We start from the raw sequence: 261,715 nt of genomic DNA, 5'->3' as shown, positions 1-261,715 counted from the left end.
TTCTGCACCAACTCAGAAAGCTCAAATTGCCCAAAGAGCTGCTGATTCAGTTCTACAGTGGAATTATTGAGTCTGTCATCTGCACCTCTATAACGGTCTGATTTGGCTCTGCAACCAAACAAGGCAGACAGACTTCAGCGGATAATTAGAACTGCAGAAAAATCCATTGCTACCCATCTGCCTTTGATTGAACACCTGTATGCTATACAAGTCAAAAAGAGGACTGTGAAAATATCTACACCTCATATCCTGGACATAAATTGTTTCAACTTCCACCCTCAAAACAACACTATAGGGCACTGCACACCAGGATAACTTGACACAAGGGCCGTTTTTTTCCTGAATGCCATCACCGTGCTAAACAACTAATTCCCACAACACTGCAAAATTATTCATTGACTGTATTACTATTCTTCTCATCCTTCCTAGTACCTACAGTATCTCTTCCCACTTATGATTATAACTGTGTTGCTTGTATCTTTACAATTCATATTGTTTTATTTGTTTCCTAGTGTGATTTGATTGCTTATTAGTAACCTATGACTATCACTAATGTTGTATCTTATGATTCTTGATGAATGTATTTTATTTTTTCTTTATGTCCACTAAGAGCATATGCACCAAAGACAAATTCCTTGTGTGTCCAATCATACTTGGCCAATAAAGAATTCTATGTCATTTTTGTTTTTTGCTTTTTTAGATGTTTCCATGTCTAGCTGTATGAGCAAAGTAGAAATCCATTAAAAATATAAAACAATCAAGCAAAACTAAGACAACAAAAACAAAGCAACTACTATTTTTAGTCTCTTATGCTTCAGAAATGAAAAGATTAAATTCATAGTCACAACATAGCATTGCCAGAGCTGACAAGTCAAGGGTGGAAACTGGTTTTCTACAAGGCCTCGGGGACAGAGTAAAACAATTCTCTCTAAAACATTTAGTTAGCAACTATTTTAAAATACTGTAGAAAGTGACAATGTATGCTGTTTTTCTGCTGGATTCTTTAAGAAATATATTGAATTGAAAAATAGAGTTGATGTACCCTTTTAGCTGAACCTAACTGAAACCTTACTTGTGGGCCACAATAACGGGTGTACCTGTTTATCTGATTTTTATGTTATTTTTCTTTTCTTTTGGTGCCTTTGAGTCAGTGTTGACTCCTTGTTATTTGTTGGACAAGTCCTACAGTTTTCTTGGCAACATTTTGGAAGTAATTTGCCATTGTTCCTTCGCAGTGGTGGGATTCAAAATTTTTTTACTACTGGTTCTTTGAGTGTGACTTGGTCGGCGTGCAGGGGAACAATACTGTAAAATCTCCAGTCAGAGGTGGTATTTGCTGGTTCCCCAAACTACTCAAAATTTCCACTACCGGTCCTCCAGAACTGGTAAGAACCTGCTGAATACCACCTCTGGGGCTGAGAGATCACGATTGGCACAAGGTCACTCAGCTGGCTTGATGCCTAAACTAGAACTCACATTCTCCCAATTTCTCGCCTTATGTTTTAAGCACTGTACCAAACCAGATCTCCCACCTGCTTATTACAGAAAGGAAAGTTCTGGGAATTAAGCCAGGCCTTCTATGCCATTAGGCTTAGTTCTTCCTATGTACAAACTGAAATGTTTGTATACCGTTCATAAATCACACAAGTGGAATTGCATATTTATCTCTTGAAGATTTGCTCATTTTGTCACATATTTACCTTTACTATAAAATCAAGTATAGCAAGCCTAATGAAATGAGAGGGGAGAAGGGAGATATCTGTATGTCACTGGATTTAAAATATCTTCCAAAACTATTTCAGCCCTGTTAAAAATAATTGCCTACTTCAATTTATATATGACATTGTTATACAAACAGGAATACAGAAGATAACGATCTTCTTAAAATTATCCTTGCTGCATAGTAACAGAGATAATGGCCCTTCCCATAAATTAATGTACCATGAAGAACTGCATTTACTTTTTCAAGAACTTGTTGTAACATGCAGAAAATGGCTTATGACAGAACTTCCTCATGTATTAAACACTCAGAAAATAATTTAAAAATAAATTCAGTTGCTATATTCTGTTTGCATATTGGTTTGTAGTCTATTACTTATGAGCAGCTGAAAATAAAAATAGTTTTGCTGATCAGCATCTTTATTTTGTAATTTTAAAATATGATACAGAATTTGTGCAGATTTTCTGTCTCCTAAAGAATTAATATTCTCATCTAGTTCATTCCAAAAAGATTCTCACCAGATTGTTCTTGATCTACGGAGATAATAGATGTACTTGTTCATGATGATGTTTTTTTCCCATATAAGGACATCTTTCAGAGTTCAAAAATGAAACACCTGCAGTAGAATTAAAGTTTGGGGGCAATCTGCTTATTCAGCAAAAAGCCTTCATTATTGCAAATTGTGATTGTTAAGTACTCCCTTACATTAAAAAAAATACTTGGTAAATTTTAAAGGCATGGCTAAAAAAGGCATAGCTAAACATTTTATAGAAAAAGAACATGGTTCGCTTTCTTTGTCTTTTGTGTGCAGATCTCCCAGCTATGTTTTTTTAATCCATAAGAATGGAGCATGGTTATTTTCTTTTTAATTGGTAAAAAACCCTTTTACTCCACATTTTTTAATTTATAATTAACTATCACTTAACATATTTTAAATTGTTTCTTAAATACAATAACTCAGTCAAGCTGTATTTAATTTTCTTTCTAATTTATCAAATGGATCAGTTATATGGCTACATATAACTCAATAGCACACTCCCTTACAATTCTAATAATATTATAGAGGTTGCACCGTCCCAGACAGATCCAGTGTGTAATCACAATTCCTGCTCAAGGAGCAAATGGCAATCATAGCCAGGAGGGCCTTTGTGCAAATGCAAGTTGTGTATCACTTACACCCTTTCTTGACCAACAATCCCTGCTTACAGAGTTACCATGCCCTAGCCACCTCCTGTTTTGATTATTACAATGTGCTCTGCCTTGGGCTGCCCTTGAAAAGTATTTAGAAGCTTCAGTTGGTTCAAAATGTGGCAGCCCACATATTTTGTGCAAACCTATATTTGCTCCCTCTCTTGCAGGAGCTTTGTCACCTTCAAAGCCCTACCTGGCCTAGGACCAGGTTATTTTCCCAGGTGTATCTACCTGATGCAGCAGAGCAGAGATGCGGGGAATGTTCTGGTTCCGCTCTCTTTAAGGAGGTCCATCTAGTGAGACCAAGAAGACGACCTTCTCTGTGGTGACTGCCTCCTTGTGGAACACCATCCCTGCAGAAATAATATTGGCCTCCACTTTAACAGTCTTTTTAAAGGCCCTGACGACATGTTCTAACAATGGGCCTGGGGTCTTCTGAGTAATGTGGAGTTCATTAAGTGATTGTCTGACTGTTGGGGGTGAGTTGTTTTCTGCATTGGGATTTTACCTTTGTAAGCCTGTCAGAGTCACCATGAGTGAATTGGGTAGCTATATCAATTTTCTCAATAAGAAAATATGCTATAGTATCATGCAGATTAATATACAGCACAGGTATCAAACCCGCAGCGTCACATTGCTGTCACATGACATATCGTGACATTTGTTCCTTTTGCAGAGCTGGAATGAGCGTGGCCTTCATGTCATGCATCCACCATGGGCCACCAGTTTGACACCCCTGGTATACAGCATACAGAATTGTCTGCCTCCTTAAGGAATTTGCAGACTTTAAGCAGATACAAGCTAATCACATGTATGATAGAACTACAAGAAAAACCCCAAAGCAATATGCCACTTCTGGAAATAAATAACATGCTAAAGGCATTGGCAAATCATTTTTGTCTTGGTGCCAAAGAAAATTGCAAAATTGTATTTATGTAGTTGCCAAAAATAGAGGGCTTCTTTATCATCAACTTGACTATCAGTGTTTATTTATTAATAGCATTTCTCACCTGCCCCAAGCCAGAGAACTCTGGGCAGCAGTATAGTTTGGAGACTGCAAAAATTCAAGTTTGTCAGATTCTTAGATTTTGTTGTGCTGGTTGTTGGAGGAAACATTGCTTGAGCAAGTGTGTGGTTATGCTTGAGTGCATACGTTTCCTTTAAACTAGCATGTAATGAGGTGAAACCATTTGTGAAACCCCAAACCACTTGAATAATGCAATTCAGGAAAATATCATTATAATGGAAACACTTCTTAAATACAAGATATCTCTGTTATTTAATAATTCAGAATTAATCTTTACTCTGAAAGATGCCTAAGTTTATATTTAAGTATGTAGCACAAACTTTTATTCTTTTCCTCCCTAAGAACTGTGAAAGTTAAGAATCTGCCACAGTAAAACTCTTTGGGACTAGATGTATTTATTCACTGTGTTCAGTAATGATTTATAATTGAACTTTTAAAAAAATATAATATCTACAAGGATATACAGTGATAATTAAGACATTAAAGGCTATGTTGCAGCAAAACAGAACCCCAAAACTTATGTAGAAATATTAAATTTTAAGCAAAAATTATCTGAAGTAGAATCTTATATTTTGGACTATTCTACATATTTTGGTCCTAATGTGCATTTAGTCTGGGTGGGACAAAATAACCTAAAACCAATTGCTGTTTGAACACCAAAGTTAGCTCTAGTACTACCACTTGAAGGAATGGTGCTATCCCTGCAGGAGCAAGCTTATAATTTGGGTCATTTGACTCATAGGTGGACTTCATGGCAGGACGATTTTCCCAATTTCAACTGATGCATCAATTGTTCAACTAGGGAGATTTGGCTATTCATGTTTTATACTCATTTGACTTGCAACAAGCACTTCATAGGACTGCTTTTGATAATCACTTAGAAACTGAAATTAGTTCAGATTGTCATGGCCTACTTGTTGACTGGCATTTGTTGTTGAACATCTTATACTTGCATGCCTTGGTAGGTTAGCAATAAGTGTCATGGTGGAATTCTAAATGTTGGTTTGTACTAATAAAACTGAATGGGAGTTTGTCACCAGGATTTCTGCAGAGTTTCTTGAGTACATAATGTCTAAGGAGCTCCCCCTTGGAGAAGCTATTCTTGGTCTCCCAATTTTATGAAAGAAAGGTGCTAAAGTGAGAAAGGGCTGCTTTTTCCATCATGCTGCCAATTAGATTAGTTCCTTCAGTGACAACTTTGCTGTGAAAATTTACTGTTCCACTATGCATTCAGGGACTGTTCAGCATCAATGATTTTTTTTTAATCTACTGTAATTAGTATATTCCAATTGCTAGTAGTCAGAAGACTTGATGAAAACTCTGTAATTTCACAACACATGGACAGATTTAACTATAATTTCAGTGGGAAAGTATAAGCATCTAAGACCAAGCCCAGTCCAAAAAAACACTAGGGCATTCTGGGAAGACTGATACCCACGGCTCGCTTTCCTGGCTCTGCCCAGCCCGCACGGCTCTGGCGTGGCCCTGGCGGGATGAGCAGAGGGTCCGGTGGGGAGGCGCTTGCTGCCTTGGTGAGAGCTCTGCTGCCGGGAAGGAGGGCCCACTTGTCAGCTGCGCTGGGCGCCCCAGGCGAAGCTCTTCGCGCTCTGCCCGGCGCCAGGCAGGGATGGCGGCTGGGTGCTTCTCCCAAGGTGGGCTGATCTTGCGCTGTGGCCCCGGGAGATTCGCCTCCCCACGTGGGGTTGGGCTGCCCTCTCAGGCAGGGGAGGCTTTGTTGTAGTAGGGTGTCATTTTTAAAATAATTCGCTTTACCTTCAAAGGCAAAGGGAAGGTGGTGACAGGAGCACCTGAAGCCAAGTGTCTCCTCAGGGTGCCGGTTGCAGGGAGGAGCCCTGACTGGCCGCACGTGGCTGCGCCAAACACCGCAGCGTTGCTCTAACACCGCAGCAGCAAGGGAGAAGGGAAAGCAATGGTGGCGGAAGGTCTCCCGATATGAAGTGCCCCACCAACACAGGCAGCTCCATATCCAGGCATGCACAAAAGTACTTCCTAACGGCAAGCCCACCCCCGCTATTCCCACCCACCATTTCTCATGTTTAATATGGGCCTTAATTTGAGGGGAGGGGCTTAATTTGGTTTTATGCCAATAAAACATGGTGGGGCTTCTTATTGGTGGAGGCCGTATTGTTGGAGAAACATGGTATCTTCCTTAGGGTTAAATGGAAATCAGGAGCATCTATGGAAAGGAAGTGAAAGAAGTTAAGATGGAGACTACAGCCACACATTTGGATCTCCTTTCCATTTATGTTTGTGTGATATGTGCAATACTTCTTAAAAAGGGATGTGGCTTTAATTGCATTCAGTTGTACTCACCATCTTGATTATTTTGACACACAAACACTCCACTGGAAATGAAGCTTGCTTAAGAAAAGTGCTATCCAGATTTCAGTAATTTTTCAGTTCTGACAATGATGCTGGGCAGTTTCCTGATAACAGTTACCATGATTCTCTGATTGATGGAATCCTCTGTTTCTTACTTTCCACTCATATAGGAAAGTAAATACCTGTGATGTTTCTTTCTGTGTAGGTGGGGGGGGGGGTGTTTCTTTGAAGACATATGATTTTATTGATGGAGCTATTGTAGGAGTCTCCATCTATTGACTTATTTGACATTTTTCCATTTGAAGCTTCTTCTGATAGACCAGACTGGGGAGCGTGGAGTCAGATTTACTTTGTTTCTATTACTTGGTCTAAAAGAAGATATATATTGGCAGAATATTTGTCAGTTTCACTTGATTTAAAAAAATGTCTATCCTTTTAGCATCCCATGGATAAGCCTGTTAAAAGGAAAAAGGTCCAATGTTTCATTCATCTGTGGAGAAGACCAGCCTTGTTTAAACAGTAACAGGAACCCAGTAGCCCAAGATGAAATGGACATGGAGGGCAGAAATCAAGTGATTGGAGTAGTTCTGCCATTATATTCAATTGAAATAAGAAACCTTTGTCTTAAAGAAATGAAGAATAGCAGGCAGACTACAGAGTACTGCTTGGGCCAGCAGAAATAGGAAAGCACTGCTCTTAAACTAAGCCCAGAGTTGCCTTTGCCTTTGGCTGGAGACAACCGGAGGATAATATGAACTGAGATTAAATAGGACATATGGATTAGTACTTACAATAATTTTGAAGGGGTAATAATGCAGGGAGGAAAAGAACAAGAACCAGTGCTTAAAACCTTGTTGGCACATCAGGATGCTACAAGAAAACTGTGGCTTACCCATTTTTAAGAGTGCTTGTTCTGAAATCAACGATGAACCAGAAGCCTTTTTGTGTGTGCACCTAGTCCTAGCTTGTTACCCTTTCGGCCTTATTTGAAATTGTAAGCCTATATACAATACTCGGGTTTATCTGGATATAACCATGTTCAACATGACAGATATTCCCGAATTTTGGCCAGCAAGATTTTCTTGACCCTCTCACTTAAAAAAAAAAGAAAGCAAAACGCCAACGCTGCCTGGTGAAGACATTTTAAAAAAAGGAAAACCCTTGACTTCCAAGTGACCTTTCTGAAAAACAAATCGTGTTGCTCCAGTCTCCTATTTGGCAAACCACATTATATGTATTCACACACTCAAAAAGAGGGGGGAGGGGCGATAACATCAGCACGCCTGGCCGCGCTTCCCTTGAATGCGATCGCGAAAGCCGGGTCGGAGACGCAGAACAGAACCAACTTAGAGAAAAAAAAAAAAAAGTGGCGGGGGGGAGGTCTTTATATTCTGGGCGTGATAAGCGTTCCAGCTCTCCACTAGCATTTTGAGGCGCTTCTGAGAAGCTTCCCTTCCAGCCAATCAAGATGTGCAATCTAAGAATCGACCCTATCTTAAGGCGGGGCCTTACCGGTCCTCCTCCGTGTTGCTGCGATTTGTGTGGGTAAGCGTGTGTCGCTGCGGTGTTGTCTTTCATCCTGCTGGGGCATCTCTGTCTCTGTCTCTGTCTCTGTGGCAGGCCTTACTTTACCGATCTTTTCGCTTTTTTTTTCCCCTTCCGCGCGCCAATTGTGCGCCCCTGCACACGCATCCCTTCTCCAAAGACGCCGCCGCCGCCATGTCTTCCCCGTCCTCTGGGGAACAGTATGAGGAGGAGGAGGACGGCGCATACGAGAGCCAGGCCAAGCGGCTGAAACCCAGCGCCGCCGCCGAAGAAGGCGAGATCGAGTATGGGGCAGAGGAGGGCGAGAGCCGCCGGGAAAAGGCCGCCCCTCGCGCGGGGGGCTTCTCCGGAGGGGTAAGGAAAGCGGGCGCGGCGCACCCTCTTTTTTGTTGTTGTTGTTGTTGTTGTTGTTGTTCTCGTCGCTCACAGGCTGGGCGGAGGGGGGTGGATAGAGGCAGATGTCCAGGACGGGTTTACTCCGGTGCCGCCTCGGGGGTTTCTCCGCCCCATGTAGGGGAAGAGCGGGATGATGTTGGTGTTCGTTGAGGAGCCTGTAGATATCCTGCCCAGGGATTTAACGCATTTGCAAAGGGCTGGTTGTTCGTTTTTTAAATACAACCTACCTCCTCTCCCCCCCCCCTCCAATAAGCCGTGTATTGTCGGTGGAAGTCTTTAGGTATATATATTCCATCTTCATTTTTGAGACTCCAGAGAGGCTTTCTTTCCGAATTATCCTTAGGCTAAGCATATTCACAAGCCGAGCGTATTTCAATCCTTTTCGGTCTCTTGGCATCCCACAAATTGGGAACTTGTATTATGCATAAATGTGTTTGCTACCGCTTCCAAATTCTAAGGAGATGGAAGTTGCGGTTTTTCTTTGTTCCGACAACTAATCCTGGACCTCCGTGTATCATCTTTCATCTCGAGAAGGGAAGGAGGGTTGGGAATTGGAAGCGCATAATTGTTGCAGCCCTTTTTCCCCTTTGTTAGTTGGAGTTGTATTTTTCAGTCTTCTAACTAAGCTTTGTCCGAGGGTTGTGGGACTCTGTGCTCTTGTGGGATGGGAGAATAATAGATTAGGACAAGAATATATTACAGTCGTCTGGGGTTCTTCATCTTTTCCTGCAGTATTGTACAGAGTATATATATTTGTTTTGTTTGTATATAAGTCATACTTATAAATAAATCTAGGATAATACTGCTTACAGCAGAGCCATTCAAGCCAGTGGCTCAGATGAGCTACAACTGTGGCTATGCCGAACAATTCAACTTCAAAATGCATTACATTATAGCCATGCTGTTTTGGCTTTAAAGTACAATATTGGAAGTGCTCTGAGCCCAGAAACAAAATACCTGAAGTAATTGGGATCATGTTAAAATTGTCCAAGTGATATTGGCTATTTCAGGTTTCAAATTAGGCATTTTAACTGCAAAATATTTTGCAATAAAATTTATCTAAGCAGTGGTCTGCAATAGATTTGTTCTGTTCATCATTCTGATGTACAGTTTTTTTTTAAATCTATGAGTTACTGTTTGAACTACAGTTAGCTTGAATTCTCACAATTTGGTCCTCGTTATTTTGTTTAGACTACAGAATTTATCACTTTTCATTTTTACAATTTTTCACTCTGCAGAAAGGAGCTGGAAATTTGATCCATCAACTAAACTACTCAAAAACAAAGTAAAACAGGACCTAATTTGGCAACAAGGCAGTCAGCAAGAGTAATATCTAGTTTGAAAATGATCCAGATCCATCCCAGAAACGGAGGGGTAGGATAGGGAATTAATTTAATGCCTCACTATTAGAAATGGCCCTCTTATTGAGATATATGCACTAGCTTGAATCATAGAATTGCAGGGTACAGTATTTGCATATTATTCAAGCAATAACTGAATAGGACAAATCACCAACTAAGTGTCAGACATGTACAATATTGTTATAGTGAAGAAACTGCAGGGGTACAACAAGTATATGTAACTGCATAATTCCACACATAAGCAAAAATCATGCTGTTTTGCCCATCCTGCAGACAACAGTACTCAGGTAATCCTCGACTTACAACTGTTCATTCAATGACAATTCAAAGTTACGACAACACTGAAAAAAGTGATTTATGACTGTTTTTCAGATTTATGACCGTTGTAGCATTCCCTGTGGTTACATGATCAAAATTCATATGCTTTGCAAGTGGTTCATATTTATGATGGTTGCAGTGTTCCAGGATCATGTGTTCCCCTTTTGTGATCTGAGCAAAGCCAGTGGGGACTCCAGGTTCACTTAACAACCGTATTACTAACTTAACAAATGTGATTCACTTAGCAACTGGCAAGAAAAGTTGTAAAATAGGGCAAACTCACTTAAATGTTTCACTTAGCAACATAAATTTTGGGCTCAATTAGACAAGCATTTATAATAAGAGCAGCAGTGTCTGAAAGCATAAACTTGTTGATGTAAATTTATTTCTTACATATGTAAAATTGTTTCACTGTGTAATTTAGTCGATAGTAATGAAATATGTAATAATTTAAATGATTTTAATTCCAAAATTTTATCTATTTATATTAAAATTAATATAGCTTATCTACACTAAGCATTATTTCTATTCACTTTTTTTGTTGAGCAAATGTAACTAATAAAATAACATGATCCATGGCTTATTTAGTCCATTATCTGAACTAACCTTTCTAGTTTCAGAGAACAAATCTCAAACTAATTCAATATTATTTCTTGGCTTGAAATGTACATATTTTAAACAAATATAATTTCTCTCACATTTAGATTTTAAAGAATAAAAATGTATTGAAAACTATTTTCATAAGAGTTGGGTCCATTAATAGTTCTATTCTAAAGACAGCTATCTGCTAAATTATTTTTTCATTTAATATATATGAGTATTTTGATTAAACTTCTGATAACATCTTAATTTTATAAATACATTGTTTCATAAAAGTGGAAAATGTATTACAATAAAATCACCCATTTTATTTTTGGTGATAGACTTCCAGGCAGTAATAATTTTAAGTTGGCCAGGATGATACTATTGTAAACATAATCTTTGAATAAGAAATGCAGAGAATTATATTTGAATGGCTCCTATTATCTGTTTAGATTCTGGCTGTATTCTAGCGATTACAATGTATTAATTTCCTATGTCTTTCACAACTTTGTTCTTTCCAAATAATAAAGTAATCTATACTTAATTGTAATTGTTAAACTAGAAAAGTAATAATAATGTAAAGTTTGTTGGAATCTAAATTGTGGTTTAAAATTGGTTTTCATACCATAGTTTCTTCCCTTCTCTTCTCTTCTCCTCTATTTTCTTTTTAATATACACAAGGACATTTAGAATTGCCATTGCTTGTGAAAAAGACAAATCTTAAAGTATCCAACATTCAAGCTAGAGCTTGAGAAAAATTTACTATTATAACAAGTAAATTTAGACATACTATTTTATATTTAGGTTATAAATAGATGAGGTTAAACATTAAAGTAGTTTGTAACTTCATAGTTCACAATAGTATATTTCTTATAGTAAGATTTAAAAAGAAACTTAACATGCTTTTATTAGGATGCTGGAGGCAGTCATCACAAAGTTTCCGTTTCTCCTGTGGTCCATGTCCGTGGTCTTTGTGAGTCAGTTGTGGAGGCAGACCTTGTGGAAGCTCTTGAAAAATTTGGGACCATATGGTATGTTTAATGATTTTTTTAAAAAGTTATGAATGGGAACTGCATTTTTCTGTGGCTATATTTATATTAAAGGCTAAGACAATTTTTATGTCTTGTTGAAATGATCTACTTCATAGCTCAAGCTGTTAAATAAAGTTCATCACGTTTATGACATAACATTATCCACAGACCAGGTCAATAGATTTGAATGATGAAGCTATGATTAATGATTTCTAAACAATATACAAAATCAAGGCATGTTTGGATATAATGTAAAACTGTGGAACTTGTAACGTACTGAATTATTTTTCCAAACCAAATAAGGAACAATATGTTTAGGAAGATTCTTCATCCTCTGATTGTTGAACCAATCTGATTCATGTCCACTGATCCTTGTCCCCAGACATATGCAGATTTTCTCAGATTAGTGAAAAATACTCCATGACAAGCTGTGTGAAATAATTTTATATATATATATGTTTTATATATATTGTTTTTTATAACTATGTTTCATAGCAGCTAATTAAAAACAACATATTAAATTGTTCATCATCAAATTTTTAATAGGCTATTTATAGTTAAAGTTATTTGAAAGGTATAATTTTAATTTAATAGTTTATGTTGTACTCAGAGTTGTCATTGACTTAAGAAATGAAATTGCCTTTTTTCTGCATTTGGCAGTAAGAATTTTATATGAAGCTTTGCTTTAATTTAATTGCTAAATTAAATTATGATAACTAATTAGTTGTTTTGATGCTTTTTTCCCTGTAGTTATGTGATGATGATGCCATTTAAACGCCAAGCTTTGGTAGAATTTGAGGATATTGAAAGTGCCAAAAAGTGTGTTACTTTTGCAGCAGATGAGCCAGTATACATAGCAGGACAACAAGCGTTTTTCAATTACTCTACAAGCAAAAGAATAACTCGTCCAGGAAACACTGATGACCCATCTGGTGGGAATAAAGTTCTGCTGTTATCAATTCAGAATCCTTTATATCCAATTACTGTGGTATGTCTGTTTTACAGCATAAATCTCAAATACTTGATGCTTTATATTCCTCTATACTAGTGGTGGCTAACCTTTTTCGACTCCTGTGCTGATAATTGGCCACACTCTTGCTTGCGCACGCTCATGTGCCAGCACTCAGAAGGCTATGCGTGCTGGCTCTTCCCACGCCCTGTGCGCATGCGCGCGCAACCCCCCTCACATGACACGCATCTGCACATGCACACATGACTCGTGCTGCATGTCTACGCATGTGCATACGATTCCCCCCTCGTGTGTCTTTGCGCATGCGCACGTGACTCATCCCATGCGTGCATAATCCCCTCGTGTGCAGTGCGTCCCTGCACATGCATGTGCAATCCCCTCTCGCGTCTCCCATGCACCCACCTCCATCCCTGCACATTCACACCAGATACCCGACAATCAGCTATCGGGCAGTGGTGTGCATGCACAGTGGGGCTCTTCCGGGCGACCTCTCGTATGCTGGGGAAAATGGCTCTGTGTGCCACTTCTGGCACATGCGGCACAGGTTCGCCAACATGGCCCTATGCTATGCTTGCTTGTGGCGAGCTTGCGCTTCCCTGCCTACCTTTACATTGGCAAGATCTCAGATTGTTCCTCCTGGTTTATATTGAATGTGAAGGCATCTTCATATATATGCATGGGTTCTTTTCATATATTTTGTTGTGTAAAACTGGGAAAGTATGGTCTCATTTATGCAGCAGCACTATTACTTTGGTTATAGAAAATTATTTGGCTCAACTATAAAATTAGCAATTAATCCTTTTTTTGCCTGTGTTACAGTTTTTCCAAGTCACTTAAGCAATACATAGCTTATGGGGAAAGAGATAGTGATGAAGTAATTGCGTCTTGTAATATATTATTTATTAGAGTTCTCAGTATCTTATTATGCTTTTCTATATTCAGATTTCATTTCCTGTTTTTGTTCGTTACTTTTGAGATTCTGTCCTCTAATTTTAGTAGTCTTAATGAATCTCAAATAGTTTTAAGTTTCTGTAAGTAACATTTTTTTCTACAAAAGTCAAAGCTAAATGGTTTGAAAGTAAATATTTAATACAGGTTTAGTATGGAAAACTGTTTTTCATTTTTTCTTATCTTCCTTTTCATGGAAATGAACATATGTGACTCAGAACTATGGAGTCTTTGATATTTTTTGAACCTGGTTGTTTACTGGCAGACATTTCATTACCCAACTAGATAATATCATCAAAGCTTTGATGTTGTGAAATATCTGCAAGCAAACAACTGAGCTCAGAATGCACTAAGGACTGCACACTTCCTTCTCGTTACTGAATTCATTGTCTGTTATGAAAGTATGTAAGTTCCATACATCAATAACTAACTGCATTTCTATATAGGAAGCATGAGGATGAAAACCATTATGTAATCCCATTTTAACATTATTTAAAATGAATAATTGTGAACCATAGTTTTCTTGTGTAAAATGGATACAATTATAATATGTGTTCTGCCTGTCCTGTACAAATACTGTACAAAGGCAGATAGATAAACTCCACAAAGCATCCATCAAAGCCTCTATTATTGGTTCATCAGGCATTCCATCAACTCACAGTTATGACGAGGTTCTTCTTAATGTCCAATCCTTTGCATATCTGTTTTTATGGGTAAAAAGATGGTTATCTCTTTCATCCCATATCGTAGAGGCAGGGGGTAGCTGCTACCACGAGGCTGTGTTCGGGCAAGAGTGAAGAAACCTCCCCCGACCCACCAAGGGTCAATTCAGTGACCAATCAAGATTACAGATGTGACCACATGACATGTACTACATTTTCCAGGATACCTTAACTACATTTACCATGATGCATTCCCTTAAGGGGACAGCTTTCAATTCCAAACTAACTATCCCAAATCCCATTAACTATAACTGTCTGGACAGCACAATATGTAAAGTGAGGATAGTTGTGGAGAGATTTCCCAGGGGGTCAGGGCAGTCTACTTTTGGAAGCAGGGTTTTGTTTAATTTGAGTTGAATTCAGTTTTCATGATAGTATAAATATATTCAGTATAAATGTATATATTTTTAACATATTGCCGCTTAGATCTTGTAACTTTTCTAAGAACAGTCCTGTAATCTCTCTATTCCCATAACACATGCCAAAACAAGGTCCCGATGGGATATATCATACTGGAGATGATTAATGGACTGGGATAAGACCCCATATCCTCTCCATATGCATCTTGCTCCTTTGTTATTTTTTAAATTTTAATGTTAGCATTTATTATTTTAATGTTTTAAAATTTTGTTTTGTTGCTTTTATTTATTGTAAGCTGCCTAGAGCTGTAGGTGAGATTGACAGCATATTAAATAAATAAATAAATAAATAAATAGTGATAAAGTCATAATAGATTAGTTCAGTGTTTTTCAGCATAATTTGGAAGGGAAACAATTATTTTCCCCTCATTTTGTTCTGTTTTACTTTATAAATGGTACAAATAGTGGACATACTAACTTTGCATACTTGGTGTAGCATACAAAATATTTGAAGTGTGTGTAGTGAAACTGAATTTAAGCTTTCTTTTCTGAATTGCATTACAGTATTTTGTCAGAATGGCTTTTTAATATGTGTGTATATATATATTTGAACATTTTGAATAATCTTGTAAGATAAAACAGCTGCTTTGTTTTGTAGGATGTCTTGTATACAGTATGCAATCCTGTTGGGAAAGTACAACGTATTGTCATATTCAAGAGAAATGGAATACAAGCCATGGTTGAATATCCTTTTATTACTCTTCTAATACAATAGAAATGTGTAGCTTAATGTTTAATTGTGGAGTCCTTGGTGTTTTCTGAGATTGGTTCTCCTATTGCAGATGTTTTGTTACCCAATTTTATTAGTGTATTGTTATGCTATAGCATAGGAATTTACCAGAAAGCTTATTTGTTTGTTTGTTCTGCATTTATATTTATGCAACCACTAAATTAGAATAATTTGCAGTAGTTTAAATACAAGTGCCAATCCCAATGTAAATTACAGCTCAAAGATGTTTTTTCAAAAATCAACTGAACTTTCTTGGTGTTTGAACTGAACTGAACTGAACTGAAGCTTCTTGAATGAAAAGTGAAATGTTTTCAACGAAAAAACCAACAAGAAAATATAGTTGCCTTTTGGAAAAGCACCTTTGGGACATCCATGACCTGGATGAATAAAAATCTCTGTAGATATAAATAACTGCCATAAATTATTCCTTGAATGCTCTGTAGAACAGTTTTATTTTGATATTTATTGTCAGTGAGATCGAGATGGATCTGGGCCTTTGAAGGCCTGACTAAGTAGAGATAGAAAGACAGGAGTCAAGATTCTGGCAAGATCAAAGGGGGAGGTTTAAACCTTTATGTGAACAAAAGCTGGTGTATCAATACAAAGACTGTAGACAGCCACTGCTCCATGGATCTGGTGTATATGACACTTAAATGTAAACCCATATATTTTCCACGGGAATTCAGTGTGGTTTTGATTAGTGCAGTCTATATCCCACCTGATGCCAATACTACCGTAGCTTTGGAATTCTTGTATAACATTGTTAGTAATCAGCAGAATAAGTATCCTGATGTTGTGCATATCATAGTGGGGGACTTTAATCAAGCTGATTTAAAAGAAGTGCTCCCTAAATTCTATCAGCATGTTAAGTGTGCTACTAGAGGAGCAAACATATTGGACAAAGTATATACCAACATCAAACATGGCTATAAGGTTATACAATTACCACATTTGGGACAATCAGACCATATGTCTCTGCTTTTAGCACCAGCTTACATCCCTCTTAGGAAACGGGTTCTGCCTATAATAAAGACAGTGAAATCTTGGCCAGAAGATGCTTCCCAACAACTTCAGGATTGTTTTGAGAACACAAATTGGGACATCTTTTACCACCCTGACCTAGAGGTTCACACTGCAACTGTTCTGTGCTATATTAAACACTGCACAGATACTATCACTGTGGATAAACATATTAGGATCTGTCCCAATTAGAAACCCTGGATGACCAAGGAAGTCCAGCGCCTCTTGCATGACAAGACCAAGGCCTTTAAGTCCGGTGATGGGGCAAGATACAGTGTTGCCAGAGCTAATCTGAAGAAAGGTATTTGGAAGGCCAAGACTGATTATAAGAGGAAGATTGAGGATAATTTTTATAGCAATACCATGAGGCAGGCGTAGTGAGGGATTCAACAAATTACAAACCATCAACCGACCAATGTCATCCCTGCTGAGGGGGATACTTCATTGACAGAGGAACTGAATCATTTCTTTGCTCGCTTTGAGACATCAGAGGCAGATAAAATACAACTACCAGCCAATTGTAGCCCCCACCTCATTGTGGAGGAACAGGAGGTAAGGAGTATTCCGAGGGCTGTGGACCCTAGAAAGGCTGCCGGTCCTGACGGTATCTCTGGCAGAATGCTTAAAGACTGTGCTGATCAGTTGGCTGGAGTCTTTACCAGGATCTTCAATTGGTCTTTATCCCAGTCCATCTTGTTTGAAGGCTTCCACCATTGTTCTGCTGCCAAAGAAGTTCCCTATCAATAACCTCAACAATTACAGACCAGTGGCACTCACTCCTATCATCATGAAGTGCTTTGAGAAATTGGTCTACCAGCACATCATTTCCGGTCTTCCGCATACATTTGATAAACACCAGTTTGCATACAGAAAAAATAGATCTACAGAGGATGCTATAGCCATCACTCTTCACACTGCTCTGACTCACCTAGAACAGCGGGAAGGCTATGTGAGGATGCTTTTTGTGGATTTTAGTTCTGCGTTTTAACACAGTTCTTCCACGTAGACTAGTGTCTAAACTTCTGGACCTTGGGCTTTCTAATTCAATCTGCCTTTGGATTATGGATTTCCTGTCTGGCCGCTCACAGAGGGTCAGATTAGGTAATCATATCTCTTCAGCCCTTATTCTTAACACTGGTACACCACAGGGTTGCGTGTTGAGTCCTTTACTCTATACTCTTTATGTGCATTACTGCATTCCCACTCACGTTAGTAATACTATTGCTAAATTAGCAGATGATACAACAGTGGTGGGACTTATCTCTGGGGGGGAATGAGTCTGCCTACCGAGATGAGGTGGACCGGTTGCTTTCGTGGTGTGGAGACAACAACTTGGTCCTCAACGCCAATAAGACCAAGGAGCTTATAGTGGATTATAGAAGGAACAGATTAGACATCCAACCTTTGCTTATCAATGGAGACCGAGTGGAACAAGTGGCCAGTTTTAAGTTTCTGGGTGTTACCCTAAAAGAAGACCTGACCTGGGGTGCCCACATACAGCCCTGGTCAAAAGGGCCCAGCAGAGATTATACTACCTGAGGCTTCTCAGAAAACAACAACTGAATGAGAAACTGCTGGTGACCTATCACTGCACCATAGAGAGCATTTTAACATACTGCACCTCTGTATGGTTTGCCAATTGCACAGTGGCAGATAGGAAAGCACTCCAGAGGGTTAATGACATTGTCCAGAGGATGGTTGGTTGTCCTCTCCCCTCTTTGGAACAGCTTTATCGCTTCCGCTGCCTTAAGAAAGTTCAAAACTTTCTCGAAAATCCATCTCATCCTGGGAAACCTTTTTTGAACTATTACCATCTGGCAGACGGTACAGAATAATAAAGGACAAATAGGCTGAAAAATAGCTTCTATCCCAGGACAGTAGCTCTTTTGAATTCTGCTGTATCGTGCAGTGTTGGTATGGTGTCGGGGGGGTTCTGGTTCAATGGGGTTTCTGGTTGAATGGGTGAAGGGTGAAGGATGTGTGTTTGTGTTTTATTTTCATGGTCATGGTCATGATGTGCACTGAAGATGGTGTTTGATTTTGTTGTACGAGGTGCAATGACAATAAAGTAAAAGTAAAGTAAGTAGATAGTCTTGCAGCTTATGAAAAAATAATGTATACAATTAAACTTAGAAGAAAGACTATGACTTTCCTCAAATTTGTCTCCAAGTTTATCTAATTACTCCCAAGTATAAAATAAGAAAGAGAGGACTTCAAGAATATAGGGCTTGATTAGATTTTCCCCCTGCAATCTTAAAATCTAATTAGTTAAAGTTAAATAAAGAAAACATATGTTTAAAACAGAATTAGGAATTCTGAAATGTGAAAAAGCACTGACTATAGCTCTTAATTTGTTCATAAAGAAACAAAAGAAAACCACCCCGGACTTTCTCCTTTAGCAATATAATGTAGGCTGAAAGTCATTTCATTTTTGGTATTGAAAACAACAGAGACTATTTAACCCTGGCAATCAACAAGAAATCTACCAGAAAATCTAGATTTACTGTTGTCAGTACCTCAATTAAATGGATTCTGAGTGACTTCTAGCACAGCTACAGAGTTCTTTTCTGAAATATTTTGTCTTGTAATCACTTTATTTTAAAGACTAACTAAAGATCCTTAACATGTCTTACGTTTGAATCAGTTCTTTGTGCTCAGAAAGCAAAAGCTGCACTCAATGGAGCGGATATATATGCAGGATGCTGTACTTTGAAAATTGAATATGCAAGGGTAAAGTTTATATCTTCTTAAGCCTCTCTATTTTCTAGAAGAAAAAGCAATTATTAAAATTAGCTGTTTTGCTTGTATCTTAACAGCCAACTCGACTTAATGTAATTCGAAATGACAATGATAGTTGGGATTATACTAAGCCATATCTGGGCAGACGAGGTAAGTGTTTGGGTAATTGTATCTACATCTACATATATATTTATATATATATATATATACATATACAGAGAGTTTCTTTAATTCAGTAGTCATTTCAAGCCAAATATTGCTGGTGGAACTTTCATTAAAGCTTTGTAATCCTGGAAAATAATAACTTTCAACGTTAGTATCCCCTGGTGGTATACTGAATTGTTTAGGCCAAGAAGGAACCCATACATGCAAGCATGTTTGCAGTACAAGGATTTGCATTTCTCCAAGCAGCTCTCACTCTTTGGAGGAGAGGACACTGATGCAGACTTTTCCTTACAAACTACAAACTTGCACACTGCTTCTCCATGGAAAGGAATTTTCCCATATGGTGGACAAGGCATTAAGAACGATAGAGGACTCCAGCAGGCTGACTCTACACTTCATCATGCACCACATCGGCATCATCAAATGGCCCTCTGAAAAATCTCAGACTTGCAATTTACCTTGACTGCATACTGCATGCATCATCACCACAAGCATGTCAAGAAGGATACTTACAATACTTCTGATTTCATGTCATGAATACCATGGTAGACTGTGCCCATTATAATCAGCTTGCATATGGTTCCAGTCTTATATCCCTAGAACAAAACAGTATAATATGGAAGATTCCAAGTCTTGTTTCTCTCCTGTACATTGTGGTGTGTGTTTGGGTTGTATGTAAGATAGGTTTTCCAATGTAAATGTTGTCTAAAGGATCATAACTAAAAAAATTGAAATTTTGCAGCAACCTGTCAGGCAAGTTCCTCAGGTTTCACGGCATTACTCAAAATATATTTCTTTTTTTAAAAAACTGCAAAGCTTAACATATTGTTTGCATCAGTAAAAGAAACTGCATGAAAGTGTACAAAAATCTTACTCTGTACTTCTCTGTAATTTCTAATGATGTGTATAATTTGCTGTGTATACTTTTTGAAAATTTAGGCATTAATGGCAGGAAGTTGGGAAACTTACCAAGGTAGAGTATTTAGCAAATTTTAAATATGAAACAAGATTTGACTGTTTAATAATTACCACATGGTTGGATTTTTTTAGGTATCATTTTGATTGTGAAAATGTACTATTAATATTAGGCTTTGGCTTGCCTTTTAACTATTATCTAAAAGTTGCATTTTATAGATAGTGCTTTGATTGTGAAATGTACTATTAATATGTAGGCTTTGGAATGAAGAATTAAGTATTTGTAAAAAGTTAATAAGGGGGCTATGCTATTGGTTAGCAGATTATTCAACCACAAGGCTATGATAAAATTTAAACTTTGTTTCGAATTGCCAGATAATATAACTATTTAAAATACTAAGCACACATTCAGTTCAGATTCTGTTTAGGGACTGTGGCCTATCTTGGTAAATGAAACTGTGGGAAATAAGAAATCTTTCCTTGAAAGAAAATGACACAGCTGTATCAAAAATTTGATGTTTATTGTGACATTTTACTTTTCTTTGAATAGCAAGTCCTGTTTCCTATTTTTAAATTTTTTGAACATCATTTCAGTTCTCAATAATGGATTTGCTTATGTGGCACTGAGATATCCTTGAATATGTGCATTTTGTTGTTTAAATACACTCACATAATTGCTTTTCCTTAATTAATTGAGGTGATTCCTATTCCCAGACAGTAATAAGTACTATTAATACTACCATAGCTAATTCTCATTTATAACCATTTGTTCAACAACTGTTTAAAATTATTATGGTACTGAAAAAATGGATGCCCATGGCTGAAATTACAATTGTTGCAGCATTCCCATAGTTATGAAAACAAAATTAGGGTGCTTGGCAGCCCACCCACACTTATGACTGTAGTTGTGCTGCAACTCCCCCGCCCACCTGTCTCCCCATCATTTATACTCTCTTGATTGTTCTGTGCAGTGGTACTTCCCATCACAGGTGATATGGGGAAAAATGAGGTTCCTGCCTTTCTTCAAATAACATATCCATTCTTGTGAGACCTGGGGTAGATTTCCAAAAAATCATGAGAATATGGTGTATGACTATGGGAAGAAGGCCTCGAACTGCCAGCACCAGCCTTGCATATAGTACAGTTAGGGCATGCCTCATTAGCAGGAATAAAACGGGGAAGATCACTTGGGCATGGCAGAACCTGTGAAGCACAGGATTGTGGGGGCAACTGGAACTTTGAGCAATGGTGCTGGGCTGGCTGGCCATGGAGTAGGGCTTGAGGCAACATTTCTCAATTGCAGCTGTGGTGCTGGGTTGAAGTAGAGACCTGGAATTGATGGCAGCCGGCTGAGACTGTTGAAAAACCCATGCCTCTGCTTCAGTCTCAGCCCCGTTGCTGATGCTGCCATGTAGCACTGTCCAGTGTAGCCCAAAATGAATAGATTGGGGTGGGGGGAGATGTGGGTGAGAGAAGTTGCAATACCCCTGTTTATCATAAGTGCTGCTGGGCCAAGTGGAGCACCTAAGGCTTCCCGGGATACAATAACTTGGTGTCATGCTGCTGAAACTTCTAGGAGCAACTTCAGTTTTGCCCCACACTACAGGCACCCCCTCCAACTTTTGTGTGGCTTGTGCCAGGCCACCCCCACCCCACTCCTTATCTCGGATTTCCTCTGCTTAACCTGTGTTTCTCGGTTAATAAAGTGGGATTACAGTTGCTAAGTGATGCAGTCACATGATATCTTGTTTTATGAGTGCATTGCTGAATGATGAAATTTAGGTTCCAATTGTGGTTGTAAGTTGAAGACTATACGTACGGTAGCATTACTTTTAAATTGTAATGGAAAAACCTGCACCATGTTTTCTGTAGACAATTATAGCTTTTTATTCTGACAGTTTAACAGGTAATAAAAGCTACTGTCTATATCAATTTTAATGAATCATCAGAGAACATAATGTTAGCAATAAACCAATTGCCAATGAGTAGGCAATTTCCTCAGTATGGAAAACCAAATCATTTATTTGGGACAGTACTCATCAGTACAATGAGGCAGTACTCACTGAGCTTCTTAAGATTCTCTTAGGAGAAGAGTGATAGAAGTGTCTCAGAAACAGTTTAACCTTCTGTGCCTCTCCTCTTCCAAGCCAATGCTTTTAACTGTATTAATTACTGTATGTTTTGTTACATTGGTATCTTGATCTTATTTCAGAAATATTGAAGATAAAAGCCTTATAATTCTCTGGCAAAGTTGGCTAATCTTGTCTAGGCTTTGAAGCTAAACAGCTTGGTGGGTTAGTTCTATCATAGGGATCTTTCAGTTTAGAATGGGCTGCAAATCTGAACAAAAAAAACCCTTCCAGAATGTGGCAAGAGGAGACCACTTTCATGTTAATAAGAAAGCTACATGTGCATGAAATCACCAGAAATAAAGCACAACTTGGGAGTTTTTATTTTTTACATTAAGCAGATAACTTTGAATATTTGAACTGATCTGGCTTTCCTTTTTTCATCAAGGGTATTGTGTTACAACATTACACTCAGGAACCTAATATAAATGTGCTATCTGAAATCTTGTATTGCATATAGAACCTGTTAAGGCTATATAGACTACAGAAATAGAGCAGTTGTACCAATGCATACTTTATAGTTACATAGAAATATGTACCAGACAAATATGACAACATACCTATATGGGTAGCATTTTCCTCTTTATTGTTTTTAGTTAGTCTACATAACTATCAGGAGTAATAGCATTTTCATTTTTCTTTAAACATTTTTTTTAAATATTCCTTTTTAGTTGTCAGAAATTATATTTAATTCTTCAAATGATTTTTTTGTATGGCTGTAATATGAACATAAAATTTAGTGGATGTTTTAATAGGAAAGATGTGGTTTTTATTGCTGTTTTATGAGTCGTAGAGTTGGAAGGAAACTTAGAAGTGTTAAATACAGAATCCATTGCAGCATCTCTGAGGAAAGATTATTTTTAAAAATTAAATATACAAGAAGATATTATTGGTGGTGGGTGCAATTATATCTAAGCCAAACAATTAACAATATATCTAATGTAAGGGAATAATTAATTGCCATGCTTTGTTTATCTGTACAATGATAACGTAATTTTTAAAAACTTGTTTACCAATATATTGTAGCTCATTTAGCTCATTCTTTTCAATTAAGGTCTTAAGATTTGATGTACTTTTTAAATTGAATCTTTCCATTCACCCTATATGATATCCCTGATAATAATTAATTGTATTGTATGAAACATTCAAGTGTCTTAACTAGATTTCTTACAGTGGTTAAGAACAATTTATCTGTGCCTTCAAGTCATTGTTAATTCCTGGCAATAACCTAGTTCATGCAATTTTCTGGATAAGGTTTTTTTGGAAGTGGTTTGCCATTACCTGCTTCCTAAGGCTGAGAGAGTGTCTGGCCCAAGGTTATCCAGCTGGCTTTGTATCTTACAGTGGGGCTAGAACTCATGATTTCATGATTTGTGGCGTAATGCCTTAACCTCTGGCTCTCTCATATCAATAACTCAATATCAGTTAAATATTAAACAGGATATTATTAGCAGGCATTTTCCTTATTTCATACTTATTCATCTTTTACCAAAATAAATGAAAGTAATATCCACGTAAAAGTTTATAGTTGAGATACAATAATATTCTTTCTCACTTTTGTTTTGAGGACTTTTATCTAGTTTTTTATCTAATGTTTTCATTTTCAACAAAGTGCCCTAATAAAATTGTGGACCTTGGAAACAAACTTTTAACTTTTTATTATCAAAGCTGAGTTTTGAACCCATGCTGATTTTAATAGGATAAATGTAAACAAAAATATATTTTCCCATTGAAATAAATACTATCTTTGCTGGATGTTTCTTATTTCTCACAGTTTAGCAATCGGTTAAAATATTGACATTTCAAATTATGTAATAAAACAATCAGCAAATGTTAATGATAAATGCCATTGCAGTAGATGTTTTCTGGTTGCTGCTTTCATCCAGTAGTGTTGACCCCTTGGTTAACTTTATATTCTTGTATAAAATGAAATTTGCTGAAAACTTCTCATTGTTAAAAGTTCTATTTTTATTGGTATTATAATATAGATTGTATAATAATAGTGTAGTGATGTATAGTTCTCTCAGCACTTTCCCATTAATAGCTATTGATGTATGTTAAAAAAATTATGATCCTCTGTTAACTGATTATGAAACCATGTAATACAGGTTGTTGTTGGATTATGCTGAAACTTCTTGAAAAGAAGCCCTCTTTGAAAATATGTTGCTGTTGAAGCTAATAGTGTGATACAGGTACTGTCCTTCGAAAGTACTGCATTTACAGCTTGATTTTTACGAGAGTAATTGTAATGTTAAGACACCTGTACAGTTTTCTTAAGTTTAAAATGTCAAATCTTTCTGGATGCGATTTTAATAACAATATTTATGGTGTCCTAACAATAATTCTGGTATATTTTCGTATTAGAACAAGTCAGTCTAAATGACTATCTGACCAAAATACCCAAATGTAGAACCTTTAAAATATCTGATTAACCATACTGTTGGAAATATAATATTTGCCTGATGGACATGTGATCATATCTAGCTGAGTTGCTGTTAAACTTTAATCAGAAAATACATTGTTTTAGTTGACAAAATTCCAATACCTTTGAGAGGGTTTTTTATTTTTAAAAAATCAATGATCTCTTATTTTTTAGATAGAGGGAAAGGTCGACAGAGGCAAGCTATTTTGGGAGAACATCCTTCATCATTTAGACATGATGGTTATGGTAAGTTCCTTTTTTATGAATTTAATTTCATAAAAAATATTCATAAATCTCTGGGATTTATATTGAAAACACACCTGTTTCTGCCATTAGCTGTGTCTTCTGCATGAAAGAAATTGTTCTCATTGCTACATAGAAGGGATAATTTTTATTTTTAGGTTAAAGCAGTTGTTCAGTTTGTTACAGTTCTCTGGCTTATGTTTTTATCCCTAAATTATAGCCAGTTACCAGGGTTTTTAAGGATAGATGTTGTTTTTTTTAGCTTTCATTTTTTTAAACACCGTTACAATTCTTGGTTGCACATTTTATCGCAATGGAACATTATTGTGAAAGCTAAAAGTAGATAAAGTACAGTGATTACAGGTTTGAGTCTTGTGGTTTGTGATCTGAGCAGTGGTGGCTCAGTGATTAGAATGCAGTACTGCAGGCTTCTTCTGCTGGCTGCTGGCTGCCTGCAATTTGGCATTCGAATCTCACCAGGCTCAAGATCCAGATTTTTGGGGGCAATATGCTGACTCTGTAAACCGCTTAGAGAGGGCTGTAAAGCACTGTGAAGTGGTATATAAGCCTAAGTACTATTTCTAATGCTATCTTAGAATTTTTTCAAGATGAACTGTTTCTTGTGAACATTTGGAGAAAATGCATTACTTTAATAATAAAAATGTTTTCCTAATGGGGTTCTGTTTTGATAGATTGATGAGTCCTTTGTAATAGAGCCTTTGTAGAGAGCCTTGAAAATTAGAATATATTAGTAACCGGTGTCAAATTCTGATTTGGTTCTCAAAAAAGATGGCATTCTATTAGAATAGATACTGCCAATTCTAATTCAGTTAGAAACCTATCTTGAATTTAAGATTATTCAGTAGTATTGCTGTACATTAAAAAGTTTCTGGGAATCAAAGCCATAAGTTTTATTTTATATTATTTAAAAGTAAGGGTTTTTTTTTAATTTGGTGAAACATTGCTCATTTAGTACTCACTGTTGAGTGTTAAGCAGATTCAAGGAACAAAAAGCTGCAAGTTTTGCTTTACAAATAGTCCTTGACAACCTCCAACAATGGATAGGTAGTTCCAGTGCTAAGCAGTACAATTGTTAACTGAGTCATACTGCTGTTAAGCAAATTTGGCTTCCTGTCTTGATTTTATTTATTGTAAAATTTATTAGCCATCCATCTTGCCATACTGTAACACTTTTAGTTACTTTGCTTGCCTGAAGTCAGCTGAGAAGGTTGCAAATGATGATCATGTGATTCCCTGATGTTGCAACTGTTATAAATACATGCCACTTGCCAAGCACCCCAACTGTGATTCCATGATCTCAGGGACAGTTGTAAATGTGATGACAGCCCTCCCAGGTAAACCAGATAGGAAACATGACTTCAGGGACTAATTCTATTTTACTGTAAGGCCACATTAACAGAATCTTGCAAATCTGAAGATACAGACTTCCTATCATCCACTTTTAAATGCTTAATCATTAGGGAAGCTCCTTACTAAGTTTCTTTCTCTGACTATTGAGCTAGTAGTGGCTCTTGCCTCTCTTGTCTGATTGTTTCCTAGACAGCATGTTTGTTCCCCAAGCTCATCCACTCATTCATTAGGACTGCTTGTAAGTCACTTTTTTCAGTGTTGTTGTAACTTCAAATATTACTAAATGAATGGTTGTAAATCACAGACTACCAGTATACAGATAATCCTCGACTTACAGTCATTTGTTTAGTGACTTTTTGAAGTTACAATAGCACTGAAAAAAGTGACTTATGACTGGTTTTCACACTTAGAACCATGGCAGCATCCCCATGATTTCATGATTAAAATTTGGACATGTGGCAACTGGCATATATTTATGACAGTTGTACTGTCCCCAGGTCATGTGATCACCATTTGTAATCTTCCAAGCTGACTTCCAACTAGCAGAGTCAATGGAGGAAGCTTTATTCACTTAATCTCATGATTCACTTAACAGCTGTAGTGATTTGTTTAACACTGGTAAAAAAAAATGTGGCACAACTCATTTAAAAACTATTTTGCTTAGTAACAGATTTGGGGCTCAATTGTTATGTTGAGGATTACCTGTACTATTAAAAACTGACTTTTATTATTTAATGAAACATCACTAAATAAAACATGTTGCTGTTATTTTATAATGTTATCTTTAATTGCTCCATTGTATACCTAAATATTCTAAGCTTATTAACTAGGGAGTATTTTTTTGTTCTTTAGGATCACATGGTCCTCTGTTACCTTTACCAAGTCGGTATAGAATGGCATCTCGGGATACTCCAGAACTTGTTGCTTATCCACTTCCACAAGCCTCCTCATCTTACATGCATGGAGGAAACCCTTCAGGATCTGTTGTCATGGTCAGTGGTTTGCACCAGCAAAAGATGAATTGTTCAAGAGTCTTCAACTTGTTCTGTTTGTATGGAAATATTGAAAAGGTAAATTAAATGTGTAGCAATGTGATTGTAAAGCAGAAATGCCCACCAAAGCCAGAAGTATGGCCTCTGAATACTGTTCACTGAATTGTAATTTTATTATAGTATAATGGAGTAATTGCATTAACACTAAAGTTGAAACTTTTGTTTAACTGATCTCACCCAGTTTTTAGTATAGCATTCAGGTGGCCACCAAAAGTTCAAATGCAGCCATTTGCCTGAGAAAGCTTGTGTATGACTTTTTAAAAGGACAGTAAATATATTTGAAAACAAGTCAATTGTTATCTTCCAGCTGAAATTGAAAAAATGTCCTATCATTCTTTAAATTGAATTTATATATAATTTTAAATATTACAGGTGAAATTTATGAAGACTATTCCAGGCACTGCATTAGTGGAAATGGGTGATGAATATGCTGTTGAGAGAGCAGTAACACATCTCAATAATGTCAAATTATTTGGGAAAAGACTAAATGTTTGGTAGGTGTGCATCACAATGTTTATTTTAATATCAATACCAATATAAAATAAAATGTGTTAAGCCAACTTGATTTAGAAAATTTAATTTAGTTTGGAGAAAATCCCTTTTTGTACATTTAGAAAATGCCATTTGACTTTTCATTAATTTTCAACCTGAGAATCCTGGAGGAATGGATTACCTGGAAATGGATTATTTGCAGTCTGGTTTCAGGCTCAAATTTGACACTGAAACTGAATTGGTTGCACTCATGGTGGGAGCGTAATGGAGGTGGTGCCTTCATCCTTCCTCTTCTTGACCTCTCTGTGGCTATAAATAGCATTGTCTATGGTATCCTTCTGGGACAACTTAGGGAATTCAGGGCGAACAGCACAGTTTTGTGCTGGTTCATCTCCTTTCTCCAAAGCTGATCCCAGTCAATTTTAATAGGGAATGAAAGGTCCAGCTCACGGCCCTCTTTTGTGGTGTGCCACAGGTCATTGCTTCTTCCACTTCTTTTTTAACATCTACAAGAAACCTCTGGAACTGGATGAGGTATCACCACTATACTGATGATATGCAGCTATATGTCTTTATCCTAGGTACAGTGATGCATTGGACATCCTTTCATGATGCCTAGGGACTGTGGGGGGGTGTCTGGATAGGGGACAATAGATTTCAGTTGAAATCTGGTAAGACAGAGTGTCTGTGGGTTGACCTCTCTATCCAGGAGTTTGTCATCTTAGGTCCTGGATGAGGTTGGACCACCTGGTGCAACCTTGAGGGTTCTGTTGGGCTCATGACTCCTGCTCAATGAGCAAGTGGCAGCTGTGGCCAGGAGGGCCTTTGTCAACTCCACATTGTGTGCCAGTTACCCGGTTCCAGGAAGAGAGGCCTTCTGTTCCATTACTCATGCCGTGGTCATCTCCCCATTGGACTATTGCAATGCTCTCTATGTGGGGCTATCTTTGAAAAGTATCCAGAATCTTCAGCTGGTGCAGAATGAGGCTGTGCAAGCCATACTGGGTGCTATAAAAAGGGCACATACAACATCTTTGCTCTGTGAACTGCACTGGATGCCAATTCGTTTCCGGGTCTAGTTCCAGGTATTGGTGGCCACTTATAAAACTTAGAGGCATAGAGCCAGGCTCCCTATGGAACCAGCTTCACCATATCACATCACCCCATCCCACTTGTTCAGGCAGTGGTCAGAATTTGGCTGTGTGATCTTGTGTAGAGGACACAGAAGCTCACACAACTGTGGGGCTAGCTGGTCCCATGAGAATTCCTACTCACCCCTGTATTAACAATAGCTTCACACACACACACATACACACACACACCGGTTTTGGAATGTTTCACCTTTTGGAATGTTATAATGTTTTTATAATTTGAAAACTTTTTAATCTTAAATTATTCTGATTTTTATGTTAATTTTATTGATTGTATTGTACACTGCCCGGCCCATCTCTGAGGGGTGATTAACAATACGAAAAATAAATAAGAGTAGAGTAGAATAGAGTAGAGTAGAGTAGAGTAGAATAGAGAAGAATAATGAACTAGACTGGAAGAGGAATAGGAATAGAATACTGTATTTGAGCAAATGTGATTAGACATACAAGGAATTTGTTTCGGGTGCAGAAACTGTCAGTGTACATGCAAAGCAACAGAGTATTTACAATCATAATTTCATTGACCTTCCCCTGTAATTTGATAAAAAGAGTATTTTACTGCAATAATTGGAAGATTAATCAATCTATTTTATTATATTAGAACATAATTAAACCTTACGAGCTAATTAAATAAAGTTTTCTGATTTGAATGTGAAGGGAATTTTCTTGTCTATTTTTTAATTGCAGTGTATCCAAGCAGCATTCAGTTGTTCCTAGTCAAATATTTGAGCTGGAAGATGGGACAAGCAGTTATAAAGATTTTGCAATGAGCAAGAACAATCGTTTTACAAGTGCTGGCCAAGCATCCAAGAATATCATCCAGCCACCTTCTTGTGTATTGCATTACTATAATGTACCCCTATGTGTGACTGAAGAGACCTTTGTAAAGGTAAGAATAGACCATGGTTTTAAACAATAATCAAGCTAAAAAATCTAATTCTTTTTACATCTTTTTACCTATCTTTTTATAGTCTATAATTTTAAATCTACTTTCCTATCAGTCTCAGTTCTTCTTCCATAACATATTTTAAGGATAGTCTATCTATAATGGCCCATATTCTTAAATTAATTTGCCATAAATCCTTACTTAAAAGTTCAGGGACTACATCCTTTTGAATTCCCCCACCTATTTTCATCTCTGCCCTGCACAGCAGCATTGGTGCTGGTGGCATAGGAGCTGAAATAGAAAGATATGCCTTCAGTAGCCTCAGCCAGCTGTTATTACTGCTGCCAGGCCTCTACGTGAGACCCAGTGCTGCCGTAACTTTGGATGGTCATTAAGCAAAGATTATCTGAAATTATTTATTTTAATTTATATTTCTACCCTGCCACATTCTAATAAATCAATATTTGTTGTTTCAATCTAGGGGATCTATGATATTTATGGAAGTACTTCATAATGATGTATCTGTGAATTGCTCTAGCATTGAGTCTTGCTGTTTTGCAACCATATTTTTGTTTTCTTATTGTTACAGTTGTGTGATGATCATGAAGTCCTATCTTTTATCAAATATAAAGTATTTGATCCAAAACGTAAGTAAATATTACTTGAAGGAGAACACTGTCAGTGAATATTAGCCATGATTGGATGTACTTATGGGGTTCTCCTGGGCAGTTTTTTGAGTATTATTGGATTAAATATGCCTTTAATGTGATAGAAAACAATTTCACTTATTCGTTAAAAATCTTTTTAAAAACCTAGGCAAATGATTCTGACAGAAAAATAAAGCAAAGCAAAACATTTTAACTCCTTGTTTTTCCAGCATCAGCTAAAACACTTTCTGGTCTCTTGGAATGGGAATGCAAGACAGATGCAGTGGAAGCTCTTACAGTACTCAATCACTACCAGATTAGAGTGCCTAGTAAGTATCACTGTGAAGTATTCTTCACGACATGTTTGTTGAGGATGTATTAATTAGATAATGTTTGGCTGGAAAGTATAATTTGCAGAAATTAGCATTCATAATGCCATTGGGCCTACTGTATTTTAATTTGATTGATTGACTGAATGATTTATAAAAATGTATATGGCTGGCCAAATAATTTAAGTGATTTTCCTGGCAGCTTACAAAGATAAAACCCAGTATAAAAATAATGTAGAAGCAATGAACCCTTCCCACAACAACAATCAAACCTGCCACTTGATGGGCTCCATATCATTCTTTTGCTCCCTAGGCCCATTGGCAGAACCAGGTCTTCAGGGCCTTTTTTAGAATATCAAATTGGTGACCAATTTATCTCTGCCAGGATGATGATGCAGGCGGGAGTGAGCCACCATGGAGAAAGCCATTTTTGGTCCTGCGAGATGGACCTTCTTGGGAGGGTCTTCGTTCCATTATGGTCCAAAGTTTTCTCTAGGTGTTTATATTTGGAAAACAGTGCTACAAATCCTCAGCACATCTTAAAAGCTAGTTAAGAAAGCATGTTAAATATCCAGTAGCTAGAGAAATTTGCTTAGCAATTATGATAATATTATTTGTTTTACCGATTATGATAAAGCAATATTATGAATTATTCTAATAATAATTGCATAAGTGCATTAGAAATAAATATACACACATAATTGCATAGTATTTGTTAGATAAATATATATAGAATTGTAACTGTTTACTGTGAGATAGTATTATCAATTATGATAAAGATGTGTATACTTACATCCAAGTCTAAAATAGAGGCAAACAACAACAAATTTTGCTCCTACGTAGTAAATGATTAGCTTGACTGAGAAAGAATAATCTCCCAGTTCTATAATATAGTCCAGTAATTTTTAAACTTGGTGGTGTAAATGGCAAATTAATTTGTGGGGACCCCACCCCCAGTTTAAAAAGAATGGATTAGTGTTCAGCAGAAAGTAAGGTATACTATTTATTTTTACTAATTCCATTTTGATTTACATATCAAACAAAATAGTGTTAGAAACTTGCAATTTATAAAATGCAACCTTTTAATTAGAAATAATCCAATTTTCTTGAAAAAGCTAACTATTGACTATCCAGGCAAAGCAGGAGCAAGTACTGCCAATGAGCCTCTTTGCCTGTGTAAGATATGATTGTCCTCTGCACTTGCTCTCATTTGTGCTTGGGCGTGCCAGCTTGTCTAGACAGTGATTCAGCTTTGATGCACAAGTTCTCCCACCATTGTGACATCCTTCTGATTTTCTCACGGACTTCTAAGGAATTGTGACCTACTGTTTAAACTATGACATTGTCCATTTCGAAGACTCAGTAACTTAGTATTAGAAATAAACTGATCTACATAACTGTCTTAACAGCATTGGTGATTTTATTTGCAAACTAAAACACTGCATTTTCTCAGCAAAAAGGTACTGTGTTTTGAATAATCACACGATATTTCTGTGGCAGAAATGTAGTTGTGAGAAAATGCAGGAAAATTGTCCTCTAGAGTAAAAAAAAAAAAGCCATATTTCTATCGAACTGTGTTTATGGAAAATTAGCTCAGAGTAGTTTGCTATTTACCATCTCAGTTTGTATCACTTTAGTTTAAAACTACAATTTCTTGATCAAGCAGGCTATTTTAAAGAGTAAAACTTACAGTATTTTTCTAACTGTTGAGTTTCCTTTTGCATTTTACAGATGGCTCTAATCCATATACCTTGAAGCTTTGCTTCTCTACTTCTTCCCATCTGTAGACAAAAGACTGCATGTTAAGGACTCCATTTGCCTTTATTTACAAATATGAGATGATATGGATTCATTGATTCTAAAATATTTGCCCAGTTTCCTTGTATAACCGGTTTATTTGTTTTGTAATACATGAATGTGTTTAAATGCAAAATGTTTCCTTTTTTCTCAAAAAAGTAGGTATACCAGTGTATAATATAGTGCATATTAACCCATGTAACTATTAACTACAGGCTTTGACTGCCTTGGTTGTAGCGTGTGCATATCAATTGGATACAGATCTTGATTTTAAACCAGTTTTCCATATCACAATAACATTACCATTCCATTTACAGAGGTTATTTTTCATTTTGGTATAAATGCAAAAAGGATAATTATTTTAGGATATTAGTTGTAAAATTCATGGTTACTATTACTAATTATAAATTGTATGTGTCACAACAGTTCTAAGCAAAATTCATGTATAAATTTTTTCCAAATTACACATACTGATTTTTAGTAATGTAATATATGATTTTTTAAAAGGAATTTCATGAGAAATAAATAATACCCTTTTTGCAGAATGAAAGGAAACTTATTTTTAAAAATTGCCTTTTCAGAATTATTTTCGTTTATATTAGCATGATGTCCTTATTGCTAATCTTGGCGTGGAAACTATTGCAAATAAAAATAAAAATAAAAACTCAAGTCTGAATAACCAGTTTTCTGTTTTCTTCACTTTAACCATGTTGTTATAAAATGAAATCAGTAATGATTAGAGGCGATTTTAGGGAAAGGGGTTGATAGTACTTTTCAACTTGGTTCCAGAGTCCAATGCAATATTCCATTATTGTTTTGGCTAAACAGCTGATTTGCACCATATCCCAAACAGCCACCAGGGGGAGGTATATTATTGTAGGGATGTCAAACATTCTTCATATAAAAACCTGTTTAGATACCCCCTGGTTGAAAAGGAACAAAAGTCTATAACGTATGCAAGTTTGTGCAAATTATTTGTCTGTGTTTTATTCGTTGAAGAAGGTTTGAAATGACAATTGTGCTCAGAGAAGTACAGCTGCAAAAAAAAAAGGAAAGGAAATCAAGAGTTTTCTTATATTTGTAATCATAATTAAATGGACTGTTACAGTTTAACAACATTTAGGGGGTCATATGTGGTTCCCCTTTATGAGTGGTTCTGACCCACCTGATTAATTAAAATAAGTAGGAAACTAGCATTCTACAAAGCAAAGCAGGAGCCCTTACCTTAAACTGCTTCTGAGAGCTGATCAAAGAAGTAACTTGATTACAGTCTCATTTTTAAGAACTGTGCCCATCTGTCCAGGAAAGAAGACAAAGGTAAGCTGGTATGCAAAGCATTAGGGCAAATGTAGTGTTTACCTGCGATATCTGCATCTGCTGTATCTTTTTCTGCTTTCAGGTATTAACTGTAAGGTGTTAAGTTTGCGCTCTTGAACAAAGCATAGCCTCTGTCTCTACTTAAGAAATTTCTGTGCTTACAAAATGATAGTAAAAATAATAAGACCAATTTTCCATGCACAGCTTAGGTATTAAAGGCAGATTGGTAAGTAAGCTGGCAGTTTTATGGAGGGGAAACAAATTATATGGATGAGAGCAAACAGAACGCTATTTGCAGCCGAAATCAACTAGTTCCTTTTAAAAAGTGGCTTATTCAGTAGGCTGCTTTACTCAGTGTAGATATTTTTGTGTGCGTGCGTGCATGCATGTGAGAGAGAGAGACACACACACATACAATTTGTTTCTTGGGTCAAGGGGGGGGGGTGAAGGTGGGTAAAGGCTATATCTTCCTTCAAATATTTACGCCTTTTGTGGTCTTGTGATGGCTAGGTTAGATAAGGGAAGAAAATATAACACATAAAACATAACTTCTTCAGCTAAAAATCTAATAATTTAATTGTTAGTTGCAACTTGGTATTTTTGTAATTGACTTTCTGAAGACCAGTCTTACATTGTTGTAAACCCATAAAATAGGTTGATTCAAGAATGAAATGACAACTGTGCATTAGTGCTGTCACTTAAGCAAAGGCTTACATACAGGACCATCTCCCAATTTTCATTCTAGCAGATGCCAAAGGGGGATTTGAAGAGATGTGCAGAAAAAGCTGGCTCAATAGTCCAAAGAGATCTTGTAACCATCAGAGGGAACAGTTTGAAATAAATACTTGCCTGCAGATATTTTGTAGAATATAAATTACAGGGAGTCATCTTACTGTGAGTGTTCATTCTATGAACATTTAACCTGAACAGTAATCTGAAGGATGCCTGTATACAACTTTTCAAAAGTTATGTGATAAAAGTGAATTTGATTATTTTTTTAGAACAGTGCAAAAAGTTAAGGATGGAATTTAGTTTTTGACAGTTGTACCAATGAATAAATAACATTACAAGGGGGAAGCTTTTCAGTGAAACAAAAGCTGATTTTTGTTTCTATTTTAAGTCTCTGAGCGTAGCTCTTTTTATGACTTAATAGTTTTTAATGTTTTTAATGATTTTTTTCTGGGTTTTTTGGGCTTGTCTTTATATTGCTTTTTTTGTTTTTAACTCTAAGCCACCCAGGGTTGCAGCAATGAAACGGGCAGTTATATACATTTTTAAAATAAGTGACATCACTTTATCAGGGCACTACTATACGAAAATTAAGGGTTTTATCAAATCTAGCCATCCAAAGAAAACATGGGAATAGTTGTTCATTTGATACATAGTATTTTTGACCCAACACAAAGGGTCAAAATAATTAAAGCCTAATAATTAAAAAATTTAACACATTTTTGTATTTGGATACAGATATCCTATACTTAATTTTGTTATTGTCTGCTGTTATAATTATTTTTTTATTATTACAGATGCCTATTTGAGTTAAATTTTTTAAATGCATATGGTTTAAAAGAAGGAAAAGCAACTTTGCTTTTTTAAACCTTCATAATGAAAATGGATAATGCATGTACAGTTCGCCTAAATATGTCTATATTATAAAATTATTATGAAATGTCACCCCTGTTGCCTGGTTAAGATCCCTTAATAGCAGTGCTGTTGTTTGAAAAGCTGTGTCATGCAATCCGTCTATTCCCTGAAGATGGTATTTGGACTACTGGGAAGAGGTATTGTAATTTTTAATCTACTTGGTGTGAGGTAATAATCCAAACATATCTTCTCAGTTTAAATAGCTTGGGATTTGAGGTGTTGGTTGGATTGCATGCAATTTACCTGGCATAGGCAAAAAATGTGTAGCATGTGTATATGCACACACATGCAATTTAGAATCATTTAAATCAATGGATCAAGCTCAGCAACATTTAGTGTATATTTCCATATATGGTTTTCTCTAAATCATTTCAACAGTATTGATGACCTTCAGCAAGGGGATTCTGGTTGAAGTTTGTTAATTGGGTGTATATAGTTACCACTAGTAAAACATGAAGGTAATTCTTCTAACTTCCATACACCTGTTGCCAATTTGATCCTTGAAAACATCTGATCTCCATCCTCTGCAACAGGCCTTATTTTGCCCTCAATTCCAAAATAAGAAATGGTTTTTATTTGGACAGGGTAACTCTAGTATTTCTCTCATATTATGCAATACAGTACAGTACACATTTCCTATTAAATACCCCTGTTGTTTTTAATGTAAAGTCATGCAGAAACAAGACAATCCCATTTGAAAGAAATTTTAATAGCCCTAATTCTGGTTTCATGATATTAAGCAATTATTTTCTTCAATGTTTCTAATTCATTCTGTAATTTATTATTTTGAACTTTCATATTTTAAATGGTCCATAAATCTAAAAAATGCCATTTTCCTGGTCTCCATTTCTTTATACAATTATTTTCAATCCCTTTCAGAAAACTTACTATATTCATTGAGATAGTGCAGCAAAGTTAGGAGAACTAGCTGCAGCTACTTCCTCTCTGGTCAGAAATCTAATAGAATGTAAAACATTCACCCAAGCCTCAGGGCTTTCTCTATTATTACCAGTAGTTTCTCATTTGAGATGACTGAGGAGGAACTCTTTTCATTTTATAAAGCGTATTTGGCCTTAGTGGTTGAAATAATGTTATTTTTAGGCTGTCAAAACAAATTGTAAAAACTGGGTTGTCATTTACTCATTGTTCAGCTGCAAGAAAAGAATGAAGTGAAAAAGTACAGGTAGTCCTCAACTTACAATCACAATTGAGCCCAAATTTTATGTTGCTAAGCGAGACATTTGTTATGTGAGTTTTGCCCCATTACGGCCTTTCTTGCTGCAATTGTTAAGTTAATCACTATAGTTATTAATAACTGATTTGTTTCTTGGTTCAAAGCATGGCACACTAGACATTCTTGTAAAATTTTTATTTGTAATATTTTAAAGAAGAAAAAGTTTAGTTTCTCTTCCAACCGTTCAAATTTAACTATGCATATGATATTTACCTCAAGTTTCCAAGCTGATTCCCTCTCATTCCTTCTGACTTCAGAAGATAGAGGTAAGCATAAAGGTAAAGGTTTCCCCTGTCTAGTCGTGTCCTGACTGTAGGGGGCAGTGCTCAACTCCATATCTTAGCCAAGGAAGACACTTCCGTAGTCATGTGACCAGCATGATTATACACCGAGGCTCAGGAATGCAGTTAACTTTTCCACTGATGGGTACCTATTTATCTACTTGCATTTGCATGCTTTTTAACTGCTAGGTGGGCAGGAGCTCGGGCAAGTAATGGGAGCTCACCCTGTCGTGCCGTGATCGGGTCTCAAACCGACATGCTCAGTGTCTTTAACCATAGGCATCCAGGGAAGTTAGAGGAATGGAGCAAAATTTATTTACAGCCTAATTGCTTTAGTATTCAAAGCTTGACTATCTGCCTGCAATAATAACATTTCTGTCTTGCAATGTGTCTTTATATTAAGGTGTAGGTATCTCTATAGGCATTATTAAATTCCCCATAGAGGTAATCAAGAGCTTCAATTAAAACTTAGCTGGCAATTCACACAGTCAAATTGTGATCTTGTTGAGTCCTCAGAACTTATTCTCCCTCTCTGGACTTTTGAACCTGGTAAACTGATCAATCTTATGCTGTGTTGCTTACTCTCGACATAATCTCTACCCCAACCCATTTTTGATGACCTCCCCCCGAACATGAATGCCTGCAGCTGTGGTCCATGATAATTGGACAGTAAGAGGTGCTCAGCTGGCAATACTGTAAATGTTTTTACCTTTATGACTAAATTAGTGAAATGGTGGGTTATGGGGACAACAACCTTTGCTACCTCCTTAATAGAGCACAGAAGAATTGTTCTCCTTTCCAAGGAAATATTGTGATTCAGCTTTTCTGTCTCAAGCAGTACATCAGCAAACAAACTGATATTTAAAAGCTTATCCTATACAAGAGGAATGCAACACTTATCATCCCCTGGATGTTGCAGAACTACAGTTCTGGCATACCTCACCATCAATCATGTCAGCTTATCCAGCTTGGAATTTTATTTAATAGCCAAGCAGTATCTCAGAGGAAGTGCAAATTCCTCATTTCTGCTATGAAGGAAATATAAGAGGTTTTTTTCCCCCCTGTGGACAATTGCTTGAACTAAAATGTATTTGTGGGCTTGGAATTCCCTTCCCATTTATTTCAGCATTTAACTTTTACATTTAGTCTTCTCTGCTTGTTTATGACATCCTAGCAATTGCTCATAGCTGTCAAAGAAGGTTCTCTAATCTACTAAGAAGACAGCTTGCTCACTTGTTATCACATGACATGGCTTTTCTACTGGCATAGAAATAATATATCAAATAGCTGTTCCTTATGTTTTATATGCAAGCATAACTAGATAGAAGAGCCACTCTCATTTACAGTATTTAGATTTATTGCTGGGTGTAATATGTGAATGTCATTATTCCGTTTCAAAATTTGAAAACGAAATGAAGCAGAAAAAAGTACTGGCAGATCTTTTAAAATTGAATGAAATAAAATTCTAGCCATCCCAGCTATCATCTCTCAATGTCATGGCACACATGTCTTCAATGTGTCCTTTTGCTGTTGTAAATTCAGATCCTGCTATGCCGATGCCTGAGAAATGAATCATGAAATTTGCAGGGTTTTGTCTCACGTTCGTGAAAAAGCTATCCAAGCATGCCTGCCTGTTTAAAATGTAATCTTAATTACACTCTTCCTACATTTCCTTAGTCACTGTTAACCAAGGGTCTGTTGAAATATACAGCAATTGGAAAACCTGTTACTAGATCTTGTGTAATTTTTTTAGCAAAAGTGTATGCTTAGGGAAATAGCCTGTATGTCAAAAAGAGGAAATATATCATAAAATGGGGGAGAAAAAGCAACCACAAAAATGCCATTGATTGCTGTAAGATCATTTATATGTCCCAAGACACTTGATCCTGAGATATTGGGCAGTGTCCAACGATATGAAATAGTATGAAAGAAACATCCCAATTGTCTCATTTAAAATTTGTACAAATACTTTTTAAAATACCAGTCTATGCAAAAAATAAATGGTTTTCAAAATATCCTTGATCGCCAAATGAGAGAGCCAAGACCACCTTAAAGGAAAATGTATTTTATTATCTGGAGCTATCAAAGATGAAACCTGATTCGGGCCCGTGGTCCTCTCACTTGATGCCAAGACAGTATCTTAAGCAGGCCCTCTCTACATATCCCCACAGATAAAGCAGATTCAGTATGGATCAACTGATCTTTTATGTATCCTGGTGTTATGTCATATAGATTGTAGTAGCAACCTTGTGAACTCTCAAGTTTCCTCTTTCTGCTATATATTCAAAATGGACAGTGATTAGTATATACAGTCTGTGTATTTGTTTGTATATGGGTGTGGTTGTAGGTGTGTATATGTGTGTGTGTGTGTATGTGCGTGTGTGCATATATAGCATGCAGTGGTGGGATTCAAATTTTTTTACTACCAGTTCTGTGGGTGTGGCATGGTTTGGTGGATGTGGCATGGTTTGGTGGATGTGGCTTGCTGGGCGTAGCAGTGGAAGGTTTACTGCAAGTCCCCATTCCCTCCCCACTCCTGGGGGAAGGTTACTGCAAAATCCCATTCCCTCCCCACCCCATTAACCTACTTTCCAGCTCCCTTCTCCTGTGCAGGGCAACAAAAGAAGGCCCAGCCAATCAGCTGGGACTCGGGAGGCAGAGAATAGATGGGGTGGGGCCAGTCAGAGGTGGCATTTTCCGCTTCTCCGAACTACTCAAAATTTCTGCTACCGGTTCTCCAGAACTGGTTAGAACCCGCTGAATACCACCTCTGATAGCATATGTATATGTGTGTTATGTATGCATGGATAGATATATACTTTCTTTTGAGAGCACGCAACACAATTTCATTTTTTAATGTGTGCCAATGTGCTCATAGTAAAAAAATAACAATAAAGGCTATCTATTTTAAAATAGCAGATAATAGATAATAAACAATAACAAGCACACTGAATTGGGTCTAGAATCTTATTAGTAAACCAGTGCAACAACTGCAGAATAGATGCAAACTTGCAATAGTATGCTTTCTTTGTTATCAGCCTAACTGTTGTATTATAGAATAGAATTCTATATTGGCCAAGTGTGGTTGGACACACAAGAAATTAGTTGCTAGTTGCAGCATCTGATTTGTTTTCAAAGGCATAGCCAAAATCCAGTTGTGGGGTGATGATGGCATAAGTTATCATTGCCATCCTCAACCAAAGGTCTCCCTGGCTACAGCTTCTGCTTGCTGTACCAAGTTCAATATAAGCCTCTTCCAGGAGACTAACCCTGTCAAAAACAAGTATTGGGCTCTTTGTCTCAAAATGTAGTAGATACATGCTTACAGCCAGCAACTCTCTTCCTAAAGTTTACACTGAGTGTGTACATCCCTACTGAATCCATTACATCCTCCAAGGCATTGGTTCAGGACTTGTGATAAATATAGAGGATGGCCTTGAAGGACAGAGAGATCTGTTGCCAAGGAAACAATTAAAAAGGTGGGAACTGAGATGAAGAAAGTGATTTATGAAAACAACTTAATTCCCCACCCCAATTCACAAGAAGATAAAAGGCAAATAGACGTTTTTAAGATTGTTGTCAGCCCTATAAGACAGACCAGGCTATGAAAAAAAGACTCTGTAGATCTAAAGCTGCTTTTATTGGAACAGAATCCTTCAAGTTTGAATATGTATTACATATTTAAATCAGACTTGGATTTGCTGCCCTGAAAAGAGGCTGCAATGTGTCTTACAATAGGATGGGCTTCTATAAAATTAAGACACATTAAGGCCATACTATATGAGATGGATAATGGGATCAGGTCTACAAATTTTAAACGAAAATATATACTAACTCTTTTCCCATAGCTTTCCCAAAGTAAGCAAACAGAAAGCAAAAAGGGGGGGGGATCTATATATGAAAAAGAATGAATTTTTAGAGGAATTTTGTTGACTGTATCATGTCAAAATAAATGGGCCATAAAGCAGATGCAGATAGCTGAATGTGAATACTCTCCAGAGGCTAAAATGCCTGGCTTGCAACAACCTTTGCTAGAAAGCAAAATAGAAGGTTGCCTTCTCCTATATTATTCTAATTCTGCTGCTACTGTTAATCTGTCCTTTAAAACGGGTCGCCAACCTTTTGGACCTCAGGGACCACCAAACTCATAATTTTAAATCCCAGGGACCACTAACCGGTTCTGTGGGTGTGGCCTAATTTGTGGGTGTGGCTTGGTGGTCATGTGACTGGCCAGGCATGGCTTGTATGTAAATATTATAAATATTCACATAAATACTGAAATTTTTTATAAAAAAAGAGCAACTTTTACCCAAAATCAGGCAAAGCAGGCAGGCAGATTGAGTTGCTCACAGAATCACAGATTCAGAGATCTATCTATCTAGCTCAGTCTCTCAAATTTGCTTGCCAAGAGTCTGCACTGAATAATAGAACCTTCAGTCCTAAGCAAGGTTCAGCTGTGCTTAAAAGCAGAGCCGAAGATCTAAAGACTAGCTAGAAAGCAAGAAATCCAACCATTTCCTGCTTCCTAGCTAATCTAAATCTCTCGGCACAGCAGAACAGCTGATGGTCAGAAAAAGGAAAAATAGCAATTTAGCAGGCAAGGTTGCCGGATAAGGAATGAGTGGGTGGGGAGGGTTCCTGCGGGCCATTTGGGCGGCACAGCCTTGTGTTTCTGCGCAGCCTGGATTAATTGCTTTGGGGGGTGCTCTGGGGGTGAGATTTCTCTGCGGCCCACCAAAATTTTCTCGCGACCCACCAGCGGGCCACGGCCTACTGGCTGGCAACTGCTGCTTTAAAAGAAGCAAAGAGTTAGAGGAATGAGGAACTGTCAAAAAATGTCCCCAATCTAATCTAAAAGCCAATCTAATATTTTTTTCTTTAGGAACAGCAATATCACAGGAAATCAAGGACTCCTCTTGAATAGGTGTGATGATGCGGGGCATGGCACAAAGGCAACACAGTCACATAAGTAAGAAAAGTCCCTTTAACACCTCCAACTTTGCCCCCAATGTCCATTTACCTTCGGCTGGACAAAAAACTCTCCCAAGAACAGTTTTTAGTGGAAGAAATTCAGTCCAAAAACAAAGCACATATAAACTGTAAAAATCCACACAAACCACGTTGTAGCAATTAACTGGACAGGGCAGGATAAGGAATTGCAGACTTCAAAGGCCAACGAAACACACACAGTTGGGAAGATGCCAGGAACCCCAATAAGCCTCGACAATAAAAGATAACACACAATTTGCTTCCAACATGCTGCTGTGTGCAAGCTCCCTTTTTAAACAATCTGTTCTCAGCTGCAACTAATGAAGGGAATCGGGGCCCTTTCCTCCCCCGTAAGCCATGCAACTCACATTGCTCCTTTCTCTGTTCCTGCATGCCCTAGGATGAAGACGGGGTGGGCCTGGATCTTCCTCTGAATTCCCTCTGCCTTGCTCTACTTCTCCCCTGCTCTGCCCAGTCAGACTTTGCCCTTCCCCAGTTTCTTCCATAGCCAACGAAGCCACACTCCCACTCCCTGTCAGCTGCTCAGCCTCCCCCTTGGAATCAGATTTCGACAGGGGCATGACAGTCGGTAATAAACTTTAGTTACAGCAAATCGTAGTTTTCACTGAGGCTCAGACTCTCCTTATATTCATGCACTAAGTTTAAATATTGAGTTTCTTTCCCTGGCCTTTTGTTGCAAATAGATTGTTTTCAATCTGTTTATCATGTTGGCTTGGAAGTATGGGAAACAAAATGTACTATAAAATACACTAGTCAGCCTGATCCAGTGAGTGTCTTAAGTTTTATGTTTGCTAATACATAAGAAATTATCTAGAAGGAGGCTAGGTTCTCTAAGTACAGGAAATTGTGTAGAGAAAACAAAGGTTAAGGCTGTGTGCTGAAGAATTCAGACTGACATTCTGTCAAAGCTGTTCTAATGATTCTCTGACTACTTGGCCTCCCCACAAAGCCAGTTTCTCCATGCACGTCTCTGGGCTGATTGCCTACTTTCCCAGTCTAGACTTTTCAATCTCTACTAGATAAATGCTTACAACTAATTAGTCTTCCTGTCATTCTGTTGCTCCATCAACCGAGTGTTGGTACATTTCTATAAGATTCACATTTCAGCTTGTGCACACCTTACCACTTAATGGTCTTTCCTAACAGCATGTGGAGAATGAAAGTATTCAAGAAAAGAGTTTTTCCTTACTTGCTAACTTTCTAGGTGCACCACTGAAAATGTAAAGAAGTATTCAATATTCCATGAGCAGGAACGATATCCAATAATCTTGTGAGTCTATTTTATGTATAAATTGGTTGTAATACATGAGACAAAGCTCTCTTATAGCTTTGTTTTTACACAAATCAAAGTCAATACTTTCAAAGATGTGGATGCCAAAGAAATGAATTTAATCTGTCTAGATTCTAATCATGGAAACTGCTCTGGTTGCCTCACATCAACAGTGACTTTAGAAAGATCCTAGGAAAATAAAATAATCTCAGGTGAATAAAATAATCCCGGAAGAAACAGATAAAATCATGACATCAGGAGTTTTGCATTAGTTCTACAAATTAAACATCCATCTACTTTGTATAATTCAGTCTACTTATTTTGGTTGTGAGGGGAGGTAGAAAAGGGCTTGCCAATCTGAAATGAAATGGTAATCAGATTAGACTGGTTGGACATGCAAATATATGAAGCTACCACTTACCAAAATAGGTTGAAGGATGCTCTAGTTTACTACATATTAATTTGATTGCCTGCAACTTTCTAAAATATTCAAAATAGAAATCTTGCCTAATCCTATAGAAATTGGGATCACTTTAGGATTTGGATCATTTCAGGATCGGTCCCTATCATCAAAGCAAAATTAGATGATTGCCCCAGAGACTTGAAGGAATGACAGTGATAAAAGTGTGTGCGTGTGTTTATCCTGGATTTTCTATTTTCTAGCTAGCATAGTGGGAAATGCTAATCTTATTAGTGTTATCTTTTACTAGTGCTTGTAATTATGGTGTAACTGCAAACTGAACTGACTTACGAAATAGAAATGGAGAAAGCCCGATGTTGCAGCATCATGAGGTATTCCAGAATAATTGCACTAGTTCATATATTAAGATTTCCTAAAACTCCCTTGAGTTCAGGGCAGGGGGAAATCTGAAGTACCTCCTAGTTACATTGTTACAGTAAATCCACCTTTCCCAAAGCTTTATTGTGTTGTTTTCATTGTTAATTTATGTTCATTTTGGAGTTTGGATTTTTAGGGGAAGTGTGGCCATTAAGATTATATTGAAGGGAGTGTCATGGCAAAAAGGTTAGGAGCCTCTGATGTACCAGATTTCCTAATATGTATTTGTATAGAATCCAAGCTTTACTCCTTACTTTTCAAATGGATTAATGCTAAGAGGAAGGTTTCTTAAACATATTAACTTTTAGTAGAGCCTATCACAACATTTCTATCTATTAAACAGCTTGTGCTTTGTTCCTTTCCTATGCCATTCAGACCTTGGCTCCCAAGTTTATTTCTAAGCTGGCACTTTTTTATTCCTTGGAGGACAAGTGCTATATAAATGAAGGTGGGAGTTGACCAAGGGTAATTCTCTCAAGGTCTAACAGATTACCAGGAAAGCTCCTGTGAAGGAAGGGTGTCATGTAGCTGAAGTCAGAATCCTAAATGTAGCTTCTTCTCTGTTCTGTCATATAATCTGTATGCTGGCCTTTTAAGTGTGCTAAAGTTAAGAGGGTAGTTGCTTTCAGGACATAAAAGCATCCTAAATACTGAGGCTTAATTCACAGTTCATTAGTATCTTCATCTGATTCTGTTCTTACATGCAAGATCTTAAATGCAGAAATGTACTGGGGTTCACCACTAATATGACATAATTGTTTTTGCAACATGGCATATCCATGAAATGCAATCCAGTCTTGTCATTTATCATGGCCATATAAGATCAAAGAGAACAAGATCCAAGGGGATCTTTATGATCAGCCTTCCTTCTACTAAAGCCTGATAGAACTGTTGCTGTCAAGAAAAGGAGAACAGTACCAGATGTAGCTGTGCGTTTATGGTGCTCATTGCCTTTCACTCTCATTCCTACAACCTGCATAAGATTGAGTTGTAGTGTTATAGTTAGTTACCTTATTCTCTGGTATTCCTGGAAAATTAGGTTCAGAAGCTGCACAAGTAATTATCAACAGATACTATTTATCAGCAACTTTACTGATAAAGCTATAAACATCAAGGTTTTGTCACAACGTTATTTTATTTCAAAAATGAAATTAACAGCTCCATTCAGAGTGTTTGCTTATTAAAATGTATTTCATTTTTAAAATCTTACTTTTCCATTAAGTCCAAACTGAAGGCCAATAAGCAAATAAACTGCAAGTAGTTCCTCATATTTTGCACAGGACAGCAAATTTCTAAAGTTACTTTCCCAAAATATATCTAACGTGACTGGTAAAAGTAATCACATATGATCAGTTAGATTGCTGACATTAAAACTAATGCACTCTTTTGGAAAAACTTGATAGAGAATTTACGCACAGCTCTTCCTATACCTTATTACCATAATTGCAATTTGCAAAACAGAATGAATTGCTTGAAATTCTATTATGAGGAGGTCAATAATCTTATATAAATCCCATTGGGGAAATGAATATAGTTATTCTTACAGGGCTGAAAGATTAGAGGCTCTGACATGGTAAAAGCTACAAATTAAGTGCTTTAATTCAACTTCATCCAACTCAAGCACTCTTCTATAATTTTTAATAGAGAGGTGTCCTTGAAGGCTGGAGGGTAATGGGTGGTTGGGAAAGAAGGTCTTGAAGAGATCATTGGAACAAGCAGGAACTTTTGGAGAGCAAAGCAGAGCAGGGAAAGTCAGATGAGGAGGACATAAGGAACTGTAAATCCTTCAAGCTTAGAAAAGATATTGAAAGTGGGGAGGGAGCACAGCCAATGGCAGAGCACATACTTTGCATGCAGCAAATCCCAAATCCAATCTCTGTTACCTCTAATGAAAGGTCAAACAACAAAAAAAATTTGGAAGATTTACATTACACAATTGTCGGTTACTATCAATCAGGATAGACAATATTAGGAAAGATGGACCGATAAACTGAATTGGATAAATCTGCTTCCTATCTTACCCATATTCATAGGTACCTTGATTGCCCTCTGCATGACAAGAAATCCATCCTGGCCCTCACTACTATGAACTCTGGTAACCTTGAAACCAGATAGGATCTGCAAAGCTTCTGGCCTGAGTGGTACATCAGAACATTAGTATGTAAACAACTAATGTGAGACCATTCTGCAATTCATTACAATTATATTTCAAAAGAGCTCAAAATTGTATGATTCCCTTGGCTATAGGAATAGCAACAGAAAGCTTGGCAACTTTTTGCCTATTTACAAATGAGAAATAGACATACAAGCTGATAATTTGAATGGAACCCAAATAGCAGGAGTTGCTGGAAAAAATCTTGGTATTCCCTGGTCCTATTCAAACTATCAGTTCAGACAGGCTTTCTCACATGTTCTGAATCTAATTTCCCACCTTCATTCTTTTAATATCTGTAAGTGACAAAATTATATTTGTAACGTTTGGCTTCTGTAGTGATCAAAGTATATGACCTGATATAATATGCTAAGTGTTTCAATTCTTAATCCAGCAAATCTTCCTTCAAGTCTCTTTCCCTCATTCCCTGATTTATAACATTTCCATTCAATATTTTTGTTATCAGATGCAAAAATCCCAGTTTTCGTTATCAGATACAAAAAGGTCTAATCACCCTTTCCCACCATGGACAACTTCAGATGTACTGGCCTTATATTCCCTCATCTCTGCCAATGGTGCTGAGTGATTATCTCGGACCTGCCATGTTAGGGAGGTATTATTTAAGATTCAATTATTGTTATGTTTTACTGCTTATTTCTTGTTTCCTTTCTTCTTTTTGTTTGATGAATTGATAATGTGCCAGCAAATTGCTTTCAACTCTTAGTGACCACATAGATAGATTTTATCCATGACAATCTGTCCCTAACCTGGTTCTTTGGGCCTGTCCGAGTATACCCAATATAAATAAGACTATCCATTTTACTGCTGGTCATCTTCTTGTCTTTCTTTCCGCCTTTCCCAACATTAGAACCTTTTTCAGAGAGTTAGGTCTTTGCAAATTGTGTAAAATGTTGGATACTTTGAGCCCAGTCATTCATGCCTCAAGTGACAACTATGAGTAGATTTGTTTGATAATCCATTGTTCGTTTGTTTTAACAGTCCACAGTATTCTTAGGAGCGTTCTTCAATATTCCATTCTTTATGTCCACCTTTAAAATTTAATAAAAGCTACTTTGTGCAGAATCCTCTTCATTTTTGCTTTTGCTATTTTAAAGTATACTATACTCATAGGTAGTAAAAATTATTTCAAAATGCATTAAATTCTTGACAAGTGAAATTAAGATTTAAGATGTCTTAAAACAATTTGAACCAAATTTCTAAGAACTATATTCTAAATCCCTTTCAGTGGATCTAAGTCCTTATTATGTCTGGAATCTGGGTTTTGCTTCTTATGTCTGTATGAGATTTGTATGAGACTTATGTTACTTTAGAGTTTGGACCCTCCCTTTTTTTAAAAAAGGGCTCTTTTCTTGATTTTACTTCATAGTTTTAATCATCTTGAAAAAGAGGCACTTGCCATTAGACTTTGGCCTTTCAAACCTATATTTGGCCTTACACATTTTTAAGAGAATCAATTTTGAACAGAAGCATCAAGTACGTGATTCTCATCTTTACAATGATTGGAACACCATTCTCTACACTTGATGGGCAGGAGATCAGTTGACTGTCCAGCATCTTGTGCTAGCTGACAGACAGTCTTCTACTTGGGGGTGGGGGTTAATATCTTGCTTCTGTGTTCCTGGAGGAAAGATCCAGCAACACCACCATTCAGGATTAAATGTGCTCCTGCCAGTGGGAAATCCAAAGTCTATCATATATTTTATGATGCTGCCCTTTTCTGGAGAGTTGGTACTCAAGCTTGATAATACTTTATTGTTAAATTGCTCTGGCAGGTCAGTTGAGAAGAAATTGCTATTTATTTTGGCAGACTTGAACGCAAAAACCTTGACAATGCCATGTTTGGCATTATTGTATAAAAAACTTAGCAACAGGAGAGATTTATAAGTCATCAAGTGAAATAACAAGAGTTAGTAATATGTTAATGCCATTACAAGAATGTATCCTTGACATTTTTTTCCCTATGGGAATTTTTACATAAGTACTTGTTGCAAACAATTAAGTGTTACTGTACAACCAGCCTGAACATGTCTATGAAAAGAAACTAAACTCATGCCCCACCTTTCTATAGCAGGTTAATCTAGTTCCATGGAAGATTAGCTTCCTGCAGTTACACAGAATTCCCAAGCATGCAAGAGTTCACTAACCTATAAGTATGGTTCGCTTATACTATAATCCTAAAATAGCTCACAGTTCTAATGCTGTTCAAAATATGGATAGTAGAAAATGAAAATTGACTTGATTTTGTTAGGGAAATGGGCAGTCGATCCTATGCAACAATTACTGTATAAATTGCATTAAATCTACTAGAATAAATCTCCCAGAACTTTCTAATATATTTATGAATTTATGCATCAAATGTAGTCAAAATTACTGTGCTGAATATCAAAGAAAACACAAATAGTATACTTATGTCTCTTTGAAATCAATAGATGAGTTTAATGATCTGTGAATTGCACCAATCTAAATTTTCTGCTTTTTATATTTATTGAAACAGAAAATTGTATCCTGTTGACCCTAAATACAGCTTTGACTATTCCTCAGGATGATATCATCCCACCATCCTCACTGTGATTCTTATGTTTGCTCCAGTGTTCTGACTGCAGATGGGATACAATAAAAAATTGAGTAAGAACATCTGTAAACAAAAAGGTGAAAATTTTGGCCCTTTTTTTGGCACAGGAAAGCATGAAAGTATGATTGACAGACTATGGAAAAGAGATGTTCTTTCTCTTTTGGATTATTCAGATCCAAGATCAAGGGTCTCCATATATCACATCTGGGCTGCAGATATTCTTGTGACAACTAGATAAAAGTGAGGAGAAATGGCAGATGGACCTGTGCAAAGAATCATAAGTCATCCAGTGATGCGGGTTGGAAGGAGATTTAGAAAAAAACTACAAAATAAAGTACTTTTTCATACAGAATATTATTTTTCTGTGGAATTTATTATCACAAGATGTGGTGGTAATAGTTAAAAGAAATTGGATTCGTTCATTCATGGAGGAGAAGTCTTGTGAGAGTTTTTGGCTTGATTCAGCAAGTCTGTTCCTATATTTATTTTACCTATTTATTTCTTTTATAAGATGGAAGTTCCTGTCTCTTTCTGTGCATGGGTGTGTGTGTTGATGTCATTTTTTATTTAGGGGAATTTTATCATGAATGTTGCTCCTGACATCCTGGTTATTTCTGTAGATTCATAATTACTTTTCTTACAGACTGATGCCTGAAAAATTGCAGCAGACTTGCTTCTTGATTGCTTATCCTGTTAGCAACTTTAGAAATAAAACCATTCTGGCAACTGAACTGGATGGAGGTTAGAGGTTAGAGACTGGAATGGAGTTAAGGGCAGAGATCAGGAACTTCTGACTAGGCTGGGCTGAAATTTCCTGTTGGCTTTCATAGCTCTCTACTTGATCCACAGAAAAATATTATTTTTGTCCCCAGTTGCCCAAACATTGCTGTATTACTAAAGGACATTATGGGAATTTAAAGAAAATTTACTGGTAGCACTCTGAAGAAGACTATCTTAGTTTTGGTAGTTTCTTACCCTTCAAAGTTGACCCCTTCTGTTTTATATATGCACACATACTTTAGATTCCATTAAATTAGTTGCAACAATTGGTGAGTGCCAAGGCGGGACTTCTTTGATTTGGATCTAGATTTTCCCTCAGGAGATTTGACTGCCTCTCCATAAATTCAGTGTTATCCATGAAGGAAAAAACTACATATTAAAAGGATAATACATTGAAGTATGCTGAATCATTGGTAGATATAGTAAGGCTCCTGATCCAAGGACCAGATAGTAGAAGGATGGCAAGTGCACAGCTACTTGTACTTGTACCACCAAAGGATTGCAAGTATGAAGATGTTTGATAGCTGCAGGAATCTTCAGGATCAAAAATACAGGAATCTCCTGGTCATAGTTTATTTAAAAAATATTTAAAAGTATATCAGTAACCACTTTCAGTGTAGCAAAATGGTATGTGAGTCCATACCAGTTGAGCATCAGCCAGCAGAGAAAATGGGAACAGATAGCATCAAGAAAAGATAACATCCTTGGCCCATGTATTTTGATGCACTTGGGCTTGCATAATGGATGCAATGGAGTAATACAGGCATGATATTATCTGGATAGTCATGAGGCAACTTTCCCTTTGTCATGGTAGGAGAGAAGAAGGAGGCAGTAAATATTCTTATTCCTTCTATTGTCTTCTTAGAGGTTGCACTGGTTCTCTGATAGAATTGACAATCAGTCTCAGATTTTGTAAGCCCACAAAGGAGTATAGTTGCTTGTCAATGATCTGTAATTGCAGTAGATTGTTGGCTTATGGGCCACAGAGAGCCTTACAACATGATTTGTAGCCTTATTAGGAGGGTGCAAGACCAAATCCTGTTAGTAGATTGTATCAGGGTCATTATCAAGTAAATGACATTGAGTTGCTGAAGGTTGATAATGACAGCATTAGTAATTTTTCCTTCTCTGAAAGAAGTGATAGAGAAGATTGTTACTTCACTTTTTTTTTTAATGTAGGGATTTCTTGTGTTGTTTATTTTGCTTTTCTCCATAGATTGCTTTTAGCAGAATTTCCCCGTATAGCTCTAAATCAACATGACATGAGACCAGACATACAGGTCTCATTGCCATGGTTATAATTTGACTTTTATGAAGTCAGGGAATGGTGGGCTTTGGTGAGATTTTGATTTATATCACATCTTGGGCTTATTCAGCACAGGACAGCAGAGCTTTTAAAAACATTTCTTCCTTCCATTGAATTCACTAAATGAAGCTAATTGGAGCAGGAGCATTTAATTATATTAGCCCTTGATGAGGAGCAATAATTCCCAAATGTCTCTTTTGAGAGGACCACTGGAACATTATTAAAACCTTTTGTGGAATAACGTGTAAACAAACTGTTTTAAATGTTTTAACACAGTCACAGTGTTGTACCTTATGATTCTTGACTCTTGACGAATGTATCTTTTCTTTTATGTACACTGAGAACATGTGCACCAAGACAAATTCCTTGTGTGTCCAATCACCCTTGGCCAATAAAAAATTCTATTCTATTCTATTCTATTCTATTCTATTCTATTCTATTCTATTCTAAGGTATGAAAACTATTCATTAAATAATTCATTAAATGCTGACAATCTCACTAGCCAAAGTGACTCTGGGAGACTTATAAATTTAATAAATGTTTACTATCTTCTTTAAAAGTTTAATGATAACATAAATTTGGCTTCCAGCAGCCTCAAACAAATATGCAGCCATTTCTAATAAAGAATTGTGTTCATTCTTACTACAATAATAACTATGCCTTTACCAATATTATTTTGTCTACTTTCTTCTCTAGGATATCATCTACATAATCTTTTGAACCACCATAAGCCATAGATCAGGGTATAGATTTCCATAAACAGATAGGAACTATTGGCTAAAGGTATTAATTGGAGTTTGAAATGGAACAGGCAAGGTGATCTGTGGCTTTTTCCTGTGACCTGATTTCCTGCATCTCTTTCAAGGCCTCTGTTAAGCAATCCTTCCAATCAAAAAGATTTCTTGAATAAACTCTGAATTAGTAGAGATCTGTGGAGAGAAAACTAACTCTTTGGGAGGATTCTGTCTGCTAGTGAAAGATGGGCTTCCTTTAGCATCCCAATCCTCCTCCAATTAACTAGAATTAAATTAGCAATTATATCTTGGAGCTCATATGATTATATATTATGTATTGTATAAAATATACTTCAAAAGCATGAAGGAGTTTTGCAGATTTTTACAAAATCTTTGCAAAGGTTTGAAGTTTCAGACAAAACCCTTTAGAGCTTTGAAAAGACAACTGGAAATCATATTTCTTAGCAATATTGAATTTTCTTTCCCATCTTTCATTTGTATAAACTCCAATTAAATTCCCTCAAGGCCCAAAGTCAACATAATGGGACAAAGGTTGCAATCCAATGTATATTTGCATAATCCTCCTCACATTATGGTTTGGAAGGGAATTCAAAATGTTGCAATAAAGCAAATTATTAACTCTCTGTTTGGTGAAAAATATTAAGCAATTTTTGTGAGCTAATAAATAGTAACCTTACCAAATTAAGAGAGACCGTGCATTCTTATAAAAAAGATAGTGGAAACTTGTTAGACTGAAGCACTGTGTTAATGTTCTGAAAATGATTTCTAGTGTTTCATGGAAAAACAGATTGTGATGAAATCGTAGTGATATGTTTAGCAAACACTCAGTTTTCTCTTGGCTTGTTCCTTACATTTATAAAGATCTTCCTTTTCCATGAATGAATGTATTAAATTGGAAGCTTTCAGAGAAAACATAAGTGGGGAAAAATGGGAGAGAAGACAGTCATATTTCAAAATAGACTCTGCCTATTTCTTTATTCTTTAAAAAGCAAGGGATGGAGGACCATGAAATAATTTTCAAAATTGAAAAATAAATTTTCAACTGCCAGCTGTACTGACAGATAATAAATTTACAGAAAACTTAGAGAAAACTTAGAAAAACACTTGATTGGAAAAGATATAAAAACTTCCCAATTAAAGATCCCTCCTCTGGGACTTCCAGTTTGGGTCTCTTTAGTGACAGAGCGAAATCTGCGATCATGCGTGGTTTCGATCTGTGCTCGCCACTGGAGCGCCCCAATCCTTTGGATTCGGGGCTGAAGCCACCCCGTAGAGGTGGTGGAGAGCAGGGAGATTGCTAGCTGAGTGGAAGAGAGCCGCATCTCTCCTCCTTGGCTGGTCTAAACTCCCTTTCCCGAAGGTGGTTGCAGCAGTGGTCAGAAATGGCCACCTCAAAGAAGAACCTGACTGGATAAGATTGTGCAGGAGAAAGACAAAGAGGAAAGCGGGACAGACCAGGCTAAACAACAGAGAACATCTAAGCAAGGTACCCTGAAACTTTATTAAAAAAAAAAAAAAAGATCCCTCCTCCAAATATACAATATTTGTAGAACCAGGAAAAATTATTTACTTAAGATTTAAAACTACCACAGTAGACCTTAACAATGCAAAGAAGCTAGGTCACCCTAGTTGCCATGAATTGCAGGATTTTTTTTAATCTGGATTGGTCAATAATAGAATTGCTTGACTTTATGCTACTCTTGGAATTTATGCAGAAATTTTAGATCAAGGAATATGAAACTCATAATTAATTTTTGTAATAGCCTGAGCCTTACCTCCTCACGCTCCTCCTGCATCATAAATTGATTCCTATATACCGTTACAGTTTTGGGGGTTCAACTGTCAGAACAATGGATGAAATGTCCACATTTGTATCTAACTTTAAATTTACTGCTTACTGTAATATTCTAGAAAGTCTTCATCATTTTGATTTCAGATGCTGGTATAGTGGGCTTTTCCTAATTCTTGATTTAGTTCTTGAGGTTTTGTCAGCTCTAAGTTTAAATCCTTTCTAGAGTAATCTGAAATTTGAAAATGAACCCATTGAACTTCTTTGTGTTTGATAATTAATATAACAAAAATCAGAATTATACTGATACTTTCCTGTATCATCTCTATGTTATCATGATGCCATTTGTATTTTAATCCATAATTGTGCTATATTAATTAAAAGCCACTAGTGTGGTGTTTGAAATGTGACAAAACTTTAGAAACACATCTAAGATTTGACTCTATACTATTTTCTTATTTATTTATTTAGTAATAAACAAAGAAAAAATAAAGAAACAGTGAACAATACCCCCCCAAAGGGTTCCTTTTTACTTCAACAAACCTTTTTAAGAAGATTGGTAAAATTGATGCCTGGGGAAATGATTATTTTTTGTCTCAGCTTAGGACCTGAACAATTGTAAACAAATAATATTTAAACTTGGAAAGTTTGATAAGGGAATAAGAAACATAAAAATATAATAATCACATATGACCTGATCAGCATATTATTTAACTAAACAGACAAATAGAATGAACTTAGGCAGGCAAATAGGCAGTGGGAGTGGGAAAATCCTTCTGACTTCCTGCTGGCATCCCCACTGACTATGTTTGTAGGAAGCCAGTAGGAAGCATTGGAAATGATGATTACATAACTATGGCTGAGTGCAGCAGCACTGAAGCAGCCACAACTTTGCAAATTTCAGTCCCACAGGAGTCATGGGTCCTGTAAATTGGATACATTTGGCAAGTTAGCCCATTTAAGATATGCTGATTCAAAAATTGTTGCCCTATAATGCAGGTAGTCCTCGACTTTCAACTATTTGTTTAGTGTACATTTGAAGTTACAACAGCACTGAAAAAAGTGACTTATGACCATTTTTCACACTTACGAACATTGCACTATCATTCCAATGATCAAAATTTGGGGGCCTGGCAATCTGGTTCATATTTATGATGGTTGTAGTTTCTTAGGGTCATGCAATCACCTTTTGCAAACTGCTGACAAGTAAAGTCAAGGGAGAGGCCAAATTCACTTAACAACTGTGTTATTAATTTAATAGCTGCAGTGATTCACCTAACAACTGTGACAAGAAGGGTTGCAAAATTGGGTAAAATTCAATTAACAACTTCTCACTTAGTGACATAAATTTTGGGCTCAGTTGTGGTTGTAAGTCAAGGGCTCCCTGTACACTGTTTCTTCCAATTGAAGGTTTCAATCAAACAATTGGGCATGAAAGTTTTAGTAGCATAAAGTTTGTGATGGACAGAGAAAAACCTTTTTCTGAATTTTTTACTTGATTTCAGCTGTATTCACCAGGTTAAAAAAGGTACAGATTTTAAAAGGATCTGTATGTCACAATCTGGATGACAAGACTTCAAGGATCAAAGAAAATAAAAATTATCCTCTAAAGGGCAGCCATATAGACAACAAGTGTTGAGCTTCAAATTTCCTGGTAACACAGGGAAATATTCTCATCTTTTAATAAATATTATTGATGGTTCCTTCAAAAACGCAATTGTCAATTGCTTCCTATTATTATTATTATTGTTATAACTATTATCTAAAATAATATAACTTGAAATAAAGTGGTTTGTTCTTTGCAGCTGCAATCCAGTGAATGCTTTTTTATTCGAAACGGAAATATTTCCACTAGTTTCAATTGATATTTTTAATGTCAACAGTTTTGGTGTGGGCAGGAGTGAAGCAAATTCTATTCTTGTTTAACTCCTAGTGTGAACAACAGCATATTCTGTCAACTTTCAGCTATAGTCCAGCCAAGCATTCACTGAATCTAACTAGAAGTTTGGTTCTACCATTGTCATTTAGCCCAGATAGCATGGTGAACAGACATTGTGGCAGGTGGAGCCCAAGATATCTGGAAGGAATGAAATGGGAAAAGTTGTATTCTATAGTCTAAACCTCTCTAAGGGATGGAGAAAAAATGGTAAAGATGGCAGATCCAACCCATGCTAAAAGTTCCCCCTATTTTAGTGTTTGTGACACTGATGCACATACAGGCAGTCCTTGGGGTACAACTGTTATTGAATTTCAAATTATGATCATAAGTCATTGCAGTCATAATTGAGGCATCATGGGAATGGATTGTGACAATTTTTATAGTGGTTGTTAAATAAACACCATGGTTATTAAGTTAATGCCATGGTGATTAAGTAAACATGATGGTAGTTAAATGAATCCATTTTCCCAATAAGGATTTTTGGCGGAAACCAGAAGTAAACACTGGAAACATAAATCATGGTTATATGACCATGGGATGCTGCATAAAAGTGTGCCAATTGCTAAGTACCCAAAATATGATCACATGATCATGTGTGTGCAATTCTAAAAATGGGGCATTAATAGTTCTGGGGAGATCTATTGTACCTTTGAATGAACATTAAGCAACTGGTCCTGACAAACTATTACATCTCAGAAAATACTGGTCTCCGGATCCTATCCTCCATAACTTCTAAATCAAGAGGTTGATATGCCCATAATACTAACTAAATTATTACATTGGAGTTTCCCAACACTTGCCCACAAGAAGTTGCTGTATTTTTCCCTGCTGTTGAGTGTGAGAGGAAATACTGTCTGGGAAACAATTGCTGCCTTCAGTCATGCAATGCACCTCATCAGAGGTGCCCAGACCCATTTCTGAGGCCCAATAAATTATCCTGCAGGAGCAGCACAATTTGTATCAATGTATTTTTCCTCCAACTTGATGACAGGAGGAAAACAGGAAAATGCCTGTCTGGACCATAGCTTTTCAAACTGGGAAAACTGCAGCATTCGAATTCCAGGAGGACCCAATGGGTTCTATGATGGGAAACAAGTTCACTTGAACATGTACAGTGGCAAAGGTGAAAATGATGGCCATCTTTACTAGGAAAAGTACCATGGAACAGTCTCTTCCAGGAAACAAAGCCATTTTGTTATGTTCCTGTCCTGCCGTCTGCGTCCCAGCCCTCCCTTTCCCTTTCCCTGAGCAAAGTCAAATGGGGTGATGGTGGTGAAAGCTTCCTAATCTGCCCACCCCCGGTGCAATGGACAAACACATTTTATTTAAATTTCTATTGGAAATTGGAACTTTTATCTTTTGATCAGTTGTCCGCCTGATGTAGATGAGCCGGTTGTAAGATAGAAATGGAGTAGATTCAGTTACCAGCAACTTTCCTGCAAACGGGGCATGCATAAGCGCACCAACGTGCCTACCGTCCCTGTCCTATTGTTTTTTTATTGTTATTTCTTTTATTTTTCTTATATGTATCCGTTTCATGTATCCATAACTACGTTTATACTTATACCTGTTCTCTTGCAATTGCTTGACAAAATAAATAAATAAAAATAAATAAAACATTTTCTCCGAGAAAGTTCATAACTTCGAAGTGATTTCCATAAATATGACACTTCCCACGTGGCTGATTTATGCGAAGCAAACCGCTAAACTGAGAAAAACTCGGAGTACTAAGACGTCTGCACTGCCGCGCTCGAAGACTATCGGTCGGCGACGACGAAGAGGACGGCGCTAGGACCCACTCCGCTCCTAAACAGCGTCGCGGCCGCGCTGTGCCTGTTGATAAAAGGCTCGCGGCGGCGTTTTGACGTCACGGGGAGTTAATTTTAAACCTGGACAAGATGGCGGAAGGAGACGCGGCTCGGTACGGGCAGCGAGAGGAAGAGCCTCGGTTTCAACCGGACTTGACAGGTAACTAACCGCCTGCTTCAGCAAAGGAGCGCCGGCATCCCTGTTGAAGGCAGGTGACGGATCTAGAACCCGGCATTTCTTCTCTCCGGGGCTTCTCTTTCCCTTAACGGCTGAAGGCAGGAATCGCTTCCCTCGGGGGTCTCCTCGTGCGGGCGACGGGTGTCGCGCCAGTTGCCTGGGCGAGCCAGAAACACAGCGGTTCGGTCTTCTCTCTCCCTTCGGAGCGACCGTTTCTCACACAACGGTGGACTTAGGAAGCGGGAGGTTTCCAGAAGGCCTCGTCAAACTCCTCGTGGGGGAGGTGGGTGGCTAGGTGTCTTCTCTGAGAGGGGCGTTGGTCCTTGAGGGTAGAGACTGCCGGCGGGCAGCAAGAGACTGAGAAGCTGAGACAGAGGAAAGAAGCCAGCAGGCAGAGTGACCCAATGTGGCAAACGGCCGCCGCTGCTGCTGCTGCTGCTGCAATGAGGAGAAAAAGACATGAACTGTCTGGTTGGCCTATTTAGTGGTGAAGGGGAGCGCCGTGGCATATATTTTGCCACTGGGCTTCACTACTGTAAGGAGGAAGAACGACGTAGGGAATAGGCAAGCGTGGGTGCTGTGAACTTGATAGAAAGGGGGCGGGGGAGGTTTTTCGATCAGTGATCTACAGGCACGGGATCTCAATACCTACGAGGGTGGGTTAAGGAATAGCAGAAATAGGCCTGGCTCCTTCCTGTCTTCGCAGCTATAGCTACTTAAAGTCGGAGCGGGCGTCCTTTGCGATGCCTCCGAGCTACCTTATGTGGCAAGCATCAGTCAGTGTGTCAAAGGAGTGAAAGAAGGCAGTGGTAGAGCCGGGCTGGTCCATGATGCTTGCCCGATATGAGGAGTACTTCTTGAGTAAATGCAAATAGCTTCAAGGACCTACTCAGTGTCACTGCTGTGTTGCATTTGACTGGGAGCACCAGTGTTTCAGGCTTTCAAGTCTTACTTAGACATGGGTGATCAAACTTGAGGTTTTTTTTGCATGCAGAACATGTTCTCTTCGCGTGTAATTGGAATGAATTTGTTTGGACAGCTGAGTTGTTTACATAGGCTTTATGCTGTTATTTTATAGTACTGAAAGTAGTATAAATAATCGACATAAAATAGACATAATTGGTTCTAGTGCATAATGCATTGTATCATGTAATATGGCAGTGTAAAGTATTACAAGTAAATTATGATGCTGGACTGTACATTGCTAAAATATTGTAGCGAAGTCGAACTGATGAAAGGAACAAACTATTTAAAGCAAATATCTTCTGGTTAGCAACTCTGATAGTGGTGGTTGCAGTATTTTATGAAAGGATTTTTTGAATGTATCATTTACAGCAGGCATATGTGACCTAGTTTTAAATATTTCCAAGAATGTTTCTCCTTTGAATACTGATAGGGTGCTTTGTTGCCCTGTGTCTGGTTTTTGCAATTTGCTTGTGGTAATTTTTGCATGAAATAGAAGACCGAAGCATATGGGCTTTAATTAAAAACTGGTGGCTTTATTTTTCCTACCAAAATTATCTAAATTGGGAAGTAAAGTTTTGCTTTTGCATTCATGTGATAAATGTGTATACATATTTATTGTCAAGCTGCTAAGGGAATATGCTTGCATAATGCTTGTTCCACGTCTCTCCATAAATAAACGTGACAATTGATACTGAGTTGACACTGGGATTTGTAAGTTAGAGAACATTTCAGTATAAATTTTGTCCTACAGTAAATCAATTGAAGTGAATTTTTTGAAAACATAGAACTCCTACCAATACCATTTTTATAAGTATTTTCCCTTAGAAATTTTGTAGTGGTATATTTAGTTTCCTCAAAATATACCTTTTTGTAGTAGTATACTATGAATGTATAGCTTAATGGAAAGTTGATGAATTTGCATTTATGATTTTATTTTAAAAGACAGTATTTGCAAGCTTCTATGTTCTGCTCACATGGATAGTCTATCTTGAAAACTGGACTGACTTTCAGTAAAGATTAACAATTATGTTTCCAGATATTGTTAGATGCTATTCTCCTAAATAGTGCAGAGAATGTATAAAAGCAAAAGCAGGTAGCAATTCTTTCAATGTTTATGGGTTTTGGAAAACAAAGCTAGCAATTGTTTTCTCCTCTATAAAGTAAGAAGTTCAACATTGGGTTGGAGGTGGTCTGTAGGAATTGTTTACAGATTTGTTTCTGACATAGTAGTCAAGTTTGGAATTTTTGGCATTGTTATGCTTACAAATCAATTTTCAGCCTCTTTTTTTTTAGTAGAGGCTAGAAGTGTATAAACTGCCAACTAAGTCATTTAAATTTTAACACATGTCACTGTGCATTGCTTCTCAGAAATGTTTGTGTCATGTATCTCCAATAGTGTGCTGATAATTCCATAATCTTTTGAGTGATTTTTTAATCGTGAAATTCAGTGTTTCAAATCATTTTTTACATTTTTGGCTTTTCAGAATGGAAACATTTTTAAGTACTTTCAGAAAGCTTCTTACCCAATCCTAATGACAGGGCTGATAAAAGTTTGTGGCATCCTATTTCTGTGACTCAGGGTTTTTGCAATCGTCACAAATTGATTAGAACAAGAAATAAAATTCAGATTTCAGCAAAAGTAAGCAAGCTCATTCAAACCATTAAAACATATACTGGTAGTCATAAATATGATTTTTGCTTATAAAATAAGTATTTGAAAATTAAATTGTACAATTCTGTAATTGTTTTATTAAATATATAGTATAACATGAAGTTTAAAAGTATTTCTTACCCAGCCCTTATGTCAATGAAACATTAATTTATTAATAAAATCTGTGCATAAATTCATTTATCTTTTTAGGAATCAGTTTCAGAATTTGCGAACCTCTATAATTAGACTCATTAATTATAGGCAAAATAAATAGTGTTGTTATCTAGATTTAAGAACATAATTTGCTATCTTGAAATTTTATATTATGCCACTTTTTAGTACCGGTATTAATAGTTTGAATTGAACTAAAATGTAAAAATACAAGAATGTAGAACTCATTTTTTTAATGAAAGTTTGAACCACTTTCTAAAGTACAGGTCCTCTACTAAGTGCATTTTGCTTCATTTTATGACTTTTCTTGCCACAGTTGTTAAGTGAATCACTGTAGTCATTAGTTAGTAACATGGGAATAAAGTGAATCTGGCTCTCCCACTGACTTTGCTTGTCAGACAGTCACAAAAGGTGATTACATGGCCCCGGCACATTGCATAAATATGAACCAGTTGCCAAGCATCCAAATTTTGCTCATGTGACTATGGAGATGCTGCAAAGGTCGTAAGTGTGAAAAATCGGTCACTTTTTTTAGTGCCATTGTAACTTCAGTCACTAAATGAACTGTTGCATATTGAAGCCCACCTGTAGTTTTCTGCTTTAGCCATAGTACTATTAATGGGGCAAGTTATCAAAGTAAACTAGTGGATGATAAATCACTTTTTAAAAAAAGACACTGAAATGGTGAACTAATGATACTGTGCAAAAGCATTCCTGATCTCCAGCTAATACTTGACTCATCTGAGAATAAGAACATAATTAACTGTAGGTACATTCTCAGTAAAAAATAAGGTAGTATCATATCTAAAAAATTATGCAATAAATCAGTTAGGTTTGCTGTTGGCCAAACTCATTTATATTTTATTAGGATTAAGTATCAGTTTGCTATCTTTTATTCATCAATTATTGTCCTAAGATATGAAACCAAATGAACCTCTCTAAGAGATCTGACACCTGTATTGATTCCTAATTAAAACCAACACAGACTTATGAAGCTGGCCCTGTAACCGATCAGGCAGTTAAACATAAACAGTTGATGATGAAAATGATGAATTCCAGCAGCGCTAACTAATAATCCATCCTTTCACGATCCTTTAATAAGTCATCCAAGTGAGAATAGCCTATATATTTACCACTTGTTTACTGCATTTACTTACATACTTTGTCCTAAAAGAGGACTGAATTCTTTTTCTGTAGTGCTATCTTTCGGGAATTAATGTCCTTTTTTCCCTCTCCCAGAGGCCAGGCTTTAAAGAAAAGACATACATTTTACTGGAAGTCTGACCTGCTCCCTTCTATAAAGGTTTTGAAATTAGTCCAAAGATCACTTGAAAGTAGCTCAAGGGCTGCATGCAGCTTGATGCTGCAAGTCATCCATCTCTGAACTATGTAAAAAGAAGTAATTGTTTCTTAGCCTGTCACATATTGCAAGCAGCTATAGAAAAACTGCTTATTAGTAAATACATTATTTACTTGTATTTTTTAAAGAATAAGTTGATATGGCATTAGTTTAGAAATCACTACTAGAGGAAATTAGGGCATATGAAGGCATGGAAAGGAGAGGAACAATATCCAAGGAAAAGAAAACTGGAATAAAGTTGGCTGGAAAGGAGTAGGTCATACATCTAGAAGTATTTTTTGTAACAATGTCTATAATACAGTGGTATGGAAGAACTGTGCAGGATTACATTTTAATTTTCAAAAGTATTACAATTTACTTCATGTAAAGCAAGCACACAAAAAACTTTATCCTTTGTTGTTATTTCTAAAACCTTTGTTTAAACAGTATTCTTATGCTATTCTACATGAAGTCAGCTGGTAGGAAAGGCTGGTCTATGACTGTCAATTGAACCTTGCATATAAATTGGACACTTTAGAGATCTTTATCTCTTGGCTTGTGAACTTTTTAATATTAGCTGCAAGTCCTAAATCAGGGGTGGCCAATTGAGAGTCGGAGACTTGTTTCTAACTCCCAGTTTTGTTTTGTTTTGTTTTTTGCTCAGAAGATGTGTCTAAATAGCATTTTTATTTCTTAAATGGAAGTATTTCATTTAAGAAGTATTTTTTTCTTCTTAATAAATTTATATGCACTTTTATAACTATTATAATAAATGAAATACAGGTAGACTTATGACCACAATTGAACCCAACATTTCAAGATATTTGTTAGGTGAGCTTTGCCCCATTTTATGATCTTTCTTGCTGTTGTTAAGTGAATCATTGCACTTGTTAAGTTAGTAAAAAGGTTGTTAAGTGAATTTGCCTTCCCCTTTGACTTTGCTTGTTAGAAGTTCGTGAAAGGGGGATTACATGACCCTGGGACACTGCAGCCATCATAAATACATGCCAGTTGCCAAGTGCCCAAATTTTGATCATGTGACCAAGGGAATGCTGCAATGGTCAAAATTGTGAAAAATGATCATAAGTCACTTTTTTCAGTGTCATTGTAACTTTGAATGGTCATTAAGTAAACTGTTTTAAGCCAAAAATTACCTGTATTTGCAACTGAATAATACATTATCAAGAAGTATAATTCATATAAGCGTTAAAATTGTATGCCAAATAATTCAGATACTTATAGAAAAGATAGGCAAATCCTTTTTTTTTTTTTTAAATTATAGCCAAACTACTTACTTATGCAATCATAACATGTACATAATTTGGGAGTGAATCTTGCTGGTTTGTAACACCTGAGTAAATATATATGACTTTCAGTTTTAAATGCTGTGATATCCAGGGTACAGATAGTCCTAGACTTACAATCGGGATGGAGCCTGCCCATCATGGTTGTAAGCCAGGGGTGGGCAATTAATTTCTGTCGGGGGCCACATGGAAAATCAGATCTGCGTTCGAGGGCCGAACCAATTTTACTAAAGGCCATTATAAAGGGCCCATTATAAAATGCAGCAAATTATATATAATTATATATATATAATATTATATAAAGAGAAAAAATAACACCGCGCCTGCTCCTGCTACTACTTTCCACGCTTTCCAAACGCGAGTCCCAGGAGACAACAAACAGCAAACCCGCGCTCAGGGGCATCCAAGCCCACCTAAAGCTAGGCCGCTGCTGGTGGAGCCTTGCCCTGCCTTGGTGCCCCGTTTCCCGGCTCGGTGGTCCTGCTCGGGCAGCACTTTAAAAGCCCTCCTCCTCGCGTATGCGCCTGACGAGCCGCTCACCATGACGGTGGCTCTCAGCACCCGAGCAACTTCCCAGCAACTTGCGGCTTGTTTTTTCCTCTCGGGTGCTCGCACCTAGCCCCGAGCCGCACGGCAGAGGGGAAGCCCGGAGCGCTGCCAGGTCGCCTCCTCCAAGCAGCCCGCCCGCCCGCTGGGCAGAACTCTTCCCGCTCCTCGGCGGGAAGACGCTCCTGCCTGCAAACTTTGCCTATGCAAAGTTTAAGCCTGGAAGCCCTGGAAACCCGAGCAACTTCCTGGCAACTTTCGGCTTCCTTTCAACTCGCAGGTGCTCGCGCCTGGCCCCGAGAGCCCGCGGCGGAGGGGAAACCCGAGCACCGCCGGTCGCCTCCTCCAAGCAGCCCACCCGCCGGGCTTCCCCTCTGCCGCGCGGCTCGGGGCCAGGCGTGAGTGCCCACGAGGAAAAAGGAAGCCGCAAGTTGCTGGGAAGTTGCTCGGGGCTTCCAGGCTTAAACTTTGCACAGGCAAAGTTTGCAGGCGGGAGCGTCTTCCCGCCGAGGAGCGGGAAGGGTTCTTGCCGGAGGGCGGGCGGGCTGCTTGGAGGAGGCGACCCGACGGCGCTCTGGGTTTCCCCTCCGCTGCACGGCTTGGGGCCAGGCGCGAGCGCCTGCGAGGAAAAAGAACACCGCAAGTTGCTGGGAGCCGCCGTCGTGGTGAGCGGCTCATCGGGCACATACGCGAGGAGGAGGGCTTTTAAAGTGCCGCCTGAGCAGGACCACCGAGCCGGGAAACGGGGCACCAAGGCAGGGCAAGGCTCCACCAGCAGCAGCCTAGCTTTAGCTGGCTCCAAGCAGCCCACCGCCCGCCGGGCAGAACCCTTCCCGCTCCTCGGCAGGAAGACGCTCACGCCTGCAAACTTTGCCTTTGCAAAGTTTAAGCCTGAAAGCCCCGGAAAAAAAAGGGGGATCGGCGGGGACTCACCTTCGGAGAGGTCGCACTCGAAGGTGATTTCGAACTCCCAGCCGAGGCCTTTGCAAAGTTCTTCTTTTCTTTCCTACCCCGAGAGCGCTCCGCACTGTTTTGCAGCTTTGGGGGACCATGCGGCGCAGGGCAATACGCCACGCCCACTGATTTTTTTTCAGGGGCGGGCCGGATTGGACAGACCAACGGGCCGGATGCGGCCTGCGGGCCGTAGTTTGCCCACCCCCGTTGTAAGCTATAAAACGACTAACCCAATTTTATGACTTTTTGGTGGCAGTCATTAAGTGAATTACCATGTTCACAAGTGAATCTGCAGCCATTAAGGAAACCAATGGTTTGTTGTGGATGTGGTTTTGCTGAAAACCAGAAGTCCAGGTTTTTGGCAACACTGCCTCAAAAAGTGTTCACATGACTGCTGTGAGTAAAGTCATGAAAATTAATGAGTTAAAGAATAAGTTTGTAGGAATCTGTCCACTGGATAAGCTTGCCTTCCTTAGGTTGTTTCTTATCCCATTTCTATCCTCATAAAAACATGTGTAAGCAAAATTAAATGTTCATGATTAATCATTTAACTTCCCATGGAATATATGTACATATATAATTTATTTTGCAGAAATAATTTTTCTAACAGTATATGTGATTAAAGGCATTGATTTCATTTAAGCAGCAAATGGTGAACTAATATGCTTATTTTCAGATAATTGTATATTAGCCTAATTCTTTGAAACAAGCTTATGGTACTCTTAAAAGGATTTGTATCTATTCTGCTGTCCCTTGATCTGTCTGAATCTAATCCTGGATTCTTAAGTAACAGCTATAGCCAGGTATGTCTTGGCTTCGTTTAGACTGATGGGCCAGCTGTGTCAGAGACTACAGATTAGTTTATGGATCCATATATCTTAGTTCCATCGCATTTTTAATTATACATGGACTAATGCCATGTGATCTATGTTAGTTATATTTGGATAGAAGCTATGTGATCTGCAAAAGCTTCAGTTGGCCGGGTTGAATTTCAAGTTGTTTCTGGTTCCAGTTCAAAACTATGGCAATAACTTTTAAAATATTTTCTATTTTAGGTCTGAAAAAACTCAGCATTTATTAATTAAAAGAATATCCTTAGTTTCAAAGAGACTTGAATAGGCTCTTTACAAAAACTTGACAATAATTTCCTTGAGGGAGAAATTTAACTTGCTTACTTAATGGCTTTATACTGTACAGTATCCTTTGTAAGAAAAGTAAAATCTCTTGGATCAGGTGGTTTTCAGTTTTGTGGGAAATACAGGTAGTCATTGACTTAACAGTTCATTTAGTGACTTTTCAAAGTTACGATGACACTGGAAAAAGTAATTATTATGACCGTTTTTCACACTTTATGATCATTGCAACATCCCCATGGTCATGTGATCAAAATTCACATGCTTGGCAACTGACTCATATTTACGATGGTTGCGGGTTACAGGATCATGTGATCACTTTTTGCGGCCTTCTGACAAGCAAAGGCAATGGTGAAGTCGGATTTACTTAACAATTGTGTTACTAACTTAACTATTATAGTGATTCACTTAACAGATGTAGCAAGAAAAGCTGTAAAATGGAGTAAAATTCACTTAACAAATGTCTTGCTTAGCAACATAAATTTTGGGCTCAATTGTTGTAAGTCGAGGACTACCTTTACTATTGCTCTATGTATTTTCATTATTTTATTCTATTGTATTTCTGTTAGATTTTTTTAAAAAAAATCTGTTTTCAAGTTTTGTATTGATTCAATTGTACTTTTGGAGTACTTGTTCCAATTCCAGGTGCTTCATCCAATGAAGCACCTGGAATTGCAACAAGTACTGGAGTACTTGTTGGAGTACCACTGAAAGGGTTATCAAGATCACAAGGGGTCTGAAAACCTAGGCTTGTCAGAAACTATTATAGCAATTGGCAACTTCTAGCTTACAAAGGAAAACATAGAGAGAAATATGATAGCAGTTTTCAAATATCTAAAAGGCTGTGACATACAAGAAGAGCAAGCTTCTTCTATGTTGAAAGTGAGGGCAGGCTAAAGAATGGAAATTAAAAGAAGGGGCTTCCTGGGTAAAGCAGCTTTGCGTTATGCTGCTGGAGCATCCCTGAGTTGCAGCATATTCTTTCCCCAGTCTCCCTGAGCTCGTGTCACTTTGCAATAGACCCCAACTTGCTTATGACTTGCGCAGGGCTTCTTGCACCCTCATGTTACACACTCATGCTTCTTACTTTACACTTAACCTACATATCTGGAATTATAGTAAATGGGACTGCCAAGAGTGCCATCACTCAGGGATGGGATCATGTGACATTGCGCTTTATGACTGCATTGTTTAGTGATGAAATTCTAGTCTCTGTTGTGGTCGTAATTTGAGGACCACCTTTATTTCTTGTTCTGTAAGGAACAATAAAGTAAAACATATTAATTTATTGTGCTGCTTAGTTGCCTTGAGTGAGATGAAAAGTTTGAATATAAGTAGTCTTCGACTTAAAACCAAAATTGGGACTGGAATTATTATCATAAGTTGAAACATCCACATGATAGACCCAATTTTACAACTATTTTAATGGTAATAAGTGAATCACACAGTCATAACTCTGAGTTACATGGTTGTTAAGCAAATCATGTGGTATTTAAGCAAATCAGTTCCCTGAATGTGTGGTTTTTGCCAGAAACTGACAAAAAATGTTGCAAATTACTGTCACATGACTGGGACAATGCAACAATTCCTGCCTGTAAGCCTATTGTCAAGAACCTAAAATGCAGTTATGTGACTGTGGGAGGAGGCAGTGCAAAATTTTAAGATGGCTAGAAGTGCTTTATGGGCTGTAAAGTACCCTTTCCAAGGCTGTTGTAACTCTGAACAATCATTAAACAACTGTTGGTTGGTCAAGGGCTACCTATAAAACCAACCAATTTTGTAGAAGCTTTACTATATGGGGCTACTTTTGAAAAGTTTCCAGAAGCTTCAACTGGTGCAGAATGTGGGCATACAAGCTATACTGGCTGACCAAAGAAAAGCATATATAGCACCTCTGCTCTGCAAACTGCACTGGATGCCAGTTTGCTTCCAGGGCTAATGCAACGTGTTGGTTATTAGCTATAAAGCCTACATGGCATAGGACCAAGTTAACTATGGAACTGCCTTCACCCCATTACATTGGCCTGTCGCATTCATTCAGGCAGGGAAAGCATGTAACAGACTCAGTTGGTCAAAGAATTCCAACTGGCAGGATCTAGGAAGGGGGCCTTTTCTGCCACTGTCCCTTCATTGTGCAACATTTTGCCCTCAGAGGTGAGGAAACCCCCTGATTTTTTGTCCTTCCACAAAGGGATGTTTATATATATAAAAACACACAGACGAACCCAATACACAAGCCTGATGATGGCAGATGAGATTCTGCTGAAACATTGCTACAACTTTAAAAGCACAATTATAATGACACAGGAAAATACCCAAACAAAGCTGAATACCAGACATGTAAGTACCCATGAAAACTTAAGAAAACATATACATACATACATACATACATACATACATACATACATATATATATATACACACACACACATATATATATATACACACACACATATATATATACATATATATATATATATATATAGACACACACACGCACACACACACACCCACATAAGAAGTACTACAGACAAAATCAATAAGATACTACACAGGCATCACATCAAGACGGCCTTCAAAACAGACAGAAATATAGCAGCCATCCTAAGAAACCCCAAAGATAAAATTGATCTGGAAAACCAAGGCATATATGAAGTCCCCTGCGTATCATGCCCTGCCACATACATTGGACAGACCAATTGAAGAATAAGTACCCGCCTGGATAAACACAAAAATGCAGTAAAAAAGCTGGAACACACTTCCTCACTAGTCCAGCACATGAAAGCCACAGGTCATAGCATCGACTTCAATGGCACCAAAACCCCTAGCCACTATAGAAAAACCCCAGCTACAGAATTATCAGAGAAGCCATAGAGATTGAAAAAAAGACCTGAAAGCATGAATAGAAGAGATGACTCCACCAGACTGTCAATTATCTGGAAGCCTGCACTCACAAACAAAAAAATCTCCACACCACAAGCCAAGCAAACACCTGGGCACAAACAGACCCCCCCCCCCGATACCTCCAGCTCAAACACACCCCAACCAGGCACCCAAATGAAACCTAGCTTCCTAATAAATGACTGCCATCCGTTTACTCGAAGCCAAGCCATACTAAAAGCCTCCAATACAGGAAACACAATGTTGCCAGCCAACCAAGACAAAAAAACGCTACAAAACAGACAGAAAATATTAGAAACACCAATCAAGCAGAACACAGCAAACTCTTAAGACCAACAAACACAGACCAAGACTCCCAACTAACCAGGATGAAGAAAAAAACATTCTAACACAGCAGTAGGCTAGGACCAAATTTAAAACAGAAACGGCTGTGAAAGTCTAACTCACAGATGAACACAATACAGAAGCCTGATGATGGCAGATGAGATTCTGCTGAAACGTTGCTACAACTTTAAAAGCACAACTATAATGACATGGGAAAATACCCGAACAAAGCTGAATAACATACATACATACATACATACATACATACAATTGATTAAATTGTACAGCAGAGGAGAGTCAATCATACGATTGGAAAATTTAATTTTCATTCTGGTCACGTCAGACTGTATTAATTCCTTTTTCAAAAAATGACTCTAAGGGTCATAATTTGTCAAGTAAAGAGGAAGGAAATCATTGATAAAAAAGGCCAATAGGAATAACTAACTCAGCTTATCCCAACAGACTTAATTAAGGTTCTGCATAGTGTTCTGTTTTTATAAGTCATCTTTTCTTCTACAGGTAGTTCTTGACTTATAACCATTTATTTAGCGACGGTTCAAAGTTACAACAGCACTGAAAAAATCGATTATATCTGGGGCTTTAACTTATGTCCGTTGAAGCATCCCCATGGTCAAGTGATCAGAATTTGGACTCTTGGCAACTGGCATGTATTTACAGCAGCTGCATATCCTGGGTTTATGTAATCGCCATTTGCAACCTTCCCACGTGGCTTCCAACAAACAAAGTTAACAGGGAAGCTGGATTACTTAATAATCATGTGATTCACTTAACAACTGCAGTGATTCATTTAACTGTGACTGCTGCACCATCCCAGTGTGTATGTGATAACATTTTGACTGATGGCAATTGAGTCACTTTTTTGACTGATTGCAGTATCCTGTAGTCATGTGATCACATATTGCAATATTTGTGGCCATTTCCAGGCAAATATTCCCATTGATTTAGTTGAATTTGGATTTATGACCATGTGATTTACTTAATGATCACAGGATTCACTTAATGATTGCAGTGAGTCACTTAACCAGCATTGTAAAAGTTATAAATTCAAGTTTGGTCACATGGTAACTCAATTTACAATCACAGTGATTTAAAATCAAAATTCTAGGCTCAATTGTGATCATAAGTTAGGGACCTCCTATAAATGTTTTAAGCCTTGTAACTTAATGCACCTAATTGTACCTCATTCCATAGAAAAACACAAAATGCGCCTCTGTTCCCTGCTGGTGCTGTGTAATTATTATTCTGTCAGCATTTCTTGGAAGATAAAAGAAAAGACTTGAAGAAAGTTTGGCCTCCTAAAGCAGAAAGTTTGCTTTCTACAACTGCTTTGATTTGGTTTTCCTCATGGAGTATTTTGCTCCATAATATATGATTTTTCTAAAGATAGTGAGTTGGCTAATATTATGATTCTTTGACTTTTGGAATCAGTATTTTAAAATTGGAAAAGGGTAATTGAATCCTGACTCCTATTCAGTGCAGAATCCAAATTAAAACATCCCAGGTAGCTATCTAACCTCTGCTTAAAATTTATTCAGCAATGAATGGCCTAGCACCTTTTGTGTAATTGGCTTCATTATTGAACTATGCTTATCTTTAGGAATATATGATTGGGATTTTTCTCCGTCACGCTGCTCTAGAGTCCAGTATTGGGTATAACTCCGCCCTCTTATGACGTGAGCTGAGTCTGCCACTATAAAAAGGTTCGCCTCTGCTGAGAGCCCCAGCTTTTTGACTCAGCTCTTGGACATAGGAGCTATTGTCTCTGGACTCTGAATTAATTAGCATTCCTCAAAACAAAAGCATCGAAAAAAAAGGAAAAAAAGACTCATCAAGATCGAGAGAAGCTCCCGGGGCTCTGGTAGAGCTTCGCTCACGAGGAGAGCGGGGATCCAGTTGCCAGCTGCCTCAGCAAGGCACTGACATACAGACAGTAAGTGTGATCAGCCAAAACGCCACGGAACCTCCCTCAGACTTGCTAGAGGCTAATTAACATTGCAACAGCCTCCTACACAGCTTTTCTCTGGGCCTCGCGGCTTGTAAAAACCTTCTGAGGCTGTGCAAGTCTTCCGGAGATTTATTAGGCCATAAACTATCAAAGTTTTATGATAGCTGCTCTTGTGGTCTCGCAGCGATTAGGCCTGTTCCCAACCAACCTCCCTTCTAAACTGCATCGATTAGAGGGGCAATCTTCCTTCTGTGAAGATATTAATCCAACCATTATACATTGCCACAGCACGAAGCCCCAGGGATTCGAACATGCAACAGGGATCATTGAAGGCCCCAAGGCCCCTTGCCTTGTGGCTGGTGGCCATTTTGTGATCGAGTTCCTCCGGGCACTGTTTTTAGTGGGCCCCGAGTCAGTGATCCTATCTCTCTCCTGGCCATCTAGCTCGGAAAACACCATCAGGAGGAGCTGACAGCACCTCCTGTGTTTCTTCCTTGAGCAATGGAAATAGATTGGGCCCAGCCAGGACTATCAGGCATACAGAGCATTCAGACCTCTCAAGCCCCCAAAAGGGTTATGAAAAGAAAATGACCACGAAGCCATTCAGCCAACAGGGAGGCTGCAGCAAAGATCAAGGTCCAGGGCCCTAGCCCCCAAGAAGGCCTCCAAGTCTGAACTTAGGGCAGAAAAGAGAAGACATGAGGCTTTAGAGAAACAATTTGCAAAAATTTGCTCAACAATTACAAAAACAAAAACAAGCTATAGGCACAGAGAGGGCAGATGGAAGTCCGGCTAGCCACCTACGGAACTGGTAATCTGAAAGGCAGCATGACACCCTTCCCCAGGACCTGAGTTTGTCAGGCCCTTCTTACAGGCCACCTACTTGGAACATAGCTATACCTAACCCTCAGCAGGTTTTGCACCTAGGGGTTTACAGGTTTAGGGAAGAAGATAACCTTATCCCCTCTGTGACTGGGCCCCAGGTGATACTTCCTCCCCGGGAGAACAGGCCCCAAGACATCCAGGAAGTAGTTTCGGTGGCAGTCAGACAAGACATTGCTGAAGGTCTCAAACACCTCCTCTGCCCTCCGGACGGAGGCTCGGGTATCCTTTCTTCCTTCTGTCAGGGTAACCTCTCCCACGGAGGGAGGTTCCCACCTTGGAACCCATGTATGCCCCTCATCATTTTTATAGCTGGGAGGGACAGGATGACAGGGGATCCTTTTATCACTCTGAACAGGGTAGTTCCTCAGAGGAGGAAGAGAGGGAAATTAAGGACCCCTTCCTCTCCAACGAAGAGGAAACCAAACCAGAAACATCCACAACGGCTGTCTTTAAGCCCTCCTTGTTTCGAACGTTACTACAGAAGACTCTGGTTACAGCCCAGTTAAGCCCAGAAGAGGTGGCCTCGGAACCACAGGCTGGCCCCTCGAGCTAGGGAGACACACTATTCTCCAAACCAGTGGTCCGAAATGAGGTTCTTCCATCTCCCTTGTTCTTCTTGGATGTAGTAAAGGACCAGTGTGAGAACCCCCTGTCAGGGCCTCGCCCTTCTTCCCAGGACTAGAGATTCTTTAATGTAGGTCCTGCCTTGGTTAATGCATTAGCTCTCCCAGCAGTAGATTCCCCAGTGGTAGCCACCTTTGCTTCCTCAGGCACCCCAATGGAACCAGAGGATGTTTTACGACCGGAAGACAAAAAATCAGAACAAACTCTGAAGCGCACACACCAGGCTGCAGCTTGGGCCGTGAAAGCTTCTGCCATGGCCTCATTTTTTACCAGGTAGTCTATTCGCTGGTTACATCAACTTCAGGACAAAGTTCCCATTGCTGATTTAGGTCCCACCAGGACCTCAACAAAATAATAGCAGCAGCCAAGCCGCCCATGCCACTTTAAGCTTGGCCAAATTCTCCACAAAGACAAATTCTCCTCTTCATGTCTGCCAGGCGCCTGCTGTGGATGCGCAACTGGCAGACCGACTCCAAGCGTAAGTTGGCAGCGGCCCCTTGCTCAGGAGAAAACCTCTTTGGAGCAGCCTTACAGCCGTACGTGGTGGAAACACGAGACAAGAGAAAGGTGCTGTCTACTTTCTCCCAGAGGTCAGATTTTTGACGCACCACGTACCCCAGAACGCAAACCTTCAGGCCGGTCAACACCCCTCGCTTCAGTCGCAACCAGGCAACATATCTCCCTTATCGGGAACAACAGTAGGACCACCAACCCAAACAACAATTCTCGGGTAAGCGGCCCTCTTGATGGGGAGGTGGTCGTTCACTCATGCTCTCTAAGTAACTGCATCCACTCCCCTCCCATCAGAGGTCGGTTGACCTTTTTAAAATCCAGATGGGAGGAATCAACTAACGATGCCTGGGTCATCGGTACAGTAGCATCAGGCTTTCGACTCGAATTTTTCCCCCGCTCCATCATTTTTTGTCAGCTGTCCAACCTCCTGTGATACATCTAAACGGGTCCTGATAGACTCAGCTATCCATCACTTGATGGACATCAGAGCCATAGAAAGAGTTCCATGGGATCAGCGGGGGTTGGGCTTCTACTCCCGCCTCTTTGTTATCCCGAAGGCCTCGGGGGGGGGGGGTAGAGAGCAATCCTTGATCTCAAGTTCCTGAACAAATTCATCCCATACAGGCGTTTTAAGATGCGGACCCTACATTCTATTCTTCAAAGTGTCTGAGAGGGCTATCTCCTCTCTTCCATAGACCTCACGGAGGCTTACCTCCATATCCCAATTTGTCCTCCCCATTGCCAATTCCTCCGTTTTTCTTATTGCAGTGAGCACTACCAATACCGCGTCCTACTTTTTGATCTTTCATCGGCACCAAGGATTTTTACTAAGGTCCTGGCAGCATTGGCAGCCCTCCTCCGAGCCTTACCTGTGAGAGTCTAATGCTACCTGGATGACATTCTGAGTCAATCTACCTCCGTCCAGGCAGCTGAACGAGATCTTCAAATCACAATGCAGGTGTGGCAGGAACATGGTTTCTCCATCAACTTGATCAAGAGCCATCTTTCTCCAATGACCTGACTGTTGCATCTCGGGGTCATTATCGATACAGTTAGCTGCGAAGTCTTCCTTTCACAGGACCAACAGGACAGCATCAAAGAGTTGATCAACAGAATTCGAGTAAGTCACTCCGTTCCACTCTCCCTCCTGTCCCTGTTGCTTGGGAAGATGATCTCCTTCATCGAAGTTGTGCCATGGACACACCTACATGCACGCACCTTGCAGTGATTGCTCCTCCCCTTTCAAAGAGAGGGGACCAGTCATTCTGCCCACAGGGTGCTGCTTTCTCCACAGGTGCTTCGGTCCTTTTGGTGGTGGCAGTCCCAGGCCATCACAAAGGGTCATCCCTTTATGATGAGAGAGAGAAATGTAGTGACCACGGACGCCAGCCTTCACAGCTGGGGAGCACATGCCCCGGATGGCCCAAGCACACTGGCCATCTTCAGACAGGTCCCTTCCCATCAATCTCTTGGAGCTCAGGGCTATTTTTCTCACCCTGAGAAGTTTCTGGAACCTAGTGTCAGGGTCCCATGTGCTAATCATGACAGACAATTTAGCAGCCAAAGCTCATGTCAACAAGCAAGGAGGGACCAAATCCAGGGTTTTGATGTGGGAGGTGGAACATCTGGGGAGATGGGCAGAGAGGAACCTCCTGTGTCTCAAGGCAGACCATATTTCGGGGGTTGACAACTCCAGGCAAACTGGTTTGAGTCGATCTCAAGTCGACCACTCGGAATAGAGACTCCATCCTCCCCGTTCATAGAATTATCCCACAGTTTTGGAACTCCAGAGGTGGATCTCTTCGCCACTCCCCAGAATGCACAAGTAAACAGGTTTTTCTCCAGGTTCCCAACCCAGGGAGTGGAGGGGACCAAAGCATTTTGGAGCAGATGGCCCCCAGGTCATCTCTATGCCTTCCCCCCCCCCCTTCCAGTCATCCCGGCAGTCATCTGGAAGATGTTGGAGGAAAAGGTGGAGCTGATTCTGCTGGCCCTATATTGGCCCAGGAGACCCTGGTTTGCGGACCTGGTAAACCTGTCTGTTCAGAGGCCTTAGAAAATCCCGACCTCTCAGATCTCTCTCAGTCAGGGGGCCCTTTTGCATCCGGAAACCCAATGGTTCCAGTTGATCGCTTGGCAGTTGAGTGGAACTTTTTGAAGGAGGACAACCTTTCAGATAGTGTAATTAACACAATACAGGCTTCACGTAAAAAGTCTACAACCCGACTTTATGATGCCACCTGGAGGAAATTCAGTGACTGGTGCTCGGAGAGAGCCCAGAGCCCCTCTTCAGCGTCTGTTCCGGAGATACTTCAGGACGGGCTGGACAAGGGCCTTGTGTCTAACACCCTCTGCAGGAAGGTAGAGGTCTTAGCTTCGGTAATTTCATGAGACAGGTACACATCCCTCCCACCACCCTTCGATCTGCAGATTTCTGAAGGCAGCCTCAAATCTGTGACCACCCATTGTGGATAGGTATTCCACTTGGGACTTGCCTAAGGTTCTCCAAGTTCTCTCGGGCCCGCCTTTTGAGCCTTTACAAACGGTAGGTCTCCGTATTTTATCCTTCTTGGTGGCTATTACATCAGCCAGGAGGGTGTCTGAATTGGCTGCCCTTTCGGTAAGGCCAGATTTGTGTATGTTTCATGACAACCGGGTGGTTTTGTGTCTGGCCCTTCATTTGTACCAAAAATTAACTCTTGGTTTCACAGGGCTCAAGACATTGTACTCCCTGACTTTAGTCCCAAACCCCAACATGTATTGGAACGTCAGTGGCACACATTGGAAGTGAAAAGGGCACTCAAAATTTATATCAAACGAACTGCAGCTTTTCACAAAACTGAGTCAATGTTTGTGTCTTTTCAACCTGTCTCCTTGGGGTCTAAGGCCTCATCTCCCATGTTGAGTAGGTGGATCAGAGCATGCATTTCTATTGCATATGAAACTCTTGGCTTGCCAGCTCTCAAGAAACTGACTGCACACTCTACCTGGAGCGCAGCGACTTTGGCAGCCTGGGTCACGTAGGCTCCAATCAAAGAAAATTTGTAGAGCTGCTACATGGACCTCGGCTTCCTCATTCATCCAACATTACCGGCTGGACTCCTTTGCATCTGCACAGGCTGCATTTGGACAAAGGGTACTCCAGCGGGTGGTTCCTGGGTCGGATTAAGAGGACCAGCCGAGTCTGTCCCTTGGGCATGCAGGCTTTGGTATGTCCCAATGCTGAACTCTAGAGCAGCATGACGGAGAAGGGGCGTTGGTAGACTTACCAGTGAATGCCCTTTCCAGACACGCTGTGATAGAGTCCAGCCCCACACCATGGCCGTCTGGTCTAGTATTCTCAGGTAGGGGGGTGGTTGTACGCTCATTCTTTGTTTATATTCTAGAGACAATCCTAGTCTGTAAAGATACTTCGCCAGAAAAGCTGGGGCTCTCAGCAGAGGTGAATCTTTTCATAGTGGCAGACTCAGCTCATGTCATAATGGACTCTATCGCAGTGTGTCTAGAAAGGGCGTTCTCTGGTAAGTCTAACAATGCCCCTTTTTTATGAGACCAACCGGATTCCATCTTAGATTTGGAATTAATTGCTACCACTGAAGTCATATTATGACTTTTCACTCTATTCAAATGATTTTAGTTTAATTACTACTTTATCTAAAATACTTGTTCAATATACTGAGAATTGTAATTGTACTTGAAAGATGCCAGTATTTCATTTAGCTACTGCTGTTAGAGGAAATGCTCTTTCTTCACACTTAGATAACATATCCAGCTGCCTTGAAGCTTTTTTTTCTTTGATCTCAATGCTTTCAACCTCAGATAGGAGCTAGCTAGTAATTGAGCCAGTTGTCAGTTTAGTAAAATTACCTCTCCTCTCCTTAGTTCTGATTTAGCTTCTGGAGGAGTTTGTTGGCTGAACCTTGAACTAGAACACTCCTGTTAAAGATGGTGAACCCTCAACAATTGTTGCAAAAATCTTGATAAAATTCCACTGAGCTATAAAAGCAGAGGTGCTGAGTAAACGTCAAATGTTATCTTTTAATATTTTATTTAATAGCAGTAATAATATATTACACTTGTATTCCCAGCGACTATTTTTATAATTAAAAAATTATAGCATGTATTATTATAAAATTATATTAAAAACATTCTCCCATGAGCTGTTCAGAGCATCCAGAAGTGGGGAGGTGCTTCACTCTCTTCTGGAAAGGCTGGGCTTAAAACCCGGGGACGCTCCTCCTCCTTCACGGAACACTTCCTCAGCGTCCCCCAGTTTTAGCTCAGCCTTCGTGGTAAGAGGTTGTGCACTCCCTGACTGGAACCATTTTTCTCTGATTCAGGTTTGCTCTTTAAAACTCTTCCCCATTTAATTTGGGTTTTCAGGCTTGTCCCTCTATTAGTTCTTAAAAAAAACAAAAAAACAGTTTCTTTGGAAATAGCGGAGCCTGCCAGTCCGCAGGCAGCTTGAGGCTACCGCCTCAGGCAACTTCCTTATCTAACCTTCGGATCGTTTTTCTGGTGATCGGAGCGGAGCGCTCGCAGCCATGGCTTTCTTCTCCTGGCTGTTTAGTCTGACAGCAGTATTTAAATCGCAAGTTAGAGCAGCAGCAGCAATGGCTCGTTTGACAGCTCAGGCTTTAGCAATGGTGATTCTGCCTACCACCCTTTTCAACGGTTGGCTCAATTTCGCGCCCAATTACCACAGGCGCCATTTCTCGCTGGTTTCCCTTTCTGGGGACTGAGGCAGTACCTTTCCAATTGGTTCTCCCTGGATTTGGCTCTCCCTTGTCTGGCTAAGATTGCATTAGCCGGCTAGTCATTAATCAGGCATTTCTTTGCATTTGCCTTTGGATCATTTATTCGGACTGAAACTGTGAGTGCCATTTAAATTGCGGGACGTTTGATTTTGACAGGAAAGGATTCACCTCAGAGCCTGTATTGCTGGTTTCCCTTGCTGGGGACCAGGAATCCAGAATTTTTCTCACTTGGAGCAATTGGGGGTTTCTCTTGCTGGGGACCCTTAGATACTGTTTACGATATACACAGTTATACATATAGATATAGGCATATGTCTATGTATATGGGCATGCCATATACATATACATACACACACACACACACACACACACATTCATACGTACATACATACATACATACGTAGTCTTACTCTCCTGGAGGAGTGTTCTACTTTCAACTGCAAGGGAAGGCATCACCCCAAAGTACAAATATCAACAACAATATTAATAATAATCATAATAATTTATAAAAAAAAATAAAATTACATTCAGAGGCAAGACAATGGAACGTCATACACAATGGAACGTGACAACACTTTCCGCTCCAAGCCAAATAAGTCCCAAGACAAGCCAGGGCCCCTCAAAAAAGGCCTCTAAGGCAGAAGAGAAGGATGCCCATAGATGGCACCTAGCACTGGAAAGACAATTGCAGAAACGAGCCAGGGAGGCAGACAAGATGGCTATAACACAACAATCTGATCAGAATCCAAACCCATTGATGGGGCCCTTGGACTTATCTAACCAGCCCAGACAGGCGGTTTCTGGACACCCCCCCCCAGGCACATCTCCTCCATTGAGCATTGCCCGGCCAATTCCAGAGGCAACCTTCACCCCTATGGCCAGCGGCCTAAGACAGGAGGAGGGATTACCTGAGACTATCCCCATCGAAATGAGGCAGTGGATGGAGATGGCGATTCAAAGGGGCATTGCAGCTGGAGTTCAGCAATCCATCAGGACTAGGCACTTCTTGGCCGCTTCGGATGCGGGATCCCTGTCCGCTCGATCCTTTGCGCATATCCAACAACATCAATCTCAGGTATTCCCCAATATTCCTAACATACCAGCCCAGGGTCTTCGGGAGGAGGTGGACTTTGAGGATCAGGATGTTTCCATGGAGGGGGAGGGTCGATCCATCAGATGGACTTGGCCTCTTCTTCAACCTTTCCCAACGAGGCCAAGGAAGCCCTGAGACCGGAAGAAAAGAGAGCAGAGTTAACACTCCGCAGGGGGCACGTTTCTGATGCCTGGGCCTTTTAGGGCAGCTACAACTGCATCCTTTTTTTACATGGCCCTCCCTCCGATGGCTCTTCCACTTGAGGGATATATTGCCGGCGTCAAATGTCAGAGACTACCAGGACATAGCTAAAATTATTGCAGCTGCAGAGTTCTCCGCCGATGCCACATTTAATGCGGTCAAATTCTCGTCTAGGGCCATAGCATCTCACGTATCAACACAGAGACTGCTATGGTTCAGACATTGGCAGGCGGATACCAAGCATAAATGCAAGTTGGCATCAGCCCCAATATCTGGGGATAAATTATTTGGCAGTGTCTTGGAGCCCCTCTTTATAGAGAATAGAAACAAGAAAAAAGTGCTTCCCCCTCTTTTTCAGAGGTCTGAAAACAGAATGCCCCAGTTGTTTCGAAGGGCTTCCTTTCGGCCCTACTATCAGGGCCCCTACGTTCCCAGATCTCAGAGAACATCAGGCTACAGGGCCAGTTTTAGACATGATAGGTCTTCCAATAGAGGTCAGCGGAGAGGCCAAAATAGTAGAAACCCCAGAGGCACTAGAGGCCGATTTTTTTGTCGCCCCAAGTGAGCCCTTGACAGCAGTTCCCATTGGAGGGCGGCTAAAATTGTTTGCTGATCAATGGGACAGTTCCTCCTCTGATGCGTGGGTCAAGGACACTATAAGGTTTGGTTTTGTGCTAGAGTTTAAATCCTCCCCCCGAACTTTTTCATTAGGAGCCCTAGGTCCACGGACCCCATTAAGAGGGTGTTGATGCAGGAGGCTATCAATCATCTTCTGCATATTCAGGTTATTAGACAGGTCCCATCTGAACAGCGGGGTCAAGGCTGTTACTCTCTATTGTTTGTAGTCCCAAAGAGTTCGGGGGGCTGGAGGGCAATTCTGGACCTCAAACGTCTGAACAAATCATTGGTTTATCGAAAATTCAAGATGACTACTCTCCAGTCCATTCTGTTCAGCATCAGAGAGAACGATGTCATGACCTCTATAGATCTCACAGAGGCTTATTTACATATACCAATTAGACCTGCTCACTACAGATATCTTAGATTTTGCTATTGTAATCGGCACTACGAATATATCGCCCTGCCATTTGGTCTGGCTTCGGCCCCTAGGACCTTTACCAAGGTCCTCGCAGCTTTGGCTGCCTCACTCAGGATCAAATCTGTTCGTTTACAATGTTATCTGGATGATATTTTAATTTGGTCATCGTCCAGACATCAAGCAAATTTGGATACCAATATTACTCTGGAGACCCTTCAGGGTCATGGTTTTTCCATAAATTGGGATAAAAGCCATTTGATCCCCTCAACTAGGTTAGTTCATTTAGGGGCAGTGATAGATACCATGGAGGGCAAGGTCTTTCTCTCTCAGGACAAGTTAAGCAATATCCAGTCTTTGGCCAAAGAGATCAGAGCCTTAAAGAAAGTTTCCCTGGCATTGCTGTCTCAACTGTTAGGGAAACTGATTTCTTGTATTTCCATTGTGCCTTGGGCTCGATTCCATTCTAGAGAGCTGCAGTGGTTCCTGCTACCTTTCCAGCGATCCGGAAGAGCCACTTCCAACGTCCGGATAAAGGTACCACACAATGTTCTCCGATCGCTCCGCTGGTGGTCGGAAAAAACAATAAACAAGGGGTGTCCTTTCAAGGAACCTCACAGGGCAACGATCACAACCGATGTCAGCCTGGTAGGATGGGGAGCTCACTTCCAATCCCACACTGCACAGGGAATTTGGACTATTTCCGAACCATCTCAAAGCATCAACCTGTTGGAACTGCGAGCAGTTCACCTGGCGTTACACAGTGTTCTACCCCTTTTCCAATCACGCCACGTTCTGGTCTTGACAGACAATATCACAACCAAGGACCACGTAAACAGACAGGGGGGTACCCATTCCAAACTTTTGATGGTGGAGATGGCCAAGTTGTTCAGATGGGCTGAGGCCAATCTGTCTTCGCTCAAGGCAGAACACATAGCAGGGGCCTTAAACACACAAGCAGACTGGCTCAGCAGGGCTACAATAGATCAGGCAGAGTGGCGCATACAGCCGGCTGTCTTTCAGGAAGCAGGGCAGAGGTTTGGGCAACCGGTAATCGATCTATTTGCCTCTCCTCTCAATGCCCAATTGCCCCGGTATATTTCAAGGTACCCGACTCAGGGTGCAGAGGCCGTCAATGCCCTGCGATGTCCATGGCCTCCCAGACTTCTATATGCATTTCCTCCACTCCCGGTAATACCCAGGTTGATCCAGAAGTTATTGGAGGAATGAGCAGAATTGATATTGGTCGCCCCTTACTGATCCAGGCAAACGTGGTTCGCAGATTTACAGAACCTATTGAGAGAACAACCTTGGAAAATTCCACCGTCCAAGGTTTCCCACTCCCAGGGGCCGATACTTCACCCGAACCCACAATGGCTCAGTCTGGCCATATGGAGGTTGAGTGGAGCCATTTAAGGGCCCAACAAGTTTTAGAGGATGCTATTGCCACTATTCAAGCATCCAGACGGTCCTCAACAAATTGTATATACGAGGCCACGTGGTCAGCCTTCTGTCGCTGGTGCCAGGGGTCTAAGATCGACCCAACTGCTCCCTCAATAGGACAATTATTGGACTTTTTTACAGGAGGGGTTGACCAAGGGCGTATCTCCAAATACTTTACGTAGTAAAGTAGGTGGCGGCTTTAGCCTTGGTGATAACCTGGGGCGACCTCCATTCCATAGCGCACCATCCACATGTCCGCAGCTTTCTTAAGGGTGCTGCAAACTTACAACCTCCTGTAATTCACCACTATCTCACCTGGGATCTCAACAAGGTGTTAACCGCACTTACAACTGGCCTGTTCGAGCCTTTAAGAACCAGTAGTCTTAAATTCCTGACATATAAGGTGATCTTCCTAATTGCAATCACATCAGCTAGAAGAATTTCCAAATTGGCGGCATTGTCAATGAGAAAGGACCTGTGAGTGTTTCATGCGGACAGAGTGATTCTCCAATTTGATCCATCGTTCACTCCTAAGGTAAATTCAGCCTTCCACAGAGCGCAGGAGTTGGTCCTTCCAAATTTTTGTCCGAAACCATCTCATAGACTGGAGCATCAATGGCCTCGACTTGACGTTCGAAGGGCCTTAAGCATCTATCTAGACCGCACGGCAGCATTTGGAAAATCTGAGGCTCTATTCCTATCAACCCATCTACTTTAGGGCAAAAGGTGTTGTCCACAACCATCGGTAGATGGTTGAGAGCCACCATAGCCAAAAGTTACGAATGCCAGTCCATCGCAGTTCCTAGGGGTATTACAACCCACTCAACAAGGAGTGCGGCAACATCAGCAGCATGGGCCACACGGGCTTCCATAGATGAAATTTGCAGAGCGGCAGCTTGGGCTTCACCATCTCCCTTTGCCAAAAATTATAAAATTGATGTCTATGTCTTAGCGGACGCTTCATTTGGCAGAAGAGTCCTGCAGAGGGTCCACAGAGTTTAGGAGTGGATTTCGATCCAGATGGAGTCCCTCCCTAAGGACAGGCCAAGCTTTGGTATGTCTCACTTCTGGATGCTCTTCTGGAGAAAGGGTGTTGGTACTTACCTGATACGCCTGTTCTCTGTGAGCTGTGAAGAGCATCCAGCCCCACCCATTTCTTTCCGTCTGGTGGGGTTCCGTTCCAGTCAGGGATCTAGATTAGGTGATGAGTCCCGGACTTTGGCATTCAGTCTTCGCAAAACTGGGGGATGCTGAGGAGGTGTTCCGTGGAGGAGGAGGAGCATCCCGGAGTTTTAAGCTCAGCCTTTCCAGAAGAGACTGAAGCACCTCCCCATTTCTGGATGCTCTTCACAGCTCACAGAGAACGGGCGTATCAGTTAAGTAACAGCGCCCTTCTTCACACTTAGATAACATATCCAGCTGCCTTGAAGCTTTTTTTTCTTTGATCTCAATGCTTTCAACCTCAGATAGGAGCTAGCTAGTAATTGAGCCAGTTGTCAGTTTAGTAAAATTACCTCTCCTCTCCTTAGTTCTGATTTAGCTTCTGGAGGAGTTTGTTGGCTGAACCTTGAACTAGAACACTCCTGTTAGAGATGGTGAACCCTCAACAATTGTTGCAAAAGTCTTGATAAAATTCCACTGAGCTATAAAAGCAGAGGTGCTGAGTAAGCGTCAGATGTTATCTTTTAATATTTTATTTAATAGCAGTAATAATATATTACACTTGTATTCCCAGCGACTATTTTTATAATTAAAAAATTATAACATGTATTACTATAAAATTATATTAAAAACATTGCTTACCAAATTTAATGGACTTATCTAATTTAGCGACAAGTCAGTTTAAATCTAAAATAACAAATACGATTAATTTACATGTAAAATATTAAAGCATTTCTTATAATTTTGAAAAGGAAACGGATATGGCAAGGAATATAAACTTGTGAGCAGCAACCAATAAAAACATAGAATAACAGGGTTGGAAGCTCATCTAGTCCAAGCTCTTGCTTCAGCAGGAAACCCTATACCAGTGATGGCTAACCTTTTTGTTGTTGCATGCCGAAAGTGGTGCACGCGTGCCTGCATCCATAGTGCAATGAACATGCGACACCTCTCCTATGGTCCCCCTGCACAGACGCGTGTGATCCCCCCACACTCCCCCTCCCCACCTGTGCATGCATGCTCCCACATGCTCCCCTGTGCCTGCACAGCAGAGAGCCAAAAATCAGCTGCTGGCGGGAGGCGCGTACGCATGCGCAGTGGAACTGAGCTGGGGTGATGGCAGAGATGGCTCTGCATGCCACAGGTTTGCCATCACGGCCCTACACCATTCTGGACAAATGGTTGTCCAATCTCTCCTTGAAAACCTCCAGTGATGGAGCACTCACTGCTTATGGAACAAACTGTTCAACTGATTAATTGTTCTCACTGTCAGGAAACCTCTCTTTTATTTTAGATTGGATCTCTCTCTGATAATCTTCCACCTATTACTTCTTGTTCTGATCTCAAGTGCTTTGGAGAATAGATGAGCCCTCTTCTATGTGACAGCCCCTCAAGCATTGAAAGACTGCTGTCATGTTACAAGTAGTTGTTCTCTTCATTAGATTAAACATACCTAGTTCCTGCAGTTCATCATGCAGTTTAGCCTCCAGACTCCTAATCTTTGTTGCTCTTCTCTGCACTCTTTCTGGAGTCTTAATGCCCTTTTTGTATTGTAGTAACTAGAACTGGATCCAGTACTTCAGCTGTGGGCTTACCAGTGCAGCATAAAGTGATATTATTACTTCATGTGTTCTTAATAGTATGCCTCTGTTGATGGAGCCTAGGACTGCATTGTCTTTTTTTGCACACTGCTGCATCATACTTAAGTGGTTGTCCAGCAAAACAACTAGATCCCTCTCACAGGCACTACTGTTGAACCAGATGCCACCTGTTTTATACCTGTGCATTTGACTTTTCTTGCTTAAGTGTAACACCTTTTTTCACCACTGAATTGCATTTTTTTGGATAGGATCCAGTGTTCAAGTCTTTCAAAATCTGTCTTTATTTTGAACTTATCCTCTAAATGTTGGCTATTATCCACAGCTTGATGTCATCTGCAAATTTGATGACCTCTTCTATCCCTTCATCTAAATTTTTAACATTTTTGAAGATGTTAAAAAATACTGGACCTAAGACAGAACCTTGGAGTACCCCACTGCATTCTTCCCTCCATGTAGATGTAGTTCCATGTTCAGTGGGGTTGGTCAGCTAGTTATGAATCATTTGGTGGTGATGCTGTCTACCCCAGATTTTTCTATCTTACCAAGAAGCAGACTGTAATCTACTTTGTCAAATGTGTTACTGAAGTCCAAGTAAACTACATTCTCAGTATTTTTCTGATCCACTAATTTAGTCATTTTGTCAAAGAGGGCAATAAGATTGTCATGATGATGAGTTTTTAACAAATCCATGTTGACTTTTATCTAATAATAGCTTTGTTAATTTTTAGATGCTTGCAAATCTGCTGCTTGATTATCTTTTCCAGGATTTTCCTGGTACTGATGTCAGATTGATTGGTCTGTAGTTTCCTGGATCCATTTTTCTCCCCTTTTGAAAATTGGAACTACATCAGCTTTTTTTTCATGCCTCTGGTATTTCCCTAGTGTTCCAACAGCTTTGAAAGATTTTGTTCAGTGGTCCTAAAATCACATCTGCCAGCTCTTTCAGAATTCTGGGATGTGATCCATCTGGTCCTGGCAATTTGAACTCGTCTAAAGTGAATAGGTGCTCTCTTATCATTTTCTTGCCTATTTTGATTTGTATTCCTGTTTTTTTTTTTTTTTTTTTTGATAGGTTGGACTATTTTTTCCTTTTGTGTAAAGAAAGATGTAAACTCTTTAATTCATTTTCCTTTTGCGTAAATAATGAATTAAATATTTCCGCTTTCTCCCTGTTACCCATCACCTCATTTCTATCTTCCTCCATAATTGGACTGATGGTTTGACTATTTTCTTGTTTTTCACATGTTGAAAGAAACTTCTAAAATAAGTTCATTCTGTGCCTTGGCTTTCCCCCTGGTTTCCTCCTTTACTTTTTCAATGACAAAGTTGTTTGCTAGATTTGTCCGGAATCTGTTTGATCTCCCACTTTGTGCACACTTTGTCTCCTAGTTGATGTCAATGTAAAGTCCCACTTTACTATTGTTAATTGATTATATTTACAATTGATAATTGATTAGCAAAAAAATATTTATTCCTTCTGCTTCGTTTGGTGGTCTGTAGTATATACCTATGGCAATTTAATTCTTTTTTTCCTCTTATAGTAATCCAAATGCATTCAAGGTTTTCTTTCTTGGTTTTGTTTTGTTTTTTCATTTCTGTAGCAGTGTAATTATTTCTTACATATAATGCAACTTCTTCACCTCCTCTTTGGTTATGTCTGTTTCTTTTGAACAGTTTAAATTTTTCTAGCAGTATGTTTTACTCATGGGTTTTATTCCTCCAAGTTTCAGTAATAGCAACTATGTTATACTTGCCACATGTATTAGGAGTTCAGGTTCTCCCTACTTGTTCCTCATACTTTGAGTATGTAGGCACCTGAGTCATTTGTTACTGACCCTGCATTTGTTTCTTAGGTCTCCTGTTTTATATTTGACTTTCCATTTCTTTTCATCACTTGATTGGTTGCCTTGACATTTATGCTTGGTTGGGATTAGATCCTAAAGATTGGTCTCCTTCCCGTTCCTGTTTTAGTTTTAAATCCTTTGGGTAAGCCAAGCCAATTGTTTTCCAAATATGTTCTTTTCAGTTCTTTTGAGGTATAACCCATCCTGTGCCAGAAGCCCTTCATGTTGTCTTATATTTATATACTATACTAACACTTTGATACCATGTAATCAGAATAATTTCTATGAGGTGAAACTTTTACAAACATTTGGTAGGTGCACAGATAAAATGATCTCACAGCTACATTGTCTCATTGTGATGTATTGTTACTGTTTTTAGCACAAAAGCTTTTCTGTGTTTCTTCCCAAAAGAAAATTTAAAATTTAAGATTTTTAAAACCTGGAATTAATATATTAATGCTGAAGTCATTATTCAGCACAATTTAATTAGAGCAAAGAGCTCTATGAAAAGAGACTCCTAAAACAATGGTTGAATTCATTATTAGAATATTCTCTTTTTGTCAAATAAAAGGATCCATTCAATTGGGCAGAAGATTTATAATCCTATAAAAAGTTGTTTGTATGTATGTGTAATTTATTGCTTTTAATGTAAGTTGCTCAGTCACCTTGCAGTAAGATGGGCAACAAGCAAATTTATTTAGTAAAATAAAAAATTCAGGTTATTATCGAAACTAGGAACATGATAGTAGACTTGATACAATGCTTAAAAAGATGATATCAGACAATTAAAGCCCCAAAATTACAGCATGTGAGAAATGTCTATTAGGGAGATATTTATTTATTTATTTATTTATTTGTTTGTTTAGTTATATGCTGCCTACCTCTCTATCAAGGTGACTCTAGGCTTGAATTGAAAATATAGGGCTTGAATTCTTTTATGGAAGATAATGATAAACTTTTCAACAATTTCTCTATTCAAAATGGTTTATACTGCTAGCTTTGGGATAGTATTTCTGTATCAGCGTCTGGTCACAACATAGTATTTATACAGATATGTAATAAAATTAAGAAATGGGTCTCAAATACGTTTGGTTTGAAGACCTGAAAAGAAAAGTCTTACCTGTTTCATTTGGTAATATCCTAATTATACAGTTCTGAATTTTGAAATCCATAGAATAGTTCTGAATAATATTGTCATTCAGAATATGTGGGGAGGTGCCAAATATTTTTTTGTTTTGTTTTGGCTTAATGTAGAACTAGGATACTATTAGATTCAGTTGCTAAGTAGAAATTATTTTTTTCTCAGGCTTCAGAAATGGAGTTCTTGATGATAGAAAGAGTAAATCCAGTTGAAATGGAGAATTTGTGTGGCTTGTGCAGATATTCTAACTACCAAAATAGTTGGATACTACAAAATAATACTACAAAGTAGTAATTAGAAGCCTGTACTTCATTTTTCTTATATATACAGAAGATATCAAACAGAATGGTGTATCTAATATTATCCAATTATTTTTTAGGAGAGAGCTATGAGGATGCAGAAGAGAACGCCACTTTGGATGCTGATGAAGCAATTCCTGAAAAGCCATGCCCAGTACAGATAGTTCTTGCTCATGAAGACGATCACAACTTTGAACTGGATGAATCAGCATTGGAGAGAATCTTGCTTCAGGAACATATAAGAGACCTCAACATAGTAGTAGTTTCTGTTGCTGGTGCATTCCGTAAAGGCAAATCATTTCTCTTGGATTTCATGCTTAGGTATATGTATAACAAGGTGGGTTTCTAAACATTATTGAGGAAATTTGAGGTATATATAATTAACATAGCCAATATTAATTAACATTAATGTAGTTGGTAACCATATATTAGAACTAAAAAGCAAAACAGTATACAATATGCCATTTACGCAGGAACTACTTGTAACTAAGTAATACTTCGTTGTAATGGAAAATATTCAGTTCAAAGTACTATATTTTTTCAATTTCAATTCACAATCCATTGCAATGATCAGATCTTCTAAATTGCTTATGAAAGATAAAATGGAATGGATTATGATAAAAAAATAGTTTGTTCATAATAGAAATACAAGGAATGTTTTTGTTTAGAATGCAGTATAAGTAATTTTTAAAGTTAGGGGTAAATGGGAGTTCAGTATTTGAAAAATTGAGATTGATACTTCTTGTGTTTTAATATGAGTATTTGCCACCATAGTCACGTGATCAGGTGCCAAGCTCACAATTATGGCATAGCAGCAAGCCATAAATATGATTGCCATTTGAGACTTTCCCTGCCTGCTTCCCACAAGCAAAATCAACAGGGAAGCTGGCAGGGAAGGTCCCAATTACACCTATAAGTTGCTGTCACCATATTTTCTTTCAAGGAGCCCCACTATGGAGTACAAGATCCCATAGATCTCATTCATTTTCTACTACTTCCCATTGGCAGTAGCTAGCAACCCCTGCTAAGATACTGATACTTGGAAGGGCTGTCCATGGCCTCCACTGGCCCATGGCCTCAGAAGTGGTCCCTGCTGGTCCTCCCACAATCCATAGTGATGCTCATGATCCATAGAATCTGCCTATGTCACTTGCCTGCACTCCGTAATGCCAACCTGCACGCCCCTGCTTAATGACACCACAGTCCTGGGTTTTTGACACTGCCTTTGCTAAGTAATGCAATATGACATTGTGCTTCAAATTGTATCAATTAGCAACAGAATTTGGATCCCCATTGCCAGCACAAGGACTACTTGTAATGACATGTTTTTCATATTAGTCAAAATTAAGCATGCAATATCAATGCATAATTGCCTTGAGCCTCTCATATTATTACATATATATGTGTATATTTGTGTTCTGTTATAGGAGTCATCTTCTTGGATAGGCGGAGATAATGATCCTTTGACTGGCTTTACATGGAGAGGAGGGTGTGAGAGAGAAACAACTGGCATCCAGGTTTGGAGTGAAGTATTCATAATTCCCAAACCTGATGGGACAAAGGTAATCTATTAAGTATCTGATGTAATGCTTATTGACTTACTGAACAGAGAATGCAAAAAGTGAATGTGAAATATTTTTATTCCTCTTCCTAATATGAGTTAATGTGATGTTTTAGATACCTCTGAAATATATTGTCAGGATTCTCCAGGCATGGAATTTCATGGAGTCAGCATGGCCAAATTACAGACATAAATAAGTTTTCCATACATGTACAGTCTACCTCCTGCTGCTTGAACTTGATAGGCACTTGGCTGTTCTTTTTCTAGCTATGAATAACAGCAATACTTTAAACATATTTACAAAATGACCTAAGAGTCATTGACTCATCAGTTTCAGCCTTACTGTATACTTGTTTAGTGTTGTAACTAATTGTAATGTAAAAATGTCTTAATAATATATGCAGTATAATACAGAATTGAACTTTTGAAAATATTCAGTAACATTTACTCTGTCAGAATAATTTGTTTTTAACAGACTTTTATTATTATTTTTTATACATAACTCTCAAGGCAGCAAACATTCCTAATGCTCCTTCCTCCTCCTATTTTCTCTAAGACAACCCTGTGAGATAGATCGGGCTGAGAAAATATGATTGATCAAAAGTCACCCAGCTGATTTTCATGCCTAAAGTGAGACTACATTCACAATCTTCTGGTTCTGGCCTGCTGCCTTAATCACTAGATGAAGCTGTATGGCCCACCTTCCCTTAAACTTCAGAGAAATATACACATACCGTATATACTCGAGTATAAGTCGACCCGAATATAAGCCGAGGCACCTAATTTTACCACAAAAAACTGGGAAAACTTACTGACTCGAGTATAAGCCTAAGGTGGGAAATGCAGCCACTACTGGTAAATTTCAAAAATAAAAATAGATACCAATAAAAACTTTCACTAGGACAGTTGAGAATAAGTTTGATGTTCACAATTTCCTCTTTGAAAGAGACCAGTAAATAGGGAACAAGAAGATGAAGAAAAAGAAGTGTTTTTTTTCACACTTTTCATACTGCAGTGAACAAAAATGGCATCATAGGAACAGGCTTATTCTCAGTCCAAAGGTTTGTTTCTGATTTCTTCCCTGATTTAAGGGAAATTTGGGAAACGATCTCACTATCATGAAAGGTTTAATTGATTCACTAACCCAAAAGAAGAAGATAATGATGACAGTGGGAGGCAGGAGTCACTCTCTCCCTTGCGGAAAAAAAGCAAGAGCCGTTCTTATGATCTCTCTCTCTCTCTCTCTCCCCGTAATACAGTCAAGCCCTTTCCAGCACGCGTGATCCGCCGCCGCGCTTTGCACCTTGCAAATGCAAAATCCCTGGGGTTTTGCATTTGCAAGGTACAAAGCGGTGGCGGCGGATCGCACGTGCTGGAAAGGGCTTGACTGTATTCAGGGAGAAGAGAGAGAGAGAGAGAGAGAGAGAGGGAGGGAGATCATAAGAACGGCTCTTGCTTTTTTCGCCAGCCCCGGGCACTGGGGGCTTGCAAGGGAGAGAGTGACTCCTGCCTCCCACTGTCATCATCATCATCTTCTTTTGGGTTAGTGAATCAATTAATTTGGGAAATGATCTCACTATCATGAAAGCCAGTGTTCTCTGCCCATGGGGTGTTTGGAAGAAAACACCCCGCAGCATATCCACGCGCATTTAAGGGGAATCAGAAATCCCCGCGTTCAACGCTTAGCATGGCAGAGGAGAAAATGCAGCTGTGAGCAAATACTGGGAAAACCTGATTGATCAGAAGGAAGGAGGCAAAAGAGGGAGGGGTGGTGGTGGACGGAGGTCCCACTGGTATTTGTGAAACACTCGGTTGGCAGCGCTTAAAGTCAACGTCCTCGCTCCCACCCACCCACCCACCCAAAGCCACGAAGTCCCCCAATCGCGCAGCCCAGAATCGCCCTCCCCTCGGGGCAGCAATGACGCCTGGCGTTTCCCGAGACAAGAAGCTCCGCCGTGCAATGAAAGCGCCCTGGCTCTAGGCTCGCGGGCTCAGAAAACAACGCGAGCCGAGGTGGTTTCGGCTCCGCTTGCCGTTTCCTCAGCCCCAGCTGCTTTCAGTCTGCTCGGGAGGAGGGGAGGAGGTGGTGGCGTCAGCTCGCGTTGTTTTCTGAGCCCGCGAGCCTAGAGCCTAGAGCTCAGAAAACAATGCGAGCCGCCGCCACTACCTCCTCCCCCTCCTCCTGAGCGGACTGAAAGCAGCTGGGGCTGAGGAAACGAAGCCAAGCAGCAGCCACCTCGGCTTGCGTTGTTTTCTGAGCCCGCGAGCCTAGAGCCTACAGCTCAGAAAACAACGCGAGCCGCCGCCACTACCTCCTCCCCTCCTCCCGAGCGGACTGAAAGCTGGGGCTGAGGAAAGGAAGCCAGCGGAGCCGAAGCCACCTCGGCTCGCATTGTTTTCTGAGCCTGCGAGCCTAGAGCTCAGAAAACAACGCGAGCCACCGCCACCACCTCCTCCTCCTCCTCCTCCCGAGCGGACTGAAAGCAGCTGGGGCTGAGAAAACGAAGCCAAGCAGAGCCGAAGCCACCTTGGCTCGCGTTGTTTTCTGAGCCCGCAAGCCTAGAGCCAGGGCGCTTTCATTGCACGGCGGAGCTACTTGTTTCGGGAAACACCGGCCATCGTTGCTGCCCCCTGAAGGGAGGGCGATTCTGGGCTGCGCGATTGGGGGACTTCGTGGCTTTGGGTGGGTGGGAGCGAGGACAGATGGAGTCCGCGAAGTGGGGCTTGCCTGCCCTTGCTGGCTGCCTCTGCTTCCTTAGGGGCGGGGAAGGGGGCTCATCTGGACCAAGGGTGAGTCTCCCCCTGAGTTTCCCCTGAAGGATCTTCTGTCGCTTTTGCCTTCTCCCTACGTCTTCCCTCTGTTAAACCCCCCCACACACACACACTTATTTTCGGGCGGATTTCGTGTCTGAGCATTCTCACATGACAGTGGGTCTTTTTCCTTCCCTAAAAACAGTTAAAAAAAGAAAAAACAATATATCCTCATGCAAGAACTTTTCTGCTTCCGATTACCTCCATGCTTACAAGTTGCAAAGGAAACACGGAAGCAGGGAAGCGGCTGCGCAGCTCCGGAGCTCCACGCCATTTTTTTTTCAGAGGGGAATCTCACTCGAGTATAAGCCGAGGGCGTTTTTTTCAGCACAAAAAATGTGCTGAAAAACTCGGCTTATACTCGAGTATATACAGTAAGTTAAATTATGTTATACTTCAAGAGTTGACATTATTTTCATCCATCTGTAGGGGAAATTTTCTCTCTTTTTATATAATGTACATTCTACGTGGCATATTCAGTTAACTGACCACTTAGAGGCAATCAAACCACCTTTGATTGGTTTTCTAGTGGGATGTTATTCTTTGGGGCTCAGAGTCCTACCAGGAACTGATAATTTCTAATAACTATGAAAGTGATCCAGTACTGCCTCCTGGTGGTCTATATAGTGATATTGGTAATATTTACTAGCATAAACATGTTTCTTATCCCTAGCCACACCATAGCATTATGTACATTTTCACTTGTGAGTTTTTTTGCTTCATATTCAAAAGTGTGAATACTGAGTATTTGATCACTTTTTAGAATTTTGACTGTTAATTAAAGTGGTTGTGGATATTGGTGAAGGTAACTGTACATTTTGTGATGACTGAGTGGAAGGAATTAAAATACAGTGAAACATTGCTGATATCATACCTCCATTGAATTTAAGCTTTCAAATTTAAAGTGAAATAATTGTTAATTCATTCTCTTTTTCTTTAAAAAAAAACCCTGTAGGTTGCTGTACTACTAATGGATACCCAAGGTGCCTTTGATAGTCAATCAACTATCAAAGACTGTGCAACAGTATTTGCTTTAAGCACCATGACAAGTTCAGTCCAGGTAAATTTATAATCATGTCAGATGATGGTAGACTTTAAATATTTTCCTTATTTCTAAATATGTATGTCACCTGAAAACATAATAGTAAAACCATTTATTGCTTTCTTGTTTTATGTTTTTTTTCCAATGAGAGTTGTTTTGATTATGACAGCATAGAAATATGTGTAATATATAAATTATATGTATTATAGAAAGAACCATTATACTTAATCTTTTGGTTGGATTACAACTTTCAGACCCTAGGAACAGTAGGTTTTAAATATAATGCTAATCTGAAGTGTGATACAAATTTTAGAAGTTCTTTGTTTAGATTTAAAAAACCAATACTATGTAGAAGTGGATGATCTTGATTAAAATGTGGAAAACCAAGATACAGATACTAATTCAGTCCATATTTTTAATTTCAGTCTAATATAATTTACACATTTAAAAGGATAAAAAAGGGTCTGAAGTTCAAATAGTTAATGAATGAGTGGCTGTTAAATTATAATAATCTATATAGGTTTTTCTGGAATAAATCTACTACCAGTAGCAAATGCAAGGGCATTGTGTCTATGTATAAAGCTAACTTAACTATCTTGGAATTTAATAATTTAATATGCGAGTGGTCCTCACTTAAAGGACCACTCATTTAGCCACCATATGGATTTACAAGCGCAGTGAATGAGTATACTTAAGATTGGTCCCTTCCATCTATTGCAATGTCCTACAGTCACATTTGCAATCTTCCTGTCAACTTCCCACAAGAAAGCCAGTGGGAAGCTGTCGGAAAGTCGGAAGTTGCGGTCACATCAGGTCCTCACTTAATGACCTGTGATAATTCACTTAATGATGGTAGCTGGAGTCTGCCAGAACTGCCATCATTAAGTGGCGTGTTCACATGACATTGCACTTTAGGGGCACATTACTTAGTGACAGAAATGCTAGTCTCAAATATCATTATTAAGCAAGGACTATACTCTAGCTTGGAATGATTTTTTCCTGAATAATGTATTATTTTAATTTATTAATACATCAATAATATGTTGATTAATATTAATTTCTCTATATTTCTTAATAAATTTCTCCTTAATGATACATTGATTATTTGACTGAAGCCTGACTCCTGGTGATTGTATGTACAGATGCCCTTCATATATCCCCAGTGACAGTTTCACAGCTATTTCAGGGAATGTCATTTTTTTTCTACTTCAGTGGGTTAATACTCACTTGTAGGCTCTTCATAATAGTTACACTGGGTGTTAAAATATTTTTATGCTTTTTCCAGATTTCAGGATCTTGGGTTGTATGTAAAAGTTATTAGTCACTTCCAGTCTGAAATGTTACTTTTGACAATAAAATCAAAAAATATTTATTGTTGCTAATGGGGTATTAAAATGTTTAAGAAGAGAATTGATGCTTTCCAGTAATAGTTCTCCAGTAATACGAGGTTCTCCTTTAATAAGATGAGATAGGCAGCAAAGTAATTTAAAATAAAACCCTGGCTTGCTAGTTCTGAGTATTTAAAGTTTTTAAATTGGGCATCTTTAGTAGTAACATCCAGTATTAATTACAAGTTCTAATCTAAATGTCCTCCTCTGTTTTATTTTGCTGGGATTTTCTGATTGCTGCAGTTGACCAGAACATTCTGTTATTACAAGCATTCAGCTTTAATTATTATAGCTGAGGTAGTTCTCAGCTAACAACCCTAATTGGGAGTAGTAATTCCACTGCTAAATAAATCAGTGGCTAAGTGGGAAATCCTGTGACTGTGTTTTCCCACTGGAAAAAAATGAGAATAGTCAATTTCACTCCTTCAATTTTTGTTTGCTTCCTAACCACTTTCTTGCTCTTTAAAATTCTAGAGAGCCTGCCTACTGCCTAGTTAGTACATATTAAAAACAATGTAATTACGATAGTAGCCTGGGACCTGGAGCTATGAGCATGCTATGCAAACAATTTACAGCATTCTTGTGAAATCTCATCTCCAGTCTCTCCACTCCATTTTTTGGGGGGAGAAGGGACACGAGAATTTCTATAAGCAATCTCTTATTTTCCAGACCCTTCTCCCACAGAGAGAATGAAGAGAGAACACTTTTTTAAAAGAAACTTTCAACTCAGATTAGAAATTGAGGGAACTCTCCACCTAAGATGCTGTTTAGTTTGGTTGGCAGACTGTTACAAATCTAAAAAGCAAATCACCTAATAAGTTTAATTACAGTTTGGACCTTGCGGTTGTTGCCACTGGGGGATGGTATAGCTATTTATATTGTGAAATTTTAATATTATAAGATGCCCAGATTCAATTTGCGTGAGTTAGGCAGCCTTATAAATTTGTTTAATAAATAAATTAGTAAATGTAAAAATTATTACATTTTATAGGTATACAATCTATCACAGAACATCCAAGAAGATGATCTTCAGCATTTGCAAGTAAATATATCCTGATTCTATAGTGACTTCCATTACTAATATTTTAATAAGCTCTTTGCACATGGAATGTGTCAAGGACCAAAAACATATTTTGACAACATTTGTGCCTTCATGAGCTCAATTTTGAAAGGTTCCTGATTAAGTAAGGGGATTCTTTAGGGAAATGTATGTATTTATGTATGTATGTATATGTTGTTAAATTGTTTTCCTAATTAGGAAAACAATTTTATAAATATAGAATTTGAGATCTATTTAAGTCAAATTGTATTGGAACACTATGAATTGTATAGGTTATAAATTGGTAAACAGTAATTTCCAGTACATTTTCTAATATATTCTTGAGCTACCTAATACCTTAATCATGCAGTTCTCGCTCAGATTATATCTTCTTGGAAGTATGAATACTTACTATGCCACTAAACTTTTAACTATATTTGAGAGCCATTTACTCTTTATTTTCATTGGGGTTGTTAACACCCTTTTAAACAAACTTTAAAAAATAAAGGCTTAAAATAGAACCTTTTTTGCACACTATTAAACAATTCATGATCACAGATCTTCATAACTTCATGATCACAGTAACAACATTCTGCATAAGCATAATATTTGCAGCATTGCAGTTCAAATATTCAGAAAATTAGAAAAAGATTATTATTATCAATATTATTCAATATTATTCTGTTGAGATTCCTGAATTCGGAATGTAGAAAAGTATTTAGTTATTAATTGGTTAGATTAATAACCAATTAATAACCAAATCAGTTTATTTAGAGTTCTAAAATTATGTGCAGCTATCTAACTTTATAAGTATAGCCCATCACTTCTTCATGAGTAAATGATTATTACTGCGTTGTATATATCTTTGTCTTTTATGTATACATTCTTAACTTTGTTTAATAGCTTTTTACAGAGTATGGAAGGCTAGCAATGGAAGAAATTTATCAAAAACCATTTCAGGTAATAGTGTGATTATATTTGCTATTTCCATGTTTGTTTATCTCAGGGAAGTTTCATATATTACAATAGTAATTATAAAAAAGTAATTGCATCATCTGCCCAGCATGTGACATATATATCTGATTTTTAACCACTACTAATTCTTAAGAGCCCTGACGGAGAGAGAGAAAGAGATCTTTGCCAGTTTGCTGCTTTTTAGAAGTCATCGTTCCATCTCAGCAAATTGGCAAATTGGTTTACAACTTCTATTTTGTCTGAGGAGAAGGATGTGACTGTCTTTTAATTCTTATGCTTACTGCAGGGTAATAATTTTTATACAAGTTTTTTTCATGATTCAGCTTGCTTCAAAGCTCCTGTTGTAACTGTAGTAAAATAATATGTAAGTGTATTCGGAATGTGCATGAAATGCCTGGTTTCAGGTAACCTATATCTGAACTGAAACATGTTTTAAGTATTACATTTATGAAAGAGGTTATTTTGTTTCAAGGTTGGATAATCAAAAGAAAAAAATGAAGAACATTAATAGTTGAGGAAAGGTAAAAAGATTGGAGAGGGAGGGAGTGTAGTGGGATATATTAGGCTAGGACATCAGCAATAGTGATAAAAGGAAAAAGATTGGAAACAAGCTCGGGAGCTGGTAGGATACACTTTATTTGCCTCATCTAGATTCTGTTGTCTGAAACAGAATAATAACCAAAATATTCTAGAATTTGGTTCTGGCAAGTTATGTCTGATCAGAAATAGTTCAGCATAAGTTCAAGAATGTGATAGTTTTATTCCAGGGTAACAATATCAGAAGAAGCTGAGGTAGCCATGAGTTTAAGTATTCCTTGTTGATTCTGCTTTTATATAAGCAATATATAGGGGTAAAAAGATGCTTGTTGAATTATGAATAGTAAAGATTTTATAATAATGTTTTCAGTGGTGTGGTGTTCTGTTTGCCAAAAATGTTAACTCATATTTTTGTATTTCTACATAGACTCTTATGTTCTTAATTAGAGATTGGAGCTATCCATATGAACACCCATATGGTTTAAAAGGAGGAAAACAATTTCTAGAAAAGCGATTACAGGTAATTCATTATCAGTAATAGTTGATTTTTGTTTAAAAAAACAAAAATAGAGCTAAGCTAATTGGAACATGCAAGTAATTATTTTTGTGTTAGATTATTTCAAACTTTCTGCAAAATGTATCTTCTAAAAATGTATGTTGCCTCCAGGTAAAATTGCACCAGCACGAAGAGCTTCAGAATGTAAGGAAGCACATTCACTCATGTTTCAGTAACCTAGGCTGTTTCCTGTTGCCGCACCCTGGTCTTAAAGTTGCAACTAACCCAAATTTTGATGGGAGGCTAAATGGTAGGAAATTTTCTGTTTATATAGCTAGCTAGGATGTATTACAGACTCAAATGCACTTTGAATGGTTGCATTAAAAGTAGTAAAAAGAAATAGTAAAGTATACCCAAGTCTGAAATACGCCATAGTTGAATGTTGATGGGATAATTTAAGTGGTTGTTGGAGGAGTACCTGTTGCAGCATGTTAATTCCGTTTAAATTCTTCAATTAAGAACTGTGCAAAGTTTTCAGAAGAAATGCTATACAACATGGAGAAATGAAATACCTCTCTTCAAACCTCTAAAGCAGCCGTATCTTCTGCAAGACTTAAAGTAGCCACTTTGGAAGTCCTCCGAGGCTGCCTCTACAAGCTGCTTTGCTTTAATGGGAAGAAAGTGAAACAAAGTGGCTATGCATTTACAAGCAGGCAGAAAGATCCAGGAGCAATTAGGTGTGCAAATACTGCAAGTTGGTTCCTCTAACAATGAAAAGATAAATTGTTTTTGTACACCTTTTCTAAATCAATAAATAAAACACTTGCAACACACTTCCCAATTTTTGTTCGTCACCTCATGGCATACTTTTTTTACACATGACTTGCACTTTCTTTTTCTGCAGGCATTCTACTTTTTTGTCTTACTTTCTGAATATAAAAGATACTACATATCATAAATACTTACGGGTAAGCCAAGAAGCTTAGGTACCAAAATACATCCAAAAAATTGGGTTTGGCTTATCCATGAATGGGCTTATCTGTGAGTATATATAGTACCACTTTTAATGTGCCCGTATATACTTGTGTATAATCCTATCCATGGATAAGCCAGCCCTATAACTTTAAAGCAAAACACTATGAAAAATGTGTCATCCGTGGGTAAGCCAATTGTGAAAATTGAAAGATGAACTGAAGGTGGTTCCTTCATGCTCTCTGAGCTTGGTTGTTTTCTTGCAGACATTTCATTACCCAAACTAGGTAACATTATTAGTGCTAGTAAGCAAGGAGCTTATTCTACAAGAAAACAACCAAATTCAGAGAGCACCAAGGACCCCTCATTTCAATCTAGAGCTATAGCTATTCTCCTTTATTGAAACATGAATATCATGAGGTTCAGGTTATCTGTGAATAGCACATTTTTCATGGTATTTTGATTAAAAATTCAAGAATTGACTTATCCACAGATGAGCTTATCTTGAGTTTATAGAATATAGAGTGTCTTCTGACTATTGTTTTTTTTTTTAAATGAAGACTACACTGTATATTAATTCTTTATGAAGAGTAAATGTTTCATAAATTAGCAATTCACATTTGACTAAGATTTTATTTTGGGGGAATGTTTGTAACAAAGTTGGGATAGTTCTGTTAATATTATCTCAGTGATTTTGAATAAAATTTCTTACACCATTTTTATTTATTCCACCAGATATTGATGAAGAGTTTAAGAAAGAATTGCGGAATCTGATTCCTTTGCTGCTTGCTCCTAAAAATCTGGTAGAAAAAGAAATTAGTGGCTCAAAAGTGACTTGTAGAGATCTAGTGCAATATTTTAAGGTACAATCATTGTTCCATGCTTTAAATAAATATATTTTCTTGTAAATTTTAATTATGAGAGAGTTTGATATGCCGTAGTATTCCATTGTTCACATACTATGCATAGTTAGCATATTCAAAGCCAAACCTGTTGAAATCATTTTTTCTCATTAACCTATACTCAGTACCCCATATAAGTTTATTAAAAAGAAAAACTGAAATATCACATTGGTATAAGTATTCAGACCCTTTGCAACCTTACTTGAAATTTAGCTCGGGTGCCCCTACCATTTCTCTTGATAGTTGCTAACATGTTTCTATACCTTGATTAGAATTGACCTGTGTTAAATTAAATTGATTGGACATGATTTGGAAAGGTGCACACACCTCTATAGAATGCATACTGTAGCAGAGCAAAAGCCATGAGATCAAAGGAACTGCCTGCAGAGCTCAGAGACAGGATTACTGTAAGTCACAGATCCAGGGAGACTACAGTAAAATGTCTGCTGCCCTGAAGGTTCCTAAGAGCACAGTGGCCTCTATAATTCTGAAATGAAAGAAGTTTGGCACAAGGAGGATTCTTCCAAGAGCTGGTCGCCCTATCAAACTGAGCAATCAGGGGAGAAGGGCCTTAGAAACAGAGGTGACCAAGAAACCAATGGTCAATCTGACTGAACTCCAGAGATCCTTTGTGGAGATGGGATAGAGTTCCAGAAGGACAACTATCACTGCAGCCCTCCACCGATCTGGGCTTTATGGCAGAGTGGCTAGACAGCAGTCTCGCCTCACTGCAAAACGATATGAAAGCCCACTTGGAGTTTGCAAAAAGGCACATGAAGGACTCTCAAACTGTGAGGAACAGGTTTCTCAGGTCTGATGAAACCAACATTGAACTGTTTGGCCTAAATTCTAAACATTATGTCTGGAGGGAACCAGGCAGTGCTCATCACCTACCCAATATAATTCCAACAGTGAAGCGTGGTGGCAGCATCATGCTATGGGAGTGTTTTCAGCAGCAAGGACTGGGAGACTGTCCAGGATTGAGGGAAAACTGAATGGAGCAAGTACATGGATATCCTCAATGAAAAATTGTTCCATAGCACTTAGGACCTCAGACTGGGCCAAAGGTTTATTTTCCAACATGAGAACAATCCTAAGCACACAGCCAAGACAATACAGGAGTGGCTTAGGGACAACCCTGTGAATGTCCTAGTGTGACCCAGTCAGAGCCCTGACTTGAACCCTATTGAACATCTCTGGAGGAACCTGAAAATGGCTGTCCATTGATGGTTGCCATCCAACCTGACAGCTTGAGAGGATTGCAAGGAAGATTGGCAAAAAATCCACCAATCAGGTGTGCAAAGCCTGCCATGTCATATCCCAAAAGACTCAGGGTATAATTGATGCTAAAGATGCTCCAACAAAGTTCTGTGTGTATGATCTGAATACTTATGCCAATGTAATATTTCAGGGTTTTTTTTCATAAATTTACAGATATTTATAAAATTCTGTTTTCATTTTTTCATTATGAGGTACTGAGTGTAGATTAACAACAACTATAGAATCAGGCTGCAGCATCACAAAATTCGCAAAAGTGAATGGGGTCTGAATACTTTTTGAATGCACTGTATACTACTCTTTGATAATTATAAATTAATCTACTTGAAATATATAATTATATTGTCTTTGTTTGCAGCCTTTTCCTCAGGGTTAGTCAATAATAAACATAATCAATTTTTATTACAGTCACAGACCAACATTACTACTACGTAATAACAAATATGCAGTCATCCAAAAGAGGCAAATTTGTGGTATTACTGCCTTGAGTTTGTGTATGAGAAACTTTACTATTTAATAGAAACTTTTTCAAACAGCATACTAAATATGGTGACATTATGAGAAGAAACTTTAATAAATCACAGTTTTCTTGTATTCCGGCTATATTGCATATGCTCAGTTTATGTTGATTATCATTAACATATTAAAATTCTTGATTTGTTTAAAATAACATTGGTGGGGTACTTAATCCAGTCACTTTCATTTAATTATATTTGAATTTAAATGTAAATGTAAATTTAATAGACTTAGATTTTTGTCTGTAAAAGTATTGTTTTAAATCAAAATTAGATTGTAAAATACTTATTTCATTTTCAGGCTTATATTAAAATCTATCAAGGAGAGGAATTACCTCATCCCAAATCAATGCTTCAGGTAAAGTTTTATATATGCCTATCTATGGAAGCATGTAATGCCAAACAATCATGTTTATGGCATATCAAAACAAGCTAGACTTCCCTAGTTGTGGGGGTAGGAGTTGTAGTTTAATATATCTAGAAGCAAAATTTGACAAAAACTTTTTAACTGACAAAAATATTGTCATTCTAATTTACAAAATTACTTATTAAGCGGTTATTTATAACTTAAGATTGCAAAGCGGCTACCAGAATTCACAGTGTAAAACTATAGGACATAGCATGTTTAAATATTTTTTTATTTTGAAAGGGTGTATGAATACTATTACAGAAATTCATCCAAACTGCTTAAAAATTTTTTTGTTAATGTTATTACTACCATTACTTTTATTACTACTGCTACTATTACTATAGGCAACAGCAGAAGCCAACAACCTTGCTGCAGTAGCTGGTGCAAAAGATACTTACAACAAAGAAATGGAACAGGTAGAGTATTTATATGAATTTATTTGAAGTTGTAGACTTAGTTGTTGTTGTTAGTTGCAACCCATTGTGACCCCATGGACAGCGTTCCTCCAGGCCATCCTGTCCTCTACCATCCCCCAGATGTAGATTTAGCCTAATTCAATCTTTCTCAGCTGGGGTTCCACAAAAACCCAGAGTCCTGTGAGAGATTGCTAGTTCAACAAGAGATTTTTTTTTAAATTTCTTCATGTATTGTACAGCCCATGTGGTAAGAATTTTAACATGCTGTGACCCAGTTACTACTTGACTGCTGATTTGTTGTTGTAAATGTTGTAAAGTGGTTTTAGGGTAGAAGTGTATTGTGTTGAGAAGTTTTCACATTTTTTCCTATTTTTATGAAGGGGTTCCCTGAAGCCTGAAAATCACTTCAAGAGTTCCTTCAGATTAAAAATGTTGAAAAAGGCTGGTCTAATCTAGGATATGGTACAGAAACAGGACTGTTCTGGAAAATATTATGAAATTAGAACTTTAAAATTATTAACTATTTTGTAAAGAACACAGAGCAGTATAGATTGGGTTCACAAATTGATTTAAGCCATAAAATAATCTGTTTGGTTTTGGCTTAAATATTTTTTGTTACGAGTCACATTCTCATTGAGGTTAAATAAGTGTTGAATCCTGATTTGTTTTGTTTTGATAAAGCAAGCATTAAAAAAACTATTTGAATTTGTGTTAACTATCCATTCTGGTAGACTCAGGATGACTTACGGAACCCAAAAACAGTAAAAACAGTTAAAGACATATAACATACACACCCAGGCCAAACAAACAGTCATCATAATGATAGTGAATAAAACAGGCCCCAAAAAATACATTAAGCTCAGGTTTGAGACTTCAGGGATTTTAGGATTTCCAGGAGAGAAGGGCTGTCTGTATCTCTGGGAAGGGAATGCTGTCCCAGAAGATGAGTCCATGACAAAGAAGGTCGCTTTCTCTGTCCGATAAGATGACAAAATTAAATGGAAGGCATCTGGAATGTACTCATTGTGCCAGAATGTACTGGCCAGGCAGGAATAATTGGAGATAAATGATCTCTCAGATATCTGAATCTTATGACCAAAAAGAGCTTTAAAGATAGGACAGCATTTTGAATGGCACTAGGAGTCCAACTGGCAAGCTCCAGTTGGTCATTTTGGTCAGCTCCTGGATGTCTTAAGCCAGTAGGGCCCTGGATCTAACAAACAAATGCTCCAACTAACAGGTAGGAGGTTCATATGCATTTCCTCAGGGGTCCAAATTGAACTTGGTCCAGATAGCATCACAAGATTGCCTATTTAACTCACTTTCTTGCCTAGTTGGAGTCCAACTCTGAATCTGATTGACTTTATCTGGCAGATAACATGACTATTGTTCATTGTGGGTGTGCAGATGATCCTGCAGCCCAGCCCCTTCCCCTTCATTCTAAACAGAGCCATTGGGTTGCTATTAGCAGAACCAATAAGGGCAGAGAAACAACATTTTGCCAACCTTATTACCACAGTGTAGGCTCAAATATGGGCTCTTGCTGGTGTTCAGTGAAATTCAGTTTTTAAACCAGAAATTTTATTATGAACCAAAAATGGCTGGGGTTAAAGACAATGAAAAATGCCTCCTTACAGTCCTATTAGAAAAAAGTGCAACCCTATGTTTTATCCATAGTTAATGACTATAACTGTATCAGTCCCTCAGATATCTTCCTCAATTCATGCAATTCTGATGGGTCTGGATTAGTTATTTTGGCGATATTACACAGATCTATGCAATAAAATGTGTCTTTATTTCACACTGCATCCAATTGATTTAGCTTAAAATTTTCTCTGAATTTTCTAGCAATTATTCTGTAAGGACAGTAAAAGGAAGCTTTGCTTTTATTATTTTTATTTATTGTATTTCTATCCCCTTAAGAATCTCATGGTGGCTCACCTGGCTTTTCATCTGCAGTTTATCTGGATTGTGAAAGTGACTACAGGTATTCCTCGATTTACAACCATTTATTTAGTGACTGATGTTATAACAACACTGGAAAAAGTGACGTATGGCTGTTTTTCACACGATCATTGCAGCATCTCCATGGTCACATGATCAAAATTTGGATGCTTGGCAACTCATTCCTACTTATGACAGTTGCAGTGTCCTGGGATCATGCAGTCACCTTTTGCAACCTTCTGACAGGCAAAGTCAATGGGGAAGCCTGATTCACTTAACAACTGCAGTGATTTACTTAACAATTATGGCAAAAAGGTTGTAAAATGGGGCAAAACTCACTTAACAAATGTCTCACTTGGCAACAGAAATTGTGCCTTATTTGTGGTTGTATGTCGAGGACTGCCTTGTACATTGAGAGATAGTGATTGGCCTGTGATTCTGTAAATGAATGGGGAATTGACCTTGGATCCACATAGCCTTAGTCCAACATATTGATTTTAGTGGTACTTAATATTTTTAGCAGTTCCGTAATTATAGAATTGTTCTAGGTTATGTAAGTTAACTGGTCAATTCATCCCAATAGGTTTGTGGTGGAGATAAGCCTTACATAGCACCTGCAGACTTAGAACAAAAGCACCAAGATCTTAAAGGATTTGCAATCAAACATTTTCGTTCTGTGAAGAAGATGGGAGGTGAGGAGTTCTGTCATCGTTACCAGGACCAGCTTGAAGAAGAGCTTGATGAAATCTATGCAAACTTTGTGAAGCACAATGATGGCAAAAACCTCTTCTATGCTGCTCGTACACCAGCGACTCTATTTGCTGTCATGTTTGCTATGTATATAATCTCAGGACTGACTGGATTCCTTGGCATGAACTCCATAGCAACCCTGTGTAACCTCGTGATGGGCATAACACTTGTCTCCCTTTGTACATGGGCATATGTTAAATACTCTGGGGAATTCAGAGAAATTGGAACACTCATTGATCAGATGGCAGAAGTACTATGGGAACAGGTTGGTATCCATTTATCTACTCACTTGAAAAAAAAGTTTAATTGTTAGTAAGCAAGAATTGGTATAAAAGCCAATTCAATATGAATGTACGCCAAAGATAGAATGCAAACCAAGATAAAGGAACCGTATGAAAATAACAGTGGAAATCAATTAGAGTATCATTCTTGGTGTCTAATCATGTACCAAGACTAAGAAAACCTGAAGAAAAGAGATTCTTGCATGTCAGTATAAAGAATGGAATTTCTGGGGATGGACATTTGAAAGTCCATAATTGTGAATCCATGTCTAATTATAGATCATGGTGTACAATGCCCTACCTATCTAGTTGGTAAGACTAGATATTGCAAGTCTTAAGATTAAAGAAAGTCATCAAAATGCACCAGTACCTAGGTCTGAGGAGCCAGTGAGGACAGATCTGCTATCACAAAACATCATAAGGAAGGGAAAAAAAGATGTGGGCTTGGAGCTGAGAGAAAAAGAAGTATGGTTAGATTCCTAGATTCTGCTTTTGTCTTTATAAAAGCTTCTTTTGCATCTGCAGTAAAGATGGAGTCCTTTCTTGAATTATCCATCGTTCTGCTAATTAATTCATTTGTTTTTCTAGAGAGATTTATTGCTATATCCAGCATGAAGTTCTGAAATGAAATGGAAGGAAAAATAATGTAGATATAGAAGGGTCAGGCATCAGGGTAGAAAACAGACGATTCAATTCCAGTCCAATTCTAACTTTAGAAATTTTGAAATTATTAACCTTTCTGCTTCTGTTCAAGAAATATTTATGTATTCATTATAACCCACCCAAACAGTGCCTATGTATTTGTGCCATGTCTGAAGAATGTTCAGAAAAACACTTGAAGTTTATGAAGTCATGATGAATTGAGCAGAATTCTGATCTTACCTTTTATAGTGAATCCAGAGAATCGATTGTGGTCCAGATCAGCCCTGAATTATTCCATTAACTTTGTATTATTTTTAGAACTTTGTTAACCTGTTTAAGAACCCTCTGCAGAATTGCTGTCTTAACTCTAAATTAATTCTAAATCATCTTGTGTATTTTTTCTTTCTTTTTTGCTTCAGAGGAGTCCCAAGAAGGTGAGAAAAATCAATGGAGGCTACTCACATGTATCTTTTCTGGTTTCTGCCAATTGCCTTTCTAATAACCTGCTTCATGTTTTAGGTGTGTTCCAAAGTCTTTGAAGTTGTTAGACGTCGAATGATCCGCCATGCTCTTGCCTCAGCACAACGGCAGCGACTCTCATCCAACAATAACAGGAAGAAAAATTAGCCAGTATTTTTACCTTTTTCTTTATCTAAAAAACCATTCACAATTCGTAAGCAGGACTGTGCTGGGGCAATTTACATAAATGCTATAAGCATACCAGGCTGATGCTGCATTATAGGGTATGAAACTGCACCTGCTATTCTAGGAGCTATACAGTTACATGGATTAAGTCAACAACCCAACGGAGGAAACCACTTATTGCTCTGTAAATTATTAACTGTAAGCTGGTAGCAAAACTCATTTTTTTCTCTTGCTTTGGTACTGTTGCACTTTGGATACATTTCATACTCCATGATCTTAATTTGTGGTTGTTTTCCATCTGAGATACTTTTAGTTAATTTATTTTTACACGTTTCTTGTACTGCAGGTTATAAAACCTCTTGGGGAGAATTTGATTGAGGATACCATGAGACAATCGGTTACGAACTCTATCAAAGCAGGCCTGACTGAACAGATGTCTCAGCATGCCAGATTAAAGACAAACTGACAGCTCACCTCATCTCATCTGCCTGTCCATCCTAGATTTGCTTGTTGTACAACGAGAACTCAATAAACCAAAGTTTACATTTTACTATAAAGCAGTAGTTTAGTCTGCTTGAATTCCTAATTTACTGCCATCATATTGTGGGAAGATAATGGTAGGGGTACAGGAGAAGAAACTGAACTGAGTTTATCTTTGATTTGCTCCTACAATGTCATGGAAAGGGAAGATCTTAACCATGGTACCTTGTGTCCTTTGTACCAGGGTCTGATTTATGGAATTGTATCCACTGTAAAGGGTTTTTCAGGGAAATATCAAAACTATACAGAAATCTTTTAATAGAATGTATAATCACACAAAGTCCCATTTGACGTTTTAATTTTCAGCATTTATAACATGAGTCCAGTTGACATATCAGCAGTAGCAGTCAACTGAGAACTCATGTTTGAGCCACTTCATTTTTCTGCTCTTGCATTACTGCCTTCTCTACCAGTATTACCCAAATGCATGTATATTGTTCTCCACAGCTGCTTCATTTAGAAATAACTATAACATTGTCCTGCCTTTTTTCAGTTTAGAGACCATGTCTTACAGGATATGCATATTATGAAAAGAGCTGTTTTTCTCTGCAGTTTTAGCCTACATGTATATACAACTTGCCATTATTACTGAGGGGGAAAATCCATTTAAAAAAAATCCGTTTCCTACAGCTACAAAGCAATGAGTTCAGATTGTCTGTACAGTGTGTCTAGTTATTTTTTTAATCATAGGGCATGTATAAAATATAAATATATAAATACAATTTTGTATCAAAAGTTTTGTAGTTTATGGCAAAACCTGGTTCTGTGATAAGCTAAGTACAGTCCCTGTAAAGGAATGTTTGTGGCTCATGTAAATGTGTGAATGCATAAAAACAATTTAGTTTTTTTGATATATTTGTGATATTTACCTGCCTTGAACACTGCAATCTCATCCCATGGGAAATCAGTGGGAATGTTTGTTGTGATTGTCTTCAGTTACATTTTAAAGTTATTTCTTGTAATTTATTTTCTGGTACATTAAAATCAAATGTGTATATATGAAATTAAACTCATGATTTTATTTAAACATGTTAATGTAATTCACTGCATTACCTACTGTTCAGAATGTTTAGCAAACCTCTAATTTTCTTATAAGTTCTTGTCATTAAGATGACATCCTGACAGCTACCAGCAAGAAGTGAGGTTAGGTTACACCTTCATTTCTTCTACACTGCTCAAAAAACTAAAGGGAACACAAAACTAAGACATCCTAGATCTGAATGAATGAAATATTCTTATTAAATACTTTGTTCATTACATAGTTGAATGTGCTGACAACAAAATCACAGAAAAATTATCAATAGAAATCAAATTTAGCAACCCATGGAGGTCGGGTTTGGAGTTACACTCAAAATTAAAGTGGAAAAAAACACTACAGGCTGATCCAACTTTGATGTAATGTCCTTAAAACAAGTCAAAATGAGGCTCAGTAGTGTGTGTGGCTTCCATGAGCCTGTATGACCTCCCTACAATGCCTGGGCATGCTCCTGATGAGGTGGCGGATGGTTTCCTGATGGATCGCCTCCCACACCTGGACTAAAGCATCCCCCAACTCCTGGAGAGTCTGTGGTGCAACGTGGCATTGGTGGATGGAGCGAGACATGATGTCCCAGATGTGCTCAATTGGATTCAGGTCTGGGGAATGGGTGGACCAGTCCATAGCATCAATGCCTTCGTCTTGCAGGAACTGCTGACACACTCCAGCCACATGAGGTCTAGCATTGTTGTGCATTAGGAGGAACCCAGGGCCAACCGCACCAGCATATGGTCTCACAAGGGGTCTGAGGATCTCATCTCGGTACCTAAGGGCAGTCAGGCTACCTCTGGCAAGCACATGGAGGGCTGTGCGGTGCCCTAAAGAAATGCCACCCCACACCATTACTGATCCACTGCCAAACCACCCATGCTGGAGGATGTTGCAGGCAGCAGAACGTTCTCCACGGCGTCTCCAGACCCTGTCACGTCTGTCACGTGTGCTCAGTGTGAACCTGCTTTCATCTGTGAAGAGCACGGCACCAGTGGCGAATTTGCCAATCTTGGTGTTCTCTGGCAAATGCCAAACGTCCTGCACGGTGTTGTGCTGCAAGCACAACCCCCACCTGTGGACGTCGGGCCCTCATACCTCCCTCGTGGAGTGTGTTTCTGACCATTTGAGCAGCCACATTCACATTTGTGGCCTGCTGGAGGTCATTTTGCAGGGCTCTGGCAGTGTTCCTCCTGTCCCTCCTTGCCCAAAGGCAGAGGTAGCGGTCCTGATGCTGGGTTGTTGCCCTCCTATGGCCTCCTCCACGTCTCCTGATGTACTGGCCTGTCTCCTGGCAGCGTCTCCATGCTCTGGACTCTATGCTGACAGACACAGCAAACCTTCTTGCCACAGCTCTCATTGATGTGCCAGCCTGGATGAGCTGCACTACCTGAGCCACTTGTGTGGGTTGTAGACTCCGTCTCATGCTACCACTAGAGTGAAAGCACCGTCAGCATTCAAAAGTGACCAAACCATCAGACAGAAAGCACAAGAACTGAGAAGTGGTCTGTGGTCACCACCTGCAGAACCACTCCTTTATTGGGGATGTCTTGCTAACTGCCTATGCTTTCCACCTGTTGTCTATTCCATTTGCACAACAGCATGTGAAATTGATTTGTCAGTGTTGCTACCTAAGTGGACAGTTTGATTTCACAGAAGTGTGATTGACTTGGAGTTACGTTGTGTTTAAGTATTCCCTTTATTTTTTTGAGCAGTATACATTTCATTTTGCTTTCCATCCACTAAGAAACTAATAGCCTGGGACAGTGGTTCTCAACCTTTTCTTCATCAGACACCTTTTAAATACTTTGGTGGCCACGGACCATGGCCACAGACAACCAAGACTTAATTCAAGGATCTTCAAACTTGGCAGCTTTAAGACTTATGAACTTCAACTCCCAGAATTCCTCTTCTAGTCATGTTAGCTCAGGAATTCTGGAAGTTGAAGTCAACAAGTCTTAAACTTGCCAAGTTTGAAGACCCTTGACTTAATTCAAGGTTTAAATCAGAATATTTCTTCAAGCCTTTGTAGACCCCATGACATCACAGACCACTGGTTGAGAACTACTGTCTGGGAGGTTAGTAAGGGAAAGCTTTAATTTTTATACATTAATGTCTCCTTTAAAGACTGTTTCTTCCTTCCAAATTTCTTGTTTAAATTTGAGTGTATAATTTTCCTCATGTTTTAATTCAGTCTAATTAGGTACTTTCTATCCAGCTTTAAATTCCAGACAAGTCTACCTGGATGACTGAGAATCTTCAACATGATGGAATGCACACAACCCATTTGGAGGCTAGAACATATGAAGAAAGATTGCAGGAATTGGGTATGTCTGGTGAAAAGGGGTGACATCATAGCAGTGTTCCAACATCTGAGAGGTTGCCACAAAGAAGAGGCCAATCTATCCTCCAAAGCACTTGAAAGCAGGACAAGCAGCAATAGATGGAAACTAATCAAAGAAAGAAACAATATAAAAGTAAGAAATTTCCTGAAGAATAATCAAATCAGTGGAACGACTCACTTTCAGAAGTTGTTTGTGCTCCATCACTGGAGGCTTTTAAGAGACTCAACAGCCACTTGTCTGAATTGGTACAGGGTCTCCTGTTTCAGCAGGGCATTGACTAGAACTCCAAGGTCCCTTCCAATGCTGTTATTCAATAGAAATGCAGGGCATCATATCCAACCACTCACAAGGCTTCTAGTTAGTATGCTTTCCAGCCTTGGAGTTATAACTGCTGAAATACCTCATAATTTGGGAGTCAGGTCTTCAAAATGAGATCTATTTCTGATCAAGTTTTGATTACACATGCTAGTTGCACATGTTCAAAGACTGAGTCATATACTGTGTACCTTTCAGTCCTTGTAATGGTTACGTATGGTGCCCTAAAAAAAAACACCACCCCTTTTCCCCAAGTAATAGTAAGATCTTAAAAAAAACCTCAGTTCAGTATGATGCAAAGTCCACGTTTCAGATCACGAATCAAGAAAAGGTAACAAAAACTTTATTCCAATACAGGTAGCTGAATCCAGTTGGTAAAGTTGAATAAATAGATGTGCTGCTTTAAAAAATTGCCAGGGAGCTAAATCGGGTATGTTTGTTTATTCCCTTTTGCTATCAACATCACTGAATGTTATCTGGTGTCCCATTACATATCCCAAAGGTTGGATGCTTGTGCTTTGTCACAGTGTATTCTGTCCAAACTTTAGAGGTGCGAATGGGAAATATTTTGGTTCATTGCTAGAGAACAAAGGCTCATTTTTGTTGAAAATATATGTGGGGAGAATTCCTGCTTGCTTCTAGAATAGGGGGCTAAAGACAATCACTTTTGTTGCCATTAGCCGTAATAATTGCATTTTATTTTTCTATTGTAACGTTGCTTTTCTGCAAGAAGGGTAATAATGACTTTGGCCATGTAAGAACAGCATAGGTACACTCCTCAGGACTCCAAATTGCCCACTGTGTATTAAAAGTTCTGAGTAGGGAGCCCTACTCAAAATTAACTTGAACAGTTCTATCAGAAATTTTGACAGTTTGGCAGCTATGGTTGTTATGTGCTCAAGCTGTTTTCTTTACGGATTCTTCTGGTCATATAAAAAAAGTTTTTGTCTCTTAACAATTTCTTCAAGTTAAGGCTGTTTCGGGGTCAAATATTCTTCTGAATCTTGACTGGCAATCTAAAAAAGCCAATTTACCAAGTAATATGTAAATAAACATTTGCTAAATAGTTGCCCATCATTAGTAATCTGCTTTAAGTTTGTTTTCTATATTTAAAATGAAAAATCTGAAAATTGAAAACTTTAAAAATATTTAGTGGTTTATTTTGTATTAAACCCATTTTCAATCAAACTGCTGCTATAAATGTTTTATATATTCTAATTCATATGGTAAAAAAGACCTGTACATAAACACTAATTCCCATTTCATTTTGACTGTTTTAAGAATCTGAAAGATTAACATTTTAAAAAATAAATTCCTTCACTTTGCTAATTAAAGAGACAGAGGAAGAAAAGAAAGTGATTAGTTTTAACAAAATTTAGCGAATGGACAATTTATACGAAAACATAATTTTTAATCAGGAAAAAAGCAGAAAACAGGGTGACAATGAACTTATTTACAGAAATTCCTCTTTACAGTTTTTATCAATTACAATTCCTAGGTTACACAATTACACAATGAAAGTAAATAAAAACCACTAAGCACTTTGTACTGCTTCCAGTATTACTTTTTGCCAATTCTGATTAGCAGATGCCCAACCACTTGAAGTTACATTATGGTTTTCAAACAGCATCAGTAACAAGAAGAGTTCCAAGCAGCTCTTGGGTGTGGTTATAATAATGTATCACAGCTAAGAGGACCTTCTCTCTTCTGTCTAGTTTCTTCAAATAAGATCAGCCACTAGATTAAAGAAAGAAACAGTGGTGTGAAAATAATGAAAAGATGGCAGGTTTTATGGAAACCTTCATTACAATATAGACAAAGCTACTAAAAAAACTGATCACATGGCCGGCAGCATTTGAGAAACAATTCACAAATATTACTTCTACAAATTCAAGACTGTTCACTAGGCTAACTGAAAAGACCAAAACTTGATCCGTAAACTGTGGACCAATTTAGTTTGTTCAGTTCATATAAAGCGAGCTCTGCCAGCCAACACTAACATTGTTAACTTGCATGGTTTAAAAGTGTAACATACCTTGTGAACAAGCCGATTGCTGTTTGCTACGTTATTAAATAAAGCATTACGGTACAATATGTGCACCCTGTCACAATTTGGATAATACTTAAGTGAAATATGACTACAAAAAAACAAAACCCTATTAAATCCACAAAAAGAATGGCTACTCAGTTTAAATACATTCAGAGCCAAGAGTGTCTATGGAGAGTCTCAGTCACCCAGGTCGTGGTTGTCCCAAAGGTGCTTTTTCAAGAAGCAACTGGACTTTCTTCAGCTCTGATTGATTTGAAGAAGCTTCTTAAATGACAAGCAAAATGTCTTCAAAGAAAAAACGAAGTCCAGTTGCATTTTGAAAAAGCGTCTTTGGGTCAGAGCCAAGAGGAAGAATTCCTTTCAGTAGAAGAAATTTGGCCTTGCTTTATTCTCCTGAGCAGGCAGGAGAATCAGTTGTTTTTAATTTATGTTAGGGTTGTTTGCGTTTATTTCTAATTTGGTGCCTAATATTGATGAGGCACTAAAGGCACAGCTGCTGTTCACAGGCAGGAACATCTAAAAAGGGAGTAAAAGAGCCAAAAAGGCAGCATTCAATCCTTTAAATATATCTTCTTCTGCATGTAACATTTTTCCTCACCAATGAACCATTGTAATATCTATAAAATCTTCTTGTGGTGTTAGGCAATACTGAGGAAAAAGGTTTCATTATGATTTTTGTGCTTTCTACATATTGTTAAGTTTTCCAATACTTTTGAAAAACGAATGAAAAATGGTAAGGGGGGAGGCAAAAAAAAAAATCTTAATTTTTCTAATATCCTGTGGTTAACTATCTTCTACAAGAAATTAAGTCACTCACCGTTCATTGGCATTTCATCAATCTGGGTAGAATAGTATTGCTCAATGTCTCGCAGGATACGAATATCGTCATTCTTTACAAAGTTGATTGCAACACCTTTACGACCATAGCGGCCTGATCTACCAATCCTGGTGGGAGATTACAAACCAGTTAACATATGAGAACCTAAACTGGCTCAGATTCAGTGCAGAATTCTGTGTCTTTTACTGCCCCTGGCAGAACCAACTACAGTGAAGAACTTTTGTGTCAGAGCCTGGCCAACTACTTACCTTATATACTTAAAGGCAGAAGCAACTTTCGTGTTAACTGACAGGATTGGTGTAAATGTGGCATCTCCCATTATTTTTATTTCAGGTAATTTTACTATTCAAACATTTAACATTATGAATTCATTTTAGAAAAATGATTTTAAAAAACTTAAGATTTTTTTTCCCTTGAAATATACATGTACGCCTACCTGTGTATATACAATTCTCTGTTGTTGGGCAAATCATAGTTAATGATCAGGGACACCTGAGGAACATCCAGACCCCTTGCCCAAACATCTGTAGAAATTAGAACTCGGCTGTAAAAAGAAAAAGGAACAAATTTACATACTCACAAAGGTGACACAATGGATCGCACCGTATCTATTCATACCAGAGATGGCACTTGCTGAATAAATACCAAGATACCAGGCTAATCTCAAACAAAAAAATAGTAACTGATGAAAGCTGACCTAGAACATTAGCTGTCATTCTAAAATACTCTGATGCTCAAGCTAGAGAAATTTAAAAATAGATGTACACAACAACCTCATGTCACTCTAAGCAACCATCTAGCAAAAAGCTAGAAGATGGTTTTGAATTGTATTTTGGGGAGAACATCAGGAAACAAAAGTGCTCTTACCTTGCCCCAGATCTGAACTCTTTCATGATGGACTCTCTTTCCTTCTGAGGCATATCACCATGCATTGATGAAACAGTGAAGTTAGCTTCTCTCATTTTCTCAGTCAGCCAATCAACCTGACCCAGGAATTAGCCACAATTAGTTTTATATCGACATGGAGTAACCTAGAAAAAGTTAACTTTCTCTATAATGCACCCTGCATTTAATTCCACCCATTTGTTAACTTGAACAGAAATTATGCAATATTATCTTGGAACTTATACTAATACTTGGCTGACATACCTTCCTCTTGGTATTACAGAAGATGACTGCTTGTGTAATAGTGAGTGTATCATACAAGTCGCATAATGTATCAAACTTCCATTCTTCTCTCTCTACTGCCACAAAGAACTGTTTGATCCCTTCAAGAGTTAACTCATCACTAAGAAAATGGAAAAATATATCCAAACTAACCTTGTTGCTTATGTAAAGCACTTTTATTTTACTCTTCAGTCAAAATGACTTCGAGGACTGTTTACAAGAATGAATAACAATATACATTATAAATGAACAAATTGGGAAGAAGGGGAAAAGTATATTCAGACAATTATCCTTAAGCAACAAACAGCTCAAAATCACTGGGCTACTGGCTAAACAGAGTAGCTCTTATTTCCATTCCTTTTTTTTTCCTCATTCTGCCCTATAATTTTATATATTGGTTACTATGATACTTAAATAATATCTATCAGACATTAAACTTAGGAAACAAAAACTTTCATAACTGAGTAAATATTTTTACAATATTTTAAATCAGAAAAGGCAAGCAATGCAGTTTTAAGCACTGAACTGTTGCTCTGGAAATAAAAAATTAAGAGCTCTGATACACAATGGCAACAATATGCTACAAAATTTCTATTTTAGCCATAAGCTTATTGGTTACACGAGGACATAAACTAAAAACAATTTGTGGTCTTTCCTCTTCTCCACAACATTTTTAAGGAAACAGAAAGCTGCTACAGACATGCATGTCCTTCAAACGCAATAGAAATAATCACATCCATAGGTAGCGAAAGCAATGTTCAAAATTTGATCAATTTTAATGGGTCTTAACTTGATTTAACCAGTTGTGTAAATTGGACAACATAGCAAACACTGATTAATTAAATATATTTCTTCATGCTGCTGGCACAGAAATGGAAGGAGGGGAGTGATATACTCTGGGGCAGAAATATCTGGTAATATTATATCTGGAACTTTCATTTAGGATGTATACCTGTAATACTGGGGAAACTTCTCTGATTTTTAAATTTCCTTCCTCCAAAAGCAGAGATGGGATATAATTTTGGAATTGACATGTTTCTTCCAATTTACCTTTATTATTAAATTATTTTAATAATGTTTGCAAAATCCTGAACTCAAAAAGCTCTCAGATGGAGCTTGTTCAGGATTAAGCTACATGATCTAAATTGGTAATCCAGATCTTTTCTGTATCCCTAACCTGGCTGACTTTTATATTAATCAATTTGCAATAGAAAGAAGATCATTTAAGTAGTAAGTCACAGATCATAAAAGAAACAGAGAAATGTGTTCAGACATTTGTTCTTTGTTCTAGTTCAGATCTGAAGTATCAAATTCGAAACTTGACATATGCCCAAAGCTGGAACATAATGTTAAAATTACTAACCGTTTCACCAGAATACGAATAGGATCAGTCATAAATTTGTTGGTCATCTCCAAGATCTCATGTGGCAAAGTGGCACTGATGAGAACTACCTGTGTGGCTGGAGGAAGGTATCTATACACATCATAAATCTGTTCTTTAAAACCTGTATAAGCCAAATAACATAAAAATGATAGAATAAAATCTGGAAGCCTTTTTATACAGTATTTTGCTTTTATGAAAATATGCATTACAAAAATTGCTCTAAGTAGTCCATGTCCAAGAACTATGCTTGTAATTAACACAGGCTGGAACACTAGAGGCACCTGATGTTCAACTCTATAGTGTTAGGCAATTGATCAGATGTTATTTACTTGTCATAAAAAGCTACCGAAATTGGGATGCATGTTTAACTTTGTCTACTACTAAGACAGCAACTAAACTATGTATCCTTTAAGGTTTTGGTTTCTTGTTTTATTTTTTTAAAAGAGGGCTAGGAACATTTGGGATTTACATATTCTTTACCTTTATTGAGCATCTCATCAGCTTCATCCAAAACCAACATTTTGATAGCACGAGTCCTTAAACTTCTGCGACGAATCATATCTGGAAGATTTCAAATCTCTATCAACAGTCACCAAAAGTATTAGAAACAATTCCTTGTCCCGCAGACAGAATATTCAAAAATCCTTTGAACCATCAATTCAAAATGATATCATTTCGGAATATTGCCTGAAAAGCTTCTGGGGCATATTATGCAAATGACTATGTGTTTCTGAAGTAAAGTTGGAAGAATCAGCAGCATGAAGGCTACCTGGGTGGAAAATTCAAAAGTAGCAACAAAGGAAAAAATGGTGCCTGTCTCCTATGTGAACTGGGAGCTAGAGCCAGATATGGCCTTCAGGCTACTTACTAGCCACAACTGGTCTAAAATAACTAGCAGTTATCCTTCCTGATAGTTTCCAAACATAAAGGTCAAGGGAATTAAGTAATAAAACAATTTTGATTCAAATCTAGAGTATAAGGTAACTGAAAACTATAATGAGTCCAAACAGAATTTTAGCCAAAGTATTAACTATGGGAAATGGTATTATAGATAATTATATATTCACCAAATACACGACCAGGTGTGCCAGCAACAACATGTTGTCCATAATCCAGCTTTCTGATATCTTCACCAACATTGGTCCCACCAATACATGCATGACATTGGACATTCATGTAATCACCAAGAGCAAGTAGCCCCTGTAAAAATATATCAATAGGAGTTAAGAGTAAAGAGTAGTCCTAATACAAATCATGACATCCGTAACGGTTATACAAACAGAATGAATAGGCAAATCCTTATATGTGAATCCATTCTCCCCAGTGCCTATATTAAACATATTGTGCAATATGTGTTATCTGGCAATGTGTGTTATTTGGTACCTAGAGGCTGGATAACTGAATTGGTCATCTAGTTATGAGGCCACTGCTGTTCCCCTGTAGAAGCTTTATATATAATTATAGGAATTGTGTGGTGTAGTTTCACTTATCTTCTGTCATGTTCTCATCATATTCAAAATAAATAATAATTTTACCTTTGTAACTTAGTGTTTGATTCATGTCTATTATTACAATCATGTTCTTTTGAAATATGATAAATTACCACAGGACATTAATTTGTTGTATTTATGTCTTGTGTTTCTTTCACCATGGAACTCAAGATAAATTCTAAGCACTGCTGAGATCAAGCTATGCATGTGTTCTGAGAGTTACTCAATACCTCAGTAGAGGCAGTTCAAGGCTACAGGAATCTGGGCAAAGAACCCTCTTTGATGGAATGTTAAGTGTTTATCTGGCTTTGTTAAATCCACCACATAGTGCTGCTCACCACACTGCCAACCTGGCCACTGTATATCTGGGAGTGACCTCAAGGAACAGCATATTGAGCCTACAGGCATTCAGAATTTATAATGCTAGAGCACACTATCACTGTGCTAAATATTAATTCTAAAGGCATTTGTATACTATATCACTTGTTGGAGAGACTGTGTCCATACAGACTCCCTCAACCTAACCACAAACCACTAAGATTTCAATCTAAAGAGCACTGAAGAGGTCTCCTCGAATGGGAACAAAACATTTGCTATCAAATCGCCATGCTCAGAGAACCCAACAACATCATTACCAACCCGAGCTATTAATATTCAAAGATATTTCAAAGACTTCAATCTAATAGTACACCCTGATTCTAAACAGTCATTAGGCATTATTAAGTTGCAAATTGGAACAAAGAAAGAATTGGCCAGGGGCTTAAGTGCTGAAATATTCTTTTGCAAATATTATAATCTAACATTCATTTACCTTCTGAATTTGTACTGCCAACTCTCTGGTAGGTGCCAAAATTAACGCCTGGGTTTCACGAACCTAATTGAAAAAATGAATTATAGTTATATGATATTCAAAATTGTGATCACCTCCAAAAATTTATTTTAAATATCAACTGCTCCTTTTCAAAGGAAGTGTAAGTATAGTCCTAGAATACCATCCAAAGGGTAGAGGTCATTGTTCCATAAGATAATTTAACGTTTTCCACTCAAAATAATATATGCATCTTCATATAACAAACATATTACAAAAGTTACCTGGATGTCCAGACATTGTAATACAGAGATGGAAAATGTTGCTGTTTTGCCTGTTCCAGATTGTGACCTAGAAAGAAACAACTTAATAACTAAATTTGTAAATACACAAAAAATGATTTACTATATAAGATTAGCTTTGTATGGGTCTATTTAGGGAGAGTCATAACACCTTATATTTGTAGTGAAGCCATGTTTTCTAAGGCTGATTAACAGTTAACCATATGATGCACTGGTATTTGTAGATATTTGCAAATAAAATCTAGTTGATCTAGTTGATTCTGTATAATTTAATTCCAGTATCTTAAGAGTTGCGTAACACCTAAAATTAAAACAATATGTTCTTCCTATAAAAGACTTAAATAGTATGTCTTGTAGACAATATTCAATGTTACATGGAAAAAATAAACATATTAACACTACACTAAAATATATTTCTGAAGAAAAATAAACTTGTAAAAATCTTTAACACATAAGTTCTACTCTGACAAGTGGCAAATACACTGAATGAACAAATATTTATCATAATGAATGAAGGAAACTTAAATGCTCAACACAACTAGTATTCTCATTTTAGTTCCCTTTAAAAACTGAGAAACTGCTGTCTACTTTTTAACTGGAAAAAATATAATTAAAATAAAATGATTTGATCTCTTTTAAGGGATCACTGACAACTACTTAGAATTTTGTATTAATGTATTAATGGTTGTATATTATCATTAAAAGAAAAAAGAATGCAAAAAATCTGAACGACTGTGAAATAGCAGTTCAACATAAACTACTAAAAAATCAAGGGTCATGAAATTAAAAGGACTATTATTTTTTATTAAATGTGCTTAGAATTATACCATTAAACTTATGTTAAATCTCTGCTTCCAAAGGACTACTTATGAGCAAGAAACATCAAGAACAATTTATTTTTTAACTATTAAAATTATATCACAAAGCATACTCTTCAAATTATCCTTTTAGAATATAATTCCACTTACTGAGCAATCACGTCTCTTCCTTTAATTATCTGTTTAATTGCTCTCTGCTGGATAGCTGAAGGTTTCTCAAAACCTAGAAAAAAATGTTTTTAAATTACAATTTAGATTTTCCCTCCACAAACTATACTATCAAAACTGACTAAAATATTATAGTAAATAAACCACAAAGAAATGCAATGAAAACTAGAAGTAACATACATTTAAAATAAGCAAACAAAGGGGAGCTCCGGTTTGCAGCGCTTTGGGGCTAAGCCACCCCGTAGAGGTTGGTGAAGATAGGGGAGATCTGGCAGGGTCGAGAGGAATCGCACCTCTCCCCCCACCCCCAGCTGGCTAAACTCCCTTTTCCGAAGGCAGTTAGAGTGGCGGTCAGAAATGGCTGCCTCAAAGAAGCACTCAGCCGGAAAAGAAAGTGCAGGAGGAAGTTAAGAAGTGAAAGGTTTTGGCTGACCAGGACAAAAGCAACAACTAAGGTACCCTGGAATTTAAATTTTGTAAAAGATACATCGCTCCCTAAGAAGACTCGGAAGTGGCGAATGAAAGTTAAAAGGGAAAGTTTTTTTTTTCTTCACTCTCCTTCCTTACGTTGACAGCGAACTTATGAGAAATCGGAAAAACCCGCTTTGGCATTAAGAGGTATTTAAACGGGATAATTAAATGTCAAGGGGACAATAAGGATTTCTGAACATTAAAAAAAAAATCTTTTTCTTCTTGCTTTAAGTGGGAAGGGAGAGGAAAAGAATAAAAATAAGATTTGGAAGGAGGAGACTGCCTGGAATTTACAAGAATCTGATTAAATTCTAACAAGACTTCTAAAAGGTACATCTTAACTGGAACTTTGTAACTAAATAGCCCCAGGAAGAGAAAGTTAAAAAAGAAGAAAGTGCTAAAAGAAACAGTTTGTGTGTACTTGGATTGCTTGGTGACTTTGGGACTTTTGGAAATTATATCTAAATGATTAAAAACACTTGGGTGGTTGTTTGAAAAAAAAATTTTTTTTTTTTTACAATGGCATCGTCTGTGGATGAATTGAAAATGGAATTCAAAAAATATAAAGAAGAGGAACAAGAAGGGAAGGGCTCTTTTGGCTCTGTTTTTCACTTCTTAGAAATGGCGATTTGTACCTATGAGAAACTGATTGCGCAACAAGAAGGTTGGGACAAAGAAGAAGCCATCTTTGATGAACAAGTAACTTCAATTAGGGAAGAAGGGGGAAAGGGGGGAAAGAGAATGGAGATTTTAAGACCCCAAAAAACAACCAAAAAAGGGAAAAATAAGGTGCAAAGTGGATATAAGGCTAGAAAGCAACAGAAAAAAGGAACACAGAAGAGGGAAATGGAGGTGGAGAGACAAGGGGATAAAAGGGGCAGAGAGAAAAAGCAAGGGAGGAAGGAAGGGAAGAGAAGCTACAAAGGTGTGAAACAAGATGTAAAGAAACAGGATTTATTTAGAGATAATGGGTAAAAATCTAACTGAAAAGGTGATTCTGCAAAGGTACATAAGATTGTATTGTTATATTTGTATTAGAAATTATGTTAGAAGATTGGAAATAACATAAGACTAAAAAGTGGGATAAAATATTCAGTGTAACTCAGTGAAACTTTTATGAACAAAATAAATGAAATGAAATAAATGAGAGAATTGAATTAGGAAGGAATGGGAACACCTCAATGATATGTTTTAAAATAAGCAACTATGGAAAGTTTATAAGTGTTCCCACAGAAGTATGATACTTATATGAAAAGTAATGTGTAAAATGTTTAAGATTTAAATGAATATTAATATTAACAATAGAGTTGAATTGACATGGATTTGTGGTTTTAATTATATGATATATTTACAATTTTTTCTCTTTTTAAAATATAGTGTGTAATTTTAGAATGTACTAAGCAGAATCCGAATGGAAGTTATGTATTATATTAGTGTTACAAATTTAGGGGAAAGATATAAAGGCATCATACTCCAATCAGTGATTACAGGAGAAATTTTGTTTAATGAGAAAAGACAATAGACAGCTGGAAACAGGACAAAGAATATAAGTATAATGATCTGAACTGAGATGAAATAAATAAAATAAAATTAAGAAATTTAAAAGAGGGGAGAAGCTATAAAGAAAATGTAGAATGGTAACAAGATATGGAATGGAATATAAAATGAACATGAATTTGAATTTGTGTCTGTACGAAAAGATGTAACCCGGGATCAAGCTGCTTTCAAAAAATATGTTTTATGTTTTTAGTGTTGTTTATGTTTGTTTTTAAAAATCAATAAAAAAATTCAAATAAAATAAGCAAACAAACAGCTCCCTACCACTTGTTTTAAATAAGTTTTAGTAACATTTTGGATTGAAGATATTAGGTAGGTAAGGCCAGAATCAAGAATAATACTGCATTCATATATGTCTGAATAAATCTGTTACTACTCTTGAATAATAAACGACTTATCTAGTGATTCTACAGGAATGAATAAAGGACCTGATTTTTAGGTCCTCCAATTACAGCAGCAGGAATCATCTCTGCTGGTTTTCCTGTCTTTTTGCAACTGACATTTATTATCCATGTTAAGTGTGAGAGAATTTCTTTAAAAAAAAAAAGTATACTGCCTAGAAACTAGCCATTCCTGAATAGCTGTTTAGGCTCCAACTTTGTATCCCCAAGGTTTGGAGGAAGATAACTTTCATTTTCTAGTTCATATATCAGTGCTTGACAAAAGAACGATTACCCTATGTGTTATTCGTGTAACATGGCAAAACTTCAACCCACTTAGGAATTTACCAAGAATTTTAATGTGTTCGCCAAAGTTAAAACTACGAATCTCATTGTATCTCGCTCATTTCAACAAATACACTTCTTTAAAACACAAGGACAGAATCTGAAGCTGGAAAAGGCAGAGAGTTTCAAACATCTGCAAATTGCTGGGGGATTATTTAGAAATGCCACTAATGGAGGCTTCCATCAAATTATCAACAAATTAGCTCGATACCCATGCTTCGTTATAAAACTATGTGGTCAGGCTTAGTTTTGGGGAAGGAAAATAAGGGGTATTAAGAAATAGTAATGATCTGATGGTCATTTCAAAAAAATCCTTTCTTACTGAGCACCTAGAAGCCAAATTTAACGTTTGTAGGCTTTACCGTTCTGGAGATTTTGTGATGAGGCATAAGTGCTTTTTTGCATAGTTAGATTAGAAAGATAAAATAGATCAGGTAGACAGATAGATACCAAAGGGAAGCTTACGATCCAAGTCTGACCCTGACCCCTTCCTTGCTCCATTTCGTAGAGACTACATTTAAGGCCCAGCTACCCTAGAATGAGAGACGAGTGAACGGATGCAGAGGGGAAGCTTTTGGTCCCCCATTAACCGCTTTCTGAAGTTGTGCGGCCACACAACTAAAGCCGTGGTTCCCCTTTCTCAGCCCCATCCCTCCAGCCCCCCCACCCCCACCCCTCACCGTAGGCGTAGATGCCGCGCAGCAGGTCCTCCCGTAGGCCCATGGTGTCGAAAGTGGGGGTGACGTCCACCTCTTCGCTGGTCTCGAATTCCACCTTTGTCATGTCCTCCTCCTTCAGCAGCCGCTTCCGAGCAGAGCCCGTCCCACCTCCCGTAATCCCCGACATCGCTTCGCACCGACTTCTAGGCCTTGGCCCACCAAGCAAGACCGGCCGACACCCGCCTAGATCAAGAAAGCTCAACGTGCCGAAAGGCCCGCCCTACGTAATTCCTGCGACACAACTACGAGGCGGCGCATGCGCTTTTACCTCGCTTCCGACGCGCGCCGTGACGCACAGATGGACGTTGAACGAAGCCTTACGCTCAGGGTCGTACGCTCGTTTCCTTAGAGATAAGAATGCGAATAGAATAACGAAGAGGTTCTTTTCGACGAGGGTGTTTGGTAGTATAGTACGTTCTGCTTTAATTCAATCAGAGCGAAAGCCGTCTACAGTATTGAAAGCAATTGAAAGTGCAACGTAGGTTTGAGAAAGCATATGGTCAAAGAGCAGCGGCTCCAATTACTAATTTTAAAGTTTGTGCCATAATGAATTTGATATATTTTAAAGCGCCACAAGAGTCTTGTTTCCTGCACGAACACATTCTTTTGAATGAAAGCCTTATGTTAGGTACTGAGAAAAATGGCTGTAGAAGATATACACACATACACAGACACTGGTTTTCTTCTACTTTTCAGAAGTTTCAGATACAGTCCACAAGTTTTAAAGTTGCCAAGGTTGGAGACCCCTGCTTTGGAGAATAGCTTGATTCCTTCTTCTTTGTGACAACCCCTGAGATATTGGAACACAGCTATCATGTCTCCCCTAGTCCTTCTTTTCATTAGACTACACATACCCAGTTCCAGCAACTATTCTTTATATGTTTTAGCCTCCAGTCCCCTAATCATCTTTGTTGCTCTTCTCTGCACTCTTTCTAGAGTCTCAACATTTTTTCTACACCGTGGTGACCAAAACTAGATGCAGTATTCCAAGTGTGGCCTTACCAAGGCATTATAAAGTGGTATTAACACTTCATGTGATCTTGATTCTAAAAGTACAAGATTTTTGTAGGTTAGATAAATAGGCTGAAAACAAAGATATATCCTAAGGAGTGAGAAGTCAAATGCACTGGGGATTTCTTGCTTTGAATCAATACTAATAGAATAACAGAGTTGGAAGGGACCTTGGCAAAATTCTAGTTAGTACAATCCCCTGCTGAAGCAAGAAATACTTGTGAAAAAGATCTGCTGAAGCAAGAAATACTTGTGAAAAAGATCTTGGAACAGTAGTTGAAATATAAATATAAATACAAATATGAATTTAAATTAGCTATGTCATCTGGCTGCAAAACAAAGCAATCCAATTTTAAGCTAGATCAACAGAGGCAGATAGATCAGAGCCTCTCTCATGTAGTGCATTCAGTTCTGGCACTATATTAAAAAGCTTTCTAAAAAATTGGAACAAGTTCAGAAAACAGCAGTGAAGATGAACATAGAATTTGCAATGGAATTTAGGAATTCCATGTATTGGCCTTGTTAAGAGGAAGCTGAGAAGGGTTATCGTAACACTTTTCACATGAATAGGAGGCTACAAAGAAAGTAAAGACATAGAATAGAATAGAATAGAATAGAATAGAATAGAATAGAATAGAATAGAATAGAATAGAATAGAATTCTTTATTGGCCAAGTGTGGTTGGACACACAAAGTATTTGTCTTGGTGCAAATACTCTCAGTATACATCAAAGATAACATACATTCGTCAAGAATCATAAGGTACAACACTTAGAGATAGTTATAGGGTACAATAAGCAATCAAATCATACTAGGAAACAGTTGATATCAATCGTAAGGATACAAGCAACAAAGTTACATACAGTCACAAGTGGGAGGGGATGGGCGATAAGGAGTGATGAGAAGATTAATAGTAATAGTGCAGTGACTTTGTAATGGTTGAACAGTGTTGAGGGAATTATTTGTTTAGCAGAGTGATGGCTTGGGGGGGAACTGTTCTTGCATTTAGTTGTTCTGGTGTGCAGTGCACACCAGAACAACATATAGCATTGTTTTGAGGGAAAGAGTTGAAATAGTTTATGTCTGGGATGTGAGGGGTCTGTAAATATTTTCACAGCCCTCTTTTTGACTTGTGCAGTATACAGGTCCTTGATTGAAGGCAGGTTGGTAGTAATTGTTTTTTTCTGCAGTTCTAATTATCCTCTGAAGTCTGTAGACCTGCCGGGTTGCAGAATCAAACCAGACAGTTATAGAGGTGCAGATGATAGACTCAAGAATTCCTCTGTAGAATTGTATCAGCAGCTCCTTGGGCAGTTTGAGCTTTCTGAGTTAGCGCAGAAAGAACATTCTTTGTTGTGCTTTTTTGATGACATTTTTGATGTTAGGTGTCCATTTTAGGTCATGTGATATAGTAGAACCTAGAAATTTGAAGGTCTCTACTGTTGATACTGTGTTGTCTAGTATTGTAAGAGGTGGTAGTATGGGAGGGTTTCTTCTAAAGTCTACACCATAAAGACCTATCATTCAAGTTGGCTTCAAGTTACAAGTATTTTCATTTTACATTAAGACAAGTTAGAGCCTCCTTTCCCATCTCTGTGTCCTCCAAATGAGTTGGGCTATTTACAACTGCTCCTATTATCCCCAACAACCATGGTAGTTGGAGTCCTAGACGGCTGAAGAACATTAGCTGAATAAAAACTGACTTGCCAGATCCAAAGCAGCTGTCAAGGCAGCAGTCGCACAAATCCAACATGGAACAAGTCATATAGAATACGGAATATTTTCCTTCTGTGTAAACGGTATTTCGAAAATTTTCCTTCCGCCACACGAAACTATTAATTGCATGTATGTTATCGGGCAGCACTCTCGTTTCTGCAGCCGAAGCCATCCCGGGGAATTTTCCTAGCCCGGCTGCCCTCAGTTCTCGCCATGCGAAGCAGCAGAGACTTAACGACCCGTTTGGAGCCCAGTTCCTCCTCTCCCGGTAACATGCAGCAGTTGCCAAGAGGTACCCGCTTGAGAGGAAGACGAGAAAGCTGCATCTGGCTAGCAGGCGTTGGAAGCAGGCTGGGAAGCGAGGCCGAAGCGCCTGCGAGCCCGTGGCCGCTTCCTCACCGCCGCTAGGGGAGGAGCGCCTGAGGAGAGAAACCTAGCGCACGCTGGTATTCAGACTCTGGGGAGACAAAGGGGCTGGGAGCTTTTCTTCAGAAGTGCCTGCGCGGTGAGGATGCTGCTTGGCTAGTAAAGGACCCCGGAGAAAGTAGGTGCTGTTGCGCGGTGCCGGACTTTGGTGGATCCGAATATTCCTCCTTAACTCGAGACACGAAAGTGAAGTGAAGTGTGGAAAAACATTGGCCTCAGAGGAAATTCGGTTTTAATTCCCGCCCTTGCGGGGCAATTGGTTTGGGTGTGTGAGTCTGTGCTTTCATCTAGATAGGAAAACACCACTTTTGCTTCACTTACGGTTTCATGTCTTCAAAGTTTTTATTTTACAATACTCGATAAAAACTGGGTTTATCCACTGCTTTAAAACCAGGCTTTCCAGACCGGACATGGAGGTTGTTTTCTTTTTCTTTTTTTCAGTGACTTGCTTTTAGCATGTTTTGACGTGTATTCTAACCCAATCTGTATGAATTATCCTCCTTTAATATACCGGGGGCTGCTTCCCTTTATCTGTTATCAGATGGTTAACTTGCAGCCATTTATGCTTCCATAAATTACAAAAAACATTCAGCAGAGGCATTTGCTTTATGAAGACTCCTGAAATTTTTGGTTTCCATGAAATTCTTCAGATAAGAGAGAATATGTATAGGCAGCTATCTTTCAGAGTATGAAATGCTGGTTTTAGACTTTCTTTTGTTTGGAGAAATCAAATAAAAGGAAATTCAGAGAAAAAACTGCCTCTGTCCAAAGTAATGATTAAAGGAGAGAGAAGCTGTTACCCACAAAACATTTGTGCTGAACTTGAGATTTAAACCAATTTAAAGTTGTACAAACACACTTAGATAACTGCCCTAAATTCTTGGTAATTTAATTTCCAAAGAGTAAACCTTAGTTTTGCAAAGAACTATTGTTAGCTATTTGCACTGATAAGTGCTTAGGTTCCTATACTGTTTTCAACACATTATGAATACACATGTACTTTGTTTTTCTTCTATGAGCTTTGAGATGAGCCCTAGGTTATAGCAGAAATTTCAGGTATCTGATGGAAAAAAATTAGGATTTCCAATAATAGAAAAAATTGACAGGAAATGTATTATTTTTCTGATGATGGCCTAATTTTAGAAGTATGTTGAAATATTCTGGGAAAAGAAAGCAAAAATCTTGTTTCAGCCCAGAAGCTAATAGAACTATTGTAATTCTGACTTTGAAGGACAAGCAGAATTCTGTTGAAAAGCAAAGCCTAAATCCATTTGTCTCTCATGTTTAACTGGAGAAAACAATTAAGTACTAACTTTTTGTGGAGACATCACTGTTAGACATAGAGTATGTGCACATGCCTGTTCCTTGGCTACACCCAAGTGGTTTTGTGAATTTTTATAAAATTTGCCTTGTCTGACTTCTCCTTTAGTTCCATGTTGCCATTTAATATATGGTTAGATTTTTCTTCTTTTGTATAGTTTTATCAATTGATTATTTTCTGTCTGTTTCTTCTTTAATATTGCAATTTTGGAATACTCCAACATTATTTTAATGTGTACTGAACATTAACATTTAATGTTCTGTTTAGAGTTTATTATGTTTTCAATTGATCAGATTAATGATCCACTTTCCTCAGCTTTATCACAACAGAAGCCAAGTGTGGGTGCTTCAGATCTCTTTTTTAAGAAATAATACATGCAAGTAGCCTTTGGTATATGACCATAATTGAGTCCAGAATTACAGTTGTAAATCGTGTTGGTTGTAAGTGGATTATCATGTGACTGCACCTGATTTTATGACCTTCACTGCAGTGTTGTTAAATTAATGTGTCAATTCTTAAGTGAACATTGTTTGCAATAGGTTTTTTTCCAGAAACCAGAAGTAAATGCTAATTTCCCATTTTAAAAAAATCATAAATTCTGGTCATGTGACTGCTGGGCACTGCAAAGAGCTGTAAATATGGACTGGTTGCTAAGCACCCAAAATGTGATCGTATGACTATGGGGGCAGGGACATCAGAACTTCAAATTGGGTCATCCATATCCTGACATCTATCATAACTTTGGTCACTAAGTGAACAGTTATTGGTCAAGAACTACCTCTTGTCCTGTCACCTGGAGGGCACTAGATTAAGGGCAATTTGTAAAATTCTGTACATTTGAACTATCTTCTGCATTTCTACTCAGAGGTTCATTTGTGTAAGTCATCAGAAATCAAGCTCAACTTGAAGGAGACTATTTTAATTGCATCTAAATTTACACCTAAGAATCTGAACTTCAAAACTATGGAAACACTTGCATACCTTATAGAACATGGTGTCAATTTTTTGGCTTGTCTGGGCTGAATTGAGTGAAGAGAAATTGTCTTGGGCCAAATATAAAATATATAATATTTATTTATATATTGAATGTGTATGTATGTATGTATGTATGTATGTATAGTTATTTGTTTTTGCTAAAACTCATGTAACGTTACATGTAGGCTATGGTTTGTAGATCTCTGTTTTAGAATATGCCTTATAGAATGTGCCTTAGTTCTGCAAGACTTTTACTTTGCTTTTCTTAGATCTTTAGGAGATAAAAAACAGCCAACAACTGGAAACTGAGGCCAAATGGAATAAGAGATAAATTATAGCCTATGGTTTTACCCTAAAATATTGAAAGAAGTGTATGATAAGCATCTCTGTGGCAGAAATGCTTATTCGGGCATTCTTAATATGCCTTCCAGCATTAGCACAGTTGCTGTATGGCCAAGAATACTTTTGAGTCAACCTTTTTTCTCTATCAGCTGAAAATCTGCTTGAATGAGCTTTGAGAATTATGGACTGATGAGTTTTCCATTTTCTCACACATGTTTTTCTTGGTTATAGTTCTGGAAAGAAAGAGTTATATTACAAACTAAAAGAAACTGATACTTCAATCCTAAAAAGCTTTGGAGTAGAAGACTCCTCAGTTTTTAAAAAAAGAATTGATCTATTTATGATCTCTTTTGTTACAACACAATTTATGCAGTGCTGTGAATTTGGACTGAACCAGGCAGTTGCCCCAATCTTAAATAACACAATATCCCAAAGATCAGCAAATTGACCATAAGTGGGAGTTACTCATGACAGCATATAAGAGACCAGCCCCCATTATTTCAGGTCCAGATTAAATTGCTGGAAATATGTGGTCTACTTAATTATTTTTAAAAATTTGTCATTAGTTGAGAGATTGCAAGAGGCTGAATAGTGAGTAGATATGAAAGTAAGAGTGAAGAATGCTCTGTCTTATCTTGAGTGAATTCATGAGGCTGAATTCAGTTCTGAGCAAGTAATTTTCTAGGTTAAGGTCATAACAACTATGCCACACTTGTTTTTATAGAGATTGATCTCTGACTTCAGGGGAATACTAGTACCTGTAACTGAAGACAGAAACTCAGTGAAATATCCAATTTTGCAATGGAAAAGAAAAATAGAATTATGTTTAAGTTCTTAGTGTCTCTGGGAGGTTTTGACCCATCATATTTGTAGGTCATAAAGTTTGGAAGATCATTCTGAAGAATAAGAAAAAAAGTATGAGAAACCTTTTCAATCTGTTAATTTTAAAAGCTTTAACTGGAATTTCATAATATTGCACAATGTACATGTTGACTAATGTTATTTGTAGTTTGTTATATTGCACATGCATTTCAATCATACCGCTTAAGCTCAACAAATAACTCACTTTAAAATACCCACTCCTCCTAGATTGTGTGCTATATACTATGGGATGGGTGAGGAAGAGAACAGATACACCTCTCAGCTCAAGGATGTGTATGACAGCTGTGATACCACAGGCACTGGGTATTTGGACAAGGAGGAGCTGACTGAGTTGTGCCACAAATTACATCTGGAGGGAGAGCTCCCCTTACTTCTGGAAACACTTTTGGGAAATAATCACTTTGCCAGAGTAAGTAACTGCAAGACCTCCAAGGAGCTGTAAATAATTGCCTTTTTTCTGCCTGCCCTTTTCTGATTTGTGGTCTGGCAAGCTGTCCTCTCGAACTGACATAGGTGTCACTGAAAGACTGCTGAAAGCAGAAGTCAATTTAATATTTCCACTATGTTTATGGTGCTCCCCAAAGTCATAGCTGGCATAAGTAGTATAGTCAGTTATAGAACATAGCTAGTGTAAGTAGTAAACATTGGTACTGCAACCCTAAAGGACTCTAATTATCAGAAGAGAAGAAACATGCAAGGTATATTAAAATTACAGAAGACTATAGTGTAAAGGTATAATCCAGAAGTAGCACAAATTAGTTTTCCATAGTTCCTCTAGTAAAACAGTGGTTTACATGTGAGGTTTGAACAGATCTACTGAAAATAAGATTGGGTTTGATGCTGCATTGTCCTGCTTCTTGCTAGCTTACTTTCTCTTCTCCCGTATATTGTTGCACATGCTCCCAGGTTTGACTTCCAGTCATTCACTCATAACACTTACATCCTATTGAAGCACAGAGATTTGTAACCCCTCTTTACATTCTATTTGGGTTTTCCAGATGGGTATAACTAGAGCAGACATGACCCTCGTCGACAGTTGGGAAATAATTAAGGATGCACAAATATCACTTCCAACCGAAGACTTGAGAGACATCAGGCTCTTTGGAATACTTGAATATACAAGCAAATTTAAAGCAGCTGCAAAACTTTACTGGTTACAATATGCTTGCTCACACACTAGTAGTGGTATTCTACCAGTTTGGCCCGGTTCAACCAAACTGGTAGTAAAAAAATCGTACCTGTTCGGCCGAACCAGTAATAAAACAATTGCTATCTGTTCAGCCAAACCGGTAGTAACAAATGCTACTGGTTCGGCCGAACCGTATTTCTGACAATCATCTAGGCGACGATTAGCTGTGCCATGTGATTTAGATTAGCTAGAAAGCAGGAAATCATCAGATTTCTTGCTTTCTAGCTAATCTAAATTACGCGACACAGCTGATCCCCCCCTTGCTGTTGTACTCACCCTCAAAATGCTTCTTTTTTAAGCACCAAGGAGGCTTCCCTGAGGCCCACTAGGACAAAAAATGGGGTTTGTGGGGGTGCTGTGAAAGAAAAAAAGAGAAAGAAGGAGGGAGGGGAGAAAGAAAGAAAGACAAAGAAAAAGAAAAAAGAAAGGGAGGGAGAGAAAAAGGAGAGGAAGGAAAGACTACAAACCTTGTCACTAGATGCAGCTTCAGAGCACAGCAATCCAGGGTTGGAAGGTACCTGGAGGTCATTTAGTCCAAACCCCGTGCTCAGGAAAGTGAATTTCTGTCTTCCCCCCCCCCAGTCACATAACCACATAGCCTCACCCCCCCAGTCACATGACCACATAGCCACGCCCATCAAGCCATGTCCACCAAGCATTTCCACAAAACCAGTAGTTAATTTTTTTGAATTCCCCCCCCCCCACACACAAACTCTGCTTTCCCTCATTCTTCTCAAGTAGACTTCCAACACTAACTAGAGAGAGAGAAGCTTCCATGTCTGCATAAAAAAACAAACTAACTAAGGAGCAGCCAACTTCAGGACCGCTTATATCCCCAAAGGAATTTTTCTCCATATATTGTACTTAGGCCCAGTTTCCTTTGTCTGCTTCAGTTGACATTTTTCCTTTTGTTTCCTTAACTTGTTTCTTTTTTATCTTCCTCCCTGAAGAGATCTTCTAGGCAGGATTCCTGTTTTTTTTACCTCTCTGCTTAAGTGCCTGTTTCATCTTTAGGTTATGGCAGCTTCAACCTAGTCTCACAGCAGTGAGAAAAAATGAGTTTTCATTCTCCTCAAGACAATTAAACAATGTTTTTCTTCCTATCTCTTACTAGGTTAATTTTGAAGAGTTTAAGGAAGGTTTTGTGACCATATTGTCTTCGACTATCCATCTTGGCCTTTCAGATGATGACAGCAGCTATCTGGAGCCAGGTGAATGAATAATGAGATGCATGAAATTGTTTTGGATGTGAGGTCCTTGGTGCTCTGAGTTTGGTGGTTTTCTTGCAGACTTGTCATTACCAAACTAGATAACATCATCACTGCTAGGCTAGTTATCTAATTTAGTAATGGAATGTCTGCAAGAAAACTACCAAACTCAGAGAGCACCAAGCCTGAGCTACAAATATTTAACCTTGAGCTACAAATATTCTCTTGTTTTGGATTTTCTGCTTTAAGTTTGGCTGTGTTATAGATTAGCCACCAACTGATGTATTTTACTATGACTTGCCGCCTGATGGATTACTAATGAAACATAGTTAGCAAAGATTGCTTACTGAGTTTGTTTGTACTGATTGATTTCAGAAAATGATAAAAAGTAAGGTTTTGTACACTTAAATCAGTTGTCTTTCTATAATGAAATTCCCAGAAATAAAACCATAATAGTTGCTATTTTGTCAAATACATTTCTCAAATTCATGAACAAAAAGTTTAAATGATTTCATCTATGTTCTTTCATATCTGTCAGCTAGTATAAAGTTTATGTATGTATATGGGATATTACTGAGAGGACTGGTGGCGTACCCTATCTAATTATTTGTATATTCTACTTTTTCTTTGGGATTTCAGGGTAACGTATCTGGGTCTCCCCTATTTTATCCATAACAACTCCTGTTTGGTAGATCACACTGAGAATGAAAGATTAGTACATAATGATCCATGGTTGAATAGAGATCTGAACCTGGGTCTCCACAGTTCTATTCCAACAGTTCTATTTATTTATTTCAACATTTACTTATTTTCTATGTCTTCTACTATGTTAGCATAACAAATATAAGAAATTAAAAGTTACACCTGAAAGAAAAAAGAAGTATAATTTGAGACATCAACTGAGTACTGTTGTAAGGCATGAAATCCTTGGAACAGCAACTGTGAATGAATTATAGCCGTGATGACGAACCTATCATGTGAGCCGGAAGTGGCAAGCAGAGCCCTCTCTCTGGGCACACCAGCCGTCACCTGTTGCTCTTCTGAGTTCCAGCGTACGCATGTGAACTGGCCAGCTAGTCTTTGTGGAAAACCACATGGCCAGCGTGCATGCGCCCATCCGAAACCAGAAACTCAGCTTCCCAGTGCGCACATAAATGCCAGGGAACTGCTCTTCTGGTTTCAGGTGCTCCTGTGTGTACGCCGGGGAACTACTCTTCTGGTTTCCGGTGTTCCCGCATGTGCGCTGGAGAGCTGCTCTTCTGGTTTCTGGTGCTCCCCCCCATGCACATGCGCTTCCATTTTGGCACTTGGTGCCGAAAAGGTTCACCAACATTGAGTTATACCAATAATGGAAAAGCTGAATGGTTATTGCGGCAATGATGCTAGAATTGGTAAAAAGAAAGAAAATAAAAATGTTAGATTAGATCCAAATGCCTACCTACCCATCATTCTGTTCTACCATGATGAATTAGATGGCTTTAGGAAGTTTCCTCAGTGGATTAGCTTGAAGTTCTTAAATGTACCTTGTGACATCCTCTCAATTGTGCTCACTAGCTCTGGGCATAGTTCCATGTTTTGAGTGAAAACTTTGAGTGCTGCCAGTGTTAAACAGCATGTATAAGTAGCTTACAATCAGTATAATGGGCCTCAACAGTTCAAGTTTTTGAATTAATAGTTTGTTTGTTATATTTTAAAAAACTTTATTTGGGATGAAAAAGAAGGTTGAGAGGAGAGGACATATTACTGGTTGTATTAGAACTGAAAGTATTTCCAATTTAGTTATTCCAGATGAGACTGAACCCAAGTATATCACTGAGGCCAAAGGGTATGGTTGCTGGACAAGGCCAGAACTTGAAAGTGCCATGTTGGAAACCCCCAAATATTTACAAGAGGAGCAGAGAAATATAAATGTAAAAAGTCAGCTGAGACATTCAACTTCTTTGGAGAGTGTGGAGGTATTTAGAGATCTATCTTCAAGCTATTTGAAATGGATGTGTTACATTTTACTACCACTCATGTGCTGTGTTGTAATTGTTCCTTTTGTTACATTTGTGGCACCTTGGACTTGACGAAATAGCCATCTGAGTCTCTGGAATTCTTCTGTATTCTGATCTCTTCCAGACACTCAGGAAATACCCAAACCTGGCTGGTATTTAGTAACAAAGGCATGGGACCTTAGAGTCAAATTTGATGTTTCCTAATTTGACAGCTTCTGTAAAAATCAGTTATGGTCCTATCTTAAGCAAGATAGTCCTTGCTTAATTATTGCTTTGTTAGTGATATTATGATAGCACTGAAAAGTAGATTTACAACCAGCCCTTGCATTTAATGACCATCACATCGCCCAAATCTCAAGGAGAGTCACTTCTCTAACACATTGTCAATTGACCTGTATTGTATCTCATGTTAGGCCACTGGAAGAAATCAGAAGTCAGTGGGAAAGATTTGAAGTTGTATTGGCAGCTTCACACAATCTTCATCCAATCTTTGGTTATTTTTCTATCCTTCATTCTGGCTATTGGACTGAATCTATGGAACATTAAATTCCATTGTCTTTTTTAGAGTCTCAAATCAGATGAAGAGGCTGAAAACTCAAAAGAAGAACAGCAGCAGACTTTTGAAGGCCAAGGTAGGGTTCAGCAAAAGAATGTATACCAAACATTGAAACATGTTTTTTATTGCTTCTTTTCTTGAATTTCCAATTTTGCCATGTCATTCAGTAGAGGAGCTCATGGTAAAGTTCTATTGGAAAGGCAGAATATATTCCTTGTAGACAAAGCTTATCTGATTCAAATTCTGCTCTTCATTTCCAGCCATAAGAATGGATAAGATAAACTCATAGACTGAATCCATGGAAGGCAATCCAAGCATAGCAATATATCTATTTCTCTAGTTTAAGTATGTGAAATCTCTATTTTCCATCCTGGCCATATGGAAGCTGTCTTTCTAAAACTTAGAGCCACTGATCTTCCCCCTTTCTGCACATTCTGAACTCATATTCTTAGAGAAATAAAAATCTCAGAAGGAAATTAGCTCCTCTTTCCTTAACCATTTTCTTAAGTATTGTCACAGGTGCTACAGCAAGGCTTTAAGCCAACTTCTTAACCACCATCCAGCATTCATTTTACATTTTTTAAAAAGTATTAGAGAATTTTTTGTAATAAAACCTTGATTCAGTGTAGATTCTGGTTTACTGTGTCTTGCAGATCTTGATAGATTTCTTTTATATCCATATTTAGAATTAAACAGAGGCAAGAGAGTGAAGATAAAAGAATCTGTTTCTGATGTTTTTGAGTATTACTGAAAAAAATACAATATTTTTTAATTAGAAGTATAGCTGTTGCTAATGTAAGAGTAATCTTTTGTAGGTCAAATGTGTACCTGGGAGAATAATCTCATTGACAATCCTAGAGAAGTCTCCACCTCATATTTGAATACAACTGAGAATCAGATTAGGGTTACTTGGGAAGATCTTGGCATTGGAACTAATGGATACCTGAACAAACAAGAGCTGGATGCTATTTGTAAGAACATTGGACTCAAAGAGATGGAAAAAGAGGTGGGTTAAATTTGACTTTTGAAAATTCTCATCTCAGAAAGTCTACTTGATGACTGAATGTGAAAATGATGGCTACATATGAAATATTCAGCATTTTGGCAAGTGTACAAAGTGTTCTCTATGCACTGCTTTAGCAATTGTTATTATTGCCTCCCAATAGTACATTAGTATTTTAAATAAATCCGAAGAAACTTTATATATACTATATGCTATACTTATATCTTGCCTGTTTTGCAAACTGCAGTTTTCAAACTAGTAGACCAATGCTGGATATCTTTGGTGGTAAGGCCCACTTTGAACTCATTTGCCAAGCTGCTGCAGTGTGAGATGGTTAGGTGTTTAACCCATATTAGAGTCTGTCCAGGTTATGAGTACCAGACTCTGCTTGTTGCATTAACTAAACCTTGTAGAATATGGATTGATGTGCTGTTCAATTCCAAAATTAATAGCACTTATATTTAGTGCTTTTACAGCTGTCCCTAAGTGGTTTACAGAGTTAGCAAATTGCCCCCAACAATCTGAGTCCTCATTTTACCAACCTTTTACCAAGGATGGAAGGCTGAGTCAACCATGTACCTGGTGAGATTTGAACTGCCAAATTGCAGACAGCTGGCAGTCAGCAGAAGTAGTGCATTCTAACCACTGTGCCACCAAGGCCCTTTAATTTATAATTAAATTAAATTAAACAAATGCTTGTGATACACTTTAAAAACTTTATCTTTTCTATAGGAACTTGAAGAATTATTTTACAAATTGGATAGTGATGCAGATGGCAGAGTAAGCTTAAAGGAATTCCAGCATGGCTTATTCAGCCACATCTGCATTCCTTGTCCTTTTTCTTCCACGCCATTTAAATCAAAAAGGCAAAGATCACATTCTGATCAGGTAATTATTCTGAGCAATATTTTCTTTATAAAATTCTTGGGTCCAAAGGGAAAATATTTGAATGTTCAAAAGGCTTCCAATTGTTGCATTTTCGTACAGACTGGTGTTATGATTTTTATGACATAAGGACTGAGATCTAGCAGAAAACTTGTGATTTGAATTGGTTGGATTCAAAGTATTATGAAAGTATTTTAAATCAAGGTCTGTGGAATAAGCTATAATAGTCTGGTTCATGTGTAACAGAAGATTATAATGGGTGGGTTTGCATATCTTGCTAAGCTAAAATCAAGACAGATAATGATCTAGAAGAGTCTTTCTCAACCTTGGTATTATTTTTTCATACTTTCCGAAGTGTTATGCCCAGAGGCAGGACAGAGCTTGAAATTTTATTGCTAATAGAAGTGTATACAGAAATAGGAATCAACCTGGAGAAAGAGGAAGTGATATAAATTATATAGCATGACAGGGTCAGAGAAGACTTTGTGTTGGGCGCGATCCAATGTGTATGGCTTGGGTCCAGCAGCCTGCAGGGGAAGCTTTGGTCAATATAACAAAATTATTGGACTTTCTGTTAACTTATTTTATCTAATAGATGCAGAGGCTGCTCTGTATGTCATTAAATGTATTCTGGCTTAATTATTGATCTTCTCCACTTTGGTGGCCTCATTAACCCTTTGCCCAAGTATATGATTGAATACCTCCCGTTGATGCACCTAAATCTATATTTCCAGATTATGCGTTCTGCTTTAGAAAAAGCAGGTTTCCAAAGCTGATTTAAAAGAGAAAAAAAAAACCCAAACCACTCCCACAAAGAATAACAGTGCTTACTGAGTCCAAGTGGGTTTCTACAAAAAATTTTTTTAATAAAAACTATTTCAAATTAGGCTTGACTCTTGGTGATATTTCTGAAACTTTCTTGGTAATTATGCAGAACTGCCATTAGTTTCCTTTCATATGTCTTATTCCCAAATTCGTAATCTCACCAGTGAACCTGGAATTCACTGGTTATCTCTCATTAAGCACTTAACAGGCACAGTCTGCTGAGTTCCCCATTCTGAACAAAGTCAACTAGACGTTGTAGCTAAATAATGAGTTTAGGATTTTTTGATGTTACTACCTGTTGTTTTTAAATTCTTTCCTAAATATTTGTTCCCCATTCATCTAAACTGACTCACTTACTTTTCCTCTCTCTACTGCTGTTTTATTCCTCCACATCATGCAGATTTTGAAAGACAATGGGCAACGAACTGCGACTCCATCTCTTTTCTCGAACTCAATGGCTTTGAATCTTTTCTCCAGCATTAACGATGGCAGTGGTTTTGCCAGTGTGGAGCAAGTTGTCTCCATCTGGGCCTGGGAAGGGGTTGAAAACTGCAAAGAGATTTTTAAGGTATCTGTAGCTGTTGTTTGGTGGTTTTCCTGGAAATTCTTAGCATGATGTTTTTTTTCATAATAAAGGATTTAATATATTGATAAGAAAAATGGAAGGAAATATGATTGGGACTGAGTGTCTGATTGGGACTGACTGCCATTGACTGGACATGGAAACGAAGGAAGGACAAGCCACTCAGTCCAATTGATGAACCTGCAAAGGTCCCTTGACTTTGATTGTGGGAAGCAGACAGGGAAGATCACAAACGATGATCTCATGGCTGCAGGACATTCGGGCCAGTTGCCAAGTTCCCAAATCACAATGTTGTTAAGTGAATTTTGCCCCATTTAAACCACCTTTTTTGCCACAGTTTTTATGTGAATCATTGTTAGTAACATGGTTGTTAAGTGAACCTGGATTCCCCATTGACTTTGCTTGTCAAAAATTCGCAAAAAGTGACCACAAGACCCAGTAACATTGCAACCATCATAAAAGTGAGTCAGTTGCCAAGCACCTGAATTTTGATCATGTGACCATCAGGATGCTGCAACTGTTGTAACTGTGAAAAATGGTCCTAAGTCATTTTTTTCAGTGCCATTGTAATTTCGAATGGTCATTAAACCAACTATTGTAAGTCAAGGACTACCTCTAATCCCTTCTCTGCTCATGTTCATACAAGCTCATTTGTTTAACCCTTTTGCCATCACTTTCCTATCATAACCATTATGATATCTTTAATAGTCTTATCATTTATGTCAAATCTGCAAGGTTTTTTCTGACATCACAACTTTTAACAGGTTGCAGTTCTTGCTATCCTTGTTTAATATCTTTCCTGCTCCTAAATATGCCTTGAATCTTTAACCCAATCCCTTAACAAAATAGCCCAATGACTATTATCTTTTAATGTTTAATTAATGCCAACTTTCTAATGCTATATTAATAATAGTTTAAGGGCCAGCTGACACTTAGGTTTTAGTTTCTCTTGATTTTCAAACTTTGTCTTGTTGTAGAGTCTTGATTATAATGTGGAAGAGCGGGTGAACCTTCTAGAGCTTTCTATGATCCTTGATGATGAATTAATTGCTTCCAAGAATGGACTTCAACAGGCAGCTGTTGCCTCTTATAAGCATGAACTTCATCATCTACAGTAAGTAGTTTTTGCTTTGGCTTTTGAGACTAATGATGTTATACTATGTGTAGAAATTTCAAAGTCATCATTATAAAGTGCCTATTCATCTAATTGTTGTTTGCCTCAAGACCACATCTGTATGCACAAATGCATAGTGTTGTTACATGAGGCTGCTTTTTAGCTAAATAGTTTCACATATCACCAGTTGCAAATCTAAATCTAAATCTATTAGATTTATACTTATATATTGTCTGCAGAGCTATGATACCTTAACAGGATCAACACGACTGGAATTTGGAGGGGTTGTAAGTAACGTGTTTTCTTTCTTTTTAGAGCACAAGTAGAACGGATTTCCAGTGAGAGAAACAAAACAAGAGCCGAGCTGGAAAAGACTAAAAAGAGGAATTGCCAGCTTTTTAAGGAAGTAGATGATAACCACAGTGCTCTGGAGCATCACAATGAGAGTAAACTCAGGTGATTATTGTCATTGGGAAAAATAATTATTGCACAATATAAACTTATACCAAATAAAAATACTAAAAGTTCTTATTACAGACAGCCACAATAAAAATGATGATCAGATGATATTCCAGTTGTTTTGGTAGTATTTCCGTCAAGGCAGCCTTTCTTCCATTCCTATTCCCTTTCTAAATAGTATTTGTGGTGTCTTAATTTTTTTCTCTAAATTCTAATATTCATTGTTATTTTATTTAATTTGAATTAAATTATATTTTATTCCTGTTTAAACTATTTCATAAAGTATTTAATTATGTATACAATATGGCAAAGTGTATAACTATATATGGATAAATATTTTGTAAGATATCTAATTCGTAAAATTTATGGGGGAAATCACATAATGACAAATGGCAAAATAAATCAATGATATCAACAGAATGTAATCTAACCATCCCAAAATGCAAGTTCTCGTTTCAATAATTTTAAAAAGCATTGTCATTTTAAAAAAACTGATCGGATTTTTATAGGCATTTCTTCACTTGAATTGGTTCTAACCTATGGTGGCAAATGGAGGGTAGACTATGACTGATAAATAAAAGTATTAAAAATAATTCATTTTATTTCAAAGTGTGATAGGTTTATTTTTTTGCAAAATGTGTTTCAATTTAATACTTAAATGAGAATAAACAAGCTTACAAATCTCAGTGGTGATGTTCCTACGTTACAGAGCTCTTGAGCAAGATTTCAAAGAAAAGCTAATGGCAATAAAGTCTGAAGTCAAGATGGAACAGGAATTGCTCATGCAACAAATGCAAAATCAGAGAACCAAGTTAGAAGCAGATTTCAGATACCTTCAAGAGGAGGACTGTAGTCTAAGGAAGAAGCTGACCTTGATGATCAAAGTAAGGGCTTGGGCTTTTGTCTTACGTTCAGAACAGCTGCTAAACCATAGTACTAAAATTGAAGATTTTTGACCGTGTGTAAAATATTACATCCAAGAAGGTTGAATTCCAAGGCTTAGAAATTGAACAGTTTAAGTCCGTGTCCATTTTCTTTCAAGGTGTACAATTGGGCCCACTGATAATGGTGACAAAAAAAATGAGACAGGTAAAACTAAACAATAGTTCCTCCCCTGTACAATGTAAATCTTATTAGTTTTAACTTGTCACTTCTGAAATTTCACCAGACAGTTATATTTAGGTTCACAGCCATGAGATAAACATTGATTTGTTTTTTTGATTGACTGAAAGCTGGGTTTGTTCAGAAATGGCATTCTGCAACCATTAAGGCTGCAGAACTGCAGCATATGCAAACTTTTGGAATGTCTTCTTGAGACTGTGTCAGTTCTTAGTGTAGACATGAATCATTTACTCAGTTTTTCATTATAAAGGGTCTCTAATTGTGCAAAAGCACACATAATATGCACTTAACCATTCAAAGTTACAATAGACTAAAAAAAGTTACTTATCTTTCATTTTCTTCCATGTGAATGTATTTTTAAAGGAAAATAGTCGCTTACAGAATGAAGTTGCTGAAGTGGTTCAAAAACTGAGTGAATCTGAAAATCAAGTTTTGAAACTTCAAGATCTTAATTTTATTTTGAAAGACAAGGTAATTCCATATTGATGAAAAACGGTGTGAAAATCAAATGAGTAAGAGTCTTGTATGTATAGCCTTGTGCCTATAGTATCTCCTACATAAATATTCAGTATTTTTGTTAGTAATGATGAAGAATTTTCTTTTTTTCAAACTTTTGTCAGAAAAATGCTGCATTAAAAAAGATCTAGGCCCTCTTAAAATGTTTCTTTTAATTATTTATTTTAAATAGTTATTCTGAATATGGTTACATATTATTTACATAAAGTAATCATTTACTTTTCATGTAAGCATTGGTAAAATGTCTGTAAGGACAATAAAAAGACAAAAATATTTTAAAAGTCCCTTTGGCATAACTATTTCTGTACAAGTTTGATCTGCTCATGATGATAGCTGTAACTTTGGTACATTAGTTTTGATTACTCTATACTACCCAGAGTTGTTTTGTAGATTTGGACAGCGTTATAAAGGAAATAAATTAAAAATAAAATGTAACTCAAGGTGATTTTAGAGCTAACTTCAAAGGCTTTAATTCCAATTTTGGAACAATATACTACATTATTTTTTTTAAAAAAACAATCATATTTGCTTCAGCTGCGGTTACTGGATCCATACAGTACAGAACAATATGATCAAGAAGCACGCTTTGCTAAAGTCATTCAGGAATATGAGCTGCAATGTAGGGTAAGTGGTTTATTTTTAACTTTATAAATATGCATAGTGGAAAGCCAGAAATGAGTTGAGCAGGAAGAAAATTGTCCATATTTCACAACTTTGTCCCTCTTCCCTTTACTAATGACTGTATGGAACCTTTTTACTAATCATTTACTATTGAATTAATAAATCTCTTCTACAATAATATAAAACATAATGGTCCTGCCTATTGAGATAGTCCATCGGAATCATGATAAGCAGATGCCTAGTTGCCTGGTATATATCTGGGAACATTCTGTTATTGTTATTTTCATTTCTCTGCTTTTTGTTGGAAAATCATAATGAGATCCATTGGTAGGTGGCGGGCTAATGGAGAGTTCTAAAAATAGAACCCTCTTGTGTATTATTTCATGCATTCCACAATCCACTCAATTCCCTTCCCTTTTTTGTTTCCATATACATTCAATTTGCTGCTGCCTACCTAATCATAGAGGGTGAAGGTGAGCATTGCATTTCCAAGTGTGCTCATTTCCTATATTTGTAATGAATATTTCTTTCAATCTGCCTGTTATGATAAGCTTGAAAACTTTGTTTTTTTTATTTCAATAGTTCTGTATAACATAAGTACCTTGTGAAATAGACAGCTATTGAATACTCTTGGCATTGAATTTAGTCAGCTTAACATTCAGAAACTCCAACGATGTGCCCCTTGCTATTTAAGGAAATAACCAGTTATTTTTGTCAGCATTTCTAGCAAGCTCAGATCTTCTGAGAATTGATTGGGTTTGACGTTTGAATATGTGTTTCAGTTCAACAGCTGTACTACTAATGTTAGTGTTTGCCCAAAATGGAAAGAAATGTTTATTTTGTAAAAAAGAAAACAAAAATCTAAAGATATGGTGCATGGAATTTTCGGTTTCTTAAGAACTTCTTTTGTAAATGGAATTGCTATATCTGATCTTGCATGTTTGATCTGTCTAACATCTGTTGTTGGTAATGTTCACACATTGCTTCTAAACAAATATGATTATCCAGGATTGTTGCACAATTGGGATAGTACAACATTCCATAAGATTGTATATTAAATAAAAGGAATCCCAGTGCTCTTCTTGCATGGATGTGCAAACTTTTACTAGAATTTTGGTATACAATGGGCTTTTGAATTTAGAAGAAAATTCTTTGAGCTCAATTCAATATTTTTATTGCATTGGGAATCTTTGTTTTTCATGTAGGGAAATGCTTTTCTATATACAAATAGAACCTTTAAAAGTTAGCATATGTGCTTTGAACTGTAGCTATTGGTAGAATCCTAAACTTTGTGTGCTTTGGTATTAGGGCCAAAGACCAAGAAACCCATGAAGAGTTACTTTTAGGCAGTTTCTTTTATTGTTCCTCACCTATAGTCAGAAATCTTTCCAAACTAAAACAAACTACTCAAAGAAATACTCTGAGAACCTCTAGGGAGGAGCTAATTTGACCCTCTTCCTCTCAACCAAACTATGTAAATTCGGCTACTTGTTCCTATGGAATGCAGCTTCTTCCACCTGGGAATTCAGACTATATTTCATCATATCTGGTCAGCATATTAGTTCTCAACGGGAGATGCTTATTTATACCAATGGGACTCTTGGATCTTGGCCTCTGTGTGGATGCTAAAGGTTAGAATGGTCAGAAGTTTCCTCCCCCATATTCATGTACACATTACTGCAAAAAGCAAGCACAACATTTTATAAGTAAAAATAATGTTCATGTACACATTAAAAAGAAACACTGGAAAGTGAAGGCTTTCTTTTAGGTTGCTTTGAGATGCTTTACATTTTTGTCAGCCCTAATGGAGCTTGTTCTTATTCCTCAAGAGACTGAGCAAGGATTGGTGTTTGTAGCACAGAAAAACTGACCATCAGAAAAGCTCCATTTAGACTCTCAACCTCTATCTTGTGTCTTGCAGGTCTTCAGGTTTGTTCCCAGATTCATTTTAAAGAACATTTTAAAACTGGCTCACCTAACCAGGCTTCTCCAAGATTAGATTAAGAGATAAGTGAGGATGCAGATTGCAGAACTAAATTGACTTAATGTGTAACAGTAAATAAGAAAGACATATGAGTGGGGATAACAATAATTCACTCATAGTAGTGGACACTTCCTTTTTGACAGGGGAAAGAAAAACCCCTGTTATATATTTACAATAAATCAAACTAGAATTTTGTTTGGTTATCTAAGATTTAATTTACTGTATATTATGCCAGGAATGGGCGCCTTGTGGCTCTGAAGGTTTTTCTTTTTTGCTGTGCAGCCCTCAGTTCCTCTCTTGAACATGATTGCCAAAATGATGGCACTATTAGACTCACTAAAATTGTAGTGCGTGCCCTAAAATAAACACAGTTTTTATTCCCCCAACCCTGAAAGAAAAAAGAGAAATTTATCTGCCAGCCAGCCTATCTTGTTAAAATTCAGCCCACAGAAAAAAGATGACAAGCATGGCTTCATGTTATTGTATCACTGAATTTACAGCTTGATTCACTCCTGTTTGTATACGCTGCTCAAAAAAATAAAGGGAACACTTAAACACACAATGTAACTCCAAGTCAATCACACTGTGAAATCAAACTGTCCACTTATGTAGCAACACTGATTGACAATCAATGTCACATGCTGTTGTGCAAATGGAATAGACAACAGGTGGAAAGCAGTTAGCAAGACATCCCCAATAAAGGAGTGGTTCTGCATGTGGTGACCACAGACCACTTCTCAGTTCCTATGCTTTCTGGGTGATGGTTTGGTCACTTTTGAATGCTGGCGGTGCTTTCACTCTAGTGGTAGCATGAGACGGAGTCTACAACCCACACAAGTGGCTCAGGTAGTGCAGCTCATCCAGAATGGCACATCAATGCGAGCTGTGGCAAGAGGTTTTGCTGTGTCTGTCAGTGTAGTGTCCAGAGCATGGAGGTGCTACCAGGAGACAGGCCAGTTCATCAGGAGACATGGAGGAGGCCATAGGAGGGCAACAACCCAGCATCAGGACCACTACCTCCACCTGTGTGCAAGGAGGGACAGGAAGAGCACTGCCAGAGCCCTGCAAAATGACCTCCAGCAGGCCACAAATGTGAATGTGGCTGCTCAAATGGTCAGAGACAGACTCCATGAGGGTGGTATGAGGGCCTGATGTCCACAGGTGCAGGTTGTGCTTCCAGCCCAACACTGTGCAGGACATTTGGCATTTGCCAGAGAACACCAAGATTGGCAAATTCGCCACTGGCGCCCTGTGCTCTTCACAGATGAAAGCAGGTTCACACTGAGCACACGTGACAGACGTGACAGGGTCTGGAGATGCCGTGGAGAATGTTCTGCTGCCTGCAACATCCTCCAGCATGGGCGGTTTGGCAGTGGATCAGTAATGGTGTGGGGTGGCATTTCTTTAGGGGGCCACACAGCCCTCCATGTTCTCGCCAAAGGTAGCCTGACTACCATTAGGTGCCGTGATGAGATCCTCAGACCCCTTGTGAGACCATATGCTGGTGTGGTTGGCCCTGGGTTCCTCCTAATGCAAGACAACGCTAGACGTCATGTGGCTGGAGTGTGTCAGCAGTTCCTGCAAGACGAAGGCATTGATGCTATGGACTGGCCCACCTGTTCCCCAGACCTGAATCCATCTGGGACATCATGTCTCGCTCCATCCACCAATGCCACGTTGCACCACAGATTTTCCAGGAGTTGGGGATGCTTTAGTCCAGGTGTGGGAGATGATCCCTCAGGAGACCATCTGCCACCTCATCAGGAGCATGCCCAGGCGTTGTAGGGAGGTCATACAGGGACGTGGAGGCCACACCCACTACTGAGCCTCATTTTGACTTGTTTTAAGGACATTACATCAAAGTTGGATCAGCCTGTAGTGTTTTTTTCCACTTTAATTTTAAGTGTAACTCCAAATCCAGACCTCCATGGGTTGCTAAATTTTATTTCCATTGATAATTTTTATGTGAGTTTGTTGTCAGCACATTCAACTATGTAATGAACAAAGTATGTAATGAGAATATTTCATTCATCCAGATCTAGGATGTCTTATTTTTGTGTTCCCTTTATTTTTTTGAGCAGTGTATTTACCTTTGTTTCAAGCAATATTGTTACCATTTCTCCCATGATAAAGTATATTACAGGGAGTTGAATATGTGTTGTTTTCACTATCTTCTATCTTGTTTTGTTTGATTCAATGAAATGTGTGATATCAACATGTCTAGAAGCTTGAAAGGATTCAGTCACCCTATCTGAAGACTCTGCAACAGATGATGGTTCAAACCATTGAAAACTTGCCTAAACTAATATTTCTTATCATGAAACCACTTGTATTTAAAAGAACATAGATCATGGTTGTCCAATCTTTTGGCTTGCCTGAAGAGGAGTTGTCTTAGGATTCATATACAATAAGTAATATTCTTAATGTATAGAAATAATAAACTTCATTTTTTATTACCTTGTGGAGTTGCATTATTAGTGTCAGGATTCCAGCAGTTTCCCCAATTAGATGTCTAGAGCGGCATGTAGTCCATGTGCTGTGGGTTGAATACACCTGACTTAGATGAAACCTATGGCTACTTGTTTTGTGGTTGCTGAATTTCTCTCTTCTTTGTGGAGGTTTTTAAGTACAATTCTGGAGGTAACAGTTCTATTGTTATCCCATTTGTGTCAGAATGATTATAAGCAAATATGGATAAGCCCTGAAGTTGCTGTTCATCCCACCACATACATCTGTTTTGTGCATTTCACTGTTGTTTTCTGGCTGCTTATAGGAAATGCATGACAAGAATGATGAGCTGCAGATGGAGGTGGAAAAACTGAGATCCCTGCTGCATGTAAACAAGCCTAACCTACCAAGCTGCAAAAGGAAGACTAACAACACTGGAGAAAGGTTCTTACCTGGAAATGAAAAAGCTAGCATTATAGGTGAGTAATGCAAATCAGGCATGGTTCTTCAGAACAACTTTCTGCATCCTGCTGAAATCTGGATGTATTGCATGCTTACTCCCAGAATTGTCCACATAGAGGGATTCTAGAAAATGATTCAACACATCTGGACTTCATCTGGATGGGAAAGACTGTTCATGCAAGAACATATGAACAGCTGAACAGTTCATAGGAGACCAGCTGAGCTCAGACACTGCTGTGTTACTGCTGTTGCTTAATTCAGTGTTAAAGCAAAAGATGCATTTATTTTACTATTTATTGCATCCAATCTTGATCTGGTCTACAGCTAGTAGATGAAGGCTGCAAGTTCTCTTTTAATATTAAAACAGTTTTTTACTATATTAAATCATTGAATATGTTTCTTCTAAGACAACATTGAAAAGGATGATTATTTTCTTCCATACCAGCACTTACCAACCACAGGCCAAAATGCAAAAGGATGAATAATCATATATATTGTCTAAAAACCTCCCAAGCACCATAGAATTTAAATAAGCCTAATCTAATCCAATCTGTTCCTTTATAAGTAAGATACCAGTATCAAAAATATAATTTATAATTTTTTTTTAATTCTTCCAATCTGGGACCCTATGGTATTTGCAAACAACTTTTTTAGGGCTGTGGTTATTTTTTCTCCTAGATATTTTCTTTTGTAATATAGCTTCCATGATTTAACCCACTACTCTTGTAGCTAGGGGTGAATCAGTAATAGTTTTCTTGTCTCCATGTTTTTCTAATAATACATTTACTCACAGATGACACTTTCATAACATCTGATCCCTATTCAGTAAGTATACAAACAGAACTTCTGGTGGAAGACTTAAAAGAACAGAATCGAACTATAAAAACACAGCTAGAAACCAAGGTAAGCAGGAAGACTCAATACTTAATATCCAATCTACAAGTACAGAACTTAAAATCAGCAGAACTCATTTTTTTTGCATGTAATAACTCCACAGAGTAGTTTCAATAGAGGCACTCTTGAGTTATTCATAGTCTTCTAAGTTTTGTTGGTAGAATGGCAATCACCATTTCTCCAATCTAAGTAAAGATTTATATAAACTTATTTGAGCTAATTGTTCATTTTAGCATTTTGAAATCACTCTAATAAATGTCGTATTATAGAAGCCATGCTGTAAAAGGACTTCTGAGTGTAATTTTATAATGGAGAGCAGGCATGGTCTAAACCAGGACTGTCAAACTCACAGCCCACATGCATCACGCGCTGGCCACACCCAGGTCCAGTTTAGCAAAGGGGAAAAAAGTCCTGATACATCACGTGATGCCCCCGTGACGACATGAGTTTGACAACCCTGGTTTAAACAAATTGATAACACATTTTAAATTAATTCATGCAAACCATGCAAACTCTAGAAAAACAAGATACACTTTTTAAAAAGATAGCTATTGTTTTGTATATAAATTCCATGCACTGGAAATGTCAAATTTCTTGGGTGAGTAAATCACTTAAATTTTAAATAAATATTTTGAAATGTTTTCTGATTTTATTAAAATTTACTGTTCTAGGTCAATTACTATGAACGGGAAATAGAACTAATAAAAAATAATTTTGAGAAAGAAAGGAAGGATATTGAGCAAAGTTTCAAGATCAAGATTAGTGAATTGGAAGAACAAAAGAATGACCTGGAAGAACTGAATGAGAAATGCCAGGAAGTGATTGATGGTTTGAAAAGCCAGGTTCAGAAGCTAGATCCTATTCAAGAAATGAAGAGATTTGAGAAGGAGAGGACAGAAATGGAGCAGTTCTATGCTAAAGAAATATCAAACTTAGGTCAGAGGCTGGCCCAGGAAAGAGAAAGATTGGAAGATGACTTGAAGATGAAGCATGAAATGGAGATACATTTTATGAGGTTTGGAAGCATATTCTTAGGATTCTAAATATGGGTACTTGCCAGTACGTACTAATAGTAGTTCTTTATGCATATGTAGGAAAAAATCTGCTATGTTAATATGTGAAGTTGAATCTTTAAAAGGAAAATAAAAGGTAAAAAACTGCTTCAACTCAAGCATAATTTCTGGTGTTTGAGGACTCATTGATTGGCAATAATAAAAAAGTAACTTTGTTACTGGTTTCTTTTAGAATGTTTTTCAGTTTCTCAGTCTATAGCCCTGACATTCTTTGGTATCTTCCTGGTTGCATAACCAGGCGTAACCCTGCTTGGCTTCAAAACCTAGCCAAGATATATCAGGTGCTACCATTTGCTGATACAGCATTGGAAGACAGGAATAAAAAGCTATAGCTATAGCTATATTTCTTTAGTAATAAGATAACTTTGTATAACTACATATAGACACTTTTCTTTTCATCGTATATCAAAATGATGGGGCTATTTTTTGAAATGTGATCATCTGAACTAGAAAGTTGTTAGTTGGTATTTCTTTGAGTTATTCTTTATATGCAACCTAATTAGCTTGAATATTTTCAAAAATAACAAAAATCAGTTCACAGTAATTATCTTTTATTTGTTTATGTGCATTTATGTGCTGCCTTTTTAGGTGGCTCCTAAAATTATGCATATAGTGACTATCTTAGCTTATAATTAATTCTATAAAGCACTTAGAGGTTTTTTAAGCCGGCCAGTTGAAGTATTCCTTTCTCATTAGTATCTGCTAGAACTATTCAGTCAGGTTGGCTGAGAATTCTGGGAATTATAGTGCTACCAGATCTACACCCTATCAGCTAAAGGAGGTTTATTTGAGCAAACAAGTCTGTATGGTAACTTTGGCCTTCCTCATTTCACATTACTAAATTTGTTATTTTCAGTTTCTAGGACTATGGAAAAATAGATATATGTGTCAGGTCAACCAGACGGGACTGAACTGAGGTGTCAGTAATCATTAAAACAAAACTGAGATGGTTAAAGATTGTACAATTCCTTGAGATTAGATAGTTTCCACAAATAATCTTGGAGAAACCATATTCTCTCGAAGTCTAAAGGAAGATCCACAACTGTTTACTGCTTTATATATTCTCGCTTAAAAGAATATTGAATATATGTAGCTCAGGCTTGGATCTTTGGTGTTCTCTAAGCATGGTTGTTATCTGAATAGGTGATATTAGTAGTGCATGAGAAAGTGAGTTTGTTGGTAGTGAATTCCAGAATTTATTTACACATTGTGGAAAAAAATCATTTTGTCCAACAATCAGGAAGAAATAATACCCCACTCAAGGAACCACTAAGGAAAAAAAAAACAGGCCAAACAAAACTGGCAAATTAAGACTTATGTAAAGAATAAGCAGACTTCACTTTCTGTTGCACTGGTGATGTCACCTGTAGAAACTTCTACAGAAAAAAGTCCAGCTCAGAAAATACCAAGATCCCAGTAATTTTTCTGTATTTGAATGAATTGGAATATATCTAGAACTACCTTGTCAGGGAAAGCTATTTTGGGAATTATTAGCAAGGACAAGAGATTTTGGTGGACATTAGCATTAGTAATGTAATGCTACGTCACCTTGCCACACAGATATTGATACTGTTTGAACAGAGTGCTTCTTAATGCTTATGGCATTTTTAGCATTTAACCTTTAAGACACAAAATCTGTACATAACATCTGATTATCATATTTGGTTTGGCAATGTACTTTATTGCAAAAGATGTAGCTAAAAATAGTTTTATCCAAAAATACGTTATTTAAAACAATTGTGATTTAGTAAAATTACTCTTATCTATAATTTCAGGAAAGAGATTATAACTTTCCTTTTGGTAGATTTTTAGCTACTTGAAAATTATTTTCTATTTTCTTCTATTTATTTTTAGTCCATTTTCCAACAAAAATGGTGTCTAACTTACCACAATAGTTTCTTTTATAGCCTGAACAAATTCAATTTCATTTTTTCTTTTTTGCTATGCAGAATGGAACTACACAGGGTTTCAGAAGACAATATCTTCTTAAAAAATAAACTTGGAAAATGTCAGCGAGATATAGAGATTGGTGACACAAACCAAAAGCACAGGTAAGTATTTTTCATTTCATTTGTATATTAAATTCTGCATATGAAATGCCTTAACTTAGGAGGAGAAACATGCAAGGGGAGGAGAGAAATTAAAATTTGAAAAATGCTATTATTTCTGAGGTCGCAAAGAGACACACACAGCTTAGCTGCTGAACCATAACACAAAGAAATGCCATTTGGCTATGCCAGTCCTTCCTAATCTGGTGCAGTTCCTAGGTTTTAGATTTGAACTCCAGGAAACAAGTTCAGAAAATACTTTGTTTCTTACTATGATAATGCTGTGAAATATACTTTATGTATAATATTCTTTTGCAAATAGGGGATGCTCAGTTAATACTGGAAAAATAGAAATGTGAATTGTATAGCAATTGTTAGCCTAGGTTTCATAAAAGCACAGGCTTTCAACATACAACTTGAAGATTGACTCAAGAGAGATAGGTGGGTAGGGCAGCAGATGTTTACCTTTAGTCTCCTTTTCCATGAATATTCATCCTATTGAAACACCCATTGTTTGTTAGAAATCTTAGCCAAAGGGGTACTTGGGAATACTGCCAGCTCCCTCAAAATTAGACATGATTCAGTTATACCTGTCTTGAGCCAGTTCACTGTTATAAACAAGAATTATAGAGCTAGAGTAGATCCGTGAAAGACCATTAGAATTTCTAGAGTGATTCCAAATCTCATTATAATATCGATGCACAAAATATGCTTCAGTTAATGTTTTTTTTCAGAAAGCACATTGATGAATTGAAAATGGAAAGAGAGAAGATGATGTATGAAATAAAAGAATTAAATGACTTGGTAAGTAGTTAGAGTACCACTTGATCTGCCTTCTCACAGAGCCTGAATTTGAAACAGTGCAGTAACAGAAAGCTCAAAACAGAGCCAAGAAGTTATAAATTTCAGTCAAAAACAGGCAGACAGGGCAGGGGGACATTTCATTTCATTTTATTTAATAATTTTATTCTAGGAAAAACATTTATTTGAATACATTTAAAACACAAATCTCTCTCTCTCTCTCTCTCTCTCTCTCTCTCTCTCTCTCTCTCTCTCTCTCTCTCATATATATATATATATATATATATATATATATATATACACACACACACACACATATATACATTTTACAGCATATATTGAGCAATGGTTAATTTTTTTTTCTTTATCATTGACGTGATCTGCCTTGTTATATAACTCCTTCATTCTTTTAATGTTTTAGTTTCTCTATATAGTTTATGATTAAATGCACATCTTCTGTTATTTCTATAACTTATCCAAATATCAAATATTACCTTTTCTTTAACCACTCATACCAAATATTCCATATTTCATAATAGTCACTATCTTGTTTATTTTTTAACAATCCATCTCAGCGCATTCATGTATTTTTTAATTACCATAGCCTCTGAAGGAATGGAAGACAGTTTCCAGTTTTGTGCGTAGGTTCTTCTGGGTGCAGTTATGATGTGCAAAATTAAATACTGATATTTTTTCTCCATGTTTAAATCTATCATACTTGAGCAGAAAGGTTTCGGGTTCAAGTTTTAAATTTTGTTTTGTTATATTTAAAATCCAATTTCTAATATTTTTCCAAAACTTCTGAGCATATGGGCAAGTCTACCACATGTGAAAATATGTTCCTTGTGCGTAGTTACATTTCCAACAGTTGGGTGGTAGGTTGGGGAACATCTTAGCCAGTCTCGCAGGAGGTAGGTGCCAGCGATGAACCATTTTGTGTAAGTTTTCTTTATATGAGACTGACATGGTTAATTTGTAATTTGTTTGCCAGATGTGTCGGGGGACATTTTAGAAGGAGGAAATTATTGTATATTTTGCATGATTTATCTATGGCACTTTTTTAAAAAAAGGATTCAGTAACAGGTGATGAGAAAGATCTGTACCTGAAATCATGAAGAACTTCTGCCAGTTATTGAAATATGGAAACTGGCTAATGTCCTCAAATGGGAGTCTTAGTAATTGTCCAGGAATTTAAACAGAAGCTTTTCCCAGTCATATCTGGACATTATCAGGGATTGAACCAGGGACCTTTTACATGCAATATATATGGGTCTTCCCAAAGGTTGATAGTACTGGACTTTATGAAAAAAATAACTTGCGTGCATATAAGGTTTATTGCTGAGTTCCTCAATAAATTTCAGCAGTTATTTTTCCTGCATCTTAAAGCAGGTGATAATTATCCAGACACAAACAAATTAACAAGAATTAGGCAACTTTAGAAAGTGGTTGGATAATCTGAGTATCAGTACTTCTAATCTTATCCATGTAATCAATGCTACCAAGGTTCAGTTGAGAAACATTGGCTGGATTTGCACATTGTATTAAGCCATAAAGTGTTTGAGGTTGATTTAGTTTATTGAATAACGCATGATTAAATGGGTTAATGGATTCTATATCAATACAGTCAACTTGTTGCCCAGTAAAGCTGTCTGATGAACTCTATTTGAATTTCTAGTGCAAAAATTATCACTGTATACTTTCAAAAGTTAATTATTAAAAATATTCACAGCTACAAAATTCAGAACTATAATTTTTTCTTTAATACTTTGTATATAGGTTTACATTATTCACCCTGCCACCAAAAATTCAGAATGTATTTTTTTAAAAAAACAATCCATCCTTTAGTTCTAGAAGAGTTTTCCTCTTTCCTCCTTTTCTTTCTCTGAGAAAGGTAGCAATTTAACACATTTGTTTCAAGACATTCCCTGTTTGTCTATAACTTGGATCTAGGAAATCCCTATCTGATCCTTTGTATAATTTATAATCTTGTTTTGTGCATGCACAAATGTAATTGTGATGAATGTCACAACACTGAATGCCTGAAGTCGTTTCAGAACAAATGCTACAAAGAGGAAATCTTACAGCTGAACACCAGGACTGATCAGCTAAGTCATGAATACATTGAATTAAGCAGCATGAATAAAGCCAGTCAGAAAACAGTCAAGATACTGAATCAGAGATTTTTTGAATTGGAGGGCCAAAAAGAACAAGAAACTATGATAGCCAAACAACTTCAGGAGGCCTCTGCTAAGATGAAAAAGGAGCATTTTCAACAGCAGTTGACATGGCAGGGAGAAAAGGACTTGCTAGATCAAGAGCTGAAATTGCTGAAGGAAAAGGTAAGGCTGATCTAGGAGAGTTGTCACTGCATTGTAAATATATATGACACTTCATAATGTTGTACTCCAGTGATGGACAATCTGCGGCCTCTTGGCTGCAGGCAAACATTCAGTCTTCCTTTTGCAGCTGTTTTAGTTCTCCTGGTAATGATTTCTAAAAACTGATTGCAGATACTATTTTGCAGTGGAGGGCAGATGAAAACCAGTGTAAGTGCTACAATAGCCACATTACAGCTGAGAAACAGTTAATCCCAAATTCCCATCTCTGTATGATGTGGCCCTACCTACTTTGCCACAAGTGTTAAATGTTGCCTGTGACATCAAACAACTGCTTGGCTTTAGTAAGCAGTTTAGTATTTCATGTAGAAAAATCTGTGTTATGTTGGCCAAACCAAGGCAGCATTTAGATAACATATCTGTTATGGAATCATGAATTAAGACTATTTTGTCTATTTTAACTTTTAGTTTTGCTTTTTAATATGGTGTACGTTTATGATACTTTAGTTAATTGAGGTACATTTGCTGCCAAAGATAACGTAAATAATAATACAGACAGTCCTCAATTTATAACAACTCATTCAGCAACTGATTGATGTTACAACAGCAACAAAGGAATGGTGAGTACCTTGGATTTCTGGCTACCCAAGCACTCTTGTAGTCACATGATTGTAGTATGGGTGTTTGGGAAACCTGTACACATGTATGACTGGTTGCCAAGTGCTCCACAATCACATGGTCGCCATTCCAAGAAAGTCTTCCCCACCAACACACACTACCCAGCCCCTCTGCACTCACATTGCACTGGCTATTCATGCAATTCTCTGCACCCTCCTTGACCTGTACCTCACATATCCTCATGCACCCTCCTCGCTCCATACAGCACTTCTTGTGCACCCCACATACTCTCTCACCCATGTGGCCCCTCTTGCATATACTGTTGTATCCCGTGCATTCATCCTGACCTGTGTCTCTCATGAATGCCAGCACACACCCCTCTGTATGGAGCCTAATTTGTGCATATCATGTCACGCTCTCATGCAGTCTTGCGTATCCTTCTTGACATGGGAGGAATTCTTGCACACACCTAGAGTCCAATGCAGAGATTCTCCCACCTGCTCACCTACCCTCCAGCATCATGCTTCCCACATATCACCTCTGAACTTCCCCCAAACCCACACACCTTGTTCCCCCACAAGAGCAGCTAGTTACCTGCCTTGGTCATTCCAATTTCCTCCTGGCTTGCCCACTGATTGTGGGAAATCGGCAGTTGCCTAACAACTGTGGGATTCAGTTAACAATAGCAATTGGGATTGATATGATTGCTGTTGCTAAGTAATGGAGTTGTGTCACTTTGTGTCAGAAATTCGAGTTTCCATTCTCATTGTAAGTTGAGGACTATCTGTACACTAAAAGAATATTGTAAATAATGTTAGGCAAAAAGCCTAATTAAAATACAAATCTTGGAATCCAAATTTGGGTGTAGCAATATTCCATGTATTGAACTGTGTAATCTAGAAATTGTTTCCAAATAAGAATAAATTATACATCAAATTTAATTTTAGATAGAAAGTTAATTTTAAAAATTAGCATTTATTTTACATATTGAGTGGAATTGACTGTTAGAATGAATTTTGGCATGCAAATATCTTGAGTGATTGCTAGATTTTTCTTCGGCAGTATTGCTAATGTTAGTGTGCTGGTCTGTCTTTTTCTCTTGCAATGTAGCTGTTAGAAGCTAACACCAGATTAAGCCAAGCCAAGTCTCAGCACACACATGAGCTGCAACAGCTGAAGACCCAGATGGACAATACAGTATCTAAGGACCATTTAGTTGAGCTTGAAACCAGATTGGCAGAAGAACAGAAAACAGTCAGAAAGTTGCAAGGAGATCTAAACTTACAGACAGAACAAATGAAATGGCAACTGGCTATTTATCAAGTAAGAAGGACATTTATTTTAGCCCTCCTTTAGGTTCCTACCAAGAATGCAGTTGCTGGTATGATGAATAGAAATAAGCTGCTTGATTTGTTCTACCATGGTTTGTTGAATAGGTCATAGTGAGCCTATTAATACACCTCTAAGGCTTAAACCAAAAGTTACCTTTACTTGCTCACTTTCCAATTTGATGCTTAATTAATAGCTATGTATTTTCTTTATTAATTTTTCATCCATTCCAATTAATATCTGGTCCAATTCTGTTAATTCTTTATTAAAACTATACATTTTAGCATCTTTCTCATATCGAGACTGTATCTGCACTTGTGGCCACCATGCTATATCTATCCCTTGACTACTCAGTTCTTGCTTACTTTTTAATTCTCCCTTTTCATTCAAAATATCTTTATATCTTATATTTTTTCCATATTGATAACATTAGTATGTATCAATGCTTCCATTATACAAAGCCAGACTGGTATTTTCAGATAATGTTGTTCTTTAATTTTTATTCAGACTGATAACAGTGCATTTCTAATATAGTGTCTTTGAAAATAGCTACTGTATCGTATTCTTCCCATACCATAAGAAAACATGCCAACCTAATGGAAGGTCTTATCCCTCTAAAGTTAATAGTCTTTTATGCCTCAGATTAATCCATTCTTTCACCCATGTAAGTACTGAGGCCTGGTAATACAATTATCAACTCATAAAGCACTCCCAATCTGGCAACCCAAAGCCCCCTCTTTTTTGGAATCTTGCAATACTTTCAAGCTTATTCTGGCTTACATGTTATATATAATAAAACAAACAAAAAATTAAAACAAAAAACAAAAGTTACAACTACAATTCATGCAATACACTAAGCTAAAAGTAAACCAGAAACAATGTGTCCTAAAGGTGCTTTTTTCAAGAGACAACTGGATTTTCCTGTTTTTCTTTAAAGACGTTTCATTCCTCACACAGATCGATATTTACATTTTGATTCTCACCACCTACTGGAGCACAAAATGAGAGTTATCGGAATCCTACATCACTGAGCTGAAGGCCTGCCTACCAGTAAATATGAGAAAGGAAAAGAACTAAAACACATCAAGGAAGCCCTCAGTGGCTATCCCGTGTGGGCCTTCATCAAATTCCAAAAAAGATCCAGCAGTAACTCCTCCATAACAGTAAAAGAAGAGAAAAATAAACGAAGCAATGTTGTTATGCCATACGTTGCAAGAATATTTGAAAAGCTCAGGAGACCTTTAGCCAATACAACATATGTGCACACTTTAAAATCAAGAATACACTAAGGCAGAAGATTGTCCACCCCAAGGATAAAACAGCCAGACACAAACTGAGCAATGTGTTATATGCAGTACAATGCAGTGAGACATGTGCAGATCTGTACATTGGGGAAACAAAACCACTTCATAAACACAGGAGAACCAACCCATCAGGACAAGATCCATCAGTCCATCTGCATTTAAAAGACAAAGGCTACACTTTTAAAGACGGCATAATCCACATTTTGGACAGAGGACTGCTGGTTTCAAAGAAGGTTCAAAGATGCCATCTATGTCAAAATTGAATAGCCCCCCCCCTCAAAATGAGGGGAAGGGATACGACATCATATCCAGTCTTTTCAGCAGTTCTAAGGCCCCACACCCAGTTACACTACTCAGGTGAACACGAGGACATAAACTCCAAGTGGCCTCAACAACTGTCTAAAAATAATGCAAATGACCAGCTGTCTGCAAGGAATATAAATCCCTCCATTCCTCACCATCCAGTAAGAGCTAAAGAAGCTTTTTGGATAAGAAGTGAAATGTTTTCAAAAAAAAAAAAACAAAAGTCTAGTTATTTCTTGAAAAAAGCACCTTTGGGACAACAATGACTGGATGACTGAGAATCTCCACACAGTAGCAATGTGGTTTCACTCATCCTGAGGGAAGCCTCAGGCTGGTACATTCTCCTTTTCCTCTCCTCAGGAGAAAAATCTACAAATCAATCTCAGTAGCTGCTTTTTTACCAAGATGTTAAATTATGGTTTAATGTGCTGGCAATTGCTTAATAGTAAAGACCCCCCCCAAAAAACTAATGAAAACAGATTGTAGGTACTAAAGCTTGGTTATACAAGGAAACTCAGAGTAACAAATGTTGTGGTTAATGTTTCCTATCAAAAATCACTCATAAATATTTATAATGCAATATAGTGCAGAGGTTTGTGACTAACTTCGCTACTAAATTTGCAAGAATGCTAAATAGCTTAGGCTATTTCTTCTGAAATATATAAAGAATCTTATTAGCAATTTAGCAATCAACAATTATTCTTGGGCCATTCCTTGAACTTTTACTTATGATTAAAATTGTGTTGGGATATACATTACATGCTGCTCAAAATTTATGCTCTTCTTTCTGCAGGAAGAATATGAAAACGCACATAAATTAATGGAGGAGAAGTTGAGGGAAGTAGAGATGAATTTGAAGAATACACAAATGTTGCTTCAGGAAAAAATGTCCCAAATAAAGGAACAAGTGAGTGCAAGGTGGATTTGTTGCTTTCTATAAAGGGAGCAGAAATAGAAATGGAAAAAGTGTTATCTATTGCTTGCAATTTTAAAACAGACAGCTATGCAAACAAAAATTTTCTGGAATGTATTACAATATATACATGATTAAATGACCCTAAAGTATTTGCCTTCCCTCAATCAACAGAACACATTTGAGTATTGAGCAAGCAGACTTCTAACCATTCACTCTACATACTCATATGCACAAGTTCCAAATTAAAGAACAGAGGGTGAAGAATTTATTTCATTACATTTCCCAAACATTACTTCCTTTTAATATATTTCACCTTTTTCTTTGTACCGCCGGTTGAGATATGACCACAACTAGCAAATTTATGTTGCTAAGTGAAATATTTGTTAAGTGAATTTACCCCCATTTTATGACTTTTCTTGCCACAGTTGTTAAGTGAATCATTGCATTTGTAAAGTTAGTCACATGGTTGTTGAGTGAATCTGGATTCCCCATTGACTTTCTTTGTCAGGTCACAAAAGGGGATCACATGACCCCAGGACGCTGCAACCATCATAAATATGAACCGGTTGCCAAGTATCTGAATTTTGAACATGTGACCATGGGGATGTTGCAACAGTTGTAAATGTGAAAAATGTTTGAGTCCCTTTTTTCAGTGCCATTGTAACTTTGAATGGTCACTAACTGAACTGATGTAAGTCAAGGACTTACCAGTATTTTTCAGCCTAAGAAGGCAATGGCAACTTCTGAAAGTCAGGATTGTTAGGTAATTGGCCCAAACTCACCCAGCTGGCTTTGGGCCTAAAGCAGTAATAAAACAACTCCTCTTCCATTTTCCTGCCCATGCTTTTCAACATTACCCCAAAGTGACTCTCATAACTTTGAATTTGATTACTATATATTATTGCTCAAAATTTCATCTGAAGAAATATTTTAATAAGCTGAGAAATAAAGTGTCTCTTTTTCAGAATTTGTAGGGGCATAGCATAATTTCTTTGGGTTACTTTATATGGAATCTCTTCAGAATGAATCATTCTGACAATGAAATTAAAGAGATATTTTAAATTTTTTAGATAAATATTAAACCCATTGTAATCAACTGTTTTGTTATGGGTGTGTTTGAATAGTACTTAATGGAATGTTCTTTCCCTTTTCAGTTTGACAAAAATGCCAAGTCTAATCTATTGCTGAAGGACCTGTATGTGAAGAATGCACATCTAATGAAAATGCTGCAAGTTACAGAGCAGATGCAGAAGAGCACGGAAAATAGGAACTTAATTCTAGAAGAAAAAATTTCATCCCTGAATAAGCTGGTTGGAGAAATCACATTTGCATCTCAATGAATTATTCATTTAAATGAATTGGTTTCGGTTAAACTGTCTTAAGTGGCAATCAGTAGTAAAGACATTAATTGGTCAAGTTGGTTCTACATATTTCAGACTGAATACAAAAAAACTCTTATTCTCAAGAACAGATATTCATCAGTTCAGAGTGGAGAAAATACAAATGCTATTTTTAAAAAATAGAACAATGAGCAAATACATTTTGGGGGAATTCTGAAGATGGGGAAACACAGGGCCGATTTTATTGCAATAAAAATACAATTTTTTTCCAATGGAAACGATTAATCATTTAGTACCTTCTGGATAAATTTCACAGAAAAAGAATGTTCTACACTGTATCATTTGGGAACCAAACATTTATTGCAGTTGCAATTTCTTGTCCCCGTCTGTCTATACACTGGCTAGAGTGTGTGAATGTGTGTGTACGTAAACAAAGTTTTATGCAAGTGTAAAATATTGAATTATGTGGTATATTATTTAAGCAGAACTGTGAACGAGAACCTAATAAACTCCCCCACTCTCTTTTTTTTGGTTTAGGTATCTGGGACATTTTAATTAAAATAGTATCTCTACAGTTTGTTCTCACTTGATGATTTTTAATTGTAAAAATGGCTTTACTAAGCAGACATATATTCCTTTTGCTAGGACGGCAAAAAATATTCATATTCTTTCTCTGACTTTAACGGCCACAGCAGATACTGTGTGTTGTGCCGTCAATGCACTCCTCCTATCTTTAAAAGGAATTTGCTACATTCCTGCTATTAGCATGAAAACATGATTTCACCTGAAAAACCAGTGAGGCTCCCCTTTTCCATCAAAGTTAAAGCGCTATATTTTCATTAAGAACGTTAGACTTATGACTGTCATGTCACTATAGGAAAAATATTGAAATGAATTATGAGCGCGAGAAGGGATTACTGTGTTTGTTACTCAAGGGCTGGGAGAAAAGGGCTGAGCTGACTCCCATCCCCAGCTTGAGTTGATATAGGACCCAAACCTGGATAATAGATTTCAGAAAAAGCAACATAGCTACATTGCTACCAACATTGCCAGCCAGATCTCAGTAATACATCTCAAATCCATGTTCACCATCAAATCATAAATGGATGCCATCTTATTGCATACAGAACTTGCATTTTCCAGTAGCACAAACTCAAAGGCCATAATATTATGCCTAGTAATTAAATCATCCACAAGAAGTGCAATGTTCCAAGGAAAGGCAGACAAATAAGCGGGGGGGGGGATTCTACCAGTTCGGACCAGTTCTATAGAACCGGTTGTTACGATTCTGCACAGTTTGGAGAAAACTGGCAAATCACGCCACTGGCTGGCCCCTCCCCACCCACCCTGGAGGCTTTCCTGAGGCCCAGTGGTGGAGGGAGAAGTGGCCTGAGAGCAGAGCTGAACCTTCCTTCGGATTGAAGCTTCTATTTTTCAGTGCAGACTCAGGCAGCAGATTGCAGAAAGCTAGATCTGGGAGTGAATCTGTGATTCTGCAAGCAGCTCAATCTGCCTGCCTGCTTTGCCTGATTTTGGGTAAAAGTTGCTGTTTTTAAAAAATAAGAAAATCAATCTTTACATACATATTTACAATATTTACATACAAGCCATGCCCAGCCAGTCACATGACCACCAAGCCACACCCACAAAAAAGCATTCTATACATAAATTACTGTTTTTCTTGGCTTCTTGACTAAAATGGAAACATTCAGTTCAACCTGGGAATGTAGAATTTGTACCTTATCTCAAGTCATGCATGCAAGAAGAGAAAAACAACCCCCCAATTTATATTTTATGCACTTATCAAAGAAGGGAGTTGCCAATCTGTGCATCTACACTTGATTTAGATTTTGCAGGGTGATAACAAAGAATAACAAAACTTGAGAAATGCTTATTAAGAAATTGCCCACAGATGCAGCATCAGGAGGATACAAACTCAAACAACTGGGTGAGCCCTAACAGCAGGAAAGGTTTATGTTCCAGAACTTGGCTGCAAGGACAGCTGGGAAAAAAAGAGATAAATCTTACAGCTTGTCTCTCTCCCACTTCCTTGTCTTTTGGAATCCTCATTTCAGTTCTGGGATACCGTAATTAGCAAGGGGAAATCAATGTACTGTATTTGTACTAATTAGAGAGCAAGAGATTACAAGACAGTAAACAAGCACATAATGGGGAACACACACTGAAAGGAATGCTTTTGTGCTTTCTTAGCTCCTGGCTGGAGGCAAAAGGCTGAAACTGATTACGATCCTGCCAATTTCAGATAGTAGAAGCTGGCCCAGGGTGCTAGAAACTAATCAAGGTCACTGAGCTTGTTAACACTAAGGGAGATGCCTGTGTTTACACCTTTAAGGAAAATGTTGTGCTGCAAAGAAAAGCAGTTTAGGAGGAGACAGGTTGTTCAAGCGATCTCTTCCCTCTGCAGTGGAGGAAATTCTATTAAGAGGGAAAAGGAAAAAATAGGAGCTAGGCAAACATGCACAAGACAGGAGTACATTACTAGTTGGAATAGAAACCTAGATACCTTTTGATAATTAAATTAATTTTCCTATTTCAGTCCAGCATTTGGCAGAGTTAGACGGACAGAGCTCATTTTGATTGCAATAATAAATACTTTGGGAACTGTACATCCAAGTTTGTTCTCCAAGAACTCCCATCTTTACTATTTTCTGGGCTGCTTGATTGGAATGAGAATTTATGTTTTACATGATACTTTCAAAAGATGAAATATTTTAATTATTTTTGAAAATCTGTGCAACACTTTCAAAGATGCCTTAACCTGTTTTTTTGTCTTCCTATTGCATTTAACTTGTTTGAAATCATTGAAGTCATGTTTTTTAAATTTGTTTTATTAATCTACATTAATAATGCACATACTTCTTCCTCCATCTAAAATGAAATAAGCTGCTCAAATTGTATTGTTCCGATGTCACTAAAACTACTAAGAAATAGATTATCTTGATTGGTTAAAAACTTACTCTGGAAAATTTTATTATATAACTTTGTGATTTGGGTGGATTCTGCCAGAAATCCACAGGTACTTTTAAGGCGCCCATGGTAACTGAAAACATCACAAAAGTGATTGTAGTCATAACACTTACTTATACTATAGAAATCACATGCAACATAACATTGTATAAAAATATTTAAATATTTACAAAGGATTATTACATGATTTCAAATAGCACAAAGCAATATATAGTAATTACAAATGAATGCGTTATGGAATTTGGTCCATTAATTTTTTTTATACAAAAAGGCCAGCAAAGACCAAAACAAAGTAACTTTAATCTCAAAAGATAACCAAATATAGGGATAACAATTGAAGCAATGAACAAAAGCAATCTACTTGTTTTTGGAGAAAGGTCTTGTAGGTATCACATCTTTCCTCTTCCAAAAATATTATCTGTGTCCTTCTAATAATAAATTTAAACTTATTTTTAGACTTTAAACTTATTTTTTCAAAGAAAACATCAAAGGAGAAAAAAATTATTGACTTTATTTTGAAATCTGCAAAAATATTTAATTTATGTGTATTTTAGCAGTCTTGTAAATACAGCTTATGATAGGATGTGTTCCAGAATTCCTTGCCTGATTAATTGTTCACATTTCCAGCGTGGTAAGAAATGCTAAAGAGAAAAAAAAGAACTTATTGTCAAATCTAAGGTAATACTTGATTGTCTTTTTTATGCACCATCCAAACCCACAAGGCGACATGAAAAGTAACATGAACTTATGTAGGAATTGTCTGTGCTTCGAGTCTAGACACTCAGACCAACATCAGCCTCCAAAGCTTAGCCAATAATTGGATTTTTAAGGGAAAATCCTCAAGGACAGGAATGAGATTTTGTGTAAATTCTTCTGCACTGAAAAATATGGTTTCCCTCAATCATCTTCCAATGAAAAAATATTTAGTTCATAAAGATATAAATGTAATATCCATTCATAAAAACATAAGTTTAATATCCATTCAATCAAAACGAATTTTGCTGGATTTAATATACCATAATTTCCTTCTAATTAAGTATACCTGGAATTACAATTTAAATGCTCAAGGTGTATTAAATGAGGTGGCACAGAGATAAGAAAGAATGGTTTCATAGATGTGCTGTGCCCCAGACTGACCAAATTCTCTTTTCTGCATAACTTTTTTTTCTTATTTATGGGAAATGGAAAGAATACTTTCTGATGCTGCTTGGAATATTTATTTACTAATAGACAACCATAATAATAGATCCTGTCTACTTATAAATACCTGGCTGTTCCTCTTCAACAGAATTGTTGTGCCATCATCAATTTCAAATTCTCCATAATCTTTCAAACACCGAACCTAAAGGAAAAAATAATGAGTAGTGCATACATCATTAAGCCTGTATTAAGAAGTTGTTCTGTTACATAAATTATGCTCTTCTGAGCAGCATAATAAACTAAATTTACTGCACTGATTACATTAAATAATTTTGTATATTTTGAAGTTTAAAAAAATAGTATATAATCCTCAGTTTTACTTACTTCAATGTACAAGTTTTTGGGAGGTTTAATGTCTTGTGTAAGATCAATGCCATCTCCTTCTCCTAATGATCTCATATAGGTAGCCAATGACTTTTTATATTGGTTAAACCAAAGCCCCTAGATATAAAAAGTTTGATTAATCACGAAGTTAAGTACCACTTATACACTGTTAAGTTAGATATCCTTCCAAACTATTAAAAGATAGTACAAATAACAGAGTGAAGTCTGAAATCTCAGAAATTCTACTTAATAACTCAATGAGTTCTAGTTTCTATAGGTCATGTATTGAAAAAAACTACCTAATTGTCACTGAACTTCATTTGAGAGTAAATTTGTAAACAATTGTGTATTCTTAGTGTATCTGAGAATTAAAGGGGATTCCATCTGCCTAATTATATAAAATCTGAATATTTTGAAACATAGTATTACAATAAGGTTCACACATTTCACAATGTTAGGGTTTGTTTGAACTCTATTTTACTGAACAAATCATAATCAGCTATAATTGCATATAAGGCTAAGAATAAGCCATAAATTTTGGTTTATAAAAGCAGTACCAGTTTCCAATTTTTAGTGAAATGTTTTCTCACTGACCTAACTGCTAAGCAGATTTTGTGAAAATTCTATGTTTTAAAAGATATGATTTTTAAATTAATATTTGTAGTTAATATACTCTTCTTATATTCTTATACTTCCAGATTGTTCCCAATCTGATCACACACACACACACACATACACACAGCTTACTTCATCTGCTGACATGTGAAATTGGACAGCATTTGGCAAGACGCTACCATATTCCCACCTAAGTGCCCGGAGGCGAAGTAAGCGGTCATACCTAAATATAGTAACAGTGAAAACATATTTAATTCACTATTTCTAATAGGGCTATGCATCACTTTGGATTTGAAAGAAAAAGAGGTGTTTTGAATTGGGTAGAGTGGAAAATGTAACTTTTCCCATGGGATTCAAAGGAGCTGCAAAGAGTAACTGCACAATCCTAAGGGTGTGGGTGTGGGTGGGGGGAAGGAGAGGAAACATTTCTGCTTTAAGGAGTTGTAAACAGGTATGATATATTCTCATTCTGTTGCACTCCAAAACAGTATTTTCTTTCAAGTCCAAAGTCACAGCCCTATTTTTCATCGAAACTATTGAAATTTAAAAACTACACAAATTTATTACACAGGGATAAATTTTGTTCTAATGTTATAAAAATACACAGCTCATTTACTATGCAAGAAACAAGTAAAGTTGCAGCTTTTTGGAATATCTACAAAAGTCCTTACCCATAGAATATGATCAATATTAGGACAATTAATAGTGAATGAGTGCCTTACAATTTTCTGTGCACAATCACTCCAATCATTAAATAATACTGCTGATAAATTCTAGCTAAATACATGTACGTAATTTTCTTTATGTAAAGCTATTTACAGAGTATTTAAAGATAGTTCTTGACTTATGATCACAATGGAACTCAAAATTTGTTGCTAAGCAGCACTTTTGTTAAGTGGGTTTTGCCTCATTTTATGATTTTGAGCTTTCTTGCCACATTTGCTAAATGAATCACTGCAGCTGTTATGTTAATTGTATGATTGTTAAGTAAATCTGGCTTCTCCATTGACTTTACTTGTTGGAAGGGCAGAAAGGGTGATCACATTGCAACTGTCACCAATAGAAGTCAGTTGCTAAGCATCTGAATTTTGATCATGTGACCCTGGGGATGTTGCAAGTGTCAGTGTCAAGGTGTAAGTGTGAAAAATGATCATGTCACTTTTTCAGTGCTGTTGTAACTTCAGACAGTCTCTAAATGAAGTGCTGTAAACTGAGGCGTACCTGTACTGCCAGATTATCAAGATATAGCTACGAATCTGAAGTCTTGTACAATTCCATCAAAAATATCAATCTCAAAAGAGAAACAATCTGATCATGGGAGAATTGAGAATTATTTCACAAAGAACCACTAGACACTTACAAGTATGCAACAACACATCTTCGGTTTCTCAACAGAGAGCAATGACGGAATTTGATTGTTGTAATCAACTCACTGTGACCTGACTTGGCTTCATTTCTGGTAATGATAGTAGAACTATATTAGTTAAATATATTTTGAACTCAAAACACACAACATACAATTGGCTCGTGCTATTAGTGTCAGTGCTCATTCACTCTCTTTTAAATCATGAGCCTCTAGCCAGATCTTTCAGAGCTTAAAGAAGATTTATTAGGAGTGAACATGCCGGTGCTACCTGGGTGTAGCTGACTCTGAGGCACATCATTCATTTCACCCTTGACCCTGGTCCTCCCGCATCCCCTGTGTATATTCTCCAATGGGACACATCCATAGCCAAGAGTCATCAATCGTGCTCTCCAGTTATAATTTTGCCTGCCTGAAACTTCGGTAGCTTAGAAATTATCTTTGAAAGCATTTAAGGAATGCACTACTTCCCCTTCTCCCTTTCTGCTGGCAACTCTTAAAAGACCAGAGAAATATTTTATGAGTCGACAATTAGTTTATACTTATTATATAGAGTAAGCTTCAAGTTTCATCTCAATTTTGCTATGAATTGCAAAGACTTGCAAAAGGTCTGAATAAAAAATGGAACACAGTATTTTCAATATTAAACAAAAATCAATTAAAAAATCAAATCAGCATAACTGCAAATTTACAGGAGGAAAATTCAAATGTATTAGAAAGTACTACTTTACAGAAATAGTGGAAGCTTGGAACTAACTTTGGTTGGGATAAACAAATGCCCATCATCTGAAAAAATTAAAAAAATAAAAAATGCAATAACCCCCCACCCCCACCCCAAAAAAGGCAGATTTGATGACCACTAGAACTTTTTCTGTTGTTAGTTTTCTTTGTTTCTAATTTAGGATAGGATATTTTTGTACTGAAAAAAAAAATCTATAGAAGATTGTTCCCACATTGCTCTTCTAGCATGCAATTACTGTATACTTTTAGACTCTGAATTCATAAAAGCTAAACAAAAAGTACACTCTGCCTTGTTTTGTGACACAAAACAAGGATGAAGAATCATTTATTTTGCAAAGATAGAAGGACTTTACAAGCAGCCCAAAGCAATCTTACCACTTTTACTCTTTTCTAAAATTCAATGCAAAGGAAGTATGCAGTGACATGGAATCTAAGTCATATTGTGCATTTGCTAGATAAAGTGGTGTTAGGTATATACATAGATAAAGTGGCATTAGGTATATATAAATAATCCTCAACTTACAACCACAATCGAGCCCAATGTTTCTGTTGCTAATGAGACATTTAAGTGAATTTTGCTCCATTTTACAACCTTCCTTACCACAGTTGTTAAGTGAATCACTCAAGTTGTTAATAACATGGTTGTTAAGTGAATTTGGTTTCCCTGTTGTCTTTGCCCATTGAAAAGTCGCAAAAGATGATTACATGACCCCAGGACACTGCAACTATCATAAATATGAGTCAACTGCCAAGCATCTGAATTTTGATCATGTGATCATGGGGCTGCTGCAATGGTTTTAAGTATGAAAAATGATCATGAGTCACTTTCTTCAGTAACACTGTAACTTTGAACAGTCACTAAATGGACTGTTGTAAGTTGAAGACTATCTGTACAGATAGTCTTTGACTTACAACAGTCCATTTAGTGACTGTATTTTTCTCCAAAATGTTCATCTGCATCAGAAGATGTAGTGTAGCAATAGCAATATCACTTAGACTTATATACCACTTCACAGTGCTTTTACAGCCCTTTCTAAGCAGTTTACAGAGTCAGCAAATTGCCCCGAACAATCTAGGTCCTCATTTTACCTATCTTGGGAGGATGGAAGGCTGAGTCAACCTTGAGCCTGTTGAGATTTGAACTGCCAAACTATAGGCAGACAGTAGTCAGCAGAAGTAGCCTGCAGTACTGCACTCTAACCACTGTGCTACTGTGGTGTCCATGATGAGTCAACACATTTGTCATTATTAAAGTAAAACAGTTATTGATTGATTTGATATTGCTTTCTTTGGGGAGTTTAGTTGTTTTTAATTTCCAATCTAGTTTATATGCCTGATGTTTCCTAGTAGTTCAGTCTAACCAGGCTCAATGCTGCTAACTTCTGAGCTCAAACAAGTTGCCACCTACTTGGATTCTGGTAGCTATATTTAACTGCATTTTTTTCATGCAAAATGTGAGCCAGTCTTCATTTTTTAAATATTTAAACTATTTTATGTAGACAAATTATTCTTTTATTGATGAGACTGACTTACACATCAATTTGGTTCTGCTCATACAATGCTTTCATCTCTTCAAGTACTTGTCTGATCCCATCTTCCTGGAAAAAAAACACCAAATACAATGAATATTTAATTACTAAACTAATTAATTCAAGTCACATGTTTCAGCAAATAAAAATAACTTTCAAAATATAATTTTTATTTAAAGATTTTACATATGCCTGAAAACTACAAAAACATAAAAGGCAAATAGGAAAATAAAATATAAAAGAATAAAAGCAAAAGTGAAAGAACAAAAAAGAGAAATATATTTAAAGAAGTCACTTCTGATCTTCTTTGTAGCAGTTAAAAATATAATAACAATCTTCCCCTTTCAAAATTATGTACCAAGGTTCTGTATTTTTCCATCTTTGTGCATACAATAACCTTGCTGCAGTTCCCATATATTAAAACAATTGTTCATGAGAATTTACTTGACTGTCCATAAATCCCACTATGAAATTTATTTTAAAAAAATTGGTTTCATATGAATGTGAAAAAAAATATCTGCATTACCATATGTATTGTGTTTTACAAATGCACCAAACATAATAAAAAGTCCTTTCAGGTTTTTCACATGAAAGGACATTTTATGATGTTTGGTGGGTTTGTAAAGTAAATATTGGACACAAATACATATGGTAATGTTGAGAATTTTTTCACATTTCTAAGAGTGATTGATTGAGATATCTTATTGAAAAAATGTACAGACAGGACTGGATGCAATAGCACAGGGCTGTCAAACTTCCGGCCTGCGGGCTGGATGCCTCACGAACTGGCCACAACCACATCCGATTTAGCAAACAGGGAAAACATCCCGATACATTATGTGATGCTGCCATGATGATGTGAGTTAGACACTCCTGCACAATCAGATGTTTACCTTTGGGCCTGGAGGAAATGTGCCCATCCTGTTTATTTTAGATAATGCTAAACTATGATATCCTGCTGGACTGCTTGTGAGAGTTGGGGATTAGGGAACCATTTTGCGGTGGTTCTTCTTCAGTGTGCAGCTTCAGCTGATGGGCAGGGAGGAGATTGGCTGGATAGCTGCTCCCTTGTGGGGATGTTACAAAGATTGGTTCTTTCCCACTCTAATTCACCATTTACATGAAGTCATTGGAAGAATTAATCTGGTGGTTTGGGATTCAGTATCGTGAATATGCTGGTGATACTCAGCTTTAAACTGTTATGCTAGGTCAGGGGTGTCAAACTTGATTTCATTGAGTACCGCATCAAGGTTGCATTTGACCTGGGGGGGATGGGTGTGGCCAGCTCAACAAACTGTGCCTGTGGTGGTTTGAGTGACTGCTAGTGAAAAAGGGCTCCTGAGCTCTGTTTTCATCTGTGATGGAGGAGGAGGAGGAGGAGGGGGGGGAGAAGAAGAAGGAGGAGGAGGAGGAAGAGGAGAAGGAGAAAAAGAAGGGGGAGGAGAAAAAGGAGGAGGAGGAGGAGGAGGAGGAGGAGAAGGAGAAGAAGAAGAAGAAGAAGAAGAAGAAGAAGAAGAAGAAGAAGAAGAAGAAGAAGAAGAAGAAGAAGAAGAAGAAGAAGAAGAAGAAGAAGAAGAAGCACCCCCCCCCAATCATTCAGTCATTGGGCCAGAGGTCCGCTATTGGAGAGAGAAAGAAAGCTGATTTAGTGCCAGCTGCCCAACCGTCTCCGCTTTGCTTCATTAAGACTTGTAAGCTGCTTCTTGACATTTCTTACAAAGGAAAATGTGGCTCCAACGGGTGCTGAAAATCCGGGCAAAATCTGCACCTACCGAAGGGTGATGGGTCTCTAATCCAACTCCCGGAGGAGGCTGGGTTGGACAACGCTATTGCATTAGATCTGGGTACGATTTTTCTATGAGAACCTCCTGCACAAATAATGAAGCGAAGTGACTAAATGCTGTAAAATAAAATAAAATAAATAAATAAAGTAAAATAAAAAAGTTTGGGATACTATCAACTTCAAGGACGAGCCTCCACTGTGAGAACAAACGAATCGGTTCGCGCCGCGCCTTCCCGCCAGTCAGTCCCCTCAAGGCTGCGGCGGACTCCTCCAGTCGGACCTACGGCGAGGCGAAAAAGCGAAGCAAGCGCGCGCGGCAAAAACTTACGCTGAAGGCAGGAAGCTGCCCATCGCTCGCGCGGTAGAGCTCTCGCACCAGCTCGGTTGCTTTCTCACAAAACATGACAGCCAAAGGATCGGCCGAATCTCCTATGAACTGAGCCGGCGGGCCGGCGGGCGGGCAAGCAAGTGGTAAATCGCGCCTCGTACTGCTCGGCCAATAGGAAGACTGGATTCCTTGGAGGGATGGGAGGGAGGAAAAAAGTCCCGCCTTCAGCAACTACTTATTACGGAATAGGGAAAGGGACAAAACGCGTAACTTCTCAGGAAACGGAGGAACCAATAAAAATCAGAGGGGTACTTAAAAAGATTTAGGATGCGCTCTGAATTCTTGTGATTTATGAGCCCTAAGTGAACGTTGAACTATTTCAACTAAAAGCATTGTTTTTCACTTCTTTTCCCCAATTAAAAATTCACAGGTTGATGCATTTTAACTATATTGCTTTTTTTTTAAACAAACACACACTCTGAAAAGTCTATAGTTTCAGAGCCTTTGGAATTGTACGCTACATGCCAGGGTCTCCTACCTTGGCAACCCCCATAGTTCTGGCAGTTGAAGTCCACAAGTCTTTAAGTTGCCAAGGTTGGAGACCCCTGCTATATACTATGTGATGAAAAATAGTCTTTCTTCTGGATAGATCTATGTAGCTAACAAATATATTATCAATGACATTAAGCAGACATTTGATGCTTGCTCTCATGTTGTATTTACAAGCTTTTTAGAACCATCTGGTTAGCTACAGTGAGAACAAAATGCTGCGACTAAGTAGTCCTTTACTTTGACCCAACTTCTATGTTTTTGAGATGCTACAGATTTCTTCACTGTTTTTCTAAAATAACATATGTAAGGGCTTCTAAACACATTAATTTGGAATCCAACTGATACCAAAGTTACCTTTGCAAGAATATGTTCTTGGCTATTTCACACTGTTCCAAGTAAATCTGCTCAGTAGTAACTCCAACCAATTGTTAAATGGCTCTAGTACTGGACATGGGTGTCTCAAAGGTGCTTTTTCAGGAGGCCACTGGACTTTTTTTTTTAAGACACTGTGTCTTTTTGAACATGGGTCTTTTTAGCTTTACCTGCATACATTTATTTATTGAATTTATATTGTTGCCAATTCACCCATGGCGACTCGAGGCAGCTTACAGAATGTAAAACCATATTTAAAATAAAAAACAATAAAAACAAAAAGAATCAAATAAAGTACAATAGAACAAAACCTAGAAAAAATAAATAAAAAATCACCACCCCCTGTCCTGACAACAGCAGATCACATGAGCCATTTGATGGGCTCCATCCCACTCTGCGTTCCCCAGGCCCACTGGCAGAACCAAGTCTTCAGTGCCTTTTGGAAGTGTATTAGAGAGGAGGCCATTCTAATCTCTGGGGGACTGATGTTCCAGAAAGAGGTAGCCACCACAAAGGCCCTTCTTCTGGGTCCCACCAGGTGTATCTCCCTCAGGGATGGGACCCACAGCATTCCCTGCCTCCTTGCTCTAATAGGTTGGGTAGATGTGACCGGCAAGAGACATTCCCACAGATAACCTGTGCCATAACATGAATTAACCTAAAGCCTAAAGCCATAACATGAATGGCTTTAAACATAACAACCAACACCTTGAATTGCATCCAGAAGCAAATCGTCAACCAATGCAGCTCCTGCAGGAGAGGTGAAACATGTGCACACTGGGGTCTGCACAAAACCATGCGGACCACTGCATTTTGCACCAACTGGAGCTTCCAGGTGTTCTTCAAGGGCAGCCCCATGTAGAGCACATTGCAATTATCAAGACGGGAAGTGATTAGGGCATGAGTGACTGTGAGTAGGGACCGTTGCTCCAGGAAAGGCCGTAACTGTAGTTGTTCAAAGGCCCTCCTGGCCATGACCGCCACCTGCTCTTCAAGCAGGAGTCGTGAGTCCAGGAAAACCCCTAGATTATGTACAGGGTCTGTTTGGGGTAGTGCCACACCATCCAAGACCAAAGATGGCAATTCTCCCTGAGCCAACAAACCCCAAACCCAGAGCCACAAACTCCCACAAATTAAAAAAATGCTAACCTTCTACTATCAATCTTTCATGGCACTGCCTTCCTTTTAAAATAAAATTTTATGCAATATTATTTTCAGGTATAAATATTTCTTATTGCAGATATGTAGCCTTATCTAAACATTTGACCAAATATTTTATCAGAAAACAATGCACCTCAAGCAAGAGGGAAAATAGGCAGTTCTATCAGAATTCAAAGACACATCTTGCATTTTTCAACAGGAATTTCTGAAGTTTATTCTCTCCCATGAACTATCCTTTTACATCTTTGGCTACAATCCTATGCTCTGCAATTAATCCAACCCACCCCTGCCAAATTCATGACTTTGTTCTGTCATAACACCAAACAACACAGCAAGTCAGTATGAGCCAGGCTATGACTTCTGCAGCTAATTATGATTGAATAAGTGAATTCAATTAATGTCATCATTGCACTAAACACATTAACTAATGTATTACATTAGTTATATTACATTATGTATTACATTAAGCCTTTTGTAGATAGATTCTGAATTCTCATGATAAGCCTTTCATTTTTATTTAATGAATTTTAAAGACTGTTGTAAACTCATTGTATTTTTATTACCTTTCTGAAGGAATTAATGTATTTTGAGAGTGCGTTTCTACTACTTGTTTTAGTATATTTGGGGTTTTTTTTTTATCAAATGATGAAACATCTCAGGTGCTCTAAAAATGTAAACAATCAACTGCTTTTAGCTTTTCTTCAATTGGGGCTTGGTTGCAACAATTCCATTAAGCTCCAGTGAAGTGAGAGAAAGCAGCACTGTTCAAATGGCTCACCAAGTGTTTGACTTTCTCAAAATGATATGTAGATTGGGTTTTATAATTGTTCCTATTGTAGCTTTTAACTATATTAGAACATTTTATAATCTGCTTATAATTTATATAAGTACTGTAATTTTTTCACTTATCACTTCCCCGTTTTGATATATATTTTATGCACCATAAGCCATAATATATTGTTTTCTATTGTTTTCTATTAAATACAAGATTAAATTACTTTTAATAACTTCCCTTGACTATTAGATGTAGTGACAGTATTTGTTGGAAATTATTAGGTTACAGATGATCTTTTATTTCCATTCAATCGTTACAACGGCAGCAATCTGCATCATGTGCACCATGCCCACTTTCCAAATACACCACTGTGGAATGAAAAAAAATAATCTCGGGGACTTCCGGTTTGAGCTTCTTCAGCGACAGACCGAAACCTCATCTCTGCAAGGCTTTGATCCGTGCTTGCCGCTGGAGCACCCTGAGCCGGCTGGTTTCAGGGCTAGGCCACCCCGTAGAGGTGGTGAAGAGGGGGAAGACTGCCAGTAGGGTTGAGGAGAGCCGCATCTCTCCTCCCCAGCTGGCGATGACTCCCTTTCCCGAAGGTGGTTGAAGCGGTGGTCACCACAAAGAAGAAATGGCCACCACAAAGAAGAACTTGACTGGAAAAGAATATGCAGGAGGAAGATAAGAAGAGAAAGTTTTGATTGACTGGGTCAAACAGCAAAAGCAACAAATAAGGTACCCTGGAATTGAAACTGTTAAAAAACAATAACATTGTTCCCTAAGAAAAATTTTAAGCTGCGAAGGAGAGAGAAAAGGGAAAAGATTTGGGGTTTTTTCCTCCTTTTTCTATACTGACAGCTAAGAGACTTAAGCAAGAAATTGGAAAAAAATCCACTTTGACATCAATAGGCATTTAATGCTGAAAATAAAAAGTCAACGGGATAATAAAGATTTCTGGATAATTAAAAGCTTTTGAAAACAGGAAAGGAGAGAAAAAGAATAAAAGGGTAGGATCTGGAAGGGAGGAGACTGCCTGGAATTAAAAAGAACTTACAGCAAAATCTCAACAAGACTTCCAAAAGATACATTCTAACTGAAATATCGCAACAAAAACCCCAGGAAGAGAAAGTCAAAAAAGAAATAAGAAGATATAACTCGGGACTATCTGGATTACTTGATGATTTCTGGATTCTTGGTTATTGTTTTGAATGACTAAAATGAATCGGGTGGTTGTTTAAAACTGTTTAAAATGGCTCCACTTTTAGAAGAACTGAAAATGGAACTTAAAAAGTACAAAGAAGATGCACAAGAAGGGAGAGGTTCTTTTGGCTTCGTATTTCAGTTTTTAGCAATGGAGATTTGGAATTATGAGAAACAAGAAGAAATGCCTGCAGAACAAGAAGATTGTGACAAAGAAGAAGCCATCTTTAATGAACAAGTAATCTTAGATGGGAAGAAAAAAGGAAAGGGGAGAAAGAGAATGGGAAGTTTAAGATTGGGAAAAACAACTCCCCAAAAAATAGAGTGAAAAATAAGTATAAAATCAGAAAGCAACAGAAGAGGGAAATGCAGAAGAGAGAATTAGAAGTAGAGAGACAAGGGGGTAAAAAGGGGAGGGAGAAGATGAGAGGGAAGAAAGAAAGGAAAAGAAGTTATAAAGGACAGAAGCAAAATATAGAGAAACAGGGCCTATTTAGAGATAATGGGTGAAAATTTAATGGAAAAAGGGATTCTGCAAAGGTACATAAGATAGTATGGTTATATTAGAAACAGAAATAATTTTAGAAAATATGAAACAATGTATGATTAAAATGTCTGATAAAATAGCTATCGTAAATCAGTGGAATGCTTGTCAATAAATAAATGTAATAAAAGGTATATTTAATGATTTATAAAACACGTGAAGAGAAAAAAGGGAAAAATTATGGAAATTATATGTGTTTTTAAGGAAGTATGATATTTAATTGAAAAGAAGTGTTAAAGATGTTAAGATTTTGATGATTATTAATGATAGAACTGAACTGGAATGGAATGAGGGTTTATAATTACATATATTTACAATTCTTTTTTTAAAAAAAGAATATAGTGTGTATCATAAGAATGTGCCAAGCAGAATTTGATTGGAAGTTATGTATTATGTATTATATTGAAGGTCATAAACTTAAGGTATATATTGAAGTTTAAACAAGAGTTGAATGGATGTAATTGAAAGATATAAAGGTGTCATTCTCCAATTAGTAACTACAGGAGAAAATTTGTTTAATGAGAAAAGATAATATGAAATTGAAACAGAACAGACAAAAGTATAAATATAATGATTTGAATTGAGATAATCAAAATAAAATTGAGAAAATTAAAAGAGGGGAAAAACTATATAGAAAATGTAGAATAGTATAAGCTATGGAATAGAATATAAAAAGGAGCATGAAATTGAGTTTTGTGTCTGTATAAAGAAGTTCAACCCGGGACCATGCTATTTTCAAAAAAGATGTTTTACTTATATTTTGTGTGTGAAAACCCAAATAAAACTTTATTAAAAATAATAATAATCTCATGGTTTATATATTTAGTGATATATCCGATCCGGGCTACAAGGATCCCCACGACTACTAGAAATAGCAAGGTGATGTAAACAACCACTTTGTTGCCATCATCTGAATTTTTCCACCCTAGATCTGCAAGTTTTAGCGACACACAGTGCAAATTCTACTAAAATAACTACGGGTTTTCACATGCCTTCCATATACTGTACTTGCATAGCTGCTAGTAATTATTTGTAGGGAAAAAGTAATCCTCGTTTACCCTAGCGTATTTTAACCCCCACCCCCCCATTACAGGAGCCATCTTTGATCTGGGCAATTCAGTAACAAAGCTGAAGAAACGATCAGTCGCTCCAAGCTTTGTTGATATGTGACGCGTAGGTCACGTGGGCCTAGTCTTTTCTGATTGGTAGCACGCAGGAAGCGCTGTTATCTTCTCGGTTGTCGGTATAATGTAGGCTAAAGAGGCGTCGAGTTCAGTTCAGAGGCATCTTCCCTGAGGCAGAGTGGAAGTGGCACCGCCCGCGCGTTGGCACCGCCGGCATGAGAAAGCGGAACGAGTCCGTCACCTTGGAGCATGAGCGCTTTGCCTCCTCCGTTCCGGCTTCAGCCGCCGCCTCCGCTTCGTCTTCCTCTTCGCTGGATAAAGGCTTCAGCTTGAGACCGAACCCGCGTTTAGCAGGCAGCGCCCGACCCGCCGGTGACTCTGCTATGAAGCGGGCACTCGGCAGGTGAGACTCATAGCATAACGGGCCCTCCCTTCGGTTCCTGGCAGCTGGAGCAACCCTTTCTCCGCCGGCCTTGCACCGCGGTCCTCGCAAGACTCGACCTCGGTCTTGTCTCCTTGGCAACGGGCAGACAATCCGTTCGGCTTTACCGCCGCTGGCCGGCCGCCTTTTCCCTTCCTCGGGCTCTGTTGTTTGCAGCGGGTTGGCCGCGTAACCCTCCGGTTGCAATTTGCGGAGGAATGCCCTTGGCGTTCTCCTTTCTCCCCTCCGCCTTTCGGGGCTCGCCGTGCAGGTTCGCAGGAGGCTGGATTGGGGGGCGGGGGCGGGAGATTGTAGCCCGAGGATCGGCGAGCGAAGCAACCGAAAACGCCGCGGCCCTCCGCGGAGCTTTTTACTCCAAACCAGAGCATTCCCTGCTCTCCAGTGCTGCATTCGGTTTACAGGCTGCGACTGCAGGAGGTCAAGGAGGCGATACTGGACCGCGTATCGGGTTTTGGCCAGTCAGGCGCTGTATTTTCCCACTGGGCGAGATAAGGTGGCTGGGATGGAGCATTTGGAGAGCTTCAGCCTAAGGAAAAGAAAGACCTGACGGTCTCAATAGATACTCGGTCGAGTTTGTCTTTAGTTTAGATAGCGTGGGATTGAAAGAAATATGTATCTACTTCCGTATCAGTTTAGTTCAATTTTGAGATGAAATAACTCCTGAAGCTTTCGGGATTGGCTTAGATATCAGCGTATGAAAGAATTTAAAATAATTGGAAGACATATAAAAACATAAGCTACCGGTATCTGTTTTTAACCCCTTTGTGTGTCTGATATGAACATCTGTGTCTTTCACTAAATTTCTTAAAACTCATCTTTGTTAAATTTATAACCCACCTTTCCTTCATGAGCTCAGTGTGGCATACACAGCACAGTTTTCTCTATCTCTTTTTTTTGCTTTCACACCAGTACAAAACTGTTTGGAAGCAAACACATATCCCCTGTTTTAAAAACACAGGTGTTTATTTTTCCATCTTCCACAATCCACAAACATGAAAGAACATGTTCCTCAGAATCTCTGCTCCTTTTCCCCTTTGGGTGATACAGCTGGGTATGTGTTCCTCCCATTCTTGGATACAGTCCCAAAGGTCTGGATACAGAATTGGCACTGAATTGTTTTTTTAATATATTTTTCGGTAACAAAAAAAGAGGAAATTAATTGGGTTAGGTAATGATACTCAGAGTTGCTTGATAGTGAGATGGGCACAATATAAATTTAATAAATAAAACATTTAATTCATTTAATTTTAATTAGGTTTAAACCATTTTTTCTTGGTGCCATATTTTTTTTTCCTACCACCTATTTTTTTTGTCTGTGAATCTAATCAACCCTTTAATAGGCAAAAAAGGTACATAGTTCTGATGTGGAATGCCAGCTTTAAAACTTGCTACTAGATGTTATAATTAGTCATCCTTGTTAGAGAAAATTTGAATCTCTGTTTTTCAGAGTTAACGAATGAAGGTTCTCTATGTCAGAATAATATGGAACCTTAGTATAATCCTATGTATGTGTACAGGTAGTTCTCAACTTACAACCACAATTGAGTCCAACATTTCTGTTACTAAACAACAAGTCAGTTAAGTGAGTTTTGTCCCATTTTACAACCTGTCCTGCCACATTTGTATCATTGCAGTTATTAAGTTAGTAATAGTAGTACGTGAATCTGGCTCCCCCAATAACTTTGCTTGTCAGAAGTTTGCAGGACACTGCAGTTGTCATAAATACATGCCAGTTGATCATATGACCATGGGTATACTGCAGTGGTCGTAAGTGTGAAAAAGGTCATGTCACTCTTTTCAGTGCTGTTTGTCACTAAGTGAATGGTTTTAGGTTGAGGACTATATTTTAAAGTATACTTTGTTGAACTGACGGAACTTTCAACTATTTCTGCATAGTTAAGCAAAGGAACATTTGGTTTATGAAAAAGTAGTATGTTTCATACTTGACATTCCCATTATTGAGATATCAGAAAACAAATGATTGGTAACTCTTCATTGATATAGGAGACACCCAGAAAGATGAGTATTTTTCAATGTTAGGGAATATTATCAGTTTTGAGAATTGTGGTTAACCAACCATGTATCAGATCTATTATTACAACATAATATTAGTAACGGCATTTTTTGTTTTGTTTTACCTGTTACCCTGTTAGAAGCCAATTTTTCTTCTGATAATCTTTGATCACCTGCTCTAAGCCAGATGATTCAATTGTTAATAAGTAACTACAGATGTCAAGCTTGTTGTTACCATTTTTCTGCACACACGGTATCTGCAGTACCTTAATGGTGAATAATATTGAATTTTTGTGGAATGTTGTAAAACTATCAAATCATGCAAGATCTAAATTTAAAAAAATACTGCAAGATTTGGAAAAATTGAGATTATCATCCATTTTTAAAGAATTGAACTTTTATGTTCATTTAAAAATAGCGTGAGTCCAAAAGGTTTGTCTTTCTTTCAACCTGTGTTCTGCATCTTCAGATCCTTTCTTTTTAATATTGATCCAATCAAATGACATCATAGGTTCACTTTTTAACAAATTAACATGGATAAAGAATTCATAACTATGCCACAATATAATCAATTTTTAAATGGAAATAAGCCCTATTCAACTCACTGAAACTTATATATATTTAATAATTATATTTATTTTGTTTCTAATTTTATATAGGTTTTATCTGTGATTGTTGAAATCTTCATTTTCTTATTTCATATTCTGTTTTAAAGTCTGCGTAAAATAAAAGTCTTTGGGTTGCTAAGATATGCCAAAGTAAATAAATCTAACACTAATCTCTGTGGCTATATTCTTTCCATCCCAAAGGTATAATAGTTGCAACCTTCACTGGGAGTAATTATTCAGTGTTTATACAAATAATTTTAAACAGAACAAGTGTTCTCATTAAGAATTATAGCTTAATAGTAGGCCTTATGTACAAGTTCAATTCCTTGGTAAACTCCTGGTTTTAAAAAAAGAACCAAAGTCCCTCATACCAAACTGAATCTCTAGAGAGCCTCTTTTAATCTCAGTAAGTAGTATGTAGGCTGATATTTAGCTGCAGTGATTCAAAGCAGAGCAGAATTCCTTTGTGTTGTTTTGGGAATGTCAGTTCAGGTACTCTTTGTTGTCCAAAGCATCCTTTGCAGGGCAATTGGACTTTAGGATTATATACTCTACTACAGCAAGGAAGCAGTCATATTTTTTCATAAAGGACATTCTACCACTTCCTCACAAACTTTTATACAAGGACCTCTTACCCTACCCCTTACAGTCAAAATCTTTTTGAGAAAAATGGAACTTGGCTCCTGATGGATGAAGACATGGAACCTTGTGATTCACTAAATATTTCCCTGGCAGTAAAAGAGGAGTTTATGTATATTTACACATCTTCTGTTACATTTAAGGGGTGTAGTAGATCCTTTTATATTATTTGTTGCCAGAAGCTGTACCTTTCCTATTTTCTTTTTATAGATTCTTTGGAAAAATTAACCTTTGAAATCCCTAATGGTTAAGATTATTTCTTGATGCTGAGAAATGTTACAGTTACATTGGCTTGTTTTAGGCTTCCAACTATCTATAAGCTACTGAGAGAGCGATAGGTTTGGAGCAGTATGTAAGATTGGTAAAAAAGCAAATATAAATATCCTTAAAGGGATGATGAACATTGACATGAAAATGCATTAATAGTTTTACAGGAGAAAGCAGTATAGTCTATACCATATATAAAATTAATGCGAATAGGTTCATATTTTGTCATTATTGTGGCAGTTTTGACGGGAATCTATTGGTAAGCCACAAAGAAAGTAGTTATTTGATGAGGGGCTTAAGACATGTAATTATGATATAGAAGAGAATCTTGTCTCTGTTCTTTTCTTTTTAATGCAGCTGAAAAGATATAGCTGAGAGGCGTATAATGTTATAAAAGATCCTTATTCATCTCCCTTTCAGTTTTCCAAGATTCTGTGTTTTTTAAAAATTGTCCCACTTTACATAGTTGTTACTTAAAACTCTGCCTGTGCTTAATATTACTTCCTTAAATTTAAGAAGAAGCATAAATTTGGAGACCATTTCTGTGTTGCCAAGACCTTTAGGCAAAGAAGTGTTAGTTCCTCTTCTATATATAGTAGATATGCATAACTTTTCTAGAGTGATTTATATAAGTAAATTAGGTGATCTTTCAGGTCCCAGATTTTCTGTGGTTGAACAGATTGTTGTAGTTGATTGTTGATCTGTTTGGCACAAAACAAGGTCTCTGTGAAATTATTTCCTTCTAAGTTTGATGAGAAAACTAAATTAGGACTGATAATAAATCTAAAACAATTAATTAAGGGCTCTCAAGATGGGAGTTGCATCTAATTTAGAAGGGGCAATATTTTAGAATCAATGTTCAGATCCATGAACTATGGGAACATCAAAACCCATTCCTGCTTTTCCTGGATAAGCTATAGCATGCGTGTATAGGCCAAACAGTAAGCCATGCTTGTATAATTCAAGCAGTGGGCATGTTTTGAAAGATGACATCTAAAACTAGCTGTCTTTTAAAATAATCTGCCATTCATAGCAGCAAAAGTTAATTGTCATGGTATTCAAAGTTTGAAAATCTCCACAATGATTAGATACTTGGAGTCTCAAGATCTACAGTATATTAGAGAAGATGGGCTCATATGAGGCTAAAATTTAAAGACAAATAGGAATAAGTAGGAATGCATAGCTTGACTATTTGTAAAAATAACCTTTGATTTATATGAATGAAAAGATAGAGGGAAGATAACAAGGTTTTTTTTTAAGGTGGAGCAGAGAATTCTAAATAGAAAAGGCACGCATAGTCAGAAGTGGCAGGAATGAGCAAGGCTGATGGTCAAATATGTTAATGAAATAAATAACAAAGTATTTGACTTCAACCTAAAAACACAACATATTATACAGAATGTAAATGTTATGACATCTGTTCTATTCTATTCTATACATATACATTTTTCCAAAATATTTATTGCAGTGTAGCATTCTATAAGACTAATGTTAATACTTTTAGCAAGGCTGCAGTCTTATGCAAATACAAGCACTACATGTAAGAAGGACTTACTTTTAAGCAAACATACAGTGATAGTATTAATTGTATAGCAATGCCTTAAAGCTTGATTTTATGGATTATTATCTTGTAGATCTGAAAAGGCCTGCTATGCAAGTGGTGCGAGGAGCTAGATTGTATAGTCTCAGAAGGATGACCCATGATAAACATAGTGTAGGTGAGAGGTTAGACTAAATAGAGTCGATTTCAGAAGAAAATGGAATGCTATTCTGGTATAGATAGACCTTGATTTACATCATTATTTGTATTAATTATATTATTATTTACATAATAGTTTGAAGCTATAATGGCCTCAGAAAAAGTAACTTACAGCCTATACTCACAGTTATGACTGTTGTACCACCTCAACTGGAATAGATCACTTTGCATCAGAGGAGCATCAGATTTTCTGTTGCAGAAAAGAAAATCATAAAAGAAATGGGGTAGCATTATTAACTAAAGGCTGTCATAATTCTTGAAAACAGCTCCAAAATGATAGAATGATTTCATTCAAAACCAAGTGTCTTCTTTGTCACTGTTCCTACACTCTGAAATCGCATTCCCCCTGTGTTCTGCATGGCAATAATCGTGTTGTCCTTCTGAAAGACCTTATAGTTCTGGTTGTTCTAGTATGGTTTATGACCTATTTCTTGCTGTTTACATGTACACTCTGAGCTTATGCACCAGAGACAGATTCTTTGTGTCCAATCACACACTTGTGATAAAAGAATTTCATTCCATTCCCTGGGCTGAAGGGTTTTATGGTTCCATTATTATGCCATGAGTGTTTTAATTATTATATTCCTGGAGCAGTTGTTTACTAGTTGGTTCTTTTTTCAAGTAAATGTTTAACTTGTCATATACTTTGCCTTAAATTGTTTGATGACCAGCATTACAACACTGGTGAATTAATAAATAATTGTTTCAACCGTAGCTGCAGAAGTATCAGAACTTCAGTAATCTTATGACAAAACGCAATGCATTGTTAACATGACAGTAAAATAAAGATGTACTAATCATAGGTGACTGAAATGTTAACATTACAAGCAACATAACATCTGGAACCAAAGGACATTTGGTTTCAATAAACAAAATGAAGCAGAAGACATACAGATAGTCCTCATGGAGTGCCAATTGCTAAGCAGAAAATCAGGTAACCATGATAAACTTACAATGCCACTCCCATTCCGCAATCAAATCACCGTGGTCATTAAGCAAAGCATCATGTGATTGTAACTTACAGTTTCACTTTCAAATTCTCCATTAAATCTGTTGCAAGCAGGATGGGAGGCACGCAAATGGCAGGCATGTGATTGAGGATGTCTTAAATGCTTCGATAGATCACAACATTTGTTTCATACCAATGTCATTTTAAACAGTCACTAAATGAGGCAGTAAGCGAACATGACCTGTATTTAATCCCACAGTGAAAATTCAGTATTTGTATCAAATACCTCCTTCCAACAATAAGTGTCAGGCTACAGAACTTTTCCCATTCACTCAACTAGAATGAACTTCTGAAAACGTATCCAAACGTATCACAAAGGAATTCTTTATTGAGATGAGACAATTCCTGTAGGAGTTCAAAGCAGCGTCTGAAGTCTCTCAGGCATACAGGGATACATAAGGGAGTTTAAAACCCCTCCCCTTATCTCGATGTGTATTTAGTGAAACAAAAGCCAGTATGTTAATTCCTCCCCAACCCTCTTGTAAGGAACGATCTTTTCACAGTTTCCCAGGGCATACCTAATTTCCCCCCCACCCCATTTTTAGAACAAACTATTCAAGAGATTCCCAAAGTACAATCTCACGCTGGAATTTTTATGACCTTCTCATCTCCTGGTTGTGCCTCTCAGAGGTGATAGTTCGGGCCATCCGGCTTTTCTCCCTCCATTGTATCGTGTGGGTTATACAATTTTGATATAAGATAAAAATATTCAGGTTACATCAAGAAAGGATTTCTTTATCAGCCCCCCCCCCTTTTTTTTTTTCTTCTTCCACTGAAGAAATGACAGATACACAGATCTGACAATAAGGCAACATGGCACTTGGAGATCACAAACTGGATTCAAAAGAGCAGGGGTATCCATGATCACATTGCTATCATCAGAACAATTGAAGAGGCAAGGGAGTTGCCTAATTTCCCTTTAATTATTTACCTTATATGCAAAATTGATGTTGGGTGTGTGAAATAGAAGAAACAAAAATTGGAATCACAATTTCTATGGAAAACATCAATATACAATGATAGACTTGTGATGCTTTCACTGAAGAAGGCTCAACAAAGGTCTTGTTGAAGTTGAAAGAAAAGAATCCAAAAGCTGATCCGCTGCTTAAAATTTAAAAAAAAAATCCAAGATCTATTAATAGGCAATGCCAACCCAGCGCAAATCTGCAGAGAAATTATAGTAAATCCAGTAAATAAATACTTTAAAAAATCTCTTAAAATATAAATTAATATAAATTATTTATGACTGTCATCCTAAGTGACGTCAGCTGCTGATCATAATATGCTTTATTAAATTTATAAATGAAGCCCAATGCAGTATTGAGACATGCCAAGTAATAATTTAGAAATTGGTTCTACAGGCTTAACACTCCTGCTGTGGTCAGACAATTACCAATCTCATTGGCAGCATATTTGTATAGCAGAACTTTGCAGTGTGAGCCTCTCTCCGAACAATTCAGGCAATTAACCTTGTAGAAGAATAAATCAATAGTAAAAAAGAGAATCAGACATTGGTCATCAAAACAATATCACCAGTGCCCCTGAATTCTATTGCCAATGTTAGACAGTCGCAAGCCCTCTCCTGCAGTGTATCCATATAATCTATTCCTAAGCAAACATAGATGGGTCTTTTCCAGAACCTGCCCTATTATCAGCTTTACTGGTGAGAAGATTTCATGGGATTCCTTATTTGCAGAAATGTTGCCCTTATGGGTCCAGGGAGGTAGAAATTTTCAGCCATGTTCTCATACAGGATCCTATCTATGATACTCAAAAACATGTTCTAATTATCCCAATCATTTCCAAATATGAGGGTCTCATAGATTAATTTTGTATTATTTTTTAAGGGATGCTAACTCCACATTCACATTTCAGGTGACCTAATAGCTTTAACAAGTTGTACAACTGTGTACTTTTTATTAGATACATTGTTTTATTGTCCTAATATTTTTTCTCTTTCCTATAACAATTTTTATTGCAAAGGCTGATCAAAAACCGTAATAAAGATATTTGATTTGCTTATAAGTAAAGGATAATGATTTTATAAAGCAAAAATACTGAATAATTTTAAATTCTGCTTAGTCAATCTTTTTTTTTAATGATAGCTATACAGTAGTAAAGAAAGTACAGCTTGAACATCTTCCAGAGTATATTTTAGAAGTAAGAATTTCATTTACAGTACAAGAGTTTTAAATGTTTCCATGACCTATTTGCAAAGGAGAGATTGCTCTGATTATTTAGGAGGCAACTAATAGGCCTGTAACCTCAAATTAAAAACTGTTTTTAGTTAGTTGAATCTCACTCCACTAATTAGGCTGAGACTAAGATAAAAATATATCTTAATTTAGCAAAAGCAGATCCTAATGAAATGGTATCCCAAAGTGAGTTTGCAGTAACTCAAAACAAAGCAGAATTGTCTACAAATGCTGACTGTATCACAAGGCCTTATCTATAAAATACTTGAACAAATAACTTTGCTGTGATAATCATATGATTGTGAATAGTGTGTCTGTTTTTCTTGATTTCTTTATATATTGGCTGCTGTAGAAAGAACATTTTAAAATTTTGCTAATTTTATCAGTGAAATTGTCTGACTTTTCTGCTCGAACTCAGACAAATCTGAGTATTGTTTCTCTGTGTCATATACTATATGTGGGTATTTTGTATATTTTATTTAGAGTATTTTGTCATTTTTGTGTCATGCCATGTTTATATTGGATGTGATGACCCTTTGAGGGCTGTGTGCAATGAAATTTCATTTTAATGTATGCCAATGTACATTCAAAGTGACAATAAAGTTATTCTAAGTTCTAATTTCACATTGCTTCCAATAATTAGCATGTCATCTTAAATTAGAGTCTTTCTTTCTTTCTTTCTTTCTTTCTTTCTTTCTTTCTTTCTTTCTTTCTTTCTTTCTTTCTTTCTTTGTCAATCATTTACAAGATAATAGGTATAAGTATAAACATGAGTAAGAATACAGGAAATAGGTATGAATAAATGGGGACAATAGGACAGGGACGGTAGGCATGATTGTGCACTTATGCACGCTCCTTACAGACCTCTTAGGAATGGGGTGATGTCAGTAGTGGATAGTTTAAGGTTAAAGGAATGGGGGTTAGAGGATGTAACAACAGAGTCAGGTTGTGCATTTCAGGCATTGACCACTCTGTTGCTGAAGTACTTTCTGCAATCGAGTTTGGAGCAGTTTACACCGAGTTGTTGTGTGTTCTTGTATTGTTGTTGTCTGTTGTATGTTCTTGTATCGTTGTGGTTGAAGCTGAAGTAGTCATTGACTGGTAGGACATTGTAGCGGATAATTTTGTGTACTACACATAAGTCCAATCGTAGGCGATTCAAGGTTGTCCAAGCCCAACATTTCAACCCTAGTGATATAGGGTATTCTGTTGCGAGCAGAGTAGTGTAGTATTCTTCTCATGAAATACTTCTGGACTCGCTCAATTGTATTAATGTCCGATATACAGTGCGGATTCAATATTAGCAATTCAATATTTCCAGAGGAGAAGCTTCGTAAGATTAGATTTACAACTTTTTATGCCTTTTTGGCAATACTGTTGCAGTGAGCTCTGAGGATGCTTATGAGTACTCCAAGGTCCTTGGAGTGAGGTCAATGAGGTCATATCTGTCTAACTTGTATTTGGTGTACTGATTATTATTTTTTACGAATGTGCTTTTAATAAGTAAATAAATCATTATTTAGACTATCATACTTAGACTTGTTTTCTTTGCAAAAAGGTAGTTCATCCTTTTAGCAGGGAGCAGCCTCTCTTGATAAACCCCCTGCAGTAGGGCCAGGTAACAAGCAAGCTATAAAGTGGAGTGGTTTCCCTTCTCAAAACGCAGAAACAGGAATACCAGCACCCATCCTCATTCATTAATCATTGCCCAGAATCTTGATGCCAAATTTAGGCAAAAAAAGCTGCCATGTTCTCCAGAGTTTTTTTCCCCAGGAAAAGCTCTTTGCCAGGGCACAGCAAAGCTTAAGAAACCCTGTCATATAGATTACTGTGGCACAAGGATATTACAATAGTGAGATTGGAACTTAACTATTGTAGATTTAATGCTCATCAAAGCATTAACAATTGGGCTAATAAAGTATACCTTTCTTAAAAAGTTCTACAAGAATTCTGAGGGTTAATAAAAGTCTACTGAGGATCAATTCAACACTAATAGCACCTTTCCACATTAAATTTGTAGCCAAAGAAGAAAGTAATTAAATGAGAAAAAAAGGATGTTATTTTTCTTTCTTATTGCTGCAGGAATTTAATTATAAAGTAGTTGCAGTATTGCACTGCAAACTGCACATCAAAGGAACAGGAGCAATAATGTGGGCGGAAAGTCCTTGAGCGGCAGTCTGAGTATTCGGATATTACCTGTTATTTCATTCATTTGTTTATTATCATATTTTTAACATTTTGTATGACATTTGTCCTCTTTAGTTATATGAGTTTTATCATACTCATTTTCAGCGTTATTAATCATAGTAATGGTAAGAGAAAACATACAGTATATTATTAGATATGTTATTTGGATAAGAGATCCTTCTATTTTTGTTACATTATTCCAATCTATTTAAAAAATCTTTTGAGAAAATTAATTCTAGGGATTTTTAAACATTAAGTTGAGGGATTCGCTGTAAATGTTTTGTTGATATTAATTGTTGTCCTTCTCCTCTGTCCCTTCCTTTGGGAATTAAAGTGCATTTTTTTATATTTCCTAAGTGCAGGGGACAGGTCTTTTGCATGTTACTTTACAAAGCAGAATGTCAAGTGTTGGTAATATATAAATGATAATAATGTAGCAATTTATAAATCTTCTCAAAAATATGCAGGGGGAAAATACATGCATATTATTGTCAAAAAAATTCTACATAAAGAGTTTATGCATTGAACTTGATCTAGAGGAGACTACCTTTATTAAAAACAGGAAGCTATTACTGTGATTATGTAATAATTGAGACTATATCCACAAATAAATGGCCTACATTTTGGTAGTGTTTATTAGCCACCATGGTTTTCTTAATTAAACCTATAGCAAAATATGTTCACAAGAATTCACAAGAATTTTGTCAGTAAAATGAACTTACATTTCCTCCCCTACCCTTTTTTTTCAGGAGACATGGAATGTGGGTTCGATTGCGGAAAGTAGTGATCTGGTTGTTGGGAATATACTTAGCGATTCCGTTTCTAGTTAAAATTTGTCCAGCTATTCAGGCAAAGCTTGTCTTCCTAAATTTTGGTAAGAATAATGCTTCATTTAATATTTATTTTATCTTGACTCTATGCTAATATTTTAATTCAGGATTAATAAGTGTTCATACCTTGTCAGCCTACCCTTTCTTTAAAAACTTAAAAGACTTTAAAGTTTCTGTTTAGTTACTTAAAAGTCAATGTCAGTATCCCACAAGAATCTTGGAAACTGCTGCCATCAAGCTGCCTTGGCTACAATAGTATATTGGTACACATACTTAATTTGAAGTCGGATTTGACTTTTTTCAATTGTTCCTTCATATATTAAATCTTGTGTCACAATGTTCAGTCAGTTCAGATTTAAAGCATGTGAGTGAGATCTCAGTTTCTTGGTATCTGATTATATTTCATTATTTCTTTGTGAAGTGCTGATGAAGGAGAGGCTTGATACAGCTGCTTGCAATTTTGTTACTTTTGGCATCTGCAGAGAATGTTCTAATACCAGACAGTGAACAAGCAATTGTTTCCTTTCAGCAGTCCTCAAAAATATCATCCTTGCTGTGCTTGGTATGACTGTATTCTAATTAACATGTTTGCAGGTTATGTAGAATTTGCTGCTGACCTTGCGAATGTTTTACAAAGATGGGATAGAAAACCAATGAGCTGAAACTGCCTTGCAAATTTAATTCTAGGATTTCCTAAATTAGTTTTAAAGATACAATCTATAATTGACTCTTGGAACTAGGAGAAACAGTAACTGTATTAACAGTTAACAATTATGATTTAATAAGTATGTTTTGAAATATGGAAGTAGAAGTTGGAAAACAAATTACAGTCCGAAGAAGGGTAACTTCTAATCTTTTCCCAGATGAGTAGCCAGAAAAAAACAGCAAAGAGTATAATTGTACCTTAAAAGTACACACATTTAATCTAGCCTAATGTCTTTATTGGAGCCTTTTAACATTAACTGAGAATATACTGTACAAACTCACGTTTGGGAGCATATTTGGGAATAATGAACAATGATGTCAGAGGGAAATGACATATTAAAAATACAATTCGTTTCTTTCTGGCTTCTCTATTTACTGTTCATGCGTTTCCTCCCAAATGGCAGTGTATATTTACATACCTCTGATGAAATGCATTGCAATTCATGCAGACATAAGCCATTATAAATTTGTGAGTCTGTAAGGTGCCAAAAGAGTTTTTATTTTTTTTTCTGTATCTCTGACTAATGGAAATAATTTTAAAGACTCCTCCCCTCCTTATTGACATTTAAACATGTCTAGTAATTTATACCAAATTTAATTATGCATTGGGATGCATATTTCATAAGTATTATTGTGCAAGCTTATGATTGTTGGTTTTAATTACAGAGGTTGATTATTGCAGTCATCAGATAAATAAAATGTAAAAGGAATGTTACCCTTCTATTTCAGTAAGAGTGCCTTATTTCATTGATTTGAAAAGACCCCAGGACCAAGGGTTAAACCATACCTGTAACTTCTATCTGCAGCCAGAGGAAGATGTAACTATTGGAGTTTGGTAAGGAATACTTTATGCTTCTCATTATATATTGGTGACCTTTTATAATTAGAACAAAAGCTTTGGTTTTTTTTTGTGAATTTAGGGGAAAAAATCAATCAATGCGATGTACATTGCAACTGTGTGCAGTATTATGCTGAAGGTTATGCTTTAGACCAGCGGTCACCAAATGGTGGTCCATGGACCACTGCTGGTTCGCAAGAAAATTTTGGTGGTCTACAGAAAATTTATTTGCATTTTTAATAGTGCACTAAATCAGGGGTCCTCAAACTACCCCCCCTGGGCTGGATACATACAATGAACGTTTGTGTTGCTGCAGAGGTTCTCAACACAACTCGCGTAAAGCGTATGATCACCAAACTGGTTGTTATACCGGTGGAATCTCACCCCGAACCATCCTAATTTTTCATCGTTTCCTTTCATCTGTTTAGATTCATATTTATATTTTTCTTGCCTTCACCTCCTTATTATTTTACCTTTTTTCTTCCAAAGCAGTTTTATTCTTCTGTAGTTACTTCATTTTTTTCAATTATACTGCTATCTAGTTTGGATAAATAGTTTTGCTTTTCCAATAGTATTTTTTTAATTGTTATGTTTGACGGATTCAGTCTGACATTTTCACTAAATAGCTGTCATAATTTCATACTGCTCAGAGCAATGAGTCAAAAGACAATAAAACAATAGGAGAACCACCAGTTTGTTTAAACATATGACTATAAAATACAAACAATAAAAGTTATTGATGTGATAAAAATATCCATCCTTTGCCATAATTAATTAATCATGTTCTAACAATAAATCTACAATTTTGATGAGCAATGGGCTGAGACTCTTACAATTTAAAGGAAAAGTAGGATTGTTATTATATCTAATTTTTACATCTCTTGAACAATATAGTCTAAAAGAACAATGATAGGCAAGTGCACACTGATGCTCCACTTTATATATAAGTTAATAAAATGCTCAGGGACGCTGATATGAGGAAATTGTATTGGGCTTTTTATCTTAGAAAAAAGATAAGTAAGAAGATGGAATGACATGATAACGGTATATGAAATTATTTTTGTGCATAGGGAGAAAATGTATTTACCTTTCTTAACAGGCTAGATTAGGATCCTTCATTTAAGATTAAAAATATGAAATTGAGAATTTTTTTTAAAGTACCTTTTCTCCCATAGTTGAATTAGCAACTGAAATTGGTAATTCAAGATCTGAGGAGTTTCAAAGGGAGATTAAAAAATACGAATGCTCAGGTTTTATTTAATTAATTCCAATTTTTGTGGTAATATGTTCCTCAGGGCTAGCTGTTGGGAAGTATTTTGCTGTGGCCTTTCACCTAATTTGCATTGTTTTTATGCACTTAAAAGATTTTTGAAAGTCTAAGCATTATGTAGAACTAAGTAGCAACTCATAATGCTAATTCAGCATTCTACTGGTAGAAATAAAGTGTGTTCCAAAACTGATTTGGAACTTCCTGTTTCTATTTTATTCTGTTTATATGTATTTAACCACTTGTCAGCTTTCTTTAATAAAAGTCCAGACTGGAAAAGCACAGCAAAAAAGCAATTCTCTTTGAGTTTTGGATTAATAAGATTTATTTTTAAAAACATTGAAATGATAATAAAAGAATTGTGGCAAATAATTTGCTTTTAGATATGGAACCTGTTTAAAAACTATTCAGAACCATTAATTTCTGGGTTTCTTCTTGTACTTTTAGCATAACAAAGAAAATGCCAATTCCTTCGAGAAGTAAACCAAAAGCTCTTAATTTTTCTGTATATAATGGTTTTTAGATGCATTGCCAGCATGAGAATCCTCTCTGTAGGAGTTATATCTAAATCTACCCCATTGTTTGAATATTTAAGATTGTTGAAGAACTGGAATGGGACACTTTGTCCTAAAATGACTCATGTGCTGCTGCTCATGATAGACAGTGTTTACAGATATCCAGGATCGCATTGCTCTGTATTTTACTCCCAGCAGCACCTTCATGTCTCTTGATCTACTTATATAAAAGTGATTCTCATAGAACAATGATTTTAAAAGTACTGATTAGACAGACATGAAACTGAAAGTATTTTAAAATGAGTAGTGTTCACTTTCACTTTTATGCCTAACCACTACTTTGAAAGTATTAAAACTCTTGTTTAATATTCCTTTGTTTTCAACTTGTAGAAATAAGAGCCAGTTTGGTGAAATACTGAGAAACTTCAGTGTTATAGTAACAATTTACAAATTTTCTATTGCATCAGCTTGGTAGGAATAATGCTGATAATTAACAGGATCCCAATAGATATCAGAAATAAATTTAACTCATTTTTAGAAGGTTGTACTGCTAGGGTTGGAAGACAGGATATATCTAGAGGGAAAGTAAGAATCCATGCTGATTCTGAATTTATGAATTGCTTATAAAGCAAGTTCTTGGTATGTGTATTTTTTTCTTTATCGATCTCTTTTGGTGTTTGGAATAGAACTAGATTTGCTTGAAAACGGGGCTGGAAATAAATTATAATAAAACAGTGTTTCCAAATTCTTTAATTTCAAAGGTTATTTTCAAATTCGTATTGCTGTTCCCTGCTAAATCTTTGGCATTCATCTTCATGTATCTGTGCTATTGGTTACACACTTAATTTATTCTGAACCATAATTTAGATTTTAAAAGCCATACTTAATATAATTGAATAGGATAGAAAGTACTGAATATCAGTCATTTCTTTTCCCAAGTGTGGCAGGAAAGGAAGCAAAAGTCTGCTGAGAATTGTTCTTATCCTTCTTTGTTAGATTGCTTGCACTCTTTTTTCCAAAAGAAGACTGAATTAGTTATGCTACGTAAACTAAGGAGGCTTCTAATGTACTTTCAAATATTGTTCATATATCGGCAGCTTTGGTCACAGCTAATTAAGTTATTTAGTGTAAAATTAAAATATATGTGGTAGCTAATGGAAAAGTATTTAAATCACTGTCATTGCAAGGCTGTTGAAACAGAAAATCTTGACATTCATTTAATTTTATGCAGTTAACTGCCTTTCATTTTCAATTTCTATATTGTTCTGTAGTTTGATGAGCACTTCTTGCAATGTAATGTCAATGTCAGCAGTAACCATTGCAAATGGATTCACTGTCCAGGCCAGAATATCCAGTTTTCCCAAACTTTTTGAAATCAAATGTTGGTGGTGAATTATGCAGCAAAAACAAAATACTTCTAGCACAGCATGTTTAAAAAATGCAATACATTTTCTGTGTACCTGTCATGGAAGCTATAATATTGTCAAGAGAGAGAGATCATTCTTATTGAAGTAACTTTTCTTCAAAAAACGTTTTCACTTTAGTATCTGTTTTAGACTTTCAAATGAAAAGCGTTTCTTATCTGAATTTGTCATTGACCAAATATCTTACATAGGCCAGCGTATTGTTGTGTTATCTGGAAAACATGTTTCACCAATTTGCAGACCAAACTTCTTAACTTTTAACTGGGATTCTGGGAACCTAGCATCAATGACAGTAGTTGTATTACTGTACAATTTCTGTGCCGCCCCTTTACATACTTTTTACTTGTAGCTCCCTTGAAATATCCTATGGTTTTCAGTTGAGATTAGCTAAATTAAAACTCTAGAAATTCTGGCATTGCTTAAGATTCAGCACACAATCAGTTGTTAATAGTTTGTATACTAACTCTAAATATTGTATATAACTTACTGCACATTTGTAGGCTTCTGAAGCAGGGAAGTTACTAAGAGAGATGAAAATATGCAAGGAAACAATGAAATTCTTGTTACCATTTCTTATAGGCACACAGTTCCCACATTTTTATGGAAAGATGCTCAAGGGAAGGACCAACTGTGGTATGAGGATATTTTGGGTTCCAATAACCCTGTAATCCTTTATTTGCATGGAAATGCAGGGACTAGGTAAGCAAAACACAAAAATAAAAATATTGCCCATAATTTAAATTTATTCAAGGCTCATTCTTCATCAAACAGGCCAAGTACCCAGGAGGTTTAGAATGTTTATGCTTGAAGCCAGTATATGTTTTGTTTACTTAGTTTATTTTTAAATACATTTCTCTTACTGCCTTTTCATCAGATCTGATTCCATGGTATTGTACCACAGTTTAGATCTAAAGAGTAGATATGGTTAATGTCAGCAGCAGAGCGGGCCTCTGATTAATGTTTTCAGTAACTAGGAGTTCCTTTGATTAATTTCTAATTCTTGGAGGAACAAAGAAAGCTATGTACAACCTGATAAGAGAACTGGTTTAAACCTTTGAAAGGCACTGACTTGGAATTTAGTTACCTGCAAATTCAAAATGGGAGACACACACCTCCTGAATGTGAAGATGAGCATTAACAAGATCATACTAAGAATATTATAGGATGCTATGGAATATTACATGCTATATATTAGTTATGAGTATGCGTGCTGCATCGGAATTGTGTCAAATGAAAAAACTCATTCCAAACTCAATATGTTTGAACTGCATCTAAAATGATTTTCTGCCTTTGTAAAGTGCTCCTCTCCTCTTTTGAGTGAGGCATCTTTCCTTACTTGAATAAAATATCTTAAATAGATTTTAATCAACTTTTCCGGCTTGGGTTCTGTTAGGGCAAGGGACAGCGGCCTAATATATTTGCTGCCTAACATGATGAATGTTTTGGATCTCAATCTTACTGTGCATTGTTCCACAAATTTGAATGCATATTTATTGCACAGTTGTTTACAGATTCCAAATAAGGAAGCATTCAATATGATAAATGCAGAAACTATATTCACTCTTCTTAGTAACATCTGCTTTGGCATGAGTAATAGCTTTTAAGTTTCTTATAGCCAACTAAAAGGCCTTCTATTCTTACTTTTAAAAAAACACTTCCTTGCAGAGCTCTTTTAGCTCAGAAATATGCATTGGTTTCTGTACATGTTTTATCTGAGATCATCTTACTGATTTTCATTTTTTTCGGTCTGAAGTCTGGGCACCATTAAGGCCATTCCAAATGGAAGATAGAAAGTACTTTGGCTGGCTATATGAGTGAAGCACTGTATTTATAGCTGGACACAATTTAGCTCAATATCTGCAGTTCAAAATTTGATTTCTGAGGAAATGGCTGACTTCTGAATAGACATGAATAGAATTATCATGTAAATTCCAGTTAACAGTGCTTCTCCCCTAGCAAGTGGCCAAGACTACAGTCTTATGTAAGGGTTTATTGAAATCAGTGGCTCTTAAACTACTACTAACAAATATGTTTTTCATTAAAAGCCAGCTCATTTTTATGCTGACACTAGAAAATTGTGTAACACGATGTTTTATGTTGATTTTAACTTTATGTTGATTTTAACTCCCAACATCTCTTAACAGAGGAGGGGATCATCGTGTGGAACTCTACAAGGTAGGAATTGCAGTGTTGTTACTTACATGTTCTGAATGCAGTATTTAATATTATTAACAGTAACATGTACCTGTATTTGTTTTAGATATTTTATATGTGGGGAAACATTTATTTATTTCATTTGTATGCCATTCAGTTCCCTGATAAGGTGAAATAAATAAGAGTAAGAAATATAAGCAGAAAAGTACTCAAAAACTGCATTACCAAACAGTGTCAAATCATATTGTAAACCTTTTATGATCTGTTCCATTCCACAATGCAATGAAGGGGTGCATCTTGAATAGTTCCTACTCTCCATTAAAAATGAGAACCTTGTATATTGCCATGTCAAAGTGAAGGAATTTGTTAACATGTAGTGATTATCATTTTAACGTTTTCTTAAACTTATTTAGAGTTGCTTATCTTCCCTTACAGGTTTTAAGTTTTCTTGGTTACCATGTAGTCACATTTGATTATAGAGGTAAGATTCTTAGTCTACAATTTTGTTCTGAAATGTCCAAATATGGGTGGCTGTTTTGTTTTAACCAACCTATTGGCTATTTCTTGAATTTCATTAATCACATAATTTGCAGGAGTTTGCGTGTTTTATTTATCCCCCAAATTATGGTGCGTGGTCTGTTAATACTCAGTCATTTCCCATTTTTATAAATTAAATTGTAAATAAATTATAAATATATTACAGAATGTTTACAAATGAATTATTTAGTTTATTCAGGAGTATGCAAAATGTTGGATCTCATATGAAAAACTTCACAAAATAACCTGTTTTTAAGCTGCTATTTTGAATATGAAACAGGAAATTCTGAGCCTTAAACAACTTTTTGAACTCAGAAAAGTTCTGCTCCCAGCTCAAAACACTCCAGAATGATTGAAACAGTCCATTTAGTAGCATAGCAGCAGTTTCACATTCTACAGATTGTTCTATGGAATTCTGCAAAGTTTCATGCTTGCAAACACATAAAAATGACATTTTTGCTTGTACATACTTTGTTTTCAAATAGTTATTCTCATACTCAAATGATTGAAAAGCAGATATTCCCAGAAATTTTGCTGCAATTGAAAGTCATATTTTTAGTGTGACTCCCCCTCCCCCAACTGACACTTTTTAGATGTGTTGAGATGACAATTCCCACAATTCCTATTCAGCATTCTTAGCTGAGAGCGTGTGTGTTGGGCAGCGGGCGGGGCGGGGGGGCGGGATTGTAGGGAATTGGGATCCTAAGAATTCCAAGATGCTTTAGGACCAATGGAAGTAGAAGCAGTTGGCGGGTAACTGAGTTCGTTTTCATAAGATTTTTAAATGCAGAAATTTTATTCTGTTATGGCACACACATCCATCCCCTAGAATTCTTAAAATTTGTTTGGAGGTATTAGGGAAATCTCTCAAAAGGTTTTTGCTGTAGCTTTGATATGTTGTAAAAGAAATTGTTCCACCCAATTCTATTAGCAAAAACTCTCCTTGAAAAGTTCAAGTCATATTGGAATCTAGTTGAATAGGCCTGGTACAACTTTAGTTCTTGCTTTATGTCAACTCCATTTTATTTTATTGTGTATTTTAGCCTGTTCCAAGTAAATGAAAGGTAATTGAAAACTTACCTATTCATTTCCAATGTCCTGACACATTGTGCTCTTTGGTCTGAGTTGAAACATGAAGCCAAACCTTATATTTTGATTAGCAGCAGTATGATTCTCGGAATATTTATTTTTATCTCTTTCAGGATGGGGAGACTCTATAGGCACTCCCTCAGAAAGTGGGATGACCTATGATGCTCTTCATGTATTTGACTGGATAAAAGCAAGAAGTGGAGACAATCCAGTTTATATATGGGGACACTCCTTGGGCACTGGGTAAATTTATTTATTTATTTTCCAGATGATCTAAGCAAAATTTTAGAATAATATTAATGGCATCATTTAAGGTTTACATTCTGCTGGCAGAAGTATCCCCAAGACTCCACACAAAATGTTCCTGCCACAGGAAAAGTGAATGATGCAGAGTCAACTGAATATTTTTGGAATATTTTGAACTTCCATAGATTGATCTTCCCATTAATGTCTTTGCTTCAAAGACATTAATGAAAGCTATATCTTTGCTGATATCAGGAACCTTTTGCTTATTCAGCCTTCCATCTTTCCAAGGTTTAGTAAAATTAGGACCCATATTGGTGGGGGCAATATGCTGACTCTGTAAACCACTTAGAGACTTCTGTAAAGCACTGAGAAGCGATATATAAGTCTAAGTGCTATTGCTATTGCTAAGTGCTATGGCTATAACTTTTCTTAACACGCTTAGATTTGCATGTGCTGTAGCTATTGTCTCTGTAGTTCCTTTTCTATTACTATACATGCTTGAACTCCATTCTCAGTGCAGATGCTGCCAAAGACATCAGTAAATTCAAAACTTCATTGTTATTGTTAGTAGTCAAAAGAGGCCAAAGAGCTGGAGGAAATTGATTTTGCAGAGTTTAAATGGAAAAATATTCAAATGCTTTTTTTTTTCATTTTAAAAAGAGGAGATAGAGCCACTTCTGATGGAACTATGCTCATTAAAAAATAAGAAATGTAACCAGTAAATACCCTTTTAAAAGATTTAGATTCTTTTAGGTTTTAGGTTAAACATCCCATATGTAGTGGTTTCTTGTGTCATTTAATGATAAATGTGTTGGGTTTCCCTTCCCCGGGCCAGGGGGAGTTGGACTTAAGTTGCTTTCAATGTATAGAAAGACCCTTCCATTCACAAAAAACGACTCCAGTTAAAGGGTTATTTTTCTCTCCTCTCCTCTCCTCTCCTCTCCTCTCCTCTCCTCTCCTCTCCTCTCCTCTCCTCTCTCCATTCCTGTCCCTATTAGTGGAATCCATAAGTTATCCAGAGAAGTAGGGTGGGGTTGCAAAACTGAACTCCAGGGAATTTATCAAAATTACTTTGACAATATAAATATTCCATATTCAGTATGGGTCCACTGTGAAGAACTTGGAATCCAAAGCATTTTTGTTGAAAGATAAGAGGAAGTCATAAGCATTTAGATTTATACAAATGCTTCTTTAAAATATAAAAGATGAATATCATCCAGGCACCTTAGATTTGATTATATATTATTTGATGAAGTTTGCAGTACAAATGTTGGGCAATAATTTACTGTTTACTACTTTAATTTCTGCTGGAGCAATGTATGAAACTGATATGATGATCAGTTTTATTAACAGTCTATGAATGCTCTTTATACTTTCTTTAATTTAGATTAGAGATATAGAGCTGTTACTATGTCATGGCCTCCTATTAAAAGTTCCACAATTCCATATGCTTCTGGAATTTTACACATTGCTGCTTTCTTATGGTCAAGAGAGGTATCAAATCTTAATGTTTTATAAGATGTTTTTTAAAGTAGGAGATAAGATAAATGGGGTAGAGTTGTAAAGAAGGTTTAAGAAGAGAACTGAGAGCTCTCTGTAACCAACACTTAACTCTGTTTTGCTTCTAGAGTTGCAACCAACCTAGTAAGACGTCTTTGTGAAAGAGGTAAGATGCCTTTTTCTACATGATGTTATCAAAGAGCATTTGATATCCTCCGTATTTTCTCTTGATTTTGAGAAGAGTTTAAATAGGTCAGGCAGTAAAACTGCCTTTTTAAAAATAATATCAGAGTGAGATAATGATTCCATCATGGTGTGCAATGTTTTGCAAGCTAGGTTTCACACTTGACTGTTGATAGGCGTGGTAGGACCAATTAGAAGAGAAGGCCAGAAAAAAGAATGTTTTATTTAAATTTGATTAACGAGCATAGTTATGTTCTGTTATATGTTTCATAGTTTTCTTCTCTCATATGTAATGTTCAAAGTTCTCTGGAGGTTGTACTTGCCTCCAGTTTTTAGCAGCTACAAAAAGCCTCTTTACTCAGCTCTTCTGTAATGGATGGATTTGCCTAACACTTTTCAATTCTGGGGGAAAAGTTAACATAACTGCATTTGTATATTCAAAAGATAAGTCCAGTTGAGCCTGTGATATTTTATTTTAAATGTTTTTAATGCTATCAAAGTTCACTATGTCACACTCTCCTGAATTCTTTTTAAGTCAGAGCATGTTCATTTCAGATGATTGCCTTGGTAGTTTGTCCAAGTGGCTTAAAAATAATGTAATAATACATACTGCTTCATCCATACAGAAATTGAAAATAATGGCAAATTTTTGAATACTGGAAAGTGTTCTTGCAATCATGTCTCTATGTATAGTTTCATGTCTGGATTTGCATTTCTCTGCACTACTCAGATGCCCTTCCAGGTGGATGCAAAACATACTTTTGTAGGAATACATCAATAGTTTGGCTGAAATGGATAATGCTCTTTATTTTTCAGAAACTCCCCCAGATGCCTTGATATTAGAATCACCTTTTACAAACATACGTGAAGAAGCAAAAAGTCACCCCTTTTCAGTGGTAAGTACAAATTTACATGCTAAAATTCCCATTCTATTGTGATATTTAGGTTTACTTGAGAATTCTAAACATATCCAATAAGGAACATATATCAAGATTTTTTGTTTTATTTTTTTTCCCCATACATGCAAAGTATTGTTTCCTCTGCCTTTTGCTTTCCCAGCCCAGAAAGATTGAAATAGTTCCATGTATGAAGTGGGTATATTCAGCAAAAAAAAAAAAAATCTCTTGAGATTTCTGATAATATAGTTTCAGGTAATTGGCTTTCTTTAGAATGAAGTCATTTGGATAGGAGTGTAAGAATATATGATAAAATTAACATTCTGGAGATATGCTTCAATATTTCTACATTTTTCAAATTCATAGCCAGAAGGAATATGCATTGAAGGAGTTGCAGATACATTCTTTATGTACATACTGGAACTTATAAGTGTGCGTTACTGTGTACTTTGAATATATTTTGAATAGACTTTGAAACAATAGCTAACCTCCTAATGTTAGTCCTAATGAACTCCTAACCTTGTAGTTCTCCAGAAACTAAAATGTATCTTCTACTGGAGCACCTTGTAAGAAGGACTCTCCTGAAAATAGAGAGGCTGCCAAGATCAATGCTAACATCCTTGGAATAACTGGTGCTATTTAAAAACCCTCTCTGATGTAATCGCTAAGAGTTCCATCTCTGGACTAGTTGGAGGAAGTACATGTTTCTACTTAAACGTTATTTTTCCATTTATAATGAATTACTGCTCTATGCTAATGAAAGTGTGAAAACAGAGTACTATGAAAGTATAACGGTGATCAGACTGAGTAGAACTAAAGCGTGGAAGAGAAATCTGCCTCTTATCACACTGGTCAATTTTCAAAAAGTATAGTTTTTCTTTTATCAAAAGGCATATTACAAACAGAATGAATCCCCAATAAAGATAATGTATTTAATCTTAACCTTAGAAGAAAGAGTTGTAAACTTTCCTCCCTTTTTCCTCCTCCTGTTGCATTGAAGGATCCAGTATGACCTCAAGAAATATTTCTTTCATTGCTACAAGAAAGTAAAATCATTTTCAAATCCAGTTTAACTCCTAGTAATTTCATGGATATGTCCATTTAGTTTTCCTGTAGTACTGAGGCAGTGGTTTGCCATTACCATCTTTCAGAATGTGTGTGTGTGTGTGTGTGTGTGTGTTTAAATGTCCCAGTCTAGCCTACAGCCCTGATATTTCTTGGAAGCTTATGTCCCAGTAGTAAATAGGCTTGACTCTGCCAAGCTACCACTTGCTACACAAGCACAAATTCCTGCCCCTCCCGTAAGGTTATGTAATCTCAAGAAATGTGGGCCTGTCTAATGAAATAATATAAAAGCAAAATTTTGATGCAGGCTTTTGAAAATACTTTTGTATCATATGACATTTTTGTACTTAAAAAAAAATTATATAACTATCCTGAATTATTTGAAAGGGCAGCTATATACTTATATCAGTAAGATACTTACTTGCATGATAATGTAACCCAGTTGGGTAATGAAACATCTGCAAGAAAACAAGTAAGCTTAAAGAGCACCAAGTTTCCTACAATAAGATACATTATTATGCTTTTTTTGTTTTGGTATTACTATAATTCAATTTAGGTGCCAAGCTGTTGCTAAAGGAATATACCTTAACCATTTTTCTAAAGGTGGAAGAATAGGGTCCAAATGTAAAGAATCATTTAGGCCTAATAGATAGGTCTCAGTAAGTGTGGGTATCTTCAGAAGGGACTGTACTGTAGATCTTAAAATATCTATACAGGTTTATAATGGGAGAGATGGGCCCCATCACATTATCAGGCCCTAAATCTTTCAGCCAATATATTAGCACCATGTTAAATTAAAATATCAGAATCTGCACGGCAGGCAGGCAGGCAGGCAAAATATGTGAGATAAACGTTTTTGTAGCTTACACTCAGTAAAAACAGATACACTGTGCCAGTTAAATAGTTTATTCCAGTAAGAGTTATAGCATAGTCAAACAGTCCATATATCATTCACTAATTCAATCCGTCCGGGGATTATTCAGTTGCAAATTCCAGTGTCGAAGAAGAGGTCAGTAAACTTACAAATATCAGTCCAGTAATATATCTCCTCGCAGTAGAGATATGAAGAAGTCAAACCTCCTTTCTTTCTCCAACGTTCAGCAACTCAGCAGTAGGGAAAACATGCGGTTAGCAAACCATCAATCAGCAAAACCAGCAATCGTCAGGTTCTCTTGCTCCCTCTTATGGCGGTTCACAACCGCACCCAAAATTACATGCTTTGCAGTTTAAAGTGACACACACTTAAACTTACTATCATAGTTTATATATATTATTTTACCCAAACTACGTTAGGTAACCTTGTTATTCCTAACATTCTCCCGTTTTGGGTAATATAATAATATATATATATCTATTTACAACCTCAACCCATAGTCATCACAATTCTCTTTGTGTTTGACTGAACCTTGGGCTTTAGTAAATTGATCAGCAATATTTTGCTCAGTCATACAATATTCCAGTCTTATTAAACCATTTTTTACAGATTGTCTTACATTCAGATATCTAAGATCTGTATGCTTAGATCTCGTTTTCACAGCAATATTTGTAGCCATCTGTATGGCTGCTTGATTGTCCTCATACACTACAATGGAATCATTAATAGTTAGTCCCATATCCAATAATAACTGTTTATACAGAATTAAATCAGTACATAATAAAGATAGACATGAAAATTCTGCTTACATTGTGGACATACTTATGTGTTCCTGTCTAATTGACCTCCAGCCAATCAATGCTTTTCCTAATAGTATAGCCATTCCTGAAGTTGATTTCCTAGTGTTTATGTCTGTTGCAAAACTTGCATCAGCATATGCACTTAAAATCAAATCATCTTTTGGCTCCAAATACAATGCATAGTGCATCGTCCTTTTAAGATATCTTAAGATACGCTTTGTCGCTTGCCAGTGTCATTCAGTGGATTCAGCGTTAAATCGTGCCAATTGATTAACGCTATAGGCAATATCTGGCCTTGACCAATTACTAATATACGATAAACTACCAATTAGCGACTGATATATAGTCTTATTGAATTTTGAACTTTGAGCATCAGTGCGGCAAAATTCCTGACTCATTGGAGTTTTTGCTGGTTTACAAAGTTCCATCTTATATGTTTTTAGTAATTGATAAATTTTATCCTCTTGAGATATCTTATAGCCACCGTTGGTTTTATTTATTGTCAATCCTAGATACTGTTTTATCTCTCCTAATTGCTTTAATTTTATCCTCTTACGTAATAATGATATTATTTCAGTAGCTTCATTATTAGTTTTTGTAATTAATGCAATATCATCTGTAAACAACAATAATAATGACACTATTCCATTTGTCTCTTTCTTGAATAAACATGGATCAGCTAAACCTGCTTTAAACCCTATATTGTTTAACTCCTTAACAATATATTGGTTCCATTCATAACCAGATTGTTTTAATCCATAGAGACTCTTTTTCAGCTTCCAGCAGTCATTATTAGTTTTATCATCCTTAATACCTACAGGTTTCTTTAGGTATATAGTGTGTTGCAATGGTGCATGCAGATAGGCAGTTTCTACATCTAAGTGATTTATGATATAGTTTTTCTTAGCTGCCCACACTAAAGCTGCTCTCAAGGTTGTTGCTTTTAGACTTGGTGCAAACACTTCATCATAATCACATGCAGTTTGATTAAATCCTTGAGCTACCAACCTAGCCTTATGGGTAACAGTCCCATTTTTACCTGTTTTTAATTTAAATATCCATTTGCATCCAATGGACTTTTCACCTGGAGGTAATTTAACATTCTCATAAACTTTCATTTGTTTTAATGAATTTAGTTCCTTTTCCATTGCCTTATGCCAATTCTCTTGATCCTTTGCAGGATACATTCTAAGGTCTTCCACAGTAGTTGGAACTTTACTAACTTGGCAAACTACACTTGCTTGGTACCTGTCAGGTGGTCTGGTTTCATGTGTTGACCGTCTAGGTATTACAGGGCTTACAGGTGGACTGTTATGTACTACCTGTTCCTGGTTATCTATTTCTTCCTGTTCTGGTCCTATATGCTCTTCCTGTACTTCCTCTTTAATTGGACTTTTCTTATTACTGATATGGTGGTTTGGTCTTTTGTAGGTTTCTATAATTACATCTTTACTTGAATCTTGCTCCAGTTTTTCCCATCCTACATGTTCAAGGAATTGTGCACTAGCACTACAGTAAACTCTAGATGTACCTTTTTCCCAGAACCTGTATGATTTATGATTAGATTCGTAACCTACAAAAAATAACCTTTTAGCCCTATGCTGCCCCTTATGTCTCAATTGTGTAGGAATATGCACCCATGGTGGTGCTCCAAATGTGTGCATATAGCTTAGGTCAGGTTTTCTACCATGCCACCGTGTGAATGGTAATTCACCTGTTGTTGAGTTAACAACATTATTCAATATATGATTACCACACATTATTGCTTCTCCCCACAAAGTTTCAGGTAATCCTGAATCCGACAACATAATACAAGCCATTGCCTGTATTGTTTGGCCTCGTCTTTCTATAAAGGAATTATGTTGTGGCCTATATGGTGCAGACTTTTTATGTTCAACATCTGCCATCTTCAGTCTATTTTGGAATTTATTATTTGTAAATTCCGTACCATTATCAGTTACAAGAGTTACTAGTTTCCTTTTAGTTTTTCTTTCTGCAAACTTTAACCAATTAAAGAAATTCTGATATGTTTCCGTTTTACTTTTCATTAAATAACAGAAACCATATCTAGAATAATGATCCATTATACTTAATATATAACAAGCACTTCCCACACTTGATTTTTTAGGACCTATAATATCAGCAAATACGACCTCTAGAGGCTCTTTAGTTTTAAATTCATTAATTCTATTTGCTGGTATTACCTTGCTTTTTTCTTGACTGCAAGCATTGCAGTGCAAATACTTACTGCAAGGCTTCAGTTTTATACCTTTAGACAGTTCAACCGTTTGCTTGAGCATTTTAAAATTTATATGCCCTAAACGTCTGTGTAACAAATGTATGCATTCATCATGAGGTTTAACGTTATTATACACTGTGTTAGCCACCTCTAAATTATTATCATTTAACACATACAATTCACCTTTTAAAGTTGCAGTCACTTTTTTACCTTCCTTTTCTATTATGCAGTTTTCTCCCCTAAAGGTAACTACATAACCTAGTTTAATCAAAACTCTAACCGAAAGCAAATTAAACTTAAGTTGTGGTACATATAACATTTTTACATTTTCTTGTATGCAAGAACAATGTGCAGTACCTTGACCTTTTGCTTTCATTTTCCAGCCATTGGCTAACGATATCTGTTGTGAACTCGCTGACATCTTAATAAATCTTTTCTTATCTTTCGTTATGCAGTGCGATGCTCCACTATCTACAACCCAAAAATTATTGTTGTTCACAGTTTCGTTGCTATACATGGCTAACTCTAAGCATTTTTCACCCTTTTGATGCCTTTTTGCATTCTGGCTGGCATTGTGGCGATTTTCTTTCTTGCAGAATCTAGCCAAATGTCCTTTTCCTCCACAATTAAAACATTTTCTAATTGTGTAGGCTGACGAAGATAATTTCTCTTCTTGTGGTTGTTCCCTTCTCAGTTGATCCCTTTCAAGCCTTCTCCTGGCTTCTTCAATTAATCTGCCAGTAATGTCAGTTAATGTGAGGTTATCTTTTGGCAGTACTTCCAGCGAAGTTACATAGTCGTCATAGCTCTCATCTAACGAAGACAAAATTATATAAACCTGATGTAGTTCAGTGAAGATAAGTTCTTTTTCATGCAGTTCCTGAAAAATCCTCTTCATAGTGTTTATGAGTCAACATGTCTCCATTCTTTTGAAGATGTGTTCTGAACAGCTTCCGTGTAAGATTTATATGTGCTCCTACACTGTCTCGAACATAAATCTTCTTTAAATTCTCCCAACACTTAGCAGCTGTTTCTTCTCCACGAATATGGACAAGCTGCTGGTCACAGAGTGTCAGTCCTATTATACAGAGAGCTGGCTCATTCTTCAGTTTATATTCTTGTATCATTCTCCGGATCCCAAGCATCTACCTCTGGTGGGTTTTGAATTATACTCCACAAACCTTCTCTGCGTAGAAGTAGGCTGCATTTCATAGACCATGAAACATAGTTTGTTCCATCCAGTTTGGATATTAGAGACAAACTTGGTAAATTGACTTGTGCCATCTTTCTCTGGATATTAAACTATAATTAATAAAACACAGCTGTCTGTTTACAGTACTGTGTAACTACACTAACTCTCACTTTATATAAGCCTGTTATATCCTGGTTAGTCTGACTGTGCAGCTGGGCCCATAACCAATGTTAGGGATACACCCTAGCAGAATCTGTACGGCAGTCAGGCAAAATATGTGAGATAAACGTTTTTGTAGCTTACATTCAGTAAAAACAGATACACTGTGCCAGTTAAATAGTTTATTCCAGTAATTGTTATAGCATAGTCGAACAGTCCATATATCATTCACAAATTCAGTCTGTCTGGGGATTATTCAGTTGCAAATTCCAGTGTCGAAAAAGAGGTCAGTAAACTTACAAATATCAGTCCAGTAATATATCTCCTCACAGTAGAGATATGAAGAAGTCAAACCTCCTTTCTTTCTCCAACGTTCAACAACTCAGCAGTAGGGAAAACACGCAGTTAGCAAACCATCAATCAGCAAAACCATCAATTGTCAGGAATCGTCAGGTTCTCTTGCTCCCTCTTATGGCGGTTCACAACCGCACCCAAAATTACATGCTTTGCAGTTTAAAGTGACACACACAAACTTACTATCATAGTTTATATATATTATTTTACCCAAACTACGTTAGGTAACCTTATTATTCCTAACAAGTTTAAAGAGTTAAAAATTGCTATCAAGTGAACTAATTGTTGTGCATTAGTTACCAATAGCATAAGTTAGCAAACTAATAGCCATATTTTACTCATTTAGCTTCCAGGCACTTTGCAAAGTGAGCCTATGTAGAGTGTACTGCAGTACAGGTAATCCTTACTTAATAACCATTCATTCAGTGACTGTTCATATTTACAAGAGCACTGAATGAATGGTACTTATGACCAGTTATCCAAGTTGCAATCATTGCAACACCCTTGTGTTCATGTGATCAAAATTTGGACACTTGGCAAGTCACCACATTTATGATTGCAGCATGTGCTTCAACTCCCCCCACAAGCTCCCTATTTTTCTGATCCGCCTTATTGGCTGCCTTGCACTCCACTGTCCCTGCTGCCCTCATCACTTTACACTCCTCCTTGCACTCCTTTGTCCTGCACTCGGCTATCCCTGAAGGCTCCTGCTACCCCCAACTGATCTTCGCCATCTTCTTCCTTGCAAGGCTACTGTGACACCCCGCAGCTAGGCACACCTTGTCAGCAGCAGGAGAAAGAAGATGGCAGAGGTCAGCTAGGGGCATAGTGGTGGTGGTGGAGTCCTGGGCACACAGAAAGACTGAGGTGGCAGGAATTAGAAGCTGAGGTGAGCAGGGCAAGGCAAGCTTGTGGACCACACCAGGGAGGAGGCAGTGAGATAAGAGAAGCATGACTGCAGATTCTCAGGACTACCATAGTTTAAGTGGTACAGTCATATGATGTTTTATCTAACAGCTTTTTCATTTAGCAGCAGAAATTCTGGTCCCAATTTAGGGCCAATGAATAATGATTACCTAGGGTGAAATTGGGATACAAACAAGGCATGAAAAATTTGTGATCAGAACAATGTTGTATTTATGAATTCTTAAATTATACTTCTTATACTCCTGTATGCCTGTATCATAAATAGAGGGTTTTCCTGTGACATCTTCAAACTTTTTCCAGATATATAGATATTTCCCAGGATTTGACTGGTTTTTCCTTGACCCTATCACATCAAGTGGAATAAAGTTTGCCAATGATGAGAAGTAAGTAAATAAAATATCTATTTACTCCTCCACCACTAGCTGGTTAAGGTTTTCAGTGACAGGGAAAAAAAACCTGTTATTCTGAAAGGTTGACACAGAATTATTGTGCTATGAATAAACCCATCTCTGCTTTTCCAGGTAAGCCACCTTGGCTCAGGAAATGTACATTTCTGTACATTTTTCAGAAAAAGCCAGCAGTTCATTGTACAGAGAAAAACATTCTATCTAGCAGAGATACAGCCTTCTGGGTAGTTGTTTCTTTGGAAAATTAAGATTTGTATTTTTTAATTTCAGTGTATTTTATTTTAACCATTTTTTCATGAATGTAATTGCACAAATGCAAATAATCTGCATTGGGAGACTTGCAAAGCTACTTATTTTTTCAAATCCTCAAAAAAGTAAAATAAAATAATGTGCAGAAGCATAAAATTCTGTGATTCTGAACTTTCCAACAATTAACCTTGAAGAAAGTCATAGGTATTCATATTTTTTCATAGGTTTAAAATATACCTGATTTGGTGTGTGGTTTCTTTACAGTGTGAAGCACATTTCATGCTCTCTGCTTGTTCTTCATGCTGAAGATGATCCTGTGGTTCCATTTCATCTTGGAAAAAAGGTGCAGCTTCATTTTTTAACTCTTGCCCCTGTCATAACTTTATAAATATTCTGAAAGAGCTAGATTAGTAACAGGGCTTGAATGATTGCAATTTAATTTCTGTGGGGCAAATCACTGATAATACATCAAAACTTGACTCCTGCTGTTGGAAGAAATGCATTTTCAGAGTGTTGGTGGAGACAAATAATTTGTCTTACTCGCCTTTTATATTGTCAAGAAAGCTACTTCTAAAATGTGTTTTCGTTCAAGTATCAGTTATCCTAGACCTAGATGAATTAGAAAAGCTTGGACCAGATCAGCGTGCTCCTCCTTCTGCTCCTTCTTATTCTAAGACCCAAAACTGCAATCTTATCTGTCATTGTACAATCCCGAAGCAATCTTTTTCTCTATCGTTCTTTCCATCTCTGCACAGTAGCCTTTAAAAGTGCTGAAAATGAGATGGTATAGTATCTTCTACTGAGGGCTTATCAGAGAAGAATGTAAAATATAGTGTGACATGTGCATGGTTTTATATTCTCATGTAACCTGGAGTTATCTCCATAACTTGGTTTTAGTCATTGTTGGAATTGGTGAAGTGGGAGCTGACAGCTGTCCTGTATTTAAAGAAAGAAACAGTTAAGTCTGTGCAATCAAAGGGGGTCCCCTCTTTGTGTACAGAATGCAAGTCAGGAAAATGTATACAAGAGAAAAATTGAACTTTAGTTTTAATTAAGTGCCTGTCATATGTATTAGAGAGTAATTTTCATCATTCCATGGCCTTTGGCGAGAATGACTAGTTTGTTTGTTTATCATATTTATATAGTCACTGATCTCACAAATTTGTGACTCTGAGTGGCATATATAGTAAAGATAATAAAGAACTAACAATTAAAAGTTGAACCATTAAAACATAATCAAAATATATTTTCACTTTATTAGTACCATTTTGATTAATGCTAAGGGACCCCTTTTCTGTAATTACCACTTTTATTTAACTTCTTAGGTCCAAAGACTTGTACATTACAGCAAGTCCCCACGCTAGGAACAGACTGCTTTTGGGGTGACCCATAATTAAGAGTGGGGTCTATGGTAGCAAACTTCAAGCTAAATACAAAATGGTTTAATTTAATTACACAATACTATGTATAAGTATTATACAATAGTACTGTTCCAGCTTACCTATGAAGTCAACTTAATAGTTGAATAGACCTTGGAAATGGATCTTGTTCTTAAACTGGGACTATCTGTACTATCTTGTATTGAATTTTAATATGGTGAAACCATTTGCTTTTAAATACCTTCACAGCTATACAACATTGCTGCCCCATCTCGGAACTTTCGTGATTACAAAGTACAGTTTGTTCCATTTCACAAAGAGCTAGGATACAGGCATAAATACATCTACAAGAGCCCAGAACTACCTCGAATATTACGGTAATTAAAGGGGTAATTCATATGAACTGGGGTGAGCTGGTTGGCAATTATAACAGATGTAGTCCATCTCATCTGAAGGGTCATTTTTGAAATGATATTAGAATTTGTATTACAGGGATATAAGAGGGAGATACAGTGGAATATTTTGACATTGTTTTTATGACATTAATGTTTAGCAGAAGGAGTAGAATAGTTTGTGCATCTGCTTCCCTTCTTTTGACCTGTCAGTTTATATCGTATTTTTGTTTTAGAGCAAGTCAAACTCTTGGGAATTATCCCTTAACCTTTAGTGTCAAGATGAACTACCTGGTTTTTTATTTTTAATATTGTTAGATGTAGATTCCTGTTTTTCCCCCCAGACTGCATTCTTTATGTTGCAGGTTCTTCCCAGCTATGTAAAGGCAAACAACTACAAGAGTTTACTGTTAAAATGATCAGGTCACAGATTTGATAAGCCATTTGTGCTTCAGATAAGCCATTCTCACAGGATTAAAAAAAATCTACCGTTGAGCCATCCAGGAAAGGAATAATACAATGCAGTAGTATGCCGACAGATATGGGGAGAAGAGGAAATGGATGAATCTAAAATAGCAAAATATTTGACACAATAAATCACTGGATTTTTTTCTCCTCCTTAGGGAATTCCTGGGAAAATCTGCACATCATCATCATCATCATCACTGAAGACTTTAACATGTTACACTTAAAAATCATACCATCTTTGAAAAAGAGAAAAAAAAGTCTGCTATTATTGAAACCCAACCACCGGATATGCCATTGATTCTGGCTTCAGTTCTAAAAGATACCTTGAAATCTCAAGTTTTGGGACAGTAGATATGAAGAATGAATGTAATTGGCTTCTGTGTCTTCCCCCCACCCCCCCAAAAGAATGAGGGAGCAAAATTTTGGAACAATTAACTTCAAGCACAATAAAGACTTTGTAATCCGCACCCCACCCTGGCTGCCACCCCTGCTTTTTCCCATAAATTATAAACATTCTCACAATATTGTGCTGGATTGTTACAATATTGTGCCGGATTGTTACAAGACTAAAGAACTTGCACTCTAAAACATAGCTGGACTATAGTTATCTGCAAAAATATAATTCTTACAACTTTTCCGTGCTACCTATTTATTTTTTTTGAGCTGCAGGTTTCCTTCTAGAATTTAGTTTGGTAAGGGATATTTTTCTTATGTAGATTGCAGAAGATAATGTGGATTTTAAATTAATTTTAGAAACCAGAGATACAGGACAACATTTTAGAATGAATTGAAGGATGACTCACTTTTTTAAAAAGGTGTCTGTTTAACTATTATAATTTAATAGTGGTCAATTTTCCCCTTATTGCTTTGCTTTCAATTCTCCCAGACAAGAAATACACACAAAATATAATTACAATCCATCTACAGACATGCATCTCCTTTGAAATTTTGCCTCTACTTTTCAAGCCATTTTCTTTTGATGTACATATCCCTTAAGTGAAGTACATCATATTAATTAAAAATTATCATTGGAAGTTGTTCGAATTAACTTTTCTGTTAACATACATCTTTAAGTTTAGACTTGTGGGAAAATGTGTGTTTTCACTGTGGTAAATATGTCTTCCAGGCTCTTCTAATTATAGAGAGAAATATAAGCACTTTGGGAGTGAAAAATAAATTTACCATTTTAAATAATTGTGATTCTTCAGACATCCCAGCCTAATCATTTCCTTCAAAATGCTCAGGTACACTAGAGGTGGTCAAAATTTTTTTTTAAAATACAGGGGAAAGAAATTAACCTTTAGATTTTTTTTGATGTGCATTTTCTTTGGGAATAAAACTCATTCTGAATTCTCAGCAGTTAAATTTTTCATAGTTTCACATGGAATGCTGAAATATCAGCCAGGTCAACCAAAGGTATTGAAAGTGACACATTCTTATGTTAACAGTACTTCATCCCTGATCATTAAAGTAATTACTTTCTACTATAAAAATGAAGGTTAGTTTTAGTTTGCTATGTATATTATTAAAACCTGTGATGTATGAAATCTACCTTACTGGCTTTAAATGTTCCCTTCAGTTAACACAACATATGAATAAGGATTTTTTTTTCTTTTATTATAATAAAATTATACTTCCTATACTGAATTGAGCAGACAATGTAATAACTAATTTTAACAGATACAGAATCTGGTTTTCATGTACTGCTTTTGAGACTGACCAAACCTTATATTTTATGAAAATCTAGTCCCTTATCCCAGTTATGGCTTAATCAACAGCAACACTGTGCATTGCTTCTATATTGGTTGGAAAGAGATAACCTATTCAAGCCTCTATGAGTTTTGCAAGGGAGGTTTATGTTGTCACCATATGATCTGGAAGCAGACATGGCTTCTTGACTGAGTTGAAGATGGGCTACATTGCTACGCATTCCATACCACTTCTTCCAAATAAAATCTGAAGTATTTCATGGCTTTAATAAATGGAGATATGTATAATCCTCCCACATGTACATAAGTGTTTTGCTTTTTATATTTGATGAAACAAGCCAGAAATGTCCGTGAACTATAGTTTGGGTTGAGAAACTATAGCTAGTATGTTTCAAATGAGATGAATTATGAAACCATTGTTTAAAGATGAATTCTATATTCTAGCTTGTTAGACACCATTATGTTGTAAGAGGCTATGATTTACTGAGACTTGTTGATTTGATCTCATGAAGGAGGAACAAAGTGATTGTTCATGAGTGCACAACATTCCAGTGTAACTTTGTTTATTAACCTGGGACATGATCATCCAAACACTGCCATGTGATTACCAAAATCCATTTTTGAGATTTGAAAAATCTACGTGTCTTATGACAAAAAGGATAGCATGGATGTTCATTTAGGCCAGTCGTCTTCAACTTGGGAATCTTCCATTCATTAAATTAACTAAGACTGGAAGAGGCTGCATATTAGGGAGGAGACTAGAGAAGGTTGATATTTTGCTATTTGCACATACTTTGTTTTGCTAACCAAATTCAATGCAGGCATGGCATGGTGAGCAATCAGAGCAACTGAATTATGAGCCAGTGTGGCTGATGGGCTTAAGCATTCAATATTAGGCACAATATTTTTTATTCTAGTTCAGAATAGTTTTTTAGTCTGAAAGATATAGGCAGGTATTAATAATAATGTCTGTATATTTTCTTTGGCATGTATCAAACAACTTACAGATTCATTCTGCAAACATTAGCTTGTTCTTTGCATTAAGACTTCCTGCAATTAAGTAATCTATTAGTTTTGATTCACAATAACTTGCAAATTGTGCCACATAAAATGTCATCTTTTCTCCCCTTCTCATGTTTAGGATTATTGCATTTAAGAAAGGCAAAAATGTTGTTTCAGCTCTTTTGAAAAAAACAGGATAATGTTCTGTGTAGCACTGCTCCTGCTGTCACTACTTTAGTATTGATAAAAGTACAGACTAATGTGGCAATGTCAACTCTGCCAGCGCAACAAAAACTATATTCCAAAGCATGCACAGTGCTATTTGTTCTGACACATATGTTTCAATTGTTTAGGCCAGTAAAATCCACTGAAATGGAAATGTTTATCTAAAACAGTGTGTAGTTTTAATAAAAAATGATTTTGACTTCTTTTGGAGGTAGCTTTGTTTTGTTCAGTATAGATCATGGACTGCTGGCGTTTATGCTCATATCCAATAAATTGTCAGAAATAATTTAAAATAGTGACATATTGATTGGGGTCCAAACAACTAGAGATATGTACATATCTTCTGCTACTCACAGAATTCTGTATGTTGTGAAGTGCTCTGGGCTAATGTAGGAATGTATATTTCATTATTTTTTGTCAGAGGAAATATACTATGTATTTGTATACTATACCAATAGATGTGTACATCCTATGTTCTTGGAAACAACTTGATGTACAGTATATGAAAACCTACACCAGCTGAAGTACAGGCAGCTCTGACTGCACATTGTTGTGTATATATTATTTCAGTTTTTAAGAACTATTGTCTTTGTAATTTTTACACCATTCCATGAATTTTCTTAAGACCACTAAGGTCTTAAGAAAAACAAAACTACTTTGCAATTATCTGTCTGGCTCCACCAGTTATGAAAAGGCACCACTACCCAGAACCACTGCTTCAGGCTTCTGAGGCCACAGGAGACAAAGAAAGGGAGTTTGCTCAAATCTCTCATGAACTTCCTTGTGATGGTGAACAGAAGCACAAAATGTCGGACCTGGAAGAAATCTTATCCATCCCCTACTTTCATTTGAAAATCTGAAAAAAGAATGGAGTCCACCTGAATCGTTTCTTGGCTAAAATAATTGAATTTATTGTTGCTCAGCTGCTATTTTATTTATACTTTATTGTTTTTACTGTTTTTGGCTGGCCATATAATTCAAAGAAATGGGAAATACTGATAATTTAAAATAAACTGAGTTAAGGAACATCAATCACTAATCCAGTCACAAGACAGCTCTGGGGATTGAAACACAGGCTCTCCCTGAATTCAAAATAAGAAATTGGAGTCTTGTCAACTAAACCCAGGGGAGTATCATCCTAAAATAACAAGTGTCTTCCAGGAGGTTTAGGAGTGGCCAGTTGATATAAAATGCAACTTTGCTTCAAGTAAACTAATCAAAATATGTGTATAAAGCTAGCCATATTTCATATAACTTTAAGGAGTAAGTTCACATTTTCATCACGCTACCTTTAAAACCCAAACTAATTTTATTGTTCCTCAAAACCAATTTTTCTCATGATGAGTGGCTTAAAATATGTGGCGTGCATCCAGTTTGTATAAATAGAAATCAGAGGTTTCATTCTTAGTTGTCCAGGATTCTCATTCTGTTTGTAAAACTAACAAGACAAACTTTGCTCAATCATATTCTCACAGGATACTCTACTTCACAGAATAATTTTGATAACAAAATAGAGTGAGCGGAATAGTTATACTAACTTTAAAATATTCTGCATTTTTGTGACTCATAAGATACCTATACCTAACCATATAATATAAAATTCCAGAGTTATTGTGTGTTCAATTAAGTAAACCAACTTGCAATCCTTTGTAGGGGTACCTTTGAATATCTTCCCCATTCCACTGTTGTTAATATTGAACCTAAGAATGGTCATTTAACAAGTCCATGGTGAAAATGTTGGGACTTTTCAGTTACATCTCAAACAGGACATAAATACTATATTAGATATTTTAGAGACTGGCAGTTGGGAGCCCAACTTCAGTTGGGATTGTGGCATCAAAGATGGTTTCAACCCCGCATCCAACCCCTTGGAAGGTTTAGTCTTCCAAGCTTTTGGATTCACGCTGGAGCCCATTCTCAGGGAACTTCACCAGAATGTGTAGTAGAGAGGATGGGCTCCAGCACAAGTTCAAAAGCTAGGAAGACTAAACTTCTGGTCCCAGTGACCGACCCAGATTGGATTCTGAAACATTATCCTGAGACATGCATATTTGCCTTCATTTGCAGACCACTTTTCCTATGCCTGCTATTTACTGTGGAGAGAGAAGTTTAGGAAAAACTATTTAAGGGACCAAGTGTTAAAAGATCATCCATGGACAGTGCAGCTCTAGTACTTTCAGTAAATAAGAGAGCTCCCACTATTCCAAACTGACTGAGACCATGAGTTATTTAGTCAAGCCAAGCCTTATAATGGAATTTTTACTTTGCTTTGGACCTCACTCTTGTAGGACCTCACATCATACTTATTACACTGACTTTAATATAAGCAATTTTGTAGTTCTATTCTAAAATAAAAGGTAAATCAAGTGCAGTGTTCATGGAAGTTTAATGTTTCGAAAACACGGGAGAATAACAGTACTATATCATAAGCACACCACAGACATCAAAACAAACTCAAAAATTAGTTTTGCAAATGACATGATTGTGACAAATACATTTATTTAGCAAGCACAGTAAATTTGCTAATTTGCTTGCTTCAGCCTCCTTCCTGGAGAGTTGTTGCTTGAAGAGATATCCTCTCTGAAGTAAGTGTTACGATAGTTTTACAGATCATGAAGAAAAATAACCAGGAATAAGACAACACATTCTTGTTGTAATGAAAAATATATGTGAGATGGGAATGCTTGCGAACATGCAATATTTTATGCACAAATTTCAAGACATGATAAGACTTCCTCAGCAGAAACCTGTGATACTTTACTTAGGTTTAAATAATAACAACACAGTCCTCACTATTTAGGGGGAAATGTTCTGTATGTGCTGGAAAGAGTGAATCAACTTTCCATATTTGAAGCATTTCATGGCATTAAAATGAATCATGGGAACACCAAGCAGTCATCAGCTTAAAAACAATTCATATCGAAGAAACACTTTAGCAGCATTCCTTTAACACAATATTGTGTTCCCTGGAATTCCTCCATTATATATATTCTGCCTTTGACAAAAACATAGTAAAAGGATTTGTAGCCAGCCAATATCCAGAATCTATGAGCTTTAAACCAGGAATGGTCAATCTATTTTCTTCAATATGGGAATAAATTGACAATGCAATGGAAGGCAACTAGTATGGTTATTTACTAAGAGCAACAACTGAATAATTATAATAGGTACAATGTTTTGTGCAGAGATTAGCCCTTGTCTTAAATGCACTTAAGGACAGCTTTCATGTTCAGCCTGATGACAACATATAATGAATTTCTCAATGCTTTTTCAACACAGCTTTCATATTCAACTACTTCTTAGTTGTGAACCTACTAACTGCACAATTATACTTTTTAAAACAAGGTGACACCATTTTTGATGGAAGCTATCAGCCAGCAAGTAAAGGATACTTTTTGAGCTTATATAAACATACTTAAGTGTTTAGTGAGAAGTGAAATTGTTGATTCAAACCTTCAACTTGTTAAAGGCTAACTTAATTGTCAGAATTTTAAAGCTTTCCCCTGAATTTACTGATTCCTAATTTCTGTGACTGGCCAAGAAATTGCTCAATCCAATTACAGTTAACTGCATTCCTTTCATCTTTAGTAGGACATATACATCACTTTGCTTATTAAAGAGTAACATTGGTTGGATTAGGACCAGGCTAGCTAAAGAATATTACGATGAATATGCGATACTGATGTAGTTTTATTTTAGTAAACTGGTGAGGGAATCTCATCTCTTAAAGTAGTCCCTGCTTAATTCTGTATTTTCAATGCTATAAAAGTCATATATTAGCTCCTAAATGATAAAGGAAGAATCTAAAAGGCTATATAAATATTACTATCTGTATCTGTTCTATAAGACAAGTGATTTGAACTTTTGTTTGTCAGCATGAGAAAAATGTGCAAGAACCAAAGATTTAAGCAAATTCATAGTTTTGTAGTTTGTATGGGCCTGGAAATTACAATTGTATAGGTACAGCTATACCACAAACAGCAAATAAAAAAAACCTGTAAACATTTAGATATATTCTATAATATTCTTAAATGTTGCATAAACTTGGAAGAACAGAACTTTTAGTAGTTATTTAGTGAATTATGGCCTACATAAAATAGAAAACCACATATTTTACTTCAATTTCATCCACTTTGGTTAGAGCAAAATACAGCAGATTGATATAAAATGAATATCAGTTTTGTTTTTACAATTTGTTTTCTGGAATAATGCAAGCATTGAAATTTTGTTACTTTATGGCTTTTGAAATTTATGAAATTATTGTTTCATGCCATTCAAATAGATTGATATGGGTATTGACTAGTCCTGGATAGCAGAAAGGATCTCTTATCTGCATCAGCTCTGTGTCCTAACTTAACGGTTAATCACAGTATCAGCTCTGACAATACTGTCACCTGTTTTTGACAAAGTCTTTCCCCTGTAAAGTGAGGGGTGCTATTATTGCTTGCCTATTTGCTATTCAGTCTATTCAGAAAACTGTGGTCACTGTTTCCTACATTTGATAAAGTTGTATTCTCATCCGAATGGGGCAATCCTAAAAATTAATATAGGGAAAGGCAGAGATTAGGCAGCTGTCTCTGGCCTCCTGCTCCTATATAACTTCCTGCCAGTAAGGAGTTGCTACTACAAAGTATTTGGAGGGCATCAGCTTAGAGAAGGAATACTTTGTAGATCCTTATTTCTTTGACCTGGTATTAGATTGATAATGCCTCTACTAAGAAGTCTAAAAACGGAAAACAGCATGTTTGTTTAATGTTTTTGTTCTGGAAGCTTATAGGACATACATTCATTTCCATTCTGGTCATTTACAAATAAAGTTGCCATTTAAGGATTTATTGGGCTCTAAAACATAGTCAATTTCCTCAGCATTTGCAAAAAAGAAAAAATTTATTTATTTAGCAACCCAGGCTAGAACACCTGATAAATCCCAAAAATGTGATGCTATTGCCTGAAATTAAAATGGGATTTCCCAATATACTTTTAAAATACTAAAAATGTGACATCTAGAGACAACACTAACTCAAGAAAAAGTCTGGATGGTAGTGGTTTCACTATGAGAAGTGACAGATATTTCAGTGTCTGTTCTTTATCTAAGGTTGTTTTAAATAAGTCATATAACTGCACAATTTGAAACATGCACAGATAAAGAAAGTCTAGTTCCTAAAACAAGGCCTAGCAATCTACCATGAGACTAAGCAAATGTCTCATTTTTTAAATTTACTGCCACTTGCTCTGAAAATTATCCAGAATCTAGCAGATCATAAAATATGGGCGATAATTTGATTTAATTTGGACTGACTGGGCAGTCCCAATGCATCTTGAGGGCACTAGACTGGATGCTAACTTTATGAATCACAAAAAGGCATTCAAGAATCCTCATTTTAGAGGAAAGCAAACAGTTCTTTGGTGCCTTTAACCCCCCCACCCTTGAACTCCATGGCCCTATAGGAAAAAGCATCCTGATTTTTCCATTTCTGATAACGGGTCACTTAAAATGATTTTGGATTAAAAAGAACTGTCCTGGGGATCAGCAATGATTCTCCTAATGAGCACAGGTGTGGAGGGGAGGGGTAGAGGGACAAGGAATGAAACGTGTGTCAGAATGCTTAAACCCACAACTGGACATTTGTGTTAGTCATCAGAATACAAGTACCTAAGAGCAACATTTATGTCATGATGCTACCATATATGTATCATTTTGATGCAACCTCAATTTGTTGCAGACACCACTGCAATTAAGACAGAGAAGTGACTTCAAAATGAGTTATGTGGAAAAAGCATTCTCCTTGGTTATAGAAGGGTTCCAGTCTACCTTCCATTCCAGAAGGCAACACTTATTATCCCTGTGGAATCATGTTTTCCATTCAGTTCTGGACTTTATAGGCACTTCTGACTGACCAATTGGGAACTGCCATAGGAATTAACAAGTTTGGGGACTTGAGGAGCCCCCTCAGCATATAATGCATGGATACATATAAACAACATTGGTATACTGGATTTTTAAAAGAGGGCAAGATTATAACATCTTTTTTGGGGGGTGGGGGTGGGTGGGGTGTTAAATTTTCTGTTTCAGATCTTGAATCTTATTACAATATGTTTTGGTCAACTATTTCTAACTATCTGAAGCACCAGCTGCTCTCATTTCCGCTATATGCTTATAAAGATGAAACAAGTCAAAGTGTGGTAAAATACATGATTGAATTCATCTGCAGAAAAGTCACAGGGAAGCAGGTATACCTTAGCAGCAGCAGCAGGAAGCCCATCAGGGTAATTGCATGCACCTTCTAATGGCAGATTTACTCTCTAGGTATGTTTGGAGGAGGAATTTTCACAGCAGAAGGTTCCACTCCCCAGATCTCTCTGGCATATTCAGTAATTGTCCTGTCACTGGAAAACTTGCCGGAGCATGCAATGTTCTTAATTACCATTTTAGTCCATTTCCTAGGATTCTAAGAAATAAGAAAGAGATTATTAGGTTGATATCTTCAGAGCTTTAATAGCGGAAAGATCATTTGTTATTTATTGGACAACTAGTTCTTCCAGAAGTGATGAATTCAGAGCCAGAATTAATAACTTTCAGTCTTGGAGCTGCAATAAACTTTATCTGTGGTTTCTCCTGTTTGTTCTCTTCTTATCCTTTTTTTTTGGTAAATTTTATTTGAGTTTTCACAAAGAGAAAAAAAATACAAATAAAACATCTTTTTTGAAAGTAGCGTAATCCCGGGTTACATTTCTTCGTACAGACACAAATTCAGGTTCATGCTCATTTTTATATTCTATTCCATATCTTATTACTATTTTACATTTTCTGCATAGCTTCTCCCCTCTTTTAATTTTCTCAATTTTATTTTAATTATCTCATCTCAATTCAAATCATTGTATTTATACTTTTTGTCTGTCTTGTTTCAATTATCTATTATCTTTTCTCATTAAACAAAATTTCTCCTGTAGTTACTGATTGGAGTATGACGCCTTTATAACTTTTCCCTAAAGTTGTAACATTCAATATAATACATAACTTCCATTCGGATTCTGCTTGGTACATTCTTAAAATACACACTGTATTCTTAAAAAACAACAACTATAAATGTATATAATTAAAACAACATTCCATTCCAATTCAATTCTATCATTAATATTAATATTCATTAAAGTCTTAACATCTTTAACATTACTTTTCAATTAAATATCATACTTCTATGGGAACAATTATAAGCTTTCCATAGTTAATTACCCCTCCTCTTCACTTATATTTTATAAAACATTAACTAATTAAAATGTTCCCATTCCTTCCTAATTCAATTTTCTCATTTATTTTATTTCACTTATTTTATTCACAAACATTTCACTAAATTACAATAACTATTTTATCCCTCATTTTAATCATACATTGTTTCCAATTTTCTAAAGTTATTTCTATTACTAATATAACAATACAATCTTATGTACCTTTACAGAATACCTTTTTCAGTTAGGTTTTCACCCATTATCTCTAAATAGGTCCTGTTTCTCTATATCTTGCTCCAGTCCTTTGTAACTTCTTTTCCTTTTCTTCTTCCCTCTCTTCTTCTCTCTCCCCTTTTTACCCCCTTGTCTCTCTACCTCTATTTCTCTCTTCTGTATTCCCCTTTTCTGTTGCTTTCCAGTATTATACTTATTTTTCGAATTATTTTTCTTTTCTTTGTTTGTTTTTTAAAGTCTTAAATTCTCCATTCTCTTTCCCCGCTTTCCTTTTTCTTCCCCACATAAAATTGCTTGTTCATTAAAGATGGCTTCTTCTTTGTCCCAGTCTTCTTGTTTTGCAGTCATTTTTTGTTGTTTCTCATAGTTCGAAATCTCCATTTCTAAGTTCCATTTTCAATTTATCCAGAAGTAGTGCCACTGTATAAATTTTTAAACAACCACCCAATTGATTTTAGTTATTCAAATATAATAACCAAGAATCCAAAGATCACCAAATAATCCAAATACACGCAAGCTGTTTCTTTTTTGCTCTTTTTTTTTCACTTTCTCTTCCTGGGGTTACTATTTAGTTGCAAAGTTTCAGTTAAAATGTATCTTTTAGAAGTCTTGTTGAAGTTTTATTGTAGATTCTTTTTAATTCCAGGCAGTCTCCTCCCTCTTCCAGATCATGTCCTTATTCTTTTTCTCTCCCTTCCTGCTTATGAAAAAGAAAATTTTTAATGTCCAGAAATCTTTATTTTTCCCTTTGGCATTTTGTTTTATTTTCAGCTTAATTGCCTATTGATGTCAAAGCGGATTTTTCCGATTTCTTATTTAAGTCTCTTAGTTGTCAGCATAGGGAAGGAGAGAAGAAAAAAAAAGCCAAACCTTTCCCTTTTCACTTTCCTTTGCTGCTTCCGACTCTTCTTTGGGAGCAATGTTATTTTTTGTAAGTTTAAATTCCAGGGTACCTTAGTTGCTTTTACAATTTAACCCGGTCAGCCAAAACTTTCACTTCTTCTCTTCCTCCTGCACATTCTTTTCTGGTCGAGTTCTTCTTTGAGGTGGCCATTTCTGACCACCGCTGCAACCGCCTTCGGGAAAGGGAGTAATGGCCAGCTGAGGAGGAGAGATGCAGCTCTCCTCGACCCTGCTGGCGGTCTCCCCCCTCTTCACCACCTCTACGGGGTGGCTTAGCCCCGAAACCAGCCGGCTTGGGGCACTCCAGCAGCGAGCTGACAGAAACTGCGCACGATCGCGGATTTCTGTCTGTCGCCGAAGCCCTTCAAACCGGAAGTCGTTCTCTTCTTATCATTGTGCCTACTCTCCTCCAACCTGTTTTAATTGATTGGGAATTGGAGTTCCCCATTCCAGATAAATAATCTTCACTACTGCCTTTCGATCTACATTTTACCGCTTTCAAAATGGTTTTTTATTTCTTACATTTCATATAGTTAGGTATCTTTCAGAACCCAGGGCCCAACAGCATCCCATTCAAGGATAAAGGCACCTTGGTACACTCTTCCTCTAATGTGGTACATGCCACCAGGGAGGCCTTGCTCACTCATGTTTTGGGAACTTTCCAGATGTGATGGAATATGCACCTGGAGTATTAGTGGATAGGAATTTTGGCAACTCAGAGCTTTCCCAGAGAGAGGCTCAGTTAAGAGTCTGCACAGTCCAAAGCTGGATAGCGGTGGGGTAGGGAGAGGTTCAAAGTAACCACACTCTAGAATTTCTCAGGCTACATCTAATAGGTTATACTGGATAGCTTTAATTAGGCAAGATCATCTCCATTAGGTGGAAGTAAACAAAGCATTGGACTCAATTGAAGTTTGCTGTGTTATCTTTGATACAGCTAAACCACTGAAAAATGCCTTACATGGGGATGCCTTGAAGGGTGCTTGGAAATTACAAATGGTCCATAATGTAGCAGAAGAGGCAATGCTGGGCATCTCTTGACTGTCTACATTATACATTGTCATGTGAGATTCATTGGCTCCCAGTTTCTTTCCAGGTGCAATTCAAGATGCTGGTTACATGGCAGAGAGCCAGATTATTTGTGGATCACTTCTTTCCAAGGGGTTTGTTTCTCACCAAGCCAGACAGACCGGGTTCCAAGTCCCTTCCCATTAATGTTGCTATCTAGTGGGAACAAGAAATATGCCCCTTCTGTAAGGCCCCTATCCTGTGGGGCACCTTTCCACCCAGGATCTGGCAGCCCTCTTTTAATTTTTTGGAAGGCCCTAAATGCTGGAATAAGATAAGGTGGTTATGCTTTTGTACGTATGAAACTTATGTACATTGTGACTGCCCTTTTTCAGCATTGGGCTCACTCTTAGATACAAGGAGCTCTAGTTATAATTTCCAGTTATTTCATGAAGAAACTTTTCTTATCAATTTGCAATTAGTTCAAACTATGAGGAAAGTCTCTATCTTACCATGTATAGTTGGTCCACTTGCCCTTGACATTTGATGTAGGCCTCATAATCAGCAAATACTTTAAACCTAAACAAAGTACAGTATAAATGCAACCATGAATTCCATTTATTTTGTTAACTCAGAGTCATAAAGAATCATCGGTAAATAAATATGCTGTAGCTGTGCTTTAAATAAGGCAAGTTTGAATGTGCTTTTCTTTTCCCTTTGAGTAGTTTAGGTGAGGCTCTCTCCTATGTAACATAATTTCAAAGGACCTTTTCTGTGGCAGTTCCCTCTCTGAGAAAGCCTTAAATCAGGATTGGCTAAGATAATCTTTTTATTTCATTAGCTGACTAATTCCACAGCATTTTCTTTTTCTAAATTTCAGGTACCTTTTAAAAATAAATGGCCTATGCACTGATCACTTGGTTAGACTATAGTAATGTGCTGTATTTGGGATTGCCTTTGGGAGTGTCTTGAAAGCTGATTCAAAATGTGCAGCAAGGCTCTTGACAAGCTAACTCTTTGAGAGTAAAATTACACCTATCTTCAAGTTTCTGCATTGGCTGCTGCTTGCTTCTGAGCCCAATTCACAGCAAAAGGGAATAAGCCTGAGTCTGTATGTTATCAATAGAGAGTATGTCATACCCCACCTGGGTTTGCAATATATAGTAGTCTTCCCCAATATGGTATGCCTCAGATGAAGAACTGCAGTTTTTCTACCTTTCAGCAAGTATGGTGATCAATGTCATGGTTGGAGATGTTGGAAGTTATATTTAAACCCACACTGAGGACATTAAAAGAAAGTTCATAGTAAAAGCACACCATTGCTGCCTCTTACCTGTCATGGTACATCAACATGTTGACAACATCTTGGAAACAACTAGGATCATTTGGTGAGAAGAAGCCACTGTTTATTTGATCAATAACTTGCTTGAGCTCTGGAATCCTGTCATAGTATTCCTTAGCAGAGTACCTGAACAAGAAATATAGGGACACCCTTAACCTTTTCTGCTTCTATTATTATTTATTTCTTGCATTTACATCCCACCTTTTTTCTTGGAATAGAAGGTGACATACACAAAGGTTTCCACAGTGAATTAAGACTAGCTGAAAGTGAGTGCCAGGTGGTTAAATAGACTGCTCCATCATCAAGGGGGACATTAATTCAACACTTTAGCCACTACATCATATATAATGTAGGGCAATACTCACACAAGCAGCCTACATTATAGGTGACTTGGAAATAATACAGAAGGCAGACTTGATGCCAAATTAAAAGGCTATTGGTGCATATTAATTCTTAATAAAGGTATGATCAGTATTGGATCTTATACAGTTTATGAAAAGTAATTTGTGGAAATTGCAAGTTATTTCAAAAATGTTCCTATTTTTGATGAGCATGTAAACTCAGTTCATGCTGTAGCAAGTTCTTCTTATGTTAATATAAATGGATAAGAAGAGTTTTGTCACAATGTATACCCCAATCTTCCTATGACAAGGTTACTCAATTTCCAACAGCAGTTTTCAATAATTGAATTTTCTCATAAGCTTTCCTCATTATCAGAGATATTGACCGTAAGTAACTCTAATTAACATAGGAGAGAATTCAGAGAAGAAAAATGGCCTCTTAAGGTGCTCAGGTCTATCCTGACTGCTCTGCTTGCTAGATGTGAGATAAGAGATCTCCTTGTCAAAATAGAAACTGAACTCTGACTAATTCCCATAAAGCAGGGATGTCAAACATGCAGCCTGCGGGCCAAATCCAGCCCACGATAGGCCCAGAGTTGTCTCATGGGTAAGACCCAGAGATGGCAATGCTATCTCTATACTATGTTAAGCCTATGTTGCCCTAACCCACGCACCCAATCGGCTGCGATGACCAGGCCACACCCAACGCAGTCCCCAAGGGCAAACAAAATCCTGATACAGCCTGCGATGGGATTGAGTTTGATACCCCTGCTCTAAGGTGAAGTAGAGGAAGCTCAGGAGAAGTTTCCTGCTGGTCCAAAGAATCAATCACATGCCCATAGCCTGTTTTTATGGCCTGTTCACGGTGAAAAGTTTATTTACAAACCCGTTCTTATCCATTGCTTCAACGTCATCTACCCGCATGCCAAAAATGAACAGATTATCCTCTCCAGCTTCTTCAGCCATTTCTACATTGGCCCCATCCATGGTCCCAATGGTGAGGGCTCCATTCAGCATGAATTTCATGTTTCCTGTCCCTGAAGCTTCGGTTCCAGCTGTAGATATCTGTTCTGATAGATCTGCGGCAGGAATCACTGGGATGGATTGGAAAAAGAGAAATAGGTAAGACTGTATTTTTTTTCTTCTGTAAACAAACCCTTTGTATCTGCACCTAACACGAGCAAGCCTTGGGTGGTCTAATTTTACTGTTCTGAGTAGACCAAGCAATTCAACATCCTAAGTGTTTGCTTCATTGATGCAGCAGTATGTCATACAGGGCTGCACGTATACCTCTGCATTTGGAAGGGATATATTTTCTTGCACAAGAGCCAGTCAGCCATGGATCACAGTATGCAACTCTTCAGATGCAACTTTTAACAATCTCAGTCAGCACAGCCATAAACAAGGTAAGCACGAAAAGAGAGATCAGCAGAATCTGGAAAGGAACAGATTGTGCACTACCGAAACCCAACCTGCTTCCAAAACTGACTTACCTTTTTCAGCAAGAGACACTCTGTAGTTCTCCAAGAATATGACTTTGAGTCTATCTCCTATGTAGGGGTCATTATTAATAATTTCTCCAATGGCTGTGATCAATCTGATAATCTTTTTTGCCATGTGGTAACCTGGAGCTGCCTGGAGGATGAAAAGGAAAAACATCTTAAGAGTTAAAAAAAGAAAAAGGAGTAATGAAATTCACAAGGCAAATGAATACCAAAATATAGCATCTGGATTTCTTAATAAGAAACTACTGCTCATAATTTATTTAAAAGCCTCCATCACTGGTGGTTTTTAAGAAGAGACTGGACAGCCACTTGCCTGGAATGGTATAGGGCAGGGATGTCAAACTCAATTTCATTGAGGGCTATACCAGGGTTGTGTTTGACCTCCAAGTGCCAGAGGGGTTGGTGGGATTGGCCATAGTAGATGTTGGCCATAGTAGATGTGACACAGGACCATACTTCCACACACATGGTTTTATATACTTATAAAAATAGAGAGGCGTTCATTTCTGTGATTTTGTTATTTTAATACTTATTTGATCTACTTGATCACCTTATGAGAGACCAGATCAAGAAACTGACTCCATAGGAAGACTAGAACTATAAATTATTGACATAGGCTATAGTAGCAGAATCCTGCAAGCCTGAAAGGTAAAACATTTTACCTTTCCTCCCTTTTATAACCTTCTGAGATAAAGGCGGCTTCCTGCAGTACTCCAGAGGCCCCATTTTGGGCCTGGAAAGCCTCTTGCAGCACTCTAGCAGCCAAAACTGGTTGCGGGGGACCCCCTCCCCACACCCCATTTTTGCTAGCAGAGGCACAGTGGGCTGGTCCTTTACTATTTCCAGACTGGCCTCGCAGGCCAGATCTAAACACCCTGTGGGCCTGATCCGGTCTGCAAGCCTTGAGTTTGACACCCCTGATATAGGGGTCTCCTGCTTGGAGGTCCCCTCCAAGTCTGTTATTCTGTTACTATTCTGTTATTATTATATGATAATGATGATGATGAAGAAGAAGTAGGAAGGCATTTTTTGAATTTTTCAGCTGAAATACCTAATTCCTGAAGAGAGTGTCACAAATTGATATATATGAAGACTTCTATATATAAAATCAAAGGAAGCCTTTATCTATCCCAGAAAAGGCTCCCTGCTGTATATATCTGCCTTTTTGTTCTTAATCTTTGCTCAGGTTTGCAACTTGTAGATACCTGAAATAAATCCATACCACAATAGGAATTGTCAACCTCCCTGAGTTCTTATTTCAATATGCTGAGTTTCCAGTTAAATAGGATGTTTGAATCACACAAGGAAACAAAGAGACTAAAAATATTGGGCATGAGTAGTTTTTTGCATCCTTAAATAACTCAAATTTTAACATAAATGTGAAGTGTGTAGGCAGGCAGTAATGGGTGGGAGGAAGAAATATATGTGCAGTCTTAAATACTAGAAATAAACTTAGCTTCACATTGAAATTCTTTACCTTTCCTCCAATCATAACTGTTCTTGGCACATATGATTTTTTAGGGTCTTTTCTGATGCCTGAAAAAAAGCAAGAAAATTAAGATGGAGGAAAATGAATTTTAAAATGGATGATTAATAAAATAATAATAATAATAATTCCACAAAATTGCTTTCTGTGATATCTGTAACTCCTATTTCAAGGTAAGAAATCACTGAGGAGAAAAAAGCAATAAAATGATGTAAAATTTAAAATTTAGCACAAATTTATACTTGTTTCCATAGACCAATAAGGGAGAATTTGTAGTTTTTTAAAAAAACATTAATTGGCCAGGAATAATAGTCTCCCTTTTGGATGGATACAGTATTAACATCAATGAACAATTTCTGTGGATAGCAATATTTATACAAAGATCAAATTAATGCTGTGCAATTGTTTTTGGATTTTATTATCATAAAGTGTAACAGGAAGAATCCAAATTTAGGAAATGAAAAGCTAAGTTATCCAGTCTAGCACTTGAGTTCAGAAAAGTAAATCACTCTGCTTGTTGAACAGGTTCTGCATATATCATAACCTTACACTTTCAAGGAGACCTTTGGGGTTTCAAGTGGAAATACATTTCTGCATCTGCTAGTAGGGACCTCAACTTTGGAAGTCCTTCAGGTAACCATTCACATTGGGGAAAAAGTCTTCCTAAAAGTTATTCCCAACTCTTGGCAAACGGAGTACATACTTTATCAATAATAACCTAAGTTGCTGTGAGATTATAAGCAAGGATGTCTCATTCTCATTGTAATTTCTCAGCTTTGTATCATGTCTGAGGGAACAGACTTGTTTTAATGTTAGGTTAAAAATACCTGGCAAAGAATATTCCAAAACTAAGGCAGAACTCTTGGCAACTACGCTCCTATTATGAAGTCTGTCATTTGTACTTCTATAACTGTTTGATTTGGTATAGCAACCAAATGGGACAGGTTCAGATTTCAATGGATAATTAGGAGTGGACAAAAAAAAATTCAACCACCTTGCCTTCCATTGAGGACCTGTACACTGCATGAGCCAGAAAGAGGGGCCTCACATCCTGGACATAAACTGTTTCAACTTCTCCCCTCAAGACACCATTATAGGGCATTGCAGACACAGACACAGACACACACCCCGTCATCACTCTGCTAAACACGTAATTCTCACAGCACTGTCTTATGTCTAATAAGTAATCATGTATTCTTCTTATGCCTAATATCTAATCATGTAGTAGGACTGTATTACTATTATTCTTCTCACCTTTCCTTTTACCTACTCCTAGTGGTATCTCATGACTATCACTTGTTGGTTTTATCTTATGACTTATAATAATATCTTGTGATTTATATTTTATCACTTTGTTACTTGTATGCATACTGAGAGCTTTTGAACCGGAGACAAATTCCTTGTGTGCCCAGACACACTTGGCCAATAAAAAATATTCCATTCTATTTTATCATTCCTAGCATTAAATGTCAATCATACCAATTTCCTTTTGTTGAAATATTACATGATCTTTTTTGTCTGTTTGTTTATGACAAGCTTCACTGTTAAGATTTTGATCTCATCAAGCCTTCAATTATATGTATGCAATTCGGCTCAGGTTCCTGAATATGCTTCTTCATTCTTAACAAAGACTAGTTTCTGGGAATCTCAAGTTCAAGCTTGCTGGAGCATTATATTCAGGATTAAAGGAAATGGCTGCTCTACAAACATATATCCGCAGGCGTGTGCATGCACACACACAGACACACACTCCCATTATCTTTTCAGATTACTTTCTGCTTGCTTCCCAGATCTTTTTGTATGACATATTTTTTCCATATTGATGTAACAATATTATTGTTAATGTTATCTAGAAGAGTTTAAAAGCATTGATGCTGGCAAAAAACTCACGGTTATAGAGAGTGATTATATGTAGGCAATTGAGGAGCTGCCTCTTGTATTCATGAATTCTCTTGACATGCACATCAAACATAGAGGATGCATTAATTTTGACTTTGTACTGTTCTTCCAAGTATGCAGAGAACTTCTGTTTATTCTCCTGCCAAAAAGACATTTTAGGTTGATCTCGGAAAATTTAAACAGATATTCAACTCAAGTGCCTGGCCTAAATGGAATTAAAAAAAATACTATCTACTTATAATATAAATATAGTTTTGCTAGGAGGTAGCACGCAAATGAATATAATAAATAAGAGGTAAATACAGGTGGTCCTTGATTTAGTACAATTGGGATTGGAATTTCCATCCTGAATTGCTGAAGTTATAATTGGACATGATTTTATGACAATTTTTATGGCAGCTGTTAAGCAAATCACTATGGTTGTTAAGATCATCAAACTAATTGCACCTCTCTAATGGTATTTTTTTTGTCACAAATTAGCATAAAAGGTTGCAAATCATAATCATACGATTGCCAAATTCTGCAACTGGTTGCAAATGTGAGCCAAGTGCTAAGTGCCCAAATTACAATCACCAATCATGTGACTACAGGGGTAGTATGATGGTTATAACTGTGATTATAGGTCATAAATCACTTTTTCTGAGGCTATTGTAACTTCATTGTGAGCTGAGAGGTAATATAAATTTGTTTACTAAATAAATAAATCTTTTAACAGTAGTTAAACAAATGGTTGTGAGGATAGATACATAGATAGATAGATAGATAGATAGATAGATAGATAGATAGATAGATAGATAGATAGATAGATAGATAGATAGATAGGTAGGCTGGCTGGCTGGCTGGCTGGCTGGCTGGCAGGCAGGCAGGCAGGCAGGCAGGCAGACATACAGATGATAGATAGAGAAATGTGTGTGTTGCAATTATTACCTGTTTAACCTTAGCTACATCCCTAATAAAGGCTTCATCATCGACAAAATCCAGCAGCTTCTTTAGCTGGTTAAGATCAGTGAGGAAATCTTCTCCAATTCTCTGTATATTAAGAAAATAAAAATTATAATTAATAGAACTGATATTTTTCACAGCTGAATGCTTCTATTACTATGTTCATTTCCCATTGCTAACAGTCAGATAAGTAGCAATGTTTTGATATTGAGATGAAAACTGGTTCACTCTTATAGGTCTTGTTGACAATGAATAAGCTTGTTTAGGACTAACCACTGAAATGGATACTGGGAATAATACAAGATGATTCTGCAAAAATGGAGAGAGAGAAAAAGAAAAAAGCAACATCTGCCTTGGTATAAAACTGCTTCTCCTTTGATGTCAAATAAATATCCATCTGATGTGGCTCAACTAAGAGGATCCACTGGCAAATGCAGTATTTGGAGAAGTCTATTTGGCAGAAGGCATTTGCCAATATTTGGAGTAACAAAGCTAACTAGCTGACTTTTTCTAATATTAAGGTGAATATATACTCATAATAATAATATTAATTATAGTTATTTTCATGATCAGCCAACATAGCCTGAATTTAAGCAGGCACTCTGCTTAAATTTTATGTTTCAAAGGAAATCTTAAGTAAGGAGAAGTTGACATATAGTCTACCTGATTGAAAGTTGAACATGACTTTCTGCAAATCTGAATGCAGACTATCTATCTACAATTGTTTATAGATTCAAAATCATACTTTTGTCAGTCACCATATTGTTATGCAGTATTCTAGAATCATCCCAGGTAAGGGACCAGATAGTTTGTCTCTTCTTTCCCCCCTCTTTTTGAAGGCGCTTCATCAGACTCTAGCTCAAACCTAACCAAGTATTTCTACAAGCATTTCCTATTGTCGGATATGTCTTGTATCTTACCTCCACAATAACTTCAGAGAGTCCTGGGTTACACAGCAGAAGCCATCGCCTTGGAGTGATACCATTGGTTTTGTTTTGAAATTTTTCTGGCTCTATTTCGTAGAAATCTTTGAATCTACAATGTATATGAGTGAGATACTGTAGTTTTAAAAGGAACAATGTCATATACATTATTTGGTGCCAGTTGGCATCATTAACTCTTTAGCAGCTCCTTTAAAAAAGAGAATACAGTCATAGGATAGATTTATGAAAAGCGTAATCCAGATCTTGAGCAGTCCTAATTCTGCTCTGTTCCACATATACCAAAGTACTTCTGTTCTGTTTGAAGAACACTGATAAAGTGAAAGCAATTTAATATCTTCAGATGCTCAGGACTAAAACTCCCAAAATACTTTTCAACAGAGCACTGATTGATAGAAATTGAAATGCAAACCATCTGGGAGTTACTAGATTGTAATCTAATATAGTTGATGATTATCTGCCGCTGAAAATGGATTATGCCTAGGAAATGTATCAAGATGAAGAAATATCTGGGAAACAGGTTATAAGTAAAAAGTTGCAGGTGATGGAAACAAGAAGTTTAAGATCAGACATGATAACCATTGGATGAAGCAGACATGTTCGATGTACATAGCAAAAGGAAGGGTGAGATGAACTTTAACATCCTTTTAAAATTCCATGTCTCAAAAAATGGGGAACGCTGTCTAGACTAAAATAATTCAAGCTGCATATACTTAAGAATAACAGGGAAGGACTATATTAAATCCAGTTTCTAGACTTGTTAGCTTTCTATGTGTGGGGAATCTTCTATTATGTAAATTTGTACCCGAAATGCAAATTCAGGAAACACAAACTAGCCATTCATTCATTCATAATTTGTTAAATCTCAACGTGTATATTTTGTCCTCTCACTACTAAGCACTTCTGTTTTCTGTGTAAAATGAATAAAATCATTTATTTTAATAAAAAATAAATCAATATTTATAAGACAGCAGATATGTATGAGAAGAAAAGCCAATGACTGCTTCTTAGATCAGTGACAAGTCTATGAAGAACACCAGGATAGACATCTTACTTATAACTAAGTAAAAGAGAAACAAGCAGGACTCACACAGAATTCTTCACAATCTCAGAGTGAATCTGAGCCACTCCATTGACTGCATGAGAACCAATGACACACAGGTGGGCCATATTGATCCTCTTGCAATCTCCTTCCTCAATTATAGACATCCTTCGGAGGCGGTCAACATCTCCAGGAAAGAGGGAAGCCACATGCTGATAGAATGTACAAAATAATGGGAATGTTAGGACAACAAGCTAAATCATATCTCACAATGAATTCATTTAAACTGAAAAACATGAACAAATCCTCCAAAGTTCAGGAGAGGTAAAACTATTTTACATTTTTAAAAAAGAATATCACCATCCCCCAGAGAAACCAGTTCAATCAGAGTTTTGACACCACCATTTCGCACTCTTGAACTATTGCAAATGCAGAATTTGAATACTGTACCTTCTAACAAAAGACATCAAGATCTATTCAAGGATGATATCAATGACACTGAAAAAGACATGCTAGCTAGGCCATACTAACAAAGATATCCTTAAATATATTTACATGGTCAACTCATCAGCTTCTAAGCCTGATAGTTTTAGCAAGACTATGTAGACTGCTGCTTCCCAGCAGTAGTGAATTGTGGACACTGTAACACAAGAAATATGTAGATAGCAGGTGGATGACTGATGTTGTTTTACTGATTGTAGCAAGACCACAATAATCTGAAGCCTAAATATGACTGATTCTACCCATGCTATTATTCTATCCACTTGCTAGAGCTGAATACTGGCTCTTTGCTATGCAGCAAGATCGCCAGAGAATGTTCAACATGGCATAAAAAAGATAGCTAAACAAATTCAATAAAACTGCTATGTCTGATGTACACGTTATCATTCAACTACAAATGACAAATCATTAGCCATTAGATGTCTCACTGAGCTTCATCTGATGCTAGCAATGTAGGGTCACATACATTAAGCGTTTACCTGCAAAATAATGTTCAAAACCACACAAAATGAAAAAAATAAACTTTAAAATTGCCAAATTCTTTGAGGATTTTCTTGTCTTCACATGAGGTTAGTGAAATCTTATGAGAGCACTAAGACTTGCAATATCTTGAGCCTTCCCTTCCTTTCTCTGGACCACTGTGTGAGATCATGAGAGTATATTAATTGCCAACTTCTGGTATCCTCTCTCTGCCTCTCCCAAGTCCTTTTTTTTCTGATTTAGATGACTTACATCCAAATGTTTTTGGTTGATAGCATAAATGATCTCCAGGTGCCTTGGCAGGAGCTTCTCAAACATAGACACCGGCCAGCGCTCTAGGGCCTCAGGCAGCACTGTATGATTAGTGTATGCACAGGTTCGTTTTGTGATTTCCCAGGCCTAGAACCAAAGACACAAATGAATTAATCTGATTAGAAGCAAATTCTATGGGCTGAAAATAAATGGTTGTAACTTCAAATGGCATTAATTTCTGATACTTGCCATGGAGATTACCCTGATGCTGAGCTGTAACTTATCGGTTGCAGCCTCATTATTAATGAAAAAGCCACACATTAATGAAACTGAAATTCCATTGACGATGGTTCTAGAGCTAAGTAAAGAGCCTGAAGTATCATAGGAGTATGGTAGTCATCGTATACAGAATCAAAACCTGTCTCTGTGTCTAGTTGTTTTGGTATGCAATGCCCTGTGGAGGCAACCCAAGGGGAGAGGTTGAACAGTTTATGTCCAGAATGTGAGAGGTCCGTAGATATTTTCTCAGTCCTCCTTGTGACCCATGCAATATTCAGGTCCTCAATTGAAGGCAGGCTGGTTGTAATTATATTTTTCTGCATTCCTAACTTTCAGCTGAAATCTGGGCTTGTTCTGTTTGGTTGCGGCACCAAACCAGACAGCTGTAGAAGCACAAATGACAGGCTCAATAATTCCTCTGTAGAACTGTATTAATAGCTCCTGGGGCAGACTGTATTTTTGGAGCTGACACAGGAAGAATATTCTTCGTTGTTCCTTTTAAATGATGGTTCTAATGTTAGGTGTCCATTTCAAATTCTGGGAGATTATAGAACCCAGAAACTTGAAGGTCTCTACTGTTGATACTGCATTGTCTAATATAGTAAGAGATGGTAGAATAGGAGACCTCTTCCTAAAATCCACTCTCATCTTTACAGTTTCAAGCATGTTCACTCCAGATTGTTCCAGCTGTACTACAGGATCAATTGTTCAACGTCCTGTCTTCATGCAAATTTATCATCCTCTCAAATGAAACCAATTACTGTTGTGTCATCATTAACTTTAAGAAACTAGCTTTTCACCATCCTGGCTAGAAATTCTAGAAAATGCAATCCCGTGATATCTGGGGGAAATCAAGTTGAAGAAGGAGAATCTCTTGGTAGTTTCTGAAAAAAACTTGTTGGGGATCAAATATTGTGTCTTTCCTGCCTCCCACTCAACTCTTACCTTATCCCAATCCATATGTTCAACATCAACAAAGATCCTTATGAGCTCAGGAATGGAGAGAGCAGGGTGAGTGTCATTTAGCTGAATGGCAACCTGTAAAATGGATAATATAAACTTTAATATGAAAATCTCTATTATTTCCATCCAGAAAAAGCCCAATGAGTCCATGGAACACAATGGAAAATCTGATTTCATTTTATGTTGATGGCAACTTGGTGACCCCAGACCAGCTCAATTCCTAAATATAAAGGGGAAAAAAAAATTAAGGACTCTGGAGGAACTACAGGGTTTAGTCATACATAATCTGGCCAGTAACCATGTCTTGAACTTGATATTTAATCAAGTTTAAAAAAATAAACTTTTAATCATTAAAAGTAAAAAAAACCCAGAAAATATGCTAAAGAATAGCATATTTGGGCTGCTACCTAGAAAGTTTTTTTCAAGTGTTCATTCATTCCAAGAACATAATCTGCCAGACTCCCAGTTTCTCCTTTTTTTCTATTCTTGTGCAACCATATCAGTTCACTTTTCTAAAGATCTTAACTATTATTTCCAAGCTGTCACAGCAGGAGAAAATAATAACATAATAAAAATGGCATGCACAATTTTCTTTTGAAAAGAAAAAATATGCAAATTGGAAGAAGATGAAAATTAAAATTGGTAAAATATGTCATCCAATTTTCTGGTGCTTATTGCTGAATTTGTTTTGTGAATTTGATACTGTATTGCAAGCAGTTTCAGAAACCCATCATTATTCAGGATATCCAACTTACAAGGTTCTAGACAAAGATGATTGGTAAAATTTATAAAATCTGATTAAATCCATAAAAAATTCTGAAAGCATTTGCTAATATAAAATTTATTAAAGATTTGTTGTCACTAAATGATGTAAACATCATGGTATTAAATAACAACAAAAACAAAAATAATGGCATAATTCTATGCATGCCACTAATAGTACTGTAAAGATCAGCCCAACAGGACTTCAGGAGATTCTAGTGTTAAGCAACATTTTGGTTTTACTTTTCTTAAGATCAAAAGACTACCAAACATTGTCTGAAAGAGAGATAAAGGTATTCTTTAAAATTAAAATGATTTATTTCAAGATTTGTACAAGTCCTTATGTGAAACGTTCACCTTGTCGGGGAAGGTTTCAAAACAGGTCCTCACTGGGTCACGGCATCCAAATTTGGAAGACTTGAATCGTCGTATGATGTCCTGGAGAGTGGCAGCTACCACAAAGTACTCCTGTTTCAGACGCAATTCCTTTCCTTCAAAAAACTTAGCAACACAGAGGGGAAAGGAGGTTATATTAGTCTATGTCAGAAGCAGCATTATGAAGATACCAAAAGAAAGCAGGCTAATAATGGAAATGATCTGAGGGATTGTAAAAATCAAGCTCTTTTCCACAGCGAAAGAAAGAGATGAGATGGACTTTGCTAATCAGGTTTAATCCTCAGTAGTTTTCCTATCTCAGGTCCATATTCTATATAAAAGGCAGCCTTCTTTTAATAAGTTTTTACAAACATTCACATTCACATTTGTGGATCAGCACTGATCCCAAGAACATGGAAACTCTTAATTTCTTCTGAAAATAAATGGGACTTTAAGGACGCTTAATTCTCCCTGTATTGTATACCCAGTGGAGTTGACTTGGATATAGTGCAGTAAATGTAAAAGTCTGAGCAGAGGAAAAGTTTGCTACGGAGTGGTATGAGTATTGTGCTGCTCCTGAACAGAGATTTATTCAGAACAGAGAACAGAATGCAGGAAGATGGAACTAAGGAAAATTAATGAATGCAAGCCAAACATCACTTGTGCCTTTCACATAATTTTCATAAATTTTAGTCTCCTATTATGGCTTCTGCATTTCTCCTTCCCATCAGGAGTTGTTTTATGAAAATGGTGAGAAGTTCATCGGAGAAGTGGAAACTGGAGGATCACACTCAAAACACACAAACAAATAGTTTTTTCTAAGACAGTCAGCAGAAAAGCAGCCAAATCCACAATCCGCAATCCACTAAAAAAGATTTAACAAAGCATTTAAACTGTACTTACACTGCACAATGCAGCAGATACTTACATTATCATTGGGATACAACACTCTGGATATGTTTTCTGCTAGGTTTCTATCCAACACAGCTTGGATATAATCACCAACATTAACTATGAAGGAGAATGAAGATAAAGCTCAGAGTAGTTACATCAATGAAATGGAATACTCCAAGAGCTATACATGTTTATCACGACACAGCAGTCATTTCATAACATTTCCTTACCCTTTACCTTTGTTCACTGAAGTTTTCAAAAGTTTCAACTTGTAACTCATATTCTGTTTACAAATTCAACAGGAAAAAATTCCAAGTTGAATTCATTTTAAATGTGAAATAAATGTATGGATTCCTTGCCTAACTGCCTGTCTAGCTCTCAAGAGTTTTACTCTGGAATTGGATTTCACCATCTTTATTATTTTGGAAAAAATAATGGATATACATTTCTAAGGAGATGTGCAAAAGACCGTCTCGGTTTTCAGTATATCAGGTAATTAATGGGGCTTGGTTTTAGAGGTTAAAGAAGCTTTCTTCATTGTGTTTATTTACTATGATGTGTTCTCAGGAAAAAGAAAAGAAAAGGAACACCAGCTGTCAAATGTTTGTATTTTGTATTTTGTAAATTTACTGGTCATGTAATTTTTGTTTCTTAAGTAGGACTAGGAGTAGAAGTTTGGCCCTTGGTGACTGGAATTTTACACTTTTGCCTTCACTGCCCCTTTTAAATTATCTCCCTCCAAACCACTCTGCTGTAGAAAAGAAGCTACTTTTAGTGGCAATAACCAGATTCCCTTCTTTTGTGGATAACAGATTTGGGAAGCGGATTTTTATCAGACAAGGAGTAAAGAATTCTGAGTCTCTGATGAGCCAGATTTCTCTTTTTGATTTTTCTCATGACTTCAGTTGAGATAAAAATAGTTTTGCATATACATGCATACATTCTATTCTATAAGAATAGAAATAGATAAACTGGCTCCAAGTATATGTTCTATTTACATTTCCTTTTGTATAGCAGATACTGAAGAGAAGAGGGTTGTGTCATTTGGATTATTTAGATGTCCCTTGAACATACTTAGAAAGTATACATTCTTTGCTACATGCTTAGATTCTAAAAAGGTAATGTCAAAGGTGGGTAAAATGAGGACCCAGATTGTTGGGGGGCAATATGCTGACTCTGTAAACTGTATGAAAAACTTTTAACATTGAATAGAATAACATAGAATAACAGAGTTGGAAGTAATCAAGCCATAATCAAGCCCACAAATGATCCCTTTCTCCTGTTTTAGGTGGGGACAAAGAACCTGAAATAACAAGAGATTATGAGCAGTTAGGCATGAAAATAAAAGAAGTAGGAGTACAGATGTACTTTCAACATAAGGTCAACATCCAATGAGAGAATGGAGAATTTTAGAATTTTAGGAGAATTTTAAACTACTGATTTGAAGGATGATGCCACTGAGACAACTTTGGATTCACAGATCATGGTCTACATTACCTACATGAAGGGTTTCTGGAAGGGGATTAGCTGCATCTCACAAGAGCTGGGAAGAATGGTTTGGAAAATAATTGGCTCAGCTTATCTCAAGGGTCTGCAACCTGTGGCTCTGGAGCCACATGCAGCTCTTTCAGCCCTCTGCTGCAGCTCCCTGTCAGCTGATCCCACCACGGGCTGGCCCCTCCCCTCCCCATCACTCCTCACCTGGCCTAAGAAGGTAACGTTGATGATGGGGGATGGAGACTCGCTCCATATTCCAGAGCAGGAGATGACTGAGTGGGAGGGAGTGATGTTGAGTTGGCCACGCCCACCCAGTAACATCGGTTGTTAAATTATTGGCTCCTGGTATTTTCTTTTCTGTAGGAAATGGGTCAAATGGCTCTTTGAGTGTTTAAGGTTGCAGACCCTGGCTTATCTAAAGGGCTCTAAAGGGCTTTAAACTAAAATTGGAAGGGGAGGGAAAACAATCTTTAGGTTCCAATCCCAAACATAAACCCCAAGACAACCAATCAAACAATTAGGTAGGTAGTGATGAGAAGGAAGGGGAACTCAGATATAGAACAGGAGGCCGGGGGAGGCGGGGAAATGCAGGAGCAGCCATAAAAGATGCCTATACACTAATGCTCAAAATATAAGGAACAAACAGGACAAACTTGAATTTAAAAAACTGATAAAATAAACAAACACTTATATAATGATCTTAATCATTATTAAGAGTACTTACACTCTTCAAGGTTGAAATCATTGGGTGCCTTGGCTGACCACAGTCTCATAGTATTAACTGTATTGTTCTTGTATCCTGGAACCGGTGTATCATAAGGCATGGCAAGAACAACCTAAGGTGGAGCAAGAGATCAAATAAAGATGGGCTAACACAGTGACATCAAAATGATAGTAACCTGTAATTAAAGGGCGCTGCAATTGTTCACTCAAGTATATCACGCTCATTTTGTTTAAAAATGTGATTTACAATTCTAAACAGCCTAACTTAATATATTGCAAATAATAACATGAGACAAATAAAAAGCATTGATATTACACAGCAAAATAGACCCTTGTATCCTCAATAGTAAAGCATTCCCAATAGAAAAACCAAAGGAGAAAAGAAGATAATTCACGCCTCTCTTTAACTTGGCATTTAAAAAAATTCAGCACTGGGGCTCCGCAGGTCTTGCTAGGCAAGCACTTGACAGAACAAAGAAGGATCTGATGTTCTTTAACCTGCAAAGGAACTTGGCACTCAGTCACAGATGTTATTAAGTGAAGCTTTCAGAGAAGACTGTTCTTGGAAGGGGCTGGAAGGGAACGTAATTATGTAATTCTCTCGATTCTTGGCAGTTTAGCAACCCTAACTTTCCTCTCCCACAGCCTCCATTATCTCCTGAAGAATGTCTTTGTTAGCAGAACAACATCAAGAACAAAACCACCACTAGGTTCATGCAATACGCTAACTCAGGGCTACTCCTGTGTGGTTCAGAGTAAGCTACAACACAATCCCCAGATCCCTCTTCCCCATTCTCTGCCCTCCTCTGTTCATCTAGAGTTGCATTTCCTATCTGCTTTTGACCAGACTTTGTTTACCCTAAATGCTGCCCTCTTGCCTCTCTGTCTGGGTCATCCACTCTTTCTTCTTTCCGTTGTGCCCAATCGTTTTCTTTCCTGTGCTTTTCCATCTAGCTCTCCCTGTTAACGTCCTCTTTCTTGTCTACCCAAATTCCTTCTGACATGCATGAGCCAGCCTTTCCTGCCAACCAGACCTGATTCTTTCCAGTCTATTCATCTCCTCCAACCGCCACTTGCAGCTCTTTCTACCCTCTGCCCAATCAATCTATCCAGCATGCACAAACAAAATGCACGCGCGCGCACACACACGCAAAACTTCACTGACCTTATTTCACTGCTTTTCCCCAGCCTCCCTGTGATATGTTCACTTACTCGCTTGCTTATAGGCTGCAGGTTTCTTTGCTCCTTCCAAACAGGAGGAGAAAAATGTAATTTTTTTTCTTTAATGTGGGCCATGAGACCAAGACTGTGTTTTACAGTCCCTTCTACTTTACATTTTATAAAAACAAAAACACGTCCTTTTTCTGGGTTGGAAGGAAGAAGCAAGCTGCTTCTTTCATTTGTTTGAAAGCAAACAAAAAAGTTCTGTGCTTTTTGCATCGGTAGAAAAGTTTTGAAGTGGAAGCTTCTTTTTTTAGTGTAATCCTCATAATTTCTTCTAAAATTAGTCATATAATTTAAGAACAAATATTAGAATAGAAAGGAATAACATCAAATATAAAAAATAAAGAATAAATAAATTCAAAATAAATAAACAAAAAATAAATAAAAACAAAAACTAGTATAAGATGCAATTAAAAAATAAATTTGTGCCCTCAGCCTCTTTTAAGAGTACGACTTTCAAAATACGTCATAAGCCCAATGCAGCTTTGTAGTTACCAAACATTGGGTATTATTCCATATATTGCTTTATTACTTTATTGAATAAACCTTAAATGTTTAAAATCACAAAGCACATTAAGCCAGAATAAAATAAACTATATTTTAATATGGCATGATTCCAGGATATTGTTTTGATTTAAACAGGCTTATGTTTTAATCAAAGGGCATCTATGTGATAGAGAATGGTGGTTTGCTGGCTTGATCCAACCAGGCTCTTCATATGCACTTAAGCCACAGACGGTAGATTTGCTAGACTCAAGTGACATAAATCTATTCGTAATACACAAGTAAATAATTGTGGAAGACTATTTAAATTGGGATCTAGTCCTGACAAGCTTGGCAAGCTGCTTTGTCCAATTCTGATCTACCTCATGATAGCATAGGCTATCAGCAAGCACCAAATTGACTTGATTTTAAAAACACCCAAACACCCATGGGAAGTTTATGAGCTAGTCAAGTATCTCCTAACAAATGAAAAATGAAACATTGAGTAATTACAACTATCCATGGAAAATCATGTATTCCTAAACAGTTGAAAAATGGCACCAAATTTCAGTTTCGCCTGTCTCTCTAGTCATTCGTTTAGTCAATATGTCCAAGGAGAGCTGCTGTTTAAACCAATTATATGCTGCTAAACAACAAATGTGGAACACTCTGGCCCAGGGTCTATGTGGAAAACATAGAGAGGCTGAAGCCATAACAAGTCCAAATAAGGTTTGAAAGCACAGAACCCCATGTTTTAAATTGCTCTGAAGGTTTTTAATGTTTGCAAAAGCTCATACTGCAATAAATCCATTTGTTTCTACAGTGCTATAAGATATTTGCCTTTAGAACTGACATGGCATTCAGAAATATGACAGAATCTGTTCTTTTGAGAACTGAAGAATTACCCAAACATTTGGATAATTAAAGACTTGTAATCTAGAACCAATTCCCATTCCTTATTGTGCCATTGTGTTTTCACACACCTTTGCAGGGTGGTTTATAGTAGACTGAGGCCATTGTTCTTCTACCTACATAACATGGTTTTTCTCAATTTTTTCTTTTTTAAGCTAAAGACCCAGATGCGGCTTTATTAATTTGTTCTTATATGCTGCCTATACTCCTTAGGGATTATGGAGATGGTATTCTCAACATATCTGGAAGGTACCAGATTATGGGAGCAAATAAAATAAAATCTTTGCATCAATTGCATGGAAATTGATCTGATTTGGATCAATTCATACAATGTTTGTGGAAGCATTCATATACAACTACAATTAAATTTTACTCAAAACTGACTGTCTGATTTCCAAATAATTTAGAATGAAATCAACTTAAAAACTAGAATAATTCAAACTGCATTATTGACACATTCCTAGTGTCTGTTGTCAAAGCTATTCAGGCAGCATTTATTGCTCTTACCTCTGCTTTCTTTGATGCTTCCTCTGATCATTACCCTACTAAATGGCTGTTCTCACCCAACCCTTCTATGTGAATTGTAATCCAGCAAACTGGGGAAGTTCTACACTGATTTTATCCTTGTAACATTGACGATAGGTAGACAAGTACTCATTTCTATTGTCAAAGTCTCCAAACCAAAACTATTGCCATATAATATATCTGTTTTGGCTATTTTGTTCTTGTAATTAATGGTTTTCCATATGTAGCTTTAAAAGGTGTACCTGAGTATCAACCCATTTAACTTCATTAGGAGTATGAACTACTCGACCATAGAAATGTACAGGAAGCATGTATTCCGGGCGGGCTTTTTCCCAAGGATTGCCATAGCGCAGCCAATCATCAGCTTCTTCCACCTAAAACAAGGAGAAATGACTTACAAAAACAGTTGTCTTCTTTGCCAATGAATTGTGATTAATGAGCAAGAGCTTTTTTAACAGCTGAATGAAAGTGGGGGTACCCTCCCCAAATATGTTCACTTGATACAGCACTGCAGTCATTCTGGTCCAAATAATGATCTTTTCATTTTTCCAGCCTTTAATTTTAAATATATATCTTTGTTTTAATTGTCATAATCAATGCACTGGGATATATATGGTTATGAAACAGAAAGTTTATCATGCATTTCTTGATTTTAAGAATGTATAATAAACCTAACTGAACTGCTTATAATAGCAAAAGCAATAGCACTTAGACTTATATACTGCTTCACAGTGCTTTACATCCCACTGTAAGCAATGTACAGTTTACAATATTTCCCCCAACAATCTGGGTTCTCATTTTACCGACCTCGGAAGGATGGAAGGCTAAGTCAACCTTGAGCCGGTGAGGATCGAACCACTGGCAGTCTGCAGAATTAGCCTGCAAAACTACATTCTAACCACTGCACCACCACGGCAGGAATTCTTTGCACAAATACAGAGTTGAAAGTTGTTTCCTAAGTGCAGTAAGAGTAGCATGTGATAGAAATAAAGTATGTATGAGAATGGATACAAAGTTTAACAAATGGTTCAACATTGCACATGGATTAAGACAAGGATAAGTGATGTCTTGGAATAAATGTACAGTATAAAGGAAAGCTTCTGGTGTTGTTAGAGGTAGATCAGTTGGGAACATGTGTCTGTGTACCTTTGTATGCCATGTTGTTGACAGAGAACCTGAATAATTTGTAGCAAACATTAGAGATGATTTTATGATGCGATGAGCAGAATGCACCTGAAAATCAGCGCATCTGACTCCAGCAGATATGTCTGACAGGGAAATTGAAATGAACAATTGCCAGTTATGCATAAATGGCAAAATATAAACAAGAATATTTATGTTTCTTGGCAGAAGTTTACAAAAGATGAAAAAAATGAATGGAGAAGTTTTAGTAACTGCACACGTTGGTAGCAATGTAGCGGGTAGAAATGAGTTATGTTGTAAGGAACGAATATGAAAAAAAAATTAAATGGTGGTACATAACATCATCTCCAACAAACTCACTTATAATGAAAGTATCTTATACATTTATCAGTGCACGAACTATGACAATTTTAATTTTTTATGGCTAAAATCTTAGAAGATGCTGCCAGCATTAGTTTTATTATATTATGGTTCCTTAGTTCACCTATATAGCTTCAAAGTCTGGCATCATGACAGTAGCATTTTATGATGCTAGTAATCAATTAGGATAATCTGTTAAATATGCGGCACACCAGGCTTTTCCACAAGATTTCTCAAAGTTGCCCTTATGGACAATACCTAACCTAAGATACTGGTGTTTACCAAGCTGCCATCAGCTGCTGCATCTAGTGCTTATAACTGGCAATGCTAATTACTTAAAGAGCTAGTTGTAAAATATGTTTTGTGGGCCTATGTAAGGATGAGTCAACATACAGCTGCCTCTACAGGTTAATTTCAGTTTATATTAGTTTGGCAGCAGACCCACTTTCCAGAGTAATGGGTCAACCTTTACTGGATGTGTTCAAGCTGAATCTATAACCCTGCACTGAGCTGAAGGCTGGACTTGACTAGCTAAGTGGCTCTGTCCAAAGTCAATGATTTTATGACTTTTAGTCAGCATGGCCACTTCACAGGCACTGCAGCCTAACAAGTGGATGCCCACAAGTTACTTACTCCATTCTTAGAGGTAATGTGATGGGTATATATTAATGCAACCTCAGCTTTTTTAATTAAAAGAAGTGATCCAAAACAGCTCCACAATGAGGAACCACTTGAAAAGTCTCCAATGGCTTCATTTGGCACTGCATTTTTTTCTGAGGTAGGACCCCTCCTTGACAATAAAATATAGACTTTCTTAATAACAGTAATTGGGATCAGAATTTCTGTTGCTAAATGATGTGGTCACAAACATGACATTGTGTGACTACACTGCTTGGCAATGGCAGTTCTGGCACTTCCAGTTGCCGTCATTAAGCAAATCCTGTGCCCTCATTAAACATGATCTCACATGTCACTGTTTGTGAGCCCCTGCCAGCTTCCTCACACTGATGTTGTTTGTTAGAAGCTGGTAACAAAGATTGCAAAAGGCAATTGCACAACTGTGGAAAAAGGCAGCGCATAATTGCAAACTGATTACCAAGCGCCTGGATCCCAATGACGTGACGGTCAGGATGCTGTGACCATTGCAAGTACAAAGATCAGTCATAAGTACCATTTGTTCAGCACCATCACAAGTTTGAACTGTCAGTGGTTGTTAAAAAAGGATTACCTGTATAGCCTTTGTCTACAGATAAGACTTGGCTTCAATTTTGGGTATCTATGATTAAAAGATTCTCAAATAGTAGACTTATGCAACTGACATTCTTTCCTGCTGTTTTTCCCTAAGGCTTTAGACAAGCTTTAGCTACCATCACAGTCCTCTCTCAAGCTTGATTATCACTAGGAGTACCTGACAAGACAGATAGAAGTAAGGAATGATCTTTCCCTCACCTGCCAGCCATTGACAATCTTTTGATTAAAAATGCCGAATTCATAGCGAATCCCATAGCCATAGGCTGCAAGCCCCAGTGTTGCCATAGAGTCCAGAAAGCAAGCTGTCATGGAAAAGAACCAACACACATTACTGCCCAACAGAAATAAACACCCAGTCAAGCAGCTGTTACTGATGCAACTCAGTGTGTCTGTGTTTAGAAGACTGCACACCACGTCGTCGTCCCCTCCCACAAATGAGAATGGAATAGTGGCTAAGAGATTGAGCTAAAGACATGAAAGGTCTTTTATTTCAGCTCTTCCATGATCTCACAAAATGGCCTTACTAAAGGCACCTTTTCTCAGCCCCAATCCCCATGTTATTCAGGCAATAAGATTATAGTATCAGGTCTCAGAGTTGTTATGTAAAGATTATTAATAGGTTAAAAAAATATCAGTTTTTAATATAATAATATATAAATTACATAAAAAGGTCTTTGTATCAGTATTGCAAACAGCTCTCCATTTCATCATAGCATGTTACATGTAGAACAATCTAAGTGCAGCCATGCGGACAAAGTCTGACAATGCAGAATTCAGTTTCTCACACCCACCCAGCAAGATGCTTAACAAGGCAGTTGGTTGACTGAGAGCCTTTTCAACTCTGCATCCTATTTTATCAGTGCTATACTCCACTCCTCATTTTTTCCTGAATCCTCTTATATCCCTGATTGCAATACAAATGGTCTTCCTCCTTAGAAATGTACTGGCATCTTCTAATCAACAGTCACTGCTCACCTGCCAGACGCCCCAGTCCTCCATTGCCAAGGCCAGCATCTTCCTCAATCTCTTCCAACTCTTCTAAGTCAAGGCCAAGCTAATGTGAGGAGTAAGCAAAAGACAGGAAATACCATCAAGTATATAGTTTTATACTTGGAATTTGCAATTTCTTTCATTTTAGCCTTCTGTTAAAGGAAGAACAATTCTGATTCTTTCTGATCTTGGAGTAAAGTTAATTTATACATTCTATAATTTAGGTTGGATCTCTATGCTTTTTATGAACATTGAAAAATTTAACATCACTGCATGAATGGAATATCTGTTTATGTGAAATACCTTATAATCACCTCACTTCCAGTTTCTGACCCTTTTCTGATAGGATTCTAAAAAGAGGACACAGTCTTTCAACCTCTAACACATTTCCTGGAAAAATACACCCCTCAAAGCTAAATAGGTTTTTTAGCATTATTTTTATTGGAACTATTTAAAATAGTACTTCTGCTGGTCAAAACGGGCCACCTGTTTTTGGCCAGCAGAGTGTTGCTGAAGGCTGGGGAGGCCGAAAATGGGCCACATGGGGGCCTCACAGGGCCTCTGTGCAACCCATTTTTGGCCAGCAAAGTACTGCTGGAGCCCAGGAAGGCCAAAAATGAGGCATGGAGGGGCCCCATGTGCCCCCTCACATCCCATTTTGGTTGGCAAATTGCTGCAGGAGGCGTCTGTCCCATCTCCCCTACCTCACTCCCCACCCCCATCCCCGGCCTACAATCAATGCTGATTCGGCCCTCAAAGAAATCCAGTTTGACAGCCCTGGTCTATAGTTTGGGGTGCTGATAGTACCTTGATTTTCATTTTCTATGGTGAACATTCTCAGCTTGATTTCTTTCCAAACAAAACAACTTCTCTTTGCCCAGAAAGAAAAACTGGATCTTCATGAATTTGATAGCAAGGTAACTGTCCAGGCTAAATCACATTAGCAGCTCTGCCAAAAGGCCTGGAATCCATGAGTCATTCAGAAGTAAACATTTAAAGAAGTACTGTGGGCGGATTACACTGAAACCTTACAAGGCTCTAAAAATGATCAGGCTCTTTATTAATATAGTTTGTATCCAGATATCAAACAGATAAAGACTATTGTGATTAGAGTGAAAAAAAAGAGAGAGAAAGAGAAATGGTGCTTTGCATTTTGAGGTACATACAGCTCATAAACTATTGTATAAGCTATGGCTTGGCATTCCTTTTGAACACATAAAAGTTAGGGTTTGTACGGAAGAATGCTCTACTCTCAAAGGCTATGGATTAATCCTTCAAGATTTTCAAGGATGGAATAACAAGAAATTGAACAAAATAAAGTTTACCTGGTGAGTTTGGGGAAGGGGAGGGAAATGTGATCTGAAGTTTAAAATACAAAAATATCTTGGCATTATGTTCAAATTTATCATTTTTTTTTTCAATTTATGAATCAGTACATTAGGAGCAAATATTGAACAGGTCCCAGTAATGTCAGTAAAATATCTGCAATGGTAGCTGGGCTGTGTGCACAGTGTAGAAGTTTGTAGCTCTGATTTTATGTCCAAATTTAAAGAAATGTGATTACTAATGATTTGCTAATTTCCTTTGTTTCATTCTGTAACTTAGATTCTGAATTTAATTTCTATTCTGTTACCCCACCCCCCCCACCGAACCAGAGGAAGAAAGCTTTTTAGGAACTCATATTCACCTAATTTTCAAAAGAACGCACCTATGATTCTCTGGTGTTATTAATCCTTTAATGTGATTTGCTGAATTGTTATGTTGGCTCCTATATACAGACCATCCTTTCATTGTGAAATTATTGAAATTGAAATTATTTTCCATAAAAATAGCATTACATTAGTAACTAGATATAATCTTCAAGGGCGATATTGTAGAATTAAATACTATCTATGTAATGCTCACCCAGCCTGTTTTGTCAGTTTGCTGCTTTCCATGCCCCACTATGTTAAAGGCTCATGGCACAAGATTATACGTGCAACATTATAAAAGAAAACACATTTTTATATTTTATATTTTCCTGAAAAACTAGGAAGGAAAGACTCTTTTCTAAAAAAAATACAAAATTGAGACTTTCTGAATTTTAACATCATTTATGAACTGTCCATAAAAATATTATAAGCACCCCTTGCTTCCTTATGTACACAAACTGAAAAGCACCAGTCCAACCTCAAAGGTGGAACACACCTGATAAATAGCTTCATCGCAGGCATTCTGCAGACCCAGGTTCACCATTGTGTTCTGAAGCGTTCGGCCCATGTAGAATTCCAGAGACAGGTAATAAATACGCTAGGAAAGCAGAGAAAAGAGACAGAGTTTATATAGTCTAATATGTTTTGCACCCTGAGCCATGCAGTATGCGACAAGTCCATTTTTATTATATAAACCATCTGTGATATCTGCATCTCTCCTATTTCATCCTCACATCCACTTTTGAGGTCAGTGGGATTGAAAGACAATGGCTAGTCTAGACTTATCCTATGCTTCAGTGGGGATATATCAACTATCTGATGTGATGATGATGATTTAAATGGGAACTAAGGTTTAGTACATGTGAAAGGCAATAGATCAGTGAACACTGAAATAATGGCCAAATGGGATGGTGGCAAATTTCAGTGCCTAAGATAAGAGCAATGGCTATAGATAGCTATAAATAAAAGGATAATTCTAATTACTGCAGCAGGTTTGAGGAACGGAAGGAATGAAAGGCTTATTCAGTTCAATGATTTTGAACACAGCTTTGTGGTTCATTTAAATGGTTGTCCAAATGAACCACATTTATTTATTTTTGCAGAAGGGTATTAATTATTACATTAGTCTATTATTCCTGTCAAACACATTAATCACCAGCAAAGGTCATGCTGATAACCCTCAGCGCTGAAATCTAAAAGCCTATTTAAATCAATGGGAAAATTCTTAGATGCTCTTGGAAAGTGTTGAAATTTATCTAAATTTCCCAGAAAGAAATTAGGACGTTTTAAGGCAGTGTTTCTCAATCCCAGCAACTTTTAAGATGAGGGGATTTCAACTCAGAATTCTGGGAGCTGAAATCTATACATTTTAAAGTGGCCAAGGTTAAGAAATATAAAGAAAAGGTAGGAAAGAAGGATTTTTGCTTCTCATAAGGGTGGATAGGAAAAGACTGGTACTTTAAAAAAAACCCACTACAAACAGTGCAAAGCTTACAGTAGATGAATGATGACTGGAAGCTATGGGTATTTGCATACCAAAAGTTGAATGAAAAAAGCTAATTATATATGACAGTGACTAAATATCATTGCAGCATTCAGGACCATCACAAACAAGTGGCCATTCCCATACCACTTACTGCTTCTGCAATTATGAGGTGGGCACTTACTGTTCACATTCTCAATCTAAAACAGGTCAGTTCTACAGTTTGTTATGTTCCTACAAAGCCAACTGCATTTTGGAAAACACCTCCATCACATCGCCTGGTACACAGAAACAGCTCCATGATGTTCCAACCTCTGACTGAGTCTTTTACATTGTACGTCTTTGTGCATGTGTGTGTGTATTAAATGGCTAGCAAAAGCTCTAGGCTCAAGTAATTTTATTTGCATGTCTAAAAGGCATCATTTCACATTAAGAGATGGAATGACAAATAGGAACACTAAGTTCTTGATGATCCAGCTCCTCTGCCTTTAATAGTAGCTTGAGCTTAGTGAACCATTTCATTAATTTTTCATGCTAAGTGCCTGCTAGGCTGTTGTATAAGAGCAGGTCCAGTTTTGGGTTTTTAAAAAGTTGTTCATCTTAATTTCAGAATTTCTTAAGCAAGTTCTTTTTTGCACAATGCACATTTGGTAAGTTCTGTCCAAGTGATGGCTGTATGAATTGTTTTCTTCCAAAAACTGGCATAGTCGTGATAATTGGCATTCGGGTTTCAGGTCTGACTAAAAAAAAAAAAGTGTCGTATCCATGTAATATAAATAGAATAGAATTCTTTATTGGCCAAGTGTGATTGGATACTCTGATTCTCTTCAGATCACATAAATCTATGAGGCGGTGAATCTAATCGGAGCCAAAAATCTTCATGTATAGAAAGGGTGACATTTTAAATGCTGAAGCTCCAAATATTCCTGCTTGAATATTTGTGATCAAACTGGGGCAGGCCCAATGTTTAATTCCTCTTCCAAGCCTAAGGACACTCCTCTGAAAAAAGCCTCATGCAAACCCAAAAAAGTCAATTAATCCATTGCAGATCAGAGTAGTGAGTGCATCCTCTTGCATTTTTCAATCACCCAAAATTTGGATGAAAGAGAGTACTAAGTTCCCAAGATCATCCAGAAAGCTCCACTGTTGAGCAAGGGTTTTATAAGAATAAATGGGATATAAATCTCATCTATCTCTTCACGGTGATAATTTCAAAATTGTTCCTAAGTACTAGGAAGTGGATTTATACAAACTTCAATCAGCTATCCTGGGCCCTTATAATCTTGGATTGTACATACACAAAACACACACAAATATAAAAATGAATGACTAGGTAAATGTATTATAGATTGAAATCTATAGAGAGGCTAAACAAATGGCATCTTTTTCAGTGGGGGGCATTCAAGTAGCAGTGTGAGTTTATCAGGTGAAATATTCAGGTCCTTTGGTAGAGAGGTGTACACAGTGTAAATTTATATGTTTTGTCTCTTAGAGGTTTAGCACACACATTTTCAACTGTTCCTACCCCACCCCACCCTGAAAACATGAAAAATGTACAACTGACTTTTGGTAGCCTGATCTCAAGGTGCAAAATGAAAATGTGGAAATCACATGAAGTCTGATGCTTGTTCACTTCTGAAGTAGGAGGTCTTGAGATTGATAACCAGTGTTTTTAGTTAGAGAACAGATGGAGAATATGTCAAATCCAGGTGTTACTGGACTACAACTCCAATTTCCCCTGTTGTTCACTGAAAGATAAAAGTTATGGCTTGTTCAGCTAGAAATGGCAGATTCCCTATTATTTAGCTAAAGGAACTTATGTAGCAGAACTGAAAAGGAAATCTATTCCAAGATTTTAGAGAGCTATTTTTACACAAGATCCACTTGGCTAGGAAATTACTATTACTCTGATTCAATACACATCAGCTCTTTGCTAGTTTTGATTATATAAATGATAGTAACATATATGGCTTTAGGATATTACTGGAAAGTTTTCAGAACTCCTATATTTTTATATATTGGTTGAATTAATCTGGGAAATTGTCATATATTTGCTTTTTTCCTTGAAAATGCACAAAAACCAATTTGGTATAGTGACTAAGGTACTGGTCTAGAAACCAAAGAGACTGTGAGTTTTAGTTCATCTCAGCTTGAAGGCTGGCTGTGACCTTGATCCAGTCACTCTCGGCCCAGCCAATCTCAGGGTTTTTGTTGTGGAGAAAATGAAAGAGAAGGGAGTATTAGGTGCATTCACTGCCTTTAATTACTTATAAAGTAATAAAGGCAGTATAAATACCCCATGTTTCCCTGTGTTCTTTGTGTTCCCCTCCGCCACATTTTAATGGTATTTATTGTTGTTATTATTTTATTGTGTACTAGTTTTAATGTTTGTAAGTTGCCCAGAATATACAATTGGTATTCACTTAAGAGAATTAATACTTCTGGTGCTCCTGACAGTATCTGGTTGCCTTTTTAAAGAGCAGAAACGTGGCCAAGATGGAAGTCACATCTAAGCCAGTAGTGATTAAAAACGCAGCTAGACAACAGAATCTCAAAGAAGATAAAATGTAATTAACTGGATATTTATAAGGAAAATGATGCAGGGCCAGCTTTTTAATATAGCGTCTTACTCAATTTGGGGGATCCAAATACATTTGGATAATGGTTACATGTTCCACTGTGCCATATACCATATGATGCTCCTCAGAAACATGTGGTGATAAGGCAGTGGTCTGCTTAAAGAAACAGTTGGAAATCACTTAAGCTTTTGCCAAAATCCCAGCTTAGCATTTTCTGTATGTTTGAGATAAATGTCATGTCTAACATCTGCAGAGGAGAAGGTGTCCTTCTAAACAGAGCAATGCCTCACTCCAAGGAAAAGTAGTAAAGCTCTCAAATGTTTCTGCTTATTGACACGTCTTCTCTTGTTCCCCTTCCTGGGGAACGGTAAATTTTTTTGAGTAAAAGCCAATTTACTCAGTCAAATATATTTTTGATGAAATCATATTTATTTATGGCCCTAACTCCCACAGAGGGAATCTCATAACAATTTTGTGAACAATTAGCTAGCCTGAAAGGTAGAGATTCATATATACAAAGTGATGCATATGATCACTTTGATATATATAACCCCAGAGTAACAAGCAGAAAAACACACAAGTAAGCATAAGCATAACAGGTAGTCCTTGACTTACGACCAAAATTGAACCCCAAAATTCTGTTGCTAAGTAAGACATTTGTTAAGTGAATTTTGTTCCATTTTACAACTTTTCTTGCCACAGTTAAGTGAATCACTGTACTTGTTAAGTTAGTAACACAATGGTTAAGTGAATCTTGACTTCCTCACTGACTTTGCTTGCCAGAAGGCCGCAAAAGGTTATCACTTGACCCTGGGGCACTGCAACCATCATCAATATGAATCAGTTGGCAAGCATCTAAATTTTGATCACGTGACCATGGGGATGTTACAATGGTCGTAAGTGTGAAAAATGGTCATAAATCACTTTCTTCAATGTCATTGTAACTTTGGTCACTAAACGAACTTGTTTAAGTCGAAGACTACCTGTATTTACATTCACCATCAAAACCAGTGGGTCTCAACCTTTTCTTTACCACAGACCCCATTTAAATACTTTTTGTGGCCATGAACCACCAAGACATAACTCAAGACTTAAATAATAACATTTCTTCAAGCCTTCGTGGACCCCGTCACAACATTGTGGCCTCCTAGAGGTCCATGGACTATAGGTTGAGAACCACTAAACTATTTTCAAGATCTAAACTATTTTCAAGATGCAAAGATTTGAATTGTTTCAAGAATTTGGCTCCTGTTACAAGATATTCTTACACTGAATATACAACTGGCATTTGCTTAAGAGAATTAATATTTCTGAGGCTCCTGACAATATCTGGTTGCCTTTTTAAAGAACAGAAATATGGCCAAGATAGAATTCGCACCTAATTCAGCAGTCACTAAAAATTCATCTGGACAACAGGATGTCAAAGAAGATAAAATGTAATCAACTGGATGTTTATAAGGAAAAGGATGCAGGGCCAGCTTTTTAATGGAGTGATTTAATACAGAAAATGCCATCCTTTCAACATAATTCATTTTCCAATCTAGGAACTCTTGTATATTGCAAATACTTTTGAGGCAATTCTCTACAAGAGCTATCAGTATGGCCAAATCTGAGGAGCGGCTCATCACTGGATCCCTTAATGCCCCTTACTTCAATCGGTAGCAGCTTCCTTTTCTCTAACTCTAACTCGGCTAATTCTGTATGTAGGAAGAGGTAAGGTTTTTAAGCTATAGCGACTCGTTTCAAATATAAGTTATAATGGGTAGGTTCACATACATTAATCTAAACTCAAAGTACTTTAAAATTTGACCTTTTAGGCGAACCAGATTATTTCTGATAGATAAGGAAAGAGTCTACCTGATAAGCAGGAAATTAGAATTAGAATCAGAATAGAGGTGGAAGGTACCTTGAATTCTCATGCTAGATGTTGCTCTGGGGCATTGTGGGTTCAAGGGATGCTACTTGCTGAGAATGGGCAAGACTGTGGCCCAAGATGAGCTAATTATACACATCAAAGCATGCCCAGAAGTTACCTACAGAACACACACCTACTAAGAAATCTGGTCATGGCACATAAGAAGTCCTCCATTTGTATGCAAATACACAACAGGTAGATTTTAGGTATGTGAATGGTGTCGAATTATATAAAGATTCAGTTAAATTCTACCACACTCACTGGGACCAAATCCAATGGAAATTTGTGACGCTTACTTTGAAATCAACACTTTACAAATCATCACTTGCAGCCTAACCCTAATATCTTTATTTTCTTCCTTTCCTTTCTGCTGATCACGCTAAGCTTTCTTCAATGCAATTCTGGATCAAATCAAATGCCATCCTTTCAATATAATTCATTTTCCAATCTAGGAACTCTTGTATATTGCAAATACTTTTGAGGCAATTCTCTAAAAGAGCTATCAGTATGGCCAAATCTGAGGAGCGGCTCATCACTGGATCCCTTAATGCCCCTTACTTCAATTGGTAGCAGCTTCCTTTTCTCTAACTCTAACTCGGCTAATTCTGTATGTAGGAAGAGGTAAGGTTTTTAAGCTATAGAGCAACATCTAGCATGAGAATTCAAGGTACCTTCCACCTCTATTCTGATTCTAATTCTAATTTCCTGCTTATCAGGTAGACTCTTTCCTTATTTGCAATTCTTCAATGCAATTCTGGATTCATCTCTCCCAATGAAATATACTGACAAGTTTCTGTCATTCTAATTATTATCTGAGCATTTTTGGCCTAGAGCAAAAAGACTTAAAAGTAAGATCTTTTCTACCTGGTATACTCTCCCATTCAATCAGGTGACATCTGCAGTATAAATGAAAGCATATGCCAACTTGACCTACATTAGATTAAGCAACAGAAGGTCTGGCTATCTATAATTAAACTCCACAGCATAACCTCTAATTCTTGGTCCACACACTTGAAGTATACCCAATGATGCATTGCATCTATATATTCTCACCTGAACTGCAAGCAAAGGGGGCAAAGGCCTATTCACATTTTGCAAAGTGAATAGCAAAGAGAGGCTTTAGTAGGGCTGCTGCCCTAATGACACTCACATGCACAAAAGTAGGGATTGGTTGCCTCTGGCTGAGGAGTTTAGAGGACACTGCCAAAGCTTTTCCTGCTTTGCACACGAGGGGAGGGAGGAAAAGAGGAAGAACTGAAGTCCTTTGCCTATATCTTAATTTACATGGGACTGAGTCACTGAGCAAAGCCAATGTTTCTGCTGACCTTTACACTCTAGCTAAGTTGACTACAGGGAATTAGTAGTTGATCAGAAACCTGAAAAATTGTGGTTCCATCAACTCAGAAATGTTATAGGGAAAGGAATTGGGGCAGGCCTCCAAATATCATACAACTGGCCACTTCATTGAGGTCAGAATACTGACAGTATTTAAATAATACTGTGGTATTATTTAAACTCCTCCTCCTTCTCACTCTAAAGTCCAGAGTTTCAATTTATCTCAGATTTCTTTGTCCATTTCAGCATTCATCCTTTACTCTTTCTTCTTCTTCTCTGGGGCTTTCGCTGGAGATTATTTCTGCTTTATTATTATAGTGCCTTTTCAAGATCTTTCCAACTCTGACCACTGCTGGAATTGTCCCTGAGTCAGAAATGAATTACTCCTCCTTGAAATCCACCATTTTAATGAATCTGCAGTTTAATATTTTTAATTCCCTATCAGGAAAGTCATATAAATTAAGAAACTCGTATTGAACTGTATCCATATTTATACTTCCCTTGCTACTTTTGTACTCCCCTTTGTTACATTTGTACACTATAAAATCTACAGCCCAAATTTGTGTCGCTAACATATCATGGACATCATTCATTCTAATTTGAATGACTAATACAGACTTCTTTAATTTTTTTGCTTTCATAATATATTTACTACATCCAGCAGGGCTAACGTCAAAGGTGTGATGGAACCATAACCCAAGACTTCTGGAAACATTCATATTGGCTAAGCTATTATATCTACTAATGTAATAGCTTCATTCTATATGTTGCAAAAATGTTATTTTCAATGCCATGAAACCTAAAAATATGTCTCCTATAGTTGTTGTTGGTGTTAGAAATCTATATATATAAATAAGTTAACAATGATATTATAAACAGATTTAATCAAGAGACAATATATGAAGACAGAAACAAAAGAAATCCTTGTAAACATTCAAAGTTCAAGGATATAAAAACTGCTAAATGAAAAATTAAGGATTAAGAAATAGAATTTGTACTATAAACAGGTAGACTAGAATTGAATTAAATTAATATAGATTCAATTACAAACTATGGAAATATAAATATCACCTTTCTCAGTTTCCTATGAGACATTTGCCACTTTAATAGCTCTATTGCCCAGCATTGCCAGAAATATACCTAACTGAAAGTTAAAGTTTTACATTCTATCCCATTACCCCTTGTGTGGTTCTTGTAGATGGTAGAATTCATTGCGATCCTATCAAGCAGCCACTGTGGTTTTATCTTGTACACTATCCAGAATCACTATTGTGAGTGGTCATATAAATAAATAAAATAAATAGAATACCTTTATTGTCATTGCATTCCACAAATGCAATAAAATTTGAAAGCTACTCCAGCACAGTGCGTGAATTGTAATTTCACTACTTATTTATACATTTAAGCAGCACTGACAAAGAATAGAGAAGGCTATGATATGAGGAAAAAGTGAATTGTGAGAAATTATTCTTTCAAATCTTTGGAATTTAATATTATCTAATTAAGCTCCTGGCCTAGCAAGTTTAACATAAATAATTCCTTGATTACCCACAATTGTGATAGTAGCTGTTGAAACAGATGGTTTGAAATAAATGAAGATGAGATGATATCTGAAAAAGTAAATCAGTGGCTAGCAATTTGTTTATGCTCTAAGTCAGTAAATATCATTAACTCAGAATACTTAACGTGGGGAGCGATATAATTTCCCTGTGGCTGTTCAAGGGTTCTGGTTGCACTAAACAGCTTCCATGCTCTTCAAACGAATTTTTTTCAGCTGACACTTTGAACCATTGGGTAATTAAATAATTTTAGGCTCTGGCTTTTCTTTTATATTCCTCTCAAATGCTTTCAGAAACTTCAAGGTACTGATTGTTTAGACATGTATTCATTTTAAAAAATTGCATTTTATGAATTAAGTGTTTCTTGGTCAACCAGACCCACACAAAACAAAGTTCCAATGATAACTTAGAATTCCCAAAGCAGCATAACTTATATGACCACCATGTCATTAGATCAACAGATTTCTAAAAAACAGATTTTAAAAAGGTAGTTTACAATATTTGAAGATAGCTTCTTCATTCTTCCAAGGCAGTTGATCTTTCTCTCTCAAAGACTCTTTCTTCTGAATCAGGCCTATGATATTTTAACAACAAAGCCTCTCTAGTGGTGACTATTAAATTAATTATAGTTGTATTATGATTGTAATTTTTTGGAGGGGAGAAATAGTTTTGGGATTTTTCCTGTTCAGGTGCTGAAATAATCTTACATTTCTTAAAAACATTGAATTATAGCTATTTGGTGGTGAGTCTGAGGCAACCATCTCTCCAAATCAACTTCTTGGATTTTATTCTAATTTTAGTGCAGAGATCTTCTAATAAACCCTCCTTATAAAAATTACAACAAATCCATGTTGGTTACTGTTGGGCTGAATTGCTTTCCATCTTTTCTTAAACTGATAGAATATTGTTATTGTTATGTACCAACTGTTTTTGACGCCTTGATATGAAATTTGCTGTCTCTGTTGCCAATCCCAATCTTGCATCCATTTTGGCTACATGACTAAGAGGGTATTGTGATAAAGGGAAAAAACTGCTACTTTAACACCACTGTTTAAGGATGACCTAAGCTGTTTTAACATATAGAGCATCATTCTGTAATGATTGAAATGATATTAAACTTGTCCTGTGTTAGTGTGATTTTAGCAGAACAATGGCTGGATGACTCTAGAAGATACTGTAAGGAACTAATGACCTTGTCTCATTGCAGACTGTGCAAAAGAGGAAGGGAGTGTCGTGGGGAAAAGCAGAAAAAGCTGTTATCAGGGAATATTCCTACCATGGTTAGCTACAAGTGGAAAAAGATTTATGGCTGCAGAGAGATCACTGCATACAGGGGTAAAACAGAGAAGACTTTTAAAAACCTTTTGCAGCAACCATTCAAGTTGACCGGTTCATTAAAGCCTAATATACTTATCTTGGCATAAGTAAACCTTTCCAAGCCTGGTACCCTCTAGATGTGCTGGACCTCAAGCCCATCTTCAAAACAGCTGATGGGAATTAGTCCAGAAGGGATCCATCTAAGGAAGGCTGATTTCAATATGAATGCAGCTTCTCCTTGTCTTTGACAAATCCTTCACCCTCCCAATTTGTTGCCTGCTGAGAAGATTCTTCCTAGCCATGATCTAATTGCTCTTTGATGCACAATTTCGCTGCAAAGACACCCACACACGTTCTCCGGCAGAGGGGAAATTTCCACATTCTGTACCTGCAAGGCCTCCTGTGCCTATGTCAATCTGGGAATCCTTGGGGAAGGGGGGGGGGGGAGATGCATGCACGCTCGGAGTGCCAGGTCCGCATCTTTTACCTTGGGGTCCTTCTCGTAATAATATTGCTGGGTGCGGATCCACCGTCCCACCAAATGATCGCGCACAGTGTGCGCCAAGGCGAAAAAATAATCCCGCGGGGTGGCCACATTCCGGTCTTTCACCAGGGTGAAGTGGAGATGCCGATTGAAGCTCTTCCTAATCTCCGCCACATCGCCCAGGCCGGCGATGCCCCGCACGCTGATCTGTTTCCTTTTTTCGCTGTCGCTAAGCGGAACGGCCATCCCGGCTAGTTAAGCGGCGGCCCCAGGAAGGTCGTCTGTCTGGAACGGCCCAGTCGTCGGAGCGAGCGGCTGTTTCGGCTAGATTGCTCTCCCTCTCTTCCTCCGGCTGCAGTCGCTTGGGCGGTTAGCTGGATGCGAGGTTCATCGGAGGTGAGGGGTGGGATGAGAGCAAAGAGCTGCAGCCTCGATCCTCTCCTCCTGCTGGCGGCTCTGGCAAAGCTTGGCCCGGCCTCGCTGCGGCAGCGCCTGCGCTGTGGGGACGAGGCAGCCGGAGCAACTTTCAAAACAAGACCAGTCGGCGGTGGCGGTGGCACTTCTATCGCTTCCCTCTCTTTGCACCTTTTCTTCTCTGCGCTGGATCGTCCCGGGATATTTTCCTGCGATGCTGGCGAGAGGCGCAGAGCAGCAGCGGGCAGAAGCGGGTGAGCGGAAGCGCGAAGCGGATCACCCACAGATGAAAGGCATCCCTCGGGCGCCCAACCGAACGTGCAGCGGGCCCTCCTGCCTTTGGAAAGCGCAGCTCAAAGAGCGATGCAGCGTCTGCACATGCGCACTCTGAAGACCAGCGTTAAGCGCCCCGATTACGGCAACGGGGCTGGAGATCGATGGGTGCCTGAAATCCGAGGGATTTGGTCCTGTGTATGTATGTCTTGCCTTAGGACACTTAGCCTTAAACCGGCTGAAGGGGAACGTTAAGCTCTGTGCAGGAACGGAAAATAAGTAGCTCAATATCTAATATTCAGTCAGAGTTGAAGAAGCTTCATGGATGAGAAGCGAAACGTATTCAAAGAAAAATCAGAAAGTCCAGTTGCCTCTTGCAAAAAAAAAAAACACCTTTGAGACAAGTAGCCAAAAAAGTTATCGCTTATGAGACTTATATGGACTCGGTTATAGAGGCTATGAATGCCCAGCTGAGAGACCTGAAAAAACAAGTGAGGAAGAGATCTATCCGGGTAGTTCTTAGGAATCAAAAACGACTTGATGTCACATCATCTTCAGTTACCAGTTGCATTAAATCCGCTGAAAAAAATGACTGGAGCTAACAGAATACAAAGTTCATCTATCAAGCGGTCTGATGCTCTCTCATATGACAGATTACTTGTGGTTTTTAAGGCGTCAGCATATGGAGTACCATTTAAAGTGGATGTGGTTCATGCCAAATTGTTAGCCTTTAGGATATCATGTGATATGTGATCAACTGAAGTTTAGTTATCTGTCAGATGTCTGGAAATGTTTGCTTTATTAATTCAATTTATAGATCACTTACTCAATGTATGATTTTGAGTGACACTCAAACAAGTTAATCAATAAAGCATCTACAAGCTCCCAAATCTGAGGTATCTGTATACTGTATCAACAACTTCCCAAACTTGCTCATATTCCATGGATATCCTGGTACCAGTAGGAAACTACCTGTCCCCAAATTCAGAGGAATAGCTGCAGACTTATTTGTTTTTACTAGAATCAGGAACCATTTATTTTTGCTCTGCATCACCCCTGCTTCAGGAGCAAATACCAGTCTGATGGAAGGGGTGTGAACTTGTCTGTAGAAGTGCGGAGGCAATACAATTGAATAAACAGAGGCTTGGGATGCCATCTGCCCTAAGGAAACTTTTCCCAAGCTGTCCTGGACATTTTGTGCAACTGGCAAATAATACATTCAGAATATTAGTGAATTAAAATAATTAGCCGTTTCCAGGATTTGGGAGAGTGTACCTCCTTGTTCTGACCATTATATAGATGAAAATAGGAAAAAAACTGCTTTTACAAAAAGTTCTATTGTCACAGCAATAAGCATTTCAGAAATTTAGCAATCTTCCTTACCAGGAGCTACAAAGGTTAGTTGATTATCAAGGATAGATCCCTGTCCATTTCCTCCAACTTCTAACTTTCTTAAAGGAGCCAATGGACATGTAAACCGAAACTGCATTGGAATGAAGTGGACATGTGCTATGGTGAATTTTTAAGTCGGGCAGGTCAGACAAACAAAATTACTATGTCCAAAAACCAGCATAAAACAATACTATATATATTGTAAAAGGTATAAAAATATAAAACTATAATATGAAAGGCAAGAAATGATTCTATATGGGGAGAAATACACACAAGATTCATTATAGGCAATCCAGGCCTAAATCAAATTAAGATTAAAGTGTATACAAAACAAATAGGTATAGAAGCAGTTGCTGAAGGCAGAAGGAAGCAAACATTCTTAACTTACTGCACCTCTGCATGGTTTGCCAATTGCACAGTAGCAGATAGGAAAGCACTCCAGAGGGTTAATGTCATTGCCCAGAAGATCATGGGTTGCCCTCTCCCCTCTTTGGAAGAGCTTTATAGCTCCCACTGCCTTAAGAAAGCTCAAAACATTCTTAAAGATTCATCTCATCCTGGGCACCCTTTTTTTGAACTATTACCATCTGGCCAATGGTACAGAATAATAAAAACAAGGACAAACAGACTGAAAAACAGCTTCTATCCCAGGGCAGTAGCTCTTTTGAATTCTATTGTATAGTGCATTGTTGGTGTGGTATCGGGGTTTTCAATTCAATGTGTGGAATGTGAAGGATGTGTGTTTGTGTTTATTTTCATGGTTATGATGTGTACTGAAGATGGTGTTCGATTTCATTGTATGAGGTGCAATGACAATAAAGTAAACTAAATATAAATGAAATAAAAAATGAGAAAATATATTGTTAACTTGTTACAGGCACCAGCTTTTACATACTGCCCCTTAAAATGTTGCTACATTGTATTGTTTAGGACAATAGATGTGGTTTCTGATATGCCTGGAGTACCTGGAAAATCTACCAACAAGGATGTTAAAATATGTGCTATATAGTTAGCTGTTAATTTTGGCAAACTAGTATCGCCTTCTCATTTGTTTCTATCTTCCCAACCCCACAATGACAATCATTCTGACTACTCTCTAGCATCCATGAGGGAAGGGCAGTCTTAGCCATAATTATTAAAATGTAAGGTCATTTGAACTTCCTTCCTTCAATTTCATAGGCTTATAGCATGTGAAAAATCTGAGGCCCCAATGCCTTGCATACCGCTCCAAGCCTTCACACTGTGATGACCCAGAATGTAACAAAATCCAAAATGTAAATAAATGTTCTTTAATGCCTCCAACTTGGCCCCATTGTTCAATAATTCTCAGTTGGAGATAAAACGTACTCAAAAATAGTCTTCAAAAGAAAGCAATACAGTCTGAACTTAATGAGCAGAGGTGAAAATAAAAATCAAACAAAGTACAATGATGAAATTTCCACAGCGGAACGTAAGTATTTACCAAATACAAGGAGATAACAAGGTACAGTCTGTTGAAAGGATGCCAACCAAGATAACCTCAAACCAAAATAAAACATGCTTTGTCTCCAGCACATTTGCCAGAACGCAGGTCCAAACTCTTATGCAGTTCTCACAGTTGCAGCCCATGAAAAGGATCAAGGCCCTCTCCTCCCAAGTAGACCATGTCTCTCCCTTATCCTCTCTCCTTCCTGCGTGCCCTAGGATGGAGAGGGGATGGGCCTGGGTCCTCCTCTGACTGCTCAGCTGGCCTCTGCCCTTCCCCAGCCTCCTTCACCACCTCTGAAGCCACACTTCCACTCCCTGTTGGCTGGTCCTCCTCTCCCTCAGTCAGTCTCCACCAGGGGCATCACACACACACACACACACACTCATTAAAATAAATTTGGTTTGGAAAACGTAGATCTTTTATATCACTCAAAGCCAAATGAGAACCCCTGGCCTGAAAATTTTGCTCACGTGACAATATAGGCAAAGTGAAATAATCCAATCTTCATTTTCTGTCAAGTAACAGAAGACTGCATTAACACATAGTTATTACACCAATTGCTGGAATGTCCAGAATTAAATCAAGTCAATTTACTAAGATTTTAAAAAATGGAGCTTTAATAATAACTTTAGATATT

The 261,715-nt window shown here is 37.3% G+C and overlaps 7 protein-coding genes and 1 long non-coding RNA gene across 18 annotated transcripts; 4 read left to right on the top strand and 4 right to left on the bottom strand.

Moving 5' to 3' along the window:
• The first annotated feature begins 7,773 nt into the window (after positions 1 to 7,773).
• HNRNPLL (heterogeneous nuclear ribonucleoprotein L like) lies at positions 7,774 to 33,343 on the top strand. Of its 2 annotated transcripts, XM_087931222.1 has the most exons (14): positions 7,774 to 7,826; positions 7,987 to 8,180; positions 11,396 to 11,514; positions 12,265 to 12,502; positions 15,172 to 15,257; positions 18,957 to 19,053; positions 19,140 to 19,212; positions 24,868 to 24,939; positions 27,160 to 27,377; positions 27,732 to 27,853; positions 29,690 to 29,891; positions 30,478 to 30,535; positions 30,766 to 30,864; positions 32,596 to 33,343. In XM_087931222.1, exons 2-14 carry the CDS (start codon positions 8,001 to 8,003, stop codon positions 32,649 to 32,651), a joined length of 1,620 nt encoding a protein of 539 aa, XP_087787348.1. In that variant the 5' UTR covers positions 7,774 to 7,826; positions 7,987 to 8,000; the 3' UTR covers positions 32,652 to 33,343. The 2 variants fall into 2 exon arrangements, with proteins under 2 accessions (XP_087787348.1, XP_026551751.1); XM_026695966.2 differs by having other exon boundaries at positions 7,795 to 8,180.
• A 24,078-nt stretch (positions 33,344 to 57,421) lies between these two features.
• Positions 57,422 to 107,555, top strand: ATL2 (atlastin GTPase 2). 5 transcript variants are annotated; one of them, XM_026695971.2, is made up of 15 exons: positions 57,422 to 57,537; positions 87,489 to 87,745; positions 88,836 to 88,970; positions 92,736 to 92,840; positions 95,202 to 95,252; positions 96,153 to 96,209; positions 97,189 to 97,281; positions 97,429 to 97,567; positions 98,965 to 99,092; positions 101,226 to 101,282; positions 101,678 to 101,749; positions 104,277 to 104,708; positions 105,786 to 105,800; positions 105,886 to 105,996; positions 106,358 to 107,555. In XM_026695971.2, the coding sequence occupies exons 1-14, from the start codon at positions 57,468 to 57,470 to the stop codon at positions 105,991 to 105,993; spliced, it is 1,719 nt and encodes a 572-aa protein (XP_026551756.1). In that variant the 5' UTR covers positions 57,422 to 57,467; the 3' UTR covers positions 105,994 to 105,996; positions 106,358 to 107,555. The 5 variants fall into 5 exon arrangements, with proteins under 5 accessions (XP_026551756.1, XP_026551755.1, XP_026551757.1 ...); XM_026695970.2 differs by having other exon boundaries at positions 105,886 to 107,555; XM_087931207.1 differs by lacking the exon at positions 57,422 to 57,537 and adding an exon at positions 58,455 to 58,517 and having other exon boundaries at positions 105,886 to 107,555.
• Positions 90,454 to 91,297, bottom strand: LOC148127565 (uncharacterized). The gene is made up of 2 exons (XR_015743193.1): positions 91,249 to 91,297; positions 90,454 to 90,545 (listed from the first exon to the last, which is right to left on the bottom strand). It is a non-coding gene; the product is annotated as an uncharacterized LOC148127565 (long non-coding RNA).
• A 4,070-nt stretch (positions 107,556 to 111,625) lies between the features above and the next one.
• EIF4A3 (eukaryotic translation initiation factor 4A3) lies at positions 111,626 to 123,009 on the bottom strand. Its single transcript, XM_026695973.2, has 12 exons — positions 122,694 to 123,009; positions 119,243 to 119,315; positions 118,257 to 118,323; positions 117,976 to 118,038; positions 116,742 to 116,874; positions 116,155 to 116,235; positions 115,654 to 115,795; positions 114,273 to 114,411; positions 113,991 to 114,106; positions 113,560 to 113,667; positions 113,103 to 113,230; positions 111,626 to 111,972 (listed from the first exon to the last, which is right to left on the bottom strand). Exons 1-12 carry the CDS (start codon positions 122,857 to 122,859, stop codon positions 111,956 to 111,958), a joined length of 1,233 nt encoding a protein of 410 aa, XP_026551758.1. The 5' UTR covers positions 122,860 to 123,009; the 3' UTR covers positions 111,626 to 111,955.
• NINL (ninein like) lies at positions 123,004 to 159,923 on the top strand. 5 transcript variants are annotated; one of them, XM_087931184.1, is made up of 22 exons: positions 123,004 to 123,210; positions 129,612 to 129,813; positions 131,708 to 131,804; positions 133,581 to 133,756; positions 134,364 to 134,430; positions 135,170 to 135,360; positions 136,090 to 136,245; positions 137,468 to 137,635; positions 138,628 to 138,764; positions 139,080 to 139,220; positions 139,933 to 140,107; positions 140,709 to 140,816; positions 141,396 to 141,485; positions 146,240 to 146,393; positions 147,170 to 147,279; positions 147,942 to 148,285; positions 150,293 to 150,394; positions 151,126 to 151,195; positions 153,247 to 153,531; positions 155,257 to 155,469; positions 157,876 to 157,989; positions 159,153 to 159,923. In XM_087931184.1, exons 2-22 carry the CDS (start codon positions 129,634 to 129,636, stop codon positions 159,336 to 159,338), a joined length of 3,264 nt encoding a protein of 1,087 aa, XP_087787310.1. In that variant the 5' UTR covers positions 123,004 to 123,210; positions 129,612 to 129,633; the 3' UTR covers positions 159,339 to 159,923. The 5 variants fall into 5 exon arrangements, with proteins under 5 accessions (XP_087787310.1, XP_087787301.1, XP_026551752.1 ...); XM_087931175.1 differs by having other exon boundaries at positions 123,105 to 123,214; XM_026695967.2 differs by lacking the exon at positions 123,004 to 123,210 and adding an exon at positions 125,629 to 126,002.
• A 2,684-nt stretch (positions 159,924 to 162,607) lies between these two features.
• On the bottom strand, positions 162,608 to 170,400 carry GINS1 (GINS complex subunit 1). 2 transcript variants are annotated; one of them, XM_026695975.2, is made up of 7 exons: positions 170,210 to 170,400; positions 168,103 to 168,167; positions 165,826 to 165,921; positions 164,598 to 164,688; positions 163,851 to 163,967; positions 163,594 to 163,668; positions 162,608 to 162,967 (listed from the first exon to the last, which is right to left on the bottom strand). In XM_026695975.2, exons 1-7 carry the CDS (start codon positions 170,282 to 170,284, stop codon positions 162,899 to 162,901), a joined length of 588 nt encoding a protein of 195 aa, XP_026551760.1. In that variant the 5' UTR covers positions 170,285 to 170,400; the 3' UTR covers positions 162,608 to 162,898. The 2 variants fall into 2 exon arrangements, with proteins under 2 accessions (XP_026551760.1, XP_026551761.1); XM_026695976.2 differs by lacking the exon at positions 170,210 to 170,400 and adding an exon at positions 169,871 to 169,998.
• A 5,609-nt stretch (positions 170,401 to 176,009) lies between these two features.
• On the top strand, positions 176,010 to 212,887 carry ABHD12 (abhydrolase domain containing 12, lysophospholipase). Its single transcript, XM_026695974.2, has 13 exons — positions 176,010 to 176,343; positions 187,809 to 187,933; positions 189,324 to 189,429; positions 193,218 to 193,337; positions 194,783 to 194,813; positions 195,228 to 195,273; positions 196,532 to 196,661; positions 198,293 to 198,330; positions 199,164 to 199,243; positions 207,154 to 207,236; positions 207,774 to 207,852; positions 209,138 to 209,265; positions 209,904 to 212,887. The coding sequence occupies exons 1-13, from the start codon at positions 176,156 to 176,158 to the stop codon at positions 209,947 to 209,949; spliced, it is 1,200 nt and encodes a 399-aa protein (XP_026551759.1). The 5' UTR covers positions 176,010 to 176,155; the 3' UTR covers positions 209,950 to 212,887.
• Positions 212,888 to 215,053: 2,166 nt separating this feature from the next.
• PYGB (glycogen phosphorylase B) lies at positions 215,054 to 258,305 on the bottom strand. The gene is made up of 20 exons (XM_026695978.2): positions 257,535 to 258,305; positions 247,356 to 247,457; positions 245,154 to 245,232; positions 244,377 to 244,480; positions 241,667 to 241,798; positions 238,282 to 238,393; positions 236,095 to 236,177; positions 235,149 to 235,292; positions 234,012 to 234,104; positions 232,788 to 232,934; positions 231,603 to 231,766; positions 230,492 to 230,606; positions 229,557 to 229,658; positions 228,621 to 228,768; positions 226,722 to 226,780; positions 225,233 to 225,374; positions 224,626 to 224,833; positions 223,390 to 223,524; positions 222,569 to 222,635; positions 215,054 to 219,133 (listed from the first exon to the last, which is right to left on the bottom strand). Exons 1-20 carry the CDS (start codon positions 257,775 to 257,777, stop codon positions 218,981 to 218,983), a joined length of 2,532 nt encoding a protein of 843 aa, XP_026551763.1. The 5' UTR covers positions 257,778 to 258,305; the 3' UTR covers positions 215,054 to 218,980.
• Positions 258,306 to 261,715: the final 3,410 nt, after the last annotated feature.

This window comes from Pseudonaja textilis, chromosome 1 (assembly GCF_049901715.1).
Source record: "Pseudonaja textilis isolate UNSWEBS1 chromosome 1, rPseTex1.2, whole genome shotgun sequence".
Lineage (NCBI taxonomy): Eukaryota > Metazoa > Chordata > Lepidosauria > Squamata > Elapidae > Pseudonaja > Pseudonaja textilis.
This window is presented reverse-complemented; position numbering and strand designations above follow the sequence as displayed.

Bases quoted from the DNA above. Each gene is read 5' to 3' on its own strand.
- EIF4A3 (XM_026695973.2), bottom strand. From the start codon at position 122,859: ATGTCGGGGATTACGGGAGGTGGGACGGGCTCTGCTCGGAAGCGGCTG. The intron at 118,324-119,242 runs GTAAGTGGAATT...GTTTCTTTCTAG, and splicing joins GGAAGAGACGTGATTGCTCA to GTCACAATCTGGAACAGGCA. The intron at 118,039-118,256 runs GTAACTTTTGTA...TTTTTCAATTAG, and splicing joins TACAATGTCTGGACATCCAG to GTTCGTGAAACCCAGGCGTT.
- HNRNPLL (XM_087931222.1), top strand. From the start codon at position 8,001: ATGTCTTCCCCGTCCTCTGGGGAACAGTATGAGGAGGAGGAGGACGGC. The intron at 29,892-30,477 runs GTAAGAATAGAC...TTATTGTTACAG, and splicing joins CTGAAGAGACCTTTGTAAAG to TTGTGTGATGATCATGAAGT. The intron at 30,536-30,765 runs GTAAGTAAATAT...TTGTTTTTCCAG, and splicing joins TAAAGTATTTGATCCAAAAC to CATCAGCTAAAACACTTTCT.
- PYGB (XM_026695978.2), bottom strand. From the start codon at position 257,777: ATGGCCGTTCCGCTTAGCGACAGCGAAAAAAGGAAACAGATCAGCGTG. The intron at 235,293-236,094 runs GTAAGTATCTGC...TGTGTTGCTAAG, and splicing joins TGTTGTATCCCAATGATAAT to TTTTTTGAAGGAAAGGAATT. The intron at 225,375-226,721 runs GTAAAGAATTTC...TTCATCCTCCAG, and splicing joins CAGTTATGATTGGAGGAAAG to GCAGCTCCAGGTTACCACAT.
- ATL2 (XM_026695971.2), top strand. From the start codon at position 57,468: ATGGCGGAAGGAGACGCGGCTCGGTACGGGCAGCGAGAGGAAGAGCCT. The intron at 57,538-87,488 runs GTAACTAACCGC...ATTATTTTTTAG, and splicing joins GTTTCAACCGGACTTGACAG to GAGAGAGCTATGAGGATGCA. The intron at 99,093-101,225 runs GTACAATCATTG...TTTCATTTTCAG, and splicing joins ATCTAGTGCAATATTTTAAG to GCTTATATTAAAATCTATCA.
- NINL (XM_087931184.1), top strand. From the start codon at position 129,634: ATGGGTGAGGAAGAGAACAGATACACCTCTCAGCTCAAGGATGTGTAT. The intron at 140,108-140,708 runs GTAAGGGCTTGG...GTATTTTTAAAG, and splicing joins AGCTGACCTTGATGATCAAA to GAAAATAGTCGCTTACAGAA. The intron at 151,196-153,246 runs GTAAGTAGTTAG...AAGTCGTTTCAG, and splicing joins TAAAAGAATTAAATGACTTG to AACAAATGCTACAAAGAGGA.
- ABHD12 (XM_026695974.2), top strand. From the start codon at position 176,156: ATGAGAAAGCGGAACGAGTCCGTCACCTTGGAGCATGAGCGCTTTGCC. The intron at 187,934-189,323 runs GTAAGAATAATG...CTTCTATTTCAG, and splicing joins GCTTGTCTTCCTAAATTTTG to TAAGAGTGCCTTATTTCATT. The intron at 207,853-209,137 runs GTGCAGCTTCAT...ATACCTTCACAG, and splicing joins CATTTCATCTTGGAAAAAAG to CTATACAACATTGCTGCCCC.
- GINS1 (XM_026695975.2), bottom strand. From the start codon at position 170,284: ATGTTTTGTGAGAAAGCAACCGAGCTGGTGCGAGAGCTCTACCGCGCG. The intron at 168,168-170,209 runs GTAAGTTTTTGC...TTTTTTTTCCAG, and splicing joins GGCAGCTTCCTGCCTTCAGC to GAAGATGGGATCAGACAAGT. The intron at 165,922-168,102 runs GTAAGTCAGTCT...TATCATTACCAG, and splicing joins GAGCAGAACCAAATTGATGT to AAATGAAGCCAAGTCAGGTC.